The sequence below is a fragment of the Aaosphaeria arxii genome, assembly GCF_010015735.1.
Source record: "Aaosphaeria arxii CBS 175.79 unplaced genomic scaffold BU24scaffold_6, whole genome shotgun sequence".
NCBI classification, from domain to species: domain Eukaryota; kingdom Fungi; phylum Ascomycota; class Dothideomycetes; order Pleosporales; genus Aaosphaeria; species Aaosphaeria arxii.
The window spans coordinates 988,635-1,199,346 of NW_022983479.1; the positions used below are offsets into that span (position 1 = coordinate 988,635).

Sequence of the window (210,712 nt, forward strand, 5' to 3'; positions counted from 1 at the left end):
CTTGGAAATGCTGGTGCCTACGGCTTTTGCCAACCATCAGACACCTGCAAAAACATTTCATTGGTTGAATGGAGTGGCTGGAGATAGTACAAGCCCAATCATTGCTGATCACGCACGTGCATTGTCAACAGTGTTGTAGATGGTCTTTAAATTCCTGATCTTGAGACCATACTGTATAGGTCGTGATCAGCAGACCTTTGAAACGATTGCACCTAAATCAGTCAGCATCTCGCATACTACCGGGACTGATGGCCAGTCGTCAGGACAGACAAATAGCAAGGCTGAGGGCGGGAAACTATATCTCCGGATACCCTGCCAGGACTGACATATTTGGGCTGAGGTTGACCGCCCCAAGAGCTTGCTTTTCCCCAGCCAATTGCAGAGAAACCCGTCAATTCATAACTTGATGTACAAGAAACGTACAACTAACTACTATTGTTACGACAAAAAAACTCCAGCATTGACTACTTCTGGAAGAAGCGCGCCTTGAACGTACGAATATACGCCGCCACATTGTCATGATCATATAACCGCAGCCTGTATCACTTCATTATAGAAAATGAATGGGAATCGTCCTTTCCTTAGGCCGAAATGAATGACAGTTCTGACGTTGGTAAGTAACTGGAACATCGTGACGTTACACATAACAGGAAGAAGCTTAGTGAGAAAGATTTCAGGTCTCCCCCAATGTTAGTTATCACTCGCGTTGTTTTCAAGATCAGCCAGCATTATAAGTAGGGAACGATGTTAATTCCTGAGCTTTTAGTGGAGATTCTAGAATGCTGCTTCAATGTTCGTCCCACTCTTACACACTCCAAACCATTCTGGATGTGTATGTAACCATCGCGATATATGTCGAGAAGAACATTGATGTACGGAGTATTGAAACCTTCACTAGCGACATAAACAGCGCACTATACATAATAAACCCACCTTGGAGGAATGATGGACCCCACGTCCCGTACGAGCAGGCACCACGGCACCACGGTGGCTGGTCAAAGTGGCTGCTGAACAGCCAACATCGCGCACGTCCACTCAATTTCTCACCGGTCCCTGCGGAGATTTTTGTGTAACAGAACTAACAACACAGAAATGACTTATTTCCCACTGACCGATCAACCCCACCCACAGAGAGCCCGTGATTCAGCCACAGAACGTTAATCGTATGCGTTGCTGTCACAACGGGTACGATGCATAAACCAAGAATTGCGGCTGTGACAGGGGTGCCATTTTTCTAAGACATGTAGACCAATCGCCAGTATATTACCTGCAGCTTCAACTAGAAAAGGGCATCACCAAACAGCAGTGATATGTAGGTACGAGTTGCTTTATGTACCAATCAATTTTCGGAGAGATTCATGCAGACCTCCTCGCTACAAGCTCCTTAAGATCTTGGTGGGTAGTCAGAAACCAATCATCGCTATCCTAACCATCATGATTGCCTATGAACTATGAGCCATACTCCCACCGCGGATGTTTACCGTGCATCCGAACACTTGGCGACTAGATAGATGAACGCGCTTCGAAGGCAATTTTAGTAGATGCATCTCCAAGAGACTCTTTCCAGCCTCCAGCCTCCAGTCTCGTAGAAAGTGATGTCTCAGGGCCAGTGTTCGTTGCTCCTTGGTGTGTTTGCGTACAAACAGTTAGCCTCGTTCAGACCAATCACATTCTCTGCCTCACTCAGTTCTCAATAAATGACTCTTGGTGACATAAAGTTCACTGTTAGGATCAATTTTCGGTGTATATAAGGTTCAAAAATCAGCAATCTCTCATTAAGAAAAAAGAAACGTATGGTAAAGTTGTGTGGATGGTCAGACCACAACTACTACCTAGCTTTCCCTGGCTAGGAGCTGTGCGTTCGAGTCTCGGTTTGGCCATTTACGAGCTCAAAAAGAAATGTAGGGTCAAGTTGTGTGGATGGTCAGACCACAACTACTAACTAGCTTTCCCGGGCTAGGAGCGCTACATTCGAGTCTCGGTTTGGCCAATTACGAGCTCATTTTTTTTGCCAATTTTTTTTGCCAATTTTTATTTGCCAATTTTATTTTCTCTCTTATTGCGCTCCTCAGAAGCCCGGTCTAGTGGCTGAACTGACGAAGTGATACCAATTGTTGTTGTATTGTGATAGTCACGAAGAGCATCAGTGATAAGTACCTAGGTAGGTTGGAGGGAAGGGAAGCTGGTAGATGGCGGGTAAGCAATCTTTAGAGTAGCGCGACCTTATTGATGGCATACGACTACACCTTTCCCTCCCTACTACTAACGTAATAGGATCGATGATTTATGCTTATCCATTTTATAGTACCATCAGTAATGAATTTAATCAGAGAATAAGCACGGAGCTGTGATTGCAAGAGAGAAGAGAGTAAGAAGAGTGTGGGCCACACTATCACTGCAACATATTCGTGATGAATAGCATTATATTTGGTCTTCCTGAAACATTAGACAGACGTTCATTATGAATCTGACGTAGGGATTCGTACTGTCTATTCTTCTGTGAGGATGTATACACATGCGATAACTAAGCATTGTCTGCCTCAATCTCTAGATAGTATTTTTCAACGCATTGCGGGCCTTGTCCAGCATATCATACCTGTGCTCATGAATCCCCTACCTGTTTTTATGACATGGGACAAGGCCGATGTCTATCTGTTGAGCGCATCGATGTATTGAGATGCGTTTACCCAGCTCGACACAAATAACATAAGACTTGTACTGATGCACTTTGGATGGTCTCTACTAACATGCCATACACGCCTACGAGACCCTGCCCCATCGCCTCCATCATTGTAGAGATCGCTAATCAAGCTTGAATGCACCGGAAAGAGACAGAGCAAAGTATGATTTGGTTGGGGGTAAACGATTGTTCAATTCTACCTATCCTAATGTAGGGCTAAGAGGAGTGGGGGAGGGACCGTTGCTTGCATAAAGAGTGACGAAAGCGAACTTTTCGATTTAACGAGAGACCAAAACAGCCTATTCTCGATTGTAACGAGTGATTTTCCGACTCTCAATACCTTGACGACAAATATTCTGTTCCTGTCCACTTTGATGCTCCTCCAATCTAAGACGGTGAAAGAAGACTAGCGCGTCTGGGTGGTATGAACCGAGAATGAGCGTGGGAAGGTTGTAGGTTGTTCGACCGGACGCGGACACGCGTCGAGGTGTTGGGTCGAGGTGTTGGGTCGACGTTGCTGAATAGATCTGGCAATACTGGGATCAAACGTGTTTTTATCGGGCGACGAAAGGAGGTCTAGAGAGCGTGAAGTCTTGAGATGTTTGAGCGCGAAAGAATGTTCCCAGAGTTGAGATAAGCGTGCTTGGATGGTTCATGCCCCCAACTTCATGTACCGATAATTTGACTCTGCGGCACACACTGTGCAGGGCACGTTCTAATTTGACGTTCGACCCGTACCATACGTCCTTAGTCTTCGAGCCAGTTGAGCAGCGTTCTGCCTGTAGGCTGAGCATAGCAGCATAAGGTGTCAAGCGTTACGGCTTTGTATTTGCGTGGGAGAAGTCGTCGTCGTTGGAGGTGTAGAATCAGCCGGCTTGAAGCAGACGTAGCATGGGCAATCGGGCTTGGGATCACCGAGTATACAAGCGACACCCGAGGGATTGCTGCCATATCCTGCTTGTTGTGAGCGTTTCTTCCAGTATTCTCTGGCTTTCTTGTTGACCGTACGCGTAGTATCCAGTCGCACCGGGTAGCGGAAGTAGCTGTCTGGCATCCTGGTGAGAGACGGTCGTATAGAGCTAATGTTGGACGCGTTCATCCAAGGATTCCAATGAAGAATGAAGAATACAATTGTTCGTAACTAACACTCTTTCGTGTGACTCTGGAGAGGTCGTCACAGAGGGGTGTCAGTCGTGGGCAGAGCTCGCCATCCATGTTGGCGCTAGTCCGTTTTTGACGGGTTAACAGTCCAGTATCCATCACCGCCCAGCCTCGCCGACAACTCGTCTCAAGATCAGGATGAGGTTTCAAAGACAATTGAGTGTATTGGGAACATTGGAAGGCGTGGTGCGGTTTACCCGGCCGGTGCAGACAAGTGTGTCCCAGGAAAGACTCCCGTAGTTGACCTGTCCATGGCGCATCCTCGGAATTCCTCTTGATAAGTCGATATTTTTGGCGATCCTCCCGTGCAGTCCCTTTTTACTACCAGTGAATAACTCTTGAATGATCAGATAGGTTGGTCCGTATATGCTTCCATGGCCTTGAGGAGTGTCTGGCCTGGGTTTCTTAGAAGCATGCCAGCGACGTGTGTGCGGTACATTCACTGCTCGTCGGCATCAATGGTGAATCGATAGATTTTCCACAGCTATAATGTTTAGTAGACTAATCCGAGATGGGGAGGAGCCGCCATCGACTGAAGAAAAGAAAATAGTCGCAAGAAGGAAAAGTTTCATGAAGGCGAAGGATATAAGCGTGGAAAGATGGTGCAATCAAGGAGAGGTCGAACATTAACTAACGAGATTGAGATGACTTAAGGGAAAGGGGTAACTAGTTAGTTGGCGCAGTAGCAAAGAGCACGTGAAATGATTCAGTAGACGGTGTATGATCGGATAGAAAAATGCAACTCGAATGTCCAGGTAGACAAGTGGAGGACGTTTGGCAACCAGCATGACCCTACCCTCACGGCAAAAGAATAGTTACGCTGGTCATCTAGAAGCGGTCATAAGACATGACGTAATTGAGATCTGATCTGTTTGACGACACCAGAGTCGCAGTCACAGCCCAAAACCTGTTACTTTCTTAGCCGCATCAATGACAAAAGGAACGAACTTACGCTGCGCAAAGCATGAAAAATCGCATGGCTTTCTCACTGAGGAACAAGACCGTGAATGGGAAGAGTAGACTCATCGCGGACATGGCAATAATCCTTTCCATTTGGCCGGAGAGTTTCACAGAGAGGAGCACTGCTCCCGCGAGATAAGCAACTGATAAAGTGCATTCCAGACCTCCGACTATAACCTCGACTGCTCGGCTGCTGATGTCCTGGGCCTCGCTCTGTTCTTCAAAATTGAACACACGCGCTAGACGATTGTATAAACGGTAGTACATCCGTGCCAGAACGTTGAGGACGATCTGGCGGAAGAAGTTGGGCTCGCTCTGTCGCAACGCGAAAAGGGACAACGGAGCAGGACTGCCAAAGACCCCATAGAAGCCTACCGGTTGTCCATTAGGCGCATGAGTCGCGTTCGGGTTGATATTGTGTCTGACGACATTATCGAGATTGTATTTGTCGACAGAATGTGCCTGAGCCGCCAACTGATCCTGTTCATGGATTCGGCCTAATAGACACGATCAGAGACATCGCGCGAAATATTAAAATTCCAAACGTACTGTAATGATCCAGCTCTGTGAGTAATGCTTCCAAGGCTTGCTCATATGAGGCTTGAGTGGCCTTATCATCTGGTTTGAAATCGCCCCTAATCGCCTTGTCGCCGAGCGCGTAGATTTGCGACCGGAGATTTAGAAGGTTATTCTCAAACCATTTCGCTCGAATGTAGCGTAGATCAGGGAATCTGGGCCTGATGTCCCCATCGTAATGATGATCGTTTATGTCGTTGATGAGGAAAGGGTGTGAGAATACCGATCTGAAGAAGTGGGCGGGGTCAGATCTATGACTGTCTTCGCCAAGCGGAACGTATGGGTTTTGATCGGACATATTCGACATCCTCGTTCCGATGTATGAGATAAAGTCTTCAAGAGCTTAGCAGAAAAAATCAACCATCAATTTGTTGACTCCAGTCACTTTGATTTTTGCGATGAAGATCCGGCAACTTATATATTCATCTTCTGCCGTATTCATACTTGATCAAGGACAATCTTGTTGAACGAATCACCTAACTTTCGTGCTTGAGGGCTACAGAAGGGTTAGGCTGACGAGGTACACCAGGCGCTATGTGCACGCCCGCTTCCCCCAGGAGATGGGGTAACACAAAGCGCGTACGTACATGCAATTGTCTTGCATCACAGGGTTAGAAGTGTTGCTGTATTTTCTCGCAGATAGGCCACGGGGTACAGGGTACCCTGTCTGTGTAAAGATATGCATCGAACGTGGCATGATCGTGAGTTGTAGAAGACCGGTCAAGTCGAGAAGATTGATGTGCAATTTTTGGAGGACGTTCTGTCGTAAGTGAACAGGGTAGACATGTGTGTTGGTGCATGGCCGAGCGACGGAAGATGCAACTGTCGAAGAAGGACAGCTAACCTCGTATTGTAGACGGGACTGGCGAGCCAGCTTTCCCGGAACATCAATATTGTCAAGCAGCATGAGCATGGTCAGCCGGTTGTCGGTTATACCCGTGAAACATGACTCTGGCTTAGCAAGTACACGTTTCGCAGGGGCTACAGTAGTTTTGAAAATTTGGGATGAGAAAATGAAGAACAAATGTTGATTTAACAGAATATTTTGCCATCTCTTACAATGAATAGTTTGCCGTGTCCTGCGCAATTTCGTAGTCAACAATCAGTCGCTAACAGTACGAGTGTTGAATAGTGGCCACATTCGGCATCAATATCTCAGTTCCTCTCTCCTAAGAAGGCCAATAAATCTCAAAATAAATTCCAGTGTCAGCTATTCAAACCTCTACAGCGAAACAAAACGTGTCCTCCCTAATGCAGTCCAAATAATGCTCAGTTGCTGAAGTGAGACTGATGAGAAACTCGGTCACTGGCAAAACCGACGCCATTACGTGCATCTGCTCGACAAACTGATTTGCAGTGCCCGACAGGGTTGACTAGCATCATCGAACGCTGCAAGCAGCGCCTGTTACGGCTGACAGGCATTATCCTGCGTTCAAATGGCGATTTCCTTCTCGGCGGCCATCTATGAGGCACAGTCGAGCTAGCGAAAAGGAGGGGCATATATTGGAGTTGATAAGACTTTGCCTAGTCCAATCAAGAAAGCTAACTTTGCCGCAGGAGCGCTATACTTTATGACCTTGCTTTTGAATCGGACACGTGGAGAGGCCAACACTGAAGTAAAACTGCAAATAGCAGTGACTGGTGTTGTCGTTCAATGTCACTTCCACAATATCGTTGACATGCTAATTCGGGTGTAACAACTTGATTTCTCGGACTGTATACGGAGTACTCTAAGTCTCCACTCCCCAAGACGGAGTGCCACAAACACATGAGCTGCTGTGGAAGTCCAATGCATGCTCAATCGATCTCTGTAGAATGACACTCTCGGACCGCAGATTTGTGTGCAACATCGGCTTGGTCTTGTATAACATAGACGCACATGATGACCAAGGATCCCTGGTCTTGGTCTAAGGCAGTGCAACGTACTTAGGAGTAGGGGGGAATACTCCGTATGTTGTGGTATTGGCATTGGTACTCGTAGATACAACTTTTCACAACAGTACGGACTTCTCTGTAATATTGTACGCAGTGATCCGTAGTGCTACGGAGTACTGTAGTTGAACAACACGAGGATGGTCTGTTCACTGGTTATGGATCTTCAATGAAAGATGGTGTCCAGGGACGTCGGACAAGCGGTACCACGCAGCCATCATGTTGCTTCTTACACCGCTTGTATGCGACGGCTCTCATATCTTCGCAACATCACTTATGCGGTTTTGATGTTCTTCACTGGCTGTGCATATTTGCACCCATGTTGATTCACGCGAATTGCTCCTCTAGCTTAGCGGATTGGTGCGCCAACCCATAATAACCATGCTAACATGGAGAACATGAATGCATAGTTTACGGAGTATTTGCTCCATACTTTACGCATCGTTGTCATGTAGCAACCCTAGAGGAAATCTGAGCCGATACGGTTGTTACAGTTTTGGAACTTTTTGCAGTGCTCAAGAGTAAGTGAACAGTTTGGTAGGTTTATCATGTTTTGCCCGTTTCAGTCAATTCTGAAAAGTTTTACGAAATGCATAGAAGGAACATGGGATCAGTTGAATTGGCTGTAAGACCTCGGTATTTGACCCTTAGCGATCAAAGTGGGGAGTAGTGGCTACGGTCCCTCAAAGTGAGAGCTCGGCTCTTGGGCATTCGCATGTTCACCCCCGGAACAGTGTATCAGCAGTCTAATTATCCATGTTTCGTGGGTCAATACATTGATTAGTGTAATTCAGAAATCTGAGAAGATAGCACTGAACTTGTATGTTGAATGCAATTTATGTCACACCTCTAAGCCAATCACGAAAGCGTGAGAAAACAAAAGACTGCGTACTCTGCTTTGCATTTTCGCGAACATGGTTTTTCAAGTAGCTAGCAACCTCAGAAAGCAATGATAGCTTTTGGCAGTACAATCGTAATGTATACAAGAACTGTCTTCAAACTTGAGTCATCTTTGTATTCGACAACCATGATCAAGAAAACCAATCACCAATGATCAATGGGAAATCTCGAAGAGTGGCTTGCCTAGAACTTTCGACCCAAAGAATACGAGCCTTATGTAGTATCTGTATCGATGCTGGTCGTTTACAACCCTTGTTTCTATTATCAGCACACTTTGAATGAGACTTCATTCACAATCTCAACAGCACGACAACAAGACAATAGGTTAGGTTTCACTTCCATATATCGAAAAGCCTTGACAGATGTCATTCTCTGAAATCCCAAGAAACATGCCAACTCAATTGCTTCACCGCCTGTCGAGCGCCACTGCTGTTCAGCCTTGTGTCTTTCTATCGTTGATATGCGTAGATCTCCGGAACATCGTCATCGATGAATGGCTTCCCAGCAATCTTGTCGGTGACTCTGTAATTTGAATGGTCCAGTATACCTCATTAACCCTGTGCAATGCATGCAACTGCTGCCTCGCGCTTCTGCTTGCGCCATCGGACGAACGTCAAATATGACACTGCCTTCACGAGGCTATCTCCACCCACCCTTGGCCTGCAGGTATTCTTCTACTGCGAACCACTCAGGGCTGCAGCATACCAGGTCATCCTGGCTGTATCGCCCGAACCCACTTTACGCGTCCTCCATGAATATAGCGTCTCACGCGCGCGGTCACGAGCTCGTTTATGGGTGCTGCAGATTGTCAAGGGTGAAAGTGCCTATTCACCTCACCCTCCAATTCAAGAAGTCTTCTGGGCCTACCAATTTTTGGACAACTCGTCAACGTTGAGGCCAAGAGGTCCGGTCAAATAAATGCATATTCCTATTCTGGACGGAAATGACTCCAATCTAGGGGATTGTATATTATTCTCTCCGGAAAGACGGCATTCCGCTGTCCAAGCCTCAAAATACCTCAGGAGCGGTGACCTTTGTCTCAAAGCTCATCTAGCTTGCCTGCAAGGTAGCAACTCAGTGTCCACCTTGACGTTGATTGAAACTCTTCCATGTGCTGGGTTTTACGTTATAGTGCATCTGCATTAGTGACAGCCACAGACTCACAGTACAGTCAGGCAATTTCCTTGCCCCAAGTTTGGGACTACAATTGGGTGTAATTCCAAAGTAGTGCACATGGTGGACTCACCGGTCATTGTTATTTTCAGATGCAGAATCTGTTCTCAAGTCGGAAAATCTGAGTTCATTGACTTCCACATATCGAACCAAATCTGCCTTGTGAAGTACTGTTAATTCTCATGTCACCGTTCACGAATTTCAGGGTCAAACGTAGCCCCCATACCATCTATCTTCATGAACATTCGTAGTGCTTCTTCACTAGTCTTTGAACTGATTTGTATTTTCCAACCCCTCTGAGTCTAAAACAACAGATTCACTCCTTCTATTGTACGTGCTCTCCTCAATTATTGTAATCATTGCTTATCACTGCGGTGCTTGATTAGCCTGTAGTCCCTAGGAGTCATTATGGTGTTTGCTAGCCAAGGTCCTTGAACACTTTCTGGGGACTGATACCTTTTACTGATCGGGCCTGTCTCTATCGGTGGAAATAGTCGGTTGCATCACTCAATAAACACCTTAGTCTTGATCTTGGACTTTTAAAACTACAAGTTGCGTACACCAAGGCCCTTGAAGCTAACATTGCTGCAACACTGACCAAAATTAGCATATCACACAACCCCAAATTTTCTCCCAAGGTTCAGAGCCTCCCTTAATTGATTTAATCATCTATAAACATTAGCCTTAGTTTGTTGCAAAACTCATCACAACTCCAGAACTCATTCCATTTGACTAAGCCGGACAGGCGGGATCTGATGGCTAACCGTTATCCTGTCGTCGGTCGGTATTGGTTATCTACTTTTAGCTGCAGTATGAGTTGAATTGGCGTTTAAAGCTTTTATCAAACCTGAACATCCTGCTTGAAGATTATCGCAGGGGCGTTGCGGCATAGTATATTGAAAGTGCAAAAGAATAGTGTTAAGGCTTGGAATCCGACAACCTGGGCGTCAAGAAGGTTCAACATTTCCATTGAGCCAGTGCTCCAGTGCTGTGGATTCCGTATGACCTCTCAACCACGGAAAAAGTCCCATCCCCTCAACAACAAATTCAACGAACACGTAGAGCATAGAAACGAAATACAATAACCCTTCTTCCTTCTCCCACACATCATCATCCACAGCCAGAATGGTCTCGCCATCCCTCGTCCCCTTCATCACCCAATGTCTCATCTCCCTCCTCTCCGTCCTCATCACCAACTTCATTCTACCACATAGAAGTAACAGCATCGCCACGACGAGTCTCGGTACTGCGATCCTAGGCGTGATAATCTACACAACAAGCCGCTTCTCCAACCTGACGGAACTCCGTCTCTCTCCCACATCGAGCGCATTCCTCTCCGCAGTCTTACTATCTCTTCACGACACGATTCCCTACCTCTTAAAGGTCATGGTTTTCTTAACGAATGAACCGTACGCTTTAGACTCGTCTCAAGCGTCCTTCATACATTTCCTCCTTGCATATCTCGTCCTCGATGATCTAGATTTCTACCAAAAATACGCGCTCCACCTCTCTAAGAAGCGGGAGAGAAACGGCGGAGCGCAAAGACAGGAAGTCGAGGGACAGGAGGAAACTATAGAAGAAGAAGGAAGAATGTGGTGCATATCATGGTTCCTCATGATCTTTCACGCGAATACTGATCCCTCTTTCCAGCACTCTCGAGACCCGCTCGCGTACCATTGTGGACCACTGGCGGTGGGGGAAACACCAGTGATGGATCGTTTCGACGAGCGGATTGGAGGAAGCAAGTGCCGTGATGATGTCAATGGGAGGGGGAGTTTGGAGAAGAATGGGAGAGGAAAGACTGTCGCGAGATTGCTGTGCAGAAACTCAATTGTGAGACGGATGGGGTTTCTAGCCATGTATTACGGCATGCAGGTGCTCGTTATGTATTTCATCAAAGCAGGAACCAACCCTCCATCCGGTGGTTGTAAGGAGAGCATTTGGGAAATACTTGTTGGGGTGGGCGTGTTATTTGATACGCCAAATCTGTGGACATGGTGGGTTGAAGTGTTGTTGTTAAGAGTCGTTAGGATGGGAAGTTGCGTGGTTGTTTGGAAGGGAATCGATGCGTGGAGGGCTGTGAGGAGGCGAAGAGGCCCCAAAATTGTTCAAGGTAGACTAGAAGGGTGGTGTAAAGATGGGAGGTGGATGGAGTGAGGTCGTATGCGATGAGAGGCAGCTCTAAGTCCAATTAAAAAGCAACTATCTCGAATTCTCGATTTACTTTTTAGTCTACTGAATACCTCATGCTCTCGGGTGCAGCATGCCAGCTAAGTAGCATATTGGGACAGATACATCTCATCTTTATTTTCAGTTCCAGCGCCATACTAAGATTCCCTCCCAACCAAATGTCCCGTGGGGGCAGCTATGGTGATCGAATATCTACAGGAAACAAAGTACTTCTGGGAAGCGATTCTTTCCCCAGGTTTGCTTTCTTAGTATCACTTCCACGAGAGTGTTGCCACGTAACAAGGTTGCCTATTGACTCAACTGACAAAGCGTCTCACTCGCGCACGGAGGGCTAAAGTGAAATCTGTACCTATTGTATCCAAAGCTACCCGTGAAGATACACTTCATGGTGCGCTCATCCTGGATTAGCGCACCCAAATCAGGTTGGCTTTGTTTCACTCTCATTGTACTCAGGCACAGTCCTACTTTGGGCGATTAATTTGAAAGCAAACATTCGCATTCGCCAAAATTGAGAAACATACATGACCAAAAACAAAAGCAATTCACTGCCATGGCACCCAAAGCGATAGACATGCACTGCTCCTTTTCAGTCTCCCTTGTGTCATCTTCATCCCCATCTTCTTACGACCACCCTACGCACGAATCGCCTCACCTAACTCGACAGAAGCGTAACCATTCAGTTCAACAAAGGGAAGGCCCAGTCATAGCGAAATGCAGGATAACCAGCAATCTTAACAACCCCCTAACGCCTCCCGCTTTCTGGGACAATCTACCAACAGTCTACTTAACCAAGCGAGCTTTGCGAGAACTCAATAGAAGGAACGTCGAAGCTGCTCAAAGCCCAGTTTACCCACCACATCAACACGCCCACCGGTCAGTTACCCGGAAAGGCACAGCTAAGAGGCGGAACAGCTGCGTGTCAGTCCAATCCACAAGCGACTTTCTTTCCACCTGCACTGCGACGACTTTGAAAAGCTTGAAGGTATTTTCTAGACAAGGCGGACCGGACCTTTCAGATCTAAGGAGTGTACGTACTGCAAGAAAACATATGGAGTGAAATCTGACTATGCTGAACAGTCTCCTGCCTGGATTGGTCTTTTGGCCAACGATATGAACCCAGAACGAGCGAGAGGTCGGCCGAGGGGAGGGCCGAGGGGACAACCAAGGGGACGATCAAGAGGTCGAGCCCAAGTCCAGAGTCTTGCAATCCCCGCGAGTACCCATACGAGTACAGATATATCCAAGAGTACAGGGGTCTACGATCGCAACTTCCGGCTGCACCTCATTTACAATGGAATCTACCCCTTCGGATATACACACCCAAATGACGCATCTCCTACAATGCCGTCAGACTCGGATGAAATTTGCCGGATGATAGACAAGCCTCGGCCTTCTATTTCACACTCTACTTTTGGAAATGAAGCCTATGCGAGGTTCTGGCAAGTGGATGCCAAAGCCTCGAAAGAAAAGCACATCTCAGAGTTGGTGCTTCCCTTCATCGAAGGCGATATTCCGGGCACTAGATGTCGCTCAGGGGGAATTCCATTCACCAACCTCGATCCCCTAACGGATGGCACCCTGAAACCCGGTAACCCGGATGTTTACTATGGTGCTTGCCCAGAACTGCTCAGTAGAACGATCCGCGACAAACTAAGCGGGAAAATTGTTCCTTCAACACAAGAGGACCTCCCTATGGTACCCAATTTGTTTCTAGCAGTGAAAGGGCCGGATGGATCGCTAGATGTAGCTAATCGACAAGCATGCTACGATGGGGCGTTGGGAGCAAGAGGCATGCACAGTTTGCAGTCATATGGACAAAGCGAGCCCATTTATGACGGTCGTGTTTCTGCAATAACGTGCACATACCAACAAGGAACACTCCGGATATTTACTATCCACATAAATCCACCGCGAACTGTTGGAGGCCAACCAGAGTATTATATGAACCTAGTGAGAGGTTATCTTTTGAATACTTCTGCTGAAACCTTCCGACAAGGGCTTCAAGCTTTCTTGAACGCGAGGGATTGGGCAAAAGAGCAGAGAGATCAGGCGATCATGAATGCGAACAATCGGGAGCGTTTCGGGGATGCCGAAGCATTAAATCAGGACGCGGATCCAGATTTAAGCTCTGTCACTGCTATGACAGGCCCAGAGACAGGTCCCCGAACCATGAGTCACGAATCTCACACCTCCGTGAAGAAAGACACGAGTATCGCTGAGGCAACTGGCAGATCAGCGGAAGCAACTATAGACTCGATTCCGGCGAAGTGTCGCAATAAGCTATCCAGCGATCTATACACACGATTTGCGAACGATTCAGAATACTTCAAGAGAAGAAGGACAACTTAACGACATTTCTCTCGAGACTTGACTGGGCTGTTCGTCAATTAGCTCCTTGGGATCAAATATGTGCGTGGCATGTCAGCCAGCTATTTACGCTTGCCTGGTGCTGCATATTGATGGTTTGAATGGGTAGTTATAATGTCCTAACCGCCGTATGGGTAGTATTAATGCAGTATATCAGGACAGGATGAGGTTATCCGGAGATCATGTAAGATAATCAGGAATATATAGATCGGAAATCCCAAGAAAATCCCACAACAGTCTGGGCATTGCACCACAAACCTCCCAAAGAGTGCCATCGGGTAGAGTGGCTATTTATTAAACTTGTCAATCGATTGCGGCTCAAGCTTGCTAAGGCTCCCCATACGTGTCTATGCCACGTCCCAGATCATTCGCACGAATATTTACTAGGTTGGAGAACATGATGAAACTTTGCTGATGAAATTATATGTAATAAATCACTCGGATTCGCTTGTGAGATAGTACTCTACATCTTGTTTGTTCGACGTGGGTCTATGGACAGATATCGTGTACTAGTCTTGACCTAAACGGAGGTCCAGAGGTAACTATAGGTATGTGTACCACTCATAGTCGCATTTTTCTAAATTGAAATTTCATGTTTCATGTACAAGACGTGTAGAAGAGCAAATGCAAGCATGCGCCAATGTGTAAGGTAGGGTCAGCATTGCGATTACACATCCTGAGCGTTTGTGGGGAATCCTGCATGAGTGTACCATTTGCAGGAGAAAGCCAGAAGGCATCTTAATTTTACGCATCCGGTAAATGATATAGGTATTTAGAGTACAAATCAATTCATTGAGGTCTGGGAGCATCTTCTAGCGTCGGTGTGTACGGATTCTATTCTATGCCTGAAGCAATTCGTGACATGGATCGAGACAGAGCACAATGGATCGACCTGGCATAGGAGAATGGTGGCTTGATTTTGTCTATACTAATAATTTTCTCATAATACACACATCCATCTATAGAAGAGCCGATCATTGACTATCACGTATAGACAGTGCCGATACTATGTTTTGTAAGTAAAGCTCGCAACGCCCCGCTCACTTAGTTCAGATTTCTGTGCCATTCGCATCCTAGAATCTGCCTTGCCTAGCTACGCCTCCCGCCTGCCTAATGCTAGTGAACAACCTCAGGGATTTAAATCTCTCACGCCTGCACTTTTCTCCCCATCGAACCAACGTTCAATTACTCTACCTATATCCTACAAAGTGATTTTCTCCATCGCCACTTACAATACTTTCAACCCTAAAATTCACTTGCTATATCCATTCCAAAGCAAGTACGGCGTCATCTCGAAATCCACCCAATCAGCCATCACCTAAAACCACACAAACAAGCATGTTCGAGCATTTCGCACTCAGACACATCCCACCCCTCCTCCTCGCCACCATCTGGACTCTCGGTGGCACAATGTCCCTGACATCCGGCCCCGAGAGCGCCCTCCTCGCCTATGGCTTTTCCTCAAACATCGCATCGTCAAAGGGCGCCTGGCCTGTCATCAAGGTTGAAGGTTCTCGAGTTACTACTATTGGCCTGGCCATCTGGACTATCTACCTGGGAGGACATATCGAGGCTGTGGACACGCTACTGGCTTGTGTCGGGTGGATGGCGGTCGTGGATGGGCTTGTGTGTTCAAAGTATGGGGCGCCGGGATCTGTGAGGATGCGCGCGGGATACCAGAGCGTGGTTGCGGTTTGGGGGTTGCTGGGTATGACGTCGGGGAAGTACTTTTAGAGAGGGTCTGCAAATGTGTTTATTGGATATGGTCATCAGTGCGAATCAACAATGTGTGCGCCTTTCCAGCCGACAGATTAAGATTCACTGTTGGAGAGCTTAGAGTATAGTCATCAGGTTTATTGGATTCCATAAAATCGTTATACATCGCCACCCTGTATGTAATCAAGTAAACCTTACGTCGCTGACCAGGTACCCAATTGATGCTTATGCTATGCTCATGCTCATGCTAAATTTTCGTTGGACGTTATCATCATTTACTTCACTGGGGAAACAATCCCATGAACCCATTGTAGACTAGACTCCTGTCCTTTTGCGTATGCTGGCATACATCGCCCGTTCCAGTCCAGTAGAAAAGCCCAGCCAGGCCGTTCTGCTGTACATATCTTGCCTTCATATGTACCGTCTGCGGATTGTCATAGGTGACGAACCCACCGTCTCCGCCAACACAGTAAGCCGCTCCAACCTGCTCATCCACATGTTCTGTAGCTCCAGGTCTGGGGAGATCCCGGTACTCGAACGTACCTTCTTCTCCAGCCTGGCCCTCAAAACTGTGACCCACGCCTTGCGTGCCAGTGAAGGAGCGCCCATAAGCAGGGATTCCAAGGAGTATCTTACTGGGTGGAACACCTTGTCGAACCATGTATGACACGGCGGAATGAGACGAGATCGCTGCCTCGGGGCTGTGGGGTATTTGGGGGGTGAACAGTTGCGCTTGGTGGCCAGTCTTTTGCACCCAGGGACCAGAGTAATCGTAGGACATGAGATTGATGAGGTCGAGATATTGCGCAGCATGGCCTAGGTTGATATGCTGGAGAGCCCACTCGCCTGCTGGTAGCGCCGACGTGAGCGTGTACCGTGGTCCTGGAAGGTAGTGTCGTAGTGTGGCTAATAGCGCAATGTAGTGCTGGCCTTGTGCCTGGTCTGATGGATGTTCCCAATCGACTATATCAACCGTAAGTCTTGTGAAGCAACAGTTGTACCAAAAAAAGACTTACTGTCTATTCCATCGAGGTTGAACTGTTGACAAAGAGCCAATGATGTTTGCGCAAACGTTTCTCTAGCAGTCGGATTCCTGGCAACTTCTGCGAATGGTTCACTTCCTTTTCCACCTCCACCCACAGAAAGAACGATACGAAGCTTGGTATACTTTTTCTTCAAGAGTGCAAAAGAGTTCAAGCAACCTTTAGTTGCTGGCACGTCGTCAGTCCCCGCCACTTCTATCTGTGTGTCTGCCCATTCATCGCTCAACTATAATAATTTAGCATCATGTATGGTCCTATGAAGGTCCGTAAGAAATGAATCATACATAAACAGTTCCATCTGTCTTCACCCTATTTCAAAAGTCAGATCATCAAAAATGGAAGGGTAGGCTGGAAGAATATTATGTACCAAGCAAAAGCATAGAATGCATGAGAAATCACATCAAAATTGAGTGAAGACGGGGGTTGATCCCGATAGATCCGCCAATTGGGATAGTAAATGCCGTTCCAGTACATTTTCAGTAAAGGCGTCGAGAATGTGTTATGTTCTTCGAAGGAGGATGAAGTTGTTGAAATAGGTGGGGGATACATTGTCTCCGGATAGTCGGCGCACCACGTGTTCGGCCTAGACGGCTAGTCGAGCTGCTTACTTCCGTAGGGCCCTGCACGTCAGTTGATATGCATGTACCAGGGGAGGATGACCCGAGTATTATATTCGTGTTGTGTACTATGCGGATAGAATATAAAGACTGGTCAGGAGTCGCTAATGCTAGAAGGAATGTTGAATTTCGACTCAGAGAGATCGGAAATGGATGGTAAATTAAGGTTCAGTAGCTTCAGTAGCTACTGTCCCCACGCTGTATTGTCCGTACAAGTCCGGAGAAAAGAAATTCAGAAAAGGCTTGGACTAGAAAGGGACTTGGAGAAGTGCACCATAGCCTTCTATATGTATTCGGATCTAGCCTCGTATCAACGACGCCATCACAAGTAACGCTTGATGATCATCGTGGAGCCGTTCTCAACTTGTAGTGTGAGTAACTTGAAAAGGGAAAGGCTCCCTAAAACGGAGACACCATGCCACTTACAAGGTAGAAATGGCGGCTTGTCAGATCAATGTAGACTGCAGGACGAGTACTAGTGGACGACCTAAGGGCCGCCTGCAATGCATTCGTCTAAAATAGACGATTGAATTGCGTGTAATGTTTTCACATTGTATAACTAGCAAAGTTCGGCAGTGCTCTCACATGCTCTTCCAAATGTTGAGATAATTTGATATGCTTGAAACAACACTCATCAGTGATCAGAAAGGAAGATGTGCCTGAATCTCGTTTCTGCGGCACTCGGATTGCCCACAATGCGTAAAAGAAATTCAAAGGCTCGGTTGTATGAGGGTGTGAGGGGCAGAAACATGTTGACCTATGGGACCATTACGTTTCAAAGGCCTTCGCATCGACCAGGGTGCGTAGAATTACGGGATTGCGCCCAACCCATGTGTTTCCTGCATGTGCCGTGCCGAAGATTTCGTCTAGATACTGGGATTTGGAAGACTGTAGGGATATAGGGTGGGCAATGCCGACACCCCACAGTACACATTGCTCTACGAGTCAATCGGACAGAATGAGGAATTGAAGTACTTATCAGACAACAGGCACAGAATCAAGTACTACAAGACACCGCTTCTCTCAGTGAGAGGCCAAGAGTTAAACCAAAGGCATAGGCATGAGAATGGATCAAGTGCTAAAATGATTTTGCTATGAGGAATTGGGCCTTCTGAAGACTGTTCACAGCACTACCAAGGGCCATTGAAGAGCAACACCCTGGCTTGGACACCAACAGACTGTCTGTCTACTTCATTCCGTACTTATCGTAGTATTACTGCAAATGTAAATGGAACTCGGGCATGAAGTCCCTGGTGCATGAAATTGGCGACCAGTCACGCTGGTGTAGCAGCAACATCTGGAACCATCAAAAGCCGCATCGAAGATACCAGAGCGGCATGCGGCATACAGTATTCCAAAAAGAAAAGAATGCAGCAATCCCAACCCGATCCTGGTGCCGCATCGAACAAAGTGCATTGTTGATGAAGAACGGGGGATCGCCGCTATTCATGACATGCATGAGAATTGCGCACGGGCCTCTTCGAAGCAGCTCCGACTCCAAGAATGATCGCATACTCTCTGTCAACCTCCCCGTCACGATCGACTGCACGGCTTTTGCATGTTCTGCGCCCTTCAGATCAGTTGATCTACCGACACAGACACCACGTCTTCATTCAACACTAGTCTCGTTCTAGCTTGCGCAAGGCGTGACGACCGTTGCCAACTCGCCACCACTGCATAGCTCGCCCCCATCGCATCTATCCATCCGGCCTGTAGCTTATACGGAGCTCCAAAGGTCTTCGACGACGATCCTTTGACACAATCTTCACGACGAACGTACTCGTAACACCTTTTCACTATGACGGCTGAAATCCAGCGGTCTCTGGCGCCAGATCAGGCTGGATCTGCCCTGAAATCGAGCTATAACTTCGCTTTCGCGAACTTCCTCAAGCGCGAATACCGCTTTGGTCTTGATCCAGAGAGACCAGTATGCAAGGCATATATGCAAGGACATTGTCCCATGGGCAACAACTGTCAAGATAAGCATCAAGTATCTTCGTCTTTCAACAAGTGCGTTCCATTCTGACTATGCTCACGTTGCTTCTGCTAACCATTACGAAGTCTCGTTTGCAAACATTGGCTGCGTGGGCTTTGCAAAAAGGGCGAGACCTGCGAATTCTTACACGAGTACAACCTCCGCCGTATGCCTGAATGTTCCTACTACGCAAGAACCTTAACGTGCTCAAATGGCGACGACTGTCTCTACCTTCATATCGATCCGGAATCGAAACGCCCCCCCTGCCCTCACTACGACAGAGGCTTTTGTCCCCTCGGTCCCCACTGCGCTCTGAAACACAACAAGAAAGATAAGCTCTGTCCCTACTACCTCGCGGGTTTTTGTCCGGAAGGCAAATCTTGCAAGAACGGCGCACATCCTCGCTTTCCCCTCGACCTGAAGAAACCCGAAGTGCGAGTAGAGAAAACGGCAGAAGAATTAGAGGCAGAAAGGCTGGAGAGGGAACGGGAACGCGAGAGAGAGGAGGAATTGAGTCATGATCGTGACGGAGCAACACACCATGGATCTCACAGAGGTCGTGGTAACTGGCATGGAGCCGACCGCAAGAAGAGAGGAGGAGGGGGAGGAAGAGGAGGCCCAAGGCGCCGCGGCGGCTTTTGAGTGGTGCGAGCATGCCACTGACTAGTGAAACTACAAAACAAGCATCATCGCGGCGGAAACCATGCATGGAAGTGAACACGGAGACCTTGGTATTCCCGACTCTTTGCCTATTGCGATGCTCTTAGGGATGGTGCACTGCATCTAGAGAGTCATCATGATACTCTACCCATCCTCCACAACGGTGTTCGGAGATGCGGTGCGATGCACTTGCCAAGAGCTAGATTGGGCTGTTTTTCCCATGCCAAATGCAAGCTGGGCACTCAAACTGTTAAACATTAGAACGCGCCCATTCGATCGTACTGGCAGGCTCTGAAATTATGGACCTGGTCATGAATGACGATAGCCATAAAGAGCATCCACCATCTAGGAAACCATCTCGTATCTTTAGTCGCCGGAGGAAAATCATCAACCGGCGAAGACGACGGTTAGATGATGTAATGATACCCTGTCGAATATCCAGCCTCATAATGTAACTACGTACTTAGCTACTAATTCGACAGCGTCCCCTGGGGGCTGAAGTAGACTACTTAGAAATGAATTCTTCTTCACATCTGCCCGTATAACTTCCGCTTGTGCTGCGTATTCACCTGCGTTCCCAATATCGTCTAAGCTTCCTCTCACAATGTGACACGTCTTCTCCTTCCTCTCTTCTAAGGACTTGTATCTCGCGCGAATGTAACTATACTATACCCGTAAGATGATCGTATTATATCACGAAATTAACACGCCGCTTCAGGCATATATCTAGGGGCCCATCGGTAATCAACACAATGTCACAAGTGAAACTTGTAGTGAATCCGGAGAGGAATCATCTATAGCCCGATCACACTTGTGCTAGTATGCTATTCTATTCTCATATAACACTGTAAAATTGCAGTCGATTTCTCTTACTCTTGCGCAATCCATACTTCAAATCAAAATGCATCCTGGAGTACAAGGGAGATCACAGACGGCATGACGTCCCCGTGATACGTCACAGTCGACTTCCTTCCTATTTTAAGAACCCACGATATTTGGCATGCGCGTCTAGCTATTTCGAGGTTGGTCTGCAAGTTTATTTCAATAGGTACCAGCAAACTTTAATTTGACTTCAGCATTGCAGGTTGGTGGGCGGATGGCATGCACTGCTGCGATTCATCTCTCCCTGGGAGCGGAAAGACGTATGTGGTGTTTTGGTCGTATACGGTTCCGAGAATGCGCTACTGCTTTGCATCCATCGCAACGTGCTACACGGTCGATCCAAAAAGTGCATTTAGGAACGTAGAAAGTTTATCATACTGTCATTACTGAGGCTGGTAGATTGTTAGAATTGCTCGAGTGATCAGAAGCTGCCTTGCTTGCCCATGTTATGAACACCTCAACACTCATTCATCCCCTCACGCCCCTTTCCTTACAGCATTACTCTATCCTAGCGAGGGACGAAAACTGACCATGTCAAGGCTGAGACCACAACATGCTGTACCTGCCTGTCATCGATGGCGTGCATGCGGTGCATCAGATTCCACGTGTATGCAACCGAGTTGATCGGGCTTGCTAGAAGACCAAGAAACGTCCCTGGTTGTGGCTGCTGTAAGACGAGTCCCTGCATCCCGAGGAAGGATGTTCCCTCGAAAGAATCCACGGGGATGATCGATGTATCCCGCCGCTATTCAGACCCAATCCAGAACGTAATATCTGTCTGATCGTCGGTACTGAAAGACGAGTCTGGCGATATCACTGTTCGAGCGCCATTGGATCTATATGCGTCATTTTGAATATTCTTCCCTCTTAATTCAATGGTATCCTCCCCCTGAGACCTGCGACTATGCCGGTTTCTATTCGCGTTCGATCCTCTACCAATCAATTCAGAATTACAACCGTTAGCCAATAGATATGCTGGAACACCCACCATCGGCTTACGTAGGAACGTTTGTAGTTATCTCAACCAACGTCTTGTTTCCAGGTCGCTGAATTATTTGACGATGCATGCTAGAAAGGTCCTCGCCAGCTTGGTTGGCATGTAATCGTATGCGATTTCTTGATGAGGTCGTCTTGTTCGAATTGCCGACAACGACGTTGTTTCTCAAGTCGAAGCTTGGGAGACTTTACCAGCCTCATTGTGAATGTTTGTTGAAGACCTGAAGCAGACATTAAATATGCACATTTATCAATCGTGAACATGGGCAACAGTAGAAGAAGGTAGCTCACCAAGTAGTGCATGTACCGAACCTCGAAACAGGACGTGAAAGAGTCAGCCAATATCGACCCAGTGAATTGGGTCGCAAAACCTAGTAATGGAAGGATACAAAGATTATTAGTACGCAATTCAAGTCAGAGTCATAGGGGACTGAGAACATCATAGTCCTTTTGGGACGACGTTAAACGATGACGTCCATTGTCATGCCTGGAGAATTTGCTGCCTGATAATTATGGCATTCAAATCCTACGTCATTTCATAGAGAAGAGAGTCGTTGCCATACTTGTACTACGAGTAGCTCGTATTCTCGTAGTTAGTAGATATACATGCCTGTTCCACGCTACATATTTACTGTATTACACCCTCACCGGATCGATTCGTTATTAGTCTTTGGGTCTTGCATCTTATCCCATTTACGAAGGTTAGCTATTTTTCGATGCAGCGTTTACCACACACAGTTAAACGAGTCGGCGGTTCCCACACCTTTCCGCCAAACGAAGGGAGACCCACCATGCCCACAAACTACTCCTAAGAATCAAATTTTGTCATTCACCTACCCCTGTCTCCACCACATCCTCTTGTAATTTCTTCCCTCCACCATCCCAATTCATAAACCAATTTTTCATAGGTATATCATCTTAATACTTTTGAACTCATCTCATCAATCGATTAGTCATCAATCAGCATCGGTGGTTTAGTGGTAAAATTAGCCGTTGCCATCAAGAGATTCCTTCTTCTTCAACTCCCCAAAACGAATTGAAGTCATCTGGTTTCTCGCAAGGTTCGGCTAGCCCCGGGTTCGATTCCCGGCCGATGCAATGAATGAATTGATTCTTTTTTGAAGGTTTTTTTTATGCTTCAAAGGGTGGTGGTGGTGGATCGCGGAAAATTGTAAGCGGGTTGTGGGTACGGCTAAAAATTAGACTGTCAGGAAGGGAAACGGGCCGCTAGTCATCTATCAAACAACAACAAACTCCATCAAGTCAGACTGACACTATTAATGTCGTTGAAATTTCTTTTGCTTTTGCATTTGGCCAATGCACGAGAGGGACAATGGCTCACCGGTGAACTAAGCTCGGAGCATCTGCGATTCTGGTCGGTTTTTCCAAGTATGAGGCGTTATCAATGACGAGCCATCAGACCGTCTAGGCTGTAAATGCAGTGGAAGCGGATCAGAAAGAGCGACAACCATGTCCAATGAATTGTTATTCCGTCCGTATTGTACAACGTTATGCAATACTTATCTTGGAGATATACTTATTGCATAAGAAGCGAGCACATAGCAAGTGCAACTTTGTGTATCCTGTCCATAATTAGATGTTCGGAGCCAATGACTCGGTCACCAAAGGATGGCGTTGGGCGTTGAAGTCTCCAATCCCATCGGTCTGGATGTGCATGATGCAGAAGCATCACTAGCTGGTAGATGATCATCCTGGACGATGATCTCGTCGTGGCATTGGTTGACGTATCCCAGGGAAGTGTATCCTTGCCTCCCAGCCCTCGTATTGCGTACCACTGTTCAAATGCGGACGCCGACGCCCGCCATCGCAGAATCAATTAGAGATGTATAGAGCTGGTCGCAGTGTATCAGCAAAGATTACAGTCCAGCTAAGAGGAGGAAAGCACGTTGAGTAAGTTAGCGGCAGATCTGAGCGCTGCAACAGGGGCCGTTTGGGAACCCAATGCATGTCCAAGGGCGCCCCAATTCATTTGCAGTGTTCTGAGACTTTGTCATTGAATGGCCATTTGTTCCGACAGGTCGAGGTGTTCCGCGGACCTTAACGTTGAGCTGCACAATCAATGACCACGGCTCGCAAAGCATCGTCCGCCTTGGTTTCTGTAGGAGAATCTTGACCCAAACATGGGTATCCAGTTGGGCACAGGGAAGTTCAGTCGCCCTAAATGGTACAGCAGGAATCCGCGTCCTTGACAGAGGGAAGATCTAATTATCTTGGGAAGGGGACTCACCGATCATCAGACAGCAAACCTACGGATTATGCCAGTCGCTATCGTGTTAATTTTGTACAAAAGTGCCTTCAATTATAACATGTTACACCAAAAGCCATAAAGGAACAAGATATGGAGCATCTTGTCTGGGATCGTGGGCCTGGGCGTTCCGAGACACCTTCTTGACATTTCTGCGTGATGGTACGGAAGAGGAGAAACGGAGCAAGGTGGATGTCGTTCTAGGCCTTGGAAACGGGGGTTCCAGTGAACAAGACTGGCGCGACTGACCCTGAAAACCTATGGTTGGCAGCAATGGTTTCGAGATATCACATCTTCAACTGCTTGACTACACAGTATGGTATGGCATTATCAGTGAGACTGCTATCTCCGCCAATACCACAACCATGCAAATCGTTTCCTTCGTTAGCAAGCTAAATAATCAACAGAACGTCTCGGAACTTTCTAACCGCGCGCTGCCAACTCGCACCCTCTAAACATCTTCACCCACGCCAACCTCATCAACCTAGCAATCGGGCCGATCTTGCGAGTCTGTACGCCTGTGTAGGATGGGAGTTGATGTAAGATCGAATCTATACTCCGTAATTAATCGAGAATAGGACCATAGAAACGTAGAAACACAATACTTTTGTCATAGGTATACAATCGCCTCACACAGGTACCTTTATGGTCCATGCTGCGGCATAGCCTTGGCTTGAACTACACTACACCTCCCTATTTATTACAATAGTCAGCCGAGCCCGTCTTGAGAATGGTTCCGCGCTCTCCTTGACACTACTGCTAACATTATAGCAGTTCCATACCTCATTCACACTATGGGTCAAATCTGCTTCTTGGTCAGTACATATCAGTTTCGCTCTCTCTTCGGCGCGCACTGCTCGTCTATCTGCGTCTGTCTCGTCTAGTGAACTAATCAGAATATTGTCCGGCATTAGGTCTAGCGTTCAGCATTAAGATCGCTGCTATCGAGTAGCCATTCTTCTCCGAATCATGGTCTGCGGGATTTCTCCACTCATCAGGGCCAACTCCTACCACTATCATCGACGGACCGACTCCCGAATACGATTTATAGTAGGACAGGGTATATGGCACGATTCGCGACACACGCTATGTACCTCGTACTGTTGAGAAAGACGGGGAAATTGTGGAGAATCCTGAGCGCTTGTTCTAACGTCTCTGATCGCTTTGCACGATGGCAATTGTCGGACAATCATAAGACAGTCACTACCCAATGGTACTCTAAGCTCTTGAACATTGAAGCCCGTACTAGAATGTCTGGCAGAGCTGTTTGAATAAGGAAACTTGTCGGGATTTCCTGTGATCAGCGACTTCGTCATCTGGGATCCACTTTGGAGGCATATTGAATGGTGTAAGATAGGCAGCTCTACGGCTCGCACAGGAAAGAAAATCGGGGTGGCGGAGCGCAGGAAAAGTGCTTATGCGCCATACACCTCTATTGGTTGGACAACAAGAATGGAGTATCTGTAGCGCATTGAGTATTGCTTGTGGCTTATGTGGAGGGCGTACTTATGACACTGGAATTCAAAAAAATTTCGCCCTTATAAGTTGTACAAGGCAATTCGCAGATTGCGTCGCTAGTTGTTGCGAGGAAGCAGGTCCCAACATGACGCGATGAAGAACGGTGCGCGGATGCCTGGTTGGAGGCCCTGTCCAGCCAGGCAACAGAACCAATTAGTCTACAGATGTCGTGGTCGTCTCGAAGCTGTCTGGCCGTGACACAAACAAGTACTTCGTAGCAAGACAAGGCTAGCTGCGCACATCCCATTGAGTTGACAGTTTGGATGCACTGCATATGCATTGAGACCAGCACAGGTATACTTTATACCTCACGAAGAGGTTGGCCAGTTGAATTGCAGCAATCCACTTTTAATTATGCCATTAGCTGCCCGGATCGGATGGGTGCATCATCTGGTATTTGAGAGGGAAGCTTACGAAATACATGGTTTGTACTCCGTACAGGTCGCCCACCAAGAAGCCGCAATTTGCCTCTGGCAGTGAATGAAAGGGTACATCTTTTTATTTCCTCAATTCGACGAAGTTTGAAGCTTCAGTTTCCGCTGACCCAGCTTTTCACCCTGGTACTATATGGGTTGTGACGTGTAACTCTAGGTCATGCGAACGCTTCCCTCGTACGTTGGGGGCGCGATCGTTTCATTAACGCAATCAGAATTGCATTCGACTGTTGGCGAGCACGAGCAAGATCACTACGAGATGTTACACAGAAGGAGGTCGGTTAAAAGGGGGGCCTCTGTGAGTTGGTAGTGATCGGCGATGGCGGAAATTAGAAGAGAATCGTCCAGAAAGTAAAAGATGTCTCCGATTCTTGATGGTCAGCCGTTGGCCAGAGGATACGATCGATAGTGTACTGAGCCATTGGATAGCATGCTCCTTTTGCTTGTTTCAACCCTGATACAACTTGCTTACTGCGATACTTAATTCACAATAGGCCATGGCCACAGCTTCAATTGGGATATGTTTGAGCGTACGTTGAGAACTTTAATGTTGTCGTTTTCCTTGGCAAACCGCTTCCGCGTGAAATGGGGGATGTTGTTCGCTTTGGCTGGAGCCTGTATGTTCTGCGCCCTCTCCCCTTTGCATCCCCCACACAACCTTTTCCAACGCGCACAACAATTTTTCATCTTCCAAACATCTTTCTTCAACTCTTTAGTGTATCTCATTCCCCTTCGACACGCATGCGGCTCGCCCCAGATGTCTCATGATTATCTCTCGTATTTCGCGGCTTCTCGTCAACAGTGGATCTCGCATACAAGCCGGAACCTACAGGTCGCTTGTCAGGTCGGTTCCAAGCCTCCAAAGTGATAGCCCTCTCTTCACAGCTCTTTACAGCGTGCGTAGGTAGGTATACAGTGAAGTGGAACAGGGAACAGAGGTGAACAACAGCGATCAGAGAACTATCATACTCTCAACAACAACGCGAGATATCTGACCAGTCGTGAGACAACACCAGAAAACACAGCAACAGGAATGAAAAGAGGGAAGAACGCGGTCAAGGAATACTGAATGTAGGCATGTCCCATTTTTTACCTCCCATCAGCGAATTCAAACAGCGATATCGGCTCTAATTATCTTTCCACAGGGGATTAATCCACCCGATCTAGCCCGGACAAACGGCCGAAGCATCCCTTCTTGGAAGGAGCGTGGGGAGACCGACGTATGGCTATCCGCCTCCCACGATGACCCTACGGCCACGATGGCTACGGTATTCGAGTCACAAAGGGTCCAGGAAAATCAATCCAAGGGCTGATGGTATGTGTTCTGGTGAATAGTACTTGGTCTGAAAGTCAATCTTTCGCTGGGCAGTCTTGTCAAGATAGATCCAGTCAGCGCTACGGTATGGGTCTCCTGGTTGGGACAAGCAGGCATGCCCCAAACACCGAGTGCTGTGGGATTATGCTGCATGGAAGGAGAATTGTTGACGAATCACAACAATAGCTTCTAACCACTGGCAGACGTCCCTCTTTCGCTAGTCTAATGGTAATCACACCAGTCCTTGAACAACTTGGGGACAGGACAAAGCTCTGTAATATGAGTGTTCTGGACAAGACATTTTGAGTTAGCCAATAGTGCTACCAACAGACACAGAATTTCTCCCAGGTCGGTATTTAGTCCTCTCGCATATGTAGCGCTTTCCTGGAAGATCAATGAAAGATGCAAAACTAACGCTACATACCTCTGCAGCAGAGTCAAATCGAATATCCTACGGACTATTTTAGCCATCGGGCAATCACACAACCCATAGGTACGAAAGGCAATCAGAATATCGCAGCAGTCGGGGTTTTCTCGACACAATGTTCGATAGCAGGGTAGTTGTTCCTACAGCCGAAAAGCAATATAACATTACAAGGCAAACCACCAGAATTCCGGTCTACACCACATAAACACATGACGTTCCGCTTCAAGGAGACTCCATTTTTCTATACTACGGATTGAAAAAACTTTTGTCTTGAGAAAATCTGAAACCATTTTGTATCTAGGATTTGTTTTTTTCTTTTCTGCCATGTGGAGCATCTTGTACATCTTTGGAAAGATAATTGATACTTTGGTAAGGCTCGGACATTGTGAGGAGGATATTTAAGCGAGTGTTGAGCTAAAGTTGAAGTTCAGAAGTGCTTTTGGTGGATGGGAGGAACCGCGTTCAACATAATAATTAGCGTCAGGGGTCGTTCGGGCTCTGATGGTACAGTACAATGTCAGACTTGTTTTGCGTCTCTAGGGATTGGTGTGTACTTACAATACTGGTCTTAAGGGCGACCAGAACGCCACGAGAAAATGATCAGCTTGAGAGACATGACCTTGCTCGCACGCGGCGTTGCGTACTGGAACCACATAATCATGGGTAGAATGATTTCCCCCAATGCCTAGCGAGTGTTGGAAAGCGGTGGGGACGGCGATGGGGAAGATTCCGCTGAAGAACTCTTAGAAGATCCCTTCGAAGATCTTTTCGAAGATCGTCTTTTTCGACGTTCTTCGGGGGGTGGCGCTGGGAACGTTTAGCAACTGTAGAGGAATATAGACGTACTACTCCACTCACTTGGTTCTAATGAATATTAGCACATGTAGAGAAATGCGAGGGTTGTACAGCACTGACTTGGTTCCGGAGGAAAGGTCGGGATGGGTATATTCCTTCTCGTCATATTTGGAGGGATCTCCAATTCCACAATGCTAGAAAGCAATGAAAGACCAGGTTAAAGATGCCCGCCTTTCTGTGAGATGAGCATTGGATTTTCTGCCTTTGATACGAGGGAGGAAAAGGGAACTGGCTGGCTTTAAATGGAGCTGTACGGCACTAATTCAGTCGCCTACGGATAGACGCGAGCTGTCATCTCCAAGAAGCGGACAGGGAGGTGGTATGAGAGTTGCTTAAACAGATAAGAAGTGGTAACTAGGGGGGGGATGGCGTACAACACGTTGGGATGGGGACTGGAGCCGGTACCGCACTAGTATCATAACCCCAGTGATCCACGTCCAAACAATCGGGGAGACGGGATGGAGACATGATGAACACTAGGGGCCAGGGTATCACGGTAGACAGTGTTAGGACGCGTTTATATCTGCTCGATAATATGCACGCCTCCCTTTTAAGCCAAGGTTGAAAACACCGTGCAACAGGTGAATTGTTGTGCGTGCGTGTGCCTGCAGTCAGATCCTTTCTTGGACGGCAGACGCCAGGCACGGCGACGAGTAGAAGAACATGGTCCCAGGTCTGTGTTTCTTCATCGCTCTCGGTGTTGAAAGACAGCTTGAAATGGTGATTCGGTGTGCAGTAATCGAATCCGGTCGAGGTATGTTGCAAGGTTGTAGTGAATGAGCCGTTGTGATATAGACCACGAAGATAAAATGAATGAGAGTAAAATTGGGCATGAATTCTCTTACTACTTGACGCGATAGCGGTGAAAGGGTAGGCCGCCATGTTGTGGGCCTTCTGCCCATTATCAGCATTGTTTACAGGATTGGCATAGAGTAGGCGGTCAGAGCCGAGGGCCGTACCAACCTTCCATCCACATCGTAACAACCAAATGTGCTCCCCCGCAACCAAACCACCATTATCTTGTACTATCAGTCGTAACCCCTACGAAGACAGCTACGACCGCGAAAAAGGCGGCTGTATAGTTAAACATTTCTGAGCGAGAATGCTGCTGTGAGAGGACGATTGCAGCAAAGGCAAAGACCCAGCCTATTCCCCCCGAAACAGCGATGCGGGGCTTGAGAGACCGGATGCTTGTCAATACAAACATGGTTACCATCATCAAAATTGGTATGAATGTACAGACGATGAAATCCACGGTCATGCGTATTGTATCGAGACCGACACTTGTTTCCATAGTCCCTTTGGCTGCGCCACGACGGAAGAAGCTCCAGATGTGATTCTCGAACCATTTACTATGGTTGATATAGAAGTTGGTGAGAACATCATTCTTACCCGTATCCAGGATCGAGCAAAAGTCTTCGGCTGTCTTGTCCTCGTAGTCTTTGGACGATTCACCCGTTGGACGATACACACCGCTTTTGTCGAAAAGGGAACGATAATACGTCAAGAATTCGCCAAAGTAAGGATGCTGTGCTGGTAGCCTGTATATTTCACCAACCAAGCATAGATCTTGCGCTGACACCATGAGTCAGCTATATTCAAAGAGTCCATTTGCAGTCCTCCCCTGGATGGTTTACTAGTCAGACTTACCATATTCACGAAGACTTCCGTCATACTCTTTCCATGCGTTTTCTACACGCTGCCATAACAGACCAAGTCCATCTTTGTTCTCCTTTATCTTCTTTCTCACATCACGCCTAGGACAAGTGAACGTGGTCAAGCTCTTGGACCCATTCACCGAGAGACATACCAAAGCCTCGTCGACGGCCTTTTGTCGCTCAAGGACTTCGGCCACGTGATCATGCAATCTTTTCGCCCACTGAGCCCCAAACAGACGGAATTTTGGAATCGCGGGATAGTTTGCAACGTTCTTATAGAACTTCTCGTGCAACTCGAGGAGACTTTCGGCGTTTTCGATGTCCGGCATAGTGTGTTGTTGTTGTACCCAGCTCTGCCCCAAAAAGATAATTAGCGTACGTATTTTCCCCAGTCGAAAAGCAATAAAAACTAACTTAGTCTATAGTTCTGTCTGTTTCCAAAGTGGAATCATATACGACAGAGAGACAGTTCTGGCTGCTTATATATTCTCTTCTTCGGGGTCTACTTCAGCCTTCCCCTCGGGTGTCTTCATCGAATGACATTTTTCGCCAATCCCACTATACGTCTGTCCGCACGATGATTTCAAGCATTTCGGCAGAGCAAGAATCAGGCAAACGTATGCCTGGGAATCTCCATAGGGCTTTCCAAAAGGCTAACTGAAATCTGGGGCTTAGTATCGTTGGAGGCCAGGTCGTCGATGTACGAGACATGCGACTTCACCCCAAATCGCCATTAGTAACCACTTGCAACCCTCCACCAACACGCTTGTGGCCCGATAAGACTGTAGGACGTGAGCTCGTGAGCAGAAGGATACGAATATGCGCAGAAGGACGCCAAAATGCGCCCGACAAGAGCCTCTCGCAACCCTCCAAAAACCTCGAAATCTCACGATGTACGATCGCGGCACAGCCTCAGCCTGATGACTACATGGATTGCCATTTCGTGCATAAGGCGACGCGGAGTCTGAGGAAAATTGGGACCACGGTGTCGAGCCATGACCCACCATCAACGCTGGAGGACGCATCGATCCGTCCCGGATACCGGGCGGGCCGTAGTCGGTGAGTGCCATCGTCTGACCGGAATGACGTTGCTGGTATGCTGCTATTCGTACATGCCGAGTGAATTGACTGATGGAAGGGGGCCGCTTGAAAAGGTCGAGGAGAGAGCCAATACTTGAATGCCAGGGTCGACAGAAATTACGACTTCCAACCACTCAGAAATCAGCACAGATGGATAGTCGGATCTGTATGGCGAAGCCCCTGTCACAACGCCACATATCAACATCGAAATGCCGTGATGGAAGAGTTGAAACCGTGGGAAAGCCAGGGAAGTACGAGAGAAGGTACCCCAACAACATAACCGAGGATCGAGGGGCGATCATCCGTACATCCGCAAATTCTTCCCGTCTTCATGTTTTCAAATCAAAACTACATTCTTGGAGGCCAGTTTACGCACGCTAAAGCGACAAAACATAATTGGATATCAAAACCATTGTCACATCTATGGTATTGGTGGTAGGTGCTGTATCAATGTGACAGTCGTCACTCGCTGCTAGCTCTCAATTCGTCATCCAGTTCTGCATACCCTGGTTGTGTATGACAGCTTTCAGCAGGATTGGATAGATGTAGCGCCAATGTATAACTACTGGCTGGAATGGGAACTTTAGGGGCTGGGATGATCAGGTAATACCCCCCACCAGCCAGCACGCAGTAGCCACGAAAGCGAACGGCTATGGGACTAGATTCCAGGGAGCATCAGTATGCCATTAGTTTCCCATTTTTTGTAACATTTGGTCCAGTACTACTATCTAATAAGTGCCAGACCGTGATCCGACGAGACAACTACGAGGTACGTTGGAACAATGGCATGCTATGGTTAAGACTAAGCCTACGATGGACAGAGGGATCTTCTAAAAAGCAGAGCGGCGTAGCCTCCTCGGCAATGGGCTTACAACAACAAGCCACTCACATGTAAAGCCCGAAAAGAGAGTATACAGGACGTTGCCACGTCGGGTTGTTGGCCTGCGAATTACCTTGATTCGCAGCATCGTTGCTGTGAGCGAAGTGCTTCAAGAGCCTAAAGATTGCACGGATTCTTCCTTGTTGTAAAGAGGTTTGGCACGCCGGGTTTTACACCTGCTAGTATCAAGTACAATTTAACTTCAACCAGCTCTTTGTAGAAAATGAGAGGCTATGGATACACGATCTCCTGTATCTGCTGAAACCTCTGTACACACTGAAAACACTACCGGTCGCGGGCGGACAACTTAACGTGATTACCCCCCGTGCCTCTCTACAGAAGAGGATGAAATGACAGATGCCGATTGATATTATGGCAATATATTTCAATGTAATATGCATCGCTTCCATAGCGAAGGTCCACTTCGTTTTTCATTGTGCAGAAGTAAGGCGCATCCATATTGAATAAGTAGATCGAATAACTAGCTCTGGACATATAATTCCCGGTGATTTGTAGAGTTCATTCATGGGACAACGTACTGTGTTCAGCTGTTGGAGGTCAATGAAGGAGTGAAAGGGTCTTTCACGTGCCGAAGCATGGGACCGAATTGGCAGAGCAGACGTTGATTGGTGGAGGATGCCAAGATGACAACTACCTAAAGAGGAAAGGTCTCCCGAGCCATGCCGAAACATGCGAGGGCGCGTCAGACGCTGTCAAACGCAAATCGTTGACTGACTTGTCTGCTCTGCCTTTACACAATAACCACTTTACCACTTTATACTTCCCGCTTCTCGTTTCCTGCTGCACCTCAATTCCAGAACTCAATTTTCCATATACCCCACCTGCGGTACACATGGACCGTTGCTGCTTCGCATCGCTGTAAATTTATTCCGAATCCGCTCGCCCCTCCTACGAGTCGTTAAATTCTCCCCCAAAACTCTCGCCTCCTATGTCGCTCCCATCTCCCGCGACTCATCCAACAATGCCGAGCGCAAGTAAGAGCCCCAGCCCGCCTTTTGAAGCACGTCGCGGAGACCTGTTGCATCTAATGACACATGCGCTAACATTCCTTCTACCTCTCAGAGACTGCTGCTCACGAATGCGTTTCCGAAGATGCCCTGCAACACCTACGGACCTATAAATATTCCAGCGTCGACAAATCTTTCATCTCACGATACATCCTAAAGCACTACGTACGGCGCCCCTAACTCCTGTACAACCTTCACGACGACTCCTCATACTAATGCATACGGCACAGTGGAATGCGTTTGTGGAGCTGCTTCCGCTCTGGCTTGCGCCGAACCTCGTCACCCTTCTAGGTTTCTTCTTCATATTAGGAAATGTGGTTCTGTTAGAGGTCTACGTACCTGACTTGGTTGGACCGGTATATCCGGAACCTGAAAAGCCTTTAGAGAAAGCGTAGGATACTGACTCTCGTGACAGGCGCCATCCTGGGTATACTTTAGTTTCGCTTTTGGCTTGTGGATGTAAGTCGGTTCAACGAGCGCATCGTGGATCTCAGACTGATGAATGTGCCATTCAGGTACTCAACTATGGACAACGTAGACGGCAAGCAAGCGCGACGAACTGGGACATCAAGCCCTCTAGGCGAGTTGTTCGAGTATGTTATTATCCATTGTAACCACTTCAGCAGCCAGGAGCTAACAAATTTAGTCACGGAATTGACTCTTTGAATTGCACATTGGCAAGTTTGCTTGAGACTGCAGCAGTAGGGTACGGTTCGGGCTACATTGGCGCATTCACTGCTCTTGTCCCGGTTCTTCCTATGTTCTTTTCGACCTGGGAAACATATCACACCCATACCCTCTACCTAGGATACTTCAATGGACCCACCGGTATGTGCAAATGATTGTTCAATGACTCCGTAAGTACTAATTGTAAACAGAGGGCTTGATTCTTGCATGCACATTCATGATTATGTCGGGCATCTATGGACCCGAAATATGGTCCACGCCACTGATCAAGTATTTCCCGTCTTATGAAGAGTACCTCGGTGTCATTTCCTTCAAGGATCTGTGGGTACCAATAATTCTCGTCACATTCTTCATTGCACATTTGCCAGCGTGCGTTGTGAATGTTGCGCGGGCTCGTCGCGCTCAGAATTTGCCCATCGCGCCAGTGTTCAAGGAGTGGACGCCCTTGATCATCTTCTCGGTAGCCACCATCGCGTGGCTAGGTTCACCATACTCGTTCATCCTAAAGGATAACCACTTGGTACTTTACTGTGTCACCATGTCCTTGGTTTTCGGCAGGATGACAACGAAGATAATTCTTGCTCACCTCACGCGTCAATCGTTCCCGTACTGGACTGTAATGCTTGTCCCCATGATTGGAGGCGCACTCCTTGTCAACCACCCGTATTTCACCATCACCGGGACGACTTTTGGTCCAGTTTCTGCCAAGTTCGAATTGTGGTACTTGCGTGCTTATCTCGTTTTTGCCGCAGTGGTATATGGCAAATGGGCGCATTTGGTCATCACAAGCATTTGCGATTTCCTGGGCATCAATTGCTTGACCATTCCCTCAGCCCCTAAGAACGGTGAGAAGGGTGGCCGAGCGAATGGTGCTGCCAACGGCATCCGACCAGACAAGGGACGAATGGACTAAGTGAGCACATACTTCATCGTCAGCGACTTCTTACATTAGAAGACCAACCCTCCAGCACCATCGTGCTACCTCAACCTCACGACATCTTTGAATTCTTGCATATACATGCATCAGCGGACCGGATTCGCTTATAGAACCTCCTTTTTGGCGGACACCTATCTCACTACGACGACGGCCTTGATTACATAATGTTTTATACCTGTGAGAGAGAGCAAAAGCAATTCGGCAGCATTCATACATTGTTCACGCGCTTGGATAGTAGGCGCCACAGCTTCAACAGCAACGACGGCCTCCATCTCGCGCATTCTTCTTAAACCCTTTGATCGATTAGCATAGCATTATTTGCATCATTAGACCCTACCATTACTGGCAACAGTGCCATTTCAAGCAACTGGAATTATAGCATATGCAGGCTAGTTGTTGCAACATTAATATATGAGATCTGGGCAATTTTTGATTATGTTATAATATGCGTGCGTGTGCTTCAACCATAATATCTATGTTCACGGCTACCGCCTTGCTGTACCCGCCTCGCATTCTTTACTTATCAGCAAACCTTGAATTCATGGCATTCTTCCGTTATTATCTGCCTTATACTGATGTCACTAGAGTCCGCCTTGCCATTGTTTGCATCGTCTGCCCGCACTAAATCGCAACAACTGCGCACAACGCAACCCAATCCGCCAAAAGGGGAAAATATATCGGCAGGTGTTACCATCTAGAGCAGGCAAATGTCACATGGGATGGTTAGGCAGGCTAGAGTTACATCATAGCCAGGCAAATTCTAGCAGAACAGAGCACCAGACGGGACAGAATTGTTGCACGAACACCAGCGAAACGATTGCTTATCGGTGTACATGTACATCTAGTCCTCCCAACCGTCAGCTGTAACGATATCTTGGTAGCTATATCTTAACCACCAGTCTCCCCTCCCATCCCCCATCTCACATCACGCATGTTCCAGCTACCTACCCAACGAAAATGAAACTTTCCCTACTCATGTCCATCGCCATCCTCGCTCCCTCCCTCCTAGCGATGCCCTCGTCCCTAACTCAACGGAAAGAAAAATGCACGCTGAAGTGCTGCCACAAGTGGAGATCAATCTGCCTGATGGGCTGCGTCGCAGGGCCTGAGCATGCGATTTGTGTGAGCAAGTAAGTCATAGGGCGACGAATCATGTGGGGGTTTTTGCTGATGGGTGTGGAGTTGCTCTTCGTTTGGGGCGATGTCGTGTAATTGTAAGAACAAACGTGGGATGTGCAAGGATTGAAGGGAGTGGGTTGGTGTTGGGAGGGTATACGTAGGCTGTGGGCGGTAACTTGGGGGGAAAGGGGGTTGGCATGTAATCATGGCGAGGGTTTGCGTTTATCACCTGTTTTGGTTTGTCTTGTGTCTCTGAGGTGTTGGCAGTCGTGGTTCGGGTAATTGAAGATGTTAAAGAACTACGTCAATCAGTGCGTGAAGTTTTGCAGGTTGATTCGATGCTCACTGCAGTAGCTGGCTGGATCATGGGTCCTGCAGCTGATTTTAGAGAGAGAGAGAGAGAGAGAGAGAGAGAGAGAGAAACGGTGCTTTGCAAGTCAAGTGCGTTGGAGAGAAGAAACTTATGAAGAACAAATGAGTACATTGTCAGATATCATGTCCCTTGCTGATAGCCATGATTTCGGAAGATCTATCCGACGACTCGGAATCTTTGCTCGGGTCAACTGTCTACCTGATCATTCTTGTTTTCCACATTTCTGAACCGAATTAATAAAAATTTCTTTATCGTGAAAGTAACAGTTGATTTTACGTACCAACAAGAAGAGTGCCTAGGACGCAGCTGTGTACACTGACATGCCGCGCCTGAGATGAAGCCTTCGGAAGGTTTCCGGCGGATTGCAACGCAATGTGGAAAATGAAAATTTGTGTATATTGGAGTTTGTCAACCACATTTACTACATAACAATCTCTTGCCGTGAAAATAGCTTCAACTTTAGAAAATTAACAAAGCGATGCTGACCATTTGAATGATTAGCTATAATAAAGTAATACATTGTTGTAGAATGCATTCATACTTCAATGCTGCAGGTCGTTCCGACCTGGTCCGTGCCGTTATGTATATTGAGAAAAATGTTCCGAAATCCCTACGAGAACTATCCAAATGCCACTCACACCTGGCTTTTCGCTCGTTGGTGGTGCTTCATCATCACTCACCTTTTCAATTGTGTAGTCTGCATACAGAATTTTTGTGCTATGTCCAGCGAATCAGACCGTTCGAGGAGACGGGCAGCGTGTGATGAATGCCGTAAGTCGCTTTCCGTTTTTGGGCATGCTGTTCTTCTACTTAGTCCAACCTTCGAAATATCGTCAAAGCTCAACTCCCACAGGTTTTCGAAAAGTGAAATGTTCAGGGTCTGAACCGTGTGTTAACTGCCAAAACGATCAATGTCCTTGCATTTACTCGAGTCCCAAACCACCAGGCCGGCCGCGAAAGAGGACCCGGACAACGGGTGAGGCTTGTTTTCCAACCGAGGATACCCCTTCTGCTTCAACCGCAACGCCCTTCGATTATAGTGAATTATATGGGCAAGATTCATTCTTGGACATCGCAACAGACTACCTACCGGAAGTTCAGTCAAGTATGTATCCTACCCGGATCATTTAGTCCAACTGACGCTTAATCAGACATACCACCGCCGCCGAACACGGCCATCTTTCCACACGTGACAATACCTGTCACAACACCATGCACTTGTCTTTCACTGGCATATTTGACGATAACTCGGATTCAATTCCCTAGTCCAACACTTAATGATCTATCGTCATCTCTGGCCGACCTCCACTCAGCACTTATCTCTGCCCTCACTATCCTAAGATGCACCCAATGCCCCAGGCAGATGGCGACCGCGATGCAGAACCTCTACCAGCTTTCAACACTTCTCCACAGCATAGTAGGTCGAATCCAGACCATACTCGTGCACGTCGACGCGTCCGCAAACCCACGGGCCTCATCACCGCATGCCCAAGCCCCAGAACAACCCAACCACCGTGACCAACAACATCAGTCACAGCCCTCACCATTCCCACCCCCTCCCTCTCCTTCAATCCTCTTTCCAGGCCACGACACCACCACGATGACGCGCCACCAATTCCGCGTCTTCTTCCGCAAGTTCCTCCGAGACACGGTGCTCGGTCCGCCCACAGACACTGGTGACACGACGCTGATGGGAATCATGCACCAGTTCGAGAAGCGGCAGGAGCGGTGGCACGAGGACCCGCACATGTACGAGGAGCAGGCGAAGATGTTCGGGAAGAGGACGGCAACGGTTAACGCGCACGACTGCCAGAGTAGGGTCTGCTATGTGCTTATTGAGAGGATCAAGGTGGCGATTAATGAGTTGGATCTGTGAAGGGGGTTGGGGGGATTGATTAGTGCAAAATATCGATGTCAGGGCTGGAAAAAGGGGTAACGAATATAATAATCAAAATGGTATTTATTGTTCACAGGTCTAACAACTTTTCTCCCGTGTCTTTTACAAGATTCTTTTCTTACATAGCGAGCACAGGCCCTGGTATCTTCCGAATCTTTTCCTCACAGCCCAAAAATCAAGCAATCCAGAACCAAATCCTCTGCCAGACGTTCTTCGGGATTGGTGCATGGTCGTTAGCGCACAGCTCGTCCATCTCCCTCTTTCCGCTGATGACATCGATGTCAGGGATTGGGATGGCGAAGCGCGTCCTGTAGAAGATCTTGTGTCCAGCGTAGAGCACAAAGAAGATTGGAAGCGTGATGTAGGCGGCCAAAAAGTCGGATACGTTCCAATTCTCGGGGAAGAAGACTTGGAATCCATTGGTGAGGGTGAGGATGATGAGGACGACAAGGGTGAAGTACGCCAAGTATGGCTGGAGGGGGGTCCTGTAGGGGAGAGTGTGGAGGAGGTTTTGGTAGACCATGGCCTTGCGGAAGCGGATGTAGGTGATGATGCAGACGATCCAAGCGATAAGGCCAGAGATGGTGGAGATGTTGGCGAACCAGGTGAACACCTGCGCACCGGTGTTGGAGGCGTTCAGATAAGCGAGAAGGCCGATTGCCCAGGTTGCAAGAACGGCAGCCCATGGGACACCCTTCTTGGATGTTCGACCGAAGAATTTTGGCGCGTTGCCATCGAGAGCCATACCGTAGAGGATACGCGAACCGGAGAACAGGAAGGCATTTCCGGCAGACCAGGCAGAGGTCAAAATGGCAGCGTTGATGACATGGTTGAGACCAGAGATTCCAGCACGCTGGATACCAATGACAAAGGGCGATGCCGAGGCATTGGAATCAGGGCTCAGAAGTTTGCCATCGTTGGAGGGAACAATGACGCCGATGATGAAGGAGCCGAGTCCGTAGAAGACAGCCAAACGCCAGACGAAACGGCCAGCAGCCTTGGGAATGTTGCGGCGGGGAGCAACAGTCTCTCCAGCGGAAAGCGCAATCAGCTCGGGAGAGGTGATGAAGGCAAAACCAGCCCTCACGAAGGCCGTCCAGAAGGCTAGAAATTTGCCGGTATTGCCCGGGACAAGGTATTCTTTGAATGCTCCAGGGTCATTCCAATATCTGAAGCCGAGTCTTCCTTGGTCGTTTGGACTACCTCCGAGCATGATAACGAATCCGAGGATGATAAGTCCCATGATAGTAATGAATTTGATGCTGGCGAACCAAAACTCCGACTCTCCGAAGACCTCAACAGCCACAATGTTGAGGAACAAGACGAGGACGAGGAAGATAGTGGTCCATACTGCATTGTTGACATTAGGCGCCCAATAAGCCAACAGGATACCACCAGCGGATGCTTCAGCAGCGACAAGAATTGCGTACGCATACCTTGAATATTTGTTAACAAAACCCATTGCAGGTACTTATGCAGACTATTTGATACTTACCAATAATTCCATCCAGCTGCGAAGGCCAAACTCGGGTCTACGAATCGCTTGACAAAGTAGGGGATGGTAATACCACTCATTGGCAGATACGTGACGATTTCCGCCAGATTATTCATAACATTGTAGACGATGAGCATCATGGACAAATAAGCCATGAACAAGGGAGCGGGGCCTGTGGTTGCGAGGATGCCTCCCGAACCAACGAACAGACCCGTGCCAATAGCACCACCGAGTGCCCTGTCAGCATGTTAGTTAAGATGTACCTGTAGGACGTCACGGGTGGCGAAATGCAACGCAGCGGAAGATTGATCCCACGTACAAGAATTGGATATGTCGACTCTTCAGTCCTCTATGTGTTTCTCCACCTCTCTGGGCTTCCCCAGCGACGGTGGCCGACCCGATTTGATTCTCTCCAGTCTCATAGTCGTGCGCCTTCTCGGCGTCATAGTTGTTGTAGTGACTGTCCATCTTGGCGTCTCGCAACTCGGTCATCGCGACAGTCCTGGCTGGCTGAAGGGAATGAAACAAATCTGGGGAAGCTGGGGGAGAAGTCTTTATAGCCAGAGCGGCCACCCCCGATGACGGGACATGAAAAGGGAAATTTTGCAGTGCACGGTCTTGGGTTGCAAAAGGAAGGGAACTGTGGTATCACACGCAACCATCCAGCAACTCCAACACCCCAACACCCAAGACATCCACTCATGGGCACTTAGCATCGGGAGGGCGAAATAAGGAGAGCGGAATAGGTGGGCCAAGAACGCTATCAGGACCACAAGGGCCAAGGGTCATCACTAAAGGCCGGACGATCGTCGCTATGGTCCTTGCTTCGGATGCTTGATGAAGCCAATCAACTCCTTGTCGGCGTTGCGGGGAACGATACCATCTGGGAGGCTTGCAAAAAGCCGCTGTCACCGGTACGCCTGATTTTTTTGCGCATGGCAACGGCTCAAGAATCGAGCTATGTAAGCCCAGGACAGACCATGGGAAGCCAGGGCAACAGGCACAGGGCAAGATGTTCTTTGTTCCCACGAGTTCAACGTTCCTCACTATAAAATGTCTGTCCGAAGTAGGCCCTCACACTACTTGTGCTAGCAAATGCTAGCATAGTGAATCTTTGAGCCGCAAAAAGCCGAGCATCTGTGTGGGGGGCGTAACTAGTTGAGGCTATTTTTCTCCACAGTGGCTTCTTCCATCATTCATTCTAGAAGCAAATATCAATGGTTGCGTCCATTTCTACTGGACAGTAGACACCAGTCCTGCAGCTTCTGCTCGAGATGCGCCTTTTGAAATCGTTGGTCGGTATGAAATTGTAGCAGATGTGTTGCAACATACAAATTGTCAGCTTGGCCGAGGTTCTTCTGTGCCTCGTACCAATGGACTTCGCCCACGCTCTGTAATATTAGATTGAGAAGCTCTTTTCTTGACACCCTTGGCTCTAGCATTGGCGCGCCAATATCAAAATTTTCCTCATCCAACTTCAACAATGCCCCCTTTCGTTCATCAGCACTTCGTCATCAGAATCCCCACTTCATGATCCCTACACTGAAACAATCTATCAAACAATAGAGATCCGTTGACCCGGATAAGATATCTTTCTACACTAATTCAATACAATGCTAATGGCGTTACGTAGAACTCCCCCTTGGATTTACTGTCGCGCCATAAGTTTTTCCTTCTTAGGCTAGATCATATCATTGCGCGATAAAAATAAATGGAGAATACATTATAAACCTAGATAAAACACCAAGATCAATATCTTGATTCAGGAACATAGCATGCAGAATCACTTATGTTTTGGTATCAAGGAAAGCTCCACACTGCAAGACCCTCATTGGAAAAATCCATCGGACCACCGACAAACCTTCCGATAAATGATTCCACTGATACGCACAGAGGATGTCGCAGAAAACATCTCTCCACAAAGATAAGATAAGATAGTTATTATTGCATGTAATTGAAGAAGCAATATTTCCATCGCACCGTTGTCGTACTTTTCCTCATCACCTCACAATAGCTTGATGTTTTTACCGCAGCCACCAGCCCCCTCCGAAACATAACAAACAATCCGGCATAACTCGTATGCTCGAGCCTACACTCTACCAATGCTTTGCGGAATTCCTTTCCACGTCTCCATAAGTGGAAATGTTCGCCAATCACCATATTAATCAAGATGCCGAACATCGCTATGTCGCAATCGCCTACCTGACTAAGCTCATTGAAAGAATGATTATCTATCTCGCCGCTCAAGGTACAGACATCAGGCCACATAATGTCAAGCAGTCATCTCAAGACAGTGGTTTTCAGCTTTATTTCTTTGTCGAGGAAGACATTATAACTGCCAGGTTGTAGATCCGTCCTCTCCGACATGACATATTCTATCGAGTCGCGTTGCTGACAGCCACATCTGCGCCTTGCGCCCTACGGCTTGTCGAAAGGCGCGCGTCAAACGAATACGACTCCCTAGGCATTGACAACACGCCATTGTAGGCTCCTACTTGTTGTTCGACTCGTCAATAAGACTATGTTCAAATTTTGCCCTCCCTGCCTACCAAATGTCATCCGGAGCCTATGCATTTGTAAGCCCACAATGCCGTGAGCACCTCGAGCGCCCTGGCAACGAATACTTCTACAAAGGGTATTCATAAGCGATGCTGTAAGATGTATGCTTCTGGGAGAGGGTTGTAGCACTGGCTGGGTATATCTGGGGACCACTCACACTATAACCCCCTTCGCACTCCACCAGCTACCCCATCACTGTCATTAATGGTACACTTACACTGCAGGAAGTTCTGGGGTGGCTTAGAGAGTGTGTGGAGAAGGGAGCCGAAAGAAACCAAGGTCTTGGAGATTTGGTCGAACAGAAAACATGGGGTGCGACGGCGGAGTGACCTGGACGCAACAATATGTTTACGATTCAGAAGCTGGGGTATGGTGGTGTGATCAAGGGGTTAATGGGAACTGGCTTGTGGGGTTCGTGCAAGAGATGGCGGATATTGAAAGAGCGCATTCTACGAGAAGTTTTCTTGGGATCTTGGAGATGAGAGCGTAATGGTCACAGCTTTTTTCTTTCAGACGGGTCGTTGATGAGGGCAGATCATCACGATTTGATCGATTGCAGAGCTGTTGATCACCAAAAGGCGCATATGAAGAGGCTCAATTTGCAGATCAGAGTGTATTTGCAGGCAGAGCCGACATGTTGGCAGACGTCGCGGCTCGTACCGATTTGTTAGGCGGATGGAAACTACTTGACACTATTTGTCAAGGAAATTCTACTGTACCTGGATTTTATAATCATATTGCATGCCCTCAGGAAAGAATTGCAGGGAAGATGCAGACATCAGTCCGCGAAAGGAATCAATCTGGACCACCACCACAGCTCCGTTCTCGCTCCAAGCATGAAACCTCCGACCTCCGCTCCTCCGCCTCCAAACATATTCGGAGAGTGGAGTACGATGCCTCATCATTGGGGGCTGGAATTGCATAGTCTCGTCCAAGTGTAAGAGCATATGGAGGCCGTGCAGCTAGCTCCAATTTGCACACCGACGCTGGCCGAACTGCATTGTTCACCAGGGTCCTCCACGCCACTCTCTAGACATCTAGTATCATAAAAGTTGGTGATTATTAGTGCTTGTGCTATTCACGCTTCATCTGCTCCACACTCGAAGAGTTTCTTCGATCTAATGAAGAAATTGTCTGTGGTCTGAATATTTCTCCTCAATTCCCCACATTGACTATTGAAGCCACTCCCCAGACAATGCAAACTTACCCCAGAGGTTACTGCAATCTACAAAAAGCGGCAAGGCAAGACACAATTTCAGATGATACCTTCTAAAATTCTTTCTTATTTTCGATCCAATTAAATGCACTGAATGTGTGCTAGAGGCTCAACTCTGTTACAGTGGCGTGCAAGAATCAACTACGCCAGATAGCCACATACATAGATACTCCAAGAATAGGAACAGAAAGATTTCAGACAACGAGAACCTCTTGTTGAAGCTCAATTCTGCACATTTTCCTTGTCTTCAAGGCTGAAAAATGTCTCGATGCAAACAAAACCCTCTGGTTTACCCACCCAGAGGTGGACCATGAGGTGGTTGCTGTAACAGTCCAAGTGATCCCCTTCAGCCCTCCTCCCGGTTTTGAGATGTTAATTAGACATCAATTCCCTCCGAATTGGCTTCCTAAACTTGTAGCAGTGTTCTACTTCGAGCTACACTGATTTGTATCCTCATCTTTTCCAATTACCCACTATAGCTTAAGTGTTGTTGTTCAAGGTCCATCGAGATTATACCCTTGCGTCGCCTTTCTAATCGAACAAATACACCATAGGTCGTACATTGAGGAATTATCTAGCTTTGCGATTTCAGGACTTCTGTTATCAACACCCTTCACCTGCGCATATTAACACGTCAGACCCCAAAATCCCCTCCTTTCTATAGAGATCAACATTCGCAAGTAAACCACAGTATCCTTCAAGAACACAAATAAATCATTGTAAGAAGTATTGACATCTCGATCAAGGAATAATAAGACTGCTCAAGACAGAAAGCTTCGAGATGCCTTAACGATCCATCGGGCCGAGACCCTAGCACCTTTTGACGTCAGACGTCGAATCTCAAAATTTGTCACCACGTTCACTTCTCTTGCAGGCAATTGCTCTTGGGAGAGAGCTTATGTTTATGAATGCATATGTCAGTCGAACACTCCACTTTAATCGACGAGATGCCTAAAACAGCTATACGCATACAAACGGACCATCTACAATCCGCAATACCCCAGAGTGGCAAATTACAACATTAGGATCGTAGATCCCAAACAAATTTCTAATCCAGGGTCGCAAAGCGAAAACCAATCATCTACTCGGCGCATCCGAATAGTAAGACAAGCTATCTAACTAGTCGATCGTTTCCGACAAAACAGTAAGAGAACCATGGTACGTCGTACCGCAGGCTTGGTTTTCAGACAAAGGCTAGCTTTTGATCTACTCTACGAAGAGGCGTAACTGCGCGTTTGGTTATTTGCTATGATTTGAAGGGTGAAAGGAAATGGTTGCAACCTGTCAGACGGTGCTCATAGTGTCAATGTGGGTGGGAGGGATAGTCAACCCATCAGCGATAATGCGGGATGCTGTATAGCTCCTCAGGTAGCTTTTGTAGAAGACACTCACGCGCTGCCATAGGTGAGATGGAAAACAAACAGTATCAAAGTGCTGCAAAGTATTGTGGTTGTATTCAATACTCTACCAACTCCTTATGTGTATTGTGGCATAGTCAAAAGTGCGTCCCCCTAGGATTGGAAATCTATCAAGCAACGGCGTTCCTTACTACCGATTACACAAATTGGTAGCCAAACGGGAAATTTTGGCAACTAATTCTTCAGTTCAAGGCTGAGGGTTGTTCTTTTCGATTGTTACTTACCCTTTCGTCGTGTGGAAAACTTCATCAACAAGTTAATCGGTATCATTATTGCGCTTCAATTCAGTCCATTGCTTCCAATACTCAGAGCTTGATGAATCTTACCATATCTTACATGAACCCATATGGTGCACATGAAGAATACAGTTCTTCAAGCGACTCAAATGAAGAGTTGAATTTCCCGTTAAAAAGACTCCAAAGGAAATAATGCGGTACTAATATTTCGTGCGAAATTTTATCAGCTTTATGTACTCCATAACCCTTCAATTTAGATGCCATTATAGTAGTAGCCGTGTGCTTCATAAACGTCGAGCGAATCTCGCTCCACATGAGCGCTTTTCGCTCCAGCGCATTACGTTACGCCCCATACACCCTACACGCAATCCGCAGTAAGCTTTCCAATCCTTTCCAGGTCTGCTTGCGAGGTAACAATGCAAGAAATGTACGAATAGTATTTTAGTCCTAGTACGCTGGCTGTGAATGGTTGCTTCTCGCTTTGAAACACAGAGTTTCGGCCAATAACATCGGGGTTGTCGATCAATTTGAGCATCAAAAACTTAGTAGACGAGGGTGCCATGCAAAAATCATAGCGCATTGTGATTTCGCACTCAGGAGCGAAGTTGCTCAGCCCTGGATGTAGAGTATGTAAGGATGAATGCCAAAAGCTCAAGGTCAGAGTGCTATACAAATACCATATCACGGCTTCCTTAGAGAAGAGCGGATACCAAATAACTTTTCTTGAGTTTATTGTGTACATTTCACTTCCTATATACCTACCGTATTTGATCAAAATGGAACCTTACAAAAACGAAACACCAAAAATTACTTATACCGATACCGAATACAAGCCACATCCACTTCGAACAAATGAGGGACCAGCGTCACCAACAAAGTCTGCACACATCAGAGGGGATTCGGAGTCAGGCTTCGCTGCACCAAGCCATGTAGCAACACACCCATTACTGTCCGACGACACCTCGTCATTGCCAGAGACAACTACCTCCGATGAGAACATGCCTCTATTTCAGGCAATCAAGAGATACTCCAAGCTTGTTGGATGGATATTCTTCATGGCCACAGCGATCCTCTACTGGGGCTATGACTCCGTCATTCTGGGTACAATAACAGCCGTGCCCGCATTCCAAGAAGACTTTGGCGAAAAGAGCGAGGAGGACAAATGGATCATACCTGCACTATGGCTGGCATTATGGTCATCACTGGGTCCAGTCGGTCAAGCTGCCGGAGCGCTGACGGGTGGCTATCTACAAGACCGTATTGGGAGGCGAAAATGTCTATTGATCGGAAGCATTGCTGCAGCCATCAGTGTTGGGTTCTTGTTCATTGCGAACCGGCCGGCCAACCTAGAGGCACGAAGGGGTTTGATTCTCGCCGGCAAGATACTTCAGGGGTATGGTCTTGCGTTCATCAAGATCCAATCACTGACGTATGTGTCTGAGAATATCCCCACGGCACTGAGAGGCGCGTCGATGGCCCTGTTTCCAGCGTTCACGCTACTTGGTCAGTTGATTGGGGGTATCGTCATCTTCGTCGTCACTGACGTTCCGTCGGATATGGGTTACCTCGTTGCTCTCGGATCTCAGTGGATCTTAGCAGTGCCTCCCTTTGTCCTTTCATTCGTGCTCCCAGAGAGCCCTGCCTACCTCGTTAGAAAGGGAAACATCTCAGCAGCAACAAAATCCCTCACTCGACTCTTCGGACCGAAAAACGACCCAGAGAAATTACTACACAAGTTGCAAACATCTATCGAAGACGAAGAAAAGAATGCATCCAAGATCTCCTACGCCGAATGCTTCAACTCCCACAACCGCCGCCGAACCTGGATCGTGATATACGCGAACCAACTCCCCAACTTCTTTGGCCTCCCACTCCTATCATCCGTATCCTACTTCCTCCAACAAGTCGGCATGAAGCCCTCCCATAGCGTGATCTTCCTGATCGGCGGCATCGTCCTCGGCCTCCTCTCAAACGCCGCATCAACCTGGACGCTTTCCAACATCGGCCGGCGCAAACTCACCATCACGACGCTCCTCATCGCGGGCGGCATCTGGCTCGCCATGGGGATGATCGGCATAAAACGCAGCGCCATAACCCCGTGGCTCACGGCAGCCTGCTCGACCCTCGTCGTCGTGACGTGCGGCCTCGGCGCCTGGCCCGCCTCCTACACCATCATGAGCGAATCGTCCTCGCTGCGCCTGCGCGCAAAGTCCCAGGCCATCGGCGGCATCTCAAACTACATCTCCACCGTCGCCGTCAACTTCGCGCTGCCGTACGTGTACAACCCCGACGCCGCGAACCTGGGCGCGAAGACGGGGTTTGTGTTCGCGGCGCTGTGTGCAGGAGGTGCGGTCCTGATGTGGTGGCTTGTTCCGGAGATGAGGGGGAGGAGCGTGGTGGAGATTGATAGGTTGTTTGAGCAAGGTGTTGGGGCGAGGGGGAGTAGTAGGTGGAAGGATAGGAGTGGGGAGGTTGTTTTGGAGGAGGTTCGTGTGTGACTTTTCCATGTATCTATGTATACACATTCATCGAAGAGGCTGTGGTTGGTTATCTTGGATATTCTCTGGCTCAATTGAGATGGACGATACTTGGATAGATATATGGTAGAGAAGCAATCTACCTTTTCATCCTTCCAGAAACAAACCCCCACATCTCGAAAAAATATCCTTACACCATTCCCTCATCCTCCAATACTCCTCCACGAGCCCCCCTAACCCCAGAAATGTATACAAATCCCATCGCCCAAACGACATCAAAACAAGCTTTCCGCCGATCCCTCCACCCGCAAGCCTCCCGATCTCCCCTAAAAGCCCACCCTCCCATCGCTTACACCCGCCTTCCCTTTCTCCTTCTATCCTAATTCCCACGTTGTATTAAAAAAAAAGGGTGCCAGGGGGGCGGGTCTGGGGTGATGGATATCTCGGGAGGGCTGCCGTAGCGTGGTTTCGCTGCACGGATGCTCCACTGCGTGGTGACATATTACCTAAAAGTTTCCAGTCGCTGTAATTTTCTATGTTTATTCTGTGTTTTTTATTAGTTCTTGCAAAAGGCGGGCTTATTTGGGGGGTTTTGGGTCACTTAGGAGGTGTGTTGTTGTGCGTGGTAGGGTTTAGTGGAGTGGTGTCGTATTGGAGTTTACTTCTGTGCTACGATGAAGGTGATTGGTATGGAGAGTATCTGGATAGTATGAAGGGATGGTTTATGACAAGATGGTTTATTAAGATGGTTGATGGTAGTATGGTTTATGATAAGATGATTCAAGGAGACAATAAGGGGATACATTCTAGAAAAACGGTCCATGAGAGGCCAATTCGCTATAGAAACATTCACACCTACCCTCCTCGTCTCTTTCTTCCTCCAACTTGATGTTAAAGGTAGTGACGTTTTTAGTACAGATGCGTGTCAATGCAAGTGATTAAACCGGAGGCAGATACAGGACTCTGTACTGAGCATGCCCTATCTCCGATTATTCTGCTCTATAAAATAAGTAACTACACTATTGATTTTGTGGAAAAGCTCAAGAGGATTACGCCAGTTTGTGATACACAAAAAGTTCTCTTTCGATCTGTGTTTATTCAAGAGTACAACATCATATTCTTCCCTGAAGATGAGGTTCTACTTCGGCGGTCGTTAGATAGGAAAGACTTACCTGAGGTCCTGAGGTCTGAACGGTTGAAGATCGTAGCAGTAATCATCTCGTCGCCTCCGAGCCATGAAAGCATTACGCTCTACCCGCCCCAGCAACGTACGTAGCGACGGATCAACATTCTACGAATAACGACCATACTCTATGAAACTGCATAGACATGAACGGCGTAAAGGAACCCAAAACTGAAGACCAGCGAGGCACAAGGATAGAGAGCGCAGACCTAGTGGCTCATTTGACAGACCCGAACAAAAAGGACCAAGGCGGGTGGCATGGCACAGGCTAGGCACAGGGCTATGTGTGGGGTAGCACGCGCCTAGTCTGGACGCACGAACGAGATTGAGGGGTGCTGAAGGATTACAGGATGCTGTTCTTCGTGATGGGGAGGAATGGATGGAGATTTTGGTTGAAGCGTTGGGTGCTTATAGGGTGATGGAAGATATCGGTGGAGGGGAGGCCAGGGGGGAAAGGGGTATGGGGAGTGTGAAGCAGTTTGCAATCATGTGCATAAAAACCGACTCAGAAAGAAGAAGACATCGACGTTAGGCCAAGACGATTATGATGATGATTTTCCCAGGGCAAAGGGAGCGATGATGATGCAGTAAGGTGGGTGGTATGAGACACTGAAAGGGTCCATGGAAGCCTGATTGGTCCCCATTATTGACGGGTACCTACCTGTACGACTAGGAAAGGTTGATGGTATTGTATTGACGGAGGGAGGCGGAAACCCAAACATAAGAGTATACGTATGACAATGCATAGTGGTATTACCGTTTCGGGACAAAAGTGAGCAACCATTATAATTTGTTGAATGTCCGTTTTCCCATACGAGATGCTGTGCCTCAGCAAAGAGATAATACTGTGTAAGGGCAGCACAAGGGTGAAAGCGCCAAGGCAGATTCACTCGTTCGCTAAGGCTGTTTTCTGACGACGACAACGAAAAGACGACGATGTCTTTGGTTGGGGGATTACCGGTACTCGTAGTTACTGCCCGTTTGGAGATCAATGCCGCGAACTTCTATCGGTTCTAGGTGATGGCGCGTTCCGCTAATGTGAGCACTGATGTCATAGTGCGAAGTTGATTCATTGTGGTTAAGTATACGATGATGGTCGGCCACAAACAGATTGTAACAACAGTCATGGTGCACTCTAGAGGTAGATCCAAAACAAGCGGGTTATGCGCCAATCTGACCATGGCCCCCAATGCAGCCTTGTTGCAATACTGTGTACATACTGCAAATGAAAGGATGCTGAGCTGACGCGGAGAAAGGAGAGTTCGTGCGAGGCCAGATGGTTGGGATCGATGATCGGTTAGCGCAGTACGAGAGAGGATCAGTGCAATTGATTTGAATTGACTGGTAGTCATAAATGGGGCGCAGCGACTGTCTGTCTGTCTATCTAGATCCGAAAACCTTGCGAGACTGTCTGTTCTGTGGAACTATTGTTCTTGTGTGAAAGTATCGAGTAGTTGCAAGAGTTAATGGGAGATGGGACGGAGCACTCGGGCCAATAGGAGAACCGGAAAGAAGAGCTCAGCCTCACCTCAGCCGCATTTTGACAGACGGATAACAGCAGATCAAGAACCAACGTACGAGATGGGAAAGGAAGGAGGATTATTACAGTAGAGGAACAGATGAGGGATCATACATATCCATGCAGTATTATACATGAAAGGAATAAAACCATCCAGGGTTCGTCGGCGAAATCAAGCTCTAAATAAATAAAATAAAACTTCATCCCCATAAAGAAGCTCTGACCTGTCCCTCGTCAATCTCCGCCTCCTCCTTCATACACCGTTGCCTTTTCCTCTGATCATCCTTTTTCTTTTTCCCTTTCCTTTGCTCCTATTCTTTTCTACTTCTACCCTGTTCCCTTTCCTTTTACATATCCTAGAACAAGAACGCATTTCGTTGCAGCCTCACCTCGACCTTAATTGCCTGTCTACCTTCCAGCTACCTACTACCTACCCCTCACTCAGTCCATACATCCACAACCACACATACGGCCCCCACCAGGTCCAGACGCCAGCTGCACCAACAACCTACACCTCCGGTTCACCTCCTACCCAACTTCTTCCACCCTCCTACTCCTACTCCTCAGAATCCTTCTCTTCCAATCTCTCACACAAAACTACCTCTGAAGAGACGGCGCAGCATCCCTGTGCGCTGCCTATCCCATCTCTCCACAACATGAGTTGTAAGTTTATCTCCCCACACGCTCAGCTAGTACTACCTCCTAGCGGCATGCTGACAAGCTTGCCTTTCTTCGCAGTCACGAATATGCTCAACAAGCTGAATGGTCAGCCCGATAGCTACGATCGAAAGTATGTCTAACCCATCCCTCTCGACCCTCGACCCCCGCGAGTCCTGTCCGATCCTCATACTGACTACGTCCCGCGCAGATCACGATACCGCTTCGGAAAGACTCTGGGTGCCGGCACCTATGGCATTGTCCGCGAGGCAGACTGCCCCGAGGGCAAGGTCGCGGTCAAGATCATCCTGAAGAAGAACGTCCGCGGCAACGAGCAGATGGTGTACGACGAGCTGAAGATGCTCCAAAACATGAAACATCCTCACATTGTCAAGTTCCACGATTGGTTCGAGTCCAGGGTGAGTCGAGGAATTCTTGAAGATACAATCACGCATGGGACTGATTCCAAGTACAGGATAAATACTATATTGTTACCCAATTGGCGACTGGAGGAGAGTTGTTCGACAGGATCTGCGAGAAGGGAAAGTTCACAGAAAAGGACGCCGCAGAGACAATCCGACAGGTCCTCGAGGCTGTCAACTACCTCCACGACAACAACGTCGTCCACAGAGGTCAGACAATACTTTCTCCAAAGTTCAAAAGTAGACCTAGTTCCTAACAAGATTGCAGATCTCAAACCAGAGAATCTACTCTATCTTTCCACCGACGCCGATTCCTCTCTCGTCCTTGCCGATTTCGGTATCGCAAAAATGCTCGATTCCAAGAATGAAGTCCTGACCACCATGGCTGGATCTTTCGGATACGCCGCGCCGGAGGTCATGCTGAAGAAGGGACACGGAAAGCCTGTGGATTTGTGGTCTATGGGAGTCATTACCTACACGCTTCTCTGTGGTTACTCTCCCTTCCGGTCGGAAAACCTCCAGGATTTGATCGAGGAGTGCAAGAACGGCCGAGTCATCTTCCACGAGCGCTACTGGAAGGACGTCAGCAAGGACGCAAAGGACTTCATCACGCTCTTGCTCAACCCGGATCCTGCCAAGAGGCCGGACAGTGGAGTACGTTATATCATCTCCGTTCAATCCCTTCTTAAACTAATCCCGATCACAGGAATCTCTCAAGCACATCTGGCTCAGCGGATCCACCGCCTCCGACCACAATTTGTTGCCCGAAATCCGTGCTTACGTCGCCAAGGCTCGTCTCCGGCGCGGTATCGAGCTTGTCAAGCTTGCAAACCGCATCGAGGCTCTCAAAATCCAAGAAGACGAGGAGGGAGAGGTGCCAGGCGAGGCGGATGTCCCGGCGGGCGCAGGTCAGGCGGCTGGTGAGGCACTCGCGGCTCACAGCACAGAGAAGGGACTGAATACAACGGAAACGAGCAAGCAGCGCCTGGGCAGGGTCGCAAAGAGTGCAATCTTCAAGGAGGTGGTACTGGCCAAGGTGCGCCAGATGAAGGAGGAAGAGGCGCAGAAGGAGTTCGAGAAGAACCTGACCGAGGGCAAGAAGAGCTAATGAAGTGGCATATGGCACCTTCTTTTCTTCTTCATCCTTCAATCATTTGTTCATTCGCAGGGACTCGACGAAATTGTCCTCATCCCATCTCATATATTCTTGTTCCCCACTTTCTCGTTTGGCTGGATATGGTTCTGTCGCGACGGGCTGCTGGTTGCTCTTTATAGGATACCCTGGATAGTAGCGAAGACCAGGGATGGTTGCTTACCTTGATGGGTACCTTTTTTTCTCTTTGGGCGTACGCCTTACCGATGATGCAGCAGCGTAGCCTTGGAAGAAAAGTTGATACGAAAGTGTTGTTGTCCTCCATGTAGATGTACAGACAATTAGTCACAAACGACAAGAACAACAGAAAAGTGCCATGTCATATCTTATTGATGTCATCGAGACAAACGCAGATGCACTCATACGTAGAAAACCAGCGAGCTGTGATTGCAATGGGGCACGTGACCGATGGTGCACAGGCCAGGCCTTCTCTCCATGTAAACCCTTGCTTGCGTAGGACGGACGCGCTCTCAGTGTTGAGGCTCGAGATCAACAATCGCACCATCGCTGCACCAACACTCCGCCAGATATATCGCAAGCCAATTCCCAGAAGTTTCACTAATCATCTACGCGACTGCAGATCCTGCGCGACATGGAGAGCGCCGCAAAGCGCAAAGCTGCCACTGCAGCGTCGCCCGAAAACGAAGGTCGCCCATCGAAGCGCCAGAAAGTGCCGGTGAGTTTACGACCCCTCCAGATATCGACGCATTGGTGCAGGGTAGATGTCTGCGGCCGCGCTGGGAGAGGATGGAGGATGCGCTTGGTTGGAGATGGAGATGCGGGATGGGCACTGCAGACGGAGCGCGACACCTCTGTGGTTCCATCGAGCTCGCCCTTTCAACACCAACACCAACAACGGATACACTCCACACCATTGTACACTACACACTACCACCCGCGTACCATCTTCACCTCCGCTACTCGCATCCACGCCCGCCGCCGCCGACGAAACAGACACATACAATGCGCGGGGGGAAACATGTTGCAAAGCACAGCGATTGTTAACGCTGCAGTGCATAGGAATCACCAGCATCCCCCACCACGGGGGAGACTGTGGAATCTACAACGGCTGCGGGCCTGAAATTCCTAGAGAGCTTGAGATCAGCAAAGGACAAGACGTAAGTGCCCTGCATTCTTGCTATTGCACCTTGGATAGGTCCAATATTTGAAAAATATATGAATGCATTCACTAACCGTGTATACAGTGGCCGTCCGATCGCGACGCATTTCCTCGAGCTCCCAGACAAGGTACGAGCTCCGCCTCGAAGCAACCCTTCTGCACGCGAAAACCCCCGCTAAACATACTGTACAGAATGAGATTCCCGAATACTATGAAGTCATCAAGCTTCCCTTCTCGATTGAATCTATGGAGGTACGTTGCGACGATCCCTGCGATAATCCACCCTCCATACCTACAAACGGCATTTATACTGCCACTGCAACGCCCACTCATACTTCAGTGTCCGCATTGAACGGTCTTCCATCCCCGCACCGATATCACGCACATAATACTGGCGGATTTATACTAATGCCATGCACAGGAGAAGCTGAATGCTGGAGGATATTCTACTCTGGCGGAATTGGAGAGTGACTGTAAACGGCTGGTTAACAATGCGAAGGTATACAACGATAAGAAATCTCCCCTCTACGAGGATGCAGAGCGATTACGAAAGACGGCGTCAAACTGGATGGTCAGGAACAATCCCGCATACAAGAAGCCAGGTTACACTGCGATGGCTACTCCGGTGCCAGGAGAAGATCCTCTCCCACCTGGCAGGCCTCTACCACGGGTTTCGTTGACCCCCTCCAAGATTCACACACCGACTCCAGATACTACAGAGCGGCCACGACGAGCTGCAGCCGCTACCCAGCCTACAACGCCCGCGCCGTCAAAGCTCAAGAAATCAGCGCCGCCGGTCGCGCAGGATGAGGGCACCGACTTTACAGGCAAGACCTTCCAGCAAGCTCAGGAGCAGCTCATTACAGATATGATTGAGTACACAGAGTCAGTGCAGTTCCCCGTTCATAAGGATAGGCGTAGCAGCTAATTCCCCCATAGCCAAGATTTGCAGATTTTCCAGCCCTTTGTCAATCTGCCTAGCCGGGCGCTGAAGGATTACTATCAAGCAATCAAACATCCCATGTGTCTTTCTTTGGTCAGGAAGAGGGTACAGGGTGTGGTTGGCCGCGGCCCACCGACTGGCACGACCTCCTACAAGACTTGGTCTGCTCTGGAGAGTGATGTTGCCTTGGTTTGGGAGAACGCAAAAGAGTACAATGAGGATGGTAGTGACATCTACAACCTTGCCCTTGAGTTCGAGGTATGGAATCTTGTTCTTTCTAAAAAGAACATTGCTCATCACTGTCATAGGGAATATTCAAGATGCGACTTGCAAAAGCCAAAGCCAAAGTCGAGGAACCGCCGCAGCCGACGAAGCTGAAGCTCAACATGTCTACGGCTCCTAATCCTACTCCAAAGCAGACCATGAAGCTCAAGTTGGGCAGTCGCCAGAGTCCCATTTCAGATCCAAACACTCCCGCTGCTCGCAGCTCAGCGACCCCAGGTGTCGCCGTGGACTCTGAAGCTCTCTCGCGCCAATCGCGGCATGTGCAGGAAAGTGTAGCTGGTAGCCGGTCATCGCGGCCTTCGTCAGCCGGCAAAAACACGCCCTCTGCTACACCAAATCCGATCAGTAGCACCCGCGGTGCCTCTGCCTCGATACCTGCGCCGAGTAACCCCGTCGCGAAGACGGTGGCGGCATCATCGCCGGCTCCCAATGGCATAAAGACTGATGTCCAGTCCCCAGCGTTGAACGCAATCAGGCCAGCCAGCACCGCATCGGACAATCAAAGCCAGAGACTCAGCGTTCCCGCTCCAAATCCTCAAGTCGCCGGCGCTACGCCATCACAGAATGCATCACGGCCTGCAAGCGGCAGTCCTCATCCTAACGGCGTTGCCAACCAGCCAGGCCAACCAGGCGCGGTCCAACCTCCACAACCCCAAGTCCCTGTCGCTCCCTACGTCCCGCCACCCGTAGCTCCGAACTACGACAACTTCCGCCGTACCCCCCTCAAATGTAAGCTGCCATCCCTACGTTATTCCAAGTTCAGAGTACTAACCGTCCAAACCAGCCCTCGACGAAGCCCTCATCCCCAAGATCACCCTCTCCACGCCCCCGTCCCTCCCAGTCGCCCAGCCCTTCCGCAAGACCCTCACCGCCCACCCCAAGAAAATCACAATATCCTACACCCTGAACCTCGCCCCCGGAAACTCCTACCTACACATCGTGCCGTCCCTCCCCGTCGCCCTGACCGGCCGCCCCTACCGCGCCTTCGTCTCCATAAACGGCAACCGCATCATGGAGTCCTCGCGCCTGCCCCAAAACCTCAACGGCATGCCCCCCAACTTCGACGCCTCGGCCGGCAAAAAGAAAGGCGAGCCCCTCTACGAAGCGAAACTCATGCTCGGCCTCAACCGCATCGAGATCGAAGTCATCGCCGAACGCGAGCGTTCACGCGGAAAGGAGAAAGAGAAAGACGGCCCCGCAAGCGTCGTCGCGTCCAAGGAAACGCAAGCGATCAAGGACGGCGGAGAGGAGAGCGACGCTGCTGCCAACGGCGCAGACGCCACGCCAGCGGGGCTGAAGAAGGAGAAGGAGCTCGTGGACGTGGAGAAGTGCGTCATCTTCGCTAACCTGAGACGATGATCTCCAAGCCTACCACCACCAGCCTCAGCAGTGGCAGTAGCAAATGGAGTAAAATGGGACTTGGTGAACCGGGTAGAAATTGGCGAAAACGGTAGTTTGCGGTGCGGAAGGCTTGCACGGTGCTTTGTATTTCTGATGTTCTGCTTCTGGTCTTCAGGGAACCCTTTTTTCATATCTTTTCTCTTTTTCTTTTCCTTTACTTTTCTGTGCGTCTTTGGGCGTTTTCTTTCATCTGGCTATCTTGTCTTAACCCCCTTTGACAGGAGAGAGAGAGACATAACCTTTTTTTCTGTTCGCGTTCTCTCGAACGTACGTGTATGGTACGGCATGGTAGCGTGTAGCAACGGCATTGGGAAATTGGGAAAACGACGGCCAAGGGTTGGGCTTTAGTGGAGTTGCATTTTCTGGGGGTCTTGTCGTGGGAAGAGTGGATGAGTGGACGAGATGAGGGGTTCGAGGAGATGTAAAATCACAATTGAAATATTATATGTATTATCATGTTTTGCGGAATTAGTGCCTGGTGGGGGGGGGGGGGGGGGGGGGGGGGGGGGTGTGTGTGATGTGAAGTTTAGCTGGAGTGTGATTAAACAGGTGTGCGGATACTACAAGTCTCTGTCTTTGTTCCCTTTCGTTTTCCTGGCTGGTAATGAGGAAGGTGAGGTATGCAGTGATATAATGTTATTTATGGTATAAATATCTTGCGTTAAGATTTTAACTATATAACAATGATTTGATGATGTACTATTTATTAAACTCAATCTTCCATTATTATTTTTCAATTGTAGTTGAGGTAATAATGTACGACTAATAGTAAATAAAGCGTCTTTACCTTTCTACCTTTTGACCTTTTTATTTTTGACTCTGCTACTACATACATTATTCAAAATATTACACCAACCCTCCCATCTTACATTCGATCCCATATATCTATCTCAAATGTAGGTAACCAGCATCCTTTAAGTAAAATAAAATAAAGTAACCAAAGAGAAGAATAACGTATGTTAATAGAGCGAGTGTATGTATCATTCACCTACCCGCGCACGCTCATGCGGTCAACAGATAAACGCAGGGTCAGGGGAGTAGGTACATATCTTAAACACGATGCTCGAACACCTATGAACGTATTCTTATATTTTTACTGTGAGGAGAGAGGGAGGATTGAATCATTGTAGATATTTGATCGATGTAGGGCTGCGCAGATGGCAGGGGGAGGCAGAGTCGACAATGACGTCGTCACGTAGATAGACGAAATGGGCGATCAAAGTTGGACCCTTTCTACGCTGGAGCAATATGTATGTCATAGCACAGTAGCCAGTTGCTTGGTGGTTCTTTTTTTTTTTCGTAGAGAATTACAAAGTGGATGTGGTTGTGGGACTTAGTCGTTTCCCCCTCCAGCTTACTGACCACACAGCCCGCACACGATGGCGATATGGATATTCGCCACCAAGTTACTGACAGATATGACGTAGCAGAGGGGACAAGATCCAGATTTTGGTTTGAAGACAGCTTCAGAGAAAGAATTAGTAGGCATTTCGCAAGCGTGTGTGTCTTTTGTGTTAGCAGTCCCGTATCGTCTCCACAAGAAATCCACAACCCCCTTTTAGCTCCGTCGTCTAAAATTTTCAACACCACAGTGTACCCACACGCACGAACGAACGTACACAGTATGCAAATGCTGGCAGTAACTAAACCAAAGCCAGTCTACATCCTCACTCACAAGAATCCCTTTTACTGAGTATAAGACAACAACAAATTCAAAATCCATCACGTGCACTACAATCCCACCCATCAGCACCCTCAGATATCATGTCATATCTCGACTCTCACCGGCTCGGTGGTGTAGTTGGTTATCACGTCAGTCTAACAAATCACTGTTAGAGTGCACTGAAGGTCCCGAGTTCAAACCTCGGCTGAGTCAAATCGAGTTTTGAGTTGACTTTGAACATCTGAGCGAAATGGGTGCAAGACGGGTTGGTTGGTAGTGATATCGAGGCGTGGTGGCGGAGTGGTTATCGCGCAAGACTAGAAATCTTGTTCCTTCGGGAGCGTCAGTTCGAATCTGGCCCACGTCGAGTTCTTTTTTTTTGCTGTTGTTTGGGGGTGAGGCTGTTGGGGATTTTCTTTTTAGTGTATAGGAGGAGCCTCGAGGAGGTAGATAGACGGACATAGTTGTTGGTTGGCAGTAGTCATAGATTTGGTAGTGTGAGGCTAGGGAGCAGAAAGTTTAGCGTTGCGTACACTTTGATAGAAAGACACTAAGAACAAGTAAAACAATAGTCCAATTGTAAGAATAGATAGCATTATTGTTTGACCTATTTATTTTTTTGTCTGAGTGAGTGCACAGAGCTGGACGTCCTGTTTGGAATATTGAATATTATTTTCTACTGTCGCACTCGTTCAGGGGCATTGCGTGTGTTCGTTGAGAACTTTAAGAAGATTTAGCTACTTGTTGTGTGTATGGTGTTCTATACAATTAATTACTTAACCTGCTGTAGACACAGAGTACATGTACGTACGTACGTACATGCTTCAAATATATAAATCAAGTCTTCCAAGAAGCAAAAACGAACGGAGGTCACTGAAGAATAGGAGTAATTGAAGACCAGGGAGATATACACCTGACTTGTTAGGGACTTAGATTGCACACACATTACAAGTAGATTATACACTAAAAGCTACCCTTCCATCACCGTCCAACATCTCCAGGTTTCGCTCAGGGGGAATCGCACGGGAATAAAACACAAAATCAGCAACAACAAACAATACTACAGATGCGCAAAGCATGAACACGTAACGTAGCGGCATATAGATAATAATGACAAGATGTACAGCACTTTATACAAGTGTGTAGACCGACAATGGACATGGTTGATTTGATTGATCGATCGTTACAGGGGCCGGATGAGCTGGTTGGTATAAACAAAGATCCAGACAGACAGTTAGAAATATTTCCCTTGTTCCATGACTATTCCTATTTTCCTTCTCTTTGATTCCGTGATTGCTTGCATTCTTCACGTTTCGTAGTGAATGGATAACCAAAGGTCATATCATCATCTACAAAGCGTCAGAGCAACCCCAGCTCTGCTCAACACCGTAAGCACCGGGCTCCTTCCACCTGTCGTCGTGGAATGAGAAGAGGCAGGCCTCGGTACCGACGACCTCGAGGATGTTCTTGATGGCCTCCTTCTGCTCGCCGTAGCCGGGGACAGCGTTTCCGTTGGTCTGTCCCTGCTTGGGCCAGCCGATCTCGGTGATGTACTTGCCCTTGGCGGCGGCCTCGGGGCAGACCTTGGCGGCCATCTCGAGCTGCTCGAGGGCGAAAGTACCGGCCTCGGAGGCGTAGACCTTGGAGGTGAAGAAGGGGTGGACCTGGACACCGAAGACGTCGATGTGGCTGCAGAGGGCGGCGCCCTTGTTCTGCCAGACGTCGACGGGCTCGGTGGTGGTGATGGCAATGTCGGAGGGGAATCCAGCGGAGGTGAGCTGCTCACGGACGTAGTCGATGTAGGCACCGAGCTCCTCGGCGGTGGTGTAGCCGTTGAAGAGGGCCTCGTTACCGACGATGATCAGGGCGATGGAGTCCTTGGGGGTGTTCTTGATGATGTCCTGTAGCTGCTGGTTGGCGTAGTCGGAGAAAGGTCCCTTTCCGCCCTTGCCGCCGGCCTCGAGGAAGATACCGTAGATGATCTTCAAGCTGTGCTGCTGGCAGGTGGGGACGACGTTCTCGAAAACAAAGCAGTCGGTGCTGTAGACACGGATGGTGGTGAAGCCCTTTTCTGCGATCTCGGCGACATCCTTTTGGACCTCAGCGAGGCTCTTGCACTGTCCCTCGGAGGTGTAAGGAGTGTAGGTGATGGCCCACTTGTTGCCGTTGGTCACAATGCGACCAGAGTCGGAGTATCCACCGTGGCTGGCGGGCTTGCTGGGCTTGGGCTTCTCCTCGACCTTGGATGGCTTAGGCTTGGGGGTGCTGGAAGGAACAACGGGGTACTCCTGCTTGCTGGGCTTTGGCTCTGGCTTGGGTTCAACAGGCTCCGGCTTTGGTTCAGGCTTGGGCTCCGGCTTTGGCTCAGGGGTGTGGGCTGGGACAGTGGGATACTCCTCCTTGCTGGGCTTAGGTGCCGGCGAGGACGATGCTGGTGGAGGAGCAGGAGGGTAACCCTCCTGAGGGGTGGTTGGGGCAGGAGGATGAGGGACAACTGCGGAGGTGCTCTCAGTGCATGGGGTGGACTCAGGCGTGGGCACAACGTAGACGGTGGAGTTAGCAACGGGCTGAGGGATGTCTGTCATATCATGTTAGCCTTTGCCAATCCGAGAGATTCATCGTTGATCATTGACAAATCGCAAATCCAAAAACATACCAGACTCGTAGACATAGACAGTCGTGTATGCCGTGCAAGCCTCCTCAACAGGCTTGTACCTCCTGAGATGGAAACCGGCGTGAGCCTGGTGGGCAGCGGCAACAGAGCCGATGATTGCGGCCGAAGCAGCAATGATGGAACCCTTCATCTTTGTCAATTGATTATTTTCTTATATATTAAGATCGAGAGAGCGTATTAGTGAGTGTAAAGCGATTGGAAACGAGTGACTGTGGCACAAAGGCCTTAGGACTTGACTTTGGACACGAACGCGACGTCGATAGAGCCTTGCAAAGCAAACAAAAGAAGAAGAACAGAACAACACGGGCGATGGGGGAGTTTTGACAGCTCGCGCATGGCCATCCACAGGCGAGTAGATGGGCAACCAGGAGCAAGCGGGCCTGCAGTCCCCAGTTGGCTTGCCCAGAGTGCGCTTAGGGGACCCTGTCCGCAAATTGAACATTGGCGACGAAGAGACGCAAGAGGATTAACTTCATGGTCAGGCACTTAGGTAGGCAGTGATGGGCAAAGACCGGGCCAGAGTGGAAATGAGACGTCTGGGGAAGAGACGGAGTCGAGGCTGTATCGGTTGAGGCGTCGTCTAAAGGAGGTTTAGCTCCAGGAACAACCAATTTCCCCTGACCACCTATCCTCGTCACGGCACATTTCCTCACCGCGCGCTATGAGGATCGAATCGTCTTGTGTTTGTGTTGGCGTTTATGGTCCAGTGGAAGCACTGGAAGGTAGTCGTTGAGACTAGTTATTGCGTTCATCATGGAGGTGCACCATCACCATCTCAAGGCTGGTCATCGTCAACCACCAATATCAAGACGTTCAACTCACGATTGGCGCTTTCAACGGCGCTTCTCCCAAGTGTGTATGCAGACAAATTTCCCGTACGATTAGCGGCCAAGTCCAGCCTCGTATTCATTCAAGACCCAATCAGCGGCACGGTCTTGGTTCTTCTCATCATCTTCGTAGATATAATTACCGTTGTGCTGTTCTCGCGAATGGTTGCTCGTGCTGCATATAATTGCGATTCAATTTAAACTTGAATAAAATCGTATCTGACTCCTTCCCATCCCCTCCTGTTTCCTGTTCGTGCTGATTGTCTCCTCAGTGCTTTGTCTTGTCCGGTCATTGATCGGTTATTGGCGGGCTTCTACTGCCTGACGATAATAATGGGAACATGATATCAATTAAATTATGAACATAGTGGTTCTTGTTCTTGCAGGAAGGGTTGACGCAGGAACACTGCGCCTGTGCTCAGGGAGCAGATGCACGTTGTTTGTCCAAGAGATGGAACGCTAGGCGAGTTGGCCAGGGCAGGGCAGGTTGTTGGTCTACAAAGTACGGTCTGCCTCCAAGTTACAGGAGAAAGTTATTTCCAAACTCTAACACAGTTCGCGCTCTGGACGGTGCGTGACTAGTGTTCGCTCTACCGGTGATATTTGGGCCTGCCGTCCTACCGTTACGATCTCCCTCCATCGTCGGACCTCTCGTGTCCGGAGAAGCTTCATGTTCGGTAGGAACGAACGAGCGTAATTCAGAAAATATGTTTCAAAATTGTGCGATTGTTTGCCATGGCCAGCAGGTAAACAAGGTGACTACGGAGTCTGGTTTCGCCCCTATCACAGTCATACCAACAACTATCAATACTCTGCCCAAGCACGCCTGACTCTTGGAATCATCACTTTAGGCTACCAAGTAATGAACGAGCAGCCTTGGAGTAGGCGGTATTGCAATTTCCAGGCCGTCATGGCCCCTGGGCGTAATGGTCACGAGTGGGTATTCCCCCCAGTCCTCTCTCCAGCTGAAATTGATTCTGGGCTTTTGTCCACTTTGGCCAATCACAGTGAAGTGTCTATTTAGTTCTTTTGAATATCTTGCGCGCGTGGTATTACTCGTCGTTCTACGGAGTACCTAGTATACCTATAATCTTTGATCATCGATCGCTTCAAAGTCAAGAGATGTCCTGGTATGTGTCGCTAAGCGCTCTGAAGCAGCGCTTCCTACCAGATCAAGGTTCAATGATGTCAAATGACTTGAAAGGCTGCCTCATCGGTCGTAGGTCAACAGCGTCGCCTTTACTTGATGGTATTCTTTGGTGCGCACTGTTATTCTAAGAGCGTGGACATGCGATGTGTATCTTCAGTCGGTCCTCGTTGTCTTGCGTGTTGTGGGTGGTCTGTGGATGGCTAGACTCTGATATACTTCTCCTATTCTTGAGATCATCTGAGACTCATCTGGACAAGCCTGCGACAGGAGGAATTTATGCACGCTGCATTGCTTCAATTGTCAACTAATCGCCAGATTTCTCCTTAAATCCAACGTGGTCGAATGTAAGATAATCCGGAGGTCGATTGCAAGATGGAGATTTCTACTGAGAGATCTCATGCCTACTCTGTTGAGCGCCTAGCGCTGGATAATCCACACAGTAGATCACCTCACATGTTGCTTCGAATTCAGGAATCATCCCTAAACGTTGTTGCGGTGTTGTTCAACTTGCAAATGGGCAGTTGTGGTGTTTCGCGGAAAAGGGGTTCTCTCCGCATGTTATGCGGAGAAACTGCCCCAAGGTAAAGCCGAGATATCTGCGACAGTGCAACCTGAGGTGTCACGTTTCAACCCCAACTAGTAATATTTGTATGCCTGGCCGTACACCGTAGACAATTGAATGAATCAATCCGGGGACCTGGTATGCAGAAGTCTTTGATGCGTTCTCAGCATGCTTCTTCTCCTTTTAATGCAAAAATCGATTGGATGCTGGTAGTAATTAAGGACCCTCATCGAATCTGAAGCGCCGGAAATCTTACCGATGCACCGGTCCGAATGCATTCCCCCATGATCCTCATTCATGATACTCTCATTTGAGGATCTAGGGACGAGTATGTTTTCCGGAGATGTGGCAAATCTCACGTGATACTTCCCCGTATGATCGATCCATCAGAATAGTGATCAACACCTGTTGATCATTCCCACAGTCGGTATGGAAACAGCCTACTCCGTTCGTAGATATATGGATGTATTCCACTTTTCTTCCCCATGTTCGAAGGAACAAAGTATCAGGTGCCGCGCTGATCGTGTGCTGATCGGACAATGATTCATTATTGATCGGTTCACTCCGTCGGAGCTGTCATTGACGGAGGCAATGATTTGTGTGGATTTTCGTATGGGGGTGTGGGGTATCGGTTTAGTTCTGTTCATAGGCTGTGTTGGACTGTGACACGGGCAGGAGAAAACCTAGTGTAGGTATGGTTGCTTTTGCTGGATACGATGTCCATTCCAAATCACCTGCCATACTACACAAAACTGTACAAGAAGTTGGGAGCATTGGATGACAATGGGATAAGTAAAGCTCAATATAAAAAGATTAAAGATCAGCAAAGGAGACAGAGGTCGAGGTCGTGGTCCATTGAAAGCACATGCTACATAGTGACCAATATTGATTATCGATTTTCGATATTGGAGCATCGAACAATGTGGGGAAGCTAAACCCTGAAAGCAATGGCATCAGTGTATCACATGAACATATCTCCTGGTCTTGGAGGCTTTGCGAAAAGGGGTGGAGAGATCCCGGAGCCGAAGCCGGCAGTAGGGTCTACTAACGAACGCCTCATATGCATCTATATCAGTTGTAGAACAGAAAAAGAAAAGAAAAGAAGGTCGTGGGGGGACACCATTGAAATTCTGGTGTACCTTGATGGCAGGATGTCTACAAGTTATCACTCCACGCCCAGCCGTTGGAGGACGAACGTCTAGCATGCATGAATGTGTTGGAAAGCTCTCGTATGTGACGCACAATGTTACTTGTAAGGTATGGTATGTGTATGCTAAGCTAAAATAAGGAAGTTAGTCGACCGAATCACTGGATATCGGATGGGGTTGATTGAGGCTCTGCTTTGGTTAGTTTAGTGGGCGTCTCTCCTCTCCAAGTACTGAACAAGTTACACTCTATCTCTAAGGCTGAGGAACCCACTCTTTACGCGTCATTCCACTCCTTGATTTGCACACACAACCTTCTTCATTCGCCTTAGCATTATTAACCCCCTCCCACCTCCATAACTTGTGCCAGATCATACGTGGGCGGTATTCGGAGACTTCGTACACCGAAAAGGACGGTGACGGTACCGGCCATACAATCATGACCCTGATTTCTTATCTCCTTCTTGCCACGTGCAATGGCGCCTATTTTAGCGCGAACATATTTTCAGCATCATCTGAATTTTTTCTGACCGCCTGAGGATTTTCATTGTCCGCTACCGTCAGGAATGGCGCGCGACCGGCCGTGTCTGATTTCTAATGGATTATGTTCGGAGAAACGTGGCTCTGAGTGTGCTCCACAACTGTCTGCTCCCCTTTGTCAACCCCTTGCAAAAGTGTTGTGTTGGAAATCCATGGGCGGTGTAGAAAGATGGGTGGTGGTGACAGTTGATGCTATGCCATGCCGAGGGAAGAGGATGGCACAATATGGATTATGACTCCCATCATCAACTAGACGACTCGCCATCCGCTTCCCCGTTCTAGCCATACGAAATGGGTCGTAGGCGATGTTCCCCGGTGTCACGATGCCGCAGCGAAACCGACAGCTTCTAGTGGCCATGGGGCATGAAATACCATTCCAAACGCCATGGCAAGAGATATTCTAAGTTGCAAAAAGGTTACGACCTCCACAAATGGGGTGGGCCACGCTCCAGTTTGCATTCGGGCCATTGCCCGTAACCCCAGTTTCGGAAGTTCACGATACTTGGCTGAGGTTTCGCGACCGCACTATGAGACTAGTGGCCGTCAAAGATCAGCTCGGAACCCACAAAAATCTGGACCCTCTAGAAATTTCTGAAGCCGAGTAAGATCCACACTACTCGCCCTCTCCAGCTCTCCAGGACCGTGCTGGGCTCCACTGTTGTCCCTCTCAAAAAGGGCTGCCCGCAACAGCTGTTTGCCTCCAGATCTCTGTTCACATTCCCCTCCATCCACTCTCAAATTTTGTCCTCTGTACATACCCATACCTATACTCTCTCCTCTCCCTCCCCCCCTATCTATCGTCCCTTGTACATATCGAGGAGTAATGGCACAAAGCGCAGCTTCCGCGCTGAGGCTCAGCAACGCCAACCTTTCCAAGTTCTCGCAGGTCGAGTCGACACCTAGCTACAACCGAACAAACCTCAAGCATGGCATCGTACACGTCGGTGTGGGTGGTTTCCACCGAGCCCATCTTGCTGTCTACGTTGACAGGCTTCTCTCCAAATTCCCCGAATGGTCGATCTGCGGTGTCGGACTTACGCCATTCGACTCCGCTATGCGGGATGCATTGTCACCACAGGACTACCTGTACACTGTCATAGAGCGCTCCGCTGGAGGCAGCACCGCACATGTTATCGGATCGATCACAGACTACATTTTCGCACCCGGAAATGAAGAAGCTGTGATTGCGAAGATGGCCCACGCAGACACCCACATTGTCTCCATGACCATCACCGAGTCCGGGTACTACTACAACGAGAACACACACGAACTCGACGTGACAGACCCAAACATTGTGTTAGACCTCGCAGGCGATGGACCACCAAAGACGATCTACGGCTACTTGACTGCTGCACTGGCACGGCGATTCAAGGCTGGCCTCAAGCCTTTCACCGTCATGTCTTGCGACAACATGCAGAAGAACGGACACATCAGCCGTAACATGTTGCTTGCCTTCGCACGTCTCAAGGATCCCAACATGGCTGCATGGCTCTCCGAGAACGGAGCGTTCCCCAACAGCATGGTGGACCGAATCACCCCACGAACCGTGGATGAGGACAAGGAGAACCTGAAGAGGGAGTTCAGCGTTGAAGATGCTTGGCCCGTTGTTACCGAGCCCTTCATGCAATGGGTGCTCGAAGACAACTTCAGCGACGGAAGGCCACCATTCGAGGATGTTGCCGTCCAGGTTGTGCCCACAGTCAGAGACGTCGAACAGTTCGAGTTGATGAAGTTGAGGTTGCTCAACGGAGGACATGCTGCTATGTAAGTTGCCATGAAATTCCAATGTGTACCACAAGAAACGAGTACTAACGCTTTGAATAGGGCTTTCCTTGCCTACCTCGCTGGCTTCACCTATGTCCACGAAGTCATCGCCTCGCCCCTTTTCGCCCAATACATCAACGACCTCATGCACCTCGAAGTCAAGCCGCTCCTCCCACAAATTCCCGGCGTCGACGTAGATGACTACATCAACACCCTCCACTCCCGTTTCTCCAACCCCACATTGAAGGACGAGGTCTCTCGTATCGCCCTCGGTGGATCCGGAAAGATGCCCCAGTTCATCATTCCATCCATCGCCGAGCAGATCCAGTCTCGAGGACCGATCGGCCGCCTCACACTCTGCGTTGCCGCATGGTTCCGCTACCTCAACGGTATCGACGAGAACGGCAAGCCCTTCAAGATCGACGACCCTATGGCCGACGAGCTCCAAGCCCTCGCCCGCGAGGGTGGCGCCAGCCCCAACGCCTTGCTCGGCGTGCAGAACCTCTTCGGTGACGACCTCCGCTACGACGGTCGTTTCGTGCGTGAGATCACCATGGCGATGCGAACACTCGACCGACGAGGTGCCTACAAGACCCTCGAGAAGTACGTCGACGTGCCAGAGAGCGACAAGGTCTCTCTCGCTGGCTCCAGCGGCTCGGCCAGCGGCGTGCACACCCGCGACTCGTCCCGGACACGCGAGGACTTCAAGCAGAAGATGCAGGAGGAGGAGATCAACAGCCTCAGGCAGCAGGTCATCGACCTCACGCTCGAGAAGAAGCGTCTCGCTGCCAAGCTCAACGATATCTGGAAGCTTGCTGCTGTTTATTAGACGACACACTTCTGTGTCCTTTTGGCGTTGAAACTTTGTGTTGTGGAACTGAGATACCCGATCGCAACGTAGGCAGTTTTGCATCGTGCGGTTCTGTTGTTGCTATGGCGAACATATCGGTAACATTGGGGATGTAATGGGAATTGACCGGTGTCGCTTATTTTATCGACGATTGTATGTGTTATAGAGAAAGATTTTACGACAAAAGCAGGGGGCGTTTTCAGCGGCATACAGTAGATTTAGATTTGCATCCGCATCATTTTAATCATTTTACAATTTCTTCACACCATTCGATCCCATTGCTTGTGACTAGATCGCTCTGACTCACAATCGTTCTACCTAATATATAGCAGCATTGATTCACTGGCATTAACTCAACACTACTCATCGTAACTACATGGTAGCCCCTTCCATTTTAAAAAGCATATGAAGATTGACTCAGTACTTTAGTCTGCGATGACGTTGCAAGCTACGAGTTACCTTTAACTCGTAGATAGTTTCGCTGGTGGCAAACCGCACCGTCCGGAAAAGCGGGCGGGCTAGGCCAGGCACCAGCTCGCTAAATATGTCTCGGGTCCGACGCATACTCAGAGTCCTCAAAACACCGAGCATTCCATTACGCGGACGACAATGAAAATACAGCGACCCGAGATCATGAAAGTATATAAACAACCCAGAACAATGTTGAAGCAAACGCATTCCCATCAACAACATCAATTCACCTCAACTCATCATCCGTCTTGACAATTCCAAATTCACCACCATACAAACCACAACCACGACCACAACCCCATCCATCCCAACCAATCAAACCCCACCAAACCCTCTCTACCATTTCCAAAACAAGAAGACCCCCATCATGTCCAGCACCACCCCCAAAATCGCCATCATAGGCGCAGGCCCAACCTCCCTGACCCTCTCCTCCCTCCTCTCCACCTCCTCCATCCCCTACACAACCTACGAAGCGACACCCTCCCCGCGCCACTCCGGCGGCTCGCTGGACATCCATACCGCGACCGGGCAGGCTGCGCTCAAAGCCGCGGGGCTCCTGCCCGAGTTCCGCAAGAGAGCGCGGCCCGAGAGCGATTGCGACAAGATTGTCGTGTTGGGCACGGGGGAGGTCGTGTGGGATGAGAATGGAGATGAGAGCGTGAAGGCCGCGGAGGAAGGGGTGAAGGTTGGGGAGGATGGGACGATTGAGGGGAGGCCGGAGATTGATAGGAGGGATTTGATGGAGATTCTGAGGAGTGGGGTCGAGGATGAGAGGATTGTTTTTGGGAAGAAGCTTTTGAAGATGGAGGAGGGAAGTGGTGGAGAGAAGTATGACTTGCACTTTGCGGATGGGAGTGTGGAAAGAGGATTCGATGTCGTTATTGGGGGTGATGGCGCTTGGTCGAGAGTCAGACCCCTTTTGTCGGATGTCAAGCCGCGATATTCCGGAATCTCGGCTGCTGAACTCTGGGTCGATGATGTTGAGACGAAAGAGAAGGAGTGGCTGAGAGAATATGTCGGGGTGGGATCTTGCTTTGCTTTTGGAGAGGGTCGTGCCGTGATCTCCCAAAGACAAAGCGAGGGGGGCTTGCGAACGTATGCGGCAATCAGGGTTCCTGAGGATTTCATCGAGACTTGTGGGATCGATTGGAACGACAAGGAGACTGCGAGACATCAACTCGTCGACAAATACTTCTCTGACATTGGAGAGGACTTGAAGAGGGTGCTCTACGCCTCCGGCGATGAGCTGATTCCCCGGGCGCTGTTTGAACTGCCGGTCGACTTCAAGTGGGAGCATCGCAAAGGGGTAACTTTACTCGGAGATGCTGCGCATTTGATGACGCCGTTCGCGGGTATTGGGGTCAATGTGGGGATGACGGACGCCTTGGTGCTCTGGCAAGAGCTCGTAAAAGCGTCCAGAGGGGAGAAGAGTTACGACGAAGCGCTGAGGTCGTATGAGGAGGAACTGTTCCCACGTGCCAGGAAGGCAATGGAGAAGACAGCAAGGGGCAAGAAGAATCATTTCAGCGAGCACGGATCGAAGGAGAGGGCTGATATGATGAAGCAGCTCAAAGGACAGAGCAACTGACCGGCGACTTTTGTACTTTCACATATCATTGTTCATTGACGACGAGGGATTGGGTTACAATCATTTCAATTACTGTAGTATCAAACAAATAGATATAGAGCGCCATAAAACCATTTTCTTCCGCAACAGAACCTCATTCATGGATACACATCAGCGTCCCGATCCTTGACCGTGAAATCCACCCTTTCATCTAGTGTCGCCAGAAAATCTTTGACGTAGCCACTCTTCTTCAACTTAGCAAGAGATTGGTCCGTCTTTTCGCAGTGGTTGTACCATGCTCTTTCGAAGTTCACTTCATCATTCTCATGCTTCAAAATCACCCACTCGGGCAATGCTTTCTTCTCATCCTTGATGCGCCACCAGAACCTACCCTTGCCATGCTCCTCAGGCTCGAAATTGCGGGTCCAATCTTTGAGTGCAGACTGGAGTTCTGGGCCTCGCACAACATCGCGGTAATGGCAGACTGGATGGATGTACTCATTCGTCTGGCCATACTTGGCGACATCTTGAAGCTTGTACTCTTTACCTGCGTCTTCGTAGATCTCAGCCTGGCAGTGGCCCGGTACGCGCGGATAAACTCCTGCCAGACGGTACATGCCACTGTACGAGTCCACAATTGGTCCTGTTCCCCAGCCGTAGTCGAAATTGGAATGAACATGCGCGGGGTCTCGTTTTGGCGGAGCAAGTTCATCGTCGGCGGGGTTGATGATCGGGATGTTGGGGATCTTCTTCTTCACCCAATCGAACATGGTTTCATGGTGGTAGGTGCAATTATAGCGGACTGTGTCGAGCCAGCGCTGGTATTGCTCCATTGATGAATGGAACGCAGTTTGGTCGATTGTGAGATAAGGTGATATGCATTGCAGCATCCAGCAGAAGCTCGTCATTGCAAGATCTATCGTCCAAATTAATCCGAGATACTTGGGCGTAGAGGTTGAAACACTTACGCTCTAAATCTCCCTTCATCTCTGTAATGCAATCGTCTGATCCGCCGCCTGAGTTGATGTGCACTCCTGGGAACCAAACTTGCTTCAACTCTGGGAGCGGTTTGCCCTCTTTGATCAACTCATTAGGGATATACCACAGCGTTGGACGGAAGGCTTTTCGTTTCTCGTCCAGCGCCAGTGCATGGAAAGCATGCTCGATACCTAGTCAAAGTCAGTTTTGCAACTTCATCTGAGAACATGTACTACTTACTACCGTTGAGCTTGACATTATGAAATCCATGCTTGGTGCGAAGGTTGGAGTTGTCGAAGATTGCCACATCGGGAATACCCAAGCTGCCAACCGTATCCCAAACACCAACGACTTTGACTTTGCGGCTCTGCTCGCTCCCAGACAGGTCGCCATGGGGTGGGATTTCCCAGCTTTGGGCTCGGTTTATGGCCCCATTGTTGCGTTGGCTTGCGCTCAGGTCGTGCCCTCGTTGGCTAAGCTTGCCATTGATAAACTCTTTCCACTCGTCGGTATCCCGAAACTCTTTACCCTCCTCATTTCGCTTGTACGCTCGATAGATTGCTGGAAATACTTGCATGTCAAGCGGTTTGATGACGCCGATATCCGTCACCAAGCCCGCAACGGCTCTCGCGGTGTAGGCGCCCCTCGAGAACCCGAAACAGAAGATTTCATCGCCAGGCTCATAGTTCAAAACGATGAAGTTGTACGCTTCGATGACGTTCTCTGCTAGGCCGGCCCCCAAGCCACCTTGTCGCCTCTTTTCGGAACTTGATATGTTGCCTGTGCCGACGCCGCTGTCGTAGTAAACCAATTGATGGAATTTCTTGCTGGGGTTGTTTTTGTCGTGGCCAATGCGGGCAATGTGTCGACATAGCTTGGTGACATTGGAAGGTACGTTCTCCTTGATATCAACGCTGGACTGCCAGGTACCGTCGCAGCAGATGATGATGCGGCGGCTCCACGGTAGGTCCTGATTAGAGCCCATGTTAAACAGGGATTTCGATGTAGATTCAAAGAAGACCCCTGAGATGCGATGTCTTTAGTAAAAGTATGTAGAATGTCTAGTGTTCCTCTCAGTCAAGACTAAGTAACTAGGCGTCAGGCTGAGGAAAGGGCGGAGGCGACGTGTGTAATATAGCACCAAACGTCGAAATCGTTGCACAGGCGTAAGCGGATCGGATCGCTGAAGGACAACACAAGACCGTCCTGCACGACAAGGCAAATGCTCAATTTATCCCATCACAATCTTAATCGTTGCCTGCTTCTCATTGCACGTTGCTCGAGGACCAACATTTAGAGGGTTCAGCTTTGGGGACCCACGCTGTCAGCTTCCAGCCAATGCGCCCCTTTTAGCGGAGAAGCGAGCTGATGGGGGGCAGCCAAGCGATGCAATCTGTATAAGGCGTAGCCTAGATGATCGACGGCGGTGTGGGAGGCCTCTGAATTCTCCATTGAGACGTATTGAGACACAGCGTGGCTGGCGGATTGGGCTCATCTAGGTCACAATTGGCTTTGTGCTGCGAACTGTGGATTGCAGAAGATGGGGGATACAATGTTCACAAGATGCAACCTATTGCCAATTAGAGCGGGAGGTCGCTAGCCCGAATGGGCTCCACCATAGAATCGGAATCGACTGTCACCCTCAGGGTCATCAGCTCGGCCCCCAAATATGCGGGGTTGTGCTGTGGCTTGCGTAAGAACTAAGGGAATGAATATCATGAAAGAGCTGGAGCTTCGCCAGGCTGAACGACTCCTCATTGCTTTTTGCCTTGTCTAGACACCTGAAATACTTGCAGGCCAAAAGGAATACGGTCAATTGCTGTCTATTGTAGCGCGCACGTCGAATCAAGTCAAACGGAAATGGATTCAGCCTGTTGCTTGATCTACTTGGCACAGAATTCATCGTGTGCACTGCATGATGTGAAATCAACTGAGCACAATGCAGGATTGCACGAAGAATGTGGACTTGTTGTGGAACTTCCAATGACAACCTAGGACGATACTGGAACCGAGACCATTGATAGGGCAGCAACTATACCCATTATTCAGGCTCCTGTCCCTCATCACAGTGTTGGGAAAACTATCAACAAAGGTGACAAAAGCTTTTGATATAACTCCTTGTTACTCCTTTCCCGGAGGAGATCCTATGCAATACTTAAGATACATAATTATAGAGGAACTCGTATCCGCGAACAGTGGCTTTCCACCCTTTGGAGTCTGGGTCACTGCTCAGATCACAGATATGTGGTGCGTTCTCAATCAATACCAAATCTGCATTCGTACCCCGCTCAACCAATGCGGCATATGTATCACGACTTTGCGTCCATGGAACGAGATCATCAGCTGTGCCGTGTATCAAGAAAGTGGGGGTGTTGTAGTTGCCTTCACGGATCTGCGCAAGTGCACTGGCAGCTACGATTGTCTCGTTGTCAGGCTGAGGAAGGGCATTCCAGTCCTTCGGCTCTGAACTCTTATTGGCCTTCGTCCTGCTGGGAAGCCCACCCAGGATGATGGGAAGAGTTTGGGCTTTCCAGTTGATGTGAAGTACGACGCGACATCGAGGATCGGTAAGAATTCGGGGCTCTGAGAGTGGTTCCCAGGCGCCCACTTGATCGTAGTGAGTAATGGGTTGGTCCTGAATTGCCTCCAAGACGTCATACTTGTAACCTGTGTCTTCTGCACCGATGGGCTGGATGGGGTGTCTCCACCACTCATCTTCATAATTTGTAGGTGCATAGAACGAAAGGACAGCCTCTGGAGGACGTAATCCTCTCTTCGGGGCAGTCCACCCTAGGGACATCGCAAGCTGTCCTCCAGACGACCAACCAACCACAACGACTCTCTCTCCATCGATCTGGAGCCCAGGTCTGTGATGATCAAGGTATGGCAATGTATGGCGAGCCCAGTCAAGAGCGTCGCAAACGTCTACCATGCCGCCCTCGGAAAGGCTCACTTCGGGGCACAATCGATGATCTAGGCTGACAGGTAGAAATCCCTTTGCAAGTAGTAGACGCGTCTGTGCCGGTCTGATTTGCTTTCGAGAGAAGAGGCAATGGCTTCCCCCGTGAATCATTAAAGCTACACACAGTGAGTTAACAGATCAAGTGAGATATGATGGTTCAGTACTTACCAATTGGTAATTTCTTATTCGAGGAATGTCCTTCACCGGGATAGTAGATATCGGCGTGAATATCCAAGTTTCCGATTCTCTTATACACAACAGTTTCCACGACAGGGTTGGCAGGTTTCCTGGGTTGCAATGCTGCCCCACGTCTGATTGGATCACCGCGGGGAAATGCAGCGATTACACGAACTGTCTCGGATTCGGGCGTTGCGCCATCTGACCACAGTACCTCTTTGAAGCCGGAATTCTTCATCACACGCTCCCAATGCTTTTCATTGACCAGCGCATGCGAACGACCGTCCTCGAACAGCCACCAGCCTTCAAAAAGACCAACGACAATATCGAGCCAGAACATGTTCTTGGTAATTTCGATGAGAGTCAATGCACCATCCTCTCGAAGCATCTTCCGAAGATTCGTGAGGGAAGCTTCAAGATTCCGCGTTGCGTGGATGCAATTTGTTGCAATGATGCAATGGAAGGCTTCTTCATATTCCTGTTTGATTGGCTTTTCAATATTGACAACATCGAAGGACACTTCATCAATACCCTTGAATTTCTTCTTTGCTTCTGACACCAGAGACGAAGAAATGTCGGTAAAAACATATTCAAATGGTATGCCCTGACTTTTGAGTGCATTGACAATATATCGCGTCGTTCCCCCGGTGCCAGCGCCTACTTCGAGGATGCGAAACTTCCCATCGCCCTTTGCATTGGTGAAAGCCCTCTGTAGGAAGTTGCTGAGAACCATAGTGGGTGTTCGTAACAAAGGCCAGAACTCGTACATTGCTTCTAGAGTTGCTTTTGTCTCCTTATTGCCGAAAACTATTTGCAAGCCATCTTCATCACCCACCAAACACTCCGCCAGACGGGACCCGACTGCTCGGATTAGTTTGAGCACGTTGTCGTGTTGGGGATGAAGACCGATAATCTGTTGATAGATCGATTCAGCAGGTGTTTCATCAACTACAACATCGGTTCTGACGAATCCGTGACGGCTTGGAGAGATCAGCTTTCCGTCTTCGAGCACACGATAGAGTTGTTCCACAAGTTTTGCATGTCTATCCAGTGTTTTGACTTGGGGAATATGCTCTCCAATCCGCAGACTGGTCAAGTCGCATCCTAGGGCGGAAAATGCCTCTAAAACGTAAGCGCGGACAAGCCTTGCCTGACGTGGATATGCTTCAGTCCAAAAGCCAGCAGCTTTGTTTTCGCGGGCTATTGAGTCGAAATACCATCGCTTTTCCTCGAAAGAACCTATCGAAGATATAATCTTTGGTCTGCTGGGTTCTTGTGGGAGGACTAGCCTGGCCACATTGTTCTGTGCCGGTGTGCTCATGCCAGAGACATCGCTGTCTGCATCAGTAGTTGGCGGTGTGTCAAAGGGCTCATCATCGCTGCTGATGCCGGACGCTTCGTCGATATATGCTACAATGGCATCAATACTGGGGAAAAGTAGGAAGCTGGAAAGATCAATGTTTATTCCCAAACTTTTTCGGATGTCGTTCAAGACTTCAGTCGCCATGAGCGAATCGATTCCAAGATCTTCTAACGCAGAATCCGGACTGATCTCTTCAATCGCTACATCGGTAATATTCGATAATACTTGAATAAGCTCGCTTCTTTTGCTTGAGAGATTTGGAGGCGAAGTCCCCCGGATAGTCTGTACTGCAGGGACAGCAACCTCAGCAACAGAAGGCACCGTCTTCTGAGGTTTCGCAATCGATGCCTCAGGTTTGTTGACATTCTTGAGCAAGTTTGCAAGCTTTGCCTTTTGCATTTTCGTAAACCGCAAGCCAAATGTGGCCATGACCATATTCTTGCTTTCGGCATCGAAGACATATACATCTGATGATACGTCGCAATCACCGCCCCCGGTCATGTTCGAATAAACAACCCACTCTTTAGCATCCGGGTTGAAGCGTCCACCAAATTCGATGTGTTCGATCTCCATACACACAAATACATCTTCCAAGTTCGGATTGTTGAAGTAATTTACTAAGAATCCCGCGAATTGCATGAAACTGTCCGTCATCGGAGTATCGCAGAGACGTTGATCAGCTGGTGCAGCGAGATCTGGAGTAACAGCCACGATTCCGGCAGCTTCCTCGCCGACACATGCTACCTTTTTGATACCATGAAAGGTGGGTCCATAACTGACAACGGTACTGAATGCGCGGTAGATGTGGTTTCCTTGCATCGTCTCAGCATCGGGATTGTTGAAAATTGCTTCACATCGACGATAACCGGTCAAAGATTCGAACCGCTTGAAATGTCTCGCCGCTTGAGCGTCATCTCTCCTCTTGAGGCTTATCACACCCGTAGAATGTTCATATGGGCGTTTACGTTGCATTACCCCTCCCTGAGTGGTGATAGAGAACGACCATGAAGTCTTGTTGCCCCCTAATTTCTCCAGGGTAAGCAAGATCTCCGCTGTCGTGTCGTGACCAATTGGTGACTTCATTCGCAAATCATCAACAGTCGGAACATAGTCCGTCGCTTCTGTATCCTTCTGAAGAACTAGAGCCGCCCTGCAGATGACCTCAAGATACAGAGACGCTGGAGCAAGCGTTTGGTCCGCCATGACATGGCCCGCTAGCATTTCCTGAAAGCGATCTGACCGTGGATCTATTCGGAAAATTGCTTCTTTCTGGTGACTGTCTTTGAAATTCAAAAAGGTGAGAAGATCATGTTTGTCTTCTACCGGCTTATCTTCTTCTTTGCCGGAGTCCTGCCGTGAGCTTTGCCTTAGGAATGGAAGCCAATGCCTCGTCTTTTCAAATTGATAGAGGGGGATATCCAAGTGCTCATAAAGAGGCTTCTGGCTTCGATGGAAAGGCCAGAATTGAACGGAATACCCGAACTTCCATAGTTCAACGGTTTTGTCAACCAAAGATCTGGACGCATTCGATGAAGTCAGATGTGGCGCAATGAATAAGTGTCCCTCCGAATCTAGGAGTGCGTCTTTCGCAAGCTGTGTGATTGAAGATCCCCGACCAGCCTCTACCCAGGTAGCCTTCGAGAACTTCTTCTCTAGTCTTTCGATGGCCTGCTGAAAGAAAACCGGAGATCTTGTATGACTCGAGACTATGGTATAGCCTGGTTCGGTGAAGCTGCTGATTTCATCGCAAGTCTCGAGATGCATTGTCGGCTCCCTCCAATCCAACGTCTTCGCTAGATTCGAAAGGTGAGGCAACATGGGCTCCGTGAATTTTGAGTGAAATCCATGCGTCACTCTAAGTCTCTTGCTGCGAATCGACCCCCGCAGAGATTGTGATGTATTAATGTATTGCTCGATAGTTTCAATATCATCGGCAGTACCAACCACAACGTGGTTCCTTGGACCATTATAACAAGCTATTTCCGCGTCAAAGCCACGTCGTGAAGCCTTGAGTGATCGCAGAATTTCCTCCACAGTTCTTCGATCTGTCTGGAGAGAAAGCATGGACCCGCGCTCGGAGCCCCAATGCTTTTGCATAAGAGATGCCCTCTCAACAACAAGCGTCAAAGCGTCAGAGAGTGAGAGCGCGCCGGATATACAAAATGCAGTGAGTTGTCCAAAGCTATGTCCAACGACTGCATCAACCTTCAATCCGCAATCAATCCATGCCTTGGCTGAAGCGTATTGCACGGAAAACAGAGCAGCGTGCAAGCTTGTAAGCTTGTTGATGGGTTCATTTTGAAGCAGAGATGAATGAACGCTATCAAGACCCCTGGACAGTAAGATTCGGTCGCAATGATTGAGATGTTTGCGGAAGATTGGGGAGGATTGGTAGAGTTCTTGAGAGAGGCCAATGATATCGCTCTCTTGACCTCCAAATATCAGGACTACAGGTTGCGAACTGTTCGCTTTCTCGATGCCAGATCCGCGGGAAAGCTTTTCAAGCGAACTTTGAAGCCCCTGAATGTTGGATACCGAAGTGGAAAAGAGGAATGGAAGTGTATGGTTGGCCCTATCGGCCAAATTGAACGCCAATGATGCAAGCAATTGGTCAGGGTTGCTGTTTGGTTTTGGTAGCCACTCGAGAAGCTTAGTGGCGTACATAGAAAGACTACTCTCACTGCCGGCAGATATGAAAATAGGATATTCAGAAAGCTGTACAGGCGCTGATGGTTTCTCCAATTTTGGCTTTTCTCGAACCAACAACGTCGAGTTGCTACCCGCGGCACCATAGCTGTTGACACAAGCCACGCGTGTTGGGGCTTTCCACCACAGATTTTTCGTGGGAATTGCCATACGGTCCTTATTGAGGGCCGAAATCTTCGGATTGAGTGAGTTGAAGCTCGCTTGCTTAGGTATCATCCCATGCTTCATCATAAGCAGCACCTTGATCAGACCAGAAACGCCGGCAGACGCCTCCGTATGTCCGATGTTCCCTTTAATCGAACTGAAGTGGAGGATAGAGTCTCTGTGTGGACCACCGAGCGCATCGCGTATGCTGCGGGCTTCGACGGGGTCTCCAACCCCCGTTCCAGTTCCATGTGCTTCGACGTAAGAGACTTCCTCAGGCCTCACATTGCCGAGTTTCATCGCCTTATGGTACAACTCCACTTGCGAGCCTGAGTGTGGAACTGTGATGTGGCTGAAGTTTTGATTTTGATTCGCTGCAGATCCAACAATCACACCAAGGATATTGTTGTTTTCCTGAACGGCATCGGAGAGCTTTTTCAGAACGACAACTCCAACACCTTCGCCTCTGCAATAGCCATCGGCACCCGCGTCGAATGGCTTGCACTGTCCTGTTGGACTCAGAAATCCTGCCGCATTCAGGTTTTGGTAGTCGAATGGACTCGTAATCACATTTGTTCCGGCTGCTATGGCACGAGAACACTCGCCGGACCATATTGCCCGGCATGCAGTGTTGATGGCGACGAGCGAAGATGAACAGGCCGTGTCAATGGTTAAAGCTGGTCCTGTCCATCCGAAATGATGGCTCATGACGCCGCTAAGAAACGGCCTTGATGTTCCTGGCGTGGCGTACGCAGTCGGAGGGTGGCAGGATAGGTTGTCATAATAATTGTTCATGACTGCCCCGACATAGCAACCGTAATCGTTGGTTTCGTTTTCTGACGAAGGTCCAAAATAGCCCGCAGACTCAAGTGCCTGGTAAAGAACCTCGAGCAGAATCCTCTGCTGCGGGTCCCAGGCGACTGCCTCTCGAGAGGGCTTTTTGAAGAAACGATGGTCGAAAGCATCAGGGTCTTTGAGGAAGTTTCCCCACCACTTGGTGTCTGAATAGCTCCCGGTCTGGGGCAACTGAAGGCGCTCTACAGGAGCGGGCTTGACGACGGATTTTCCATCAAGCAGCAAATCCCATAGCTCTTCAACTGAATCTGCCTCTGGAAACTTTCCAGCCATGCCCACCACAGCAATTGAATGAGGTGGGTAGTCCGATGTATTCCATGATTCATGGGTGATGCTATCATCTGATATGTCACTATACGATCCCCCTAGGTTGTGTTCATTGTTCTCAACCGAAGAGACCTGAGTCTCCTTAGAAAACGGCATGTTTGAAATCAACCAATTCAATTAATGTCATCAGGAGGCATAGAGAAAGTTTATCCCAAATTGAAGTCAGCAGTGAGAGGAACTTCATTATTTATTTATCTGCTCTAGTGATTATTATATTTATTGATAGCGTAGAGTATGACGCTGTATCATGAATGTACGCTGTGCCGCGTGAACATGGGTACCCAGACTTCTCAACGTAAAATGATTGTGAAGGTCCGATCGCATCGGAACCTCCGTACAAGAGAAACCTGAAATCGGCGTTCAGCCTTAGCAAGCAATAAGAGAGCCAATCGTTCAGTTCTTGCTGTACGCCTACATGCGTGATTCAGTAGGATGCAGCTTTTAGCCTGCAGCAGTCGAAGCTGTAAAGGAATGCGTGGCTACCAAGAATGATTGCGTCAGACTCTTCTCCTAATACTATTCAGTGCAGCTTCTCGTAGGCGAGATATTTCGGCGGGTAGGATCCGAAAGGATACACGAAACCTGCAACGCCCACACTGACCGATTTCAGGCTTCCAGCATGACGGCTGGTGCGTTGATAAAGCTGCAAAGCCACAACAAGCACGCTAACGCAAAAGTCAGCCGTAATCCCTAAAGAAGGAGTGGTCAAGAATGATTTTTACTAGTTCGTCTGGTTCCTCGACAGATATGTAGATTAATCTACGTTCGGAGACCGAAAATCGCTGCTAAACCATCCTCAGCTTAATTGACTGTTTCGTGCATAAAACTGCGTGGGGGCGAAAGGGGAGAGGTACTAATACTTAGTGAACGCGCGGGGTAAGCTTAAAGAAGACATTTTTGGCATGGAATAGTAGAACTCTTGTATTACTTAGTTTTGTATTCATCGGTCCTACTATTTCATCAAAATATTTAATATTGTTGCTGATGTGGAATGTTGGGTTCACCCATGGCTGCCTGAATCCCTTCAAGGTTGTTGCGTTTGTGTGACCCATTCACACATCTACTCAGCGAGGACGTCATTGTCCGGGTAGTACCGGTAGATACCCCAGTCATACTTCTGTCTCTTCTCGCTCGCGAGATATGCAGCTACATTTGGGCGAGCCTTTACGTCCTCCCACAGGCGGAACACCCGATTGTATTTACCAGACTCCTTGGCCTGGCTCATGGCTTTGGGGAATGCGAATTTGCAACCATCGAGACACTACAAGTCAAGGATTAGGTTAGCAAAATAGTTTATCTTGACACCGCCTTGCATTGTGAAAAAATTAAGACAGATGTCTGGAACACGATTGAAGTGAACTTGCCTGGAATAAAACTAGATCAGCGTATGTGAAAGTCTTTCCCAATAACCAATTACCGCCTTCATCACTGGCCAGAGCTCTCTCCCAGTATCCAAGATGTTTGGGAAGACGAGTCTTGATCCATTCCTGACAACGCCTTTTGCTTTCCTCTCTCTGATCCTCATAGTAAAGCTCGACAGCAATTGGGTGGTGAGAATCGTGGACCTCATTGCTCAAGCCATCTAAAGCAGTAAGAGCCAGGGCGTTTACTCGGTACTCGTCGTTTTGATTCGCGCCCGCAAGACCCAGCTTCGAACCAAGGTACATGAGTATATTGCTGGTCTGAGATATGACTAAGTCGCCATGCTTGAAGAGTGGAGGTGCGTAGTACGGAGGATTTCCTGGACCTGGCGTCAGGTAAGAGGTTACGAATTCTCGGCATTTATCCATGGGCAGAGAAGCAGTATCCGTGTATTCGGCTCCAGCTTCTTCAAGGGCCAGCCGGATGTGCTCTCCGCGTCCTGGCACTCCAACATAGTAAATGAGCTCGTATGGCGCAGCCATGTTGCTCGGCGCCCAGTTGGTGATGAGAAATTCGTGATAGCAGGATTTTGGAGATTTTGATGGTTCGACTTCTTGATAGGGCGGTGTCCAACGCCTATCTTATGGTGTTACAAAAGCCTCCGTGTAAATTGATGTTGTGAGTTTACTTGGCCGTTCGCTTTCGATCGCTTTCGAGTAAAGTGATGGGTTAGATGACTCTTTATGCATTAAAGAACTCCCTGCTTCAACTTGATGTCACTGTCTGGTTCAGTTGGGTCATTGGACTGGGATTTCGCTGCGCCTCTGGAGTGTTTTCCAACTCCATGGTAGGCCATTGGTCATCACGTGACGGTGGACTGAGCGTCTCCCAGTCAGGGCTCTATGGGACTCCCAAGCTGGTAGTGATAGAAGTGGAGAGTAAATAATAGTGGAGTGGGGAGATCATACTCGTAAATGCACTATTGATTGAACGTGGAGAAGAATGGATATGGTTTCCGTTATGCTCATAGGTGGGTACGAAGGATGTAAGCCCCGACGCAGAGTCAGCACCAGTAGTTCAACCATGCAAACTTCCCCTCCCATGCATGCTGAACTTCCCTATCCTGCCAATGCTCGCCACCTACGTACGTACTAGATGCACAGTGGAAGAATGTCGATCTTCAAACAAGACGAACAAAGACGGGAGTGGCGCGAGCTTTGTTTGTCGCTCTTTCACTTGTGGGTCAAATAAAAGGGTCTGTTGCGGAGTAGGTATCAACAGAGGGGCTCAAACGATCGGCATCACTGTGGACGAAGTACCCTGGAAGCCGGAAGTAAGACCATAATCCTCTCCGACGAATCTTCTCCTCCGTTCCGATGATTTGTGCAGATACTTAGAACCGATTGTTCCAATCATGCTGTGCAACCTTAACCCCCGTAGGTGTGAATCCCAATCCAACGTGGGCTGAACGTGCTTTCCAACGCCACTCCTTTCGTCTAGACCTTGGGCGACATCATCATCCTCTTAACCTCGTTTCTGTCCTACTTTCCTTTTCATCAGGAATCCGTCTTTCCGCCCCATCGAGAAATCTCAGTGATTACCTCCATCGAATCCAGCATCCAATCGCGGCATCATGGCTGATTTTCTGGACATGCCAGCGATGGCGCCCCCGGCGGGCCAAACAGCAAATCTCGAAAATCCACCAAATCATAACGGTGCTGTGGTTGCAGTCTACACTGTATGCATAACCATTGTGACCATTTTTGTCGCCTTACGAGTATATGCCAAATTCATCTTCTTAAGAAACTCGCGAATTGTAGACTGTAAGGCCCTTAACATCTGGACAGTGAATGATTGACAAACTGACACGACCATAGATCTCCTCGTTCCAACTTTTGTGAGTTTGCGTTCACAACCGAGTGTTCCAGACAATTCATGAAGACCTTGTCGCTAACTAAATATTCTGTTAGGGTATCTTCATCGCACATTGCGTATTCTGGCTCAAGATGAATAGTACCACGGGTCAGTTTGTGCACATGTGGAATTTCCGCGTAGGCGGCCTTGCACCATTCTATCGTGTTAGTAACACCAATACTCAAAATCGATCTGTGAGCTGTTTCTTGAAGCTGACCATACGTGCAGAATGGCTTCTACGGCACAATCTTCTATGAGACTGTAATGATGACTATTAAACCGCTCATCCTCGTCGAATGGACGCATATATTCTGTGCGAATGGTACGCGCCCAGTCTTTAAATGGACCTGCTACATTGTAGCAGTCATCAATATCCTTTTGTACGCTATCGCAATATTGATCGATGCCGCATCATGCAAGCCGCGCGAATATTGGTGGGATAGAAGTATCGATGGCCATTGTGTTGACACAAGGAATCTTCCAATTGTCACGGGTACTTTGAACGTTGTCATCGATATGGTTATCCTACTGCTACCCCAGCCTCTCATCTGGAGGCTTCGCGTTTCTAAGAATAGGAGGATCGGCGTCTCCCTCGTATTTTGCATTGGTATAATGTAAGCTCCCCTCTGATGAACGAAACATGGTTCATATAGTCTGACCTTAAGCAAACAGATCTGTCGGTGCGGCCATTGGAAGAACAGTGCTAGCATATATTTATGCCGAATCAGCGGACGTCACCTGGAACTTTTCTCAAGTTGGAATCTTCATCCTCCTCGAGATGACAGCCGCGATTCTCGTCTTCGCAGTGCCTACTGCTCCCAAACCATCGGCGCATCTTGCCAAACGGGCTGGTAGCTCCCTCGTCTCTCTCATCAGGCCCAATCGTAGCGGAAGCGGGAGTAGTGGTCATGGCCCATTTGCCACTGGCAGTGAAAATACACAGGAACGTATTTATCGAGATCTTGAAGGTGGGATTGTGCCTCCTTTACCGAAACCTAGGTTGGCGAGATCGAAGCACTCCGCGGATGCAGACAGTCAGGCTGAGTTGACTGCGCCATCGCCCACGAGATAGATGCTCGGACTAAGAGGGCGTTCAAACGTAAAAGTTTCCTGCAACCGGACGATTCTCAGCAATGCGTATATGACCTATGAATTGAAATCACGACTATAGACTTAAGGATCATTGATGTGGCAAATCGGATACTGCTCGGATAATTGTAGACTGACTATAGAGTGCCTTCCAAGTATGCAGAATGGTTCATCTATTTCCACGTGTACACTCGTTTCATTCGTTTCAATGATGATGGCAGAGGCTGAAGAGTAGATTAACTTCACGCCACTGGCGCAATGGCCTGTGCAGATACGACGCGTACAGCGGACGGGTCGGGACGATCTTGGTATCCAGATGGGGTAATGTCCCACGCACTTCAGTTTGTTTGGGGGATGCCTCCCGCCTACTACCCACACTAACTGGACACGACTTCGCGAAGCTCGAATAGAATTAGGCTCTCTATTAAACTAATGCAAAACATGCAGAACTTTGGACTACGAGTTCTTCCAGGCGAATATTCATCCTCCCAGCCGACCTTTTTGCCCTCATAGTGCTTGTTCATCCCTCCACTTTAAGTCGTACCTCGATCAGCCCCAAGCCGATCGTGCTCTTGCGAACATTCACAATCTCTAAACGCTCGTCGGCCTTCCTGATTAGTGCGGCGAATTCCTTCTCGGTCCTCTGCTTAGCACCCAGCAGCGACATCATACAGAAATCAATTTGCCTGAGATGGTGCTCTTCATACTTCGTTATTGTGCCACTGTCGGGTAAGATAACATCGTTGATGAGCAACGGCGTGCCATGTCCACAGCGCTCCAGAGCAGGCACTACCTGACGAATGATCTTGATTGCAGCATCATCAATCTGATTGTGGAGACACTGGCGTAGAAGGAAAACCGATGCGTCTTGTACGGGTTGTGGGGTGAAGAAGTCATACTTCTGAAATGAGATCCGATGGCCTAAGTCTTCTTCTGCTTGGGAGAGCATATGTGGAGATATGTCTTGTACCACAAATTGCAACGATGGAAATGACTGTCTCACTTCGTTAGCATACTTTCAGACGGCAAAAAGGCCATCGGGGTATTGTTCTTACTCGTGCAAGTGCTACTGAGACGTGGCCATTCCCTCCCCCAATATCCACAACTTTCCCCTCATTTAGGCCTGCCCACGCAAACCCCGATCGGAGTTCACTAAATTGTCGTTCGTCTACGCCTGAATCAGGGTCTTGAAGGATTGTAAGAATTGTGGGGAATCCTAGCTTACATTGCGACCAACTGCTCATGGCCTGTGCAAACCTCCGAGCCTTGTCGGGCCTTTGCTCGTAGTACTCATACATCGTTGCCCCAAACCTCTTATGGAACGCCGAATGCGAGGCATCCGACCTGTAAGGTGAACCCGAAATTGCATTCGCTGCCTCCGATGCCGCTTTCAACATGTCGTCCATTTGCATATCGGCGCCCGCATATATCCCTGGGTCGCGAGCCAAGAGCGCCGAGCTGGCTGTATGCTCGAATGTCTCGTGTTCCTCGTCCTCGTCCTCGACTTGGGCGAAGATGCGATGGGTTGCGAGCATTTTCATGACGCGTCCCGTTCGATCCACATCCATGCCAGCCTTCTCGGCGATTTCGAATACGCTTGCCTTGCTGCCGTTGTCCACTTCTGGCGTAGCGGAACTGGAGGCAAGTGGGACATGCTTGAAGAACTGCCGGTCGAGCGCGATCTGCAGGGCCGCGAGGTCGTAGTGTCGAAAGTACATTTCTTGCAGCGTATTCTTCGGTCCATTCACCAGCCGGAGAAGGTCGAGTGCTGCATCGTTCAAGGGTGCCCGAAGAGCTTCATATTCTGCCGTTTCCGGAACCTCTTTCGTGTCCGGGCCAAATCCTGGTTCAGGAAGGGAGTTGGAACTGATATACGAGCTGATTTGTGATGAAAGCAAAGATATTCGCTCGGCAAGTGCAGCGATCGTGAGGGGCTCCTCATAGAGTGGGTTGGCTTGAATCATGGTGACTCGTAGACTTTGAGGGCGATCTGTAGAACTGTAGTGGTCAAACCTGGTCTGACCTCTTCTCGACGTGTTCAGGCTGATACAAATGTTATCACAGCTAGACCCTGTGACAGGCCTGTTATCTCACCGGTCCCTGCATACGTCATCTTCGACAATTTGAAGAAGTTGAACTCAAGTGTCGATAACCCTGTCAGAAGGGTAAATGCACTAGCACAGAAGTAGGCCGTGGACATCAGCCCTGAGAATAAGCACTACGATGGGGTACTAACAAGGTAAGCGTCGGGATTCAAGAGTCGAATTACATGGGTGTTCCCAGGTTGGGGTCATTGTGTTTGGGGTAACATGGTCTCGAATCCAGACAATAGATCCTGCATATGCACTCCCCCTGTAGTTCACAAACGTCCAGCAGATCCATCGCGCCACGTACGAAGAAGCACATGTGAATACAACAAAGGTTATTCTAAATGCACCAATTATACATGGCATGTTTGGAAAGAAGATAGTGATTGGATATCATTCAACAAGGTTCTTAATGCTTCCGAGGATCACCGAATATCGCCGTTACAATTACTGACGTGCTCTAGACTATACACAACCTACCCCATCATTAAGGAGAAGTTCTGCCGTCCAGCGGCCTGTCGTTACTCCATCTATAATCTGTGGGAAACAAATCGCCTACTCCTTACACTGATGTACATTGCTTCATACAATTCTAGAGAGATTGCTTCTGCGTGTCGTTACAGCCTGGTGACTGTTAGTAAATGATTCAAAATGTAAGAAAGTTGACACGTACTCTGAATTTTTCGATATGAAGCTTTTTTGATAAGCAATCCGTCACAAAGCTCTTGGATAGTCTTCTCCAACACATCGCAAGCAAACTCTGTGCTGTAGAAGCTTTCGTTCCACGCAGCAGAAAGAGTCATCTCATTCTCCCAGCTCCAAGGGTTAAATGTTATCATTGGTGTCGCAGTGTCACAACTAACCCAGAAATCTGTGACTTGTAGTTTTGAACTTGCGGGGCCGTCACTGTTCTTTGGATATTCGCTCTTGATCAGCGCGTCCATCTTTCCAAAGCTGCTGATCACTGGTGCCTTAGGGAATGGACAGCCAGGCAAAGAGTGCTGGGCGAAAATTTTGGAGATACCCTCCATGTATGGGCTGGCAAGCTGCAGCAAGCTAGCTGTCTTGTCGGTGTTTGATCCGGGCGTCTTGTAATGTTGGATGTCTTGCGAGTAGAAAGCACCCAGCTCGCGGGCCAGAGTGCTAAAGCTTTTCGCTGGAACACTTTCTCCATTGTTCGAGTGTTCCATGATTCCTTCGATACGTAAGGGAAGCCCTGAAACGTATGATCCTGTCGGCTGTGAACACTCTTCAGCACCAAGTGCCATCAATGGGCCGCGAAGATCGATTGGGGCGAATATAGCGTAGGCGTTTGCATCTGCATCCTGAGGAAATTGGGTTGTAGCGCGGATAATGGCTGCGTTGATCGCACTTGTCACTGAGAAGCCCTGCGCACGACATGCGCGGATGATTTCGTCCGAACTGTTAGCACTCATGCGGATGGCCGTTCGAGCAGAGTGTGTTGGCCTTCTTTTGTCAGACCCTGGCCGTGTAGGTAGAGCGATGGTACGTCCGCCATTCTCCAAGGCATCCACGAGGCTGTTGGCTTCATCTTTTCTGTTTGACTCGTTCTTGGTATATCTCTGAACAAGCTGTTCGATGCTGGGTGACAAGGAAGATGCCTGAGGAGGTCGGTTTGGGAAATCGTCGAAAGAAGCATCAAGTCCATCTTGAATCAAGGTGGATAGAATAGAGAGAAAGACATCGCTGAGCATGACTGTTCCGAAGCCATCACTTCGCCAGTGCGGCGACTTGATAATGACTTGTCCCGGAAGTGGAAGCCAGTGACATGTGGTAGCCCCATTTCTTAGGTCTGGTATCGAGAACAGCTCGTCAACATTTGAGCAATTTGGATGCACAGAGAAGGTCTGGCGGAATTCTCTGTTACTGAAGGGCCGTAAGGTGACTATTGCGTCGTAGGGTTTATGTTTGTCTGGGGTGGAAATCTCAGATCTTAAACTGGGAAACAGTCGTCCAATTGTCTCCCATGCTCTAGCAATGTACGTTTGTGGATCGACCACATGAGATGGAAAGCGAAGCTGAAGTATGGCAAAGATAGAAGCATGGTCGATTTGGGCTGAGGCACCGGCTTCTCCCAGAACCTTGAAAAATGTCTCTAGATGTCCAGCGGGACGGTTCAAAGTACTCGTGTCTGGTACTGGAGATGGTGGAACTTGTTTCCCTGGTTTATGGAATTCAAGTTCCTGTCCCAATTTCTCCTTTCGTGATTGGACTGAAGTGGCTGCCGCCCATTTGCAAGATATGATATCGAGGACCTTGTAAGTTCGGCCAGAAAGGGTGTTTGCGAGATATGAAAACATTTTCAAGTTTAAGATTGAAGTAAATCAGCCAGCTCCTAATCTATGTTTTGTAGCTACCATTCACCAAAGCATATATATGATAGACCACCATAGGTGATAACACTTCTTTACCATGGCTGGGCCGGCCATGAACGATGATCTCATCTCTATTGGGGCTGATGATCGCGCCGTTACTTCGACAGGGGCATTGCGGCAACCACACACTAAGATAACGACATTTTCTTTGTAGCCCGAGACAGATTCCGAACCGCTCTATGGAATCAAAGTCCCCGTTTGGTCGGAGGTCGCTGCTGAATTGGTACTTGGCGCTGGAGAGAGGCCACCCGTGTACCTGGCCCCCATTTGCATAGCTTAAGGCTAACTGCGCCTTGTTTTACCCAGCGCAACGTACACATTGACTACCAGGGTGTACAATTCGCAATCAGCAGCCATTTGTCAATTGGTTAATCTATTCGATTCAACTTTAGACCCTACATTCCTGTATTGCGCACTATATCCCAGCACGAGCATAAATAGCTATCTCGAGAAGACCATGAGGTCTTCGGGAAAACAGAAGGATTTTGGCAAAGCCTGTCAGCGTCCTTACTTGCGCAACGTGATGTCATTCAAAGTGCCAACGGCTGAACTTCTCATCTTGGTCTAATCGATTCGTTCTCACATATAACGATTGATGGACCACATTTTCCCTGTTTTGGGCAACGAAGCTGGCCGCAGCATGGATTCGTTTATTGCAATTCTCGCATTATTTGCGATCTATGTGTTCTACACTGCCATCTACCGCTTATACTTTGGTCCTCTAAGTCACATACCAGGGCCGCGCCTCGCAGCGCTGAGTCGCCTGTAAGCATCTGTTGTTGTATATTGATATAAGGAGAATGAAGTTTAGTCTGACGTTCGCCAGGTACGAAGCATATTACGATGTATGGCTAAACGGGCAATATACCCTGAAGATCATGGACCTTCACAAGACTTACGGTCCGATCGTTCGCGTGGCTCCACGCGAGCTTCACATATCCGACCCTGTGGGTACTCCCCGAAAGCACCGACCCTGATATTAATTTGAAATAGGATTTTTACGACACCATCTATGCCAGTTCTGCTGCGCCGCGGCGTACGGACAAAGATCCGTACTATACGAAATTTATTGGCCTAGACCTATGCGTCTTCTCTACCATTCATCATGACTTGCACCGTCAGCGCCGCTCTGCACTTAATCCCTACTTCAGTATGGCGAACGTGAGAAGGCTGCAGCCAGTCATACAGGAGAGACTCAGGGTCATGTTGAGGCGCATGGGCGAGTTCAAGGACACTGATCATGTGCTAAATGTGAGCTGCTTGTTCTCGGCTCTAGGAAATGGTAAGATGCACGGTGTCCTGGTAAGCTAGAGCTGACATAATCCCATCAAGACGTCGTGAACATCTATTCATTTGCGCGTTGCGATTACAGGCTTGGTAAGGCGTATTTCTTGACTGTGTAACTGAGATAGATCGTGAACTGAGCGTGACACAGAGTCTCCAAACTTCGACCCTTCTTCTCGGGACGCTGCCCTTGTGGGGTTGCACTCGATCCACATCATGAAACATGTGCCCTGGGTTCATTCAGTAATGAAAGCACTGCCGATGTCTGTGGTCCAGCGGATACAGCCGGCTCTTGCATCTTTCCTTGCAGAGCACGAGACGGCCAAGGCACAAGTTCAACGGATCAAGGCTGGCAAGAATGACGAATGGCGAAGCAAAGACCATCCAACTATCTTCCACGCAATATTGGATTCAAAGCTTCCACCCCAAGAGAAGACAGTGGAACGATTGGCCGAAGACGCTCAAGTGGTGGTCATGGCTGGAACGCTGACGACAGCATCCACGTTGGAACTGATCACATTCTGGCTGCTTCGTCAGCCTGAGACCCTGCGGAAGCTCAAAGATGAGTTGCGAACTATGGTTCCCTCGGTGGATGATATTGACAAGACGCCCCTCGCTACCATTGAATCTCTACCTTACCTCACGGCCGTGATCAAAGAAGGCCTACGGTTGGGTTATGGTCTGTCGACCCGGTCTCAGAGGATTGATCCCGAGAAGCCAATACTCTTCACGGACAGAACAAATGGTAAGGAATGGGTGATTCCTCCAAAGACTTCGGTCAGTATGACCAGTGTACAAGTCCATTGCAATGAAGATATATTCCCCGAGAGTCGCAAGTTTGTTGCCGAGCGCTGGCTGGGCGAAGAAGGCAAACGGTTGGACAAATATCTCACTGCATTCTCAAAAGGAAGTCGTAATTGCCTTGGAATAAACCTTGCATACGGCGAGTTATATCTGACGCTTGCGTATCTTTGGAGGAATTGGGGCAGTAGAAAGGCAACATTCGGAGATGATGTTGGTATATTGGAGTTGTTTGAGACTACGGTGCGCGATGTCGAGATGGAGGCAGATCATTTCATTCCGACACCGCAGAAAGGATCCAAAGGTATCCGGGTTAAGGCTTTTGCAAAGTAGAATAGGTATCACTCTAGACCATAAGCACTCTTCATCGGACTGCAAATGCCGGGATTATAGAAGCGGATGGTACATGAAGAAGTTCGATATGAGGAGGAAATTGGCCGTTTGTAGTAAACATCTGTCATGTGAGCGATTGATCGAATCAATCTATCTTCAAAGTTAGAGACAGAGGAAACAAGCCAGGTGATGTCAACTTGCATTGATGATGGCTATGATAGAGCATCGAGTGGATGCCCCGAAACTACCTAGCGGCGAGCCCATTGTTGATGTGCTGTGATTGGCTACTTGATTTGGGGACTGGACACCTCCACGATGCGCATCAATAGCTCCGTCAAGCATGAACATATCTCCGCCGCTGCAATAACGAACCCCACCACCCCGATAGCTGTCGCGTTATCCTTCTGCGTTCCTAGCAATCACATAAATAATTTCTGTAAATCAATTCGAACCTAATAACGCGACCGACGCGGGCCAATGCTGGGCATAGCTGGAACCTCATGCCTGCACCTCCGCCCTCTCTAGATTCTGGTATGCCCACTTGAGATAAAGCCATGATTGTATGCATACTGACACGGATATATTTTAGCTGACTACGACCCGATCGATCATCTGAACGCGCTCTTCGCCCATCCCTCATCCCTCTCCTCCGTATCTGGCGTCACCGAGACGCTCCGCAGCTACCAAGATGACCTGGACGAGGACATCGCCAACTTCGTGTCCTCACAGTCAGCCTCCGATGCGGACAGCGTGCAGCGTATACAGGCAGCTAAGGCAGAGCTCGCCGACCTGTTCAAGAAGATCGAGAGTGTTCGAGAGCGAGCCATGCAGACAGAGCGGACCATCACGGATATGACAGCGGACATTAAGCGACTGGATAACACAAAGCGTAACTTGACGCTTTCCATGACGGCTTTGAAGAGGCTGCAGATGTTGACGACTGCATATGAGCAGCTGAGGAGCTTGAGCAAAACCAGGCAGTACAGGGAATGCGCCCAGCTCCTGCAAGCTGTCATCCAGCTTGTCGCACATTTCAAGAGCTACAGGTCGATAGATCAAATCGCAACATTGAGTCGCAACGTCGCTGATCTGCAGAGCGAACTTTTGGAACAAATCTGTGAGGATTTCGAGGTTATATTCGCCAAAGGGGAGGTTGCACAACGGAAGGCGACATTGGCGGAGGCTTGCTTGGTCATGGATGCTCTCGGTGACCATGCTCGAATTCGGTTAATCAATTGGTACTGCAATACACAACTGCGAGAGTACCGACAGGTCTTCCGTGGGAATGATGAGGTACCTATCCGGTTCTACATGGGCTGTATCGCGGCTTACTAACCCAACATAGGCGGGCTCATTAGACAATATCTCTCGCCGATATAGTTGGTTCAACCGCATGATGAAGACATACGATGTGGAGCATGCAAGCATTTTCCCTTCTTATTGGAAAGTGAATGAGATGCTTGCCAACAGTTTCTGCGAAGGAACACGTGATGACTTCAAGGGAATTTTGCAGCGTTCTGTTCGACGAGGAGACGGTCAAAGTTTGGACGTCGATCTCTTACTCTCTTGCCTGCAGGAGACCCTTAATTTTGAACAAGCCCTTGAGAGACGTTTCTCCAACGAGGTAGGTTCTTTCTCAAACGGATCTCATGCTGACGATGCTGACCAAAGACAGTCTCGATCTTCAATTGATACAATGGCTTCTAAGGACGATAAGTCCCACGGATTCAGTCAAGCCATTTCCGAAGCATTCGAGCCATATATGTCGCTTTGGGTCGAATCTCAAGACAAGTACATGCCCCCTTTGCTTTGAAAGTTCATTGTGCTAAATCATCTCAGACAACTGGCTTCACTGATACCGAGCTATCGCCAGCAGCCGCTACGAAATGCCGAAGAAGAATTTTCCGCACAAGCTGTCATCCCCTCATCGACGGAGTTGTTCAACTTTTATCGCCTCACGCTTGCGCAATGTGCCAAACTCTCAACTGGATCTAGATTACTTGAACTTTCCACAACTTTTGCCAAATACCTGGATTTGTACGGCCAGCAAGTGCTCTATTACTTCTTAAGTGAGAAGTCGGGCGCATCAGGACCATCGATCGAAGATGCTGTGCTTATATTAAATACAGCGGACTACTGCTATGTTACATGCAACCAACTTGAAGAGAAAATCAGAGGCCGGATAGACGAAGAGTTTAAAGCAAAGGTCGATTTGCAAAACCAGGCAGATGCATTCATGGGAATCGCAGGTGCTTCTGTCCGCGTTTTGGTAAGGAAAATCGAGATCGCCTGTGAGCCAAGTTGGCGCGAGATGCGCAATACGCCGTGGGCAAGGCTGGAAAGTGTTGGCGACTCCAGCACCTACGTGTCTGAGTTGTTGCGCAACTTCAAAGAAAAGTCTGCAGAGATACTCAAACATCTTCAAAAGCAACAATATGCCCGAGCCTTTTGCGACAATGCTGTCGACCTCATGGCAAACACCTACATCGCCAACATTGTGCAGAGCAAGCCGATCTCCGAGGTGGGCGCCGAACAGATGCTTCTAGATTCTTATGTCCTCAAGAAAGCCTTCACTGAGCTCCCAACTTTGAACGAAGAAGCGGGCACTGCCCCTCCCGCAAGGTACGCGAAGCATGCAATACATTATCTGAACTTTAATAACAAGTCTTCAGTTTCGTCAAACGTGTCAATCAAACGATGTCACGTATCGATCCTCTTCTCAAGACCTTACAAGTCCGTCCCTCTCCGCCAGAGGCTCTAGTCCAAGCATATCTTATTCACATCGCGGACAAATCTGACACCAACTTTCGCAAAATTTTGGACCTCAAGGGTGTCCGCAAGAGCGACCAAGCCCAACTGCTCGACCTCTTCGCCGCATTCCGCGCGTCTCCCAATCACGAAAACCTCGTGCAAAATTCACCACTTTTAACACCTCTGCAGATTCAATCTGCCAACATTGGCGCCAGCATTGGAAGTCTCGGAACCTCGGCGACTAGCGGTTTGATCAGCACTCCAAGTTTGGGCGGTGGCAGGTTTGATCCTGCAGGGTTCGGAAACGCAATCATGAACGCAGCACGCGACGGTGTAGATAGATTTGGCAGCCCTGTGCCTGGTCAACTAGGCATCGACGGTCCCGCAGCCGGTGCAGGTGCCGCAGACGGCAAGACCAATCTCAACGAGAACCTTAAGAACATCGGGAAGTTTTTCAAGAGAGATGTTGGCGGGTTCAGGGGATTTGGAAGGAGTGACGAAGGTAGATAGATATGCGGTGGCGTTTTTCTGGGAGGATCAAACGGAGTTGTTTGAGTAGACATTGTCATTTTTTTAGCGACATCAGCATGGCAAAAGCGGAATTCATTCTATTTCTCGCGAAAATCTTGATTGTGTTTGTGTCTGTTGATCCGTTATCACGTCGTGCCCAATCTGTGAACGCGAGAGAATCATGTTGACAAAGAAATGACCTGATAGTTAGAGTTTCGGACGCCTTCAGATACCACAAATACTCTCACTGAGTAAGTGTATTTTAGCAATACAAGTTTCCCTTTCGCACTTGATGAAAGACTATGTTTTGCTTGCTCCACGTTATCAAAGGACAGTTGTCAAGCCGTCCAACTCAACCGCAAATATGAGTTTCCAAACAGATGGCCAACGCTGCCAGCTATATAATCAAATGATAGCTCTACAGTGCTGGAAGCATGCAGTCTATCACTTCAAGGCCTGCTCAAGGACTATACTCAAGCCTTACCACACCTTCGTCGTGCCAATCACACTTCCCAAGTCAATTCTTAATACCAAAACCCCTAACAATGGGCACTCTGAGCAACATCCGCGAAAAGATCAAAACCAAGCTGAGCAGCCACACCGAAGAGAAAGTTTCAAGCAAAGACACGCCCGGGGGTGACGGTGATGGTGGAGAGGATGCAGGCCAGGTGAAACAGGCGGAAAGCTCAACTTCTGGACAGGACACGGCGTTTGAGGGAAAGGGGAAGGAGAATGTACCGCGCCGGAAACCAGCACTGGGGGAGAAGGACGATGTCAAGAAATAGGCTGAAGAACTCAACACTCAGTGTGAGACATCGGTGCGGGTTACGGGTGAGATGGTGAAAGGGGAGAGTGTGGCGAACTGAATGGGACTGGCAATTGAAAGGATCGTTGATGATTGGCAAGGAGAAGAGGGCTCGCGCCGGAGGATCTAGGGATTTCCATGGCGCAACGAGCTCCTATATCGAAGTCTCACTTGTCAACATTTGCGCTGAGTCGGTCCATTTACAAGTCACTCCTTTCTCAATTTTGGAGGCACAACCGTCCATTTGGATATGCCAATCAGCAAAACGAAGTCATGTGGAAACATCATTACACTGCCCCCCATCCACAGTGTCTATCTTGAAACATAATATCATTGGGCTTCAAAATCAATATGACGTTACTTCTCAGATTTTGGTGTAAACTGCTTCGAAACGATTCAGAGGGTCCATCTCGGAAACATGAAGTCTGACGTCTATCCTTTCAAACTGCAGAATGTCCTGGAAGAACAGAGCAACATAAATCTGATACTTTTCTGTTTCTCAATCGGTACCCCGTGACATCCTATCTCACGCAACTGTGTACATAGAGTTTTGGTATTGCAAATTTGATAAAAGTCAAGAAAGAATGATCGTATATCTCGCACTGATGTCACCTCTTTGCGAGAGGATTGTGTGGGCATGTACTGGCCCTGCTACCTGGTAATCGGTCCTTCATGCATGTACCTATGACGAAACGGTCGCCCGTTGGTTAATTATAGCAAGTTCTTGAAAAACTCCAGATACATTCTTGGTGGGAAATTTGAAGTGTTCCGGGCCCAGTGTACTGGCCAAGTTCTGTCGGAATGAAAGCGTGTCTGATTGGCTAGCCCAGCCTAAGCAAGGGTCCATTCCGGGCAGATCGCCGTTGAGATCTGATGTCATAGGGTCTCACTGCCTCATCCAGCATCGCAAGATTTTATTTAAACCTTCATTTTTCACTCGAGGTAGGTATCTCAGCAAATACTCTTTAAGCATCTTCTTCCACGTTCCACTCAACCTATCACCTTCGCCGCTTCTTCGCCACTCCAAACAATCAACATGACAGCCACAACTCAATTCTTCACTGCCCTTGCTGGCATTTTCTTTGTTGCTGGCCTTGCTGTTTATCTCTTCGGTATTCCTCCTGAGCTGAAGCGCAAGCTCGAGCGCAGTGCACTGAAGGCCATGGGCGAGAACAAGATGTCCTACATCGCCAAAGGTCGGTGTAACACTCCGCCTCAATAGACTATATACTAATACCAGCTAGACCAAATTTCCAAGATCCCCGCCTCCGACCAGGAAGACGTCAAGCAGTTGAAGACTGGTCTGGGCAACGCTGTTGGTGGAGGAATGAAGAACCCACTAGGCGAGGCCGCCGGTGAAACTGCTGATACTTTGACCAGCCCTTTCACTGGCCGATAAGCATCTGCTTATGGTTGGAATCCCGATAGAGTTGGGGTTCCTCTCAACATATCAAATCAAATCATGATATAGGCTGTTTCAGCCGGACTTCTGGTAGAGCAGGGAAGAAGGGACGGCCGTAATGAAGTAATGAAGGATTCGGGTGATCATTTTCTTGGGTGGCATACTTGCCAGCATGGTGTTGGGGTGTTTTATTTCCTGTCTTATGATGCGTCTTTTACCAAGTAACACATCCTGAAAATGCATCCTTATACCTCATACGGAGGAAACATACCCCCATCGTCTACACTCCTTGCATTCATATACCATAACGTGGTGACCCGTGTGCCATGGAAGGTAATTCCCCACTCCTCCAAATAGCGAAGCAAGCAATTTGCCAGGCGACAATGATTCCCCAGAATCCTACCTGGAAACTCGTCTTGCTAGTCTTGTGTTGAAAGTAGTGTTGTCCGATCAAGGCTCCTGGCCAACCACCTAGCATTTCGAGTGTATGCAAGGTAGTTTCTTTGACACGCCATTGCTTGTTTTTTGCTTGGATTTTGTCGTAACCGTAGAATCCAAATGTGATGATGCTCATGAGGCCGGTCCATATGAGCGGGGACATGGAACCTGTGCGAGAATACATGCGGATCAGAGATGCGGTTGGCAGCTTGAGGGAGAACGCTCCAGCAGCCGTCGCGAAGGTTATAGGGCGATGCCTTTTAGGGCGCTGAGGAGCCATTGCGATAGTGGTTTCTGGGTTGTATTTGGTGCACACAGGTGGGTTACGTTGTGCTTAAAGAGGTGAGCTTTCACCTACTCCCACACGCGAAACTGCGTGAAGAGAGCTAAAGTTATCACGCTAAACCTATTTGGGAATCATAGAGGGCTACAATTTTGATCACATAATTTTGATCAAGATTGTAGATGAAGTCTTCCTGTTTCATAGAAAGTCAAGGAATATAATGAATGGAAACGTGCTACTTGTCTTAAATTTTACTTGAATAGGAAAGAGGTCGAGCCAGAGCACGATAATTCTTCCTGATTTTCGATGAGTGTCATTCGATTGAACAGATACTTTCTTTGCACATGTGTAGTCGCTATGGTCCCTTTCACCTTCTTAGCAGTATTTACGATATCTATGTTTCTCTCATACTAATTTATTTCATAGGTCAGAAAAACATATCGTCAAATCTCCCAAGACAGTATTTCGCCGTGGCAATCTACAGGGAAATGCATCCGTTAGTCTTAATCATCACCTGAATAACTAAACATGAGTGACCAGTCAATATATACTTTCGCATATATCTGATAAAATTCCACCTGTAGTATGGAAGAGGCAAAAAAGACACCCTTTGAAGCGGAGATGATTCGGGTTGTCCTGGAACCATTTCAGCCGAGACTCTGATTTTATAAGATGGAACCAATCGGGTCACTCTACTCCTAAATATCACCATGAAGATATTAGATCTTGTACAACTCCACCACAGAGCTTAATATACCGCTCGGAGCATTCATACCCCAGATTCGGTAGTTGGTTCCCCACAACGGAGAAGTGCCGAATGCATATCAGGTATAACATGAACGATAAAATCCTTGGTTGGTCTAGTCACAAGAATCAGTCTACTATCAGAGCACTTGAGTACAGCCATCTTCACAGAGAATAACTCCATTCTGTGTACAATTTTCAACATGCGTGCCTCCTTGCTAGTGATGGCGGGCACCGCTGTTGCTCTGACAGATATCGAGCACAAGCCCTTCATGCGCAAGAACATGGATCCTCTAGTATCACCAGGAAAATTCGTTTCTCATATGCACTCCTTCTACGGTTCTGATGCAATCACCAAAGATCTTCCAACCACGGAACAGCTTCAGAAGGGATGCCCATCTGGGGAGAACCCCAACGACTTGTCCATTTACTGCAAGTCCTGCGACGCCATTACCCATCCATTCACTGACTGATAACAGGGGCACCCACACTCTACTACGTCAATGGCGACAAATACACTGAAGTCTATCCCGCAACATTCAAAACATACTACGAAAACATCGACAAAGCCGAGATCCCCTTTCCCAAAGATCTTGCGATGATCGCTGGAAACGCATCCGCTAAGTCCCAGGCTGACATCGACGAGAAGATCAACATGATCACATGGTGGTGCGACGCCGGGCCTGAGGATCGTGATTCGCGACCTCGCGCTGCTATGCCTCGCGTTACCTGCAGTGCGCACATGCAGGCGATCCTGAGGTTCCCCGATTGTGTGGATCCGAATAATATCAAGAAGTATAGCTATGCTGCTGCAAATGGCGGGAGATGCCCCACGGGGATGAAGAGAATGCCATCGCTGAGGTTCTCGGTGAGGTATGATACTCGCAAGGCGGTTCCGCAGGGATGGAAAGGGGTACCGCCATTCAAGCTTGCGTGTGGAGAAGTAAGTGCTGTCATTCTGACTTTGATTGTAAATGAGTGACTAACTGATGGGCTGTAGATGGGTGATGGATATTGCTTCCACGGAGATTTTATCAATGGTTGGTATGAGGATGCCGCACTAAACATGTTGAAAGCGAAGGGACAAAGCTTTATGAGGATCGACGGAGCACACGGTATGGGGAAGCAGTGGCCTAAATGCAAAGCCACAGACGCAGATCCATCAAATGGCACAAATGACTATCATAAGAGTCTTGAGATGATGTCAGGCCACAACTAGTCATAGCCCGTTGAGAACTTGAGTAGTACATGTTTGTCGTAGAGTCATAATATATCCTAAATAAGGCATCCTTCTATGTGTTTATCTTGTCATAATCTCCCTCTTCTCAATTCTCCGGTATCATTATGTACTCAGCATTATCGCACAAATCTACTTGTCGGTTAACAAGGCAATCCTCGTTGTCTAAGTCTAACTAGCGCCACCTGCTGCCCAGTATGACTCCAAAGCAGCCTCGACCTTTTCTGGGTCTTTATAAGCATCGAGAAGATAGTAGTCATTGAGGCGATCTTGAATAGCGCTTTCCTGAAAGTCGGCGTCGTTCACATCTTTGGATCGGTAAGCTTTATCCATAGGATCGATAAACGAAGTCTTCTCAGAGTAACCCCAGTCTCCGAGACTAGAAATATTAAACGCTACCATCCTATTGTGTGTCAGTATCATCTCGTGCTCTCTTGAAGGATAGAGAACTCACATATCATGATCTTCGTGCACAAGGTTGTGGCAGTGAAACATATAGACACCGTCCCAAGGTGCGAATCGCGCAATCACTCGGACGGTTTCCCTTTGCCCAACTAGCACCACATCCTTTAAAGCCTCCTTCTCATATGGCAAAACGTCTCCACGACCACCACTGCGAGAGAGAACTTGGAAGTCGACAAGATGGACATGTACAGGGTGAGACCAACCACCACCTGTGGAAAATTCCCAGACCTCCACCTGACCGCGCTTTGGCTTAGCGAGGATACGATTGTTGATATCTGCGAATGTGACACCGTTGACCTGCCACACTCCATTCCTGAAGTCGAATCTAAACGAACGATCGACACTGTTCTTGTTGGGTGGGAAGGGAACGGTGCGTAGCGAAGTAGGAAGCTCGCCATTATTCTGATCACTTGTTGCACTCTGCCCAACGACGAACCGCATCACTTTGTCTGTGCTTTTATAGTCCTCATCCGCCTGCACCCTTCGGCTGTTCCGCAGTGTGATGTTCTTTCCAGCATATGCGCTGAAGTCAAAGATGATTTCCCAGCGCTCTGCCATTGAGATCGCTAGCTCTTCGCTCTGAACGGATTTTGTCATCAGTCCAGCATCAGCGGCAATGATTTCGAATGGGATCTTTTCCCCCGCATCGTCATCTACCTCAAAGTACAAATTGAACGCACGGCTAATTGAAGTGTCCAGGAGTCTAAGACGGTACTTGCGAGGTTCGACTTCGAGATACGGCCATGGTTGGCCGTTGACGTGGATCACGTCGCCATAAAGCGAGAATCGCTCGTCCTTTGGAGAGAACAGTGTTCCGTCTTGGTTGTACTGCTTTGCAGAAATAGCGAGTGGGATGTCATAATTGCCAGATGGTAGGTTCAAGGAGTCCTCGGCGGCATCATGGAGCAGGTAGAATCCAGCTTGACCGAAATAAGCATTCTCGGCGGTATGGCGAACAGCATGATCGTGATACCAAAGCGTACGAGCGCTTTGTTTATTAGGGTAATCTTCGCCGGGTTAGCTGGATACGCTGGGATTAGAGAGACGGTAGACTTACAGTAATCTTTGTATTGTCCAGGTTTTGTTACATCTTCAGCCCAGCCGTCGAATGGAGCTCGGCCTGAGGAGAATCAATTATCAGTGTTCTCAGACTTGAAACATAATTCGAGACAGGCATTCGAAGAGCGTAGCACGAAAAGGTAGGATGAGTTAAATCCTTGCTTAAATCTCACTTACTGTATGAACCATGAAGATGAACAGAGAAATCATTCGGACTCCTATTGATAAACCTTACCACACTCTCGCGCCCCTTCTCCACACGAAATGTCGGACCAGGAGACATGCCATCGTAGCCAATGAGTTTTGCGGGCTGGAGGCCTGGGTACACTTGCTGCTCGAACTCCTTGACCTCAATCTCATAGTAGTCAATCACTTGTCCCGTGGTCTCATTCTTGTAGGACCTGATGGATAATTAGCCACGCAAGTTAGGGATGGGGCTCAACGTACGTTTTGGGAGCCTTGACAGGTGGTATCGGAAGGGGATGTTGGAAGATGTCTTGATATTCAGGGCTGAGCCATTGATCCTCGGCGGCTAGACTGGGCGATGCTAGCAGGAATGCGAGAGCGAAAGAACGGATGTCAAACATCATAATTGACGATCTGGGTCTCCCTTTTCAAAAACGAGTGTGGTGGAAACTGGACTCTATGAAATACTGCCTAGAATCAAACATGACGAACATCTGAGTAGATAGCTCTTATATGGGAATCGTGACGGATCATTCTTGCTGGAGCCCTAGCAGAACGCCACAGCGTTCGGAGTTCAAGCCATGGCACAGCTATTGAAGTTCTAGATACATAGACCTAGCTGACAGAGAGAATGATATGCAGACTAAGGACTTTGGTGAGAGGTGGTCGCCGACTAGCCATAAATGCTTCTCCATTTAAGCTTAGTGATTATAGTTCAATTACTTCTCAAGGTAACAACATTCGCTTATATCCATAAAGCCACAGTACTAGCAGACCCTACAGAGCGCAAAGGTAAGCATAATGGACCAACGGAAGAAGACGCCGAAGTGTTTGTAAAGGCCAAGCCACAGGAAGCAAATCCGGCCACGGGAATTTGGGACGATCGTGAAGATCAGCAGGGACAGGATTTGAATTGAAAGTAGGAACCAGATATGTGGCTTCATAATTGGTCTCCCTTTTGAATATTTGAGGTTGCTTCATGGTATGCATTTCAATTGGAAGGGCAGCGAGAACTAGAAATTTCGAGCGGTGTTGGATTTTCGACAGACCTGAAGAAAAGATTCCCGAGCAGAGTCTGCCGAATGTTGTCTCCATCAGCAGAATGAAGCTCCAAGTCAGTTCAGCCTAGTTATTGCTATGCCTTTCAGAGTTAAGACACTGGCAACCGCGGGATTGTGCCCTACTGTTAGGGCTGGAGCTTACTTCTGTTACCAAGCGTTCAAATCCGCCCTGACTGATTGGTCGATGAAAACCTTTTTGGTAATCGTTGCGTTCTGGCTGGCTATCAACGGGAATGCAAAGTTGAGCGTCGGAATGCGGCGCCCCCAAAAAGGCCAAAGTCCCACAGAGTCAGCGTGCTGAACGTGCTGAACGTGCCTCAATTCCATACGCGGATAGTCAAGTCCCCAAACCACGGTTCCGTATCAAATCCGTTGATATCGACGTTGCCAAAAGCGATTGTACTAGTCTCTCTAATAGTATAGTGCCTACCGCCAACAAACAATTCGCACCAGTGAACTCCCTTCCAGCTTCGTAACCATATGCAAGACAGCTCCTAGGTTGCATAGGAAGCGAAGTCTCGAAGACGTGGGTCTTGGTATACATAAGAAAGTTTCTAGACACTGCCCAACTGATCAGTCGTAGTACCTGCAGGCGAGCCGGTATAGTGACCCGTGGTTGAGAGCAGCTTTAGCAGTATTGCTTCTACCAAACAGTAGTATTTCTATTTCCGGCGATTTAGGGCAGGGACGGCAAGCTAGCTTTTGTTCACGAGGTCGAAATTGCGGTTTTGGGGGAATCTAATTCTTGAAATGCCCTTCTGGCTTGCTTGAGATTTTGGTATTGCTGCTGATGGTGCATTCTTTGCGGAACCGAGATTTGAAATATGGGGCATTGTATCGAGCTAGATGTACAAGGCTCTGGAAGGCTTCTTTCATCAAGTCATGGATTCCTCTTGGTCATAGTCCAAACGCCAGATGCCCAGAAGAAATGGTAAGCCCTTGATAGACCTGAGGCTATGAAATTCTTTGCATACCCCATTGAGTCTCCCCACATCTCCAAGAATGGTAGTGGTTTATATTCAACTGCACACCGAGCTATTGCGAAATGAAGACCTGACCTAATGATCACCCACAGCAGTCTGACAGGCTTTTCCATAGTCTTAATGCATGTAAAGCATCTCATGTGGCTCCTACAACCTAGGTGTCATTATAAGATGACCTTTTCCAGAATTTAGGCACAGTTTAATGCACAGTTTTATCGTTATGACATGGGGTTGTCGTTCATCTTGTTATAGGAATAGACAAAGGGTTATAGATGGGTAGCTCCTCAGAAAACAATGGTGTTGGCGTTTAAATGTCCAGCTTTCGAATGAATTGATGCGCTGGACTTGTTGAGGATCGCATTGATTGGAGTGATGGTGGGGTTGGAGTCTAGTTAGAAGTCGTTGGGAGAAGTAGCGAAGCTGGGTTGTTTTGGAAGGTCATGGAATAGGGTGATGCGGTTTGAGCATATTTCCATTAATTGTGTTATTAAATGAGATATACTCAATGCTACACTGTAGTGTGTCATGCCAAATGATTGTCTTTCCAGGTCTGAGAAGGAAATTTCAACATTTCTCATTCCATCAGCATGTTGAATATTGCCGTTCGAAACTATTTTGTATCTCGGTTGAAATGCAGGTCATATATGCTTCCATTATTCATCTATTAACTGTTTCCATTACTTTTCCCACGCTTCAATTCTTTGGTATCGTCAAAATTTACTGGAGGGACTCGACAACGAGGGCGGAAGCACCACCTCCACCGTTGCAGATTCCGGCAACACCGATCTTGCCCTTCTGTTCCCTTAGGACACCGAGAAGGGTGGTTGTGATTCTTGCGCCAGATGCGCCCAATGGGTGGCCGAGAGCGACAGCGCCGCCGTGGATGTTGACCTTGTCTTCGGTGATGTTGAGGAGCTTCATGTTGGCCAGAGACACAACGCTGAAAGCCTCGTTGATCTCGTAGGCGTCAACGGAGCTTTGCTCAACCTTGGCGTGCTTGAGAGCCTTGGGGATGGCGAGCGCAGGGGCAGTGGTGAACTTGGATGGGTTCTGTGCGGCGTCTCCCCAACCGAGGATCTTTCCGATGGGCTTGAGGCCATATTTCTGGACGGCAGCTTCGGATGCAAGGACAAGAGCGGCAGCTCCGTCAGATAGGGGGGATGCGTTGGCAGCGGTGACGGTTCCGGTACCGGGGATGAACACGGGCTTCAGGGTGCGGGTCTTGGACTCGTTGAACTGCATGGTGATTAGTGAACAATTGTTTAGAAATTACAAACTCAGCAGATTAGTGATAACATACGTTCTTGGGCTCGTCATCCTTGGTGACCTTGATAGCGGGCTTTCCACGGCCGCCAGAGACCTCAATGGGGGCAATTTCAGCATCGAAGAGACCAGCTTCCGCTGCAGCAATTGCCTTCTTGTAGGAACGAATGCAGTAGTCGTCCTGTTGCTCACGGTTGAAGCCGTGGTCATTGGCGCACTCCTCAGCCTGGACACCCATGTGCTCCTTCTTGTATGCGTCGGTCAAGCCATCCTTCAAGACGGCGTCGACCAAGGGGGTATCACCGAATTTGGCACCAGTGCGGAGATTGGGGAGGTAGTGAGGGGCGGTGGACATGCTCTCGGCTCCGCTGGCAACAACAATGTCGGCGTTGCCAGTCATGATGGTTTGGGCACCAAGGATGATGGCTTTGATCGAGGAGGCGCAGACCTTGTTCACGGTGGTCGCGACAGTGGACTCCTGGAGGCCGGCGCCGATGGCGACCTGACGGGCGGGGTTCTGGCCGAGGCTTTGGTTTCGATTAGACTCTGTGGGATCGAGGGCATTGTGAAGGTTTCGTACTTTGCGGAGAGGACATTGCCCAAGAAGAGCTCCTCAACGTCCTCGGGCTTGACACCGGAGCGCTCAACGGCCGCTATGAAGAATTGTAAGTTACGATCACGGCGACCATGTATGCAAATTGGTATGATTTACCCTTGACGGCATGAGAACCAAGCTGAATGGCGTTCAGGCTCGAGAGAGAGCTGTGAGGAAGGATGAGTATGTTGTTTGCCCCACTCTGTTTGTATGGAGGGGAAAACTGAACTCACCCTAGAAACATACCCACAGGGGTACGGGCAGCCGAGACGATATAGACAGGGGGAAGGGAAGACATATTGAAGGATTATGTGATACCAGGTGAAAGGGGAGAAGAGTGAACAGTGGTAACAAAACTCCTTGAAGTCACGTAAGGAATCGAAAGATATAGGGCAGGGCAGTGAATGGAATTTATGGTCTTTCTCTTTCGTCCCGGCCGTTAGTCGGACATCGGACTGCGATCCTAGCCAGGGTCTGACGCGCTCTGGTTGGCTGGAGAGGAAAGACAAAGCGCGTACTCGGCGGGCTCACCGCCGGAGGCTAGGCGTTTCTATTCTCCCGGATCAATGTCGTCGCGTCTTGGCGGAACATCCGAAAGTTTCTCGAGAGCTTCCAGAGGCAATCCAAGCTCCCATAGCCCTGCCCTTTGAACGCGAATTGGCCGTTCTCCAACAACGCCAACATGGATGATCTTTATGATGAGTGAGTCGCAAAAAGCAGTTCGTCACTTCCCAATTCGTTAGAAACTAATTATCCCCCAGGTTCGGTAATTACATTGGCGAAGCTGAGTCCGACGATGATGTGCAGTCTACCGGAGACGCAGCAGACGCCTATGTTCTGGACGATGAAGCCTCCGAAGATGGCGTGCAGAACGATCAGCAGCTCATGGAGGTAGACGAAGGTCCATCGAATGCCGTCATATTACACGAAGACAAGCAATACTACCCCTCCGCGTCCGACGTCTACGGTGCCGATGTGGAAGTCCTTGTGGAAGAGGAGGATACACAGTCGCTGGCGCAGCCGATCATCGCGCCAGTCGTGAAAAAGAAGTTCACAGTGCAGGAGGCAGACCTGCCCCCGGTGCATTTCAAGAGAGATTTCTTGACAGATTTGATGAACTTCCCAGATCAAATAAGGAATATCGCGATCGCTGGACATCTACATCACGGAAAAACTGCTTTCATGGATATGCTTGTTCTGGAGACCCACGACATTCAGGATAAACTGGACAAGAAGCGCGGGCGCAAGCGGGAGGAGCAGTTGCGATACACAGACGTACACGTGCTAGAACGCGAACGAGGACTATCAATAAAGGCTGCACCCATGAGCTTGGTCCTGCAGAGCACAGCTCAAAAGTCGCATTTGTTCAACATCCTGGATACCCCTGGACACGTGAACTTTGCCGACGAGGTGGCTGCATCTTTGCGACTGGTTGACGGTGTTGTTTTGGTAGTTGACGTGGTGGAGGGTGTTCAAGTGAATACCGAACACATCATTAAGCATGCTGTGCTCGAAGATCTTCCTTTGACCTTAGTCGTCAACAAAATGGATCGTTTGATGCTCGAATTGAAGCTGCCCCCGAAGGACGCATATTTCAAGATAAAGCACGTGATCGAACAGGTCAACACTGTCATTGAGAACACCATTCCAGGCCGAGGAGAGAAGAGGCGCATCAGTCCCGAAAAAGGCAATGTGACTTTCGCATGCACTAGTATGCAATGGTGCTTCACGTTGCAATCCTTCGCGAAGATGTACACCGACTTCTACCCGGGAGCCAACAAGAAGTCAGGCTTTGGGCAGCCTAACAAGACAATCGATGCCCTGAAATTCGCGCAACGACTGTGGGGCGATATTTACTTCAACCCAGGAAGCCGGAAATTCACAAGGAAACCGCAGGAGGAGGACTCACAGCGCTCATTCGTTCATTGGGTGCTTGAACCCATCTACAAACTCTATTCACACACACTCAGTGAATCTCCAGAGGATCTGGAAGATACACTCGCTACCCTCGGCATCCACTTAAAGCCATCCCAGTATAAGACAGATGCCAAGGAGCTCATGCGTCTTGTCTGTCAGCAGTACTTCGGACCACCGAGCGGATTCGTGGACATGGTCACACAACATGTTCCTTCGCCAGAGGATGGCGCTAAGCGGCTATTGGAGAGGTACTATACTGGACCTCTGGACACCAAGACCGCAGAATCAATGCAGAAGTGCGATCAAGATGGACCCCTAGTGATCCATGTCACGAAGCTTTTCAACTCAGAGGATGCGAAGACATTCCACTGCTTGGGCCGTGTCATGAGTGGAATTGCAAAATCTCCCCAATCGGTTCGCGTTCTAGGCGAGGGTTACACGATCGAAGATGAGGAGGACATGGTTGTCGCAACTGTGACAGACACATGGATTGCAGAGTCCCGGTACAACATCCCCACAAGTGGTGTACCTGCAGGAAACTGGGTTCTTCTTGGCGGCGTGGACAACTCAATCGTGAAGACTGCGACAATTGTCGCTCCCAAGCTCCCGGATAACGAAGATGCATACATTTTCCGACCTATACGACATTTCTTCGAATCTGTTTTCAAGGTTGCGGTTGAGCCTATCAACCCCTCGGAATTACCTAAGATGTTGGACGGGCTCCGAAAGATCAACAAATCTTACCCGCTTATCACCACCAAGGTCGAAGAGTCAGGCGAGCACGTGGTTCTAGGCACAGGCGAGCTGTACATGGACTGTGTGCTGCATGATCTTCGTCGCTTGTATGCAGACATGGAGATTAAGGTGTCTGACCCAGTGACCCGGTTCTGCGAGACCGTTGTTGAGATGTCAGCCATCAAATGCTACGCCCTCACCCCCAACAAGAAAAACAAGCTTACTATGATCGCCGAGCCCCTGGACCCAGGCATCGCAGAGGACATCGAGTCCGGCAAAGTCTCGATCAAAGACCCTGTCCGCGTCGTCGGCAAGTTCTTCGAAGAAAACTATGGCTACGACCTCCTCGCCTCGCGCAACATCTGGGCCTTCGGACCGGACGACATGGGCGCCAACATCCTCCAAAACGACACTCTCCCCTCAGACGTCGACACCAAGACCCTCCGATCCGTGCGCGACACCCTCCGCCAGGGCTTCAGCTGGGCGACGCGCGAAGGACCCCTCTGCGAAGAACCAATCCGCAACACCAAATTCCGCATTACAGACGTCGACCTCGCACCGGAGCCCATCTTCCGCGGCGGCGGCCAAATCATCCCAACCTCCCGCCGCGCATGCTACTCCTCCTTCCTGATGGCGTCCCCGCGCCTCATGGAGCCTATGTATAGCTGCAACATCACGGGCCCCGCCGACGCCGTCTCCTCCCTCTACACCGTCCTCGCTCGTCGCCGCGGTCACGTCCTCCAGGAAGACCCCATCGCGGGCACCCCCCTCTACTCCGTCAAGGGCCTCATCCCCGTCATCGACTCCTTCGGCTTCGAATCAGATCTCAGGATCCACACGCAGGGCCAGGCCAGCGTCTCCCTCGTCTTCGACAAGTGGAGCATCGTCCCCGGCGACCCGCTCGACAAGGACATCCAGCTGCGCAAATTGGAGCCCGCGAGCGCGCAGGCCCTGGCTAGGGATTTCGTGCTCAAGACGAGGAGGAGGAAGGGTCTTGCTGAGGACGTCACGATTAGCAAGTTCCTCGAGCCCGAGCTGTTCAGGGGTTTGAAGGAGAGTGGCGTGCTGGACGGTTAGAAACGTAATAATAGAAGATACAGAAAGCGCGCTTGGAATGGGTGGGGATGTATGATATTTTTTTTTCTGTCTCTCGCACATGGAATGTTTTTGATCGGCGTGAGATAAGGTTGTGTGCACAATTGAATTGATTGGCACCTTTTTGGAAGGCATTGAGAACCAGCCCGGCGCTTTCTTTCAACGGATTGTATGAACGAAAAAGTTTCGCGACAAAAAAGGGCTTTTGAAATGATAATATACATTGTTCCTAAGTATGTGTGACTATTGGTCTTTTGAGTATAGTGTTGATGTTGTGACTTCCCGCATAATTGTGACAGATGCGCGTACAGTTTACAGCGATATAGTTACCACTGGCATGTATTAAACTGGAAATATCTCCTCGGCATCTAGATCTTCCACGCAGATATCGGAACTGTCGCTCAACATAGCCTGAATTCCCTCTGATAGCGTTTGTACAGTGTTTACATTTTCTTCAACTTGATACTTGCTTCTAAGTGATTTGTCGATCGAAACCGCCCATGATTGCACTTCTGTATACGTAACCGGACGCGAAAGTGCATCGTAGACCTCTTGCACAGGATCGCGCCAACTCAGGTTGTTGTTCGAGGTTGCCGAGGACAAGCCCATGCGATTCATGCTTTCACTAATGAACGATATTGGAAGCGATGTATAACAGATCAGGTCCTGTATATTGAACCCGACTGGGATACGCTCGAGAGGCAGCTTACTTGATTTGGATCGAGTAAGGTGGGAGGATGCAACCCTTCGATATGGATGTGGTTCTGAGTGGTTAGCATTCTTACTTGTACGGCCTGTTTGAAGTCCATCCTCGTGAGGTGCTGAACGGGAGCGTCTGGCGATCTTCCGGCGTGGGCGACTTGGTGGCCGTTGAAAGTCGTATTCGGATTCATCGAAGGTACCAAAGCAGTATAGGTAATCTTGCTCCGCTACTTGGGTCAGAGGATCATGATCATCATGATGACCAACCTCATCGATGGATTCAGCTAAATTGTTGAACGTCGTTGGAGACTCCGAAGCAGCCTTCATAGAAAGACTGCGCCTTGGGTATCGATGTGTTTGTTTAGGACGCGTAAGAAAAGATTCTATGCCTCTATTGTTTCCTGAAACCAGCATGGACTCTTCCTGACTATGATTCTGACCTCGATCGATTGGTATCCGCCGACTGGGTTTTCCTTGTGGAGTGGCTTTCTGACGGCCTACCTTACTCCCTCTATGGTCCATGCTGGGCATCGAGAACGGCTTGTTGACAAATGATCCCTTCAATCGCTTGGTAGGACGTGCGGTCGGTTGCATTGAAGAGAGCTCTTCAGCTACGCCATATGCCGATTCCTGTGGCAACTGACCTGGAAGGGACGTTCTAGAGGCGTTGATAGGGGTAAATTGTGATGTATGCGCTGGGAATGGATTGGACTGTGCTGGACTGTGTACTCGAGTATGAGAAATGGTACCGCTACCTTGCCCCTTGTTTCCATTCCTGAGTGAATCATTCAACACCATGCGGGGAGGGGTGCTCAGAGAAGAACGCTCCGTAGGAGAAATAGACAGAGTTGGTAGTGTGGGGACCTGGATGCACTCGGCCTTCTCAGGAACAGTCGCGCGAGGCACAATAGCCCTTCGATCAATTGATCTCGGCGTTGGGGGAAGAAAGGCGTTCCCATCCTCTTGTAGAGGCCTAGCAGCTCTGCTTGAGGCCAGCGGCGAGCTCAAGTTGCTGATTTCGTTTCTACCGTCTTTGTCTGGAGTCATGAGCGGATTCCCAGGCACCACTGACCTTTTCTTAGTGGCGCAATTCAATCTTGCAATTGTCCAGGGGTTGGAAACAGCCAAAGAATGAATACCTTCCTCTTCTTCCTCAAAGACTGCTGGTGATTGGGTCTCTGACAGAGTGGCTAAGTCTTCTGCGTCAATTCCGTACATGCATGATCGCCACTGTGTGATGTTCTGATTGGATATGGGTGGATTTTGCGTGGGTTGGAGAGCTTGATCTTCCTGTAAATCAAAGAGCATAGTAGAAGACGTTTCTGGGCGACAGCCTTCCTGCTCTTGCAATATAGCCTCCGGTATTTCAGGATTGTCGTCACGCACGACGTTCTTCTTGGTGCAATGCATGGTCAAAAGTTCTTCGACAGCACTCATAAGCAAAACGGCATCCTCGAACAGTACATCATCTTTGGCCGGCTCGATATTAGGGTCATAACTGCCGGACGGACAAATAATGTTCATCGTCATGAATGGGCCTTGAACCGCGGCAAGCGCATCGCTGGACTTTCGAAGTCTATCCCGAACTAGTGCCACTATCTTCTTTGGTGTTCCCCGAGTCGTTGAAACAGGCCTAGAATCAATCGAAATATACGCCCCGATATTAGCGATGTCTGCTGGTCTTGTGGATGTTGCCTTTGGTAGAAACGCATGAATCTCGTAGCCAGCTGTTTTTAGAACACTTGATTCGCATTGTGAAGCACAGTTCTTTCCTATCGTCTTGGTCACGGCATCCTTGACGCTGGCAGTGGCATTTGGCGCATAGCTGAAATTGGCTCCATCAGTCTTCCCTTTAAGAACACGAAATTGGAGCCGAACGCCTGGTCTTGCGAGTGCATACGATTGCATCATTCTTTTGACCTTCGCCAGATACGCCGACGAATGTTTCAGTGCAGTCTGTTTGCGCACAGGCAGCGACGAGAAGATGTCTGTAACCTTTACCGTGCTCCCAACTGGATGCGACGCTCGTTTCGTGCTAAAAGTGTTAAAATCTGCATTCGATAAAATATACGAATGGTTGACCTACGAAACAAGCTCGCCGTTCCTCCCATACTGCAATAAGACGGCGACTGGCTCGCCCTCCACTCTCGTATGCAGAGTCAGTGTGCCACTGATTTCAGCCATACTTGCCATCGCCTCGCCTCGAAAGCCAAGCCATTTCCCTCCGACTTCTTTCAAGTCATGGAAGTCACGAATCTTGCTAGTACAGTATCTTCGACACACTAACGCTCGGTCTTCAGCGGGTATTCCATGGCCATTGTCTTTCACTTGAATGGAATCGATAGTGTTGGAGCTGATGTCAATCCAGATTGCACTAGCTCGGGCATCAATAGCATTATCAATGAGCTCCTTGACGATCGAGGTAGGGTCAACGAGGACTTGCGAAGATCCCAATTGTCGGATTGTTGTTGGCGGGAGTGCTTTGATGCTCACGTTCTGACCCAGTGCGGCTGAAGTAATGTTGCTAGTCATGATCGGACATCATCCGCAAGGAATATCAGCTGGAACGAATATGAGTGAGTTGTATGAAGATGCATTTTTGGGACAAACTCGGTCCACTGTGTGGGCATAAAGTTGTTACTGCCTTTCTCAGCGAGGAAGGAACCACTATCCATTGAACGCGCCATGATCGCGGTGTCATGTGATATTGGCAACTACAAGAATCCCTAGACCAATTACGAAGTGCAATAGTGTCATCATGGTGACTTGCTACTTATCCGCCTCGAGCGTTAAGTTGCTTGCACCTGGAGAGACTCCAGGCGTGCGGGTAGCCCGATGGCGCAGAGCAAAAGATGCTCGAGAAGTGACCAATCAGAATGTGGCGTCGGGGGAAACCTAGCGTATGCAGGATTACACTTCATCCCGCCATGCTCTAAGTCTGACCTTCTTAAGCATCATACTTCGTCCAAGTTCAACAGACAATATCCTCCAAACCAATATCTTCCGGGCGTGATCATTCGGTATTCGAAGATGGCATATGATACAGACGCCGCGCGCTGGCGAGCACTTACAATTCGCGACGCCAATGCGAACAACCAGTTCGTCTATTCAGTCAAATCGACACGATGTTATTGCAGACCGACATGTCCAGCGCGCCTAGCACGTCGTGCCAACGTCGGATTCTTCAAGACTCCGGCAGAGGCTGAGGCCGCGGGGTTCCGTGCTTGTAAGAGGTGCAAGCCAAACAAGTTCATCACGAACGATCCACAGGAAACCGCCGTTATCAAGGCCTGCAAAATCATTGAGCAGGCAGTGGATGAAGATGACTTGAAGGCGGCCAGGCTACAAGATCTAGCGAAGAGTGTTGGTTTGACGCCACGATATCTCCACAAGATCTTCAAGGATAAGACGAACTTGACACCAAAGGAATACGCGAAGACGCAGATCGTAAGAAAACACCAAGGATCGAGTGAAGGGAGTCCTGCCACCCTGTCAGACATTCCCTCAATAACCGATCCTTTCGATCTGAGTGGGCTTGATTTTGTCGATCTGGACGATCTGGAGTTAGATCCTGCTATGTATCTGAATAACTCGGTCATGAACAGTGTAACCGAGCAGGCATGGCCGTCTCCACAAATGCAGGAACTCGATGTGAACACACAATTTTTGTATTGGAATGGTATCTATGAACCGGACATCTTAGCTCCGGTATCCTATGACGCCTTCAATAAGTCTGGCGTACAAATGGATGCGCTCCCCATAAGTGCCCCGACAGCACTAAATCTGGACGATCCATTCATACCTACGATGGCGACGAAAGCGAATCATGATACGGCGTGGCTTGAAAGCCAGACGTTGCAGGTCGGACAAATCCCGGATTCGATCGTGGAAACAAATCCGACTCCAACTAGCTAGCACAGCAAACTTGAATAGACTGAACCGTTGCTATATTCATATGCCGATGTATCCTCTCATGTGTTCTCCCTCCTTTCATGCCTTGTATCTTACATCCGAATCATCATTAACATTCGACATGAAGTTCTACGGTACGTCTCGACCTGGGCAGACTCCAACTGGTAGAACGGATACGAAGCAAGGCGGTCGATATCAAGAAGATAGTGGTCCTGTTTGCCTACTTTATTCTAGTTAGCCCTTGTCCGTGAGAGTTCATGCAAAAGTCTTGGTAGAAATGTTGCTTCTTCAGAGACCGAGTTATAAGCAGCGACGACAAAGCGCGTGGTCAAGCATATGTCGATACTAGCCACGGTAGCTAAGCCATACCTTTTCCGGCTCTTCCTATAAGATGTGATGGTCATAGAGAAATTCATCATTGAAGCTGCAGGGGAGAGTGCGAATGGAAAGAAAAGTCCGCCAACTTACGCAAAGGTTGACAAGCTGTGAGCAGATTGTGGTGAGCAATCAGAGGCATGGCGCGATATGACAGCGCATATGTGCCGATGTGGATTTACAGGTAGCAGCAAAAGCGCATGCCGCGAGGGTGTAAAAGCATCTTTGTTTACACTGGCAGTGTTGTGTGAGGAAGAAAGTCGGAAGACGAAAGATCTTAAGAAACAGAAAGTTAGCGAAATGGCTAGTTGGCACTAAGACCCTTCCGGTTAGCCCCTTCATACTTAAGGTTTCCTATGTCATTGACATTGTCATTCTCAGCATTTGAACTCAACACACGGTTCGTGTATAAGTTTGTTTGTAAAGTCCTATCTCTATCCCGGAAGTAGCTTGATCTCTTCTTCTCGCGGTTTTTTTCTTCTGCTCTTGCTGAAACTACGTCTCTTACTGTTCTCGCTGTCGAATTCCCGGACTAGAAGTCTTCATGCCAGAAGAGCAAATTACACACAATGATGAGTCGTTACCTATGATCTATCTGATATATACTGGCTTCTAACAGCATCATAGCCAAATTTGAGTACTGTGAAGCAACATTATGCAATTACTACTGCACAGCAATCAGTATTTCTGCTAATCTCGTTTAGGATACAATACCCGCCAAGGCCTCTACCTCCTTCGCTTTTACTGAAAACTTCCGCAGGATATACAATATATCGTATAGATCTGTTTTAGGCTTAATATGAATTTCTGTAGTGTTCCCTCTGATATGAAGTATCAACTAGAGGTAGGTCCATTAAATTGTTCGGAGAAGTCTCCTGAAACCGAGCGAGAGGGTTTGGAAAGACATGGTAAAATCTTTACGTCCAATGCAAACCTACTTATGATCATTGAAGCAATGTGCGCGAGTGTCTCTGTTTACACTATAAGGCTTTGAATCGTTACTCAAAGGTCGCCATTCCCGTAACGCTGTGGTTTCTTTTCCTAAACAAGGACTCTTATTTGCGCACGACGGGCATGTTATGAGTAGAAAAAGAGTCCTGGCCCATGTACCAGTGCCTCATAAACAATATTTAGAGCTACAGAAGTTTTCAACCAATGTAAAACAGGCAAGTTATTGACATTGATCTTTTCAGGTGCAAATTCATAATCGATTTATTAGTTTTCCAAGGGTATATCATGCACTGTTCAACCCCTACTCATACGTGCTGGTCGAGAAGTCCTCGTTTGTGTTCTCGTGTCTGTGTCAGAGACGCGCTGTTCAACACTCTACGAGATTTCTAATTCTAGATTCAAAGAGAAATTAAATCTATTTTGTACAATCCCAAATATTGATATTTACCGCAACCGAAGATTTAGTGTGCGGAATCATGCTATGGGTAATGTATGAAGCTCAACGTCAGATGCCATGGGATTTCCTTTGCGTAACATCTCAAATCATGATTGCGGGGATCATTCCCCCCGAGGGCGACACTCCCAAAGCATGACATGTTTTCGTTGTAGAGTATTGAGCCTTTTGGGATATATAAATAGTGAAGACCCGTGCCTTCACAGAACACCATCAGCAATCGAACTCCACGGCTTTCTTCATTCAACATTTATCATATCTACTCAATTCCACTCCAAGAAATTGACGATCACCATGCGCTTCACTGTTGTTGTTGCTTCTCTGATTGGCCTTGCGCCATTCGTCGCCGGCATTCCAGCTGAGGCTCGTCAAGAATCTGGACTTCCTCCACCGAACCCTGTCGTTGGAAGTGTTACCGAGTTCCTTTTTGTGAGCAATATTAGGGCTATAACTCCTCTCAACGTGCGATAGTAACTTATTTTGAAGGACAAATGCTCCTGGCATCCAAGTGGCACTCATGTGAGCCTTCAAACCGACTTGGGTAGCTGCAGACAATTCAACAACGAGCAAATCCGTTCCATCCGCTATTACATTGAGCCCAAGGGTTGCAAGAGTAAGGTTTCGCTCACATATATGCTTCCGGAGATGCTAATTGTTTACAGTTATCTTGTTTAAGGACAAGAACTGCCAAGACCAAAGCATCAAGTTTGAACCGATCCGCGGCCCAGAGGGAGAGAACGACTGCATGGCCCTTCCCAACTATCTCTGGAACTCTTATCAGATCGTTGATTGCGAGTTCGAGTAGTCTCGTAAAGGAATTTCTGCGCTATTGCAGGGCACTACTTAAGGTTGTTGGATGCTAAGATGCGTTCGTTGAACTGTACTTGTCAAGCAGAAACCTACAACCTTTGTCAATCAATCCATGCCATAGCACAGTAACTGAAGCTCTATGATTTGTGAAATAGCACGTGTATCTTGTACATCATGATCAGACATTCCTAAGAATGCCTTAACAGCATCGTGATAAACAGCCTCTTATGTGTTACGGATAAATGAGAGATAGGCGTATTCTCTTCGCATTGGCTTGCTTTGGTTTCCGATTTCTAAGTAGTAATGGAATAATCAATACATCATGCGGAATTATGGGCAGGCATTCTGTGAGGAAGAGCGGTCGGACAAGGTGAATGGTTTATAGGTCGTAGATGAAGAAATCTTAGAAATTATGAACAACTATCGGTAAAGGTAAGGACCCATTTACTATTATGGAGGGGGCTTGAAGGCCCAGAAGGTGAGCATGTCTTTAAACCTATTATTAGAGGTAGTCTGGACAGATTTGATGATTCGTCCGGAAGAGCAATCCCCAACAACCTTACTCGCTACGTGAAAAGGAAACGAGGCTTCAGCAATCCCGACAAACTTCATTTCATCCCGTGTGAAATATTCTAGGCTCTGTAAAATGCGATTTGCTGTCTGTTTGATCTCATTCGCTACATCTTTACTCCCTGGAGAATGGCCCTTTATCTGTATGTTCTCTTCTAGGCTTGGAAAGTCTCTTTTCAGTTGCAGTATTTCGGTGGCGCAGATAATCCAGAGAGCCCAAAAATGATTTAAACTTGTGGCTACGATGAAGTCCGTGAACCAGATTGAGATATGGCCATCCGGGTCTATTCTTTCCCAACATAGTGAATGTGGCGAGGTTGTCTGCAGATTCATGTACCATTGGTTCAGGTTACCGAGTATTCTGAGAAGGGCACGGCTGGCATCTTTAGCAACCGGAATCGCATAAGCCAAGTTGCGCTTGTCAACACTGCTTATCGTATCTAGAACCGTTGGAACCTCACTAGCTGTGCTTAGGAGGGTCTGAAAGGATGATGCAGGGACATTCCTAAACGGTTCTGATCTCCAAATTTTTGTAGAAAGGAAAGTAGAGGTTCGATTAAGCATGGCACTTGAGACCTACTCTGTTAGGACAACAAGATATATGGAGACGTCATGCGTACATACAAGAATTGGTCGCACTCCTACGAACAGTCTGTGCAGTACACCATTTGCGTACAATTCTGGTCTTCCGTGGTGAATTAGACTGGTGATGCCTTTCACGTGGACCATGTAGTTAGTTGGAGAGGTAGAGTGCAACAACTAGCATTAATAGTCAATAAAACTCGGAACCATCATCAAGTTTAATAGTACATTACCTCAGACAAGAGTAAGCACATGGTCGCAGCTACCAATTCATCACATAGCGAGGCGTTATAGCTACCTAGAGCTCTTTTCATGGCGCGCATCGCGGATGACTGCACTTCCAACGCAGTCGAGACTGGAGCCCGGCTCCTGGCATCATAAGCAACAATGGATTCTCCTAGGGCTCTTATACTGGATGAGACAAGATCAATGTACCCTTGTTCTCTGTCCAGTAACTGAGGGAGCACTTCTATCCATGAGCAACTCATCTGAGATACTGAAGCAGCTTTGAGGAAAGCATTGCTGGTAGGAACCAGATTCTGGACGCAAAGTGAAATAACGTCGCCTGATGGCCATGCTAATTGGCGACCTGGAGATGGGGATTTTACAACACTTTGCTTAGTGGAGTTGATTGGCTGCCTGGGTTTTCGGCGCCATTTCAAGCTGCCGTCATTGTCGGTAGGTTTCACTGAGCTAGATACTGTGGCTGGACGAAAGATCAGGTCAACATGATATCCTGGACAAAGAAGTTGTCTCAGAGAGCATTGGGAGCATGCCGGTTTCTTGCCATCACACTACAAAAATTAGCTTTCCAGACCATTAACAGATCGGAGAACTTTGTGCTCACACCAAGCTTCCGTTTCCGACATGCGTGACAAACTGATAGATTTCGGACCTTCATTCTCAAAGGATGAAAATATGTCTTAAGATGTAGTACTTACTTGCAAAGCTATATTAGCTTTCTTTTCAGTAGCAGCATAAGTCATTCATATAATTACCCGGGCGCATTACTGTCACTAATCTCCTTTAGGAGACAATATCCGCCAAGACCCCATATGCCTTGCTTTTGCAGATTTTGAGAATCAGCCTTGCGCGTAGCCATTTATAAAAGCGGAGATTGATTTTTCAACTAAAATTCTGAAGTAATGGAGGGCTATGTAAGTTCCAATCCCGAGTCGTTGGACTGCAAACAGTCTGGGATGAGCGCCCTCGTTGCAGAAATGCGCTCACGGTGTTCAGTTACTCTAATAAACTGCCTGCGAGGGTCATTGACTACATAAAGTAAGTCGATTTTTTCACTGGCAACTTCAAACTGTTCAATCAGAATGGGTGCAATTGATCGGCATCTACGATCTCGTCTCTTCACTTCCATTCTGATTACTGAGAATAATAGTCGTATCGCTAACAGCCACAAAGAAAGTCGTCAATCTTTCAAATTATGTTCGAAACAATGCATTCAGCCATATTCGTTACAGTTCTAGGAGCAATGCAGGCATACAAGGCCAACTGTCCATGAACGAATCTTGCCAAGCCGCAGTGCGAAAAACACACCGTCCAGGTTGACTTCATTCGTCAATGTATCAATTGCAGTATACGCCCACTGGAGTACGGCACCTAAGAGGGTAAAACATGTGCAATCTTACGAGTACCTAGAGGATAAGGAAATGAAATATTTCTCTAGAGTATGATGGACCAGAACTCAGATTCATTAGATTCACGACACTGTCTTACTGATTGTATAGCCATTTTTAAGTTGGGATGGTGCTGCAACTCTGATTCAATTCCAATTCACACAGTTCGCAATTGAGGAGAAGCCATAAGGTCCGAACTATCGACAGTCACTCTCCAATTCAAGGACGACGTTGGAGAGTTCGATAATTGTCTTACCATAGAAACAATCATCGCAGAATCTGTCAGTTATACGGAATATTATCGAAAAGATAGTGAAGCAAGATAAGCTTCCAAAAGGACTCACTATTGTAGTTGGACTGTCAATATAAAACTTAGTATATTCTGAAGCATTGATGTGTTTACAATATGTTCGTAAACAAATATTTATGGGCGAGTATGAGAAGGTGCTTTCAAGGATTCATCTTGTGGATTATTTGACACTTGTAATCGTAGGATCCAAACTACCACCAGCAGTCAACATATTCGTACGTTTCCTACAGCAGCATCTATGAGAGGTGGGAGTTTGAGATTAATGATACACTGTCACGAGTCTAGAGCAAGATGGACAACACACCACTTATTTCTGTTGAACCTCATATGTGCACACTCTCTTAACACATGGCTCAGAAGTCACACCTGATCTGCACAAGTGAATTAGGCAGATCAAGTTGGAGCGCATAGCTTGTTAGCTTTTCGAATCTAGTTTGGAAGTGCGAAGCAGTTGGTTGTGTTCCAAGATATCAGTACAAGATAACGCGACTGCAACCAGTGAAATCACCTCTTGACTTCCTGTATCAATTCAAATCTTCTATCCAACTTTTCTATCCTCTTTCTCTTCCGACGAATTGGACGTTTATCCAGCAACCTTTCACACCGCTACTACCCTACTACACTACTCCATTACTTTACTCCGTTCCTAACGAGGAAGTCTTTTCTATCACTACCTCTATATTCAGTCTCTTCTCTTTATCATCATCTTTCTTTCCTACTGCCTTCTTATATCACTACCTTTACTACTATCGACAGCACTAGCTCACTTCTATATCACCAGTACCTTCACCATTTATCCTCCCACCGTCTCTGTATCTCACGCCACCTCACCTTCTTGACTTTGAAGCTTGGCCACTACCATCACTTTATCACAAGTCAGCTTTCCTTAAAGTGATTCGAGCCTGCGAACACAACTTCCGATATCCATCGAGATCTCCTTCGTCGAGCTATTGGCCAACTTCACCATTCACGTAACCACAACTTCTCTCATATCTCCATCTTCGAAAGCGTTCCCGAACCCCACACATCGAGACAAATATAAACATCATCTGGAATACTCTCAGGTAGGGAAAATTCTCGTTCACATTCCTTATACTTTGAATATCACTAATCCAAAGCTTAGATGCCACCCAAGCTATGATGAACTCAACAGCTAATCAGGCCGGGCCTTCAAGTGCTGCATTAGAGGCTACCAATTTAGCAGTGCCGAGACGTCGGCCTAAAAGAACAGAGCGTGCGCTCGAACCAGACGAGGCACCTTGTAATGTCTATGAGGTTGCCAACGGAATTCGGGATGAGATCCCAGCCAAAGGGATCAGTCACGTAGAGCTATCAAAAAAGTTCGAAGCGAGCATGATCAACAAGAATGCCCGGCTATTTATTGAGTTGATAGCTGCTGTCAGTGTAGTACAGCCCGACGGATTACTACATCGTCATGAGCATCCACCACGAAAGGAAGATATCGAAAATATCAAAGAGAATATTCTAGTTCGATTCATTCCACCGGAAATTCCAGAGAATCGAGAAATCGTCATTACGTCGGTTAATTTGGCTCCTATGACAGTGTATGTATTCCGCTTCTATCTTGTCCTGAATCGCGCTAATCTTACATAGTACCTTTACGGAAGCACCCGAACTTATACGCAAGGAATTGGGGCTTCCGCGTGCTTTTTATCGCGCGCACTGGGAATACAGCAAGACCTTAAGCCGATATGTAGAAGAGCATACTGCTGCGAAGCACTGCGATCGGCCAGACTCTAAGCTGAGACCTGGCTCAGCTTTTCAATCAATTGGGGATTTCAATTTCCTCAAAGATTTAACCAGAGAAAGGGTGAACAGACATCTGATTTGGTTGAAGGCGTATCCACCTTCCTCATACGTCTCGACATTCGATAACTTCGGTAAGTAAGAATGTGTTTTCAAATGAATCTTGACTTATCATCAGTAGAACATGCCATGCAGCGTGCCGAGTTCTTCTACCACAAGAGCAAAAGAGTTGCTGAGCGAGTTCTCGTGGCAAAAATTAATACTAAAGATCTGACACCAGCGACTATCAAATGTCGCGTGAGACAAACAGTGACGGTGTTGGCAACACCGACATTGGCTGCAGAGGAAACTTCTGAAATTAAGGAATTCAATATTCCTATCTGGATACGAGCGGATAATCTGCCTTCGAAAACGTCTACTTTGACCATTGAAGAACTCCAAAACTCACGGGCAGATGTGTGGGTATCAGTCCACGAATTGAGATACTCTGATATGAAGGCAGACCCCACCTGTCGTGGCCATCCCGACGAATGGCTCGCGTGTGGGGAAATTCAAGAGAAATATGTTCAGAAGGTGATGCCTTACGACGGCAACAAACTCCACCGTCGCGAGCACCCAGGCGAGGTGGTCAAAAGTGCTAAAAGCACGGAGCGGTGGACGTGGAATTGGGAAAGGCAGTGGTGGAATTTAGAGAAGAATGAACAGACCAATGAGCGTTCGCAACAGCAGACGGAAGTCAAACCTTCAGCACATTCTACGATCGAAAAGCGCATGCACCCGGACGAGCCCGAGAAAGCAAGCAAGAGGCCCAGGCATACTGATGCCGATACCAACGATAAAAGCAGCGAGAATGAGAGCCATGCACCACCTCATTGCCGTACGTGCACATGCTCGTCAACTTGATGCATGAAATCAAATCATCAGCAAATGAGAGCGCAACTTTTGAAAGATATAACCAGAGAGGAATTTTGGGAATTTAGCTATTTAGGAATACTTTGCGAGTTCTCTTTTACTGCGATCATTCCTCAAACATGATCCTTGATTTGAAAGGGAGTCATCTTTGCTCTGGAGGGGATCCGGAGGGGTTTATTGCTTACGGGCAATATTCTGACCAATTTTTTCATAGTGCTTGGGTAGTTCTTGAGATTTTCAAAATATATTCTGAACTTGATCCACGCATTCTTGAGTGGTGAGAAAAGAAGCGAGAAAATCATCTCTATGCACATCGGCGAGGGCACCTTGCAAGCCATTCAATCGCCTTGGTTACTGTATTCAAACTCCTCCATACATCAAATCATACTAGGAATCAGATGTTGCGCGCCAACATATTGACCTGGACCGCAGCTCCGAAAGTACGAGGGAACTTGGCAGCCTGGCCAAGCCCGAGAATACGAGGCTTGAGAAGTGTCTATGGAAAGAACCATAGTAAGCTAATGCGATGGTGTCTCCATGGAGATATGGGCTATCGTGTAGCATCCCATAGCTGTTTTGATATGGAAATGATGCCTGGGGTCCGAGAAGTTCACCTCGCGTAAAAGCCAAAATGTTGGCCGTAGCCATTCCTTTCGATTGGATTCTTTCCGCGAAAAAACCATGAGTCTTCGCGGCGGAGATTTACCGAAATAATACTATTCGGGTCACATTGATTTAAGAGTCGTATCTGAAGCAACTATGGAGATTGCCACATGCGGGAAAATGGACAAACGTCGCGGAGCATATTGTACAATAATGCTCTTCTAGCTCTAACAATAAAAGTCAGGCATTAGGATAGTTAGTTTGAGGTGGATTACTCAATAAAGCCCGTTACCCGCTTCCGCTTCCGCTTCCCTTCCCTTCTGTCATGCCGTGCTATCTCCGCTTCACCATTATAATATCTTGTGGCTTTGTTCAGGTGCGAAGAATTTGCGGTGGTGATTGTGTTGGTGGCGGCGATTTCGACGGACATGTTCCGAGCTGGATGAAACCCCACAGTATCGGGCATTTACTAACACCTGGCCCGGAGCTCGTTGCTTCTGGTGAGTTCATGCTCTGGACTTGAGCACATATCAGTATTATCAAAGGAAATGAACGTGTGGATTGCAGCTCAAGTTCAACCAAAATATCAGAGCAATTGCCATTGAGGACTTTTGTTCATTTAGACGAATCACAATGCACACATCTAAAGAGCTCCTACAGGCGAATGTGCAATCGTCTAACTTCGAGCATGAATAATTCCCCGCTATCAAGAACATATCAATACTGTGTAGCATAGCGTAGCGAAGTCGGAAAGTCGGCAGTATCTATATCTTGAGAATTCCCTGTAGACGTTGTAGGACCATACACATTGCATGCAGCGAACATAGTATTGCGGAGTTTGTTTGATTCGGTGTGCGATGTGGTCGCATAACAATGCCTCTAACTTTGTCATCGGTATTATGCGACTCCCAAGCTCTAGGTTTCGGGCCATCGTAGGTTAGAGAGCGAGTAACTGGATTAAAATAAGAACGACCCTGAAATATTTTTTGGGTCAGGTCAAGTTTCAGGCATACGGAGCGATCACGCCGGATTGGTGGTGATTAAGCTGGTGGATGCAGCTGATTGGTCACGCTCAATGTTAGCATGACTAAATTAGGAAAAGACATTCGGGGAACAGTGCAGTCTGGCGACATGTAACAAGGAGATACTGTGGCTCCTTTACGATTTCTATGAGGAAACTTGATGAAAAGAAGCCAATAAGCAACTTTCAGTAGTCTTATTCTCCATGTCTATTTAACTTTGGACCAATTGAAGACCGCCTTTCTCTATCTTTCAATTCGCCTTTAGGGTCTCCGCATTGTTTCAAACACCACCGTAAGGGTACTGCCGTTATCCAGCCGCCATAGCCTGGTAATGTCCTTGAAACTCAGGAACTTTCTTTAATCTCTTAGCACTCGTGTCAATGGCCCGAGTCCTCTCTTCGGAGATGGTGATGCTCGCTACAGCGAAGGCCTCTTGCAACCCGTAGGCCCCGTTCGGCGTTTTACTGAGCGTGTTAATCATCTTTTGCCTGGGCCTGCCCTGGAAAAGTACCCTGAGCCTGGATCACGGCCTTGGGTATGGGGTGTATCAAACTGCAAGATCTCCGGATCGCTGGCGAACATCTCGATATATAACAGGCCCATCCTTTCCTGATGAATAGAATCAAACCAAGCCACAACAACAAATCCAAAACACGATCCTCACGTTTCTTTTTCTTCCATTTCTTCTCATAATTCCTCATTTATAGATTTACAGTCATCTTTCAAACATGCATTTTTCTACCGTAGCTACTGGCGCTGCCCTGGTCGGCAATTCTTTGGCTGCCTATACCCTCAAGGACAATTACATGGACGGTGATTTCTTCAGCAAATTCAACTTTGATACATTTGACGACCCCACCAAAGGTATGTGGTTCACTACTCTTTTGAGTCACCGTCGTTACTGAAAGAGATTAGGCGTATCGCAATATGTGGATCAAAGCACTGCGGGCAACAATGGATTGATCTCTCTAGAGAACAACCAAGCTACCATGCGTGTAGATGCCGTCACTCCAGGTGGTGATAAAAGAAGATCAATCCGTGTCACAAGCAAGGCATCCTATCAGCATGCTCTGATAGTTGCCGATGTTCAGCACATGCCCTCCGGCTGCGGAACCTGGCCGGCGTTCTGGACTGTAGGAGGTGACTGGCCAAATCAGGGTGAGATTGATATCATTGAGGGATTCAATAAGGAAGAATTCAACGCCGCCACTCTTCACACCAGCCAAGGATGCACTATCAAGGACGGACTTGGAAATGGAAATGGATTCAATGGAAAGGTCAAGACTTGGGACTGTTGGAACAAGAACCCCGACCAGTTTGAGAATGCTGGATGTGGTATCCAAGATCCGAACAAAAGCTCCTACGGCGAGGCTTTCAATTCCAACGGTGGTGGGGTCTATGCTATGAAGTGGACTGATTCCGATATAAGTGTATGGTTCTGGCCACGTGGAACCAACCCAGGAGATGCATTAGGTGATAGCCCTAATCCTGGTGGCTGGGGTACTGCCTCCGCTCAATTCACCGCCGAGACCTGCCCTATCAGCGAGAAGTTCAAGGATCATCGTATCGTTATCAACATTGCGCTCTGTGGTGATTTGGCCGGCGGTGCCTGGGGCGGGTCGGCATGCCAGACCCCTCAAGCTCCCACCTGCGCGGATTATGTCCTCGGGAACCCATCAGCAATGTCCGAGGCTTACTGGACCTTCAATGCTTTGAAGGTTTACCAGGACGCTGGGGCTCCTGCTGCAAAGGTCGCTGAAAACCTCGCCGCGGCCCCAAGCCCAACCAGCGAGGCCCAGATCACCAACACTCTTGCTCCCCAGGCCTCTGGCATCGGTGCAGCTGAGAACTTCCCTCGCGGATTCGAGTGGCCTCAGCCCGAAGAGCAGAACGCCGACCGCCTCGCTCGCCAGGCTCGTGAGGACCGCAAGAGCAACGCTAAGACTGCCACCGATGCCTGAACAATGTTCCAACGAATCAACGCCCATTGAAAAGAAGGATAGAGGATGAACACGATACTTTGGCCGGTTTCCGTTGTGTCAGTACGAAATCAATCCCTACGCTCTTCTGCACCTTTCCTTTGTCCCATTTTATCTTCATTGAGCATAAGCATAGCGGTGTCATATTGGGTTAGAATAAATAAACGCATGTACAGCCATATAGAAATAGAACGATTTATTCGATTGTACACTAGCTGTTCCTTCGTTACAATAATTTCATGTTTAATCACCACGTTGAACAAACATGGAGCGACAAGGCTTACCCCACAGTATGACCAAGACCCAGCTACTGTATTGAACCGTTCGGTAGAATGATATGCAGGCACGTCGGGATCGGTGATCGTCGGTAGTACCTAAATTGGAAAATGTAGATCACATCAAGCCATCGCTTCTGCCTCCACTAGTAACCAACACGTTCGATTTATTATACACAGGTGCAATCACACGGCTTGGGGAGAAACGTAACCTGCGCCTCTTTCACACTTCTGTAAAAGATAAATAGGTCCTTAGACATACTCGAGAAGCTAGATTCACGTGAATGAGATTTTCTGTTACACGCTTTTATGAAAGCGTCACAGCATAATCCGGCAAAATTGAAGAGACCATGAGTTATGGCAAAGCTAGAACAAAAAATAGACATGAATTTGGCGGACCGCGATAATATAAGACAAATAAATCCATCACATGGGATTCATCCACTGAATTGAACTGCAGCGAGCTTATAATCGTGGAAACACTCCCTCAAGACGTGCCTAGATTGATGTCAACAAACACGCAATTTCTTAACTGATTCAGTGAACCTACGAATCGGTGGGGGCTGGTTCTTCCTCCACTGCTCATCTAACCACGGCCCTCGTTCATCATCAGTTTCCGACTCAGTGACGGTCGGGGAAGCTTGCATAGTAGTGAACACATTGTTGGCAGAGTTGCTAGGAGTAGTTCGTCTCGGTGTGGATCTGGCGGAGGAAGCACCCGCACGTTGAGTTCTCGGCGGACTGATGGAGATGCGACCAAAACCGGAGATGAGATCATCTTTTTGGTACAGATCAGATCTAGTGACTTTATGCTTGGCTTTGAGGCGATTGATACCTACCGCTAGTGTCTTTGCGCTGGTTATTATGTTGTGAGGGAGTTGGGGTATGGTCTCTAGTAGAACGAGATTCGGAGGATAGGTGTAGGTGTGACCTTGTCCGAGGCGTCGAAGTCGGAGGTCGCAGTTGGGAAGGCTTGGAGACTGAAAGATTTTGTCAGTATGTTAATTTACATGCATAGTACAATTTGATCTCACCCTGACAAGCCTGTTTGCTCAAAATACGCCTGCCTGCTTCCAAGTCTCGGAGCTTCTGGCGCAAAGCAGCACGTTCTTCTGTTATTTCCTTGGATTCTGATGCAATAGCCTCTAATTGTTCGTTGCTCATCCCCGATACCAATGTTGGTGAAAATAACGAGGCGAGGTCGTGCACAAGACAGTTTTCAACTGCAAGTAGAGACACATTGTCAATGAAGACTGTGATTGCCGACTGCTTTCTATTAGAATGTTCCTAATCATTGTTTCGGATATACTTCTGGCTTCTTACACTATAATAAGCTTGCATCAAATTCATAATGTCTTCATTTGTCGGATCATCCGCAGACTGTGTCAAGAAAGACTCCGATCTCGGCCTGATTGGTTTTCCGAAAGAGAACGGCACGTCAGGTTGTGGTTTCGTTTCTTGAAGCCCTCGGCGCTGCCGCAACTCGCGAATTGTTCTTGAAAATCGCGGATCGTGTGTTGACGGTTCTCGATGTTGATAAGGAATAAGTAATTCTTCTAGTTTTTCCGAGAGCTCTTCTCGTTTCTTGTGAAGATGAGGTCCAACCTGCTCATACATGAGCCTTTGGTATGTCCAATCATCAGTTAGGGATTGTAAAGTATCTTCAACATAGGCTTCGACAGCTTCGAAAACCCGCTTGAGATGCATCCGAGCTATGTGCTCCCAAGGCTCTGAGTATTGTCGAAAAACGCCACCTATGACCCATGGGTTCAGGATCGCATCGAGACCAATCATGCGATTGTTGCGAACATGCATGCCGATGACGTCCTGTAGAAACTCGCCTCTACTGATGTATTGTGGATCCGCTATTGCCGCATCGTAGCTTGCGAGCTCGGTCGAAGGATCCTTCAAAGACACAGCATTCTCGTCTATCCCGTCTTCAATGATATTCCAGGTATGCCCTTTAAGTCGCATCACGTCTGCGAAAGCCATGCCGAGATTTTGGATCTCCGAACGTAGGCTCATTTCATTGATCTGCTCTTTGCTCGGGGGCCTGGTTCCATTCACTGCGTGACTGATTATGAATTGAAACCGTTCAGCCTTCTGTGTGAGATAGATTCTTTGTTGTTGTTGAGACTCTCGCGCATCACCAAGAGCCTTCAGGCGAGCATCAGTATTTGAGACAGCGTTTTCAATAGCGTTGACCAGCGAAGGCAGCTCATTTCGAATGTGTCGTAGCAGTATACTAGAGAGCCTTGATCGTAGAGCGTCAATACCGACATCACTCCGCGGTACTGTTGCCCAAATGCCCGAGTTGAAAAAGTCTCTCTCAGACTGATCGCGCTCAGCATTGGAGTGTTTGCTCTCAGGAGGGCTCCGATTCTTGACCGCGTGCCAGCCCAGTTGAAGACGTGTAAGCTCATTCTTGAGCAGCTTGACGAATCGCGCCTCGGTTGGTAATCCAACATACAGCGTATCCGGTTTGGTAATAATTCCGAGTGTTCGCTCAGCTTTCGGGTCGAATTCTTCGATGAAGCCAATGATTGCCTGTACCTCAGGGTCACTTCGAGCCGATACAACTGCGAGGATGATTGATTTATTGTCACTCATGTAACCTGCGACAAGTTTCTTGACTCTTTCCGCAACCTGGCGTTGATCGCCTTTCACTTTTTGGCCACCAACCTGTGACTGTATGACACCGGGAAGGTCGACTATCGTAAGCGATGGCAGATCAGGAGCTGCGAAATGAATTCGCAGAACATCATCAAAATGCAGAGGAGTTTCTGGATTATCACCAAATCCCATGCATTTGCGGGCCTTCTCTACGAGGGCAGAGAAGTCGAAGTCTTCCCGGGCAGAGAAGGATTTCTGAAACTTGGCGAGTTCGTGTTGTTGTGCTGGGGTTCGATTCTTCGCTGGGTTGATCGAGCAGGTGATTTTGATTTCAGTGTCTTTTCTGAGGACGACCTCGGTAGCGAAGGTCGTGCAGAGGCCCTCTTTCGTGGGAAAGCGAAGGTGTGTAAGACCTTCCAAGACAGAACTCTTTCCGGATGATTGGTCACCACAGACGATCAATTGTGGAAGACTGATCTCGTATTGATTGACACCTTGACTCCTAAGGTTGTCAATGGCGTCTAGTAATTCGATTTGCTCAACGGATTGGAGTTGCTCTAGAGAGTCGGGCTCAGGGACAATCCCCGGCATTGTTGCAATTAGTTGAAAGCTAAGCTTCTTTCAGCAAAGTGGCAGCGAAACAGAAAATGGTTTTTGGGGAGGAAAAAGAAAGGAGTTTGTACAAGTTTGTTCGGTTATGTTGCTGAGAGGGCCTGACTGCCTTATGAAATATAAGTACGCAATGCACTTACTCATAACCTATCTTCTCGGGAGGGAACCGGACGTTTAGCTTAAGATTGTGGCTTGCAAAATCCTGATAAAAAAAGAATGCTCTGAAACAGGAATCATGTCTATATGCGAACAGCCTAGCTCTCAAGCATACCAAGCCAGGGATGACAGCAGACCTGTCGATTGACAACGAGCTGTTTTCAGATCCCGCTGCCTTCTTGAAGCACTCACCTGTGGATCAGATGGCGAACGTGCATGACTACTCTAAAGCTAGTGCACCTCGGGTAGTCTCATTTGATGATTCGCGGATAAGGCTTTGTGAAGCGCGTAGCTATTGCCTTTTTTGATCCCACTATGTTGGCCTTGAAGGATCTTTCCAGGAGCTTGGACAGAAGGGAAAATGAGATCTTGGACGGGGAATAGAGGCATACAATTGAAACACTGTCGTAGAGTCACCAATCACCGCGTTCTATTCAAGTGCATAAGCAGGGGTGCCATGAGCGTGATGGTTACGCCTATGCATGGCAACCCACTGAAACTCTTCGTAATCTATGTAAAAACATTGTATTGCACGCAAGACGGAGTGATGAATTTAGTCTGAATAGTGCGATACAACATGTGCTCCACACTATCAAAGTTAATGTATTCTACTACACTTTTCTAATGGTGGAACATCCAACAGAACCTACCAAGCATGTATTCCAGCTCAGTAGCTTTATCTGCTAGCGTTTTTAGCATATTGAAGGACGAATACGAGGATGTATGGCCTCTTATATGTTGCAAAGAAGCCGATTAAGCTTAAAGTGGACATAATACTGACAGATGGACAGTCCGACGTGGTAATACACTGCGTTACCAACTTGCCCACTGCATCTCCTTGTGGAGAAAGTCCCAACAAACCTCACTCTCTAGATCACATATTGCACGAAATGTTCCTGCCCGTGCCTCGTCACGAACCACAGGCCTCCAAAACGCGGCCTGAAAACCATGCAGCATTTGAGGGACGATGCAGCTAAAACAGAACCGCCTTCTTTATCCGGGAATTCGATAAACTCTGATACATTGGTCAAGGCGCGTATTTGTATGCGTTTGTGCTCCCGTGGTGCATCCGCTCGTGGGATTGGGTGCGTAGATAATGCAGGCGTGCGGCACAGCAGCTGGGCAATTCTCGGGGAACGCGGGCGGGAACGGGAAGGCTGAGATCGTGGGGTCCGAAGCGCCACCTCGAGGCGCGTTACAAATGAATACATACTACACAGAGTTCGGGGGAAAGGAACGCGGGAGGTGATGGGGTAGTGAGAGAAGGTGGGCAGGCACATTGCACGATGGCGTTGGTTTGGAAACACATCTGCGACTTGATAAGGAGTATGTCACTATGGTATTGTTATACATTTATGCTTTTGGGATGGTGTAGTTAATCATGCGTGCTATGAACACAAGATCAAAGCTCATCATGGTCCTTCTTCGGCTCCTCGACTGGGATATCTGCAATGTTGATCTTGATGGGCTCTTCTTCGGCCACCTTTTCTTCCTTAGCCTCTGACTGTTGCTGAGCAATCAGCGACTCGGGAAGCTTCTCCTTCTTTCCTTCACCCATTCGGATGGCATCAACCCATTGCTCTACCTCCAAGGGTCCGAACGTAGATCCAGGGTACTTCTTATACCATGCACGCTTGCCGTGAGTAGCAATTAGGTGTACCGCATCCTCCCCGCCAAGTGCTAATTCGGTGCGAATCGAGGAAGCAAGCGGGTTAGAAGCTGGAACGCCAATGAATGGGAAGAGCTTGTCGCCGTGCTTCTTGTGAATGGACGCTAGGGAGTCCGTTACAGCGACAGCCGCCTCTGAGGTTTCCTCTTTGGGGAGGAGAGCAAGAATGCACGTTAAGCTCTTGTCATTGAGACAAGAAATCTGGAGCTCAGCTGTTTCAGAAACGACAGGTATGGTCGGCTTCGCCTCTTCGGTAGGAATGACAACGGGCTCTGGTGTGTCTTCATCCTTGAGGTTTGCATCAGGGGACTCCGAAGGCTTGATTGGCTCTTCAACGCTTTCCGAGGCTGCTGGTACTGGAGAAGCGTCGGTTGGTTTAACCGATGAAGATGACTTGGAGGCCTTTTTGCCATCTTTCTTGCCATCTTTCTTGCTGTCCTTCTTCGACTTCTTTCCCTTTGGAGGTGGGCAATCAGGGTTAGGGGTCGCAGCTTGTGATAGAAAGTCAACAATCGCGTCCTTTTTGACCTCTCCGTCGAAAGTGATAGGATCTTTCCCATCGCCCGGAATGAGAATCAGGGCGGGGAATTTGCTGATACCATATTTCTGGACAGCCTCCTGCTGATTGCTGCGAATCTGGGCAATGGGTATCAAGCCAGCGAAGTCGATAGCTACAGTCCTCAGGGTAGCACTGATCGCACCCTTATCACTGAATAGAATGGCCTTTGGTGCCTCGGCATTTTCTTGCAGCCACTCTCCCAAGTTCTTATCCGTAATTCGCTTCACGGTGTTCGGGATCTTGTCCTTAACAGCCTCAGCGATGCCCTTCGCATTGCGAGGGCCCTGGTAATCCTCCACTGTGGGCTTTCCTGGCTTCTTTCCAGGCCTAACAATCTTGAGGGTTGGGAATCCTTGGACACCCATTTGGCCGCAGAACGGTTTGTTTATCTCCTCGTCGCAGTTTACGGCTGCAACTTTAGCGATTCCGGCGAGCGACTTGGCGGCATTCTCGTATGCGGGTTTGAGGTTTTGGCAATGACCACACCATGGTGCATAGAACCTATTATGGCGTCACTAAAAGTAACTCATGTCGGATATGTGTCTGTAGCTTACTCGACAATCTAGTATGGTTGTCAGTTGGGGACTACAACGTCGAACACCGAGTAGAACTTACGGAAGTATAGTTGGATTTTGCAATCACTCGGTCGTAGTCCATACCATTCAGCTGGAGTACGGGCGAGTTTTTAGAATAGAAGCTTCCGGCGTGTGCACATAGTGCAAAGGAAGCTGCAGCAGCAGCAATCGAAGTCGAGCGTACCATGTCGTAGGATTAGCCGGCGAAAGAGTTATGGTGAAGAAGTACAAAGAATCCAGGCAGTGGTGTGTGAGAGATTGCTTAAGTAGAGGATCGGGTGTTCACATCATGGTTGTAGATTAACTACAAGAAAATGATGACAGGTTGTCCTTTACGTGAAGCTGTACCGGTAAGAGCTCCATGGGCGCGCATGGGCCTCACGCGCCTCAAATGGCAATGGCGGGGTGCAGCCAAAAGTGACAGGGATTCCTGGCGCGCCAAGATCTCCAGACAACGGTTACAACCGCATCGCATATCCCACCAGGCAGTTGTATTGTGTATACACACATACCTTAACCTCAATCCTCCTTAACACGCAATCGCCATGGCTGCATCCATTCCTGCGAAGCTCAAGGAGGCGCAAATCTCCCAGTTCGCTGCTCGCGCTGCGCAACTGGAGAAACACAAGCCCATCATTTCATACTGGCGTATGTCTGCCTCCGACGTCATCCCATGATGCGACAGCTCTAATCAGTCTATAGTGAGGTTCTACATGACCCAAAAGATAATAGGAAAAAACCTGCACGTCGGCGATGAGGAGGCCACCAAGTATACCGTGGACCTGATGGATAAGCTCGAGACTATGAAGGCCGAATACCCCACGGAAGATGCACTGTTGGATGAGGTTGCTGCATATGCCTACTGCGAACAGTTCGCGCTGCAGGTGTTTTCCAAGGGTGACAAAGAGATAAGGGAGAATAAGGTCACAAAGTTCGTATACTCGTCCGAATGATCTGCCGCCAATGAGAATCTGCTAACCAATGTACCCAGAGCGACTGCGGATACGTTTCTCGCCGCGTCCACCTTCTTCGAGACATTGACAATTTGGAAAAACCCATTGGAACCGGAGGTCCAAGCGAAGTTGAAGTACGCCAAATACCACGCCGCGCGCATTTTAAAAGCTATCAAGGCTGGAACCGACCCAAATGAATCCAATCCGAAGCAAGAAACACCAGCAGTGTCACCAGCCCCGCTGGATCCTAACGACCCTGAAGTACAACGTATCAGTGATGGAATTTCTCATCTTCCGACACAGCCATCACATCAACCCTATGTTGAATCCGCACCCAACACATCAGCTCAGCCTTCTCCAGCTTTGCCCGCACAAGGCGCAACCTCACCACCCACCCTTCCATCCGCACCCACAGGATACTCACAACCCAACCAGCAGCCTCGATTTTCTTCTCACGATGATGTTTCCCCAATATCGCAATCAATTCGTTCGCGTCAGGGTTCAGTCGCCTCTGCAGGTGGAGGATACTTCCCGCGTGTGGATGTCCCTACATTTACGGCAGATGCTGCTGCGCCATCTCTCCCTACCGCTCCTTCCTTGAACGAGGACCAGCCCATGACCAGCCCATTCGATAACTCTCTTCCTCAACCGCCTCAACCTCCGTCGGCGCCGCCATTGGCAGATCCTCAACAGTTCTACAACGCAGACCCATCTTCGCCCCCTGTACCGCAACCACCGCAGCAACCGTCATTTCAACCTCCGCCTAACTTCACTTCAACATCTCAACTTTCGCCCCAGAATCCTTATCAGCAACAAGCACAACCTCCACAAATACAACCATATCAGCAGCAATACGCTCAAGCTATTCCAGCTACGACACAAGCCAGTCATCAGGGTCCTCTCCGCACAGACGAAGAATCAGTGGCAGAAGCCCAAAAACATGCTAAATGGGCTATTTCGGCGCTCAACTTTGAGGATGTGAATACAGCAGTGAAAGAACTACGTACAGCTCTGAAAGCATTGGGAGCGAACTGAAGAATCGCGTACCATGGTTGGATTGCATATGATATGATGTTTGCGATTCCTTTTCAATTTCTCACCACGTCAAAGTATGTAATTGTATTCAAGCCCTGGTTTATACCCATATTGGATTGTATAGAAGCTACTTTAAACCTTAATGATATTGCAGCAAAGATTGCTGCATCAAAAACTTTATATTCATCTATACTCGTACGTCAAAAGTTACTACTGATATGGATTGCCAAGGATGTGTTATGTAATCCTAGATTGGCAGCTAGCTCGCCCCACATCATTGGAGCTTGTCCACACCGCAGACATCAACAACCACCGACAAACATCCTCATCGAGCAGGCTGCAGCATTGTTGCACCATGCATTTGCGTCCAACCTCTAGAAATCCGATACCTTGAACAGACACCCATTATGGCCCCCGTAACTCCCTTTAATTCCACGGAAATCACGGAAAAAGCCCGGCGCGACCTATTGCTCCTCCTCGAAGGTGTAAGGTAAAACACCCCCGACAGTTCATTACTTGTACTGATGTTTCCATTTTAGGTCCGAGGCAAGAAGAACTTGGTGCTCGAGAAAGCTCTTGCAGGACCTTTGAATCTACTTGTCAAATTTTCTACGCTGCAAGAGTATGGCGTTGATAAGCCATTCTTTCTGGAGAATGACAATGCCGATAGCTCGCAACGGAACGTGGTGTTCCTTGTCAGGGGCGAGAAAGCAAGTACTGTCGTTGCAGTCGCCGGTAAGTCTATTCCACTCATATGCCTGTAACGAGTATTGCGGGCACGTGCATTAACATGGCTCTCCTCGCCATAATGCATGTTTTCTTGGGATGTCAAAAGTAGGCTACACAGATAGCACCCACTCTGTGTAGTCAGTCTTATTCCCTAAATTGAATTTAGAAATCTAAAAAAACTCCAGCATGTGCTGAAGTCACCTTTTATCTCGCTACAGAAGGAGACTCTATTACAATATGCTAACATCAACATAGATCAAATCAAAAGAATACGCCGGGACAGCCAAATAGAGCACGAATTTTCCATCTTTTGGGTGCCGCGACGGACTGTTGTCTCTGATCAGCTGCTTGAAGAAGCAGGCGTGCTGGGAGAAGCTAGCGTTAGCGAATGGCCGTTGTTCTTCGTACCATTGGCCAATGATGTAATGTCGTTGGAACTGGATGACTCTGTGTCGGATCTCTATCTGGTACGTTTGAACGAAAATTAGACTTGTACTATTATCTAACACTTCGTTCAGCGAAAGGATCCGACGTCCATATACCTTGCTGCAAAGGCTCTGATGCAGCAGCAGCAGAAATATGGTCTTTTCCCTCGCATCATCGGCAAGGGCGATAATGCAAAACGGTTAGCAGACTTGCTTATTCGAATGCGAACCGAAGTTACAGCAGCTGGCGAAAGCAATAGCAACTCACATACCTCATTTTTGGGCTTGACGCCAAGCTCCACAATCGATAGTCTCATCATCGTTGATCGCGAGGTCGATTTTCCGACTGTCCTACTCACGCAGCTAACTTACGAAGGCTTGATAGATGAGGTTTTCAATATATCTGCAAACCAGATTGAGGTGGACTCGTCTGTAGTCGGCGGTGCTGCGCCCCAGCAAGGCCAGACAGGCTCTGCGTCAACAAGCATGAAGAGAAAGGTGAACGTCGACCCACACGATTCTCTCTACTCAGAGCTTGCCGACGCCAATTTTGCCATTGTTGGAAACCTCCTCAACAAAGTAGCCCGGCGGTTACAAAGCAGTACCGAGCGCAATCAATTGGCGGCCAAAACAACCGCGGAGCTTCGAGAATTTGTAGCTAAGCTTCCGGGATATCAAGCTGAACAAACAAGTCTTAAATTGCACACGTCTCTCGCCGAAGAGATCATCAAATTTACCCGCACAGACATGTTTACACGATCGCTCGAAGTCCAACAGAACATCATGTCTGGCGCAGATCCTTCGACTCAGCATGATCTGATATCAGAATTGATCGCTCGAGACGTACCTCTCCCAACAATACTCCGCCTCATCTGTCTGGAAAGCACCACAAACGCAGGCATGCGGCCCAAAGATCTAGAATTCTTCAAACGCGCCATCACTCAAGCCTACGGCCCTCAACACCTCCTCACACTATCTTCTCTCGAGCAGATGGGTCTACTCTCCCCAAGAGGCGGAGCAAGCCTCGGATTACCGGCAGCGAGACCAGGCTCCGTAACAAACTACACGCCTCTACGAAAGAGTTTACGATTATGGGACGACGACGTCAACGAGGCAGATCCAAACGATGTATCCTACGTCTTCTCAGGCTACGCCCCCCTGAGTGTCCGTCTCGTCCAATCTATCATCCAGAAGCAAACCCTCGCAAACCTCATTAAGCCGCCGTCCCACCCTAGCGCATCCGCATCAGCGAACCCTCTCGCACAAGGCCTACGCATCTTCGACGACGCCACGAAGTATATCCGCGGAGCTACATTCGACGAAACGCAGACCGGCGAAGAGAAAGCCGTCAAAGCAAGGAGCATGCTGAACGGCAACCACGGCGATGCTGCAAAGACGATTGTAGTGTTCTTCCTTGGCGGCGTGACGAGAGCTGAAATAGCAGCATTGAGATACCTAGCTCTTAAGCTGAAGCAGAGCGGGGGTGAAGGCCGGGGAAGCAGAATTATTATCGCGACGACGGGTGTAATCCGGGGTGAAGATCTTGTTGGTTCTGCTATCGAGAAGGGAAGATTTCAGTATTAGATTATAGGTTGCAATGTATGTGAATAGTCATATCATGAAAGTCCCATATACGAGGCATGGGCTTTTTTGGAAACATCATAGGTGCACCTTAACAATGCGCATAGTGCGGATATTAGTGTTGTGGCTAGGTTTATTTCCTCGATATAACGATGGAGACGTTGTGGCTGTGGCCACGCACGAACTACAAAGACTATGAAGCACGCACGTTCCGAAGGATTCAAACCGTTCTACTCGCGATAAAAGAAAATTCCCACACCGCTAGAGATCTCGATGCTGACGATCTCAGCTCTGCTGAAAAGATAAATTCTGGGTAGTTATAGGTATAGTAGATGTTGACCCGTGAAGCTGTGTTGCGACTATCCGAGACAGGAAGTTATTCGAAGATTTAGAAATGAAGGCCCACATATCAATGCAGGGTTGTCCAGCTCCTCTTCATCATCAACATAAATTGAGGTTTTCAGTAGATTATATCTTGCGAGAAAGCAAAAGAGTTGAAATTGATTATAACATGAACGTTTCACTTTAATTGTATCATATTTATTCGCCAAACGCTGGAAATCTGCAAGGCGTAGACAGCCACATGGTGGAGAGGTTAAGCTTCTAGTGAGGTCGCGATGCGGCTGAGTTGTCAGACACTAGCAAGGACGCAGATCAGGCATCCTCTCACAATTGGCTGCAAGGCGGCTAGGAAAAGGGCCCCCAAACATTCCCCTCCTATTTTTGAATCACGAAAAATACTGTGCTGCACTTTATTAATACAGCATTTCGCCTGGTGGAAGCTACGACGGATCACGAACTCAGGTACAGGCGACTGTAGACTGTAATTCGGGAATGTCTTCACTCAGTTATAACATCAGACCTCTTGGTTTCAACTCTCAATGTATAGACTTTGGTGAATGGATCGCGATTCTCACTCTTTGTCTTGCGCCATTGATTGTACACATTGTTTCTGGAGCGCCTCCGCCGTCAATTCTATCCCATACTCTCCCTCAATGGCACGACAACTTATGCCACTACAATCCAACGTCCATTGTTTGGCGATATGCAGCTATTGCCGACCGACGCATTCGTGCTACACACTGGACACATATCGACCTTGCAGCTAGCAATGCTATCTTCTGGACAGAAAGAGGATGGGATGGGGGTGAGGAGATGATCGCTACAGCCGCTCCACATTGTCTACGCCACCCGGATCACTCTTATGTGCGCATTTTCTCCCTCACATCGCTCAGGACCCTCGTCACAACACTACAAGGCTTGGCGGCACTGTATACGCTCATAGGATCTCTCTTGGGATTGAGGGTCAACTGGATTGGACTGATGGGTGTGGATATGATATTCTATCCCCTGGCCGTTCTGGGTCTACTACGACTCTGGGCAGGCCTATGGCTTACCGACGATTTCGAGTACGGCTTAGCAGAGCAGAGTACCAAGCGATATCCACTCCGGAGTCTGTCTTCCTCAAAGACATTTGGTATCGAGACTCCGATTACGAGCTCATATGAAGCCCTCGACCCCTTCTTATCGACGCCCTCCCGTCCTTCGGAATTCAAATCCCCTAATCGCTCGATCCCCAGCATTGTCTTCCGGCTTTTTTTCGTCCTGCTTGTCGCTGCATTCACCGCGCTTGTCGTCGTATTTCTAACTCCGATGAGTATGTCAGAAAATATATCCTTCTCGGTGACCTCATTCCTCGTCGGCATATTCTACCTCTTCTTCCTCCTCATATCAGTCGTACTGTACGCCATTTACTTCATCCGCGGTAGAACTACTTCAACACTCATCCCATGTATCTCAAGCCTATGGTACAAAATTTACACCGCCGTACTCTTCGGCCTCATGGTCGTCTTAATCGTGATCGCAAGCGTCGAGACAGGCAAACTTCCCAACGGCCAATACGCAAGCGTCAAGATGGCAGTTCCGTTGAAATGCAATGAATTCTCCAACTGGGCTACTTTTTCGAGCTTGTCCAATTACTACATTGCCTCTCCTGTTGTACAGGAGGGTCGCAAAGTACCTGCGTATCCGTTGCCGGGAGCGGGATCTCCAAAGAACTTTACGGGTCTGACGGCGGGGGATACTTCGGGGATTGGAGAGAATGATACGTTGTTGGATGACCGGTATTTGTTGTATAATCTCACAGGATTCTGCGTGGGGAATTTTCAAGAGGCGAAACGGAAATGAGGGATGGAGATGGAGTGATGTCGGATGGAAAACTGCAGTTTTTAAATACGAACAGCCCATTTCAAAGCAGTGCTGGGCGAATTGATGGATGATGATATCTACGTTCGATAAGTGTAAACAAGGGTCAAGACGACGAGCTGCCAAAAGCCGACCGTACGGGGTCAGTAAGATCGCATGTTGCGACTAGAATGCCGAGCCAGGGCGTATCATGAGCGATACCGGCGAGCTTTATGAACTAGCAATTTCTCACAATCTTATCCAGCGCGTGGGATTGTCATTCCACTTCTATCAAAAGTGGCACATCTCCATCGAACGATTTGCTTGAAGAAGATAGCAGTTTCATCCTGCTGAATTAATGGACTTACAACAGAGTAAAATCATACAATTTAACAATACAACATCCATGATTCTCCACGCTAGTTATGTATGTCCTGCATCCACTCCATGAAGCTCGCGCAGTACCCACACAAGTTGCGATAACCATTAACAACATGCCTTGCGCAAGTCAAATCCCGCGCATGAGCGGATGTCGTCTAATCTAGGCCAGAGTCCGCGCCATTCTCCCCCTCACGTCATGATCAGGTACGAAGCACCTGAGGCGAGCCGCACGGCACCTAGGCTGGGGTAATACGAATACGAGAAACTTGTGAAGAAAGTCCACGTTGGGGTGATCGTATTACCCCAGGATTAATAGAATCGTTCACACGCTCTCAATGAAGGGGAACATCACAGGACTACTCGACTCAAGTGTTGTCTTTACGTAAAAGTGTCAAGGAGTACGAATTGTGAAGCAGAACAAGCGAACCGGATCTCGACTATAGCAATTGTGTAATGCTATAAAATCCTTTCGCTTGCAAAAACATCGGTCTATTTTTGCGCTAATTCAAGTTGTGGAATGCGCGTCAACAATTATTAGTTGATATGCCTGGTTCTTAGTTTATGTCCAGGGCAGGATCCGAAGGCTCTGGCGACTCTGGCGACTCTAAGTCCTCCACACAGCGTGGCTCATGCTCGAGATAAGTCGCGAATTGGTGTATCTGAGCCGTCGCCAAGGTGAATTGGATTAACTGACCCCGCGTGCACGCCTGCTAGTTCAAACTTGAGGCTCAGATATGGCGTCTACAGCGTGAAGGCAAACTAGTCTAATCTTTGGCTGGACGCCTATTCGCTGCTCTCGACAAAGAAAGGTCCGGCCCGATGTTGGGGCGATCATGCAGCGCGTCAAAACTATTTTGCCACTACACTTCTACTGGTTTCAAGCTGTTCTTAATTTCCAGCCATGAATTTTGCTAGACTAAACTTCAGTCTGTCTAGTCCTATCTAAGTCCATCAAGCAGGTCCAGTTTTTCTGGAAGGCCTTCGAACGTTCTTGGTCAATTTTCCGAGCCACGTTCAGGTACTCCCCACGGGGCCAATCACTGCCGAGTCATGCCTTCTGCAAACCTTCTCCAAATGGACCGTCTATGTCTTCTTGCTCCGATATGATCAACTTAGGCTATCGTTTTAGTCCATGTTATCTTTCTTCGGTCACTTGGCTTCGGTGAATCTATGGAGAACGGGTTTCCCCGCCTTCATGGCCCCCCTGTCGCGACGAGGATGTGTTCCGATACCAAACCAACAGAGAAACCTTCCGACCGTCCGGCTTTTGCTGATCCAAGACCTGGATGATAAGGCTATCATAAATACCTTGCCATCGCCTCTTCATTCTGTTCATCCCTGGCATCGTGTCTTTCGAATTTTAAATTCGTTTGCCAGTACGAGACCTTGACCTCCAATATGGCGCAAGACCAGTCTGCTGTCCCAAAGGACATGAAGCATGATGTCGAACAAATACCTACCAACAATGATATCTCTCAAGGTCAGGTCGACGAGAAGGGAGATGTCTATCGCGACACCGCTCTGAGCCAACAGTACGGTCGCACTCAGCGTGGTCTTACTCCAAGACACGTTCAATTGATGGCTATTGGTAAGAGTTTTGTGATACATGCGGTAGAGGAAGATACTAACGGTGATCTCAGGTGGAGCAATTGGTGTCGGACTTTGGGTACGTTCCGCAATCTTATTTTCAGAATGAATCCCACATATCGCCGCTCGGGTTTATCTTTACACTGGCTAACTTTCACAAGGTCGGCATTGGCAGTGTTCTCAGTCGAGCGGGACCGCTCAACCTTCTCCTCGGATATATCTTCTGGGGTCTATTTTTCGTCTGGCCTCTTTTCCTCTGCGTTGGTGAAATGTGCACGTGGCTTCCCATCCGCGGGTCTATTTTCGAGCTCGCGTCTCGTTGGGTTGATCCCGCTTTTGGCTTTACAATGGGTTGGACATACTTCTTTGCCGGGTAAGATGGCTCCCTTGAGCCGCATTTGACTTTGCTAACGATTCTGGAATGCAGAGTGATGCTTGTTTGCGTGGAATACTCAGCGGTTGCAGCCGTTATGCAATACTGGGATGCGGATACCAATCCAGCGGCCTGGATAGCCATGGCTATGGCAGTGTGCATCTTCCTCAACGTTGTCGCGGTCAAATGGTTCGGAGAATCAGAGTTTATCATGGCATCCACTAAGGTCTTCCTATTGGTCATGCTCGTATTGATCACTTTCATAACGATGGTTGGCGGCAATCCCAAGGGCGATCGATATGGCTTCCGTTCATGGACAGACGGCAATTATATGCACTCGTATCACGCGGAAGGCGCCGAAGGCAAATTCCTTGGATTCTGGTCCGTTGTCATTTACGCTGGTTTCACCATTACCGGCCCCGACATGATTGCATTGGCCGCTGGCGAAATTCAGAACCCTCGACGAACCATCCCTCGCGTGTCAAAGTTCATTTTCTGGCGATTGGTCGGCTTCTACGTTATTGGTGTACTTGCCGTTGGCATCATTTGCTCGTCGACTGATCCAGGTCTCCTTGGAGCTATCAAGGAAGGAAAGTCTGGTGCTGCTGCCAGTCCGTGGGTCATTGGTATCCAGAACTTGGGCATTGGTGTGTTGCCGCATATCATCAATGCGCTCATTATGTTGTCTGGATGGTCCTGCGGAAACGCATATCTTTATTCGTCCAGCCGAACCCTATATGGTCTTGCCCGAGGTATGCTTGAATGATGATCGTGGAATAAGTACAAAGCTGACAAATTAACAGATGGACAAGCGCCAAAGTTCCTCATGAAGTGCACCAAATCAGGTGTCCCCATCTACTCCGTCCTTACCGTCTCTCTCATCTCATGCATCACTTTCTTGGTCTCTAGCAACTCCGCCGTGGAGGTGTTCCTCTGGTTTGTTGATCTCACCACGACTGCGTTGATCGCGACATATGTGTTGATGCTCATCACCTACCTTTGCTGGTGGCGCGCTCGCAAGGCGCAAGGCCTGACCAACGACATGCTCATCTACGCCGCTCCATTGACACCCTGGGCTCCTATGGTCGCTCTGGTTTTTGGATGCTGCGCTTTGCTGTTCGTTGGTTTCGATGTCTTCAAGCCATTCAGCGTTCGTGGCTTCGTCACCTCTTATTTCGCGATCGCTTTCTGCCTCTTCATGTTCCTTGTTGGTCGCATCAAGTATTGGCGCGAGGGCAAGGGCGGCTTCGTTAGCCCCAAGACCGCGGACCTGTACACTGGAAAGGCAGAGATTGATGCAGAGTGCAGACACTGGGAAGAGGGTGGTATTGAGAACGTTGAGAGGGCGCGTTTGGCAGAGATGCCATTCTGGAGGCGCCAATGGGAGAAGATTTGGTAGAAAGGTTGCACACGAGATGGCTCTTTTGTCATCCGACTAGATTATATCAAAGCATGTCCTTTGATTCAATTTACTGACATTATTCAAACAACCACTCTGAGCCAAATTGTCTGTGCTATTAATACCAATCGCCTGCGTAGCTACACCACGATAAATCTCACAATGATCCATGCCAACTTTCAGTTCAAAAGCAACGATAATTTTTTAACGTCTTAGGATGATTTTTGCATTCCTCTCTAAACGGATTAATTAATTGGCTTTTGGAGGCCCTTTCCGTGGTTCAATGACCTTTGCACCCGTGCTGTCTTCGATCCGACGGATAATGCAATCCATGGGCATCATGTACGAGACGCGACTACCAGGGTTGCAACCCAACCCGGAGCCCAGTATTTGTGGGTTCTTAACGCGCTCGTTGAGAAACACCCAACATCCAGAGTCGAATGGACTTAGAAACGTATACGGATCCTTAGTCTCGGCATTATTAGTCTTTTCGACTACGATGCTGTGGCACAAAACTGGGATCCCGGGGGTTTTGTCCTTACTGCATTTCCCACGTAGGTTCTTGCTGTTGAGCACTGAGACAGCTGCAGATACCACACCCTGCCTCCAGGTTGACGTTCGGCCATACTGGACGACGTTGTAGTTGGTTCGGGGTTCAAGACTGCAGTACTCAGAGATCAAATTCTCGTAGTTCTCCCCCGATTCCGGTATATCCGTGCAAGGTTGTATATGACGGTCAAATTGGATCAAACCCCAGTCTAGTACCCATGGGTATTGAGTGACCTCTCCTGGGACAAATGACTCTTTCCATCGTCGCACGAATTGCTCATTCATGGATGTTGTAAGCTCGGCCTCATATATCTGACCGACGTTCCGCATCAAAGATGACACGGTGCCGAGCTCCCGACGAAGCTGGACTAAATTATAGGAATTCTCTATAATAATCTCTTGTCTTCGTTCGCCCCATGCCCTGATTTCATCCTCATTGTCAACGAGATATTTGGTGCTCTCTATGCGGCCTTCAAGCTCTTGAACCTTCAAATTATGATCAAAATCGGACGGACTTACAACAGGTAGTAGTCTGGGTCGATCTGTGATGTGCTCCTTGAAACCATCGCTGTTGGTGAATTCTTCTTCCCCGGTAAGGACCTCTTTGGGTAGAACATGCTGATTTGTGAGTGCAAAGTGGCCTAGATCCCGTCCATCTTTCTCTAATTTAACAAAACCACCAACAACGCCTGAATTTGGGTGCCCTGAAATTCCGCATGATGCTCCCATTTGGATGGCACATTCGTAGTCGTCCGTTGGAATCGTTTTATCTCCGGTTAATTTTACATCATCCTCACCGCTATCCAAGTGTTTCATGTATTTCAACTCGATATCGATATGAGGGGGGATGTGGTCGCGGAGAAAAGGGATCGTCTCGATCCACCAAGGCCAGTCATTCGCATCGTCTGCAGAAATGAAAACCGTAGGTCGCTTTTCGGATCCCCGAAGTATGAAGTCTATCGATAGCCAATTGTGCGGGCTGATGGTGTCCACCAGTAAGGGTATATTGAGTTCCCACCACTGCAGTAGATCTGTATCCGTAGATCGTATTGGAAAAGTTGAATCGTCTACAATATATTGCCCGTTAGCGTAAAGCTCCACTGCAAGCTCAATACCTCGTGATTGCAAGAGATTTTTGATGTCCCTTACAGCCTGAACTCTAGATGCTTCATCATCCCGTTGCGCGCCTACGATTATGAAAATCGTAGGTTTCCGATCTGACTCCGGTACACCCATATTTGAGCGGGTGCAAATCATAACTCCTGATGCTGCATCAACCTGATTATTTATTAGAATTGCCCAAATTTCCCTCTGTAGGTCTGGGTAGTCTGACCAATCCAAGTCAGTATGTATAACAGGTAAGGCAGGTAATATAGGCCATCCGGTCCGGTAGGACAAACGTGTATCAATGTCTGAAACCATACTTCCTTTGGTGGTCGTAATTTGAGAAGTGGGTTGATAATTATAAGCTGTCGTGCTGGTCTTCAAAAAGAAAAACTGTGCGAGTAGGGTATGTAGCTACATATCCATTTGTCGTGCCTTTTATTCGAAATAATAAGAATGATCTGGTGTTGTTAATAACATGAATAATGCTTTCGTATGTAATAATTTTCTTGTCCCATAGTTCATTGCGTAGCATAGGCCTAGAAAACAAAGAATGTTAAGTTGAGCATTGTAAATCTGAACGTGATTGTGTATAAAATCTTTTGAATCTATAATCACAGGACAGAACTTGAAGACTACAACGCGTTGACTCGTGGTAGTAGTTCGTACTTAATATAGAATCTATCTCGATCATAGTTGTTACGTCTTAGTTTGTTTCGAAACAAATCAGTCACCGTCGAGCCACAAGTCTAACACCAAGGCCGCATTTACTCTTTTCATAACCAATTACTTAAATAAGACACTTGGGCATTTTTCTCCATCTATTGTAGTGCAACTCTGACGCGATATTCGGAATCATGAGGCCAACAGATTAACAGAACACTGGCGCAATGATGAGTATAATCTACATAGCTTTCACTATCTAATTTTGAGCACACACACCGTGGTCTAGTCCATTACCTAGACATGCAGGTAAGACAGTGAGGGACCACTAAGTGATTGTCGTTCTCCAATCACATTAGCTCGCAACGTCTACTGCGACGTGCGTGTCCTGTGCTTCCGTGCGAGTGAATTGACGCGGCGTACCGCACTAGTCAATTTGAAGTTAGATAGCATAGCCTCAAGAATTAGTATATGACCAGGCCATTTCCCATGTACTTAATGGTCAAAACCCACCCAGCAACGGTCAATCATTGAGACTCCCTGTTGTCTTACTTCGTGGAGAAATATGGATTTGTTTGGTTTGTTTCGGAGCAAGCCAATTGCCCCGGAAAAAGTACCGACAGACACCGTTATCCCTCTCCACCATCTAGATGATACATACATCAATGCGGCGATTTGTCTTGATTTTTCCATGATATTTGATGATGTGCTCGACGACGAAAAATTGATTGGCGCATTCGAGCGACTGCTGGAACGACCTGGATGGCGAAGGTTGGGTGCGAGATTGAGGCGAAACGTGAGCATATCCCACTAATCAATTTCATTGCTGTAACTAAGTAAAACCATTTGTAGAGCAAAGGAAAGCTAGAGTATCATGTCCCGGAAAAATACACTACGGAACGCCCGTGTGTAAATTTCACAAAAGCTACACATGATATGTCTATCTCGCAACATCCTATGGGGGCCAAGATACCTCGCCCCACTGCGAAACCAGAGGTTCTGCACAGAGCAGCGGAGATCCTCCCACTACTGCTCCCTGCACATCGTAATACCAGTATCAATGATTGGATATATACCGACCGCGCACAGCTCAGTGTTCACGTCGTTGCATTCAATGATGCCACGGTTGTCACACTTTCATGGCTCCATACGCTACTCGATGCCATGGGTCGAAACATGCTTTTACGAGCATGGACGGCTATGCTTGAAGGGCGTGACGAAGATGTTCCTGAGTTCTATGGCTACGACTTCGACCCTCTGGCAAATCTCGGAAAACAGGAAATGCGCGAGCATGAGAATTCATCACCTGTGGAAGAGTACGTACTTAAAGACAGGAGACTTAGCTTATGGGGAATGCTTCGTTTCGTATTCAATCTCTTCTGGGAAACAACTTTCTATCCTGTCGAGGATGGGCGAACAGTTATCATTCCCAATACTTTCTTTCGGAAGCTTAGAGCCCAGGCAGTCGAGGATTTGGCGACCGCGCCGACCGACACTCTCATGATGAACTTTTCTGATCCAGCGAATCCCAAGCCATTCCTCTCCGATGGGGATATTCTCTGCGCCTGGTGGCTACGCCTTTTCCTTTCATGCCAGCCTTGGATCGACCCCTCGAGAACAATAGACATATCCAATGTCTTTGGTATGCGGAACCTCCTCACTCAGACGGAACCACAGCTACTTCCCGATGGTGTAGCATTCATTGGGAATTGCGTAACTGCAGTTCACTCATTTTTCACTTTCCAAGAAATCCTTACGCTACCACTCGGCCATATTGCGACGCGCATCCGAAGGGACCTTGTGAAACAGACCACGCGTCCGCAAATCAACGCCTCAATGCAAGCCAATCGGGAAGCTCTCGCGAAAGGCGGTGCAGCGCTGTATGGATCTGGAGACATGATCATGGCCAATTTCTCAAATTGGTCGAAGGGAAAAATGTTTGAAACGAACTTCGAATCGGCAGTCAAGAGTTCTCATGGGAAGGACAAAACAAAAGGAAGGCCCACAGCTCTCATGGTAGAAGCGTTTCTGAAAGGGTTTAGTATTCGGAATTCTGGCGCATGTGTAGGGAAGGATGCGGATGGGAACTATTGGGTTTCGGCGGCTCTACGGCCAGAGGCATGGGATAATGTGAGGAAAGCACTTGAGGGATTAAGTTAGACGAAAAGCGTTGTCTGACTTCCATGGAAGTCGAGTATAATCGCTTAAACAGAGCACAATTGACGGTCTTGCAATGCAACGACTAGAGTACCAGAATATCATCACAATTCAACGCAGCTTCTCATCTCCCAACCCGATTAACAGAGCTATAGACAGCTTTTGGATTTTCTCAAGTGTGTTAAGCATGACGAGCGCGTCTCGGGGATTTCGTTTCCCACATCAGAACCGGAGAGCACGTAGATCTCGATATACAATAGTCCCCTAGAAAGTACGCCTGACAAGGATAGTAATGTATCTGCCCAGGACTTTCCCTCAATGCCTCAGTCTCTTTCTAGACATTTACTCTACTGAGAATATATCACAGCACACTGTGTAACCACAACGTTGTTTCTAGAAGGAGGGAAGTGGTTTTCCGTGCACAGGGATCAAGACAACAGCACTATGTCCTGCTATTTAGCCTGTACTGCGCACAGGTACGAACGTCATGGTCCCACCTCCGCATTTCAAGTGGGGTTGTAGCAAAAGAGCTATTAGGAGCAGATCCGTATTCGCACTGATGTTCATGTGTTAGTCCCAAGTTCATTGCTTAGCTAGCATTAAGCTCGCGCTACGGAAGAATTCGAGTACAATACGTTCGTTCAGTCTTCCTTCATCTGTCGATCATCTACTTACATGGTGTGGTATCGGTACATCATAAACCCGCAAATTGTTGCGCTCGGCGGCCAGGCTCAATGAACGTCATATAAGATGCAGATGAAGAGACAAGGGCTTGCCGGGAGGCAGATTTTACCTTCTTCACTTTCACGAAGGTTCATTCCAAGATGATTTTCCGAGCTTTGCTCGCTCTGGCAACCTTCGTGCCACCGTCCCTTTGCAATTATACAATTTCCCTGACCAGCACGAATGGTATAACCATCTCTGATGGAAACAAGACTGTCGTCAACAATGCAGCAATCCTTTCCGGAACCCAAAATACTACTGTGTCGGCCTTGAAGAACGCAACGCAAGGTCTTACGTACGAATTGATCACTCCTACCGTTGCTAAAGTCCAATTGAACACCACTGCCAACTTCCACGGTGCGCGATTCACAGCGGAACCGGATACACATTTCTTTGGTGTTTGGGAGTACCCGTTCAATTACCAAATAACAAACAAGAACGTTTCCTTTGATCTGAAAGGTGTCGGCAACAATGTCGGAATCAATTGGGTGAATGCGCGTGCTCCGTTCTTTCTCACATCTGCCGGGTATGGCGTGTACACCGATACACTGAAGATGGGGTCTTATGACTTCACAACTCCCGGCGAGGCTCAATTCATATTCAACACGAGTAGTCTGCTGTACTACATCATCCTCCCCAAGGAACAAGGAGATATCAAGAGCATAATCGAGCAGTACACCGAATTATCAAGTAGGAGCGAGATCCCGTCAACTTCAGGTCTAGGCCCAACGTTCTGGTCGGACGACTTTACCCAAGACTTCCATGGCTCCGTTTCAAACGCTGAGGAGAACATCTACGATGTAGTAAATCACCTCTACTATAACCAAATTCGTGCGACATCATCATTCGCGGACCGTCCATACGGCACGGGAAATCGGTCTTGGGGTAACTTCGATTTCGACCCGAAGTTCTATCCCAATGTAGAAGTCTTCCTCAAGAATTTGACAGATTGGGGATTCGACTTCCAGGTCTGGATCGCAAACCGCGCACAGTTGGGCACAGAGTTATACAATAAGAGTCTGGCGGAAGGGTGGCAGTATCCTCTCGATCTGCCTCCGCTTGGCGCCTTGGGCGCGGCATTGGATCTGTCGATCCCAGAAGCGTACCAATATTTCGAAAAGAAGCTTGAATACTTCGCATCAATTGGCGTCAAAGGGTACAAAATTGATCGAGGCGAGGAAGGCGAGATGCCGGACTATGTACAAAACGAACAAATGGCATTGTTCTTACAGCTCGCCTACGACTCCATGGTACAGAAGCACGGAGCGACGAAGTTCCACAACTTCGCACGTAGTGCAGTCGATCGGTCGCGCTCGGTCACGCATATCTGGAATGGAGACAGCCATGCCAATTTCACTGGCTTGGCATACTCGGTCGCATCCGGTATTCGATCCGGACTGATCGCTTTTGGTATCTGGGGCTCGGATACTGGTGGGTATACCCGAGAGGGGACGTTGACGCCGACTGAGGAGGTTTGGGCGAGATGGATGTGGTTCTCTGCTTTCTCTCCCGTCTATGAACTCATGCTTGGAACGAATCATACTCCATGGTACGAGCCGTATACGCAGCAAACCGTCGACGTCTTGAAGCAAACGGCAAATCTCCATGCTGATCTTACACCATACATCAAAAGCTATGCCTACGTGAACAGCAAGACCGGAGTTCCAATCATCCGGGCTCTCTTCCTTGAGGCGCCCGAAGACTCCGCGACATGGGAAGTACCAGACGCATACTTCTTCGGATCCGAATTTATTGTCGCTCCCATAGTCACTTCAGGTGGATCTCGAAGTGTTTACTTCCCTAAAGGTCCATCGAAGAGGTACATCGAGTATTTCAACAAGACGTCTATTCACGCAGCCGGAACGACTGCCAATGTCAGCCTTCCTGTAACTTCGATTCCAGTATATGTCAAAGAGGGCGCTATTATCACGCGAGGAGACATCTTTCAAGGCAATGCAAAGTGGGTGGAGGATTGGCAAGCATTCCTTTTCATTGAGGTGTTCCCAAGTTGGGATGTTCCTGAATCAAGATTCACGTACTACAGTGGAGAGGGCAACGAAGGTAAAGCAGTGGAGATTGTCCTCGCTACGAACAAAGAAGACAGGACAGTAAAGGTTGTGTATGGGGATCTTGGTGTTGAGGCAGCGGTCCTATGGCAGCTAAAATCAGGCCCCAAAGAGGTCAACTTGAATAGGGGCGGTGGTTACACAACACTTACGGATGTGGAGCTCTTGTTCTAGAAATGGAAAGTAGCACGTTCCGTAGTACAAAGTAATTACTTATTGCAATAGTGTAGTAATTTCATAGCGAGAGATTAATCCAATTATCTTCCTAATTTCCCGCAACGCCATGTACGCTAGTTAGCCCCAATACTTGCACGCAAAGCGGTGAAACAGATGTCCCTTCTTCTCGATGACACTCCAAGGAGCACCACACTCCCAACAAAATTCGAATCGACACTTGAGGCAAACCATCCGATCACAACCCTCGCTCTTTTCGATCCACCATCCACAAAGAGCATTGGGACACCTTTTCCCGACCTCTTGGACCGTCGCCTCGCCTTTCCGTTCTTGCTCTCGATTCAGCCTTGCTCTTTGCAAGTTTCTCTGCTCAAGGGCTTTGTCCATGTCGACTTGTTGCATCCAGTTGGCGATGGCAATGGCAGGTGTGGGCGAATTAAGTAGGGCTTCGAACTCAGGACACGACAGGCCTGCATGGTATGGTGGTGAAGGATGATTGATACAGTATACATGAGCACATGCGGTACAGACGAAAGTCGGATGATCCGTCAAAGGAAAAGGTTGTATCTGGCCACTTGAACATTGAGGTGAAAGACACCAAAAGAAGGCATCAATTTTGTAGAGGGCAGATCTAGTGATCAGCTCATCATATCTGCATTTGAGAATATCTGTTGTCAGTCACCGTCAACATAATTCGCACTTGCAGACTGCAACAAAGGCTGGGCATGCTTACCGCTCAAACGTCGCTAGATTGGCGAAAAATCGCACGTCTTCCCAATCCATGTGTTCGTTACATTCTGGGCACACCACATTTTCAGACCCTTTGTCGTCTATGCAGATCTCGATCCATTGTTCGACGCAAGTCCTGCACGCGGTAGGCGCGTGCGTACATCTACGTGTACATTGGCGGACAGAGAATTGATTTAGGGGTTTTGCCTCATTACAAACTCTGCATATAGGCTTGGGTAGCTCGACTGGAACATTGGGGTGATGGTAGAAAGGATCCCAATTGTCCTTGGGCGGCGGTGATGGAACCGAGTAAGAGCTTGGGCTAGGCAGCTGATCGTCGGCCTGTGCCTCAGGTATGCAGATAGTAGGTGGAGTAGGAAGCTCTTTGTTGAGAGTCGGCGGTGGCAGTATACTTTGTGAAGCATTGATCTGCTGCATAGGTGGGCGCATTGGCCGGGGTAGCGCGCTTTGATCGATTGGTCTCCTTGCAAACCCGATTTCATCCTCCCACCGCCTGAGGTTATCTTCCGTTAACTTGCTCTTTCCAAGCTCGGTGCGTCGCCTAGATGATACTCTTGTGTAGTCTTCATCGTTATCGGGAAGTCGAACATGAGGCTTCGGACAGATGCTGAGGAGACCGCAGACGGGGAGACTGCCCCATAGGCTCCCAGATCTAGGTCGCTTTTGGCGCTGGTAAGGGTGTATATCCAGATCTGCTACTGAATTTCGCCGGATGGCAAAGTTGTTAGGAAGTGGCTGGCGTTGGAAGATCGGTTGGGCAAGAGCGAGAGTATTGTGAGAAGGGGTCCGGGGCAAGCCTATATCGTCCCGGACAACCTTCTTAGCAGTTTCGGCATATGGCCGTTGAGTACTTGTCACTGACGGCGCTGTTCTGGTGTATGTAGCCGCAGAACTTGCAAATACGGGAGCTGCAGGAGTAACCACGGATGCGCTAGGCTTGTCCATGGAAGAGGGTCTGTCTCCATTGGGAGATGTGATTGAGCTTGATAGAGGTCGTGAAAAATTCACGAATGCAGACCCGCTATCCCGTTTTCCGGACCTTGAAGGTGGCAATCGAGCACTATGCAAATCACGGTCCGTAGAAGGCCTGCTAGCTTCATGCGTCGTTAATGCCAGCGGGGCAGGTTGTTTGACAGGAGAAGGGTTTCGCACGATTCCAGTGGTGTCGATGTCAACCAGGCTGACTGAGTGCCGATGCGCTGCGAATGAAACTGGCTTTGCGAATTCGATACTCGCATTCCTATGATGATCGTGAGGATCGTTAACGAGTAATGGGCCTTCATCGCTTGCTTTAGTGAGCAAAGGTCGCTCCTCACTCCGCGATCTTGTTCTAACAAGCTGGGCAGGTCCTGGATCTCTTCCTCTGTCTCCAAGGGGTGACCATTCTTGGACCTTCTTCTTGCCATCCGCGATTAGTCCCAGAACGATCTGTGCTTTCCTGGAGTCTCTCTTCACAGATCTCGATTCCGTCTCATGGAAATGGAAGTTCCGTGTCAATAAGTCATCATCCTCGTCATCGTCGTAGTCATCTGAAGACCATCGATCCGCTTCCGAATGGTCGCTGTATTGGCTCGCATGTGTCTCACTTAGCAACAGACTGATCCTCTGGGTAAGAACGTCCATCGCCAGAAGCCACGGCTCCACTCTTCTGCCCAAGAAGCTGATAGAGTAGAAGAAGCTCAGGAGCAATGGTAAAGTAAGTAGGATCAAGAAAGGTGGGGTAGGGCAAGGTGCAATGGGAATCCCAGGTCTGAGCCGCGCCGGTCATGCGTTGTTACATGTTGACTGGATACGAGGAAGGAAGGTTGCGGCAAGGAAGCGCAGCCAACGGGACACCCGATGATTTTGTTTCACAATCTGCAGGATTTTGTCTTACAACATGCGCCTCCGATAATTTGTTATCGGCTCGAGCAATAGCTGCTTACTTTGTGTCACGTACAAGAGTGCCAATCGGTACACATTACCCCGCAGCTGAATACGACTGCAAATAGATCTTCTTGATAATTTATGTTTTGCATAAATGCGTAACACGAACATGCAGCTATGCAAACATATCATTTACTTACCCGCACACAAGACGGCCCTTCTAAAAGACGGCTGGCGAGTAGCGCGTCCCCGGTATCGAAGCAAATTTCTCTTTTGCCGGACGTTGTCAACCAGGATAATGGCAACGGCAACGACTTACCTCGCTTATATTGCAGCACCACAGCACCAATCACGTCACCTAGAGAGTGTCCGAATCAATCAGATAAAGAGGTTTATAGACTTACGCCCTTAATTACATACCGTGTCCTGGACGCCATACTTCTCCGTTTGTGAAGGGACACCAGATTCGCAATTGATCCAGACCGTCAGAGAACCCAAAACACCCTTCACAATGATCCCACCCTTCGCTGTCCCATGCAAGAAAATCTTTTGATGTACATGACGAGATAAACAAATCTCAAAGAAGTGATAACCGGGGTGGCAGCCCGGATTTAGGAAAAGGAAAAAGCGATAATGCTACGTACTTACCATATTGTGTTCAGTTCGTTCTCAGCCAAGACACATTATGCCTTCAGATGAAAATGTCAAGCTCGTGCCTTCGCAACTCGGGGTCGTCAAACTGCGGGTAAGCGGGTATCATTGCATCAGCAGACTGGACATAGGCATCGTTGTAGATGCGCCAGTAAGGGACGCGAACTTTGCGGGCGGGATGGAAAAGACCGGCCCACACGTAGTTCATGACCAGAGGAGTACCAACTGCGTTTCGAACAGCATCAATAGCTTCGATAATGCGATCGATAACATGCGGGCTGGTCTCGAATAAATTAGGCCAGAGGAGGTTGAGTAAATGAACCATCGCGTCTTCGCAGTCAAGACCAACGCAGCCGAGGGCAACATGTTTGACGACCGAGGCTGCAGTCTGACGATGGACTTGGTCGCGGTCGATGAGAGCATCTTCCAGAAGTGGTGTAATGGCATAGACATAATCTCTAGCCATTTCTCCAATGTACTCGAACATGAAAGACAATGCCTTGAGCACACCGTTCTGGACATTGAGCTCCGGAACACGATATTCGTTCATCAAAGCGGGCAAGACGGTAAACGGCGCGCAGGTCTCGGCAACAATACCAATGGCAACAGCAGTACAGACCCGAGACTGACGCTCTTGAACACGCAAATTATTAAGAAGCGTGGCAAGAACATCTTGGGGGCCGATTGCTTTTGCGATGTAGCCAAAGGTGTTATTGGCAGCACGTCGAATACCCTTTTTGTGGGCCTTGAGCATCTCAAGCAATTCGAAGCAGATTCGCATCCACTCACGTGGGGGCACGAAATCGGCACCTCGATCTGCAATTCGACCGACGAGATCAATCGTGTTCTCTTGAACCTTCTCATGTCGATTGCGGAGAATTGGTGTAAGACGAGGGAGCAGATCTTTGATAGGCGGTTGCATAGCATGAAGACCGACGACAGTGATAATGGAACGTAGAGCTCCTAGGATTGAGCCAAGAACTTCGGGGTATTCCTCACCAAGGTATTCGTAAAGTGCTTGAGCAAGCTTGATCAACTGAGGATCTTCGTCGCACTTGTTCATGGTAATTGTGATGCGCGAGATGAGATCAGCAGCTTGTTGACGAACTGTAGCCGACTTGTTGTTCAATCGGAAGAGAACGACTTGAACGATCTGTGGCAAGTAGGTCTTTGCACGCTCGCCGAGTGCGTTGATCACGGTGGCAAATCCATCAATGACCACAGGATCCTCGATAGTCTGGTCCTGGAAGGCTACGAGGACACCATCGATCAACTGTTCTTCAAGACGGGGGTCAACATCGTGCGCACCAAGTGTGCTAATGACTTTGTCGACAGTCTCTACAGTCATCTTTCGGTATGCTTCGCTCTCGTCTTTCATATTGTTAACAATGCGGCCGATAATGTCAGCGACACCTGACTTCTGGGCCAAGTCGACAGTGGTGTCAACAACTTGTCGATAGTTTCGCTTATCCAGTGCCATGCGGCGGACCCAGAAGTGCTTGAAGAACTCATTGAGAACATGGTCCTTCAGGTAGACAGGTGTGACACCTGCAGTTCCAGAACATTGTGAGACCACTTTCAACACAACCTTCTTCATTTCCTCATCGGGTGACTGAAACTCTCGGATAACAACGTCCATGACTTGCGAAGTATAATAGCTTGAATACTCTTCGTCCATAAGTGGGATAATAAATCCGATAGCCTTGAGGTAAGAGGCGAGGATTTTTCCGCGCTGGCGACGCGCATTCGTCCAAAGAGGGTTAAGAATTTCGTCAAAGGATTCAATACCGTAGGGGCTTGCTGCCTCTGCAAGAGCTGCCAGAGCCAAGGCAGTGACCATGCGCACCTTTGGCTGTTCATCGTTCAGACTCTCACCAACACATTCAACAAGGCCCTTCAAGTGCGGCAAGATTGCACAGCCCATGAGGATAGGAATTTGCTGCACAATCTTAACACCGGTGTGACGAGCATGCCAGGACTTCTTGCTCCTGCAAACAGCTCGGAGGAAGGGAAGAAGGGCCGGAATGCCGAGTGCGGAGGCAACAACTGCAAAGGCTCGAGCAGTAGTGTTACGCACGTATTCGTCGGCGTGGTCAAGGTCTGGACGCATGGTACTGATCATATGGGCGAGACCAGCAGCTTTACTAAGGTTAGAGATAATTTCGCGACCCTCGACACGTGCATAGTAGTCCTGGTCAATGAGAAGAGGTTCAATGACAACGAGAATCCTATGCACCCAAGGCCTCACTAGGTCGTCAAGCTTGTAGAGAACACGATCGATGACCTTGACAAGAAGATGGCGTTCCTGATCCTCCAAAGTGCGTTCCATCAATAGCGGAAGGATTTGGCTAAACAGTGCTTGCGCACCGAACTGTCTCGCATTATCGGTGAGCTGTCGTAGGGCAGTCTTTCGCATGGGAGGCGTTCCATTCTTGACCTTTAGGAGCAACCTCATGATCTTGCGCTCCTTCAACTGCTCGACGGATAGGTCGTTTTCGTCGACGTTGTCTACCAACTTGCCGAAATATTTCATATCCTCATTTTTGAAGAAAGCCAGGTCGCCGACACCAGGAATTTCAGTGGGCATTTGTTTTCCCAAGAGTTCACTGTTGCCACCGGATTCAGGAATCATGTAGCCCTGATAGCCTGCGGGAAGCTGGGGAATACCTATCGGCTTACGAACAGGTGTGTATCCCTCTGGAGGCTCAAGAATCTTGTATCCCTCTGATGGAAGCATCAGATCAAGTTGTTCATCCGAAAGTGGTGCGTTGCGAGCAGATATATCGGTGCCGAATCCGAATGGCACAGAGGGATGAGCAACATCACCAGCGGCGGGTGCCGCAGAGGTAGTACCGGCAGGAGGGGCCGTTGCAGTGTCCCAACGAGAGCGAACGGGAGCTTGAGCAGGAACATCGGCTGGCGCATCAGTCATAGGAGTATCAGGCGCAGGTGTGGTCTCCCATCGAGAACTCTTGGGCTTCTTCGATTCGGGCTCCTTCACTTCAGGCTCAGGCTCGGGCTCGGCATCTGGAAGTGCTTCGACCTCCTCTTCCTTTGCTGGCTCCTCTATTTCTACAGCTGCTCCCCAACGTCGCTTGCGCTTGGACTTCTTCTCCATGGGTGGAGTCTTATCGCCATCTACGGTGGGAGCAGCTGCGGCGCCGTCCTTCAGAGTAGGGACGTGGTCAAGTACTTCGTTTCCGTTCTGACCGTTGCGCTCGCGATCTTCGATGATTTTGCGCACACGTTGCTCTTCACGTTCGATCTCGCGCGCTTTCATCCTCTCCTGGTATGACTGGTCCTCGCCGTCGAGATTGCGATCGAAGCGTCGGCGCTGGTATTCAGTCTCGCGGGATGCGATCTGCGCCTGCTCCTCGCGGGAGGTAAGAATATCCGCCTCTTCGGTGGCGCCATGCGCAAACTCGTTCATCATCTCCTTGGTCGCGGTGTATTGGCCTACAAGGCGACGGCCGTTCACTTCAGCAGCGTCATCCATGTCATCGTCATCCTGGACCGCGATCGACGTGTTGTATCCCGCGTATTTATCGTTTCCATTGCTGTAGAGCTCGGTATCCAACGCTTGGGTCAAAGACTGCTTGGTAGAAGGGCGTTGATCGCCGGTGGAAGACTTGTTGCCCGCCCTGCGCTTCGCGGAGGTGCCGGCTGGGTGAAGTTAAGTATCGCTATACTTCTCAAAGTGATAAAGGTGAAAGGTGAAAGAAAGGTGAAGCTTACCGTCAGACATGATGGATTGATACTATGCCTTTGCTGCACTTCGTGGCGCGGGTTGAAGCAGTCTTGCGATACGATCTGCAGGCGTGGCAAGTGTTGTTTTGGAGGTCGTCGAGATGATCGCAGGAGGTGTTTAGAAAGTTTGGAGATGCTCCAGAGCTTGGCGGCGAAAGTAGGTGCACGGACGATAACTGCGTCGGTCTATTATAAATCCATCCGACCACAGATGGTCTATTCCGTACCATTCCTAAAGCGGTTCTTGCGTTGCCTTCACTTGAAACTCCATCGACGAAGTCATATAATAATGCATCAAGATTGATTTCCCATCCTCCGAGGATCAGTGTACATTACCTGAGAAAACTAATCAATATTTTGATCCTGTTGAATTCAAGGTAGCGAATTGTGCTTAGTGGATGCGATCAATTATGTTATTAGTTCCAAGTTGATACTGACAGGTGTAAGTATACCTCTCAATTATCAAATTCATTCATGTGCTGACATTCTGCCTTCATCAGATAGCTCCAGTAGCTATGGGGGACTTTGATGTACCAGGACCGTTTCCAAACGCCCAAAAGGTCAACTACAACGTGATGGCAACAGCAATGCCTCGTTCAGAGTCTATAATCAGCTCACCTAACCAACTCATCTAGTGCAGCTGAAGCATTTTCAGACTTCATACAAAATAAATAGAGATATTACAAGTTCCCCTAAGTTGAGTATTGAGTAAAAGTAGCTCTCTATATAGCTGCAGCACTTTTGGTTTCCACAAAGCTAAGGGGATTTTACGAATGCTAGCGATCAGAACAATAATGGATCAGGTACTTGATGACACAAAAGACGAAAGAGTAATGAAACGTAGCAAGCCCAGATTATCTCCAAACATCACTACGTCGGTATCTGAGTACTACATAAGGCACAGAAGCACAGGATTGATAGATAGCGTACTCACAGGATACAAAGATGAAGACTGGTCGGCTACCAGAAGGCTCTCAGCGAGAAATACTTTGAAATAAGCTCAAAGCGCAAGGATGTTCGTAATGCAACGGGAGCCCGCCCAGGAGCAATGAATACCCTGCATAAGATCCGTCTGAAGCACCTTCTATGAATTCCCTGGATAGGCTTAGCGTCTTGAACATATGAACAACATCGAATTACATGAATCCACAATCAGGGCTCGAACAGAGTTCTGATGATTTGATCGCTGTGATAGTGTATCTGTAGTTATCCTTTGCATACCTTTTACGTAAAGGCCAGGCAGACAGCTGGAGTTGCGGTGGACTACGTGCTACAACAATGGGAAGTTCGCCCAAAGGGGATCAGAAGAGAAATCAGGAGCCCGACCCTTCCTGTCGATGTAACATCCGTACCGTATTTTTCACATGACTATAATTAATGTTGTTCCTTCATTGGCGCTGCAAGTTAACTAATTCAAAGGCAATTTGACAGAAGCATTCCTAGCTACACTAATCTAGGAACTCGCTTACTGTTGAGGAATGATGATGCGAGATCGCTATAAACGGACCGCTTCTACTCGTAATATCACACACAACATTATATGTCAAACCCTAGTCATACCGTCCATCTGGTCTAGTTTCGGAAGTTCAGCTTGTTATAGAAAGTTGGATAGAAACATAGCTTTGAACCAATGTATGTTTTCTCAGCCATTGTTCTGCTTTAGAGTGTTCAACATCGCAACATCCAGCGCCCTATTTCCGCTATAGTCATATCATAAAAGTCAGATTCAAGTGACTGCTAGCATTTCATTACATTTTAGCTCAATTTCCAAAAGGATAGTCCACTGCGAGGGCAAAGCGTGGAAGCTGCTCTCGCCAGTCCACTAGTCCGTGAAGCCGGTAAATACTGACCTTCCAGACAGAGTTACATGAAATGCAGAGGAAGAAAATCTCAGCCCCATTCGCAATCATCTCACACCGTACATTATCCGGCTTGAAGGGATAATAATGTGATGATGGATGCGAGATCAAAGTGTATATAAAGCAGTAGCTTGTCCCTCTTTTCAAGTCATTGTATTCCAAAGATTCTCTGAACAAGTCCTCCTTCAGTTTACAGTATAACCACACCATACGCCAATCTTCGACCCACCGCTCATTTATCAAAATGAAGACCTTCATCATTGCTCCAATCCTGGCCATGCTCGCCACCAGCGTCATCGCCGACAACTGCAAGCAGGTACGAGACAAGTGCTTTCCTGCTATCAATGTAGAGCAAGAACCGAAGTGGCTAACTCGAGGTAGGGATTGAAGTACTGTGGTTCTTCGCTCCTGAAGAAGGGTAAGTTTGTACCGTCAAAACTACCTATGGGGCGTTGGCATGCAACTGACTGTACCTTTGTGGTATTGCAGGAGACTACAGGGAACAGATTGATCAGGCCTTAGCTGTCGCTGGTCACGCGTCTTGGGATGGCACCAATGTATTGTTTGATTGCCTCGGCGGTCCCAGCGGTGCTATTAAGTTTATCAAGGGCTGCGAAGGTGGCTGCAAGGATAACGGCAAAAACAAGAACGACGCTTGCAAGTGATTCTAAGGCACGGTATAGTCCTAGATGGTGGTGTGGGACGTAAGCAACTTCAGGGCAGCATAATGTAGCGTAGCAGGATAGATGAAGCTGTTCGGGGATAACTTGTATGGGGAAAAGCACTGGGCAGAACATAGATAGTTCGATTAGGGCTGCCGAGAGAGATAGAGGCATTATCCACCTACCGACAGAGGTCCATCGACAGAGGCAAATATCTATTTATCCTACCTATCCACCGATTGCAGGCCGTGCCTGTGATGTTCCCCACTATAGAGGCGTCTATACGCGACAATGTGCATATGTACTGTTGAAATACAGAATCTATCTCATGCATTGCAGGCTCTGAACGCCCAGGTTTCTGTCCATTCACTGGCATCACTTGAATTGACCTGTGATCTCCTATAAACCAGAACTGACTACAGGCATAAACATCTCAATGCATTCATTTCTAACCTACTCGAAACTTCTTGGGTGACGATACAACATCTAATCTTGTTTACCAGGCACTATAGCTAGCGAGTAGCAGGAGCACCATGACGTGGAGGCAGGTTTCCTCTAAGATGCTTTAATGATAGACTTTTGCTGGAGTACGCGAAGGCTACAAAACGCCCTTCTCTTCTCTGCTGAATCATAGATAGACCATTGCATAGACATTGCACCCGTGCTCCAATGGAAACATTAGCTTTGCTCCTGTGCAAGCTTCACCGGCCTGTGTATGAATAGAAAGCTGCGGTTTTGAAGTAGATCATGTATCAATCATTCTTGCTTCCCATCACACGGTTCATACCCTCTGGTTTCTGGCAGTGAATTCCGAATAAGTTGAATGGCCGATAACCCACTTGTTTGGGGGGACGTCAATGGAAGCGCCTTATTCGATCATACCGAGATCCGCTTCACAGGCTTTTCGCACTTGTAACAGTCAGAGAACAGAAGTCGCATGACAGTTCTGAAATGCAGCCCGAGATCGTAACTCTCACGGTTTGGATATGGCCGACTTAAATCCAAGGAGAGTCCGCACTCGCGGCAGTGTCTTGTTATGAAGTCGACCACTACCGCCGGATCATTGTTCTCTTGTCTTTGCCGTATCATCTGCATGAACAGCTGCGCCCCATTTATAAAGGTTCTGAACGTAGGCGCTTCGCACCCCGGAAAAGAGCTCCTTCGTGCGCCTGTCGACTTATTGTGACACCAAGGTCCGATGAGTAGCTGCCAGAGTCCTGTACAGTGGAAAAGGTAATGAAATACCAATTGTTGGTTCACTTGGAGGATTTTAAGTTGAATTTTACGGATCAATAATCGACCAGGCCCAATCGAAAGTAGGATATCTCCCATCTGGTCAGCATCCTCGAAAACGAATGTTGCATGCTTGTAGAGAGAAGGCAGAGCCTCGAACTACGTAGCTCTGGAAGCCATCAATAGTCCAATCGATGACGACTGGGGCAGGCGCATCAACTCCGTGCCATTGGGTTGGCCGCGGAGACCTTTGAATTTGACATGATGGGTGCATTCAAAGACGTATTCATATATCATCTCACGAAGTTCGAGCGGAAGGTTGAAGAGTGAGGGTGCGGCGGCTTTAGCTTGTGACTGGAGAATTTGGGGATACTGACAGTCGCTATATGAGACTTTATTCTGATAGAAGACATGATCACTTACCCTTCTCTTCGTTTGATACCAGCGGTATTCGTCTCTCGCGACTATGTTCTCATATTCTATCATGTTGATTGGCGGCACCCTGAAAACCAATGGCCGAGAACAAATTTGAGCACACGAGGAGCATTCTTTATGTCGACAACCTATTCCTGTCATCTTTCCTTCGTCTGTTTAGACAATTTGATCAATCAAAATTCGAGATGTAGCGTGTCATACACTGGTACGAGCCCGACAAGAGAGGTATGGATGAAGAAACGAAGGATACGTGGTATGAATGGACAGTGGGTAACTCAAATATTGAGATTGAATGTGGAATGAAAGAAATATCACGAATACATTGATGACGCGTAGCTTTGTTTGTGGAGTAAGAAGGTGTCATGTTAACTGACTTATTCGCTGTTTCTTGGTTCGAAGCTATGGTAGTTGCAATGGCTCCAATTAACAGAACAAAAACAGATCAACAGCGCCACCATATCTGAATCCCCTTATATCTATCCCGGTGCTTATCCAAGGTCTAGAATAACTGTATAAAATTCAAAGCAGTCAATTTCAAATCTCCAGAATCCAAAGAGGACGATGTTGAGGACGAAGGGAGACCGATGTCCAATGATAACCGAGACCCAGCCGGCCAATCTCCACACCATCTCCGAACATCAAGCTCCATACTCAATTCACGTCCACCACAACGCGCATTCAACAGCCGCACAGCACACCCTCAAAACCACCACTCGACGCGTCAAATCCCACCTCCAAAACCCTCACATCCTCTCCAATGGCCGATCCATCGCCAAACCCCCCTCCCACGGCGGAGCCCACCCTCAACGGCGAGCCCACCCCAACAACCACAGCACCAGACCTCTCATCCGCACCACCAACCCTCCCCGCCGCAGACATCGAAATGAAAGACTCACCCGAAGTCCAGCAACCCCCAACACCCCACAACCAAACGCCGCAACCTCCCTCCCAGGCGGCGCTCACCCCGCAACCTGCGCCCGTCCAGACCTCAACATCTGCGCGGAACTCTCCCCATCCTAGTTCTGGTCCGCAGGCTCCTCCCACGCATGCGATTCCCCATGGCAGTCCTACGAGGGTTTATCTGAACCAGAATGTCACGCCGCATTTGTTGGAGGCTATGAAGCATTTGATTACGATTGAGTAAGTTTGGATTCGACACGAAATGCGCAAATGTGAAGAGGAAGATTGCTGATTCGTGTGTTTCAGGCCTGAGAAGCCGTTGAAGTGGCTCAGCGAATTTCTCGCGCAGAAGAGTTTGGAGATTGAAGGGCCGTGAGAGGATTGAACGATATAGCATGCATGAGAATATTTCAGAAGTACTACTGGAGCCAGCGGAACGTTGGTTCTAGACTGGTAGGTCGGAGCACAGAGAGAAGCTTTGCTGGGAGTGGATGAAGCAGTATCAAAGTGGACGCACGGCGGAAGGGCAGCGTCTATACATGGGCGCGTACGAGGTCACTGCAAAAGAGATACCCAATGATTGTAGGGAAACGATAAAAGTCACATTTCTTCACGATACAAATAAACACGAGCATTGAAAAGTCAGGGTATGGTGCTTTTATTCATTCCAGCCATGGGCATCCGTTAAGATATAAGTGGCGCTAAAAGCAGGCCAACATCCGTAACCGTGAACTCCATCCAAGCGGTCATCCTCCATCCACTCGAATATCCACAACCTAGTTCGCTGTTTATGCGACGAGGGTGGAGGCGGTGGCGCTCTCGTACCTCCAGGTGGGGGGGAGGACACCGACGGTCTTGTAGTAACGGGAGAGACGGTGGATACGGGACTCAATCAAAATGAGGCGGCTACAAATCGTTAGTTGGTTTCCTTCCGGGTTTTCATAGGATTGACGTACAACTTGGAGTCCTTGTCCTTGCGGTTGGTCGACAAATGCTTGCGGACGGCGACGGCCTTCTTGCTGTGATGGTTGTTAGTGAAGGTCTAGAGATATTCTCAATCTTATACGTACATAAGCATGTAGAGGTCCTCAGGGAGCTGGGGAGCGAGGCCTAAATAGTGCTCTCTGTCAGCTTTGAACTAACAAGAGGCAAGTTTATATAGCGCGACAGATGTCCAATTCAATGGCAGAGCTGCTGACGACTTGCGCTTCAAATGGGGTAAATTATCGTACCGTGGCTCTTCAAGATCTGTGGGCGTTCGTTAGCGAAAATGTCCCATTTCATCCCAATTTTTCAATGTTAACTTACGCGGAGGATCTTGTTACCGGTGACGACCTTGACCTGGGCAACACCGTGGCTGTCACGGAGGACAACACCGATCTGGGAGGGAGTAGCACCCTTCTTGGCCAACTTGCAGATGTGCTCAACAACGGCCTCGGGGGTGGTCTTGAGCCACGACGCGGGCTGGCGAGAGAAAGGGATGGCAGAGGACGATATGCCCTTTCCGTTGGAGTGAAGACGACTGTGGCATTTCGATTAGCATTGATAGAACGGCGCATTCGAAGGGTAATACATACCCCATGGCGAATAAATTTGCTGGAGGTTAGTTGATGAGGACGTGGATAGAGAAGTCTTGAAGTTCTCGGGTGCGATGGAATTCTGAGTGGTTTGTGGGCGAAAACGCACAGACCAGTCTTGGCGGATATCCTGGCCATAAATTTTCGAAATCGAGACGTGACCTCATCTCTTCATCAACAGCAACTTCAAAAGGTACGTTTAACGCTCCCCTCTGTTTTATTTGTTTTATCGTTTGCAATGATGAATTTTTCCAATACATACAATATTTCTGGTACCTCTTATGTCAGCCTCTGCTTGCAGGGGCAATGATCTAAACGGACATCTGACACAACTTCTTCGCATATTCTTTGTTATTCATTGACTTTCGCGATGCATTGCTGACCTGTCAGTAGATTTTAGAGTTTCTCGCTGTCTTTCACGGCCTCGAGGCATACCATTCGCTGGAAGGGCGTCGTCGGAGAACGGGGTTTGGAGAAGATGAATTGAGATCGCTTCATTGACTTGGACGGGTTCTGAAGTCGACATGGGACTGTCGCATGCTCGAAGTGTCGCATGTCTTGCCAGCGCTGGCTGATATGTGATGAAATCTCTTCAGCAATTCGGACCCGACCTCGTCTTGTCGCCTGCCTTCCCTCACTCTTTCTATCTCCCGTTAGAATTTTAGCATATGATACCCCATTTTGCCATACGCCTCTTTACGTAGCTGATAGATTCAATGTCATATTATCTTACGAGTACACCAAAGTCTTCTTGTACACATCTTGCCATCAATCTGTCCAGCGAGTTGTTCCCTCTTGTGAAATGGTGCACTTGAGCTCTACGACTTCATCCACTTTAACATTCTTCAGCTGTGGTGATATCACTTTTATCATCATAGCATTGCTTCGTTCTATCACCATTATCAAATTCTGTCTCCCAGCTCATGATTTTCGCCAGATCGTTAATGTGTGGTAAATACGTTCCTGGGGCGTGCTTCCCTTACCCATAGCAACTTTACCGTGATTTCTTCTACACCGCGACTGCACGAAGACATCAGACCTTCAAGGGACCACAGCATACAAGCATGATCTCTCGCAATCAGGCTTTCAAGACTCTGCAATGAGATACCTCCACTCTTCTGCCTCCTGATGCTCGAAGCCCTCTGTCAGCCGTGCAAGATATTGCGATGCCCTACGCGATGGCGTGTAAAGGGGCCCATGAGGAACTTGATGAAGGGAATCTGTATTTGAGGGCAACCGTGCGCTACTTTGTACATGTACAGTCCAAGTCCAAAAAGTTAAATCAGCGGCAAGGCTATTCGCAGGACGACCGGGAGAAGAGCATATGTATCGTTGGCTGTCAAGCCGTTAGGCAACGCCTGTACGCATCCACATCCACGACCTTGATCTGTGGATGAAATGAGGCCCCCAAACTATCTCTTTCTACAAATTAAAAGAATAGGTGGATGATTCCAACGTTGTCGGGCCACGTCAACGCATCATGAAGGTTTCGTGCCCATGTACTTGGACGGATGAGGTGACGATGTTTACGATACAACGTCGAGATACTTGGATTGAGGTGGAATGATCTGGTTTGATATGCGAGTTCAGGTGTTCGAACGTACTACTCCGTACGTTTGTTGTGTTTACGATACTGTGGGTATGGTGTGTACTGTCACATGGCGATGATGATGACGCTACCTGGTATGGGGCTCGCCCTTTGTATGGGGTAGGTAATATACAATCGCCGCATACGTACTGACCTAACCTTTCAGAACAGAGAGCTGGACAGCAGGCGCAATTGTCATCAACAATAATAGCGAAAAAGGACATGCCTAGGTAATTAAGGCGATTAGGGGTCTCAAGCTCGTGCGAACAGCATTAGGATCGACGTATGGGCCGGAGAAAGCGATGTGTGTGACAAGAACAGTGTAGGCTTGTGAGAGGGAAAACTGGGCCGAGGTACGGAGAATCGAAAGAGGAAGAATTGGGCTGGAGTTGCCATTTCCAATCCATCATTAGTCCAGATCCATCCCATCTGTCCAATCACAGGCCACGATAAAGACAACGGGAACGGATCCGACCGAGGAAGAAAGAAAGGAAGGAACGATGGCGAAAGATTCATCATACACAGCATCCATCCCATTCCACCTACAGGCAGGTGACTGCCATCTTCTGCCTCGTGTAATAGACAAAACTTCTCTTTATCATTAATTCACAGATCTCAACTTCACCTTTTTTTCTTCTTCTTCTTCTTCTTCTAATCTGGACTACTGCAGCCAAACGTGTCTGTTCGCACTTCTTTGTTGGATCGTTTGAGGCACAATAAATCCGAGATTCGGTCAACCCCGCAAACTCGCTTGTCGCTACTCGTACAAGTGCAGCCAACCAGCCAACTTAATTTGCCCTTGAGGGAATCCCCCAGCCGAGCCTCCCCCCAGCGCAGCGCCAGTCCCAGCAACGCCAGTGCCAGTGCCAGTCATAGGCCGTGGCCATATCTACCATCCAAGCCCTTGACCTGTCCGGCCTACCTTTTCCTCTGCCCTTCCCTTGACGTCGACACCCATCCCAACTGCTGTTCCACTTCACATCCATCATCGCAAGTTCGCGTCGCATACACAGTACCAACTAGAACTACACGAAAACCCCTTTAAATCGCCTTGCGCAGGCGCGGTTAGCCATTACCATGGCCTCCGGATCACCACCAAAGCCCTGGGAGACCAGTGGAGGCCAAACCAGTGCCTCGGTTGGTATGTATTCTCATTTCCCGGCATCGCCCAAACTTCCAACCCCGACCCATCGCCGCGACCCTCCAGACTGACATTGATACAGGCCTCACTGGTTCATCTAGCGCTGCTGCGGTACCCACAGCATCGGGAGCGGCACCGCCTCCGTTACCTGAACTGCCAAACGCCCTCAACTCCGTGGCAAACCGCAATGCCACCAACTACTCCACAATGAACGCAAATCGATACGGTTCGCCCTACAGCAGTGGCTATGGAGGCTACAACTCATATTCATCCCCCTACTCGCGGTTAGGTGGCGGCGCCTACGGATCGATGTACGGCGGAGGTTTGGGCGGCATGTACGGAGGCATGGGAGGTATGGGAGGCATGGGGATGGGGATGGGAATGGGTGGCATGTACGGGGGAATGGGCATGCCCGGCGATCCCAACAACCAAAGCCTTACACAGTCCTTCGGCCAGAGCACACAGGCGACCTTCCAGCTGATTGAAGGCATCGTTGGCGCATTTGGTGGATTCGCGCAGATGCTAGAGAGCACATACATGGCGACACACTCGTCCTTCTTTGGTAAGCACCCAATAATCGTGACGTATTGATTCCAGACGTGCTAACGGTAGGCAGCGATGGTATCTGTGGCCGAGCAGTTCGGAAACCTACGACAGACTCTCGGTTCAGTCCTCGGCATCTTCACAATTATGCGATGGATACGGACCGCCATTGCAAAACTCACAGGACGACCCCTACCCGCGTCTTCGGGTGAGCTCACACCAGCAAACTTCGCGGCTTTCTCCGGGCGCAACCCGGACGGCAGCCCCAACCCAAGACCGTCGCGAAAGCCATTCATCATGTTCATGTTGGCTGTCTTCGGTCTCCCCTACTTGATGGGCAAACTCATCAAGGCCCTCGCAAGGACACACGAGGAGGAAGAGAAGAAGAGGATGTTGGAGAACCCACAGGCATACGGCGAACAGCTCGACCCGAACAAGCTCGAGTTTTGCCGATTGCTATACGATTTCACCCCTGATACAAACATGAACTCTGTACAGGGTCTTGACCTTGCAGTCAAGAAGGGCGACATGGTTGCTGTTCTCAGCAAGACAGACCCAATGGGCAACGCATCAGAGTGGTGGCGATGCCGCGCACGAGATGGCAGGATGGGCTATCTCCCAGGTGTCTATCTGGAAGTAATCCAGCGACGACAACCTGCCGCTATCACTAGCGGCAGCCAGGCCGGCAGCCCTGCCGGCAGCAGAACCCAAACCATGACAAACACCAGTTTGGCCAACAGCCAAGCGGCAACACTTGTAAACGCAAAGCAGCCCGAGAAGGCCCCCGAGGTGAAGGGCAAGGCGGGTGACATGGGAGTCGAGAGCTTTCAGAAGGGCGCGTTCTACTCATGAGTTTTCATAACCATCTTTACATCATCCACGGCGTACCTTTTTCTTTCTTGTGATATACTTGGGGGCTTTTCATTCACTGTCATCATTTTCGATGGGCTATTTTCTATGTAGGATTCTGGACAAAAGCTTCGCTATGGCGTGCGCATTTGCGACGGGTGCTCGGCGGACAACGCACCTTTGGTACATAACCAATCAATCGATGAGAATTGACATACCAACGACATGCTCTTTGATACTGTTTGTACATGTATGAGTGAAATATGAGATTCTTTACCTTAACAGACCGTAATCATAATCACGTGTGAATACTTTTTGGGAAATAAATCCATGGGTCGACAGTCTTGGAATTGACTGACGTTCGCTGGCCTATGTTCCTCTAAGCTCGGGAGCTCCATCGCCTACCAAGCAAGGAACCTCCAGTGTACGACCACTGCATCCTATTTTAAGATTATACTTTTCGCAGGGCCATATTGGACTACATATTTCGACATCCTCCTGTTCTATCCTTTCTAGCGGATTGCGATTGTAATCTCGTTTGTTTGTGCCTACTTGATTGAGTGTTCCCCGCTATCGACGTGGTTCGCCGTCTGTTCGCCAGGCTTGCACCTCCACACCACCTACCTATCTCTACGTCTGCCTTAAATCAAGCCCAAAGAGCGAGCCAGCGACTGCCAATTCTACCCACGAGTTCAAGATACCTCTCCGCTTCTATACCCACCTGGCGACTATCACGGAACATAAACCCTCGAGGCAGGAAAGCTCGAAGGAAAGGCAGCAAAGATGTTTGCGACGAAGCGGTTACAAAAGGTATGTTGGAAGCTATACCCTGCCCTGTAGATTCGTTTTTAAGTCTTGTAGAGCTTACAGACTGACTCTGTGATCCCTAGGAACTGATCAAGGTACGATATACATCTGCGCCATACTCCTGCTCTAGTCGAGTCCTCGGTCTCCCGTTACCTCCTCATCGACGTTCTACGATTCCTCCACAACACACAATGTCTTGTATATGGTTCGATTTGGCTAACTGTGGCATGGACAGTTGAACGAGAAATTACCCCCAGGAATAACCCTCGTCAAGGCCGACGACCTGAAAGAATGGCTCATGGACATCCAAGTCATGGACGACAACCCAATCTACAAGGATGAAACCTATAGATTGAAATTTACTTTCAGCGGCAACTACCCCATCGAGGTACACTTCCCCTTTCTATGTAGTAACATCTATCCCAAAGACATTCGCTGATTCGGACAATACAATCCAGGCTCCAGAAGTCGTCTTCACACCCGTCCAAACGCCCTCACGGCCGATTCCCCTACACCCACACATCTACAGCAACGGTATCATCTGTCTCGACATGCTTGCCCGGGAAGGTTGGTCACCGGTGCACAACGTGGAGAGCGTGTGTGTCAGCCTGCAATCCATGTTGACAAGCAACACGAAGCGCGAGAGACCAGAGGGAGATGACAAGTTCGTCAAGTACAACACCAGGAGGCCGAAAGACATTAACTTCGTCTTTCACGACAACGGTGTGTAAGGCTGATCACGAAGGTACGATGGCACACCTGCTGTGATGGCGCGCGCGATAACAGCGGATGGGGGACATGCAGATCAAGAGCAATAAAGAGGCACTAACGAATTCATGTGGAGTTTGGGTACTGCTGTACATTTCTCCTTTTGCATGGTGGGAATCATGGCGTTTCATGTGATGTTTTATAGGGTCGTAGCATACATATCTTGTCGATAGAGAGACTCCATGGCTTATTACAACGATTTCCCTTATACCCAACTAGATACCCAACATATATGTGATGAATTGCTGGCATGACATGGATCACTTATCAGATAGCGAGCGCATAATTCAGTTTCGATGAGCATTAGGATTTTGACATATGCAGACATAAAGAAAGCATTATTTGGCCCCTCCAGTTGCATACACGTCCAAACTAAACGGTTCGAGGCGAAAGGCGGGGCACGAATATTCGAATCCTCACATCTGACAGCCCTTTGAACGCCATTGACCGGCTCAACAAGATCTCTCGAAACGTTGAAACCGTTGCAGAAGAATTCACTAGTCCAATCCTCGGGAGGCGAAGTGTATGAAAAGAATTTCTTGCAGGCGCTTGCGCTACAACTACGGCTCCGGCAGTCCTGCCCTACCACTCCTACCCTTTCCCCTCGGCCTGGGTTAACTTAGTCGCCGGGCTGAAGCGCCAAGATTTCGTTGGATTTTTCGCGCTATCCTCACAAAAAGTTCGCCCACTTCGCCCACCGCCTTCAACCCTCCATCCTCCCCCACAACACTCTCTCTCAATCAGTCCTTTTCACACAACGACATCATGAGTGACGAAGTTTACGAGGGTGCCATTGGCATCGATCTTGGTACGTTTCTCTGGAATCAGAATGACAATATTTTTTTGTTGTTCTGGTCCGCCGGAATTTTTCGATCATCATCGCTAACGAGCACAAATAGGCACAACCTACTCTTGCGTTGCCAACTACGAGGGCACCAATGTCGAGATCAGTACGAATCCCCTTTCCTTTGCGACAATGCGAATCGCCTTTGGCTAATTTTTTCTCCCCGTTTTACAGTCGCCAACGAGCAGGGTAGCTTCACCACCCCTTCATTCGTTTCTTTCACCAGCGAGGAGCGCTTGATCGGTGAGGCCGCAAAGAACCAAGCCGCCATGAACCCCGAGAACACCGTTTTCGATGTCAAGTAAGACCGCCTACAACTGCATGGAAAATTTTTCGAGCGACATTGGTGCTGACTTTTGTAGGCGATTGATTGGTCGCAGGTTCGACGACGAGACCGTCAAGAAGGACGTTCAGTCGTGGCCCTTCAAGGTCGTCGACCAGGGCGGCAACCCCGTCGTCGAGGTTGAGTACTTGGGTGAGACCAAGACTTTCTCCCCCCAGGAGATCTCCGCCATGGTCCTCGTCAAGGTACGTTCTTTTTCCCTCTCAAATTCCGCCCCCCCAAAAGTTACCCCGCGCAACGGACCGGACACTGACATAAAGAAAATTTAGATGAAGGAAGTTGCCGAGACCAAGCTCGGAAAGAAGGTTGAGAAGGCAGTCATCACCGTCCCCGCCTACTTCAACGACAACCAGCGTCAGGCTACCAAGGACGCCGGTGCCATCGCCGGCCTCAACGTCCTCCGTATCATCAACGAGCCCACCGCCGCTGCCATCGCCTACGGTCTCGGTTCCGGCAAGTCTGAGAAGGAGAGGAACGTCCTCATCTACGACTTGGGTGGTGGTACTTTCGATGTCTCCCTCCTCCACATCCAGGGCGGTGTCTTCACCGTCAAGGCTACTGCCGGAGAGTAAGTCTTTTTTTGATAACAACGCAAAATAGGATTCATAACTGACACACTTCAGCACCCATTTGGGTGGCCAAGACTTCGATACCAACCTCCTTGATCATTTCAAGAAGGAGTTCCAGAAGAAGACCAAGAAGGGTGAGTAATTTTTCCTGTCTCCGGTTTTTCACTGCCTTCAGACATGCACTGCCAATGCGATGTCTGGACACCCAATACTTCATTTTATGGACTACAACTCCCTTTGGAACCATTTCGTTGCTTTACAGCATAAGAAGGTGGAGCGAACAAAAGGAGTTGTGCAGTTTCTGCAAAGTTCGAGATGTTGTATCTGCTCATCTCATTATGCGGACTACAACTATCCTTGCAACCATTTCTCTCTGCTTTAGAGCATAAGAGCTTGGGGGCGACCACAGGGAGCTATGCAGTTTCTGCGAGGTCCGAGATGTTGCAATCATCTGCATATCTCATGACATGCTTACTTTACAAATTCTAACTGGAACACAGACCTCTCCAGCGATGCTCGTGCCCTTCGCCGTCTCCGAACTGCTTGCGAGCGTGCCAAGCGTACTCTCTCCAACGCTACCCAGACCACCGTTGAGATCGACTCTCTCTTCGATGGCGAGGACTTCAACTCCAACATCACCCGTGCCCGTTTCGAGGACTTGAACGCCAAGGCCTTCAACGGCACCATCCAGCCCGTCGAGCAGGTCCTCAAGGATGCCTCTCTCGACAAGTCCAAGGTTGACGAGATCGTCCTCGTTGGTGGCTCCACCCGTATCCCCAGGATACAGAAGCTCCTTTCCGACTTCTTCAACGGCAAGAAGCTCGAGAAGAGCATCAACCCCGATGAGGCCGTCGCCTACGGTGCTGCCGTCCAGGCCGGTATCCTCTCCGGAAGGGCCACCTCCGCCGACACCGCTGACCTTTTGCTCCTCGATGTCGTCCCTCTCTCCCTCGGTGTCGCCATGGAGGGTAACATCTTCGCTCCCGTCGTTCCCCGTGGTTCTACCGTCCCTACTTTGAAGAAGAGGTTCGTATTTTCCAGTTTATCAATCTGCTTAATCCCCAAGCCCGATTTTGTCCAATGGGTTTAGAGGCTAACAACCATTTCAGGACTTTCACCACTGTCCAGGACTCCCAGACCACCGTTCAGTTCCCCGTCTACCAGGGTGAGCGTGTCAACTGCGAGGACAACACCTCTCTCGGAGAGTTCACTCTTGCTCCCATCCCTCCCATGAAGGCTGGTGATGCCGTCCTCGAGGTCGTCTTCGAGGTCGATGTCAACGGTATCCTCAAGGTCACCGCCACCGAGAAGACCTCCGGCCGCAGCGCCAACATCACCATCTCCAACTCCGTTGGTAAGCTCTCATCCACTGAGATCGAGGACATGATCAACGGTAAGTCTAAATGAATGACCCACTACACATCTGGGCTGTGACTAACGACGCAACAGACGCCGCCAAGTTCAAGACCAGCGACGAGGCCTTCAGCAAGAAGTTCGAGTCCAGGCAGCAGCTTGAGACCTACATCTCCCGCGTTGAGGAGATGGTCTCCGACCCCACCACCTCCATCAGGCTCAAGCGTGGCCAGAAGGAGAAGATCGAGTCCGCTCTCAGCGACGCCATGGCCCAGCTCGAGATCGAGGACGCCCCCGCCGAGGACCTCAAGAAGAAGGAGCTCGCTCTCAAGAGGGTCGTCACCAAGGCCTTCGCCACCCGCTAAATGTCTTCCATCCAATTCAAATGTTTGGTGCGGGTTGCGGCTGGTGCTGGTTGGTTGCTAAGTGAATGCCCGAGGGGTTTTGCGTTTTCTCAGGCGTGAAATGGGACACAAAAAAACTGGTGTAGTTTTACAAAATGAACGCCGCCGGGGTAGTGCTGGATTGTCAATGATTCCCTTTTGCGGCATTTTTCGATAGACTTGGAGCTCAAATATTCTCTCTCTCTCTCTCTCTCATTCTCGTCCCTCTCCTTATGTGGTCATGTCTTTTCCTTTTTTCCTCTTTCCTCGGAAACGTTTATCCTACTTCCAGCACGAGGTCGACAAAAAACGGCAAGCAGAACGATACTTATTCACGAAGCAAAATGAGTTACAATCCTGTCTTCTTTTGAGGAAAACAAAAAACACTTGGTCTTTTGTAATGTCTGGGTGAATTCGAGCGGAGGTGGAAGGAGATGAGGGTTCAAACATCCTGTAGTTAGTGTAGCCAGACGCAAGACTGCAGTCCGCCGCCAAAGAACGACTATGAATGACGGAAAGAAAACAAAGAATGCGATGACGAGGGGGGAAAGAATGAAAAGCTTTTTTACAATCAAGGTCTTTGGTTACTTGTGATGTGTTGTCTTCGTGTCAAACTCTTGTTCATGGATGGATAAATCATTCACTCAATGATTCGCTCTATCAAGTCTAAAACCTCACTGACTAGTATACCCTTCCCACCATTCAAATCACTGCGCCCGACACTCCTAATACAACCATCTTAACAACCCATCACGACTACCACTCAACCGTCTAACCGTTTGAATGAACCCCTTCCCCTTCCCCGTGTACACGAACGCGCACACATATCCATCCCACTCCCGCCAACCTCCTCCGCACTACGTGTTCCACAGCTACCCTCTTCCCCCAAACGACACAGAAGTCCGGGAAGACTGATTGGTTCGGTCTGCGTGGTAGCCTAGGTGATTGCATCTCGTATATTCTTAGCCTGCGTGCCGTTCGGCATTGGATAAGTGTTTCATGGTGGCGAGTTCGATTCTTCCTTGCGTCAGTGAGGGGAGAGGGTGTTGAGGATATTGAGGAGTATTGAGGAGGATGGGGTACTGTCTGCACGCAGTGCAATATAAGGTCATATGGATGATGTATACATTTGATCGCACAAGAGGTAACTCATTCTTTTCTTTGGTGAAAGACTCTACAAGCGGATTCTGGTTGTTGACATTCTGTGCATTTTATTCGTTGTATTTAGCGTTAGTTGGCAATAGTCTATGTTAATATCATGACCACCAGCCGGGACTGACAGTTTCCGTCTATGTGAAAAGCCTGAGCGGCTTGCCAGGAAGATACACACCCGGATCATTAAAATGCAGCCCCATATCCAACTCCGCAATAGCATCCAGCTCCCTCTGCTCCAGATCAAACCCCACGACATCCAGATTCTCCGCCATCCTGTCCGTGCGATTACTCTTCGGGATCACACAGATACCTCGCTGCGTCGCCCAGCGCAGCAGAACCTGTCCCACAGACCTGTTATACTTCCTCGCAAGATCGATAATCAAGGGTTGCTCGAACAGCGACGGCGTCTGCGCCGCCTTCGTAGGGAAAGTCTTCGGCAGCTCGAGGAACGACTGCGGTCCGAATGACGAGTACCCCGTCACCAACATGCCCTGGTCTTTACAGAAATCAACCAAGTTGCGCTGCACGAGGTAGGGGTGGTGTTCTATACACACACCCGCGTTAGCATTTCGCGCCGTCACCAAAGAAATAGAGATTCTGCCAGTCAATCTTACCAATCTGAAGCATACACGGATTCACCTTCGCGTACGTGAAGATATCGAGAATAGCCTGCGAATTGAAATTCGACACACCGATGTTCCTGACGAGTCCCGTTGCGTGCACGGCTTCCAGGGCTTCCCATGTGTCGCGGATGGGCGTGCGCTCGAGGCGGACCTGTGAGTGCCCGTCGTAGTACCAGCCCTGGAAAGACACGGGTTAGAGGGATTGTAAGGGGAGGGGTGGGAAACGTACGCGCGTGCAGGAAGGGTTGTATTCTAAGGCGACGGGGAAGTGGATTAGGTAGAGGTCGATGTACGAGAGTCCCCAGTCGGCGACTTGTTGTTTTGCGACTTCGATGGCGCGGTCTCTGGGGTATGGTTAGTACACCGTAAAAGATGTATGTACATGGGTATATGGGGGTGATATGGACTGACTTCTTGTGGCAGGTGTTCCACAGTTTCGTTGTCACGAAGATGTCCTTGCGTTCGACGAGACCTTCGTCGATGGCTCGACGAATACCTTCTCCTGCTTCCTTCTCGTTGCCGTAATCGTATGCTCCGTCAAAGAGACGATATCCAGCTTTTATAGCCTGTCATTAAAGTCAGTGGAGTTGTTGTAACGACGTTGGATGGACTACATACATTGTACACCAAGTCCGCAGCAGCTTCTGGGGCTACTTTCCACAAGCCGAATCCGACCTGGGGGATCTTCTGGCCGGAGCCAGGGAGAGTGAGGTATGGAGTGTTAGGAGACATTGTGTTCGATGAAGGACAGACTGAGAATCGTACTTTGAGCAGTTGAATGTTCTAAGTCAAGGTCCTTATACTCTACATCGCCCTGAACCATTCAAGCAAACATGAATTGACAAGTACATAGCCCCGCGTTAGCTACCCCCTAACCATGTCACAATGCCCTCAAGTCTGGACCGTCACTGGCACTCCATCCAGCCTCAACATCGGCTCCAGCGCTTACAGCATCCTCTCGACTTATATCCCCTCGATCCAGCCATCCCATGCGCTCAAGCGCTTAAATCTACCCCGTAAAGCTCAATCCCCACCGGTTCCGAGACCCATAATCCGGGGCGATCACACATGCCAATGTTGCAGTCGCCGCTTGTGGATGCCAGTATGGTGTCTCGTCCGCTTGGCTTGCAATGTAATGCTAGGGCGCTCGGCACGAGTTTGGGCATAAAAACTCGGCACGAGAGTTTAGTGCAAGAGAGTCAGTCTAGTACGACAACGACAGTTCACCTAGTTTAGTGTGATGCCCACCACCCAACAAGGGTTCTCCACAGTGTTTGGGGATCGATCGCACATGCATGCGTTTTACTTTTTGCTGACAAACGTATGAAGAAGAATTTCGGATCGTAGTACAGTGGTCTTGGTTAAATAAATATCAAGGATTCAGGACCTGTCATTTTGTTTCTCCCCCAACGGTTATTACTTTTCGTCAAAGTACGCGAAGGGACAAAACAAAACAATTATTGCAGCTTTTAGAAATAACGACAACATGACTTCCATCAAAGGACAGACTGCCCTGATTGTACGCTATTCCTTCCCCAGCTTCTGGCTGTGGCGTTAAATTATTGCAAACTGACATTGTTTCCGCAGACAGGCGCATCGATGGGCATCGGTGAAGCGATCGCCCTTAAGCTCGCTGAGCACGGTGTAAACCTCGCTCTGGTTTCAAGGAGCAAGGTGAGTAGACCATAATCGCGAGAGTTAGGTTTTAAACTAAAGCGCATCGTACAGGACAAACTTGAGTCTGTACGCAAGTCGATTGCCGACAAAGGGTTCGGAGTCAAGATATCGGTTCACGCGGTCGACATCCAGAACTACGTAGATGTCGACAAGGCCGTAGCGGATGCGATCTCACAGCTTGGTGAAATCGACATCCTCATCAACAACGTAGGTTTTATCCGCAAACAAGTTGTGCAGCATAAGAAGCAGAGCTAAAATGTATGTGACTCCAGGCCGGACTCGCCCTCGGAGCCCCCGCAAGGTTCTGGGAACTTCCCATCGAGCAAATCGACCAGATGGCCGGCACAAACATCAACGGTATAATGTACATGAGCCACTCCATCATCCGCCGCAGCATGTGGCCGCGTAAAAAGGGCGTCATCATCAACGTATCCTCCGTCACGGGTCTCGAATGCCCGCCCTTCGATGGCGAAGCTGTATATCACGCTTCCAAAGCGTTCCTCGAGGGTTTCAGCAATAGTTTGCGCATGGAGACTTCCGGCGCGAACATCAAGGTTTTGACCCTCCGGCCTGGCTGTGTGGTGACGAATTTTCATCTCCAGAGAGTTAAGTACGATCAGAGTGCAATGGATGAGTTTTTGCAGGGTTATGAACCGCTGGTCGCGGAGGATTTGGCGGATACGGTTGTGTATATGCTGAGTCTGCCGGAGAGGATCTCGATCAAGGGGTTGGATTGCGTGCCTACGGCTCAGAGAGCGTTAACGCGGTTTGATCGGGAGTGGAACTCGCGTCAGGAGAAGAAGGATTGAGTAGTTCGGAGAATCTATGTATAGAAATAGAATAAAACAACTTTGTCAATTTTGTATTCAACAACGTAGTTGTAAGTGAAATGCTCAGTAAGGAGATTCTCGACATAGAGAACATGAGAGCCGTGCGAAGCTAGATCGTAGAATCCATGACTTGCAACACGTTTATTCAATGAAATGCCATGAACATCAGTAGTAGAATGAAACAGAGCTGCATCACGCGGGCGAGGAAACTCCAGGTTTGATTGTGTGCTAGACTTCAATACTCAGAGGCTTCAAGAAGCGCAACCTTTGTCAATGACAAGACGATGCCATCGCCACTACCAATTTTCCATGGAATGCCAATATCATGCATGAAATGCAAAAACGGCGGTTACAGATGCTGTTGCTGGAAATCCTTTGCGCGACTTGCATTGTACGAGATAGCATCGTGCGCATAATGATGAGCACTCAACCTGACAAAAACAATCACTGACGCCTAGGATTGCCCATATAGGACACAAGTAGCGACTATATTCCCCGGTTAGCACCAAAGATCGCTTCACTACTCCATTCGAATTAAGCTCAATCTTTGGCAATCGAACATGCCCCACGGGGCAGTGTGCGAGCTGTGGGGTTGGTGAGGGGGAGTCCATGGCTTTGGCTTGGAATCGTCCAGACTATTTTAGCCCGCACCATTTTTGAGCGCTTTCATGCTCTGTTAGAAGTCTAGACAGACAGAGCCCATGGTTTGTATTTCTTATATTAAGTACTGGATTGAATCCTTCAGAAACACCAGGACTTCACTCAACAGTTTCTGAACAATCGCAACGCACTTCTATCTGTTGTAATACAAGATTGTGCACGTCTGCATCCACCGTACCCAACACTCACCGCCAAAATGAGATTGCTACGAACGCGTCGGTATGGCTTCATCAGGCCAGGAAACTTCGTGGTTAGCTGCGTCGCGGTTGCTGCGGGTTTTGGTATGCTTGTAAGTTTGCAATTCGGATGAAGTATGCGCACTGCGTGTATCAAGGAGACATGACTGACGCAAGCTCACAGCTTCTTGGGTATGATCAAGGTGTAATGGCTGGCCTTATTGGCTCCGAAGGAACTCCCTTCAGCAATACATTTGACAATCCGGACGCGACATCTCTTGGATTGATGGTGGGTAAGTATTCTTTTCGTAAACCATTGTCGAGGCGAGCGAGAATCTCAAGCTAATTGATGCAGCTATCTACGAAATTGGCTGCTTCGCTGGAGCAGTCTTCTCATTCATCTGGGGTGAGACGTTTAGCCGACGCACCTGCATCTTCATTGGAGTGTTTATAATGTGCATTGGTGCAACCCTACAGACTGTGGCTCATTCTATGCCACAACTGATTGCAGGCCGTATCATAACTGGGTTGGTATGTCAAGTTTCAATCCAAGTCGTAGAGCCATGAATCTGATTAGGAGTGACAGGGAAACGGCCTCAACTTTTCTGCAATTCCCACTTGGGCATCTGAGATCTCGGGCCATGAGGACAGAGGAAGAGTGGCAGCTTTTAATGGATGGCTGATCATTTGGGGTGTCGTTATTGCTTACTGGTATGTGGCATTCGCGAGGAAACTGACGACAATTACTGAAGTTCTACAGGGTGGACTATGGCTGCGCAACGTACACAACGGACATGCAATTCCGGTTTCCCATCGGTAAGTCTCGGACAAGCTCTCCATAGAAGAATTGTTGAATACTGACATTGCTGCTTAGCTTTGCAGATGCTATTCGGTTTGATCATGGCGGCCATGGTAATTTGTAAGTCTTGGTCTGCATTCAGATATACCGGCATACATACTAACATTACTGCTTTTCTTCATAGTCTTGCCCGAATCTCCACGATGGCTCATTTCCAGAGGATACGATACGGAAGCGAGGGAGGTCTTGGAATGGATCACTCCACGGGTCAAAAACACGAGCGAAGCGCAGCACGCCACAACCGTCGAGGCCATGCATCAGAACATTATAGTTACCCGCGAAGCTGAAAGAGCGGCCGAAGGAGAGTTCTCTTATGCAGAGTTGCTTCATGGCGGGGAAATGCAGAACTGGAGACGTATGGCGCTTTGCGCAGGTGTCATGGCTTGCCAACAATTGAGCGGGTAGGTGATACTTCATCTAGTTGTGAGAACATTGCTGACCTGTTATGTTAAAACAGCATCAATCTCCTCACATACTACATTTCATACGTCCTCGAAAACTCGGTCGGTCTAGACAGACACACATCACTCCTCATGGGGGGCTTCAACGGTCTTGAATATTTAGTGGCATCTGCGATCCCTATCTGGACCATTGAAAAGTTCGGCCGCCGTAAGCTTCTTCTTTTCAGCGCATCTGGACAAACGATTTCGATGACAATCCTTGCCGGAGCGATCTGGTACGTTACAAACAGACCCGACGGAAGTGCTAGCTACGGAATGGGAATTCTGGCTGTCTTTTGTTTCTTTCTGTTCAACACATGCTACGCACAAGGATTCCTGGCCATTCCATTCTTCTACCCTGCGGAAATTACAACTCTGCGGACTCGAAGCAAGGGTGTCTCGATATCGGTGATGAGCAACTGGCTTTTCACTTTCTTGGTAGTCATGATCACGCCAATCTGCACGGCGAGCATCGGTTGGAAGTAAGTGTCTCGCTATGACTGATATTGGCCAATTCGCTGACAAAACAACTTTAGAACATATGTTATCTTCGCCGTACTGAATATCTCCTTCATCCCGTTCATCTACTTCTTCTTCCCAGAAACCGCAGGCTTGTCTCTCGAGGCTCTCGACTCTGTCTTCGACCACTCAGGGCGAGTCACCCGCGGCGTTCTCGATAAACAGCACCGGAAGCAGATGTTGGCGATTTCTTCGACAGCCGCGGTTGAAGAAAGGACCCAGGAGATTCACAACCTCAAGACAATGGCAAGCGCTGAGGTCGAGTGTACGGAAACAGCCTAAGTATCAAGTAAAGATGGTCCGCAAAGGCTGATTTGTTTGATTGAGAGGCCATGCTGAAGGTGCAGTGAATACGATGGAGGTAAAAGCAAAATGTCGGTAGACTATTTTTTAGAAGGTTGTTTTGGGATATGTAGCAGTGGCGATTTAGTTGACTGATACATTTGGGGTGGAAATCTGTGTCAATAGGATTCATATCATTTAAACGCAATCTAGTGTTCTTCTTGTGATTTATGCTTCTTTAGTGTCGACAACCTTTATGGTGCCACCGTATTTCCGTATTCCATCACCGTTGCCAATTGGCCAACATGTGTTCGTCACCTTAGTACGCCGGCGCTATACTGAACCTAGCTATAAATCCAACAAGTGGAAAAGTAGTGAACGGGACCCATCCCTCATTAGGGTTGAGAAGATTCCGCCTCGAATTTTAGAGCATTTCAAATTGAAGACTTGATCGGATTCGCATTACTATAAGTGCAATTAGCGCAGAAGCCGCATCGATCAACATGGCAAGTCGTTACGCTTCGGCTGGTATCGAAGCGAATTCACTTCTGCATCATACAATTTCGATGGTGAGTTTGTATATAAGCGAAGTATTTCCTCTCCGAATTATACCACTCCCGATCCAGGGCATTTGGATATAATTCGTTAAACGAGTTTGATCTCTCACTTGAATGCTGCATTTTATGTCGTCTGCAATATCTCTTTACGATCGAGTTGAGACCTGCTTACCCTCACGGCATCTCAAGGAATAGTATAGTACCATGAAATCGAGATAAACTGTTTCAGATGTCTAATAAATGCACTACAAAACAACGCTCTTACTTTGAGAAGTTGACATTCAAAATTTAAGAAGACAGTTTCAGTCTACCGTGGACTGAATCGTAAGAAGTGACCATTGAAAGCGACCATCTCCTATGAACGGGACCGGGTGCTCTAAGTCTTCTGATATCAGAGTTAACGAAGGTGGGAGTTGAGTCCTTCTTGAATTATCGAATAATCCCCGACTAGGAAGTGTTGGGAGAACGGAGCCGAAATGTACTGAACACTTTCGTCGCCGTCGATGTGGTAAGGAAACTTCTGCAGTGTTCATCAGCGCAACTAGTAATCGGCAGAATATACGACTGCCTCGGACACGCTATCTGGTGCCAGTTCTTGCTTCTGGGAGAGGAATCAGTTGTGAATGTCGCCAGAACATAGTGTTGAGCATGTATTGCATGCCAGTGATTATGGTGATTTATAATTGGATGTAGTGAGCTAGGTGGGCCAGCTGGTATCAAAAGCATTCATTGAAAGTCACGATTGATTGAAGAAACATTTATGAATGTAGTGAGTTTTGATTGGCATTTCTATGCTATGATAAAAACTCAGTGGCTGTGAAAGTTGAATTGGTAGTACCAGTTATACTACCAAGACCAAAACTGGTTATGAAGACCCCATGAAAGCTGATAAAAATGCAGATGATAAGTGTGTTGAAGGACCCGATGATGCTGTGGAAGAAGGGGCCATAGGTAGGCGTTCAGAATCTCTGAAGACCATGCTGAGGATTCTACTCATTCTGACGGCCAAATTGACCGACGAGAACAAGGCAGAAGACGAAGTACAGCTGGTATAGCTGTTCGAGCTCGAGTTGGTGTCTCTGCATGGCCATCTCGCGATGGTGCAGATAGGCGCGCTCAAGGGCACGGAAGTGCTCCTTGAGGCGGAAACGTCGCTGAAGTCGATCCGAGTAGCGGATCCGAACAATTCGCTGCGGTCGAGGACCGAGTGGAGAAGAAGAGCGACTGGATCGGCTTCGGAGAGAAGGCGAGCCAGAGACGGATCCGGGGGAAGAAGAACGAGTGGCACGGCGTTGGCGAAGAGAGCCAGTGTCACTTCGTGGAGAAGATGAGCGAGAGGTACGGCGTTGTGGAGACGACGGATAGGCGATGTGGCGCTGCGGAGTTGGAGAGAGAGTGAAGCAGCGCTGAGGAAATGGGCCAGGAGGGGGCCTGGGATGAAGGTTGGGCTCGAAAACACCGCTGTAGCCGGCGTAATTGCCGACCTCGACACTCTCGACGACATCGTCGAACTCGATGTAGTCGTCATAAACGTCGAATCCGTCGAAGTCCCTGTAGCCGCGGGAACCGTTGTAGTTGAAAGGGTCCATTGTGAGAGATGAGTTGAAGGAGGTGTTGATCCGGCAACAGCTCTCTTTGGTATTTGTTGAAAAAAAAACTGACCAGCAGTTTGAATGGATACGAAAGTGATGAAGAGGTCTCAGAGAGTGTATGGTGAGGGTTGAAGATTGGGGATTGAGGAAGATTGAGTCCGAAGCGGTTTATATACCAAAGGCAATCTAATTGTCACTTGGATTGAACAATAGTAAGTTGGTAGCATCTATTCATTCTATTGAGTATCTATCTGCTCGTCTTTAGTATTGAAGATAATAGGAAGACAATAGGAAGAGAGTAACAATCCCTAGCTGTGGCCATCGGCGACTCGTGATTGGCTTCCCGGCCTTTTAAGTGTTTCAGAGTTCAGATGATGCCTAGAGAGCGTCTCTGCCTGCCTGAGTCTTGCCCCGAGCGTAATTAGTTTTGTCTTCGTTGGTTATCACTTGTTTTAGATCCCCAGCCTCCTCCTCGATCGCGTTAGGCTCATTCGAAGGAGCCTCAACTGGCACGTGATCTCGAACCACAAGCCAAGTTGGATAAACAGCGAGTCCTTGTGAATAGTCAGAATATTGTGCGAAATGTTGGTGATCGGATCATACCTAGTAGAATGGTGTTCACAGCAAGCGGAACCCTACCGCCCTTCCACTTCCGCGTATTCAGACCGAAAGAGACAGCTTGAGAAAACGACTCCTGCCCTCTCAAGATTCCCGAAAAGCGAGTAAGTTCGGAAATGTTGTCGGTCTTGGTGGCCAGCAGATAATAAAGCCAGTTCTGGAGTGCCTGTCTAGAGAAGTCCCACAGCAACAGAACGAAGAATCCCTCAACGAAACCTTCGTCTTCCCAGTCCATAGCCGGTTTTGTGCGAGTATACTTTTCCTGAATGACCCAGCCGTATACCCATGCAATAATGTGCCACACTACCACATAGTAGAAGCCCCACGTGATGCGTTGCTTCACAGGGAATCTTTTGGAATCTAGCCACATGCTCATGATTTGCGAGGATAGGAGAGTTCCGAAGTTTTGGACAAATCCAATCAAGGCGCGGGCTCGGATGCCGAAGTAGTACGCCTGAAAGTTGCCTGGAGAAAACCGTGTCAGCGTCTAGAAGACTCACTCACTATTTGGAAAATAAACACATACCATTGTATTGATTGAAATAGGCGGCCCAGAAGACAGGAAGAAGCAGCAGAACTTCTTTGCGCTTAGAGACTTCCCACAGGGCACGCAGTTCAGCTCTAGTAGACTTCTCGGCGCGAATGATCACCTTTGTACCATCCGATCTCTGGACCTTCTCGGGTGGGGAAAGCGCCAGTGCAATAGGGACAGACAGACACTGTAGAGCGATGAACACAAGATACGTCTGATATCCGACAGCGCCCTTCTTCTTTGCTGCAGCATCGTTGTTGAGAGCAAGAACGATAGCGCCTCCAACCAAAGGTCCTCCAGTACGGAACCACAGCCAAATGTTCATGTACTTTCCGCGTTTTCCGGGTTCTGGATATCCTAATGCCACCGCACCCTCAGAAACCCAGAACAGTCCTGCTGAAATACCGCATGCAACGGCCCCTACGAGCACGAACCAAATGTTCCCAAATCGATTGTTGGTGTAAAGTCCAGCAGAATAGATAGGATAGCCAACAGCACCGAGGACGAGAGTCCAAGCCAGACCAATTCGATTGGCGATTGGTCCACCAAACAAGCAGAACAATCCCATCAGTCCAAACACCAGAGCATTTGCAGCGTTAATGAGGAACGGTTCTTGTGCACCACCTGCGCCCAATTGATTCAATGCGTTCCATAGGCCAGGTGCAGTGAATCCGACACTTCCAATAATGAAAGCATTGAAAAACGTCGTCCGGTACCATTTCCTCTTGATCGGGACGTCGTCGGTCGAAGGGTTCCTGGATGGGAGCGAGGCATCGCTGGTGACTGCGACCTTCGTGTTGATCGGATCAGACATGATGAGCGGCGGTGGTGACAAGGTAAACCAGATGACTGCTCGCGAAACAGCATGTCCGTAGAGCCACGCTCTTTATATGAACTATGAACATATCTATCGTTTCATTTGAATCCTTGGCGGGTAGCATGCAGATGTTACGATGCAAAGTAAAATTTCTCGTTGCAAATGAAGAATTGCTGCAAGTGTGATACAGTTCTCCGATGTCGTGATTGACAAGAGTGGATATGATGTGCATTTCGGTGTTCACGCTTGTCGGTAGTAGGAAGGAATTAGCCCGGAGGACGCCTAATGTGGAATCTCATCGCCGCTCGAGATGGATTCAATGACAACAACAATCGTGTTTCTTCTATGTCGCATTATGTTTGCTCCGCTGTTATTGACTGATGTCTACTTCTGTTCGTGTTAATGGGGACTGCAGGAATCAAAAGAAGGTGACACAACAACCAGCGCACGAGGACACAATACGGAATGTTCCTGTATGATCAAGAGACTTCGTGAAGATTAGAGCAATACATTGATGCTCCGTTGCACTACTGCTCTTGCAACAATGGTCCAAAATGCAAGTGCTGCGAAAGAGAGCAAGAAGAGTAAACGATTGGGATGATATACAGCGAGAGGAGAGCAGTAATACTTGTAGGACTAATCCTCTCCCCATGGCAATCAGCAGGGGCGGTCATATTAGAGTTGAGCGCTGGCGTTCGGTCGATCCTCTGACACAAGCTTATCATGAGCTTGAGCTGTCATAAAGATCGTACGAGTGCAGCTGCAGCTGCCATGCCTTTAAGATGCCATCCCATTGAGCTATTTCGAATTCTTGGTTCACATGCGCACCATTGGCCCTGAAGACATATGCTAACACTGGTGACATTGCGCGTCCTGTCAATTTCAAACTTTAAACGGCGTGTAGCTCAAACTGACAGCGATCTGTGCCTGCATGCACCCTGATGATCGTGATGCAGTTCACTCTTAGGTCCCTTCAAAGGAACACTTGAGATCAGGCACATCCCTGTAGCAGTCCGCCAATAGGCGCAGCCGGTGCATCTGATAACTGTAGCCATGGCCATTGAGCACAATCTCAAGACACGTTGTCAAGCACACTTGGTGCAGATCAGAATTTTGGAAGTCCAGTCTCGACAGTTGATCGGCGTTGATGAGGCTGAAACCGTTTGTTGAATAAAATAGAGGCTATCGGCGGCTTCCGACGAGGTTCATAATTGCCTCAGGGTCGAAATACTTGCTCGATTTGAAGATTTTCAGCTGTGAAGTTCTTACACCGATCAGAATTGTACCATCCACTGCGCCTTCTTACCCCTGAGAGATTGGAGATTCTTGGAAGCATCGTGTTGTTACGAGACCTTGTCGATTTCGGTTTACCTTCCCCCAGAATGGATTCAACCCACGTGGGAAAAGCAACGTTGATAGCACATGACAGTGCACCATTGATTGGCCGGGCGAGGATTGCCACATTCATCAGATGCCGGGCCATGGCGACATAGACGAAAGTATAAAAGAGGACTAGCGAGTGAAAGGAGGGGAATGTATGGCTAATCGGCTACGCTAGGCGAATTGTTCTCATGATAGTGTCTGGCCTTAAAAGCTTATCACACGTGAAAATGACGACCTCCGAGAATCAGCCCTTTACCGATGCCTTGTCTCTGGCTCTCGAATTTTCTTCCACCACGGTGGCAACTGGATTAGGCATGCTTCCCTTTTCCCTCAAAGTGTTGGGAAAGAACCCCCTTTCTAAGCTGATATGAACTCTTAGCTATTGTTAGTGGAATGTAGTCATTCAAGACACTAACGTTTGCTGTAAGGAAGCACGTGGATGGCCCTGTCGAGAATCGAGATATTCTCGTATCCGACCAATCGACTGAGCAATTGTCAGAAATACCTGCAGAAATTCTGAAATTTTGCAGCCAGTATGTATTGCACCATACAAGGCTTGTCGTCAACCTCGAGACAAAAAGGGGCACGCGCATCGCGTCGGCTCACGGAAGGCCGCATTTCGGTGCTTCTCAGTTGCCCCACGCCACTAGTCCCTCAATGCTATAGAAGACGGCAAATAACTCTTCCCAGGAAGATAAACGACGTCCATAATGGTGGGGAATATTCATGAGCAAAGGCAGGCAAGGCAATCCACTTGATATATACAGCGATATCCTAGGAGAGAAAACCTCGAGGTCTATCTGTATCTCCCTTCCAGTCTCCCCCAAGAGAAATATGATATCAGCTTGTTCAACTCTCTGGAACGTGACGTATCTATGGCATACCTGCCGAGGAATCAGCGCATTGTCTCCACAGAATGGCCGGACCATGGCCTAGCTTCGTGCGGCTTTAACCTAGAACACTGTCGAAATGCAAAATGTCACTCCACGTTTTCGTCAGGGGTCTTCTCCAATACGATCTTATATCTGGCACGCATATTCGTTTAAAGAAGCAGGGGAATGTCTTGGAACCTTCCTGTAGAAGGAAGCTGGGCTTTTTGTGGCAGTTTCATGAAGTTCGGTAGGAACCGTACAGGTTTGAAGTGATAGTTTAAACACAGGACGCAAGAGAGCCCAAACTTGCCACAGACACCCACTCAACAATAACAAATACTCCTCGTGCGAGCGCACATTCGAAGTTCATATATCTATAATCTCACTATACTCTCTCAATAACTTACTCGTACACTCACTAAAGTCATCATCCTTATCAGAACGACTCAGTTCTATCCCCAGCCTCCGGTTGGAAGTTCAGTCGCTTCCACACTTGTAGTCGACACTTAGCGAGACGACCCCTGCCCGGTTTAGTGGGCGATCAAAGGCGTCAAAGCGGGTCCTTAGTCCTGCGGGACCCCTACACTGGAGTGCTCTGGAGTGTCTGGGTGTCTGGGGATCTGCCCCGTTCGCAAATTCCACTGACTGTTTAACCCCTGCGGTGCCCTCCAGGGCTTCGACTTCTCCTTCTTCAGCCTCCCTCAATGTCGATCCTTCAGCCAGAGTCTGGCATTTGGTACAGCCTATGTTGGCTCGTTGTGATCGCAAGGCTCGCATCAAGAAAACTACACTTGGGATCATGGCGGAGATTACAGGTGGACGATTATCTGATCGTCGTGGCTATGGTATGAACCAGCACCATGTTCGAATTCATGAAGAAGTAACTAACAGTATGAAGCTGACGGACACGATTCTCATGGCCGTTATGGAAGTCATTACACACACTAGCAGCAACTTGATTGCTCCCGGCGAGGATGTCTCTGCTTTCACTGAGCGGGAAATCCAAGACCGCATCTACGGGTCCAAATTAGTTCTCGTCTCGGAGCAGATGCAAATCATCACTATCTGGCTTGTGAAAGCATGTCTACTGCTCATGTACTATCGCATGACGTAAGTGTTGCGATTCTCAACACTGGAGCATTTCTGACCAGTGCTTAGACTGCTGTTGCCATCGCATAAGATAGTCATTGCTACTGCTGCTTATGTTGCAATTGGATTTGTAAGTATCTTCCGCGCAACGTCAGTCATGCAAAAAGGGTTCTCACAGTTCACAGGTCGTTATGGAAATTCTCTATCTTGGCGTATGGTGTCGCCCATTCTCACAGTACTGGGCTGTGCCGCCATCGAACGGTATGTTGCTTGCGCCTGCTTCCAAAACGTTGAAACTCATCGTCTTTGCCTAGAACAATGTTCCGCGGCAACCAACCACTTGATAACCAACTCGGTTCTCAACATATCTTCCGATATAATCATCATCTTCATCCCCATGCCCTTGCTTTTCAAGGTCAAGCTCCCACTGAAGAACAAGGCTATCCTGATCATGTTGTTCCTGATTGGAACATTTACGGTAACAAATGCCTGGCTGAGATGGCAACGAACTTTTAGCTGACAGAAATTAGATTGTGGCTGCAGCACTAAACAAATACTACTCTTTCACGAACCCCTTCGGCAATGAATGGACGATTTGGTACCTGCGCGAATCTTATACAGCACTCCTTTGCGCGAACCTACCCCTCACGTACCCACTCGTACAACGCATATTCAAGCTCAAGAACTGGAGCTACCAATCCTACGGCGGACGCTATCCCTACGGACGAGGAACGACCCGCGGTACCATGCATGGCACGCACTCGAAATTCTCGGCTATTCGAAGCAAGCACCGTAATCAGCGCCTTCAATCCGTACCTAGTACCAATGACCGGAGTATACGGAGGACTGAGAGTGAGGAGCAGATCAATGATGGGAGGGGCATACCTCTGGAGATTTACCACAACACAGAAGTTACGGTACAATCGACCAGCAGAACCGAAATTGAGCCTCTGGAATACCCAAAGAACGTTGTAATCGTTGATTCGATCAGGAAGAGCGAGGAGAGCGATTCACACAAGAGCAGAGCATCAGCGAAATCCCCTGTATGATACCACTATTTTTATTAGACGCGATAATGCTTGTATAGACGAAAAGAGTAATACACATCTCGACGATCACACAATCCTTCTTCTGCAGTAAACGTATCTATGGGGCATAATATGACATGTTGATGCAATAAGCACGGTCCGACATGTCGCAATAAGAGCAATAATGACCAATGTCTTTCCAGAATTGCACTCCGTAAATGTGCAATTAGCGCCCTTTACTTGCAACTTCGACATTTCACGACAGATCTGTGCCTCGGCACTTTGTTATTGTCCCACTACATGCACTACGGGGGAACCAGTACCGCCCCCCGATTTTCGTCCGGTTGGGATTTTTGCCCTAGTTCACCGAAGAATCTCATATCAGGAACCATTCATCTAGATCATTTTAACTATGATTATGAAATCATTGACATGTTGTCTCGCTTTTTGCACCATGATTTGACTTACAAATGTGTTTTAATAGGTCGCCCATAATCGGAGAATTAACAAATCTAGTTTAGTCCAACAAGAACGGGTATAGTGTACACTGATTCCACCATCATTCCAAAGATTCCTTCGTATCTTTTCGTTTATTTCGTATATTGAGTGGAACAGAGTTGTTTGGAGAAAAGCCTTTAAATAATCCAAATACCCTCTCTGTAGGAGTATTGACCTTCTCCCAATTGACCTTACAATCATCGATACAACTTCCACCATGTCACAGAAACTTAACACACCAGTTGAGACGCCTTCTGGGCTCGTCTTTCCAAACCGACTAGTGAAAGTAAGAGCACCTTGTTAATTATTCGCATCATTAAGCTAAATAATTTCCAGGCAGCTATGGCAGAGGCTATGGCAGTAAACTCCGACCCCGGTGATAGATACATATCTGCATACACCAGCTGGGGCTCAGGTGGATGGGGAGGACTCCTAACAGGTACTATTAGCCTATAAATCTCATCTGCTTGCCTAACACATCACCAGGAAACGTTGAGGTTTCTACCATCTATAAAGGAAGTAATGATGCTATCACCTTCAAGCCAGATGCATCGCAGGCCACCAAGGATGCCTGGAAACGCTGGGCTCTTGCAGCACAACGTGAGGGCACACCCACAATTGTCCAACTCGTCCACCCTGGAAGACAAAGTCCCGCAAAGAGCGGCAACCGTGGATTCTTCGAACCATCTATTGCACCGTCGCCTATTCCCCTTAACATCGGCGATGGCCTACTCGAACGAGCACTGGCGAAATTTGCTTTCGGAACACCGAGGGAAATGACCGAAGCCGACATCCAAGAAGTTGTCCAGCAGTTTGCTGTCGCCGCTAAGTTCGCCTACGAGTCTGGATTCAAGGGTGTAGAGTTGCACGGTGCCCACGGATATCTCCTATCCGCATTCCTATCTCCCAAATCCAACGTCCGTACCGATGGCTACGGTGGCACAGCAGCGAAGCGCGCCCGCATCGTGATCGAAGTCATTCGCGCAGTTCGGAAACTGGTTCCCGCCTCGTTCACCGTCGGTATCAAGTTCAACAGTGCGGATGTCAGCGGCGCTGAAAATCTCGAAGAGTCTCTAGAGCAGGTCGGTCTCATCGCCAAGGAGCAGATCGACTTCCTTGAGATCAGTGGAGGATCTTACGAGAACCCTCGTATGGCGGCTGGTGATGATCCGAAGGCAGCACGGACAGCTAAGCGAGAAGCTTTCTTCTTGGACTACGCTCATGCTGTGAGAGAAAGATATCCCAATCTTCTTCTCATGGTCACTGGCGGCTTCAGAAGTCGGAAGGGAATGGAGGACGCACTTCAGAGTGGGGCGGTGGACCTCATCGGTGTGGGGAGACCCGCAGTGGTCTACCCGCATCTCCCGAAAGATGTGTTGCTGAATCTGGAGGTCAAGGATGAGGAGGCGACGGTGGATTTGCCTTTGGCGAAAGCCCCGTGGCTGCTCAGGATGGTGCCTATCAAGTTGGTTTCGATAGGCGCCGATACGGTATGTCCAAAATGGCTCAAGTAATTGAAGGATGATCTTTGTACTAATCGAATAATAGGTCTTCTACGTCAAGCAGATTATGGCTCTTGGTGATGGCAAGAAGCCGGAAGCTCCCCCAAAGCATTAAGGCTTTGTCACGTTCATGCATATCACATTTGCCTTATTTTTCTTTTGTTACTAGATTTAGCGAATGGCAACGCCGTAGTACATATTCGCGCATTTAGAAAAGCGCTTAGTTAATGGATATCACTTTTACTCCGAACTATATCTTTTAAGAATTAATTACTAAGCCGCTATCGTCTACCTTAGATAAAAAAATAGAGCCTAGTGGTGATACTGTATCGGGGGTTATTCATATCCCTCTGTTCGTAGATCCAAATCCTCTTGTCATTGTAAAAACTGTCGAGCTAGCATGACCAAGTTCGATAGCGAACCAATTCAATGGTCCTTACTTCCAGACACATGAACGTGTTCGGTGACAGAGTAGTAGGGATCGAAGCTGATCAGAGAATTCGGAATTCTGGGACAAGAAGTTCAAGAGGGACGGAAGTATTGTCAGAAACTTTTCTGCGACTCAAATAGTAAGTCTCCAACATTTGGTCTAAACATCAGTGGACAGGGGAATGTCGTTTATATGACAGTGGGAGTAAGATATAAATCCAAGTCATTTTATAATCTGTACAAGGACGAATTCAATGGGTGGCACTAATGTTGTGATACTTTGTCTGCCTGCTATCAAGCCATTATGGACTAAATTTACCTGCGAGATTGTCATCAATTCAATATTAGAGGATCTTTGCGACGATCGTGATTATTGCTTGACGTCATCTCCCTGCAGATGCTCCCACAGATGAAGACCTACAAAAATAAGCTCTTGATACACCCAGCTCAGAATGAAATGGTTTCGCAGCCGCATTTCTCAATGTTGAAATCTTGAGCTTGGATTCTGGGGGCCAAACCTATTGATCACGCATAGAATCTCGATTTCGTCATCATCACCCTTGACCTTGCGTCGCTGATCTACCTCAAAGAGGTCCAAAATGCAGCTCAATGAACGCCTTGCCACCGTCTTGATTGACCCTCTTCGTTTCTTAATGTCGATAAGCTTGGCCGTTGCAAATCCCATGCTACAATGATCGGAATATGCAAGGGTACGGGGGCTTAGAAGCTAAAACGCACTCTGCCATCCATGCGACAGTGAATTTCCATTCTTTAGCTCCGCCAATCATGTCACCGATGACCTCGTATACAGGACTCATCCCAACATGATACAAGAAATCGCCTTTTGCCTTATTTCTGCACCAGTGCTATCACCACGATGATGTCGACTACTTCTAGTGATTGTAGTTCCCATGCAAATGGCCATTCGACTTGAATCTCCACATTGAAGATTCTGCACGCTGTGGACGAGTATTTAGTTGCTTTATTGAATTCGCTGTCGACCATATTTATTCTTTCAAGATGAGTGACAAGATATTCTACGGAGTATGGATTAACTGGAGCCGAGGTCAACCGAATGGTTCCACCATAACGCTGTCAGCCTCTAATGCCAACGTCCTTGTTGCCTTTTTGGCTATATTCGTGTCTGTCTCTGGAGCGGCTTTGTGGAGGATATTGGCATTCACTCTTCATCAAAGACGAATCACCAGACACGAGAGAGACGGGATGCACTATCAACATCAGAACATCTTGCGCAATACACCTTCACCAGGTATCGCTTCCTGGCAGCTAATCTGGCTCATTCCGCCATGGTCCAAAGTTACCAGTCGGTCATTCCTACGGACATTTCCACTGATACTCGTTGCTCTCCTGAATCTATCGGTCTTCCTCACAGCCGGTATATTGGTAGCTGAGGTGACTCGAACCGCCGGTACTGATGTTCTCGTCAGGAGTGGGAGTTGTGGTACTTGGCTTCTGGGAGATACGGATCTGGTTCTTGGGCCCAGCACCAAGGTTTTGAACGACACCATATCTGCAGCAGCGTACGCAAGGGCCTGTTATGGTGGGCAATCGGAAACTCTGGAGTGTAATCAATACGTCAAGCAGGCATTGCCATTCACTACCGAATTAAAAAATCAAAGTGAAGCCTGCCCATTCGAGGATGGAATGTGTCTGATACGATCACCTGTGTACATTCTTGATACGGGAAACCTGTCATCTCACGAACACTTTGGTATAAACGCAAAGACACAAGATCGAGTCACATATCGCCGAAAGACAATTTGTGCTCCAATCAAAACGAAAGACTTCATTGACAGTTTCAATTGCACTGATGCAAAAAGAATTGATCGAGGTAGATTTAGTTGCTCTGAGGGCGACATCGTGGATTTGTTCAAATTTGTAAGTGAATTCTGGGTTTTCCTTTCCACATAATAAATAGAATGAGACTGACAGGCACCATATTAGGGGGACGTGGGGTACCATACAAACCCTCGTAGTAATTACACCCACGCGTACAATCGGCGCGCAGCCTCGGTTGGGTACGGCTATGCTCTGAGGTATCGATACTTAGGTTACATATTTGATTCACTTATGCTGATCAGAATTAGTTCAGTAGATTATAGCAGTGGTGATGGCGACGAGGTTAATGCGTGGCGACCCGTGCCCGCATTGCACCGAAACGATGGAGACATCTCCTTGATGTTTTTGTCAGCGAACGAGATTAAGTACTACGGTATGGTGAAAGATCCGATATTCCAGGCTACTACTGTGTCGAAATCGGCGCTGGATAACGGTAAAAATGTAACATTTTACGTCTCTGACTACTACGTGAATCCTCTCGCCTGCTTCGAGCAGAATCAAATCTGCAATCCGGCGAAGAACAAATGCACAGCGATGGATGCATATCAGACCGTGGTACACTCTGCCCAGAAAGACATCGACTTGAATCCGTTACAAATCAGCTTTGTGTCATTACTTTCTCTCGACCTCTGGCTTTCAACGATATCTCAGAATATTGGTGGGCGAGGCAATTATGCGCTTCGTGCCCAAGAACAAGTCAGGGAGCTTCTTTCCACGCCGATACCCCCTGATCAGTGGCAACAAGAGGTCAAATCCTGGTTTACAACTGGACTTGCAAAACTGCAAAGATATACTGTCGACCATGCAAGAGGGCCAGAGAACGTACTTGAAGGTACCTACATTGAAAAGCCCAACACTACAGAAGGGCATTACCTCTGTAACAATCAGATTGTCAAATCACCTCCTGGCTCTGGCACGATGTCATTCTCTACGCTGGGAGTGTCGATTGTCTTGGGCTTAGGAGGACTGCTCATCTTGACTCACACGATCCTTGACTATGTTGTGAGCAATTGTATCCAGGGCCGCTCTTACAGGTTAACTAGATGGGCTATGGATGAAAAGTTACAACTACAACGATTGGCCTTCGAGGGTGCAGGTCTTGGCCGTTGGAAGTCAGGGGTTCAGTCTGTTCCCGTTACGACAAAGAAACAAGACTTTATTATCGACGTATATGGTGAAAAGAACCATCCAACATTTTTCCAAAACATCGACGACATCGAGCTAGCAGTTAATCAGTCCGAAAGATCACTCACGTCCAGAGAGGGTTCGATACAGCTTGCTGAGCATCCAAGCAATCCACAAACTGATTGTTTGCCGATGTCTCCAGACGGTGATAGCATCAAGACGCAGTTCGCAGGTCATCTTAGCTTTACACCTGAGCCGGCTTCAATTGACTGGCCCTTCAGAGAGTCAGAGGAGCTCTCTACGGAGGGCGAATGAGCCTTTGCTTTGTGAAGACGTCATTGCGATCATTCCTTAATAGCCTTCAACTAATTATAATATCATATCTGCCAAATGTGGCAAAGTAGAGTTAGATGTTAAATAACCGTGCAATTGTGCCAGTACGGCAGATTTGCCATTTCGCCCGTCATCGTAACTTCAACTTAGTCTGCGAATAAGCACGTCCACTCATCATAGAGTACTTGAGCGTCCTTTACTTATCGACTGCTACATGTTCCCGATTCGTAATTGATGACGCTAACTATCCTCCGTGGTAGCAGAAATGGCTACACCAAAAAAAGAAATATAACTGAGTCATCGCTGTTACACAAGGTGGAGGCAGGAGAAATTCTTCGTACATCGCACCCCGTACACTCGATAACAGTTCTTCATTTCAAGCACTATGCACTTTAGACTGTCCAATTGGCAATGGACTTGCGCTTATTGTCGCCGTCATCACATGGAAGGCGAGCAGGTCTGGTTTGGTATGATCCGATCTTGAATTATTCTTATTGATGTTTTCTCATTCTCATATCAACAGTCTCTGAGTCATCCGCGCATTGCAAAGGGCCATGGACTGTATTTGTCGACCGCGAGTACTGTCCCCGGAAGCAGTGTCCGTGGTGCAAATCTGCTCCCCTGGTATATCCATTCCATCTTCATTGCCTGGGCACAATCAACCAATTTTGGGAAGGCCACGATATACTCGAGCGCGATGATTGGTGACTACGATGTGCCGAAGCCTTATCTTCCAGACCAACGTCTCAAGATCAGAGGCCCTTAAAGCCTAGGTTACTAGTCGAAGCTTTTCACGCGCTTTACGAAGAAATAATGGGTTTACTAGCCCCAGCGAAACCTTTGAGAACCTTGCTTGCAAGGGTGTATGGTCTTCCCCCCGAGCTTCAGGAATTGATATTTGGGTTTTCGCTAAATCAACCGGGAGGGTATTGGCTTTTCGACAAGGAAATCCTCACTGTGCTCAAAGCATTACATGCATGGCCGGAGAAGAGAAGCCGTCAGCTTTCATTAGGTGGGTCTCTGTTCGCGCGATGGGTCACATTTGGCTCGATGTCGTATCTTGCAGGCCTGTACGAGCATCATGTGCCAGGCTCTCTGAAAATCGAACCAAGTCAAGCAGAGTGGGACCGTATTGTTATTCATTGGAACGATTCTCGTATAGCTGGACTCGACCTCGTTAGGTCCGATATGGCACTGGTCACTACAGAAGGGCTTGACTCTGTTCAAATAATCCGTCGGCCGACGTGCGCAAACTTGTGGGTCACGATGCAAGTGGGTATTTAACGCATTTCTTCAATTTGATGAACTAGGCTGACGAGTCATAGGGTCTGTTTGTCTCTCGAATTGACCCATATAACGACTGTAGTCAGCGTTTCTTTTGGAACAGTTCTACCCCTTTGCTATGTAACGATTTTCCAGAGTTCCCTATCCTCGACTTATTCAGTACGGATAAAGACGCGAGCATTACTTGTCTGGCTTTGGAGGGGCTGAGTGGAGTGACGATTGGTCATTGCCAAGGCCGAATTGAAGCAATTTATCTACACAGAGATATCGAAGACAGCTCTCACATATATGGACAAGCACACAGCTTTGTCACGTGGACCCATTGTCCGTTTGACAGAGGAGAGACTATTGTGGGTATATGGCTGGTCCGTAACGGGGGAACTGGGTTAATCGTAAGTATTCCGACCTAGCGACTACAGCATTTTGATGATTACATAGATCAACACGACGTCGAAGGTCGCATGGTTATGCCCATACACTGACTGGCGCAATCCTTCATCAATCCGTCGTCTCGCATTACCCAGAACAAAGGTCATCTACCATACCTCTTGTATGCAGGGATTTGGGTCCATACCAGCGATCCCTCATCAACTAAGCACTCCTCGGGATTGCGGAGAGTGCAGCTTTCCAGATTTTCCACTTCTCCTTCGTGGGTATTGTCAGTATCACTGGACGTGTTCTATGGCATCTTTGGAAAACGTTCAAGCAGTTCGATCATGCCCAAGGGGGGGTATAGAGCTGAGATACAGTGGCTTTCGCCATTGTCTCGGTGACTTCAGACCTTGCGAAGCGACGGATTGGTGCGAGAATCCTGCCTATTTCAAGGTCACCTCCACAGCCCGCTTATGCTACAGGATCACTTTCTTCAAGGAGGGAGAAAAAGACGACGAATCTGGACTTTTGTTACTGGGCGGAAAGGAAGTTATTTTCTGGTCGCGCCAAGATGATTTGATCATTGAAGTTAAGGTCATCAATCAAGCTGAGCAAAGGGCAGAGTAGAGTGCGTAGAAAGTATTGCCTTCTCAGCACGCTTCTTCCAGCCCAGAAAGCCCAGTTGGAACCTGATAGTCGTGTATTTGGCAGGAGTCGTTTACAAGTGTCATGAATGTCTCGCTACTATTCTAGAACTGCCACCAATAGTCAGTAACTAGAATCAGGATCAAATCTACACAACAGTCTCGTACCCTACCTGTTCCATTTCGTGGATAGCATAGTTTCTCTACAGGTACGTTAGAAGGGGCATAAGCCGCTACTGGATCGGGGCATACTGTGCATTGGCGCATCAGTCCTTCAATACACCGCCTAGTTGGGTTGCAAATAAGTCTTTGCGTTGAGGACATGTCATTGGGACTATCACTTACATAACAATTGTTAATTGTAGCTGGTGCGTATGTCTCCAACTTTCTGTCTCTCATCTCTTTCGGCGTAGCGAGGGGATTTGCCAACGTTTCTCCCGCCTAGTTCTATTACTCGCGAACGCAAACAAACCGCCTGTTAAATGACTTTATTCATCGCCTGAAGTAGTTGTTTATCGGTCTACTGATCAAGTACAATGGTTTCAAGCTCGTTAGACTTCCAGGTATTGCAAGCGAACCATAATTTACCTACTGTCTGCGCCTTCTATGAGTTGGGGCCACAGCTTCTCCGAGAGATCTTACCGATCTCCGACAAGGCCATCCATCTAATCGCCCATATTGGAAAGCGGTCAGGCGGCTAACCACTTAGCTCGATCTGGTAGATCTCTAAATTGTGGGGCAGGCGGACATTGCCTGTGATATTCTCCGACATCAACATATCGCTCTCACTTAAAAGTCAATTCAGCCTCACAGATCACCACTTTTCCATCTTGGTTTTTTCTTCGTCTTCGTACAACTTCAAATCTTAACATGCCCGCTGCAGACTCATCAACCGCATCTATGGAACAATCACCTTCAAACCCCGAATCCGTGATATACAACGGTTCATGCCACTGCCACCGGTTCGAATTCAATGTCATAAACCCCTCTCTTACGGACCCCAGCACCCAGGTCATCGACTGCAATTGCAGTATTTGCACTCGAAATGGACATCTGTTGGTCCACGTTCCCGACGCGAACTTTTCGTTTTCAAAAGGCAGCCAGGAAGAACTAAGTGTAAGCAATATTGGAGCTCTACAAGAAAAGGGGTGCAGTGGACTAAGTAGGATACAGAAATACACATTCGGGTCGCATAAGATTGCGCATCACTTCTGTGAGATGACGTCCCCTTTCCAACACAATGACACCCGCACTGAACTATGATCTAATTCTAAATTCAGGTCCGACATGTGGAACAAGTTGCTTCGCGGCAAGCATAGATCCAAACTTTTTCTATGGTATCAAGGCAGTCAATGTGCGGACATTTGAAGGTGTGGATTTGAAAGCGTTAAATTTGAAGTTCATGGACGGGAAGAATGCGACAATACCATAAGCCATAAGCCATGGGTCACTGGGTCGGTAGTTGGGGGACTAGTGCGTTTGTTCGACGTTGTCGTATAAGTAGCGATTGGCGAGCACTTTATTTCGTCAACTTTCACACAATTTCTTTCTCGGATGTTCTCAAAACATCGAAATCCCGAATCAAAGATACCAAAAGAGTGGTGCCTCGAACGATGCCAATCCAAAACTCATGATTGATTGCTGGTACGCGTGTCGCGATCTCACAGCTCTGGAGTAGGAAAACAACATGGCCACAGCGATTCCTCGTTTTGCAAATAGCTCAGACAATGCATCATGGAAGTGTTCCCCTTCGTTCTTTGAGCCAAAAAACAAATCAAGCTCGCAAATATATGAGCCAATTTACGGAGGCGAGAATTGCGCGATCATGGGGTTTCTAGCCCTATGAGGATACCAATTGGTTCACGAATCGTTCAGAGATTATGATGTACACCATGCGACTAGCATGTGTAGAAGCAGCCTCCAGAAGACCACCGGACAATCTAAAGCAGATCTACAGGCTTTCAACATCCTACAATGTTCCAAATCGGCCCATTGTTCGTTCAATTGTCGTCCACCACTTCATGAGGAATGTTCTTTCGTCGAATCGTTCAAGAAAGATTCGCATGTGATCTGCTAGTTCTTTGATACCCGGCTGCGATTACATATACACCAAAGTAACTAGAACCCAGAGAGACAGTTGTGCTATTCATACACGCTTCGCAAGTGACCTATGATCCCACGTTTGGGATTTGAAAACCTTGATTAGGATTCAATTTTCCTGGGTACCAAACAATGGCCAAAGGCGACCCATGTTCCATTTGAGGTACATGAAACCAGCACGCCGGTGTTTCAAGGTGTTCGAATTCAAGTTGTACGCATTTCGAATTGCGAGATGTCATGAGAATGAGGTTGACCTTGCTGGCTACAACTTGTATGTGAACATATGACGTTTTTACTACTTTATTCAATGACTTCGCATACGCTACCTTTGCCGGCATTCCCTCCAACACGAACGAGTCGAAAAAGCAGGAGATCTTCTTCACGCCGGAGCTCGCGAAAAATTCAGGAATACAGGACCACGAATGTTACATGACTTTTACCTCTAGGCTTATGAAAAAGAGCAACGGAAATAAGATATCATGTCGATGAACCATTGAGTTGCAAAGAAACCCACAAATTCTGGGACAGAAATTCGACAGGTACAATGTCCTTTCGGTGCTAAAAAGATGCTCTGAAGATTGGCCGTGCTTGGTAGTCAGTATGCAATCTACAGAGAAGATTCAAAACAAATGTCAAGAGGAATGTCCATGTGATTTTCCCTGTCGAATCATAAAGAAGATATGCTCGTTTGTACGCAACGATGTTACTCGCACTTGGTTCATGACATGATCGATGATTGAATGCTGGACGAACAATCACATTTTCACACATGCATCACTCATTAGAGCACGAGATGTTCGGAAGCCCAGAGGATCCCCATGTATGACCGATGTATCATGACATGATCGTTCTTGGCAGGGTTTTGTTCAAGATGGGCAAAGTGAAACAACAGACGTGCGATGATTGATCACGAAGACTGCCAATCATTCAATAAGGGATTGCAAACATACTGACCCACGCCAGCCTGCCATAATAGCAGCCATGATGAGGTCATCCAACCCAACTATTGACGACACGGGGCTTCCCCAAGTTAAGAAAAGGAGCCCAAAGCGGCCTACCCAATACCAAATTGGCGAGGAACCAAACGAGGAACCTCCCAATCTTCAACCTGATGAGGAAGAATCCGATACTGGGCAAGTGGGAACTATATGTTCCTCCTGAAGTGTGGATGCGTCTTCCCCGATCCTGAAGAAGACCAGGTATACCTCTATGACGCCTGGAAGGAGGAGATGGACCATGGTGAGACAGGATACTTTCGTCGGTGCCTTCGCTGCTGCTTCATGGGCCAAACGTGCCACTCGGTATGTTTTCAGGTCCCTTTGTGACTGTTTGAGCCAATCTCTTAGATTTTTCTACATCATGAGGTTGAGCGCAAGTGAAAAGAAGCCTAGAACTGCTGATCTCGAGGTCGCTTTTCCATGCACCAGAAAAGTGTCTGGGGATGTTTCGCCAACCAATTCGATCGCATGATACAATCCATGTCTTCCGACAAATGAACACTCCGAATTACCGTGATGATTGTTCTTCATTGTTCTTCAATATGATTTCAAAACTCGTCTGTCAAAATTGTATGCTCGCAACCTGACGCTAGATTCGGTCGATGCCGCACGTTGGCATTTAAGCATTGCTACAAACCCAACATTGGTTTATTCGAGTTTACGTTTCACTCACCAGCTGCGTTTTCACGACGACACCAAACACTCTTGGCAAGTATTGAGTTGAACTGTCAATCAACAACTCATAAAATGGCATCATCGTTTACTGTATGACTTCGGAGGATCATGCTCGCCATGGATATGAATTTAACCAAGCGCTATATACCAGAATTCTGGAACCGTTTCTTCGAAAACCCTCCGACATTGAACGGCCTGTGGCAATTATGTTTGTCAAACCCGCGATAAACCAGTACGAAAGTCCATATGTCGAGTTGACATATTTGGATTATGCTTGCGGTTCACAATCGCGCAGGCCTGGTGAATTCCATCATGTTCACGCCTACCTTATGCCCAGAACATTCCCATTTACAAAGCCATGCGTGTTTTGACATATATCGTATCTCAACGATGTTAAACAAAGACTGCCTCTCACCATAGTCTAATGGCTGTTCTCGGCAGTGATTTGATTACGATACTTGGGTGTAAACTTCTTGCACTCAATCAGAGCCAATATGGTGTCCCTTGACCGAATATGAAGATAATGCGACTGCTATCTAAAGAGCTCCGAACATCTCTTGACAAATGCCAACACTTCCGATGATCCTGCGCTACAGCAATCTTGAAAATTTTATCTGCTCACCCCCCATGTCGCTTCAGTCGACGAAAATAAACAGGCAATGGATTTTCTGGCCGTCCTTGAGCCCTCCCCCGCAAGGTGCCTGATGAGCAAGGTTCTGCTCCAAAGTTTCTCGAGCAGTCAGGCTATGGGAGCTTCGAAACCCTCACTTGATAGTTAATGTATGTTGGAAATGCATTATACCTCGAACACCAATACTACTGGTTCTTAACCTCATTCATTACTGGAGAGCATTTCGAAGTCTTTCACTTGCACTTATCGGAAGAAATTTCGTAGATTTATGGAATTCTACATGGGTGTTAACCGATACGCGTGGTTTGCAACGACCCATGTGCGCCGCGAAAGAAAGACAACTCGAACATCAACAAAATGTTGCAATTCACGGTATCCTTAAATGTTTCGAAATCAAATCCATCATTGGAAATGTGCCGAATCTTCGAGTGACGATCGAATAGTCTGCCCGAGACCCACATAACTGTACCCCCCCATGAGAGAAGGCGAGAACCTTAAACAAATACTCACTCAAATCTATGAACTAAAAAGGGGAAACAGTAAGGCAAACATCGAGACCATGGGAAGAAGTCCGTGTCAAATGATAAATGGTATTTCTCTGACCCCTATGAATAACTGGAAAGAATGGCGATCGACAAAACCAAATTTCCCTTCTGTATCCTGCCTACGAACTCCGCCGCGCCGTACATTCAAGTCGTTGAACTGTTTTAGTAAGATTCACAAAAGCGGCCTTGCATGAGATCCAACTTGGTCTCTTTTCGAATCACCACCACTTCAGCAGCATGACGTAACCCAAACAAGAAAGTGCAATGAACGAATAAACAAGGAACAAACACAACTTCAAATGTGCGAGCTTCCGGGGTTTGCAAAAGCTCAAACTGCCGTCGCATGAGGACGTCGAAAATTTCATGCTAAATGCGCTTACCACCTAATAAGTGAGAAAAGAAAATGCCAATTTCACGTCCGAACTATGTCAGGCGTTCGAAAACAAGACGTCGTAAATGTTATGCGCGGATAGGGCAGATGAAGTCATTTTTGAGTCTGGAGGCGAGCGTCTCATGCTTGAAGTACAACTGCTCTGGAGGAAGGCTATATGAATATTGCTATCGAAAGATTCTAACATTCATTCTAATATATCTCCAGAAAGGCCATGAGGGAATTTCTTGATGCTTGCCACACATTACCTCGAGAGATAAGAAATACTACCTTAACAAATTTTCTCCTGCTCCTCAAAACTCAGAAAATGTCGTAGGGGCAGAATCTTCAACCGCTCACTGCTCTGTCGTGTATTGAAAAGAAAGCAATAACATATATGGACCCTCAGGGGCATGTCCGTCATCTCATCAGTAGTGATATTCGCTACTGCGGGCTTCTCAAAAAAAGATACAAAGCAATGGTGGTATGAAAGAATTCAGTATTTCGGGAAACAGACAATTCCACATATGTGCGGGCGGGTGGAGTCCCGCATCGCACAACGAAAGTACCGCCAATAATGAAAAAAAAATATGTCGATTACTCATTCTGATGAGAGTCTCGTCGCTACTCACTCATGTACCTATGAATTACAACTAGTCACGCTGGAAAAGCCATGTGCTTCTCTGCCAACAGAAAATGAACAGTTCACTACAATAAGAGCCAAAAAATCAAGCGATTCCTGGTTATGGGATTTCCGGTCATGTTGCCTATTGCACTGAGATAAATCCGGACTTAAGTCCAACATGTGCAAGCATGGAATCAAAGAGTAAAACTACAGGGTAGGTCTCATCTCGCATGAGAACGCCTCCAGAATACACCTGCATCAAAATTGGCTTCCTGGAGGTGTACGAAGACCGAGAGCTCTCGCATGTCTGGGTATACTTGATTCGCATACGATGTTAGACACCTCCCGGTGTCCGTAGCTTAGAGCTGCACAAACCAAAAATACAAGCCGGACCATAAATGAAAAGGATAAGAAGTTTCATTCCTTAACACTGATGACTGGTTTATCAGCTACTGTCTTTTTGACGTGCTCTGATCAAAAAGAATGAACGAAAGAATGAGAAAGATAAAATATTTCTTGAAGTTGGAATTCGAATTATACATGTCTCTCCTGTCTTTCAAATCAGATATCGAAATGTTTTATGCGATATTCGGCAATAACGACAAATACTGGACCTTCATGTGCGCTATACCTGTGTGTGAGCGTTCACTGAACGAATTGATGTGGACGGGCCCGGAATCGGTTGAATCATATTTCACTTCTCTTATCACCTAAATCCAGAGCTAAAGCCAACAAAAAAAAACGCACATGGCAAACATATGATGACCTGGCGTGGTCATGCGTGCGTGCGAAATTTCAACATATATCGCAGAAGACGAAAAACCAATTACACGACCCGATGAGGTCAGTCGCTTATCAAATTATATTCTCTATTCCTTCAGAATGAATTCAAACAAGATCCCATAACTTGGCAAAATCACGATGCGTATATGCCTGGGCTATGGACGGGACGCCTTCGTTGGACTGAGAAATACGTGCGTGCTACAAAATGGGAGCTGCCAAAAACATGAACACGAATGCGATGATTTCGACCGATGCAATTACTCATATCCCACATGCTCGGAAGCTCATCACCAATTATAAAAAGAACCAAAATGGGCGACGGTGAAACGAATGGACGCGCTCCGCTCTACTGAGCATTCCAAAATGGGGAGAATGTGCGGACTATTTGGTGGTATGCATGGAAGGATACAGTTAGAGTGCGAATCAAACCATGGGTTTGTGGTGCTGGTATAACAACTTACATCAAGAAAAAGCGAAAATGGCACGCGAATGTGTTTCGTCGTGGCGAGATCGGTAAAGTAAGCCAGACGCAATGAAAAGAGCAATGGATGAACTAGAGTTCAACAGGAACATGTTGGGTATATATACGCTTATATTTCTGCATCAAAACCGTCACGCCGCCGAAAAACCAGAGGAGTCTCTGTCTCGATAAGATATGCACCACACTTGATGCAAAGCGTGCATGGCTATAGGTACATATTCGCCCGACTTGTCCGAAAACGGTTTCGAGGCCTCATGGTCCTAGTAGGGAACCCAGAAGTCACCTTCTTGTGTACTCGAGTTGTATAACAAAAAGTGCGGGCTACAAATTAATGGACTTTCCAAGGTCAAAGTGCCCGTGAGATTGCCCGATGCGCGCGCGCCTGCCTGCTTAGGCACACTAAACGCACACCACCCAGTACGTATGGGAAACCAGGAGCTTATGATACCGCAGGAAGAGTAGTACGGGGGTCGAGCGAAGAACAAAATTTACTAGGGACATTAGTCATACGAATGAGATGCAATCAATGAGATCTCACAATGCTAGAATCAAAACATCATCGTCTACATGCTCTCTTCTCCCTGTCGAGCTCCAAAAGAACCCGTTCAATTCCTATTATCGAATGTCGCAAATGGCCGGATTGCATGCAGCACTCTCAGTGAGCGCGCACTACCAACACAGACCATCAATCTGCTCGCATGATCATTTTCTGCTGTTATCAGACGTCATGAGGCTGTATCTGCCATCAACATCACTTATTGAGATCTCCATTACATGCAACGGATGAAATGTCGTCCACCTGCGTAGCTGCAGAATCATGAGATAAGCTACAGTGACTACATGATCAGAGATGAAAGCAGTGGAGAACTACTTTCTGACAAAAGCACTTCGTCAACCATCTCTCGTGTCTTTCTCTAGCCTTCCATCAACTTCGTTATGCAGTGAGAATTGAAGGAAATCAAGATCTAGTCCCATGGAGCCATGTTCCCAAAAGCCCAGTTGCTCCCCATCATGTGCTTTTGTCCTTTTCCTCGCGCCTGCATGCACTAAACCAGCAATGAAATGTATAAACGTGGTAGCCAAGAGAAGATGGAGAAACACCGTCGCATATATGATACAGAGAAAGCGTCCGTCGACCTGATAAATGGGGAAGTGCGTCGGCATGAAGAGAACACAAACTAAGGACATCTCTCAAAGTTGCCAAACTGTCAGTCATGTTCGCGGGAGTTTCTGAGATTTTCCAATCGGTAGGCCATACATTATGAGCATGAATGCCGAAGAGCAAGTGGATGGTGACTCCATTTCCTACCATCATTTTTACATCTCGCACATGATCGAAAGAGACAGAAACGAAAATCCAACAATGCCGCTGAGAATGCTGGGGTGGGATAACTCTTGACTTTTGCTAAGTTGTGTATAACACTTCTGCGTGCAACCTATGATAGGAACAATGGGGAAGCCAGTAGAAAATCAACAAAAGAAGATATATGAGAATTCCTTCTCGGTCTAAACATATTTCAGCGTTTTCTCAAGATGGTGTGAACTACGTCAAATGTGACCACTTTCGTGAGCTTTCAAAGGAATCAAGCGCAAATCAATTCAGCATGCCCATGTCAGACAAACAGACAAATGAGATCGACCTTAGAAGAGTCCTCAATACCTGACACCAGGACCTTCGAGAATACCAAATCACTAAGAGATGATTTCGGCCTTACTAGTATTCCATTCACTTCCACATGGATTGAGGCGAGCTGAAATGCTCTGAACCCGAATTACCAGAATTCCAAAGGGTGATGTAGCATCACCTCCAACAGAAAGACCATCATCAGGTCCCCAACACAGCAGGGAATGAACTCATGAGGTACCTCGCCGTCCACACCCATTCACCAGATAGCGCATGATCCCCGATGGATATGGCATGGCTACCAAAAAGGACGTAAGATCACGGACATGAGCGACTTAACGATGTGAGTCTGCAGAAAAAGGCAGAAACAATAAAACGATCTTGTAAAGGCAGTCATGCTCTCCCGAGTACATTGTCCAATTCACCAGTAGCTCCATGGTCGTGAGCCCTCCTTTTGCGAAACCAAGTTGGCAATATTCGAAAGGTTCCTCTGCACCGCCTCACCATCCAACCGAGACCGCGAACGGTTCTTTTATGGACTTCGAGAAAGTATCATGCCCTTGAATGAGCTCATCTGCCCGGCTTGGAACGCTGGACGATTGTTTTGAAGCAGTTCAAAGAAAATCTCGTCCAATCTCATGTCGCCTCCAACCCACTCCGTTTAGCATATCGAAATGCGTAATTTCCATGTGTTTCTCTTCTTCCACTCGTAGGAATAATTCCGAATGTTCGCGTCCGGGGAGAGGCGATGTGGGACACTGATCCTCGAAACAAACCCTTCTAGAGCCCAGAGCTCTTGTCTGAATGTGGGGAACGGTTCAACAAATGAGTTTTACGATACCTTCACTCCATCGTCTATGTCAGAATCTCGTATCCATTCAGTCTTCCACGGACAATACATACATGCTTCCGAAAAGAGAAGAACGACAACAAAGCAAACATCCCCACATAATCAAGTTCTCAGCGATGATTCTCCAGCCATGTATTATATTGACGTTCGAAATGCTCGGTTATGTTTAGATGTTCTCAGACCACTACAACACTGAGGTCACAAGATCACACATGTCCTTCCTCTTCATGAAGACTGATAGCCCTTCTCCTATACCATGGCTTGGAATTATGGCATACTCTATCTCAACGAGGTCTGTGAAGGCTTCGGTCAAAAGTGTCACCGTTGATCCTCGGACGAAACTTAATCAATGGCAGAAGTAGCATCAGTACAAGAAATGTCGAGCAACCTACATGAGTAACCAGAGTTGTCATACTATAACTCCAATTGGCTTTTGGATCCCCCCGATTCCAATTCTAAATTCACCTTTCACGTGTATGTGAGTGGAAATTTCGGTTAATCGTGCGATCTTCGATACTTGGTTCAAACAAGGACTGCAACAAAAAGGAACATCAGTACAAGAAATGCTGTGCGTATTTTGAAGAACCTAGACAAACAATGCGAGCGATGGCGAATGAGAATCATTGCCAGTCATGCTTCAGGTTTTTCGTCAAGAATCAGAAGTGTAATACGAAAAGCTTTGTGTCCCTTGTTCCCCCATCCTACCAGTGCGCACCCAGAGAAAAACAAGACAGCACTTAGTGCACATCAAATGGTTGAGAAGACCTCTGAAGCTTCAGGTTCAATCCAAAGAGTATATTCTCCTTCATGTGTGTCCTCTCGTGTACCAACTCAAACTCTCGCAAAGTGACATGGGTGTCTCCTTTCGCATACCGTGCTATGACGAGACCCCGTGGATGAGGGCGAGGAAAATAACAAACCATGTCTTAGAGACAGATATGGCGCCGACACATAGTCTTGTACCTTTATGCAAGGTCGAAAGAATAATATGGACAGAAAAACAGAAACCAACTGCGCTTTTATGATGTATTTCTCCCGTCCTTTCTGTAATGTCATCTATATGATAGCCGGAAGAAACTAGCATCAAACTACGGACACATGTGGTCATCTGTGCAAGGGTTCTATGTATCGTGGAATAGTCAGTCAAATGGCTGCCGTTTCTCGGTCCTATTTTTCCTTCACACGCTTACTCCAAAGATTTGGTGTTCCGGTCTCCCTGGGAGAAATGAATCATGACTGAAAATGCAGATATCCAGGTCATCAATATATCATTTCAACCAATGTATCCCATCCTCTGTCTTGTCATCAAAAGTGAGACGAAAGGGACCGGCGACCGATTGGAACATGACAATCCGTTTAGCCTTTCTTTTACACTAAAGCCTCCAGTGGATTAAAGATCGTCATACAAAACGATAATGTTCCTATCTTGTCACGAGAAGGCATTTACGATTGAATGAGTCTGAACGAGCATTATACTTCTCGTGGCCCTCCGTCTGAACTATCGAAAACTCCACGATGATAATCGAAAACAAAGTACCTCAGAATTATGTGCTTGCTCTTTTGAAGTTTCATTTAACACATGATCAAAACGACATATGACCAGCCGACGCCGAACGATTTGGTTATGACAACTTACCATTACTCTTACGCCTATGTTTCTGTCTTAACAAGGAGATTGTAGAGATTATTGGGCGAGGATTGAATTCTCCCTGTCTCTCAGCTGTAAACACAATAGACATACCGCTGTTGTATGATCTCTCGCTTCCTCGCCTCAAACATTGCCATCCCGATGTACTAGGCTACGCACAAATGTTCGGAAAAAACTGTAAAGAGTGCATTTGCCGGCGGTACATGCAGAGCAATTCTTCGTCGGATGTTCGTTCGTTTCGGTGATCTGTCCAAGATCGAGCTACTAAAACGTTGTGTTAAACAATGCCTTTGATGCCTATTTCCTGTTTTCTTGATCAAAGATGCCACATGTGGCGAGGCAACCAGGCGCAACTACATCTCGATGAAGAATTCCTGCCTCCATCGCGCCGACTCACGGACAGAAAGGGCTGCGAGGCCAGCTATGCCTTCGTAAACGTAATGGAGCTCATATTTGTATTTGAGACTGTAAATTGTCTCTTCTTCTTGTTGGATTGTACAGATAGACGAAAGGGTCTTATGATCACCGTCGCTTTTCAATCTCCGATACGGACTGGAGATGAAGTGGCAGGACAAGATAAGACGAGACAGACACACATTTCATGTGCTGATAGAACTTTCTCCTCCATCGCCTAAATTCTAGGGGCAGGAAATGAAGACCAACACATCTTATCTCATGAGAATCAATATGGTGCAATGTCATGATTACCAAGACATGATGTCTTTGCAAGGCAATGTAATACAAGTATGATATCTTCCGTAACGACTCTTCTACACGCAGAAGTTGACAGCACACGCACACATACTAAGCCATCACCCCAACATACCGTCGAAGAAGTTTCAAAGAAACTCATAATAGCCACGAATGTGGAAGTGGAAGGGATGAGTTCTTACTTCGATTAGGAAATCCAAGTTTAGAGAATGGCATGACTGGCGAGGAAACAAACACTCAATTCTCGTCTTGCATGGCCTGCCTAAATTTGCCTACAATTTATAAAATTCCAGGATATCTCACCGAGAGAACGCCTATGACGACGTTTTCGAGTAAGGAGGCAAGAAAAGGGCCAAGAAAACCACAATTATATCAAAGGGTATCAATGTCTCTTGTTCCTTGTTACAATTGCTAGACACCATGAACCAGACCTGTTGTGATCATCGTCACGCTTTGATTTCATATCCAGCCTCCTACGCAGATCCGTGACATGTGGCGGGCAGACAAGTACACACTGAACATTCGATGTGGTACTTCCTGCCTCCATTCAAGTACAATAGGCCACAAGACATGATCATCAATGACAAAAAGTCTCCAGTTCTCAATTCAATGACCATCAACACTTCCGACAAAGGTTAGGACAGCAAGGACGCATTCGATCTTCTTACAAACCTCTAAACCCCATGTCGTGACAACACACATACACTTTAGCTCCTACAGAATGTCACCAACGTCATTTCAATGAGTATATGAGCTAAGACCTCTCGCTTTGAAGTTTTGCCTTCCCTATCGATTGTCGGTGCAAAAAGAGCTATCCCACGAGCGTATGTTCTTGCAGCTTCTGTTATCCGCCAACATTCACCCATCAGAAAAGCTAGCCAAAGAATTATGATGGAAGTTCTCTCATTTCACAATCCAACTTCCACAACGTCTTTCTTTAAACATTAAGAAAGCCTTGCTGTCATTCACGCGTTTGACCTCCCAACCCCCTTACTCTTAAGTGTCGGAGCTCCAAAGAAGAAAATGCTAGGAAGAAACGTTGTCGTTTCTTGAACATGTTCGTCATGTCATTTGACTTCATGTCAATTAAAAGTCATGACGTCCTGTGTCATAAAGTGTTCTGTAATATATGCAGTTAAAAATGTGGATGCCCCGTACCCATGCGGCCAGCCTACTTGGAGGGAACTTCATTTCAAAAGCCCCGGCACCGGACTATGCAAGCTAGGATCTATCCTATGGAGTGAGTACGTGCCGCATCACTTCCCTCAGCCTACAGTGCCCCCCAGTATGGGAGAAAGTGAATTCGGGAGTTGGAAGAGCCAATTCTTGCGACAAGACACCCTCGCGATGTTATGTGTGGGTTTTCTCGACTCTTTCGCTATGAGGGGTTTCAACATTACAAAAGAAACAAGACGAAAATCGACGATGAGCGACTCTGCGGAGTAGCGGGGACGAAAAAGTATGGTCTTCATATTCATGAATCCCCTAAGTCCTGGGAATTTCGAAACATGTCTGCCAAAAAAAGATGCGAAGATGGGATATCTTCGCGTTTTATTGCGCGTGCTCACTAGGACTTTTGCAGAACAGCTTAATTCTCTAAAGAAAAGTTTGGGTTGACAGGCTATGATCTGTGCTATGGATGACTCAAATACGATCCACGCGCGGAGCAAAGGCGATGGCAGTAGTTGACGGCCTCTCATATTTCTACCAGTTCCTGATACATGAAATGGACCGCCCGAAAGGGTAATCAATTCACATTGAGAACAAGAATACATGAAAATTTGTTTCATGGGCTTCCGCGACTCAATGCGACACGTTCAATGTGAAAAGGCTTTCCTCGGTTTTACTCCATCAGCTTAATGGGCCGGGAAGTTGATGTAGCCTTAAAGAAGGCATCACAAAATGAAAGCAACACCGGAAAATGATCTGTGCTGTAGCAAAGCGACTAGGAAAAACAAAATGTGGAGCTTCTTCATGCTACCCTTGATGGTGCGATAATGGGAAACGAAAATTCAGGAAGAGAAAATAAAACTACAAGATTGTTTTCTTATGTCCGCGCGTGGTGGTTCCAGTCCTGAGCCGACGATGCGAGGGAGCAAATGCAGCAAGTCATTACAGAAAATAAGAAGCGAAGAAACATACTTTGAAAACGACGAGTATATGGGAAGAGTGAAAACATCAAAGAAGTTAAAGCAAGCTACGCATGAGGGGAGCATGATTTCGAAATTCACGAAGACATGAAAAGACGACGACACATGACCTAGAAATGATCAAGCAGGAAGAGTGAACTAGGGGAGAAGAAAACGAATAAAGCCATAGGAAATAATTGGGCGAAAAGACAGTCGAAAGTAAGCATAAATCGAAAGCACCCAAGTAATGAGAAGCAAACCCAAAATTCGAAATTCACGAAGACATGGGAAGACTAGACATAGGAACAAGCCATGAAACAATCGCACAGTAGCCATCGAGATAATACATGAGAAGAACTGGGAGAACAAAACTAGGGAGCATGCAATAAATGGGAACCAAACCTCTCTCCGTACCCACACCCACCACCAAACCTTCCTTCGCATCAACCATGTTATCATGTTGGAACCATGAAAATCACGAACGCCCCGGTGACATGTGCCCTTTCGAAAGAAGATTGAAAACTTTGCATGTACAACACATGATCACAGCTCTGTTACCCTAACAAGAGCAAAATTATGATAGGAGGAAACTTTCGAAACCCAGCCATATGAGCAATAGGGCGAAGACAAATTTCACAACCAGTTGGCCATAGGCATAGAGTTTACAGCTTCATGTGAACGAACAACAAATCGCGGCCCCCAAGGACAATGCCTTTTGACCTCCTGGCAATTTTTCGAGTTGGGAACTGCTACGAACGACAGGCTACGGACTAGGATTCAATGAGAGACCCTGCACCATTAACAAAGATCTGCCGGTAAAAGCGCTGTTGCTTTCTGGGAGAAGATTCTTCATATACTTCCATCACCAGAAACAGATGGCAAGGCCGAAA

At 48.1% G+C, this 210,712-nt stretch overlaps 68 protein-coding genes and 3 non-coding genes across 71 annotated transcripts; 45 read left to right on the top strand and 26 right to left on the bottom strand.

Moving 5' to 3' along the window:
- Positions 1-4,709: 4,709 nt before the first annotated feature.
- BU24DRAFT_237794 (uncharacterized protein) lies at positions 4,710-5,796 on the bottom strand. Its single transcript, XM_033522255.1, has 2 exons — positions 5,351-5,796; positions 4,710-5,298 (listed from the first exon to the last, which is right to left on the bottom strand). Exons 1-2 carry the CDS (start codon positions 5,682-5,684, stop codon positions 4,790-4,792), a joined length of 843 nt encoding a protein of 280 aa, XP_033381781.1. The 5' UTR covers positions 5,685-5,796; the 3' UTR covers positions 4,710-4,789.
- A 4,711-nt stretch (positions 5,797-10,507) lies between these two features.
- BU24DRAFT_483182 (uncharacterized protein) lies at positions 10,508-11,539 on the top strand (the record flags this gene model as incomplete). The annotated part of the gene is made up of 1 exon (XM_033533271.1): positions 10,508-11,539. The coding sequence occupies one exon, from the start codon at positions 10,508-10,510 to the stop codon at positions 11,537-11,539; it is 1,032 nt and encodes a 343-aa protein (XP_033381782.1).
- A 604-nt stretch (positions 11,540-12,143) lies between these two features.
- BU24DRAFT_394246 (uncharacterized protein) lies at positions 12,144-14,066 on the top strand (the record flags this gene model as incomplete). The annotated part of the gene is made up of 2 exons (XM_033525220.1): positions 12,144-12,625; positions 12,739-14,066. 2 exons carry the CDS (start codon positions 12,144-12,146, stop codon positions 13,919-13,921), a joined length of 1,665 nt encoding a protein of 554 aa, XP_033381783.1. The 3' UTR covers positions 13,922-14,066.
- A 1,016-nt stretch (positions 14,067-15,082) lies between these two features.
- BU24DRAFT_424444 (uncharacterized protein) lies at positions 15,083-15,902 on the top strand. Its single transcript, XM_033528506.1, has one exon. It carries the CDS (start codon positions 15,278-15,280, stop codon positions 15,671-15,673), a length of 396 nt encoding a protein of 131 aa, XP_033381784.1. The 5' UTR covers positions 15,083-15,277; the 3' UTR covers positions 15,674-15,902.
- Positions 15,683-17,245, bottom strand: BU24DRAFT_424445 (glycoside hydrolase family 18 protein). Its single transcript, XM_033528507.1, has 4 exons — positions 17,066-17,245; positions 16,983-17,007; positions 16,672-16,924; positions 15,683-16,618 (listed from the first exon to the last, which is right to left on the bottom strand). Exons 1-4 carry the CDS (start codon positions 17,170-17,172, stop codon positions 15,936-15,938), a joined length of 1,068 nt encoding a protein of 355 aa, XP_033381785.1. The 5' UTR covers positions 17,173-17,245; the 3' UTR covers positions 15,683-15,935.
- Positions 17,246-19,031: 1,786 nt separating this feature from the next.
- Positions 19,032-20,066, top strand: BU24DRAFT_237885 (uncharacterized protein). The gene is made up of 2 exons (XM_033522257.1): positions 19,032-19,325; positions 19,377-20,066. Exons 1-2 carry the CDS (start codon positions 19,114-19,116, stop codon positions 19,930-19,932), a joined length of 768 nt encoding a protein of 255 aa, XP_033381786.1. The 5' UTR covers positions 19,032-19,113; the 3' UTR covers positions 19,933-20,066.
- A 2,725-nt stretch (positions 20,067-22,791) lies between these two features.
- On the top strand, positions 22,792-22,926 carry BU24DRAFT_t54. Its single transcript has one exon. It is a non-coding gene; the product is annotated as a tRNA-Gly (tRNA).
- Positions 22,927-29,658: 6,732 nt separating this feature from the next.
- On the bottom strand, positions 29,659-30,630 carry BU24DRAFT_411185 (uncharacterized protein; the record flags this gene model as incomplete). Its single annotated transcript, XM_033526036.1, has 2 exons — positions 29,659-30,218; positions 30,294-30,630. 2 exons carry the CDS (start codon positions 30,628-30,630, stop codon positions 29,659-29,661), a joined length of 897 nt encoding a protein of 298 aa, XP_033381787.1.
- Positions 30,631-32,992: 2,362 nt separating this feature from the next.
- On the top strand, positions 32,993-35,348 carry BU24DRAFT_442522 (ethanolaminephosphotransferase 1). The gene is made up of 7 exons (XM_033530532.1): positions 32,993-33,256; positions 33,345-33,454; positions 33,520-33,645; positions 33,705-33,748; positions 33,805-33,882; positions 33,936-34,117; positions 34,168-35,348. The coding sequence occupies exons 1-7, from the start codon at positions 33,211-33,213 to the stop codon at positions 34,887-34,889; spliced, it is 1,308 nt and encodes a 435-aa protein (XP_033381788.1). The 5' UTR covers positions 32,993-33,210; the 3' UTR covers positions 34,890-35,348.
- Positions 35,349-37,075: 1,727 nt separating this feature from the next.
- Positions 37,076-38,339, top strand: BU24DRAFT_424462 (uncharacterized protein). The gene is made up of 3 exons (XM_033528508.1): positions 37,076-37,176; positions 37,259-37,510; positions 37,557-38,339. The coding sequence occupies exons 1-3, from the start codon at positions 37,125-37,127 to the stop codon at positions 38,279-38,281; spliced, it is 1,029 nt and encodes a 342-aa protein (XP_033381789.1). The 5' UTR covers positions 37,076-37,124; the 3' UTR covers positions 38,282-38,339.
- Positions 38,340-38,477: 138 nt separating this feature from the next.
- On the bottom strand, positions 38,478-40,265 carry BU24DRAFT_464231 (amino-acid permease inda1; the record flags this gene model as incomplete). The annotated part of the gene is made up of 3 exons (XM_033532190.1): positions 38,478-39,738; positions 39,798-40,034; positions 40,117-40,265. The coding sequence occupies 3 exons, from the start codon at positions 40,263-40,265 to the stop codon at positions 38,478-38,480; spliced, it is 1,647 nt and encodes a 548-aa protein (XP_033381790.1).
- Positions 40,266-46,751: 6,486 nt separating this feature from the next.
- BU24DRAFT_424466 (general substrate transporter) lies at positions 46,752-47,773 on the top strand. The gene has a single exon (XM_033528509.1). The coding sequence runs from the start codon at positions 46,783-46,785 to the stop codon at positions 47,722-47,724; it is 942 nt and encodes a 313-aa protein (XP_033381791.1). The 5' UTR covers positions 46,752-46,782; the 3' UTR covers positions 47,725-47,773.
- A 2,020-nt stretch (positions 47,774-49,793) lies between these two features.
- Positions 49,794-50,583, bottom strand: BU24DRAFT_424468 (uncharacterized protein). Its single transcript, XM_033528510.1, has one exon. It carries the CDS (start codon positions 50,236-50,238, stop codon positions 49,900-49,902), a length of 339 nt encoding a protein of 112 aa, XP_033381792.1. The 5' UTR covers positions 50,239-50,583; the 3' UTR covers positions 49,794-49,899.
- Positions 50,584-50,690: 107 nt separating this feature from the next.
- Positions 50,691-52,960, top strand: BU24DRAFT_424469 (calcium/calmodulin-dependent protein kinase-like protein). Its single transcript, XM_033528511.1, has 6 exons — positions 50,691-51,068; positions 51,144-51,195; positions 51,274-51,481; positions 51,538-51,694; positions 51,753-52,138; positions 52,191-52,960. Exons 1-6 carry the CDS (start codon positions 51,062-51,064, stop codon positions 52,590-52,592), a joined length of 1,212 nt encoding a protein of 403 aa, XP_033381793.1. The 5' UTR covers positions 50,691-51,061; the 3' UTR covers positions 52,593-52,960.
- Positions 52,961-53,229: 269 nt separating this feature from the next.
- On the top strand, positions 53,230-56,344 carry BU24DRAFT_434497 (Bromodomain-containing protein; the record flags this gene model as incomplete). Its single annotated transcript, XM_033530026.1, has 8 exons — positions 53,230-53,313; positions 53,658-53,755; positions 53,843-53,885; positions 53,950-54,009; positions 54,179-54,642; positions 54,697-54,958; positions 55,009-55,714; positions 55,770-56,344. The coding sequence occupies 8 exons, from the start codon at positions 53,230-53,232 to the stop codon at positions 56,342-56,344; spliced, it is 2,292 nt and encodes a 763-aa protein (XP_033381794.1).
- Positions 56,345-57,485: 1,141 nt separating this feature from the next.
- BU24DRAFT_238663 (uncharacterized protein) lies at positions 57,486-58,169 on the top strand. Its single transcript, XM_033522259.1, has one exon. The coding sequence runs from the start codon at positions 57,705-57,707 to the stop codon at positions 58,077-58,079; it is 375 nt and encodes a 124-aa protein (XP_033381795.1). The 5' UTR covers positions 57,486-57,704; the 3' UTR covers positions 58,080-58,169.
- Positions 58,054-58,563, bottom strand: BU24DRAFT_424471 (uncharacterized protein). Its single transcript, XM_033528512.1, has one exon. It carries the CDS (start codon positions 58,509-58,511, stop codon positions 58,260-58,262), a length of 252 nt encoding a protein of 83 aa, XP_033381796.1. The 5' UTR covers positions 58,512-58,563; the 3' UTR covers positions 58,054-58,259.
- On the top strand, positions 58,173-58,262 carry BU24DRAFT_t55. The gene has a single exon. It is a non-coding gene; the product is annotated as a tRNA-Val (tRNA).
- BU24DRAFT_t56 lies at positions 58,336-58,416 on the top strand. The gene has a single exon. It is a non-coding gene; the product is annotated as a tRNA-Ser (tRNA).
- Positions 58,564-58,988: 425 nt separating the features above from the next.
- Positions 58,989-61,302, bottom strand: BU24DRAFT_442528 (glycoside hydrolase family 17 protein). The gene is made up of 2 exons (XM_033530533.1): positions 60,706-61,302; positions 58,989-60,627 (listed from the first exon to the last, which is right to left on the bottom strand). Exons 1-2 carry the CDS (start codon positions 60,851-60,853, stop codon positions 59,399-59,401), a joined length of 1,377 nt encoding a protein of 458 aa, XP_033381797.1. The 5' UTR covers positions 60,854-61,302; the 3' UTR covers positions 58,989-59,398.
- A 4,468-nt stretch (positions 61,303-65,770) lies between these two features.
- On the top strand, positions 65,771-67,540 carry BU24DRAFT_350695 (uncharacterized protein; the record flags this gene model as incomplete). The annotated part of the gene is made up of 2 exons (XM_033523655.1): positions 65,771-66,711; positions 66,772-67,540. 2 exons carry the CDS (start codon positions 65,771-65,773, stop codon positions 67,538-67,540), a joined length of 1,710 nt encoding a protein of 569 aa, XP_033381798.1.
- Positions 67,541-67,932: 392 nt separating this feature from the next.
- BU24DRAFT_424476 (FAD/NAD(P)-binding domain-containing protein) lies at positions 67,933-69,752 on the top strand. The gene has a single exon (XM_033528513.1). The coding sequence runs from the start codon at positions 68,400-68,402 to the stop codon at positions 69,618-69,620; it is 1,221 nt and encodes a 406-aa protein (XP_033381799.1). The 5' UTR covers positions 67,933-68,399; the 3' UTR covers positions 69,621-69,752.
- BU24DRAFT_238667 (uncharacterized protein) lies at positions 69,689-71,859 on the bottom strand. The gene is made up of 3 exons (XM_033522260.1): positions 70,818-71,859; positions 70,568-70,768; positions 69,689-70,515 (listed from the first exon to the last, which is right to left on the bottom strand). Exons 1-3 carry the CDS (start codon positions 71,560-71,562, stop codon positions 69,758-69,760), a joined length of 1,704 nt encoding a protein of 567 aa, XP_033381800.1. The 5' UTR covers positions 71,563-71,859; the 3' UTR covers positions 69,689-69,757.
- Positions 71,860-72,738: 879 nt separating this feature from the next.
- BU24DRAFT_372887 (BcPKS19, polyketide synthase) lies at positions 72,739-79,273 on the bottom strand (the record flags this gene model as incomplete). Its single annotated transcript, XM_033524514.1, has 2 exons — positions 73,708-79,273; positions 72,739-73,655 (listed from the first exon to the last, which is right to left on the bottom strand). Coding segments are annotated over exons 1-2 (6,417 nt in total), but the record flags the coding sequence as incomplete, so codon positions are not given.
- An 898-nt stretch (positions 79,274-80,171) lies between these two features.
- BU24DRAFT_434503 (glutathione S-transferase protein-like protein) lies at positions 80,172-81,015 on the bottom strand (the record flags this gene model as incomplete). The annotated part of the gene is made up of 2 exons (XM_033530027.1): positions 80,172-80,372; positions 80,476-81,015. The coding sequence occupies 2 exons, from the start codon at positions 81,013-81,015 to the stop codon at positions 80,172-80,174; spliced, it is 741 nt and encodes a 246-aa protein (XP_033381802.1).
- Positions 81,016-82,112: 1,097 nt separating this feature from the next.
- Positions 82,113-82,560, top strand: BU24DRAFT_314463 (uncharacterized protein; the record flags this gene model as incomplete). Its single annotated transcript, XM_033522861.1, has 3 exons — positions 82,113-82,296; positions 82,351-82,370; positions 82,444-82,560. Coding segments are annotated over 3 exons (321 nt in total), but the record flags the coding sequence as incomplete, so codon positions are not given.
- A 343-nt stretch (positions 82,561-82,903) lies between these two features.
- Positions 82,904-83,459, top strand: BU24DRAFT_349527 (uncharacterized protein; the record flags this gene model as incomplete). Its single annotated transcript, XM_033523606.1, has 2 exons — positions 82,904-83,001; positions 83,060-83,459. The coding sequence occupies 2 exons, from the start codon at positions 82,904-82,906 to the stop codon at positions 83,457-83,459; spliced, it is 498 nt and encodes a 165-aa protein (XP_033381804.1).
- A 220-nt stretch (positions 83,460-83,679) lies between these two features.
- On the bottom strand, positions 83,680-85,573 carry BU24DRAFT_424481 (S-adenosyl-L-methionine-dependent methyltransferase). The gene is made up of 3 exons (XM_033528514.1): positions 84,702-85,573; positions 84,532-84,644; positions 83,680-84,470 (listed from the first exon to the last, which is right to left on the bottom strand). The coding sequence occupies exons 1-3, from the start codon at positions 85,438-85,440 to the stop codon at positions 83,997-83,999; spliced, it is 1,326 nt and encodes a 441-aa protein (XP_033381805.1). The 5' UTR covers positions 85,441-85,573; the 3' UTR covers positions 83,680-83,996.
- Positions 85,574-86,117: 544 nt separating this feature from the next.
- Positions 86,118-87,188, bottom strand: BU24DRAFT_372899 (uncharacterized protein). Its single transcript, XM_033524515.1, has 2 exons — positions 86,237-87,188; positions 86,118-86,187 (listed from the first exon to the last, which is right to left on the bottom strand). Exons 1-2 carry the CDS (start codon positions 86,997-86,999, stop codon positions 86,156-86,158), a joined length of 795 nt encoding a protein of 264 aa, XP_033381806.1. The 5' UTR covers positions 87,000-87,188; the 3' UTR covers positions 86,118-86,155.
- A 1,194-nt stretch (positions 87,189-88,382) lies between these two features.
- Positions 88,383-90,510, top strand: BU24DRAFT_442534 (cytochrome P450). Its single transcript, XM_033530534.1, has 5 exons — positions 88,383-88,724; positions 88,786-88,906; positions 88,953-89,241; positions 89,292-89,336; positions 89,395-90,510. The coding sequence occupies exons 1-5, from the start codon at positions 88,555-88,557 to the stop codon at positions 90,375-90,377; spliced, it is 1,608 nt and encodes a 535-aa protein (XP_033381807.1). The 5' UTR covers positions 88,383-88,554; the 3' UTR covers positions 90,378-90,510.
- Positions 90,511-90,717: 207 nt separating this feature from the next.
- Positions 90,718-93,747, top strand: BU24DRAFT_372904 (uncharacterized protein). Its single transcript, XM_033524516.1, has 6 exons — positions 90,718-90,908; positions 90,967-91,670; positions 91,723-92,001; positions 92,053-92,168; positions 92,217-92,999; positions 93,050-93,747. Exons 1-6 carry the CDS (start codon positions 90,878-90,880, stop codon positions 93,636-93,638), a joined length of 2,502 nt encoding a protein of 833 aa, XP_033381808.1. The 5' UTR covers positions 90,718-90,877; the 3' UTR covers positions 93,639-93,747.
- Positions 93,748-94,072: 325 nt separating this feature from the next.
- On the top strand, positions 94,073-94,423 carry BU24DRAFT_464246 (uncharacterized protein; the record flags this gene model as incomplete). The annotated part of the gene is made up of 1 exon (XM_033532191.1): positions 94,073-94,423. One exon carries the CDS (start codon positions 94,073-94,075, stop codon positions 94,421-94,423), a length of 351 nt encoding a protein of 116 aa, XP_033381809.1.
- A 919-nt stretch (positions 94,424-95,342) lies between these two features.
- BU24DRAFT_424487 (uncharacterized protein) lies at positions 95,343-96,108 on the top strand. Its single transcript, XM_033528515.1, has 2 exons — positions 95,343-95,639; positions 95,688-96,108. The coding sequence occupies exons 1-2, from the start codon at positions 95,480-95,482 to the stop codon at positions 95,840-95,842; spliced, it is 315 nt and encodes a 104-aa protein (XP_033381810.1). The 5' UTR covers positions 95,343-95,479; the 3' UTR covers positions 95,843-96,108.
- BU24DRAFT_424488 (DUF1294-domain-containing protein) lies at positions 95,689-96,618 on the bottom strand. Its single transcript, XM_033528516.1, has one exon. The coding sequence runs from the start codon at positions 96,561-96,563 to the stop codon at positions 96,141-96,143; it is 423 nt and encodes a 140-aa protein (XP_033381811.1). The 5' UTR covers positions 96,564-96,618; the 3' UTR covers positions 95,689-96,140.
- Positions 96,619-97,513: 895 nt separating this feature from the next.
- BU24DRAFT_434508 (uncharacterized protein) lies at positions 97,514-98,529 on the top strand (the record flags this gene model as incomplete). Its single annotated transcript, XM_033530028.1, has 3 exons — positions 97,514-97,742; positions 97,790-98,178; positions 98,311-98,529. 3 exons carry the CDS (start codon positions 97,514-97,516, stop codon positions 98,527-98,529), a joined length of 837 nt encoding a protein of 278 aa, XP_033381812.1.
- A 189-nt stretch (positions 98,530-98,718) lies between these two features.
- On the bottom strand, positions 98,719-100,658 carry BU24DRAFT_351291 (uncharacterized protein; the record flags this gene model as incomplete). Its single annotated transcript, XM_033523686.1, has 5 exons — positions 98,719-98,950; positions 99,002-100,019; positions 100,070-100,132; positions 100,249-100,472; positions 100,519-100,658. 5 exons carry the CDS (start codon positions 100,656-100,658, stop codon positions 98,719-98,721), a joined length of 1,677 nt encoding a protein of 558 aa, XP_033381813.1.
- A 2,090-nt stretch (positions 100,659-102,748) lies between these two features.
- On the bottom strand, positions 102,749-104,570 carry BU24DRAFT_372911 (thiolase). The gene is made up of 5 exons (XM_033524517.1): positions 104,393-104,570; positions 104,277-104,326; positions 104,145-104,217; positions 103,602-104,091; positions 102,749-103,537 (listed from the first exon to the last, which is right to left on the bottom strand). Exons 1-5 carry the CDS (start codon positions 104,455-104,457, stop codon positions 103,019-103,021), a joined length of 1,197 nt encoding a protein of 398 aa, XP_033381814.1. The 5' UTR covers positions 104,458-104,570; the 3' UTR covers positions 102,749-103,018.
- A 205-nt stretch (positions 104,571-104,775) lies between these two features.
- On the top strand, positions 104,776-108,124 carry BU24DRAFT_452362 (elongation factor 2). The gene is made up of 2 exons (XM_033531181.1): positions 104,776-104,861; positions 104,921-108,124. Exons 1-2 carry the CDS (start codon positions 104,842-104,844, stop codon positions 107,886-107,888), a joined length of 2,988 nt encoding a protein of 995 aa, XP_033381815.1. The 5' UTR covers positions 104,776-104,841; the 3' UTR covers positions 107,889-108,124.
- Positions 108,125-110,021: 1,897 nt separating this feature from the next.
- On the bottom strand, positions 110,022-111,140 carry BU24DRAFT_350432 (uncharacterized protein; the record flags this gene model as incomplete). Its single annotated transcript, XM_033523644.1, has 2 exons — positions 110,022-110,643; positions 110,695-111,140. Coding segments are annotated over 2 exons (1,068 nt in total), but the record flags the coding sequence as incomplete, so codon positions are not given.
- Positions 111,141-111,563: 423 nt separating this feature from the next.
- Positions 111,564-112,560, top strand: BU24DRAFT_424491 (uncharacterized protein). Its single transcript, XM_033528517.1, has one exon. It carries the CDS (start codon positions 111,639-111,641, stop codon positions 112,521-112,523), a length of 885 nt encoding a protein of 294 aa, XP_033381817.1. The 5' UTR covers positions 111,564-111,638; the 3' UTR covers positions 112,524-112,560.
- A 1,866-nt stretch (positions 112,561-114,426) lies between these two features.
- Positions 114,427-115,105, top strand: BU24DRAFT_483247 (uncharacterized protein; the record flags this gene model as incomplete). Its single annotated transcript, XM_033533272.1, has 3 exons — positions 114,427-114,729; positions 114,787-114,913; positions 114,963-115,105. The coding sequence occupies exons 1-3, from the start codon at positions 114,436-114,438 to the stop codon at positions 115,103-115,105; spliced, it is 564 nt and encodes a 187-aa protein (XP_033381818.1). The 5' UTR covers positions 114,427-114,435.
- A 725-nt stretch (positions 115,106-115,830) lies between these two features.
- Positions 115,831-116,864, bottom strand: BU24DRAFT_313402 (uncharacterized protein; the record flags this gene model as incomplete). Its single annotated transcript, XM_033522853.1, has 3 exons — positions 115,831-116,256; positions 116,290-116,439; positions 116,496-116,864. Coding segments are annotated over 3 exons (945 nt in total), but the record flags the coding sequence as incomplete, so codon positions are not given.
- A 2,942-nt stretch (positions 116,865-119,806) lies between these two features.
- BU24DRAFT_483255 (uncharacterized protein) lies at positions 119,807-120,873 on the top strand (the record flags this gene model as incomplete). The annotated part of the gene is made up of 2 exons (XM_033533273.1): positions 119,807-120,104; positions 120,152-120,873. Coding segments are annotated over 2 exons (1,020 nt in total), but the record flags the coding sequence as incomplete, so codon positions are not given.
- A 2,362-nt stretch (positions 120,874-123,235) lies between these two features.
- On the top strand, positions 123,236-124,468 carry BU24DRAFT_442540 (glycoside hydrolase family 16 protein; the record flags this gene model as incomplete). The annotated part of the gene is made up of 3 exons (XM_033530535.1): positions 123,236-123,371; positions 123,423-124,258; positions 124,331-124,468. The coding sequence occupies 3 exons, from the start codon at positions 123,236-123,238 to the stop codon at positions 124,466-124,468; spliced, it is 1,110 nt and encodes a 369-aa protein (XP_033381821.1).
- A 301-nt stretch (positions 124,469-124,769) lies between these two features.
- Positions 124,770-128,159, bottom strand: BU24DRAFT_442541 (P-loop containing nucleoside triphosphate hydrolase protein). Its single transcript, XM_033530536.1, has 5 exons — positions 126,085-128,159; positions 125,796-126,027; positions 125,601-125,741; positions 125,312-125,539; positions 124,770-125,259 (listed from the first exon to the last, which is right to left on the bottom strand). Exons 1-5 carry the CDS (start codon positions 127,963-127,965, stop codon positions 125,249-125,251), a joined length of 2,493 nt encoding a protein of 830 aa, XP_033381822.1. The 5' UTR covers positions 127,966-128,159; the 3' UTR covers positions 124,770-125,248.
- A 1,294-nt stretch (positions 128,160-129,453) lies between these two features.
- BU24DRAFT_424496 (PDI related protein A) lies at positions 129,454-131,287 on the bottom strand. Its single transcript, XM_033528518.1, has 3 exons — positions 130,986-131,287; positions 130,925-130,932; positions 129,454-130,871 (listed from the first exon to the last, which is right to left on the bottom strand). Exons 1-3 carry the CDS (start codon positions 131,130-131,132, stop codon positions 129,545-129,547), a joined length of 1,482 nt encoding a protein of 493 aa, XP_033381823.1. The 5' UTR covers positions 131,133-131,287; the 3' UTR covers positions 129,454-129,544.
- Positions 131,288-131,410: 123 nt separating this feature from the next.
- BU24DRAFT_452368 (DUF605-domain-containing protein) lies at positions 131,411-133,088 on the top strand. The gene is made up of 3 exons (XM_033531182.1): positions 131,411-131,593; positions 131,648-131,876; positions 131,937-133,088. The coding sequence occupies exons 1-3, from the start codon at positions 131,491-131,493 to the stop codon at positions 132,931-132,933; spliced, it is 1,329 nt and encodes a 442-aa protein (XP_033381824.1). The 5' UTR covers positions 131,411-131,490; the 3' UTR covers positions 132,934-133,088.
- Positions 133,089-133,219: 131 nt separating this feature from the next.
- Positions 133,220-136,051, top strand: BU24DRAFT_394323 (Sec1-like protein). Its single transcript, XM_033525221.1, has 4 exons — positions 133,220-133,418; positions 133,473-133,668; positions 133,918-134,129; positions 134,181-136,051. The coding sequence occupies exons 1-4, from the start codon at positions 133,341-133,343 to the stop codon at positions 135,669-135,671; spliced, it is 1,977 nt and encodes a 658-aa protein (XP_033381825.1). The 5' UTR covers positions 133,220-133,340; the 3' UTR covers positions 135,672-136,051.
- A 359-nt stretch (positions 136,052-136,410) lies between these two features.
- Positions 136,411-138,259, top strand: BU24DRAFT_424499 (uncharacterized protein). Its single transcript, XM_033528519.1, has one exon. It carries the CDS (start codon positions 136,503-136,505, stop codon positions 137,853-137,855), a length of 1,353 nt encoding a protein of 450 aa, XP_033381826.1. The 5' UTR covers positions 136,411-136,502; the 3' UTR covers positions 137,856-138,259.
- A 1,405-nt stretch (positions 138,260-139,664) lies between these two features.
- Positions 139,665-141,592, top strand: BU24DRAFT_351250 (lysine-specific permease; the record flags this gene model as incomplete). Its single annotated transcript, XM_033523683.1, has 5 exons — positions 139,665-139,821; positions 139,874-139,899; positions 139,982-140,193; positions 140,248-140,945; positions 140,997-141,592. 5 exons carry the CDS (start codon positions 139,665-139,667, stop codon positions 141,590-141,592), a joined length of 1,689 nt encoding a protein of 562 aa, XP_033381827.1.
- A 249-nt stretch (positions 141,593-141,841) lies between these two features.
- BU24DRAFT_483262 (uncharacterized protein) lies at positions 141,842-143,563 on the bottom strand (the record flags this gene model as incomplete). The annotated part of the gene is made up of 1 exon (XM_033533274.1): positions 141,842-143,563. The coding sequence occupies one exon, from the start codon at positions 143,561-143,563 to the stop codon at positions 141,842-141,844; it is 1,722 nt and encodes a 573-aa protein (XP_033381828.1).
- An 859-nt stretch (positions 143,564-144,422) lies between these two features.
- On the top strand, positions 144,423-146,183 carry BU24DRAFT_452372 (uncharacterized protein). The gene is made up of 2 exons (XM_033531183.1): positions 144,423-144,704; positions 144,761-146,183. The coding sequence occupies exons 1-2, from the start codon at positions 144,474-144,476 to the stop codon at positions 146,066-146,068; spliced, it is 1,539 nt and encodes a 512-aa protein (XP_033381829.1). The 5' UTR covers positions 144,423-144,473; the 3' UTR covers positions 146,069-146,183.
- Positions 146,184-146,889: 706 nt separating this feature from the next.
- On the top strand, positions 146,890-149,028 carry BU24DRAFT_493961 (glycoside hydrolase family 31 protein; the record flags this gene model as incomplete). The annotated part of the gene is made up of 1 exon (XM_033534003.1): positions 146,890-149,028. One exon carries the CDS (start codon positions 146,890-146,892, stop codon positions 149,026-149,028), a length of 2,139 nt encoding a protein of 712 aa, XP_033381830.1.
- A 571-nt stretch (positions 149,029-149,599) lies between these two features.
- BU24DRAFT_239116 (uncharacterized protein) lies at positions 149,600-151,525 on the bottom strand. Its single transcript, XM_033522261.1, has 2 exons — positions 149,762-151,525; positions 149,600-149,696 (listed from the first exon to the last, which is right to left on the bottom strand). The coding sequence occupies exons 1-2, from the start codon at positions 151,399-151,401 to the stop codon at positions 149,675-149,677; spliced, it is 1,662 nt and encodes a 553-aa protein (XP_033381831.1). The 5' UTR covers positions 151,402-151,525; the 3' UTR covers positions 149,600-149,674.
- A 497-nt stretch (positions 151,526-152,022) lies between these two features.
- Positions 152,023-156,156, bottom strand: BU24DRAFT_424502 (splicing factor 3B subunit 1). Its single transcript, XM_033528520.1, has 2 exons — positions 156,032-156,156; positions 152,023-155,959 (listed from the first exon to the last, which is right to left on the bottom strand). The coding sequence occupies exons 1-2, from the start codon at positions 156,038-156,040 to the stop codon at positions 152,336-152,338; spliced, it is 3,633 nt and encodes a 1,210-aa protein (XP_033381832.1). The 5' UTR covers positions 156,041-156,156; the 3' UTR covers positions 152,023-152,335.
- A 1,989-nt stretch (positions 156,157-158,145) lies between these two features.
- Positions 158,146-158,566, top strand: BU24DRAFT_464270 (uncharacterized protein; the record flags this gene model as incomplete). Its single annotated transcript, XM_033532192.1, has 3 exons — positions 158,146-158,217; positions 158,283-158,319; positions 158,391-158,566. 3 exons carry the CDS (start codon positions 158,146-158,148, stop codon positions 158,564-158,566), a joined length of 285 nt encoding a protein of 94 aa, XP_033381833.1.
- A 2,341-nt stretch (positions 158,567-160,907) lies between these two features.
- On the top strand, positions 160,908-161,806 carry BU24DRAFT_424503 (uncharacterized protein). Its single transcript, XM_033528521.1, has 2 exons — positions 160,908-161,371; positions 161,438-161,806. Exons 1-2 carry the CDS (start codon positions 160,989-160,991, stop codon positions 161,505-161,507), a joined length of 453 nt encoding a protein of 150 aa, XP_033381834.1. The 5' UTR covers positions 160,908-160,988; the 3' UTR covers positions 161,508-161,806.
- On the bottom strand, positions 161,711-162,713 carry BU24DRAFT_442549 (40S ribosomal protein S13; the record flags this gene model as incomplete). The annotated part of the gene is made up of 6 exons (XM_033530537.1): positions 161,711-162,037; positions 162,088-162,150; positions 162,202-162,241; positions 162,364-162,379; positions 162,440-162,653; positions 162,709-162,713. The coding sequence occupies 6 exons, from the start codon at positions 162,711-162,713 to the stop codon at positions 161,920-161,922; spliced, it is 456 nt and encodes a 151-aa protein (XP_033381835.1). The 3' UTR covers positions 161,711-161,919.
- Positions 162,714-164,883: 2,170 nt separating this feature from the next.
- BU24DRAFT_493966 (uncharacterized protein) lies at positions 164,884-166,996 on the top strand. Its single transcript, XM_033534004.1, has 3 exons — positions 164,884-165,437; positions 165,520-165,999; positions 166,054-166,996. Exons 1-3 carry the CDS (start codon positions 165,374-165,376, stop codon positions 166,830-166,832), a joined length of 1,323 nt encoding a protein of 440 aa, XP_033381836.1. The 5' UTR covers positions 164,884-165,373; the 3' UTR covers positions 166,833-166,996.
- A 199-nt stretch (positions 166,997-167,195) lies between these two features.
- BU24DRAFT_424506 (UBC-like protein) lies at positions 167,196-168,613 on the top strand. Its single transcript, XM_033528522.1, has 4 exons — positions 167,196-167,639; positions 167,720-167,731; positions 167,872-168,024; positions 168,095-168,613. Exons 1-4 carry the CDS (start codon positions 167,613-167,615, stop codon positions 168,365-168,367), a joined length of 465 nt encoding a protein of 154 aa, XP_033381837.1. The 5' UTR covers positions 167,196-167,612; the 3' UTR covers positions 168,368-168,613.
- A 354-nt stretch (positions 168,614-168,967) lies between these two features.
- BU24DRAFT_239258 (heat shock protein-like protein) lies at positions 168,968-172,053 on the top strand. Its single transcript, XM_033522262.1, has 9 exons — positions 168,968-169,212; positions 169,304-169,354; positions 169,423-169,549; positions 169,611-169,776; positions 169,861-170,159; positions 170,215-170,294; positions 170,661-171,186; positions 171,270-171,553; positions 171,610-172,053. Exons 1-9 carry the CDS (start codon positions 169,170-169,172, stop codon positions 171,876-171,878), a joined length of 1,845 nt encoding a protein of 614 aa, XP_033381838.1. The 5' UTR covers positions 168,968-169,169; the 3' UTR covers positions 171,879-172,053.
- A 1,132-nt stretch (positions 172,054-173,185) lies between these two features.
- BU24DRAFT_483272 (Aldo/keto reductase) lies at positions 173,186-174,406 on the bottom strand (the record flags this gene model as incomplete). Its single annotated transcript, XM_033533275.1, has 5 exons — positions 173,186-173,595; positions 173,666-173,852; positions 173,904-174,018; positions 174,086-174,240; positions 174,293-174,406. 5 exons carry the CDS (start codon positions 174,404-174,406, stop codon positions 173,186-173,188), a joined length of 981 nt encoding a protein of 326 aa, XP_033381839.1.
- Positions 174,407-174,934: 528 nt separating this feature from the next.
- BU24DRAFT_372959 (NAD(P)-binding protein) lies at positions 174,935-176,171 on the top strand. Its single transcript, XM_033524518.1, has 4 exons — positions 174,935-175,193; positions 175,262-175,348; positions 175,403-175,558; positions 175,624-176,171. The coding sequence occupies exons 1-4, from the start codon at positions 175,161-175,163 to the stop codon at positions 176,158-176,160; spliced, it is 813 nt and encodes a 270-aa protein (XP_033381840.1). The 5' UTR covers positions 174,935-175,160; the 3' UTR covers positions 176,161-176,171.
- An 866-nt stretch (positions 176,172-177,037) lies between these two features.
- On the top strand, positions 177,038-179,117 carry BU24DRAFT_483273 (general substrate transporter; the record flags this gene model as incomplete). Its single annotated transcript, XM_033533276.1, has 9 exons — positions 177,038-177,130; positions 177,202-177,310; positions 177,373-177,548; positions 177,604-177,728; positions 177,778-177,833; positions 177,892-177,936; positions 178,001-178,277; positions 178,334-178,798; positions 178,853-179,117. The coding sequence occupies 9 exons, from the start codon at positions 177,038-177,040 to the stop codon at positions 179,115-179,117; spliced, it is 1,611 nt and encodes a 536-aa protein (XP_033381841.1).
- Positions 179,118-180,431: 1,314 nt separating this feature from the next.
- BU24DRAFT_424510 (uncharacterized protein) lies at positions 180,432-181,486 on the bottom strand (the record flags this gene model as incomplete). The annotated part of the gene is made up of 1 exon (XM_033528523.1): positions 180,432-181,486. A coding segment is annotated over exon 1 (596 nt), but the record flags the coding sequence as incomplete, so codon positions are not given.
- On the bottom strand, positions 181,424-183,468 carry BU24DRAFT_239347 (MFS general substrate transporter). Its single transcript, XM_033522263.1, has 3 exons — positions 182,411-183,468; positions 181,870-182,349; positions 181,424-181,820 (listed from the first exon to the last, which is right to left on the bottom strand). The coding sequence occupies exons 1-3, from the start codon at positions 183,228-183,230 to the stop codon at positions 181,645-181,647; spliced, it is 1,476 nt and encodes a 491-aa protein (XP_033381843.1). The 5' UTR covers positions 183,231-183,468; the 3' UTR covers positions 181,424-181,644.
- A 2,724-nt stretch (positions 183,469-186,192) lies between these two features.
- BU24DRAFT_434530 (uncharacterized protein) lies at positions 186,193-187,626 on the top strand (the record flags this gene model as incomplete). The annotated part of the gene is made up of 6 exons (XM_033530030.1): positions 186,193-186,333; positions 186,387-186,598; positions 186,647-186,707; positions 186,763-186,838; positions 186,892-187,055; positions 187,108-187,626. The coding sequence occupies 6 exons, from the start codon at positions 186,193-186,195 to the stop codon at positions 187,624-187,626; spliced, it is 1,173 nt and encodes a 390-aa protein (XP_033381844.1).
- Positions 187,627-188,320: 694 nt separating this feature from the next.
- BU24DRAFT_434531 (FMN-linked oxidoreductase) lies at positions 188,321-189,720 on the top strand (the record flags this gene model as incomplete). The annotated part of the gene is made up of 4 exons (XM_033530031.1): positions 188,321-188,389; positions 188,440-188,542; positions 188,590-189,593; positions 189,652-189,720. The coding sequence occupies 4 exons, from the start codon at positions 188,321-188,323 to the stop codon at positions 189,718-189,720; spliced, it is 1,245 nt and encodes a 414-aa protein (XP_033381845.1).
- A 1,334-nt stretch (positions 189,721-191,054) lies between these two features.
- On the top strand, positions 191,055-193,334 carry BU24DRAFT_434533 (uncharacterized protein; the record flags this gene model as incomplete). The annotated part of the gene is made up of 4 exons (XM_033530032.1): positions 191,055-191,933; positions 192,000-192,091; positions 192,143-193,068; positions 193,222-193,334. The coding sequence occupies 4 exons, from the start codon at positions 191,055-191,057 to the stop codon at positions 193,332-193,334; spliced, it is 2,010 nt and encodes a 669-aa protein (XP_033381846.1).
- An 831-nt stretch (positions 193,335-194,165) lies between these two features.
- BU24DRAFT_411240 (uncharacterized protein) lies at positions 194,166-195,635 on the top strand (the record flags this gene model as incomplete). The annotated part of the gene is made up of 3 exons (XM_033526037.1): positions 194,166-194,624; positions 194,678-195,028; positions 195,075-195,635. The coding sequence occupies 3 exons, from the start codon at positions 194,166-194,168 to the stop codon at positions 195,633-195,635; spliced, it is 1,371 nt and encodes a 456-aa protein (XP_033381847.1).
- An 822-nt stretch (positions 195,636-196,457) lies between these two features.
- Positions 196,458-197,254, top strand: BU24DRAFT_424513 (uncharacterized protein). The gene is made up of 3 exons (XM_033528524.1): positions 196,458-196,768; positions 196,826-196,865; positions 196,933-197,254. Exons 1-3 carry the CDS (start codon positions 196,523-196,525, stop codon positions 197,082-197,084), a joined length of 438 nt encoding a protein of 145 aa, XP_033381848.1. The 5' UTR covers positions 196,458-196,522; the 3' UTR covers positions 197,085-197,254.
- The last annotated feature ends 13,458 nt before the right edge of the window (positions 197,255-210,712 follow it).

What these genes read in the sequence shown, in the direction of transcription:
- BU24DRAFT_237794 (XM_033522255.1), bottom strand. Translation starts at nt 5,684, where the DNA reads ATGTCGAATATGTCCGATCAAAACCCATACGTTCCGCTTGGCGAAGAC. An exon ending in CACAGAGCTGGATCATTACA is followed by an intron (nt 5,299 to 5,350) that starts GTACGTTTGGAA and finishes CGTGTCTATTAG; the next exon opens with GCCGAATCCATGAACAGGAT.
- BU24DRAFT_424444 (XM_033528506.1), top strand. Translation starts at nt 15,278, where the DNA reads ATGTTCGAGCATTTCGCACTCAGACACATCCCACCCCTCCTCCTCGCC.
- BU24DRAFT_424445 (XM_033528507.1), bottom strand. Translation starts at nt 17,172, where the DNA reads ATGTACTGGAACGGCATTTACTATCCCAATTGGCGGATCTATCGGGAT. An exon ending in AGACAGATGGAACTGTTTAT is followed by an intron (nt 16,925 to 16,982) that starts GTATGATTCATT and finishes AAATTATTATAG; the next exon opens with TTGAGCGATGAATGGGCAGA. An exon ending in CAACCTCGATGGAATAGACA is followed by an intron (nt 16,619 to 16,671) that starts GTAAGTCTTTTT and finishes CGGTTGATATAG; the next exon opens with TCGATTGGGAACATCCATCA.
- BU24DRAFT_237885 (XM_033522257.1), top strand. Translation starts at nt 19,114, where the DNA reads ATGACGGCTGAAATCCAGCGGTCTCTGGCGCCAGATCAGGCTGGATCT. An exon ending in GTATCTTCGTCTTTCAACAA is followed by an intron (nt 19,326 to 19,376) that starts GTGCGTTCCATT and finishes ACCATTACGAAG; the next exon opens with TCTCGTTTGCAAACATTGGC.
- BU24DRAFT_442522 (XM_033530532.1), top strand. Translation starts at nt 33,211, where the DNA reads ATGTCGCTCCCATCTCCCGCGACTCATCCAACAATGCCGAGCGCAA. An exon ending in TCCAACAATGCCGAGCGCAA is followed by an intron (nt 33,257 to 33,344) that starts GTAAGAGCCCCA and finishes TCTACCTCTCAG; the next exon opens with AGACTGCTGCTCACGAATGC. An exon ending in TTCGCTTTTGGCTTGTGGAT is followed by an intron (nt 33,749 to 33,804) that starts GTAAGTCGGTTC and finishes TGTGCCATTCAG; the next exon opens with GTACTCAACTATGGACAACG.
- BU24DRAFT_424462 (XM_033528508.1), top strand. Translation starts at nt 37,125, where the DNA reads ATGTCCAGCGAATCAGACCGTTCGAGGAGACGGGCAGCGTGTGATGAA. An exon ending in GGCAGCGTGTGATGAATGCC is followed by an intron (nt 37,177 to 37,258) that starts GTAAGTCGCTTT and finishes CAACTCCCACAG; the next exon opens with GTTTTCGAAAAGTGAAATGT. An exon ending in CCTACCGGAAGTTCAGTCAA is followed by an intron (nt 37,511 to 37,556) that starts GTATGTATCCTA and finishes ACGCTTAATCAG; the next exon opens with ACATACCACCGCCGCCGAAC.
- BU24DRAFT_424466 (XM_033528509.1), top strand. Translation starts at nt 46,783, where the DNA reads ATGGGTTACCTCGTTGCTCTCGGATCTCAGTGGATCTTAGCAGTGCCT.
- BU24DRAFT_424468 (XM_033528510.1), bottom strand. Translation starts at nt 50,238, where the DNA reads ATGACTACCAGTCAATTCAAATCAATTGCACTGATCCTCTCTCGTACT.
- BU24DRAFT_424469 (XM_033528511.1), top strand. An exon ending in CCCGATAGCTACGATCGAAA is followed by an intron (nt 51,196 to 51,273) that starts GTATGTCTAACC and finishes CGTCCCGCGCAG; the next exon opens with ATCACGATACCGCTTCGGAA. An exon ending in CAACAACGTCGTCCACAGAG is followed by an intron (nt 51,695 to 51,752) that starts GTCAGACAATAC and finishes ACAAGATTGCAG; the next exon opens with ATCTCAAACCAGAGAATCTA.
- BU24DRAFT_238663 (XM_033522259.1), top strand. Translation starts at nt 57,705, where the DNA reads ATGTGGTTGTGGGACTTAGTCGTTTCCCCCTCCAGCTTACTGACCACA.
- BU24DRAFT_424471 (XM_033528512.1), bottom strand. Translation starts at nt 58,511, where the DNA reads ATGTCCGTCTATCTACCTCCTCGAGGCTCCTCCTATACACTAAAAAGA.
- BU24DRAFT_442528 (XM_033530533.1), bottom strand. Translation starts at nt 60,853, where the DNA reads ATGAAGGGTTCCATCATTGCTGCTTCGGCCGCAATCATCGGCTCTGTT. An exon ending in TGTCTATGTCTACGAGTCTG is followed by an intron (nt 60,628 to 60,705) that starts GTATGTTTTTGG and finishes ATGATATGACAG; the next exon opens with ACATCCCTCAGCCCGTTGCT.
- BU24DRAFT_424476 (XM_033528513.1), top strand. Translation starts at nt 68,400, where the DNA reads ATGTCCAGCACCACCCCCAAAATCGCCATCATAGGCGCAGGCCCAACC.
- BU24DRAFT_238667 (XM_033522260.1), bottom strand. Translation starts at nt 71,562, where the DNA reads ATGGGCTCTAATCAGGACCTACCGTGGAGCCGCCGCATCATCATCTGC. An exon ending in TAATGTCAAGCTCAACGGTA is followed by an intron (nt 70,769 to 70,817) that starts GTAAGTAGTACA and finishes GACTTTGACTAG; the next exon opens with GTATCGAGCATGCTTTCCAT. An exon ending in GATGAAGGGAGATTTAGAGC is followed by an intron (nt 70,516 to 70,567) that starts GTAAGTGTTTCA and finishes TTTGGACGATAG; the next exon opens with ATCTTGCAATGACGAGCTTC.
- BU24DRAFT_424481 (XM_033528514.1), bottom strand. Translation starts at nt 85,440, where the DNA reads ATGATTCAAGCCAACCCACTCTATGAGGAGCCCCTCACGATCGCTGCA. An exon ending in CATGAGCAGTTGGTCGCAAT is followed by an intron (nt 84,645 to 84,701) that starts GTAAGCTAGGAT and finishes ATTCAGGCGTAG; the next exon opens with ACGAACGACAATTTAGTGAA. An exon ending in TCTCAGTAGCACTTGCACGA is followed by an intron (nt 84,471 to 84,531) that starts GTAAGAACAATA and finishes GAAGTGAGACAG; the next exon opens with TCATTTCCATCGTTGCAATT.
- BU24DRAFT_372899 (XM_033524515.1), bottom strand. Translation starts at nt 86,999, where the DNA reads ATGAGTGCTAACAGTTCGGACGAAATCATCCGCGCATGTCGTGCGCAG. An exon ending in TTCATATCGAAAAATTCAGA is followed by an intron (nt 86,188 to 86,236) that starts GTACGTGTCAAC and finishes AACAGTCACCAG; the next exon opens with GCTGTAACGACACGCAGAAG.
- BU24DRAFT_442534 (XM_033530534.1), top strand. Translation starts at nt 88,555, where the DNA reads ATGGACCACATTTTCCCTGTTTTGGGCAACGAAGCTGGCCGCAGCATG. An exon ending in CTCGCAGCGCTGAGTCGCCT is followed by an intron (nt 88,725 to 88,785) that starts GTAAGCATCTGT and finishes GACGTTCGCCAG; the next exon opens with GTACGAAGCATATTACGATG. An exon ending in GTTCTCGGCTCTAGGAAATG is followed by an intron (nt 89,242 to 89,291) that starts GTAAGATGCACG and finishes AATCCCATCAAG; the next exon opens with ACGTCGTGAACATCTATTCA.
- BU24DRAFT_372904 (XM_033524516.1), top strand. Translation starts at nt 90,878, where the DNA reads ATGCCTGCACCTCCGCCCTCTCTAGATTCTG. An exon ending in TCCGCCCTCTCTAGATTCTG is followed by an intron (nt 90,909 to 90,966) that starts GTATGCCCACTT and finishes GATATATTTTAG; the next exon opens with CTGACTACGACCCGATCGAT. An exon ending in GGCACTGCCCCTCCCGCAAG is followed by an intron (nt 93,000 to 93,049) that starts GTACGCGAAGCA and finishes ACAAGTCTTCAG; the next exon opens with TTTCGTCAAACGTGTCAATC.
- BU24DRAFT_424487 (XM_033528515.1), top strand. Translation starts at nt 95,480, where the DNA reads ATGACAGCCACAACTCAATTCTTCACTGCCCTTGCTGGCATTTTCTTT. An exon ending in GATGTCCTACATCGCCAAAG is followed by an intron (nt 95,640 to 95,687) that starts GTCGGTGTAACA and finishes AATACCAGCTAG; the next exon opens with ACCAAATTTCCAAGATCCCC.
- BU24DRAFT_424488 (XM_033528516.1), bottom strand. Translation starts at nt 96,563, where the DNA reads ATGGCTCCTCAGCGCCCTAAAAGGCATCGCCCTATAACCTTCGCGACG.
- BU24DRAFT_372911 (XM_033524517.1), bottom strand. Translation starts at nt 104,457, where the DNA reads ATGTCTTCCCTTCCCCCTGTCTATATCGTCTCGGCTGCCCGTACCCCT. An exon ending in CCTGTGGGTATGTTTCTAGG is followed by an intron (nt 104,327 to 104,392) that starts GTGAGTTCAGTT and finishes CCTTCCTCACAG; the next exon opens with CTCTCTCTCGAGCCTGAACG. An exon ending in AGGATGACGAGCCCAAGAAC is followed by an intron (nt 103,538 to 103,601) that starts GTATGTTATCAC and finishes ATCACCATGCAG; the next exon opens with TTCAACGAGTCCAAGACCCG.
- BU24DRAFT_452362 (XM_033531181.1), top strand. Translation starts at nt 104,842, where the DNA reads ATGGATGATCTTTATGATGA. An exon ending in ATGGATGATCTTTATGATGA is followed by an intron (nt 104,862 to 104,920) that starts GTGAGTCGCAAA and finishes ATTATCCCCCAG; the next exon opens with GTTCGGTAATTACATTGGCG.
- BU24DRAFT_424491 (XM_033528517.1), top strand. Translation starts at nt 111,639, where the DNA reads ATGGCATATGATACAGACGCCGCGCGCTGGCGAGCACTTACAATTCGC.
- BU24DRAFT_442541 (XM_033530536.1), bottom strand. Translation starts at nt 127,965, where the DNA reads ATGCCGGGGATTGTCCCTGAGCCCGACTCTCTAGAGCAACTCCAATCC. An exon ending in TGATGCAAGCTTATTATAGT is followed by an intron (nt 126,028 to 126,084) that starts GTAAGAAGCCAG and finishes AATAGAAAGCAG; the next exon opens with TCGGCAATCACAGTCTTCAT. An exon ending in GAGCAAACAGGCTTGTCAGG is followed by an intron (nt 125,742 to 125,795) that starts GTGAGATCAAAT and finishes AAAATCTTTCAG; the next exon opens with TCTCCAAGCCTTCCCAACTG.
- BU24DRAFT_424496 (XM_033528518.1), bottom strand. Translation starts at nt 131,132, where the DNA reads ATGGTACGCTCGACTTCGATTGCTGCTGCTGCAGCTTCCTTTGCACTA.
- BU24DRAFT_452368 (XM_033531182.1), top strand. Translation starts at nt 131,491, where the DNA reads ATGGCTGCATCCATTCCTGCGAAGCTCAAGGAGGCGCAAATCTCCCAG. An exon ending in GCCCATCATTTCATACTGGC is followed by an intron (nt 131,594 to 131,647) that starts GTATGTCTGCCT and finishes ATCAGTCTATAG; the next exon opens with TGAGGTTCTACATGACCCAA. An exon ending in AGGGAGAATAAGGTCACAAA is followed by an intron (nt 131,877 to 131,936) that starts GTTCGTATACTC and finishes CAATGTACCCAG; the next exon opens with AGCGACTGCGGATACGTTTC.
- BU24DRAFT_394323 (XM_033525221.1), top strand. Translation starts at nt 133,341, where the DNA reads ATGGCCCCCGTAACTCCCTTTAATTCCACGGAAATCACGGAAAAAGCC. An exon ending in TACTGTCGTTGCAGTCGCCG is followed by an intron (nt 133,669 to 133,917) that starts GTAAGTCTATTC and finishes ACATCAACATAG; the next exon opens with ATCAAATCAAAAGAATACGC. An exon ending in CTGTGTCGGATCTCTATCTG is followed by an intron (nt 134,130 to 134,180) that starts GTACGTTTGAAC and finishes CACTTCGTTCAG; the next exon opens with CGAAAGGATCCGACGTCCAT.
- BU24DRAFT_424499 (XM_033528519.1), top strand. Translation starts at nt 136,503, where the DNA reads ATGTCTTCACTCAGTTATAACATCAGACCTCTTGGTTTCAACTCTCAA.
- BU24DRAFT_452372 (XM_033531183.1), top strand. Translation starts at nt 144,474, where the DNA reads ATGGATTTGTTTGGTTTGTTTCGGAGCAAGCCAATTGCCCCGGAAAAA. An exon ending in GTGCGAGATTGAGGCGAAAC is followed by an intron (nt 144,705 to 144,760) that starts GTGAGCATATCC and finishes AACCATTTGTAG; the next exon opens with AGCAAAGGAAAGCTAGAGTA.
- BU24DRAFT_239116 (XM_033522261.1), bottom strand. Translation starts at nt 151,401, where the DNA reads ATGGACGTTCTTACCCAGAGGATCAGTCTGTTGCTAAGTGAGACACAT. An exon ending in AATCTAGCGACGTTTGAGCG is followed by an intron (nt 149,697 to 149,761) that starts GTAAGCATGCCC and finishes GACTGACAACAG; the next exon opens with ATATTCTCAAATGCAGATAT.
- BU24DRAFT_424503 (XM_033528521.1), top strand. Translation starts at nt 160,989, where the DNA reads ATGGCCGATCCATCGCCAAACCCCCCTCCCACGGCGGAGCCCACCCTC. An exon ending in AAGCATTTGATTACGATTGA is followed by an intron (nt 161,372 to 161,437) that starts GTAAGTTTGGAT and finishes CGTGTGTTTCAG; the next exon opens with GCCTGAGAAGCCGTTGAAGT.
- BU24DRAFT_493966 (XM_033534004.1), top strand. Translation starts at nt 165,374, where the DNA reads ATGGCCTCCGGATCACCACCAAAGCCCTGGGAGACCAGTGGAGGCCAA. An exon ending in CCAAACCAGTGCCTCGGTTG is followed by an intron (nt 165,438 to 165,519) that starts GTATGTATTCTC and finishes ACATTGATACAG; the next exon opens with GCCTCACTGGTTCATCTAGC. An exon ending in GACACACTCGTCCTTCTTTG is followed by an intron (nt 166,000 to 166,053) that starts GTAAGCACCCAA and finishes AACGGTAGGCAG; the next exon opens with CGATGGTATCTGTGGCCGAG.
- BU24DRAFT_424506 (XM_033528522.1), top strand. Translation starts at nt 167,613, where the DNA reads ATGTTTGCGACGAAGCGGTTACAAAAG. An exon ending in GCGGCAACTACCCCATCGAG is followed by an intron (nt 168,025 to 168,094) that starts GTACACTTCCCC and finishes AATACAATCCAG; the next exon opens with GCTCCAGAAGTCGTCTTCAC.
- BU24DRAFT_239258 (XM_033522262.1), top strand. Translation starts at nt 169,170, where the DNA reads ATGAGTGACGAAGTTTACGAGGGTGCCATTGGCATCGATCTTG. An exon ending in CCAGAAGAAGACCAAGAAGG is followed by an intron (nt 170,295 to 170,660) that starts GTGAGTAATTTT and finishes ACTGGAACACAG; the next exon opens with ACCTCTCCAGCGATGCTCGT. An exon ending in GATCGAGGACATGATCAACG is followed by an intron (nt 171,554 to 171,609) that starts GTAAGTCTAAAT and finishes ACGACGCAACAG; the next exon opens with ACGCCGCCAAGTTCAAGACC.
- BU24DRAFT_372959 (XM_033524518.1), top strand. Translation starts at nt 175,161, where the DNA reads ATGACTTCCATCAAAGGACAGACTGCCCTGATT. An exon ending in AAGGACAGACTGCCCTGATT is followed by an intron (nt 175,194 to 175,261) that starts GTACGCTATTCC and finishes TTGTTTCCGCAG; the next exon opens with ACAGGCGCATCGATGGGCAT. An exon ending in TCGACATCCTCATCAACAAC is followed by an intron (nt 175,559 to 175,623) that starts GTAGGTTTTATC and finishes ATGTGACTCCAG; the next exon opens with GCCGGACTCGCCCTCGGAGC.
- BU24DRAFT_239347 (XM_033522263.1), bottom strand. Translation starts at nt 183,230, where the DNA reads ATGTCTGATCCGATCAACACGAAGGTCGCAGTCACCAGCGATGCCTCG. An exon ending in CTATTTCAATCAATACAATG is followed by an intron (nt 182,350 to 182,410) that starts GTATGTGTTTAT and finishes GGTTTTCTCCAG; the next exon opens with GCAACTTTCAGGCGTACTAC. An exon ending in TGTGAACACCATTCTACTAG is followed by an intron (nt 181,821 to 181,869) that starts GTATGATCCGAT and finishes ACTATTCACAAG; the next exon opens with GACTCGCTGTTTATCCAACT.
- BU24DRAFT_424513 (XM_033528524.1), top strand. Translation starts at nt 196,523, where the DNA reads ATGCCCGCTGCAGACTCATCAACCGCATCTATGGAACAATCACCTTCA. An exon ending in GCAGCCAGGAAGAACTAAGT is followed by an intron (nt 196,769 to 196,825) that starts GTAAGCAATATT and finishes AGTAGGATACAG; the next exon opens with AAATACACATTCGGGTCGCA. An exon ending in TAAGATTGCGCATCACTTCT is followed by an intron (nt 196,866 to 196,932) that starts GTGAGATGACGT and finishes TTCTAAATTCAG; the next exon opens with GTCCGACATGTGGAACAAGT.